Consider the following 248,570-nt stretch of genomic DNA (forward strand, 5'->3'; position numbering starts at 1 on the left):
GTTACATTTGAGGCTAACCTAGGCAACAAGAGGCCCTGTGTCAAAAAAGACAAACATGACAGGATGTAGTGGAAGTTTTAGTGTCTTCAAAACTCAGTTGTGGAGGGGCTGGACAGATGGCTCGGAGGTTAAGAGCACTGACTGCTCTTCCAGAGGTCCTGAGTTCAATTCCCAGCAACCACATGGTGGCTCACAACCATTTATAATGTGATATTGCGCCCTCTTTTGGCCTGCAGGTGTACAAGCAGGCAGAGCACTGTATACATAATAATAAATACATCTTTAAAAAAAAAGTCAGGTGTGGTAGCACACGCCTTTAATCCCAGCCCTCAGGAGGCATAGACAGGTGGATCTCTGTGAGTTTGAGGCCAGCCTGGTCTACAAAGTAAGTCCAGGACAGCCAGGGCTGTTATACAGAGAAACCCTGTTTCGAAAACAAAAACAAACAAATAAATAAAAAAATAAAAGGTCGGGTTGGAGATAAGGCCAAACAATTAAGAGCACTGAGTGCTCTTGTATAAGACCCGGGTTCAATTGCCAGCTGCCACATGGCAATTGACAACTGTCTGTAGCTCCAGCTTTAGAGGATTGAACACCCTCACACAAACATACATTCAGGCAAAACACCAATGCACATAAAATAAAAATAAATTCTAGGGCTGGAGAGATGGCTCAGAGGTTAAGAGCACTGTCTGTTCTTCTGAAGGTCCTGAGTTCAATTCCCAGTAACCAGGTGGTGACACACAACCATCTATAATGAGATCTGGTGCCCTCTTCTGGCAGACAGGCACACATACACACAGAAGACAGTCTAATAAAACTTTAAAAAATATATATATATATATATATATATACATACATTTTTTTAAATTATTGCTGGGCAGTGGTGGCGCACGCCTTTAATCCCAACACTCGGGAGGCAGAGGCAGGTGGATCTCTGTGAGTTCGAGGCCAGCCTGATCTACAGTGAGAGTCTGGAACAACCAGGGCTACACAGAGAAACCCTGTCTCGAAAAACTAACAAAAAATTTTCTTTTTAAAAAATATATTTTATTAATTTATTCACAAAAAATCTTTACAAAATAAAAATATGGGCTGGAGAGATGGCTCAGAGGTTAAGAACACCGGCTGCTCTTCCAGAGGTCCTGAGTTCAATTCTCAGCAACCACATAGTGGCTCACAACCATCTGTAATGTAATGCAGACCCTCTTCTGGCCTGCAGGTGTACATTCAGGCAGAGCACTGTATACATAATAAGCAAATAAACCTTTTTAAAAAATAAAAATAAATTCTAATTTATAAGTAAGTAAATAAATAAGTAAAAGGTGGCCAAGGAACAGGGCCATTCTGTGCCTAGCACCCACTCCAGTGGCACACAAAAAAACTATAATGAGTTCTAGGGGTCCTGATTCCTCTTCTGGCCTCCACAGGTACATACATGCAAGTGGTGTACATACAGACAAGCAGACACATATAATTAAAAACAACAGGCCAGCATGGTGGCACACACCTTTCAAGTCAGGAGGCAGAGGCAGAAGGATCTCTGTGAGTTGGAGGGCAGCCAGACTAGACAGAGAAACCCTGTCTTGAAAAAACAAAAATAATAATAATAAAATAAAATTCCGATTTTTTTTTTACGGATATGAGCGTTTGTGTGTCTGTGTACCATTGTGTGTGCAACTCCCTCAGAAGTCAGAAGGGGGCATCAGATCCCCTGAAACTGGAGTTCCAGACGGCTGCGAGTCACCATGTGGGTGCTGGGAACGGAAGCCAGGTCCTCTGCGACAGCAAATGCTCTTAACCACTGAGACACCTCTCCAGCCTCACGGCTTTTTTAAAGGAAGTCTTGCCCTCGCCTGTTGCCGCTTTTCTTGCTCGCTCAAATTAGCCATACCAGCCATGACTTAGGGACACAACCCCCACTCTTATATTATGGCATCTTACTTCCTGGTCCCTCTTTATGTGTGTCCCCCCTGTGCCCCCAAACCCTAATAGTGGGCTGTTTCCTCACCCCTACTCCTAAGTTTAGTGTTTGGTTGTGGATTTGGTTCGTTTTTTGTTTTTCTTTCTTTCTTTCTTTCTTTTTTTTTTTAATAGTGTGATGTCCAGGCTGGCTTTGAACTTCTACACTCAAATGGTCCTTCTGCCTTTTGTCCTAAGTAGCTAAGACTGTAAATAGGGTGGTGGGGAGACACACATGTATTGACAAATAATGCCACATCCTTCTTTCAAAAGATTTATTTATTTATTTACTATATATAAAGTGTTCTGCCTACATGTATGCATGTGTGGTCTGTGCCTTGTTAGTACATGTGCACCAGTGTTTATTCAGGAGCCGTGGAGGGTGTCAGACCTCCTGGAGCTGGGGTTACAGGGAGTTGTGGGTGCTGACCTGTGGGTGCTGGGTACCAGTCCTGGGTCCTCTGCAAGAGCAGCAAGTGCTCATCCTTCTTTGAAGGCAGTCTTCCCATGTCGTTCCATCCCAGACAAGGGAAGTGAGGGTCGCAAACAGGCTGACAGAGGCATGTATTCAGTGAGTTTCTGGGTTAAAATGGAGGAAAAACGGGAGTGAGACGAAAATGTCAATTCTGGCCAGGCACGGTGGTGGATGGCTATATAATCCCAGCCCCCACAGGGACTGAAGCAGAAGGCTTGTGAGTTCAAGGCCAATTTGGGCTTGACAGAAACACCTAGTCTTATAACAATCAAACAAAAACAAAACCACCACAACAAAGCCTGCTTGCTCCCTTTTCCTCCTCAAGGTAGCTCTCTGGAGCTTCTGTAAGGCAAGGTGGGGCGCTCCAAGGAATTAGAAATGGGAAGAGACCTAGAAAGGATGGCAGAAGTACCAACCAGGGCACCAGAAGTACCAACCAGGGCACCTATCTGTACCTGGTGCCAGTCCCCTCATTCAGGGTAGTGGATGGATCTCTTAAAGGCAACCCACACCCCAGATGCACCCTAGTCCCTCCACTACTCCAGGGGCAGTGTGACAAGCCAATGAGCAGACTTAGTTTAAAGCTGCCCTCAAGACCCAGGACTTGAGGGTAGGAGCCGAGTGGAGCCAGGGTTATCCGACAGCACCTCACCCGCCCGCCACAACAGGAGACCGTCCTACGCTCTGGGTGCTTGCTCCTCCTGCCGTTCTCCGCGCACCCCTGCTCTGGCTCTTGGAGCTTCGCAGTCTCGCTGTGGCTCTGCAGCGAGAGCTGCGCGCTCGCCAAGTCCAGTACAGCTGCGAGAGCCAAGACAGCGTCTGCTTCGGTGACACCATGAATGGCACGGGCAGCCACGGGGCTGAGGACGCGAGCCAGGAAGGCAGCGGCGGCTGGCAACCCGAGGCGATCCTCGTACCTCTGCTTTTCGCGCTCATCTTTCTCGTGGGCACCGTGGGCAACGCGCTGGTACTGGCGGTGCTGCTGCGCGGCGGCCAGGCGGTCAGCACCACAAACCTGTTCATCCTCAACCTGGGCGTGGCCGACCTGTGCTTCATCCTGTGCTGCGTGCCTTTCCAGGCCACCATCTACACCCTGGACGACTGGGTGTTTGGCTCGCTGCTCTGTAAGGCTGTTCATTTCCTCATCTTCCTCACCATGCACGCCAGCAGCTTCACTCTGGCCGCCGTCTCCCTGGACAGGTGAGCCAACATTCTGTTGTGTTTGAGAACTGGGTACCAAGGTAGGGGTTTGGGCTGGAGCCGCAAAGCAGAGATCCAAGAGGAATGCGCAGAGTGGGTGACTGAAATCACAGTCGTCTGAGGCCGTGCAACGCAAGCAGGAGCCGAGGAGAAAAGGGATTAAGGGTCAGTGACTAAGTCTGTTCTGGGACCTCGACGGCGGGAGGAATCAGATCCCCGGGTTCTTCGCCTTATTATTGCTTGAGCTCAATGCCTCTATGCAACTTAACAGTACTCAACTTGCAAATGAGAGCCGGCATGTCAGTAACTTGCTGGCGTAGACAGAAGGTAATTGAGTGCTGCATTTGTTTCTTGGCGCCGAGCTCAGGACCTGGACTGTTGTCTGGCGCCTTAGGCTCAGGACTTGGGAAGATCCACACTGAAGTCTGAGAGAGAGAGAGAGAGAGAGAGAGAGAGAGAGAGAGAGAGAGAGAGAGAGAGAGAGAGAGAGAGAGAGAGACACGCAATATGAGGGCTCCTAGCTGCCCCTCACAGCTCTCTAAGTTAAGGCTCCCTCCCTAGCTAAAGGAGAGAGAAAGAGAAGCCTCCAGAATGCTCTGGAGGGATATTGGCAGGAAAAGACACTAGGGACAGGTCCTTGGGAGGAAATCCTTGTCCACTTCCATTATTTCCCTCCCTTTCCACATCATTTGGACCTCCCCACAGAAAAGCAGCGAAGAGAAGCCATGGCTTTCACTCTCCTCCGCTTTCCACTGAGTGCAAAGCGCTGGCTCCGAGACTGCTGGCACAAACCTTCCGTTTTCCTCAGGAATTTCCTTGCTGTACTTTGGCTCTAGTCTTCCCCAGTTTGTCTGTTGGAGCCTCAGGCACTAAGGATCTACCTCCTGGGGGGGGGTGTAATACTCCCTGCCCCTAGAAGTTCAGGCAGATCCTCCAACTTCCCGCTTTTGTTGGTTTCGGGGTGCCCTTTCCCATGAAGTAGGTTGGTGGTCACGTTCTCAGGGACAGCAGAAAAATGGCCCAGATTTTTGCCGTTATTACTGCCAGGTCCTGCCCCAATTCTAGGATCAGAGGAGTACCAGAAGCACTGGGGTGCCCTCCAGACATGGGCCATATAACCCCCTGTCAGAGGCCTTCCCCAGAACTAGGAGTGGGTTGGCGGTGGCCTAGCAGTGAATCCTCTCGCTCACCTGACGCCCCCCTCCCGCCCCCACTGTCTCCAAAGGTATCTGGCCATCCGCTACCCGCTGCACTCCCGCGAGCTGCGCACACCTCGAAACGCGCTGGCGGCCATCGGGCTTATCTGGGTGCTAGCACTGCTCTTCTCTGGACCTTACCTGAGCTACTATCGTCAGTCGCAGCTCGCCAACTTGACCGTGTGCCACCCAGCATGGAGCGCTCCTCGACGCCGCGCTATGGACCTCTGCACCTTCGTCTTCAGCTACCTGTTGCCAGTGCTGGTTCTCAGCCTGACCTACGCGCGCACCCTGCGCTACCTCTGGCGCACTGTCAACCCAGTGGCTGCGGGCTCGGGTTCCCAGCGCGCCAAGCGCAAGGTGACAAGGATGATTGTCATCGTGGCCATGCTCTTCTGCCTCTGTTGGATGCCCCACCACGCGCTTATCCTGTGCGTGTGGTTTGGTCGCTTCCCGCTCACGCGCGCCACTTACGCGTTGCGCATCCTTTCACACCTAGTTTCTTATGCCAACTCGTGTGTCAACCCCATCGTTTACGCGCTAGTCTCCAAGCATTTCCGTAAAGGTTTCCGCAAGATCTGCGCAGGCCTGCTATACCGCGCCCCGAGGCGAGCTTCAGGCCGAGTGTGCGTCCTGGCGCCCGGCAACCATAGTGCCAGTGTGATGGACCACGAGTCCACAGACCTGACACACGTGAGCGAGGCAGCGGGAGCCCCTTGTGCCAGCACACGCACTCCCTAAGTGCACAGCCTCGAAGAGAGCCCGAGGTCCAGTATGATAAAGGATCAAAGGGCATCTGACAGTGTGAGCTGAGGACACCTCAGGTTTATGCTTGGATGTTAAAGGGCTGGGGCTAAAGACCAAGGATTGTAGGGAACGTTGGTTCTCTGTTGTTCACAGATTGGGAGAGTGATGACATACATCTTCAACTCCAGCACCTGGAAGTGCAAGCGGGAGGAGCTGGAGCAAAGCCAGCTGTGGAGGTTGAGGCCTGCTTAAACTACCTGAGATCCAGCTTGAAAAAGAATAAAAAATTAAAAAGGTTCAAACCATGTCATACGCTGTGATGCATGTGGGATTTCCATCATGAAGCCCCAAGCCCCAGGGTAAAAAGTCTGTAGGACTTTACAGAGTGTGAAAGGCTTCTCACAGTGGGGTGCAGGGTGCTCAGCTTAGTTACAAAAAACCAGCAGCCCGACCAGAAAGCAGCCAGGCTATGGATCCAGCGATGCCTAACATGTGACTATCTACAGGTGCTAGTTTTACACACATCTAAGTCATCAACCAACTCCCGTGACAAAGACAGGGGACACACCTGAGTGGGTTTTAGGCGACTGCTGGGTAAGAGGAATTACTTGTGTTTGTGTTTCAGGCTTGTACGTGCCCAGCAGGGGCTCCCATCTGCTTCCTGCTCCCTGGGCCCTCTTCTTAGTCTGGGTAGCCTGATTAGCACTTCACTCTTGGCCTTGCTCTTGCTTCCCTATCTGCAGCTGGGCAGGATCAAGTATGCAGCATTTCAGTTTTTGCTTGGGGTCAAAAAGTCACCTAGCAGCAGGTTACACTCCTCAAACACTGCAGTGATTTGGGTTGGGGCAAGCTAATTTGGCAGAACAAGAATGCCCCAGGCTTTCACCTTGGAGCTGGTCTTTATCTGTCTCCAAGTTGTTTGTTTGTTTGTTTTTGTTTTTGGAGACAGGGTTTCTCTGTGTTGCCTTGGCTGTCCTGGACTTTTGTAGACCAGGCTGGCCTCGAACTCACAGCAATCTGCCTGCCTCTGTCTCCCAAGTGCTGGGATTAAAGGTATATGCCACCACTGCCTGGCCCTGTCTCCAAGTTTTTGAGCCAAGGCACTTTACATAAAATCAGAACAGTGTTTAAGGAGTAGCAAGGACAAAGATGTCCCCAGTTCACATCATGGAGTGACCTGACTTTGGCCAAGGGCACCACTAAACCACACAGCCTGCAGCCCTACCCTGATTAGGGCCATGCAGAAGAGACAGAAGTGGGCTGGAGAAATGGCTCAGCAGCTAAGAGGACCCAGTTCAATTCCCAGCAACCACAGGATGGCTCACAACCACCTATAATGGGATCTGATGCCCTTGTCTGGGCATATATGCACCATATATGCACACAGAACACTGAAATAAATAAAATGTAAAGAAAAAGAAAAGAAACAAAGGCTTGCCTCATAGTGCAATGCGTCTCAGGTGCTGAAATGGAGCAGGAAAGGACACATAGGCAGGTGCAGTGGCTGGGGCTAGCCCCTGAGCTTTGTTTTGCGTGTTTGTGGAACTTTCCTGTCCCAGCACATGAAGGACCTGGGCTCTGGCCACGGTGCTTCTCCCTGCAGGCTATGGCTGAGTCACAGGCCTGAGGGACCAGGGTGGCCATATGGAGCTAACCCGGCCCTAACCACAGAGACCAACTGTGACTGAGCCCTGTGATCTCCCAGGGGACCGCAGTGACTGTGGCCTCAGTCTCTACACGTCAGCAGCACTGTGTTCGCAGAGCCTGGGGTGGGAGGCTGGGTGATGTCAGAGAGGAGGCTGGTCTCCAGTCTAGTCTGGCACAGGGCTTCGTGGCCCATTAGGCCAGTGTGGGCCCTCACCCCATCCTAGTCTTAGGACAGCTGAATGGAGCACAGAGCAGCACAGACTCGTCTCCCACCAAATCGATCCATCTCCAGTTTCCCTAGGAGCATCTTCCCAATCCTCCTCCGGTGTCACAGCTGCCCCACAACAGCTGGCTCCTGTCACTTCAGCCTTTTCTCCCCAGAGCAACTGCTCTCCACAGCCAGGGCCGGGCTACAGCGTCTGGGCTAGGGGTGATAGACCCAGAGGCTCATTCTCAAAGGCAGCTGAAGAGGCAGCCACCCAACACGTGCACAAACCCACCAGATGTTGAACTGGCAATGCGCGCCCAGGAAAGCCTGCAGTTGCACCCCACGGGCCCCAATGTTTCTAGTGTGGGACGGTGGGCAGAGATGAATCTGCAGTCACTTCCCTGCCACGAGGTGCTGCCAAATGCACTTATTTCCACAGGGAAAACTCGTCTCTGAATCTACAGCCCTCCTTTAATGGAGGCAGGCCACCTGATGTGCTTCCAAAGGCCAGGAGAGCTGTGGATTAGCCCCCCTCCCACCTGCCCCCAGAGGCCATGAGAACCCTGCAGCTTCTGTGGGCTCTTCTCTCTCCTCCTGGTCCACCCCTTTGCACATCTGCACCCCACCCCTTTCAGTCCCATGTGGTGCACTCTCGAGATTGTGACTTGAAAGCTCAGGTTCCACAGCTACACAGAGAAACCCTGTCTCAAAAAACTGAAGAAAAGAAAAGAAAGCTCAGGTCCCAGGCCAGCATTCCATGCCCTGCTTCCAGGTGACAGAGTCCACCTGGGAAGAGGCTGACAGGGCCTGGTGGAGGGATGGGCGATATTCACCCAAAGGCACTGCAGTCTCGCTGGTGACTGCTCCCTCCACATCCCAGGAGATGCCTTTTTTCTTCCAGCTGAACCTGATGACAGAACTCAAGTCCTTCCTGGTGCTGCTGGTTCCCAGAGAGGCACTGCTGTGAGCCAATGTGTGAGGTCTGTTGGCCCTCAGAACCACTGAGTGCATCACACTCCTCCCCGCGGCCAGCTCTGCTCAGTAAGCCCTGCTCCCTTGCCCCACGTCCCCACCTAGTCACCAAGACTCCATGGGTCGGGCCCGGCCCAACCCCCTTCCAGCAGCAGTTTACTTCTACACGTGCTGCTGCTCTTCCTCAGCACAATGGTTGCTGTGCAGACACAGCCTTGGAAGGAGATGAGAGCCAGCCCCATGCACAGGGGAGACCGGAGCGATCCAGAGGACCCTGGGCCTCACATGGAAGGTAGTGGGGAGCCATGAGGAGTGAGGCCGAGCAGACTGAATGGGTCAGAGTGATAAGCCGCGCATCCACGGCTGGGGCAGTCTTGGGTGGGGGCTTGCTGCAGGCGCTAGGCATTTATACGCTGGCACCTGGCTCTGGGCCTCACTCTGCCCTCCCCAAGTAGAAGCGGCTTTGAAATAGGACAGATCCATCCCCTACAGGAAGGCTAGATGGCCCAAGAGGCACAGTGCCTCCTCCACCAGAGGGAGCTCAGGAGGGGCCAGACCCAAACTTCAATTATCTGAGGACCTAAAGAAGGGAGACTCCGGGCTAAGAACCCTTGGATTGCACCATCTGCTCTGGAAGAAAACTGTGGAGCAGCCAAGAACAGTTCCTTTCCCTGCCAGGAGCTCCTGGAAGAGGAAAGAATTCAAGAAGGGGCTGCGTTACAGCCACGGACCACACCTTCTCCCTCATGCACATGTGGTCAGTGTAATGTGAAATGTGCAGTTAGCTCAGTATGTGGCCAGTGATGTGCTGGCAGCTCGTGTACATGGCCAATCTGGATGTGCAAGTTTGGCCCAGCCCCTGGCAAGGTAGCCTCCTCCTCACTTGGTGGGCAGCCTGGCCTGTAACAGGGTGGGGCCTAGGGATACAGACGTAAGGGTGCAGCAGAGGCCCTGCAGCCAGGTGAGAGATAGGGCAGTGTCGCCAGAGAGAAGGGTCAGCTCTGCTCTGTGGCAGGAGGCCGTGTACCCTGAGCACTCCCCATCACCCAGGTGCACCGGAAAGTCTGCCCGTCGGAACCCTCGTCCACTGTCATCTTGAGTAGAGGGCCCAGCTTTACACTCATGACCTGTTTGTTCCTGAATTGTTCTTCTCCCTCATCCCCTAGTTCCCTGTCCCTCCTGTAACCGCTGCTGCATGGCCCGGGCCGGCGAGCACTGAAGCTGGTGGCCAGCGAATGGGTGCCCGATGGCTGGCTCCAGAGCTGGTTCAGAACTCCTCCAGACGCTTCCTGCAGTGTGCCAGGTCCAAAGGGACCAGAGTCAGCGCACACACACCTCCTGACTCCTGGAGGACTCCCAGGAGTCAGAACATCCCAGAGCCCAGAACTGCGGACAGGGCAGTGCATCCAAGAGGGCAGGTGTGCTGCCTGCTGTTTGGCCTCCTTCCTTGAGCCCATTCATATCTGTGGGCTGAAAGTAGACAGGGTGGGTCCCGCCATCCCATTCTTGGTAGCCACGTGGCAGCTGGGGCACCATCGTCTGTCTTCTTTATCACCTCTTGCCTCAGAAGCCATCTTGTAGCCCTTGTTGGACGCACTTCAGTATGAAACCCAAGAGGCGAAAGGACCCTACACTCTAGGTTAGTGCTGCGTGACAGGAGATCGGGCTGGAGGAAAGACGCAAAGCCCAGGACTAGAATACTCAAGGACAGGGCTCCTGGGTGGGGCACAGGCCTCTGTTCCAAAGAACTTCAGACTCACCCAGCTTGGGTATGTTAACACTGGTTTATCAGTCCAATGACACGTCAGGCTGGTGGAGCTGGACAGAAGCACAGGCGGGCTTAGGCAGAGGTGTCGAAAAGGCGATCGATCATGTCGCCCACCTGCTCCACACGGTATTTGATATACTTCTCCGGGTTCTTGGTGAAGGGCACGCTGCCATACCTGACCAGGCACCGTGGTAAGAGGTCAAGGGGGATGTCGTCTCCACCCTCAACCTAAGGCATCTCTGACAGGATGTTAAGATGACGTGAAGTCTCGAAGCCTAGAGCACCAAAGGTTCTCTCCTACCCCATCACCCCTTTGCTCCTTTCCCTGAGGAAGAGAGCATGTAGGCCACCTGGCAAGTAAGCAACAGAGGGCCCAGGACAGGGACAGGCTCACCTGTGCAGAAAGGACCCATAGGTCTCCTTGACGATGCTTTTCTGAGCCTGTCGAATCGTGTCCCTCTGCTCTGTGTCTGGAATGGCCCAGGCCTTCTGAGTCCTGCACAGCTCTTCAAGGCCATCATTGAACCCCTGACCACCAAACAGGTGGGAAGAAGGGGCCAAAAGACAAAAGCTTTTGCATCTGTCGCCATGGTCACCACCACTGCAGCAGCAGCAGCAGTCTGGGGAGGGGAGGACCTAGACTCACCTTGAACCTTTCCTTAATCATCTGCCGCTCCTTGTCCCGGAGCTGGGGATCCAGAGAGCAGAAGGGGGCAGCAGAGAAAGCTTTGCTCAGAGCAGAACCACCCTGCCCTCTCCTGCCCCAAGCACCGTGGTGTGCTCCACCCTCTCCTGCTCCACACATCTCTGCCCCAGAGAGATGCTTGTCCATCTTTCCTAAGATGCAAGTACCACATCTGCGCAATGCCCCTTCCTGGCACAGGCCTTACCTTGACTCCAGGCTGGAACACCGGTAGATTCTTCTCTGCGATGTAATCAGTCACCTTTAACCAGCTGCCAGGGTGAGAGGACAGAGAGGGACAGCTTCAGACAGCTGCCTCTCCCTAAGGCCAGCCCACTTTGTGTGTCACATCTCTCAGGCTACTGAAGGTGGGGGCAGGAGGAATCATCTGGGTCAGGAGGAAGCGCAGCAACAGAGACGCTCTCCTTGGGAACAGGAGATGGCTAAGCTGCTCGCTTTGACAATTAAGAACAGGAAGCAGAAGGCGCTCAGTCAACTGAACAAATGCTGTCGACTGCAGTTCACATCATATTGTGGCAAATTAAGATGGAGAAACAGATGGGAAGAGAGGGAGTAGGGGACAGAGAAACAGGAAGGAAGTGGGGACACTCAGAAAGGTCGAGGTTGAGGGAACCAGAGGACCAGAGAAGTACCCAGAATCTTTCCAAGCTCAAGGGCTCTCACAGGCCCACATCTCTAGGGCTAAACATTGCTCACATCTTTTGACAGTTCGCTCAACTATTCTTAGCCATGACACTTGGCAGACCACTCTGAAGAGCTTCTGTGGTCCCCACGGAGCAGCTAAGAAGGGGAGGAAGAGGTAGCCTCTCTCTCCACCCCATGACTTAGGGTTAAAAACCAAATGGAGAGGAAAAAGGCTACGAGCTTGGCTCAGGGGCAGACGCCATACTCAGCCTGCACAAGGCCCTGGCTTTGAGCCCTAACACTAAAAACAACCCCCAAGGCAGGAAAACAGATGGTGGATTACCATCTGTAATGTCAGCCAGTGGCTGCTGACCTCACTCTATGAGGCCTGAGAAGGGAGTGCCGGGGCTTAGGGGGGCCCGGCAGGAGTCAGGGCGGCTGCCTGCTGACCTGCGCTGGTAGGTCTGGATCTGCTGCTCAATGTGCTCCCGGTAGGAACGCTCAGCAGTCTTCTGGGTCACGGCCACTAGCTGGATCAGCTCAGACCTGGGGGAAGGTGGAAGAAAAAGAGAAAGAGGAAAGTAACCCCTGGGACCCAGAAGTCATCCGTTGGAAGCGACACTGGAAAGAGGCCGCCTATCCTGAGTCTTCCTGAGCAAGGAAGAGGGTGTATCCCTTGGGTGCTGACCAAGGCGAGTGCAGATGGCGCCTCCAGCCCTGGAGGGCAGGGCTGGCCACTTACTTCTCCAAGGACTTGAGGATGTAGTTGTAGTTGTTGTGTAGGAAGATGGCGCTCAGTGCTGGATCCTCATACACCTTGGACTTGCTTAGCAAGTTCAGCTGCAGGTTGCCCAAGACTTTGCCTACACAGGAAGATGGGGTCATTTCCACCAAAGGTGTCCGATCTAAATGACCCGACCTCTCGGGCCTGCTAACCAACTCCTGACAATTGTTCCTTGTTCTTCTGCCTCTCTGGCCTCTGAAGCTCTTTTCAACCCCCTTGGGTCCTGAACCGGAACTAAGTTACTATTCCAAGGGCAGGAAAGGGACCAGGGACAGACGGACAGCACCGAGGCGAGGGAGGGGAAGGCAGAGCGGGCTCTCCCAGTGAGACTCACAGATATAGGTGCTCAGCAGGCGCTTGCTGAACTCGGAGCTGTAGCTGGTGGCCGAAGAGCTGGTTTCTGAGAGGAAACGTGCTGTTACTGTGGTGGCAATGGCAAGACCCTTGATGGCCCTTCCCACACCCCAGGGGCAGAGGAGGAAATGTTGGGACAGGCCCTAGGCCTTATGAGGCAAGCAGGATTGAAGGAAGAGGTGCCTGCTGAGCCACAGGATGCACTGCTCTTAGCCGCGTTCTGGGTCCCAGCACTGCCCTCTAGAGTAATGGGCTAAGAGCCGCCCATGAGAGCAGGTAAGCAGGTAGGAGAGGTGTGGGTTAGCAATGCCTTTCCAGCCTTCCCAGCTTGGTCTCAGGCACATGAGGGGTGGTATTCATTTGCCAACAGCAAGGTTTCTGGCTAGGGTTGCCCTGTCTTTGCCCCTGCTACCCACCACCCCTGCACAAGGACCTGCTGATACAGAACAGAAGGCCGAGGGGAGGAGCTAGGCTAACCAGAGGGTGTTCCTAGGGTGCTGGCCCCATCAGGGTGCTACCTGGATAGACTTAGAGACAAAAGTGGCTATGGAGGGAGCAGGGAGAGAGGAGGGCACCCTTAAAGGAATCCATGCCCCTTTGCCCTGCCCCCAGTGGGTCCTGAGAGGTGGTCCCCTGGGAACCTCACCCACCGGGCTCTGGAGGGGAGGACAGGGCTGGAGAGCCGCACTGCTTACCTCGGGGGTCTAAAGGAATATTGTATGTGTCCCCAAGAACTACGAAGTGACAGGCAGTGCACACAGAGGGGAGGAGGGAAACAAGAGAAGGGAGAAAGATGCAAAGTGCAAAAAACAGGTTAGAAATGGCTGTGTCACCCCAAGCCAAGCAGACCTCTCCCCCAGACAGCAAGACACAGACAGCAGTACACACCAAGCTGAATTAACTCAAGACCAGAAAACACACTGGAAAGTGCAGCCTAAGAGAACTGGCAGCTCCTTGGCCTCTTGTCCCCAAAATGAAAGCAGATGGGAGGGCCTGGGGACCTCGGTGCTTGGAGTGACTCAGAGAGTGCTCTTCCTTATATGCCAGCCTTATAAGCTCCAGTCCCACCGAGGGGCACTGAGGAGATGGAGGAACAGCACAGGCAGATGGCACAGGAGTGAGTAAAGAGCTGTAGAAGTGGGGCAGGGCAGGAAGAGCCCCTGAGACCTGCAGCGCCTGCCCCAGAGTACTGACAGCCAAAGGAGCAAGCGCAGATCAGGCTTCTAAGAGGCTAACAACCCGGCTTCCTTACGTTCAAGTCCGTGGTGCTGAGGCTCTCCCACAGGCCAGTCTGAATGCCACTCCATGGGCTGGAGGAGACGCCTCACCACACCCTACCCTCACCCAGAGCAAGTCAGCGCCTCCTAGGGCCCTAACTCCATGTCCCCAGGCCAGAGAGGACAGCAGGCACAAGCCAGCCCAGCTCGGTGGTGAGTACCTTGGGAGGCCAGCATAGCACCCGCTGTCTCCTGGAAATCCAAGAGCTGCTGTAGGAAAAGGATAGCCTGGCGGAGAAGACACACACAAGAGGGTCAGCGTAGGCAATGGCTTCCCACACGTACCCTTCCCAACCAACAGGGAAGTCTTGTGTCAGGAGTCTGCATAGTGACAAGAGCAACCGGGAATCTCAGGCGTCATCTCTGGGCTCTGGCTGCCTGAGACGCTAGCTCTTCACCCCCTGGGCCTGCTCATGAAGGAGCTCTGGGCAGGCTGGGTTCCCACTGGGCTCTACCCCACCAGAGCCTGAGCTGAAACGCTTCCTCCCACCTCACCAGCAGTGTTTCCGTGGCACCTACGTTGCTCGTGAGCTCATGAACGGTGCCGTCCTTAGGCATGTTGTATTCTTTGTCTGGGTCGTTCTGTGGGGGAGAAAAACACCAAAACCACAACTAGTCCCTGGTTCCCTGAAGGGGCTCCCACCAGTATCTTCTGGTTCACCCTGAGCCTTAGTCGGCCTGCTTATGGCGCCACCTCCTGGCACAGGGGTGTTAGGACACCCCTCAGGTTCAGAGGCTGGCAAGACAAGGATGTAGGCCTCAGAGGTCTTCAGTGACTGGGAAGAGTGCAGGGGAAAGGGAGCGAGAGCCAGGCATGGTGAGGGGAAAGGGAGCAAGCTGGGCCTGGTGAGGGGAAGGGGAGCAAGCTGAGCCTGGTGAGGGGTTGCAGGCACCTTGATGTTGTCAGCAAAGTCTTCTAGAGCTTTGGCTCCAATGGTCTCCATGGAGGTGATGAGGCTAGGCAGCTTGTTCTTGGTACTGGCCGCTGTGCCCTGAGGAGGGACATGGCAGATGCACTCTGAATCTGAGTCCGGCTCACTGCCTGTCCAGCAAGCCCTGAGTGTAACTCCTAGCTCCTTCCCAACCCTCACCACGGAGACTGCATCCTCCAGGTCAAGACTAACAACAGCTTTTCTTCCATTACCTTGTGAGCACCCTGCCCTGTCCACAGCCCCTTGGGAGCCACTGAGAAGAGAGGCAGGAGAGCACGGCATGTTTCCCAGAATGGAGCAGAGAGAGGCTGAGGGAGAAAGGCCCTCAGGGCCTCCCAGCGCACACACCTGGAGCACCTGGTCAAACTCAGGCTTGGTCTGCTTGAGGTGCCGCAGGATGGGGAAGACTGTGAGCACTGTGGAGAAGTCATGGCGGATGATGGCTTTCCTAGCAGCGGACACGATGTTCTCCCCCTCAAGCATCAGCCCATCCAGCGCATCCTGGAAGACGGACAGGGGCCCTGTCAGGCAGGGGCAGAGCAGAGCTGGTTCCTAGGGACAGTGAGAGCACCTTGTGGAGCACAATGGAAGCCAGCATGCTGTGGAGGAGGGGGGAGGGGACTACACCAAGTAGAGCTGAGGGCAACAGGCCTGGCCCAGCATCTAGGTTCTGCAGTGAGTTACACGGGTCAGTGCTCAGAGCTGCAGGCTTGGGGGGTTATGAGACCTGTATCAAGGAGTCAAAGGTTTTCTTCTGATGGTGCTCGGGGATGATGTCCACCAGCAGCTGGTACTCGCTCTGGGCCAGCTTGACAAAGGCACTGACACAGTGAATGTAGGCATCGGTCTCCACGTCCAGCATGTCATCTCGCCCTAGGGGACAGCAGTGCCCCTGAGTGGCTGGTCTGGGAGAAACCACTCACTCTGCTGGGGGTACAAGTCTCCCCAGCTCCTGGGCTGACCCAGGCCAGCAGCAAACGGGAGGAGGGGAGCTGTACTGACGCATGAGAACTGTCCTGGCAGACCTAGGGGATCAGGTGCCATCCCCGAACAGTGTCCTAGCATCACTTTCAGCTCAGCACAGGCAGTATTTACGTCCTCAGATCAAACACTAGAGGTGATGGGAGAAAGCTAGAAGCAAGGAAAATTCCTACACCAACGTCTCTGAGCCCAGGTCTTAGGATTCTGAACGTCTTGGAAGATGACAATGTCCTTTTTTTCTTTTTGGTTTTTTGAGACAGGGTTTCTCTGTGTAGCCTTGGCTGTCCTGGACTCACTTTGTAGACCAGGCTGGCCTCGAACTCACAGCGATCCGCCTGCCTCTGCCTCCTGAGTGCTGGGATTAAAGGTGTGCACCACCACGGCCGGCTCGACAATGTCCTCTTTAAGGACGGAGTCACTGTGGTCCTCAGTCCGGGAGATGTGGTTCCCATGATAGGTCATTACCAGCATCGTCAGGCCCTAAGAGTGTAAAGGAGTGGTGGGCTACGGCCTGTGAGGCTAGCCGGTGTGTGTGTGCAGAGGTAACTCTAGGAAGAGGCCAAGTGTGATGAACACCTATGACCCCAGCACTGAGAGGCTGCGGTGGGAACACTGAGTTCAAGGCCAGCTTGGGTACATAGTGAGACTCTAGCTCCACAAAACAAAACAATGTGAGAAGAGATGAGTGAGGCTCAGAAAGGGAGGCTCCTTGTCGAGCTCTCCCAGGAGCAGACACCATCCCGCTATTGGAAGGTGGGCAGGCGTGCCAGCACAGTACAATCTGGTTTTCTATGACATTGTGGATAGGCTCCTTGACCTCAGAGGAGCCACCTGCCCCCCTGCCTGCCTTCCAAGCTCAAGCTGCAGCTGCTCCTCTGGCCAGGCCACAAGAGCCAAGCATGCACTCCCATCTCACAAGAGGCAAGGAGACCGAGGGCCTAAAGGAGACTGCAGTGGGAGCCTGGCCACAGGCCAGGCCCGTCCTTAGAGCAGAGCAGGCCGTGGGGCTCTGCTTGGAAGGCAGTGTCAGCGGCTGCTGTGAGGCTGGGCTACAGTACTCACCGGCCAGTGGCCTGTGCTGGTCGGTCAGGGCCTGGGACAGGTGCTTAACTCGGAAATCATGCTCGTGACCTAGCAAGACGTTGGCCGCACAAACACAAGCAGCGTTTACCCAGGGGCCAGGCAGCTGCCCCTTGCGGTATGGGAACGAAGCCCTTGATCTCCAGGAGTGGAGCGTGAAATGGGGCATAGGGAGAGGGCACTGAGGAGGGCTCTGAGATCCTCCGCTGCCTCAAAGCCCACTGGGGACAGCCATTTCAAGCCTGACTCTCAGGGAGTGCTCAGGACCATCCCTGGCTGTTTGCTTTCTGACCCTGGGAGGCCAAGAGAAGGTGCATGGCCCAGGGAGACTCGGTGAGAAACAGCCCTGCTGAGTGAGTAAGGGCAGCTTCCTATATGTCCCTTTTTCAGAGGGTTGGGTCCACCAGGACAGCTGATCTGGCTGTCCCTCTCCTGAAAGCAGAGGAGGGACATGTCCTCCAGGCATCCTGTCCCCTTAGCTTTGTGGAGCCTCCTTTCTACACAGACAAGTAGCCAGGAGGTCCTGGCCAATTTGGTCCTGCCCTGCTGATCTGGGCGTGAAAGGGCTGCCCCAAGACAGTTTTCTCTTAGTTTACACAGGACACAGGACAGAGACAGGGAGGAGGAGCCTTAGGAAGGGCAGAGCCAGGCAGGACCAGGCTAGGGCCACAAAACTTGTCCTTGGGCCCTCTGAGGCCTGAGGAGCATCAGGGGTTTGCCCCTCCCACCCAGCCCCTTCAGGATTTGTCCCATGGCCCTCCTGGGGGAGGCTCTGCCCTCCCAGATGAGTGAGTGGACACACAGCGGAAGAGGGGTGACGCAAGAGGAGCACAGGGTGATTACCTTCCAGAGGAATGAGGTTAGAGCCCCCCTTTTTCCCATCTAGACCATGCTGGGAATACTGTTTCAGAAGGTTCTGAGCCTTACGGATCGTCCCTGCCACCAGAGCCACACAGAGAGGAGAGAGGAGGACCTAGGAAATGAGTGAGAGAAAACAGCAGCGGCCTCCCCCTGCCCGCCCCCCCGCCCCGCAGCAAGCACCTCTGCAGCGGGCCTGGCCAGGGTCACCAGAGAGACAAAAGGGCGTCCAAACATCCCTGGGCTCTACACTGTCCCTCAGTTCTAGATCTGAGTTCACTTTAAGAGGGACACAAGGTGACAAAATAAGATGCACAAAGAGCCACCAGGAAAAGTAAAATGTTCCACTGTGAAGCACTTTAACAAAAGGGGTGCAGGAGCTAGTGGCAAAGCTCTGACACATAAGGGCAGGATAGGGCAACCTGAGGGTTCCTGGAAACCAGCCTAAATTGAAGGCTGAGTTCCCTGCGCATGCTCAGTGTTAGCACATAAGCCAAAGAGCAGTTCAGAGCAAGCAGCCCCTCAGAGTTGGGGAAAAAAGGTCCAAGCTTCCTGAGGAGCTGTAATCAAGATGGAGGTTCTGACACCCAGAGGCAGAGGCCCCCACACTCTGGCAGTCACTCAGCCAACACAGCACTGGTAAGAAACTGTAAAGCTAGGGAGGGGGCGACAGGAGCCATCACCTGCTCTTGCTATGGGGATAAAAGAACAGTTAGTAAGTATCACAAGGGAGAACAAGTGAAATGGGGCAGCCAGAGCGTCCTGCTCCTGGGATACACTTTGGAGCCCACACTGTGGGGACAAAAGCAGCATGTCAGCCAGCAGGCACTACTCCTAGTTAGCATAATGTGCCGGGGAGGTGAGTCATCCAAGAGCTTAACCGTACCACCTCCCCTGAGACTCCCTCTTCCACACCTGCACCCAGCAAGACTCCTGTCCTCATAGCACCCACCAGGCTAGAAGCAGCGGGGCTTGGTTCGGCTGGCTCATCTCTCTTTGTAGCATGCTGAAATTAGCTCCTGGTAATTCTTTGGGGCAGGCCAGCTCACATCTGCTTCCCTCTGTGAGCACCCTAGTAATGAGTCAGTCAGACTCCTGCCCCACAGCCTCTACAGAAGCAGATGGGCTGTGGGCTCAACAGGGACCTAGTCAGCAGCACACTGGCTGCAAGAAAGTGGGGATGCTGACCTGGCAGCAACCAAGTCCATCAGGTACCCAGTGATAAGGGCAGATGCTGAGGTCGCTGTCTCGTCACCAGTGAGGCCAGCAGCTCTTCTCTCCTCAGCGTGGGAACAGATGTCCCAAGAGCCTGGCCATCACCCTCACCTCAGCCTTGAACCCACTCCCTCCTGCCAACTCCTAAAGCCCTACAAAGCTACAGGGGCCTCACAGGCAGTAGGCTTTGCATCTCCATGACAGGGACAGATTAAGTTCATGGCAAGTCCTGAGGTCAGCTCCCTCCCCCTGAAAGGCTAGGACCTGCATGGCCAGTGGACATGGAGCCTCCAGTAGACTTGCCAAAGAACCAGGAAGAAGAGAAAGCGAGCACAGGGCACCTGAGGCCCTGGCAGCCTCGCGGACTCAGTTCCTCCCCACACCAGGAGGGCACAGAGATGGACTGGGCAGCCATGCTGGCAGCTGTGGCCCAGTAGGGTAGATTAGTCACTGGGGTAAATTCTCTAGTGGAGCAGCCAGGACACTCACTGAAGCGTTAAAAGACAACGCAGCACCTGCTAAGGCCACCAAGCCCTGAGGGCAGCCTCCTTTGGCCGTGTCTCCAAACCCTAAGCAAAGGCCCAAGGAGCAGCAGGTTGCTCTCCCATGGGCTTGGGTGGCTGGGTCTGGAGCTCTGGACAGCATGGCCCCCAGCCAGGCCTGAGCAGCAGCTGGAAGCCCCACTGGCTTTCCCTCCTGGTGCTACTGCAGCAGCCCTCATCCTAGAACATCCTGTCCCTCCCGGAGCCAAGCTCAGACTCTCCTAGGCAGGGGACTGCCGGGCTGACAGACAGTGGATGTGAGCTCAGGAGTAAAGGTAGGCTGCTTCTAGGACAGGGGAGTCTCCCGGCCTACCCCTGCCCCTATGCCACGCCCACTGTCTCCCGGCCCACCCCTGCCCCTGTGCCACGCCCACTGTCTCCCGGCCCACCCTTACCCCTGTGCCACGCCCACTGTCTCCCGGCCCACCCCGACCCCTGTGCCACGCCCACTCTGCAGCTATTGCGTGGCTTATGCTGCTCTGGCCTTCTGGAAGGCTGCAGTGCCTGCTTCTTCTCACTAACAGGGCCACACAGCAAGGGGAAGGAGACCTAGCAAGTCACTCTGACCTAAGAGACAGTTGAGCACAATAGTGGCTTGGCCCCGCCCATCCCCACAACCTTATTTATGGGAATCACCCAGCTGCTGGGTATAACCTCTCTGTGGGGCCTTGGGGATATTTGCTCTCTATCCTGTGTCCCTGTGAGTGGGGCTGCCATAGACTTGAGCTCCAGAAGGCTGACACTGCTCACCCCAGAGAGGACCAAGGTGATCCAGGCTCCAGGGATCCTTCTGGCAGCTACTGAGAGGGTCAGGGTGGCCGCTCACCTGGCCGCTTGATAGGCTTCTTGGTCGGCGTGTCTTTCCTCTTGCTGGGGATGGCGGGGGAGTAGGGAACTCCAGAGGAAGAACTGCTTTTGCGAAAATGCTCCTTCAGGCCCTTGATGGAGCGGTCCAGCTGACTGGAGCGAATCTGGTAGTAGACATTCATGAAATCTGGAGAGACACAGCAGTGAAGGTGTGCAGGGGCCGCTACACCCCTTCACTTCTGCACAGGGAGGCAGCAGAGCCCAAGGTGCCGCAGGTTAATTGCTCCCTGGCACCTGCCCTGGATGCCAGCCGCTCATATGGCCTCCTCTCAAGTCAGGCAAAGCCTCAGAGGGCAGACCTATCTGCAACAGAGTGATTACTATTTTTGTTGCGCTGTCAGGCTGGGGTTCAAAGCCAGGGCCTCCTGTACACCAGGCAAGCACCCTTCCACAGAGCTACACCACCCGCCCTACCAACTTACATAGGTTTTGTTTTGTTTTGTTTTGTTCTGCTTTGTTGTTGTTGTTGTCTGAGATTTGTTGCTATTCTGTGTGTGTGTTGGGGGTGTGAGGTATAAGTATGTGCTGCTTTCAGAGGACCTGAGTTCAGTTCCAGTACCCATGGCAGGTGGCTCACAGTCACCTGTAACTCCAGGTCCAGGGATATGACTCCCTTATCTGGCTTCTATAAACAAACGCATGCATGTGACATGTACTTACACAGACATACAACATACATGTAAACAAACAAATCTAAAAAACTCCAAAACAGAAACAAAGGCAACTTTGTAGATTTAACTGTCAAAAGATGTTAACAATGGCTGGGTGTAGCAGTGAACACCATTATCCCAGCACTCTGGAGGCAGAGGCAGGTGGATCTCTTGAGTCTAAGGCTAGCCTGGTCTACATATCAAGTTCCAGGATAGCCAGGGCTTTATAGTGAGATCCTGTCTCAAAGAAAAGAGAAAATGTGTGTGTGGGAGGGATGCTGCCGTTCTTCTGGCAGAGGGAGCCCTCTCACCTTGGTTCCGGCCATACTCCACCAGCCAACGGGAGATGCGGACCACGTCATGCAGCACGCTTTCAGGCAGGTGCTCCAGGACCATGTCTTCCTGGACCTCTAGTTCCTCATCGCCACTGATGAGATCCAGGATGAGCACAGGGGAGACGACCTTGCTGTGCCGGGTCATCAGACTGCGGAACTCAGACTCCAGGGAGTCCTTCCCCCGCTCAAACAGCAGCTTCTGCGAGGACAAGGGAGGAAGCAGGCTGCTGCCGCTGAGGCCGTTCTGCAGCCTGGCCCACTGCAGAGCCTGCCCTCTCTGCAGCGACCACCTACCGCTCCCCCCCACCCCCCCCTCATCCTCTCCGCAGTCCCTGTCCTCGGTAACCTGCTGCTCCTCCTTTAACCTACTGGAAAGCCTGACTTAGTAATTTCTTTCCCTTCTGTTTCTCAAAATTGATGGTCACTCCAGGTATGGTAGCACTCAAAGAGGCAGGCGGATCTCTGTGAGTCTGAGGTCTGCCAGGATAACACAGTGAGGCCCTGTCTAAAAGCAAACTAAAAGTATTTGATGTTCAAGCTGGAGAGATGGCTCAGAGGTTAAGAGCACTGGCAGTTCTTCCAGAGGTCCTGAGTTCAATTCCCAGCAACTACATGGTGGCTCACAACCATCTACAATGAGATCTGGTGCCCTCTTCTGGCCTGAAGAAGTAAATGCAGGCAGAACACTGTATACATCATCATCATCATAACGATAATGATAATGATAATAAAAAACCAAAAAGCCAGGCATGGTGGTGCACGCCTTTAATCCCAGCACTTGGGAGGCAGACGCAGGTGGATCACTGTGAGTTCGAGGCCAGCCTGGTCTACAAAGCAAGTCCAGGATAGTCAAGGCTACACAGAGAAAACCCTGTCTTGAAAAACCAATAAATAAATAATAAATTCTGATGTTCACAGACCAAACTCTGCTTAACAAGCATTAGTTTGTTATTTTCTTATTTTTATTGTTAATGTGTCTTCTTTTTTTGTTTTTCAAGACAGGGTTTCTCTGTGTAGCTTTAGCTGTCCTGGACTCACTTTGTAGAGCAGGCTGGTCTTGAACTCCCAGTGAGGCCTGCCTCTGCCTCCCAAATGCTGGAATTAAAGGCATGCGCCACCACCGCCCGGCTTAAATAATTTCTTAATGTGGCATGTCTATATTATTTGGCAATAAAAAGGCATGTAGGAATAAAAAGTACAAAAGGAAGTATTGTACTTATATAGTACGCTGTGAACTGATGAACCTTAAAAACACCATGCTAAACCGGGCAAAGTGGCACACACCTTTTGGTGGTGGTGATGTTTTTCAAGACAGGGTTTCTCTGTGTAGCCTTGGCTGTCCTGGACTCACTTTGTAGACCAGGCTGGCCTCGAACTCACAGCCATCCGCCTGCCTCTGCCTCCCGAGTGCTGGGATTAAAGGCGTGTGCCACCACGCCCGGCATGGGACACACCTCAACAGCAGGGTGAAGGTGCAGGTTACCCCTCCACTCCCCGAGTGCCCCCTACTCCTTCAGATATGGCCTCTCCCTCCATCTTTGCCTTGCGTACAACCTCTTCTTCCCTCGCTCCCAGCCGTCCCCATCTTTCCACAGTGATCTAATGACTTCAAATTTTAAACATACAGATATGATGCGATAACAGCACATAGATTCAGGGTTCCAGAACTGTTAAATCCCTAGAACGGAAGTGCAGACGCTGGGGGAAGGCAGAACAGGCACTTGGTGTTACACAGGAAGATGAACAGGGTCTGGAGGTGGACTGGGGGGTAACCATGGCAACCAATGGGGTGTGCCTGTGTCACCAGACCATGACTTATAAAGGGGCACAATGTTTTGTTTCTGTTTTCAAGCCCTTGCTGGCCTGAAATATGATATGTGGCCCAGGCTGACCTCACATTTACAGCCATCCTGGCTCTGCCCCTCAAGTGCCGAGAGTACAGGTACTCACCATCATGCCTGGATGAAATGGTCAATTTTGTGTGATTTGTTTGTTTGTTTTTGCTTTACAGCTTTGAGACAGGGTTTTTCTTTCTTTTTTTTCTTTTCTTTCTTTTTTTTTTTTTTCCCGTTTTTGAGACAGGGTTCCTCTGTGTAGCCTTGGCTGTCCTGGACTCTTTGTAGACCAGGCTGGCCTCGAACTCACATCGATCTGCCTGCCTCTGCCTCCCGAGTGCTGGGATTATAGGCGTGCGCCACCACGCCCGGCTTGAGACAGGGTTTTTTAATGTATCTCTGGCCAACCTGGAACTCACTACATAGACCAATCTGGACTTGCAGCAATCCTCCTGCCTCAACCTTCCGTCTGCTAGAACTACAGGTGCCTAGATATAGGATGCATTTCTTTTACCACAGTGAAAAAAACCACCAATGCATATAAAAAACAGTGTTAAACTTATATACGAAATATAATTTAACAACTATAAAAGTATGATAAAAGTTATGTCTATAATGCATGAAGCATAGAACCTAACACCTATATTTTAATGCTATGTATCTTATTCTTTTTTTTTTTTTTTAAGATTTATTTATTATCTATACAGTATTCTGCCCGCATGTGGTTGTGAGCCACCTCAGGACCTCTGGAAGAGCAGACGGTACTCTTAACCTCTGAGCCATCTCTCCAGCCCCTTCTCTTTTATTTTTTACTTTTTCAAGACAGGGTTTCTCTGTTGTAGCCTTAGCTGTCCTGGACTTGCTTTGTAGACCAGGCTGGCCTCAAACTCACAGAGATTCGCCTGCCTCTGCCTCCCTGAGTGCTAGGGTTATAGACATGTGCCACCATGCCCGGTGTATCTTTGTTTGTTTGTTTTGTTTTCCGAGACAGGGTTTCTCTGTGTAGCCTTGGCTGTCCTGGACTCGCTTTGTAGACCAGGCTGGCCTCGAACTCACAGCGATCCGCCTGCCTCTGCCTCCCAAATGTTGGGATTAAAGGCGTGCGCCACCACTGACTTTCACGCCCAGTGTATCTTATTTTTTATAGACTTTTTCTTTTTTCAAGACAGGGTGTCTCTGTGTAACCTTGGCTGTCCTGGACTTGCTTTGTAGACCAGGCTAGCCTGGAAATCACAGAGATCCACCTGCCTCTGCTTCCCGTGTGCTGGGATTAAAGGTGTGCGCCACCATGCCTGGCTCTTGACTTTATTTTTTATATATATATAACATTTTGAGATATGGTTTCAGTACACAATGCAGACTAGTCTGGAACACTACATGTCCCAGGCTGGGCTCAGACTCACAAGTTCTGGTCGTGAGCACTATTCCTGCCTTCTAAACACTTCTTCACACTGGGCACGTGTCCCTCCTGGGGTCGGGACAGGGCGTGGCACCCATCCTTCTCACGTTGGTTCACTGACGCCTTACCACTTTGTTGAGCTCTGGGCTGTCTGGGCTATTGTCCTGAAAATACTCCACAGCCTTCTGGATTTTGGCCATGCTTCCCAGGTACTCTTCCAGCCTACCAGTGGGGCTGGGAAGTAAGAAAAAAAGCTGGATCAGCCTTGGAGGATAGGGATGAAATAGACAGATTGAGGTGTGCAGGGGAGGAAGAGAATTCAAAGGAGGGGCTCTAGGCTCAAGCATGTTTATTCCCCTTGCAAGGCCCAGGGCCACCACAGGAGGCAGCAGTTACGTGGCCCTCTGCAGTTACGTGGCCCTCTGCACGTAACTCACCCTTCTCTTATGATCTTCTCAGTGTCACTGGCTACATGGTAATAGCTGATGACGTGGTCCAGACAGGATAGCGTCTTTTCAACATTCTCCTGCAGCCTCTGCAGATTCTCAGTCTGCTTGTGCACAGGGATGATGGAGTTTTCCAGCTTCATGAGACGGCTCTCAAAGGATGACAGGATAGACACCTGTAGGAGCAAAGCCCCTCTCATGGGCCTCAGGCTGTCCTGGAAGCAGCCACGGGCATTCCCTGTCTTTCCTTGGTTTTCTAGATAATAAGTTTCATATAATAAGGAACATAGTTGGCTTGTTTGCCACTACTGTGTCCCTGGTCTGATACATGGTAAGTAATTGAAGATAAAATGGTTGAATTTTCTGGCGCTCTCCTTTAATCCCAGAACTTGGGAGGCAAAGGCAGGTAGATCACTGTGAGTTCGAGGCCAGCCTGGTCTACAAAGCTAGTCCAGGACAGCCAAGGCTACACAGAGAAACCCTGTCTTGAAAACAAAAACAAAAACAAAACAAAAACCAAAAAACAAACAAACAAAAAAAGGTTGAAATTTTATCTTTAAGGCAAGAAAAACATCAAACGAATTCTTCCTAAGATAATCACCTCCTTACACAGAGAAACCACCCCTGCTCTTGCAGAGAACCAGGATTCAGTTCCCAGGACCCACATCAGCCAGCTTACAACTAACTGCCCATAACTCCAGTTCCAATTATCTTGTGCCCTCTTCTGGCCTCTGCAGGAACTGCACACTCATAGTGTACATACACACATGCAAGCATCCATACACATAAAATCAAAATAAACTTAAAAAAAAAAAAAAGATAGCGGGGCCATGGTGGAGCATGCCATTAATCCTGGTACTTGGGAGGCAGAGGCAGGTGAATCTCTGTGAGTTCAAGGCCAGCCTGGTCTACAGGGCAAGTTTTAGGACAGCCAAGGCTACATAGACAAACCCTGTATAGAAAATCTGCCAGGTGTTGGTACACACCTGTAATCCCACCACTTGGGAGGCAGAGGCAGCTGTCTCTAAATTCAAGACCAGCGTGTGTGTGTGTGTGGTGTGTGTGTATGTTGGGGGTGAGGGGCGGAATCTCCTCAGGATAGCTTCCTTTCTATCCTTTAAAGCCAAATCTCCATTTTTGTTCTCTCTGAAGTTTTCCTAGACTGAACAGGAAGTAGCTTTACACAGAGTAGTTGCAAACACATCGATGTTACCTAATTAACAAATAGATCAAAACAAAAACAAAACCCTCTTTTCCTAAGGGTGAATCTCACTAAATAAGTGTTAAATTTTTACTATTGTGTGACTAACTGAATTTGCGGTCCAGTTTCCTCTAAGAACAAAGAAGCGCCTGGAAAGCACCTGTCATATACGAAGCAGACAGTGTGCGACACGCGTTGGCTCATACGCCCCTTCACAGGCACACTGGCTCTGTCTCTGAATCCCTCTGGGACTTCGCTGCCTCGGCAATCTCGCTGGACCATCTTTCCAGGCGAGCATCCATCACTTGAACTAGACAATGACACGGGGCCAGTACCAGACCCCCAACGGGGTATCTGGTCTGCAGGACAGTGCAGGTCAGCAGTGTCCTCAGTGACGGAGCAGAGACAAGGGAACAGAGATGTCCACCGCCGCAAGACAAGCCCACACATTACCACCGTAGCTACCCACGCTGGAGCCCCTGAACTCAGGCGTGGAGCCCAGGGTCCATCACACCACTCTGTTCTGGGCCTGGGGGCCTGTGTACAGCCTCTCAGCTGAGGGGCTACTACTCACCATGTTCTTAGTGAGCTGGTCGCTCTTCTCCAGGCTGTCTCGGATGAAGGACAGCGTCTCCTCCTCCTGCGAGGAGTGAAGAGGAGGAGGACATTACCCCAAATTGGTGGTGAAAGGAGACTACCGCCGCCCAGCCCACGGCCTACCCCCGACCGCATCTCCCGTTCCATTCCTGGAGTCGATGCCCCGGCACCCTTCCTTCACTTTCTCCCCCAGCTTCACCTGCTTCAGCTTGTCCTCGATCTCCCGCCGCCGGGCGGAAGCCTCCTGCGGGGGGATCATCGCAGCGGACAGCGCAGTTCCCACTCCCAGCTGTCTTCGGAGACCTGCTCGGCTTCCGTCCCTGTCACACCCACTTCCGCCTCAGGCCCCGCCTACGGACGCTCTGGTGGCGCCATATTGGGGGTGGCATACGGAAGCGTGTGCCTGGAGCAGCTCGCCATCTTGAGTGTGGCTAGAAGTGCGGCTCACCAGAGCATAAAGCTTTGCCATCTTCTTGCTGGGAGTTCTGGCCCACACCCTCACACTCCCAACACTGGGAGACTGAGGCACGAGGCCATTCACGAATTCGAAGTAAATTCCAGGCTAGCCTAGGCTAGCCCCCAAACCAAAAAACAAGCAAACAAAATATACACACTGTATATATATATGTGTGTGTGTGTATATATATATATATATAAAAGACTGTTTCTCTATGTAGTTCCGACTGTCCTGGAATTGGCTATGTAGACCAGGCTGACCTTTGCCTACTGAGTGCTGGATTAAAGGTGTGTGCCACAAAACCCAGCTCACCTGATTCAAAAAAATAAAATAAAATAAAGCAGGGCCATAGTAGTGCACACCCTTAATCCTAGTATTCTGAAGGCAGACACAGGAGGCAAAAGCAGGTACCTCATCTGGGAGTACCAGGGCAGCCAGGGGTAGAAGGGTGGAAAACGGAGGGAGGGAGGCTTTAAATACATTTGTGTGGTGTGTGAGAGTGTGTGTGATAAATTTAGGAGCAGAGAAACAGAATGAGAGGGCTGGTGGGTCACTGGAGGGCCTGGTCTAGCATTTGCCTATGAATCCTTGAACAGAAACTATGCAAAAGTACTGGTAACATTGCCCTATGGGTCTTAGAAAGGAATCTTTTATATTTGTCAACCAATAAATGTTTCAAACTTTATACAATATCATTGGTTTTCTTTTTTGTTTTGTTTTTGTTGTTGTTGTTGTTGTTGTTGTTTTTTGAGACAGGGTTTTTCTGTGTAGCCTTGGCTATTCTAGACTCACTTTGTAGACCAGGCTGGCCGCAAACTCACAACGATCCACCTGCCTCTGCCCCCCAAGTGCTGAGATTAAAGCCGTGCGACACTGCCACCCGGCTATCATTGGTTTTCCTTCATGTGTGAAAAGAGACTGAGGGAACGGCTCAGCTGTAGCATTTTTGGAGTATGCACAAAGCCCAGGGTTTGAGCCCCATCACGGCCTATAATCCTAGTGTTGGGAACAAACAAAGGAGACTTATTCTGAGTACTACCATTTCATTTTCAGACTCCATTTAATTTCATAGGGAGAAACTAAGTTCATGTCCCCAGGCCCAGGGACCTACTCTTATCCTAACTAACGGAAACTCCCTTGCTCAACCCCTTATGCCAGAATATGACTGGACAAAGCTCAGCCCACCCCTCCCCCTCGCTGTGTGGTTTCATTCTTTAAATAAGCTGTACAACATCTCTTCAGGGTCACAGTTCAGCTCCCGAGCCTGTTCTGCCACCCTGATCGATCAGTATTAGGATTGGCTTGATTATAATATTTTTTTTTTGTCATCTGCATCGACCTAGTTAGTGTTTGAGCTATGTTGGATTTAAATGGACCCCATAACATTGGTCCTTGAGAGGAGGAGGCAAGAGACTCAGAAGTGCAAGGTGAGGGACTGGGGAACTCAGTTCAGCTGGTAAAATGCTCACCACTCAAAGTGTGACAACCTGAGTTGTATCCCCAGAACCCAAATAAAAAGCTGGGCATCGTGGCACAAGGGCTCAAAACCCCATGCTGGGGACAAGGAGACAGGTGGATCCCTGGGGTCCCTGGGTGGCCCCCTGTGAGCCTGGGATACCAGTAAGAAAGTAGCATAAACACACACACACACACACACACACACACACACACACACGAGTTCAAGGTCATCCCTGTCAACACAGCCTGGGATATAAGAGACCCTACCTCAAATAAATAAATATTCACTTTGGACCTAACTTATTTGGCATGTTTTTCAAATGCATTCAATGTCAAAGTGTAATGTGGCAGCTAACATCGGGCACTGAGTCTGTTTGCACATCCGTGTTACAAACAACATCCCTGCATTATCTCTTGTAATCCTCACGGTAAACTAGGAGTCAGGCCCAGATGTTGTCTCGCTTCTGAAGTAGAGGAAGCCCTGGTTCCTTTGGTTGCGCTAAGTCAACACAGCTGGCTCGGGGGTGGGGCGTCAGCTGAGGCTCACCCTCTGCCTCGCCAGCTAGACAGCTCCGGACCTTGATTGCTGGCATGCAGGGCTGCCATCCTGACTTTCGAGAAAATGCTTTGTGAAAAGCAGGTTACGTTGATGACAGCTGTAACTCTACTGAAAAGTGGACGGAATGGGGACAAGAAACTGCTCTCCCTCCAAAGCCTGGCATGTGTTGGCAAACGTTAATTCAGTAAAACATGCAAGTCTCTAATTATATCTGACCGAAGCAAGCTATGCAAAGATGCCAATCACAGACCAGCGCCCTCCTGGCCACTCACAGAGAGGCTCTTTCAGGGGAAAGGATGGGCCGAGGAGAGAACAAAGGGCTGGCTGGGGAGGTTTCTCCCTCAAAGGCAAGTTCCTTGGTTCAACTTCCTAATTCTAGGCTTTGTGACTCTCCTGGGGCTGAGTTGTGCAATTTCTCCAAATTAATGTTTCCTTGCTCTGTAGTAAAAGTGAAATCACCTCTACATTTAAATAACAAGTCACAAGAGTCTCACTTTGAGTGTGGTAGCACACATCTTTAATCCCAGCACGTGGGAGGCAGACGCAGGAGAATCTTTATGAGTTGCAGACCAGCCTGGTCTACATGGTAGAGTCTAGGACAACCAAGGCTACATAAAGAAACCCTGTCTCAAAAAAACCAAAAAACCAAACCAAACCAAACAACAACAACAAAAAAGAGTCTTACTTTGTAGCTCTGGGTGTCCTGGGACTAACTATGTAGACCAGGCTGGCCTAAAAAAAAACTTTTTTTGTTGTGTTTTTTGTTTGTTTGTTTTTCTTTTTTTTTAAGATTTATTTATTTGTTATGTATACAATGCACATCAGATCACATTATAGATGGTTGTGAGCCACCATGTGGTTGCTGGGAATTGAACTCATGACCTCTGAAAGAACAGTCAGTGCTCTTAACTGCTGAGCCATCTCTCCAGCCCTGTTTGTTTGTTTTTCGAGACAGAGTTTCTCTGTGTAGCCTTGGCTGTCCTGGACTCACTTTGTAGACCAGGCTGACCTCAAACTCATAGAGATCCACCTGTCTCTGCCTCCCAAGTGCTGAGATTAAAGGCATATGCCACCACACCTTGCTCGAGATTTAATTTTTTAAAAATAATTTATTGGGCTGGAGAGATGGCTCAGGAGTTAAGAGCACCACCTGCTCTTCCAAAGATCCTGAGTTCAATTCCCAGCAACCACATGATGGCTCACAACAGTCTATAATGTGATCTGATGTCCTCTTCTGGCCTGCAGGTGTACATGCAGGCAGAACACCATATACATAATAATAAATAAATACACCTTTTAAAAAATAACTTATTTACTTTCTTTTTTATTTGATTGCATTAGTATGAATGTTTCAGATCCTTTGAGACTGGAGTTATAGACGGGTGTGAACTGAACCTGGGCCCTTTGGAAGAGCAGACAGTGCTCTTAACCACTGACCCACGTCTCCAGCCTCTAGTGACTTAATTTTTTAGATTTACTTACTTGTGTATTTATTCGTGTGAGTTAATTGTGTGTATGGATGAACTACAGCAGCAGAGTCCAGAGAGGGAGTCCAGGGTAGTGTCCTACCCACCACTGTCTGCCTGTCCCTTTGATGTTTGTTTATTTGTTCGAGACAGGCCTTCTGTGTGTAGTCATGGTTGGCCTAAAACTCACTGTGTAGACCAGGTTGGTTTCAAACTCCCAGAGACCCACCTCAGACCCTGGGTGCTGGGACTAGAGGCGTGCACACCACCTCCAGCTTTGCCCATCTCTTTGAGGTAGAGTCTTATCCCAAAGCTAGTGCTTACATTTTTTTTTTTTTTTTGACTAGGCTGGAAGCCAGCAGGCCCCAGTCATTTGTCTCTGATCCTCCTTGGAGCTAGGGTTATGGGTGAATACAGTGATACTCAGCTTGTTATGTGGGTGCTGGGATCTGAACTCTGGTCCTTCTGCTTGCATAGGAAGTACTCTTAGACACTGAGCCACCTCTGCTTGCACGTGTGCCTGCAGGCCAGAAGAGGGCACCAGATCTCATTATAGATGGTTGTGAGCCACCATACGGTTGCTGGGAATTGAACTCAGGACCTTTGGCCTGGAGCTCACAGAGATCCGCCTGCCGCTGCCTCCCAAGTGCTGGGATTAAAGGCGAGCACCGCCACGCTCACTGCCCTTAACTTTACCCGTATTTGTGAGACTCTCGTGTAGCCCAGGTGGAAACTCCTACTCCATAGCTGAGGACAGTCCTGAGCTCCTTATCCTCCTGCCTCACCTCCCACATGCTGGGATTACAGGGGAGCCACCGTTCTCAGCTTCTAGTACTTTCTTCTTAAATGCTTACGTCATTGAACCTGAATTTTCCCCTTGGTGGAGAGCCGGTTGCTCCATGCCATTTCCTCACTAATTCATGACCACCTGTGATTCAAAATGCTACCTACAGCGTGCATTAAGTCCCCAGAGATATTTGGACCTTTTTCTGGGGTTTGCTTTTACGCTCAGGACAGTGCCAGCAGGAAACCCCTTAGACTAACGCAGTTTGAGAACCGAGTTATACACCTGGCATTGGCAGGGAGACACTTCCTTGTTTCCCCAAACACCATTTCCTGGATTTTATTCTTTCCTTTTTCTTTCTTTCTTTCTCTTTTTCTTTTAAGGTGCATTTTCTTTGTTTTGTGTTTTCTTCTCGAAAGAAAAAGATACGTTGCCCAGGCTGACCTCAAACCAGAGACTCTCCTGCCTCAGATTTGAAACTTCTGGGATTATAGGTATGCACTGGCTTGTCAGGTGCACTTTAAACTTGTATTTTGACCGGGCAGTGGTGGCACATGCCTTTAATCCCAGCACTCGGGAGGCAGAGGCAGGCGGATCACTGTGAGTTCAAGGCCAGCCTGGTCTACAAAATGAGTGCAGGACAGCCAAGGCTACACAGAGAAACTCTGTCTCAAAAAACCAAAAAAATAAAAAATAAAAATAAACTTGTACTTTGGCCAGCAAGATGGCTTGGTGGGTAATGGTGTCTGCCATCAAGCCAGAGGAACTGAGTTTTGTCCCCAGGACCCACAGAATTGGTGGAAGGAGAGAACCAGCTCCTGTAAATTGTCCTCTGACTGCCACACACATGGTGGCATGTGCACATACACAAAGAATAAATAAGTATAATTAAACCTTTTTAAAAAATTTTTTTTCCTTTGGTTTTTTGAGACAGGGTTTCTCTGTGTGGCCTTGGTTGTCCTGGACTCGCTTTGTAGACCAGGCTGGCCTCAAACTCACAGCGATCCGCATGCCTCTGCCTCCCAAGTGCTGGGATTAAAGGCGTGCGCCACCATGCCCAGCTAATTAAGCTTTTTAAATTTGTGTTTACAGCTATAAGTTGAGTTCTCTGAGCAAAGCGGTTTGAGCCAGGTCCTCCAAGTATCCGGGACACCATTATGGGAATCGTGCCGCCTTAGGGATGGGGTGAGAATCGTAACCGTCATGTGGGAGGACTGAAGGGCCTGGCCACGGTCCTGGTGGGGACTTCAACGTGGTAGCAGAAGGGGACTCAGAGCCAGGAAGAGGTTGCCTGGTCATCACAGGCAAAGGCTGGGATGGTGAAGCATCAGGCCAGGGGGCAGCCTGCTGGAGAGACCAAAGGCAAGGAAAAGGCCCCTCTCTTCACAGCTGACTGACACAAGGAGAGGGTCAGCCAGGCCACTGGGCTGATGGAGTCACCATGGTAACTAGAAAAAAACCAGATTGCCTTCCCAACTGCCTTCCAACTCCTGGCCTTGACTGTACACCGTTAAGTATTTAAAGGTAGTCAATAAACCTATTGCCAACAGTTAAGGGATACATGCATTAAAAAGCTAAATCTGGGGCTGGAGAGATGGCTCAGAGGTTAAGAGTACTGTCTGTTCTTCCAGAGGTCCTGAGTTCAATTCCCAGCAATCACATGGTGGCTCACAACCATCTCTAATGTGATCTGACACCCTCTTCTGGTGTGTGTATATGTAATAAATAAATAAAATACTTTTTAAAAAAATGCTAAATCTGGCAGGGCATGGTGGTGCACGCCTTTAAGGAGAGCCAAGGCTACACAGAGAAACCCTGTCTCAGAAGAAGAAGAAGAAGAAGGAAGAAGAAGAAGGAAGAAGAAGAAGAAGAAGAAGAAGAAGAAGAAGAAGAAGAAGAAGAAGAAGAAGAAGAAGAAAGCTAAATCTGAGGACACATTCCCTGGGTCCTAGAGACAGAGAAAGCAAAGGATGCTGGGTGCCCCCTTGAGGCATCCATGAACCTCTCTGAGAAACAACCACAAGCAGCACTAACTCATGTGGTTATCCTTTTCTCTTGTAGCCACAACCCGCCTCCAGCCTCCCGCCCCCACCGCTTACCTGGGGTAGGGCCAGGAGAGGGTCGTGGAGCAGAGACGACTGTGGGTTGGAAGGAGGACTGTGGGCAGCTGGGAGAGTATTACTTCCGGAGGTGCACTTTGGTAGAGGCCACAGCAGACCCACACACGTCACAGGGCAGGCAGAGCTCGGGCAGCTTTCTGTCAACTTGAACGAAGCAAGGATCATCTGGGAAGAGTGAACCTCAGTTGCAAAGATGCCACCCCTCACAGGATTGGTTTGTAGGCAAGTCTGTAGGCCGTTTTCCTGATTAGTGATTTATGTAGGAGGGCCCTGTTCACCGAGGGCAGTGCCACCCGTGGGCAGGTGGCCCTGAAGTGTCTGCCAAAGCAAGGCAGGAGGCAGCATTCGTCCACGTCATGTGCACCAGCTGCCACCTCCAACTTTCTTGTGTTTAGATAAACTATCATTTAGTTTCCTCGGAATCTGAGGGGGCTTTGGTGACATAAGCATCTTTACCCTCTGAGCCATCTTCTCCAGGATGGGGCTAATCCCTTCTTTCCCTTCCCTCTGTTCATGTATGTGTGGCATGTGTATATGAGCCTGCTTCTGTGGGTGCCTGTGGATACCGAGTCCTTAACCATGAGTTTGACTTAAGAAATCATCCTCTGGGGGCTGGAGAGATGGCTCAGAGGTTAAGAGCACTGACTGCTATTCCAGAGCTCCTGAGTTCAATTCCCAGCAACCACATGGTGGCTCACAGCCATCTATAATGGTGCCCTCTACTGGCCTGCAGGTGTACATGCAGACAGAACTTTGTATACATAATAAATAAATAAATAAATAAATAAATAAATCTTTAAAGAAAAAAGAAATCGTCCTCCAGCCGGGCATGGTGGCGCACGCCTGTAATCCCAGCACTCGGGGGGGCAGAGGCAGGTGGATCACTGTGAGTTCGAGGCCAGCCTGGTCTACAAAGTGAGTCTAGGACAGCCAAGGCTACACAGAGAAACCCCGTCTCGAAAAACCAAAACCAACCAAACAAGAAATCATCCTCTGCTGATCTTCAGCCTCAATCACTGAGGCAGGGTCTCTCAATCGAACCCAGAGCTTGTGAATATGGCTCGTTTAGCTGGCCAGCTTGCCCTAGGATTCCCTGTCCCTCTGCCTTTGAAGGCTGGGATTACAAGATGCCATGTCCAACTGGCATTTGTGTGGGTTCTGGGGATCTGAACTTGGGAATTTGGGTTTTCATTCTTGCAAGGCAAATGCTTTTTTTTAAAGCTTTTATTGATTCTTTGTGAGTTTCACATCATGCACCCCCATGCCGGTCATCTCCCCATCCCTTCATATCTGCCCTTCACACTTGCAAACTCTCCCCAAAAATAACACACACACACCAGAAAAACAAACCACAAGGAAATATCTCACTGTGGAAGCTGCAGTGTGTCCCAGTGTGTCCCACAGTATATAGTCCTCTGTCTACACATCTTCATTGCAATGAGTCATTGTCTGGTTTGAGGTCTCTGGCTTCTGTCCCACCATCAATACTGGATCCTCCCCCTTATTCTGTTGTTGTCCCGTGTCCCTTTCAAGCATCCCAACTGTTCGCAGATGATACAGATGTTGGGATGGGCCAACTCAGAACCCCGGATCTGGGCCTGGGTGGTAGCTGAGCTGGTCAGCCCACCAGCTCTCCCACATCTGCACCACCAGGGCCAGCTCTCCAGCGCTGCTCCAGCTAGCCCACCCAAGGCAGCCATAGGCAGGAGATAGGGTCAGCTCTTCTGCTCTCATGCCCTCAGGGCCTGCTCACTGGCACCCTCTCCTCCACAGCCAGCTCCACTCGGCTGCCCATTCATGGCCTGGAGCTCGCTCTCTTACGTGCTGCAGCCTGGGAGGAGCTGGAACAGCTAGCTCCCTCAGTCTTTTTTTTTTTTTTTTTTTTTTTTTTTTGGCTTTTCAAGACAGCCTTGGCTGTCCTGGATTTGCTTTGTAGACCAGGCTGGCCTCGAACTCACAGAGCTCTGCCTGCCTCTGTCTCCTGAGTGCTGGGATTAAAGGCGTGTGCCACCATCCAGCTGGCTCTTTCTACTCTTGCGCTCACACCCTCCAGGCTACCTTTAGGGCCAGCTTGATTTTGCTGGCAGGACAAATACTTTAACTACTGAACTACACCAGGCTGTTGTTGTTGTTGTTTGAGACAGGGTCTCACTGTGTAACTCAGACTGCCTTAGAATTAGTTTGATGGTGGCCTCAAACTCACAGAGATCCACCTGCCTCTGCATCCAGAGTACCAGGATTAAAATCATTTGCCACCTCAGGCTATTCGTCAAGACCAAGAACACTAAATTTCCTGGAGTGGTGGCTCACTCCTTTAAGTGACTGGCCTGGTTAGCCAGCAAACCCCTAGGGTCCTCCCCCTTTCTGGAGTTATAAACACATCCTATGCCTGGCTTTATGGTGGGTTTTTTGACCCATTTTTTTTTTTTTTTGGTGTGTATTTTTCGACCCTAGATCACTAATTGAGAAAATACCTCACAGCTGGATCTCACGGAGGCATTTCCTCAACTGAGGCTCCTTCTTCTGATGACTCTAGCCTGGGTCAAGCTGACACACAAAATCAGCCAGTACAGGCTTCAAGACCAGGCTACGTGGGCTCATGGTCCTAGCCCCCAGACGAGAGTGTACTACAGCCATTTTCCTAAACCACTATAGCTTCTAACTCTATTCTCTAAGTATGTAGGCCAGGGGCTGGAGAGAGGCTCAGTGGCTAAGAGCCCTGGCTGCTCTTCCAGAGGACCCAGGCTCTTCTATTCTTAGCGCCCACGTGGCTCTCTGTTCATAACCATGTGGATCTCCAGTTTCAGGGGCTCCAATGCCCTCTTCACGCCTCCATGGGTACCGCATACATGTGATGCACAGACATACATATAACACCCATACATACAACAAAAGAAATAACTCATATAGTTAGGCCAGCAGATGATTGTAGCTCCCAGTTCTCATCAAAGACACACACACACACACACACACACACACACAAACACACACACACACAAACACACACACACACACACACACATATATTTTTGGGGGGGGGACAGAGACTATAACAGGGATCCCAATTAATCAAAATGCGGAGAATAAGAGACTGTGGGGTGCCCAGTTCAACTGACACATATTTAATGGAACTCCCACACCTAAGGCTCTGGGAAAGTCACAGAAGAGGGAGTGGAAAGGTTTTAAGAATCAGAGGACCACCAGGCGTGGTGATGCACTTGGGAGGCGCAGTCGGATTTCTGTGAGTTTGAAGCCAGCCTGGTCTACAAAGCGAGGCCAGGACAGCCAAGGCTACACAGAGAAACCCTGTCTCGAAAAAAAACAACAACAACGCCCCCCCCCAAAAAAAAGAACCAGAGGACCAGGAAGACTGCTTCTAGATAGTGTCTAGATAGTTCCAGCCATGAACTCTCAGCAATATGGCTGCCTAAACACGGGGACACCAGATGGCACACCAATGTGGGTGTGAGAAAATTCAGAAGGTCTCACCCCTGGGGGAGCTGGAGGAGGAGAGTGAAGGGTGGGAACGGTGTAAATACGGTACCCAGGAATAAAATCCTCGGCTAAATTTAAAATGTAAATATAAGAAAAGTTCAAAGGAGAGGCCTGGTGTGGTGGCAAACACTGGGGCTGGGTTGGTCCCACATAGCAAGATCCAGAACAAGGCTTCATGGTGAGACCCTGTTTCGGCGGGGGTGGGGGGTGGGGGAGTTGGAAAGACAGTGGCTCTGAGTTTAATCCGCAGGTCATCACAGAAGGAAGGAGGGCATTGAACAGTTACTCAAACACTCCTTGGCACCGAAGGCCACCAGACATACACCCTGTTCCTGGTCCTGACCGCCATGCTCACTTAACTACACATCACCACGCGCACAGCACTCCATTCAGAGGCCACTTTATTTACACACGTATCCTTTCATGACCTCGCGCACTCACGCACGCTGGCTCACACCTCTATTTTTTTTTTTTTTCAGATCACGACCATTCCACTATTCCTGTATCCTGGGCTGGCTCTGGAACAATCCAGAAGGACAGGGGTTGGGGGAGGTAGCCACTCTGCTATGCCTCCCAGCCTCAGCAGTTTAGAGTCCGGCGGCCATCGCAGAGGGGAGACAGCAAGCAGGACAGCGACCACCAGGGGGCGCCCCTCGCCTGCCTTCCTTTGGGATAGAGAGGATGAAGGAAGGGGCGTGAGCCGGTAGGGGAAAACAAGCCCAGCCAGGAAACTAGAGAAACATCGTAGGGAATTGGTGCGATACTTGGGGAACGAGCGGCCCGCAGTCTAGCCCCGGCAGCCTTCTGGGTGCGCTGCGCGCCTTCGTAGTCGGTGATGGCTCCGGGCTCTCCTAGTCCGGCCGGTGCTGTGGGGCTCCCGCAGCCCAGGTGCAACCCCCGCCCACCCCACCCCACCCCGCTCTCACTCTCAGCCCTGGTGCAACCCCGTTGCAGTCCCCGGAGTTTTCCCATAGCCCAGTTGCAGCTCCCAGCCCGATCCCGCAACCCATTTGCGCCTCCAAGCAGGTTCCCGTAACGGTAACGCGCCACCACGCATTGAGGGACAGGGCTCCTGCTCCCAGAACGTGACTCAGCGCTTTCGCGAGCAGGGTTTGGCGGCGTCGGGTCCAACATACTCCTGAGGACCGGAGCCTCCTGGCTCCAGGCAGAGGGAAGGTTGCCAGGCCCCTGTGCAGGTTCATGAACCCAGCCAGGGCGTAACTAGTCTGTGTAGGTAGCGGGGGTGGGGGGTGGGGTGTGTGAGACAGGGGAATGCCTGCTAGCCAGGGGACAGGCCCCCTCTTCCTGCTGAGGTTACAGAAAAGTAAGTCCCATTGAGAATCTGGGGTTCACAGTAGGTCTATGTGATGCCAGTCAAGGAGGGACAAAGACTGTGGGGACTAGGTAAAGGATAAACAACCACAGGGGGATGGCAAGGATTCGAAGGATGGGAAGACGGCTCCCAGGAAGACACACTCTGGGAAATAAGATGTCTGTGTCCCCAGAGGACTGAGAACAGGCACCTGCTAAGACTGGGACGGCGCCTCGGAGGGGCAGACTGAGGTACAAGAATGTGGCCTCACTGTGGCCCAGCACAAGTGAAGAGGCCACATCAGTGCCCCAGGCACAAATGGAGGTGCTATGTCAGAGATGAGCCAAACTCAGGCAGGGGTCTCTAGAACCTGGGTCGGGTGCTGGGAAAGCTTGACATGGGCTGGCTGAGGGCCAGGTTTCCTCCTCCGCAGCAGAGAGAGAACTTCCGGCTCTTCCTCCCCCCCCCCCCCCCCCCCGCCACGCTTTCCTCCCTCCCCACCCGTGGTGGAAATGGGAGGCCTTATTCTCTCGAGCGGGAACCACCCTGAGGCAGGCATTACTTACTCTTGGGACCAAGGTTGGCTTTACTGAGAGTGTTAAGTGTGCCCTGCGTACCCACAGAGGCGTCTTCCAGCCTGAGGATTATCGAATGAATAAGTGAGTGCGTGAGTGAAGAATGATCAGAGAGGCCAAAGAAAGCTGTCAGTGTGCACTGCACATGGAAAGACATCGCGCACAACCAGCTGTCTTTAATAAAGGCTGTATTATTGTTTTACGGTTGTTTGGGACTGTCTTTGCATGTGGCCCAGGCTGGCCTAACTCATGGCCTTCCTTGGCTTCTATCCCAACTAATAGGAGCTTTAAAAGATAGCCAGGAAAGAGAGCTGGGAGGTGAGGCATGGGAGCCCCAGGCAGGGACATCCTCAGCCACCTCTGCATCTCTGTGCCTGCGTCTGTAAGTGACCCCGGAAGATTCCTGTGCCCCAGAGACTGAAGAGCCCTTCTCCCTTCTGCAGTGCCACCATCCTGTTACAGACAAGCACGGACCCCCTGTCTGGGGAGGTGGGCCTGCAGCCCACCAAAATCAAGATTTTAAGCCTGAGCTCTGTCAGAGGCCTGGCCAGCTAATGTGGTGACCTCCCCAGCTTAGGACTCAGCACAAGTCTTTCCCCCAAGAAGTGTGAGCTGCAGACCTGTATATCGTCAGGAGCCCCAAGGAGGGGGCTTTGTGCCTCAGAACAGGAAGGCGAGAGTCCTGGTCAGGCAGAAGGGAGACAGTGCCCGACACTCGTCCTACAAACCTGAGGAGTAGGAGCAACTATGAGGATGAAGTGGGAAAGGTGAGGGTCAGCCCCCAAACTGAGCTATAGAACCACCAGATAAAGGCTCGGGACCTGGGGTGGACTACAGGCTCCATGAGACTAAAGACGAAGAGAAGAGGAAGGAAGTCGGGAGATAAAAGTGCAGCAGTCCAGCGTGGCCCCTCATGGCGGTGCATGCCTACAGTGGCAGCACTGAGAAGGCACAAACCTTTGTTCCCAACACTCAGGAGGCAGAGGCAGGCGGATGGCTGTGAGTTCGAGGCCAGCCTGGTCTACAAAGCGAGTCCAGGACAGCCAGGGCTACACAGAGAGACCCTGTCTCGAAAAACAAAAACAAACAAACAAACCAACAAAAAGCCCGGCGGTGGTGGTGCACGTCTTTAATCCCAGCACAAGGGAGGCAGAGGCAGGCGGACTGCTGTGAGTTCGAGGCCAGCCTGGTCTATAAAGTGAGTCCAGGACAGCCAAGGCTACACAGAGAAACCTTGCCTCAAAACAAAACAAAACAAAACAAAAATTAAAATTTAAAAAAAGAAAACCAAACAGGTAGATGCAGGAGAATCAGATCAAGTCCTATTTTGCCATGTCATAAGTTCAAGGCCAGCTTGAGCCTTATAAAATCCTGTTTCAAAACAAAACAAAAGAGAGGTCTGGAGAGATGGCTCAGAGGTTAAGAACACTGACTGCTTCTCCAGAGGCCCTGAGTTCAATTCCCAGCAACCACGTGGTGGCTCACAGCCATCTATCCTGGGATCTGATGCCCTCTTCTGGCATGTAAGGTTTGCTTGCAGATACAGCACTCACATAAACTAAATCTTCAAAACAAAAAAACAAAACAAAACAGAAAAAATTAAAAGAGGGGCCAGCAAGATGGCTCAGCGGGTAAAGGTGCTGGTTTCACAAACCTGACAGCCTGAGTTTGACCCTTGGTACTTCTATAAATGGTAGAAAGAAAGAACAAGCTCTACAAGATGGCCTCTGACCTCCACATATGCACTGTCACAAGTGAGTGGTCCCTCCCCCATCTCTGTCTCTCTCTCTCACACACACACACTAACAATAAAATTAAAATTCAAAGAGCAAAATAAATCAATAAATAAATAAAATAAAATAAAATAAAATTCAAAAAGCAGGAAGAGGCTGGAGAGATGGCTCCGCAGTTACAAGCACTGACTACTCTTCCAGAGGTCATGAGTTCAATTCCCAGCAACCACATGGTGGCTCACAACCATCTATAATGTGATCTGATGCATACTGTATACATAATAAATAAATTTTTTTCATAATAAATAAATCTTAAAAAAAAAAAGCAGGAAGAGTTAAACTGAGTTGAAGGGCTGGGAATGCAGGCAAGAAGTAGAGTACTTGCCTCGCATTTGTGAATCCTAGATTAAATCCCCTGCATTATAAAAAACAAACAAGGAAATAAATAGCCTGGGTGTGGTGGCACACGCCTTTAATCCCAGCACTCAGGGAGGCAGAAGCAGGTGGATCACTGTGAGTTCGAGACCAGCCTGGTCTACAGTCCAGGACAGCCAAGGCTACACAGAGAAACACTGTTTCGAGAAACTCTGTCTTAAAAAACAAAAACAAAAAGAAAAAATTTTAAACCAAGAAGAGACTTGATACCCTATGAGCATGTACAGGGGGAGGAGGTCCCCCTCAGTCACAGTCATAGGGGAGGGGAGTAAGGGGGAAATGGGAGGGAGGGAGGAATGGGAGGATACAAGGGATGGGATAACAATTGAGATGTAATATGAATAAATTAATAAAGTATATTTATAAAAAGAAAATAAGGGGCTGGAGAGATGGCTCAGAGGTTAAGAGCACCGGCTGCTCTTCCAAAGGTCCTGAGTTCAATTCCCAGCAACCACATGGTGGCTCACAACCATCTGTAATAAGATCTGGTGCCCTCTGTACATGCAGACAGAACACTGTATACATAATAAATAAATCTTAAAAAAAAAAAAAAGAAAAAAGAAAAAAGAAAATAAATAAATACCTGAAAGAAGACTCACTAGCTACAGGTGGAAGACATACTCGAGGACAGTGGCCAACGAGACTGGGTAGCCATTGGACAGGCGTCATGCTGGGCAGATAAGAAGGGGTCCTAGGCCACTCATCTCCCACAAAGGACTGTGCTTCATGCGCAGAGCCCCAGGAATCCGGTTTCTGCTAGCAAATGGCCTCGTGATGCCACAAGGCTCAATAGCAAGGGTCTGTGCAGACCACCCTTCTGGAACCCAAATGTGTAAGCAAACAGCTGACCTGTGTCCGGCACCCAGGACCCCGGCCTTCCTCTCTCTCTGGAGCTGGGAATCCTGGCCTGACCTGCTACAGGGCTGCGTCTGGGCAGCTGGAAACGGGAGGTACCCAGGGGCTGGCCAGGCCTCCTGGTGCCCTGCGTCCCTCTCCATCTCCCGTCCCACTTCACCACAGACTTTCCCCAGCCCTCACACCCAGCTGTACTGCCCACCAACCCCTGCCACCCATGCGTCCTGCTGTCCATCACGGTGGCCTCACCTCACATCTGCATTCATTTTCATCCTTCTTGCCCCCTTGGCTTCCTGAGTTCAATTCCCAGCAACCACAGAGTGGCTCACGACCATCTATAATGAGATCTGGTGCCCTCTTCTGGTGGACATGAATACAATGCAGACAGAACACTGTATACACAATAAATCTTTTTTTAAAAAAATATCTGTGTTCTCCAATGGTCTTGGGAGACCTCTGTCAAAGGGTCATTCAACCCTCAAAGGGGTTGTGATCCACAGGTTAAGAACCACTGCACTTTGAGCTGGGCCCTCTCGTATCAGACAATTAAGAAAATGTGGGGCTGGAGAGATGGCTCAGGGTTAAGAGCACTGGCTGCTCTCCCAAAGGTCCTGAGTTCAATTCCCAGCAACCACATGGTGGCTCATGACCACCTACCACCTATACTGGGATTTATTTGATGCCTTCTTCTGGTGTGCATGAAGATAGTGTACTCATATACATAAAATAAATAAATCAATCTTTAAAAAAAAAGAAAGAGAGAACATGAGCTACAGACTTGCCTACAGGCCAAAATGAGCCTAGACCGTGTCAAGTTGATATTAAACTACCCAGAACACCCAAGATAATAGATCAGACCCAGGAGCCCTGGGCTCTGTTCTACTCCACTATACAGTGGAGTGGGGCTAAGAGAAGACAGCTGCCTTGGGCACAGCTCTGTCCTGGTGACGTTGTGGCCAGGGTACAAATGGGTGAATGGGCCACCTGCTGACACTGTAGGCTTGGACAGAGAGGGCCTGGTGCTTCCCCGCACCAGTAGGCTGTGGTTCCTACTACCCCCTCAAGATGGCTGCACCCAGGCCCTAGGGGATTGGAGGCCAGAAGGCCTGGGCCTTCCGCTTTCACATTTCCTTCCTTCCTTCCTTCTCTGACTCCTGTCTTCCACAGATTCCCGGCAGGGCCACCTCCTCGGTCAACACTCAAGGCCTCTTCCATAACTAAGGGTGTTGCAGGGTCAACAAGTGGGGCTTTTCCTTGCTTCTACAACAAGGCAGTGTGGGCGGGCCTCCAAGTCCTCCCTGGGCCTGGGTGATCTGGCTCCAGACCTCCGTGCACACCCTTGGGTCAAGCCAGTCCGTGCCCCCAGGAACCCGGTAGCAGTACCAAAAGCACTTTGCGAAGGCTGCTTAGCTGTTTTTCACCGCAACAATTCACTCGATCATACAACCTCTATCCCGCAGGCTGGCCACTGTGTAGGCTTGGGCAGGACGGACACGGTGTCTGTCTGCAGGGCTCTGCTGACAGAGGAACAGAGGGTGATACTAGTTTAAACCCACTTTGCCCTCCCTACGAAGTCCCCTTTACCCAGTTCCTTTCCGGTACTATTAGCCTAGGGCGTAACAGTTAGAGGGACGCTTGAGACTATGGAGAAAGGGCAGAGGGGGCAGGGCCACAGTTAGAGCCCCTGCGGAGAGCTTGGCAGGGAGAGAACATTGGTAACTTCCGGCCACAGCTTAATTCCGTGGACAAACAGAGGCCCTAGGAGAGCAGTTGGTGCTTTAGGTTTGCTTTGTTGTTGTTTGACGTTTGTTGGTTTTGAGACAGGGTCTCTCTACGTAGCTCTGGCTGTTGTGGAACTCACTGTGTAGACCAGTCTGGCCTCAAACTCACAGAGATCCTGTGGCCTCAGGTGTGTACCACCATGCCTGGACAAACCTACAGCACCCAGCATTCCTAGACAGTCCCCTATCCAAGGACTAAACCAGGCCCAACACTGCTTAGCTTCCTAGATCAGACAAGAAGGGTTCGCTCAGAGTGGAGGGCCTTAGCAGAGGTGGGGATATACAGGGTGGGCCAATGAGTTGACAGTGGCAGACCATGTCCCGTTCCTTGGGGGTGGGGGTGGGGGCTTGCTTTCCTAGGAGCTCAGCAGTGTTGCCTAGAACCTCGGAGGGATGCAGAACTGAGACACACCCCCCCCCCCACTCAGATATGGATGCTATGATGAGGTGGGGCCCTGGGACCACCCATTTAGGCCAGCAGGGGAGCTGCAAGGGCCAGTTGGGAAAGGCCACGGGTGTCCCTCTTGGATTACTGCAGAGTCAGAATCTGACCTTGTCAGGGCCAGTTGAGGCTCCCTGGCTTCTGGGGACACTGTCCTTTGAAGTGTCTTGCCCTGCTCCTGATGCAGAGCACACCGGGAACATTCAGGCCCCAGCTTGCCCGCCCGCCCGTCCAGGTGGCTCTGCCCCGTCTCACCTGGGAGAAGCCCAATGAGATGGGCACATGTCCCCTGGGAGGAAGGCAGTTGTCCTGTGCCCCCCTCCCCCACCCAGGGCTTCTGTGTACTTCATCCCCTGCTGAGCCGCAGCTCACACTCAACACAGCCTTGGCGTGGGTGGCTTACCCAAGTCCCCTCCCCGACATCTTCTCCTCCTGTGTCACCTGTGTTTTCTTTCTCCTCACACAAGAATGTGTCTGTATGACCTGGGCTGCTGTCCCATCCCATTGTTAACAAAGCAGCCCTTCCACTCCCCACAGGACAGGCCCAGGCCTGCCCCCGGGACCAGCCCACTACCCCCTGCTGGAGTTTACACCTGTTTACATTTGGGTCTCAGCCAAGGAGCGGCACCTGACTCCTCACTTCCTTCCTGTCCCTTCCCCTCTGTGCTGCCCAGTGCTGGGGGTGGGATCCATTAACGTTCTGGGGCCTCTCAGATCCAGTTCAGCTCTGAAGGGGCCTTAGCTAGAGACCACTAATGTTTAGATGAGTGGCTGGACCCAAGGTGTGCCTGTCCTATAGAACCCAGAGCCAACAGTGGGAGGCCTCCAAGCTCCAGGGTTGGAGCCTTGTTTCTGTTTGTTTGTTTGTTTTCTTTTTTTGGTTTTTCAAGGCAGGGTTTCTCTGTGTAGCCTTGACTGTCCTGGACTCACTTTGTAGACCAGGCTGGCCTCGAACTCACAATGATCTGCCTGCCTCTGCCTCCCAAGTGCTGGGATCAAAGGTGTGCGCCACCACGCCTGGCTGCTTGAAGCCTTTCTTATGGCCACCTCCCGTTGTATTCTCAGCTGGTAGTGGAGAGGACATATGGATGAGGAGAAGTGGGGGGGGTGAGGGGGGGTGGGGGGTGGGGGGGTGGGGGGGTGGGAGTAGGATGGACATCTGGGAGCAAGAAGAGTGGCTCCTTGCTTTGGGGAAGGACTTTCCCCAATACATAAAAATAGAGGATTTCAGGGGCTGCAGAAGTGGGGTTTGTAGCCTGGAATTAACAGGCAGCTGGGCTGATGGTGCAGGCCTCTGATACTTGGGAGGTCACAGGCAGCAGGAGGTGGAAGACCAAGACCAGAGTGAGCAACTTAGTGAGACCCTGTCTCAAAAATGCAGAAAGCGTGGGGGTGGGGTGGGGGTGGCAGGGGGGGGGTGTCTAGCTTGGTGGTAGAGTGTTTGCCTAACGTGTGTGAAGTCCTAGGTCCAAACCCCACGACAACGACGATGACAACAACAACAGGCAAATTGAAAAATATTAAAACAAACCCATAAGTGTTGTGAAAAAAATGGACCCTTCGTGTACGGTGGAGGGAAATATACGCAGACCAGCTCTCATGAAAAACAGTGCCTCAGATAAGCCAATAAATCAATAAAAAACCAGACACAAAAGTGCCCTGTGTCCAGCAGTCCAACTCCTGAATAGATGTGGAAGAGGAAGAGCCTGTCCTGAGAGCACAAGGCCTGAGCACCAACCCACACAGCTCAGAGGTCAGAAAAGACAGCTAGTTGAGTTGTAGGCTGGTGGCGCTGGCGCGGCAAGGTGCTGTTGGGCAGATGTGGTTTAAAGAGCTCTGTGGCCTGGGTAGCGTTACGTGCGCTTCCTAGTTTTAGGAAAGCGCCCACGGAAGTGTTTAGTGGTAATGGGCACCGTGCTTGCCAGTTGGTGCTTGGTGACACTCCGTTTATTTTGGTTGAGATTACACTGAACCTATAAATGAAATGAGAGGGCTCAGGGCTAAGAGGGCTTGATCCCATAGGCACGAGGTCCTGAGTCTGTGTCCTGAGCGCCCATGTCCAAAGCTGGGTGTTGCTGCAATGTGCCTGCAGCTCTACACAGCGGAGGGAGACAGGTCTATGGCGAAAGAACTTGCTGGCTTCTGGCCTCGCTGACGACGCACTGAGATGTAGTTCCATGAGAGACCGTCTCGAGCAATGAGGCAGAGTGATGAAGGAAGGAAGACACCACTGTCCCACCCTGGAGAAGACAGGTGCCCCACCCTCACCCCCAGTGCAAACCCTCACATGCAGGACTTAACAGGAGATGTATGCCAGGCCCCGTTAGAGATTCTGATTGGTCCAAGGTGTGGCCTGGGCATCAGCATTTTCGGGAATCCACAAATCATGCATCTTTAGTCCTTGGCCTTGTGTTCACCCAAGGCGCGGTTGCTTGCCCCAGCCCTTGCCTTTTCTTTTCCCCAGCATAGGCCCAGGGCAGGCAGTAGCACCCAATCCTGGGTGTGCCCAAATTGGCCTGGGCCAAAGGTTGATCCTAGAGGCTAACGGAGAAGGCTGGAGCTGCCTTTGTTCTTTTAACGTGGTGGCCTGTAGAGAGGAGGGGGGGGTGATGGAGGGAGCCGGAGGGAGGGAGGGGGTACAGCAGAGACTGGGGTTTGGGGGGGGGCAAGGCCCCAGCCAGCCTGCCCTGCTGGGTGTGAGCCCTTCAGGAATATTTGGAATAATTAGCAAGTGAAAGCAGCGTGTTGGGCCCCAGGAATGCCAGGCTGGCCTCAGGCCAAACTCAAGGACTGAGGAAGGAAGAAAGGGATGAAAGGAAGGAAGGAAAAGGGCTCCTGGGAGGCTGGGCAGGATTGCTCGGGACAGCGCCGGGCAACGCAGCTCTTCTCTGTGTGTTGAGTGCGTGTGAATGATGCTGCTCATAGGTGGAGCTGGGCACAAGGGTGCTATGTAGGGCTGAACTGTGTGTGTGTGTGGGGGGGCGGGGTGGTAGAGAAACAGGTCTCAGGAGATCTAAAATGAGGGGACTGAAAGGTACGGCCTCATGGCCATCCAGACACACACACCCTGTTTTGGTTTTTTTGGCTTTTGAGAAAGGGTTTCTTCTCTGTGTAGCGCTGGTTGCCCTGGACTCCTGGTAGATTACACTGGTTTCGAACTCACAGTGACCCACCTGCCTCTGCTTCCCCAGTTCTGGGATTAAGGTGTGCTGCCACCACACCCGGCCTACACACACCCTGTTTTACCACCTGAACTCTGGTAGCCTGGACCTTCATAGCTGGGAGGGCAAGTGTCAGCACTGAGCCTTATTTTTAAAGTGGCTTCCGCCTCCCCACGCCTGAACCAGGCTGGTAAATACACATCACAGAAGACTATGGGGCCATGAGGCTCCTCTGACCTCACACCCTGTCCCTCCAGGAAAGGACTGAAGGAGGGGTGTGCTGGAAGGAGTCCCGGGACTCTCGGGCAGGCAAGTCTGGGCAGGCCCTCATGGTGGGGGATGGCTTGAGCCAGGGCACACTGGCCTTTGTGAGTCCTTGAGGGGAGGTGGGGCCAACCTCCACCCTGTCTCTTGTTCCTCTGGGCCTGCAGGCTCAACTCTCCCATGTGCAGGCGAAGGTCCTGAGGTGTGGAATGCAAGGGCTCCTGAGAGAGCCATCCTTTGGCCCTTTCCTCCCTAGGGACCTAGGTTGACAGGAGACCATCTGCAAACCCTCTATGCCTCATTTTCCTGGCCGTTGTTCCTCTCTTGACGTTAAAAAAGAAGCCTATCAGCCTTTCCTCACAGAGCTACCACATTTGGCTCTTGCCGTTCTCAAAGAAAGCTGGAAGGACGACCATGTTTAGATTTTATTTTTTATTTTTGAATTTTATTTTGCAAAAAAAAAAAATTTATTGTAAAGAACTTTACATGAAAAAGGTTAAGTTGCCCCACGTGGAGGGTAGACACAGGTCCCAGCCCCAGGGGTCAGTGTGGAGCAAGATTTGATCCCCCAAATGCAGATGGGGGCATAGGCTCCACTTCCTGGTCCCAGGGTTCCCGGCAAGCTGGGCACCCGTCCCAGTTAAGCCTTAGCTCTAACTATACTCACTATATTAGCCTTCCCTCCCCACCTCCCACCGAGCAGCTTGGCTGCCCCTGCCCCAACCACCCCAAACCCCAACTTCCTGTTGCTCTCAGCCTCAAGTCAGGCTCAAAGGTTTGCAGCCTCCTTTCTGCTGGTGATGGGCCAGGAAAAGGTCCCAGAGGACTTAAAGAGACCGTCTTGCCCCATCTTGCTGCCCCCTCCCTACCTCTGCCTCCTCTCTCTGTTCCCTTCCCCAGTCTCCTGCCACCACTCTCCCTAGCCAAGGCGGCTGAGGCCCCTGGGAAAGCTCTGCCGGGAGGGGCCTCTAGGGAGTTAATTTGCTGTCATCTAATTAAGCCTTGTTGTACCTGGGAACTTTCTCTGGGTAGAGACCCGGGGAAGCAGCAGAAGTGGGTGAGAGAAGCAACACTTTGATGAGGGCCCTGTTCAGTTCCTCCCTGGCCTGGCAGGACCCCATCCAGGTTTCAGCTCTCACAGTGCAGGGGGCAGGGGGCAGGGGGCAGGGGGCAGGAGGGAGGGTGATCTTGACAATTCTTGGGCTTGGGGGGAACATGGGTCAATGAAACACTGTGTGTATGGGTGGGATGCGGGGAGGCAGCAGATTTGATCCTGGGCTCTCAGTTTCCCGTCCTCTGGGCTTAGACATGAGGACAACCCCAGCTGGCAGCAGTGTGGCCTCGGGAAGCAAGCCTTCAGAGACCTGGCCCAGTCCCTGCCAGGGTGCCGAGATGTCCACTGGCCTGTCTTGGGAGGCAGCAAGTTCTGGGCCCTGACCTGGGCGCTGTCTGGAGATGGGGTGGGGCCTGACCTTTTACAAGAAGGCACCCACACTGGCCCAGTCCTGCAGGTCAGCGGCCAGGGTGGCATCCCCTGCTTCAAAGAGGGGCTCTGGGGGTAGGCAGCCACTGCTACCCTCATCCCAGGGGTGCTGGAGGAAGGAAGTGGCCAAGAAGGTCTCGTCAAAGTCTAGGCTGTCAGCGGCCTGTTCCACCGGAGGGCCCCAGGTAGCGGGGCAGTCGATGTGGCGGCCATGGACAGTAAGGTCCACGTCTCTGTGTGAGGCAGGGCTCAGCGGGGGGCTCAGCTCTAGGCCCTCCAGTGCGCTCAGCTCCTCACCCAGAGTGCCAGCCTCAAAGATGGCCTCCCAGTCAAAGTTGCCTTTGAGGGGTTCCAGCTCACCCTGCTCCTCCTGGGTCAGCAGCAATGTGCTGGGAGGCCGAAGGACCTTGGCCACCCTCTTGGGCAGTGGCTGCTTTCGCTTATGCCCCAGCCTGCCCTCCCCTGTGCTCCAGGCCCCCTCCCCTGTGGCCTCCTCAAACTCCTGCAGCAGCTGCTGGGCCTCGGTGTTCACGGTTAGAGGCCCACCCCAGGGGGCAGTGCTGGGTTCCTGGGAGGCCTGTCGAGCAAAGGCAGGGTGGATGTGGACTGGGGGCAGCCTCCGTTTCTTGAAGGCCCCGCTGAGCAGGCGCTCTGCATACTGGGGGTCAATGCGCCAGAAACCCCCTTTGCCGGGCTCGTCTTTCTCTCGAGGCACTTTGATGAAGCATTTGTTCAGGGACAGGTTGTGGCGGATCGAATTCTGGATACAGTGAGAGAACAAGAGGAAGAGAAAACGCACAGGGGTCAGAGGGAAGGGCTGTGCAGTGGCACCCAGAGCCTCTCCTGCACGGGGAGAGGGGTCGATCCACTCCAAGCCCTTGACCAGGCAGCTGTAACTCTGGGACTCTGGGACACCAGCCACAGGGCATGAGGAGCCCGGAGTGCATGGGGGGGGGGGCGCTTTTGTTCTCTGTTGCTGGGATATCTGCCTGCTCAGTCATCCGAGAGCTGAGCCACAGGGTGGCTCTCAGTGCCACCCTGTCATCCTCCCTCCCTCCCTTACCCTGCTGCTTGCAGGTCCTGGCCAAAGCCCTCAGCTCCCCCACGGCCTGGACTGCCCCTCTGCCTGGCTGTTTCCTTCTGTTTGTGAAGTGGGTGGGTTAAGGGAGGGGGCTGGGTGGCCAAAGATTGTGTGTGTGTGTGTGTGTGTGTGTGTGTGTGTGTGTGTGTGTGTGAGATTTAGTGGCTCCTTGTTTGTTGAGCCAGCCTCTGGCCTAGTCCTTTACCCCCCACAGCCTTCTCTTCCCACCCAAAAGTCAGTTGATTATTACCCAGCCAAGCGCAGAAGGCTCATTCCTGGGACCTGAGTTGGCACAGGCCTTGAGTAGGGGAGGGGGACTGTGATCCTGTCCCCTGCCTCTTTGGGTGCTTCAGGGAGGGAAGAGCGTGTAACCTTAGCCTCAGTCCCCACCGGCTGGATCCTGACACTGAAGATGTCCAAAGGACTGTCTCCTGAGCCTTATCTGGCCTTGTCTGTGCTTGGCCACTTGCTTCCTTTCACACCACACTGGAGTGCAGGGACCCAGGCTAGGTTAGCAAGGCAGGTAGGTGGTGAGTGAGTGCCCCTTTGGCCAGCGAGGCTGGGATGTGCCCACTGGCTGCTTTGTGCCAGGTTCAGGAGTTTTAGAACCTGAGGCCGTTTGCAGCAGCAGCAGTGGCAGCAGCGCCCCTATGGAAAGTACCTGGCTCAGGTAATTGCCCCCCAAGGGAGGCTGGCTGGGGGTGGGGGAGGGGAGGCAGGAAACTGCGGAGGAGTTGAGGTAGGAGGCTGGGTCAGTGGTTTTAGAATGACCTCATGACCCCTCCCCTCTGGAGACTTATTTCGCACCCACAGTGCTCGGCTCTGGGTGCTCCTCTCTGTCCTCCTCTCTGGACGAAAAGGAAAAGGCAGGGCACAGAACTTGGCAGGGAGACCACCGGGCTTCCATTTCGGAGTCTGGTTCTGACAAACTGTTCTCGGACAGAACATTGTCTAGGAATTCTGGGACATGGGACAAGAATGTGCCTTAGCGTTAAATCCACACAAGAGGCTACACGGGGCCTGCAGGATGAATCAATGTGCCCTACTGGTCCCTCTTCCTAGAACTTCAATGTTTGTACCCACAAAGCCCTGTCTCCAAAAGGGAGGAGCGTTTCCAGAACTTGTCAGGAACTCTCTCTTGAGAGGCCTGACCTCACTGCCAGATGTCTCCTTAAGCCTTACAGATCTGGTACGTGAGTCTGGCCAAGAGCCAGAAAGAGGGGGTGGCCACCACCCGGCACCTCTTCTCCCCTACCTGCCAGGTGGGATCTGCATGGCGGAAGTAGCAGAAGTTGTCTGTGATCCACTTGTAGATGGCCGACAGAGTGATCTTGGTGGCCTTGCTGGCCTGCATGGCCATGCAGATGAGAGTGGCATACGAGTAAGGCGGCTTGACATGTGGGTTGGTGGCATAGTCCACGTCGTCAGGAGGCGGGGCCTGCAGCCCCGGGGGCGCGCTTCGAGAAGTGCAGGACGACGTGGGCTTGCCAGGTGTGTGAGGCTGCCCAAAGCAGGCAGGGTCTGCCGCCAGAGGTGACCCGGGCGCCACGGAGCCCGGCACTTGGTGGTAGCTGTGGGGGTCGGTGCCCCCCGGGGGCAGAGTGGGGGCCTTGGCATTGAGAATGGAGAATTCCTGAAGCCATTGCAGGCTGGTCAGGCTGTCATCCAGGGCGTCCGGCTCCTCCATGCCGCCCTCCGGCCCGGCCTCCTCCCCAGGCCCTGCTCCGCAGAGGCGCAGCCAGCTCTCCGCCATGTCTGCGGGGACTCTCCGAAGGGGCGGTCAACATCCACAGGCTGAGCTGGGGTGGCCCGCCGCGGCCTCCGGCCCGCTGGTACTGGATGCTCCAGTTACACAGCCTCCAGAACACTCACTTCCATTCCGCGACCCGGGGGGTCACCTCCGAATACGAATGTGGGGCCTGTGGGAACACCGCGGAGCTGAGCACTCTTTTCCCCTACCCCGAGGCATAAGGGTGCGCCTTAGTCGGGGAACCCCTCACTTTCCTCCCGGCAGCCTGTGGCAAGGTCTGGGAAACACAGAGCCTTGGTCTGACCCCACGTCTCCACCTCTCTCCAGCTGCCCTTCTAAGGTTCACTGGCCACAACGAGGGAAGAGGGTAGAGAGGCCCCATCTAACTCTTTTTCCCCAGAGAGTGAGAAACTAGGATCACACCCTCATAGTCCAGGAGGGCAGTACGACGCGGCTGGGGCAAGGGAAGGCATCTGATCCTTGGAAAAAGGTATTAAGATGAAGGGTCTCAGGCAAGGAAGGTCTCAGGACCGCGGTGTGAAGGGGCATGAGGCGATCTCCCTGAAACTCTTCAGATTTCAGTCACTGGCCCTACTACTTCTATGGGCGACCGATGGAATGGATAGCCAGCAGGTCCCGACGCCCTCCCATCCCGTGGTCCACAGCCCTCCCAGTCCCTTACCTGGCTCAGAGCGCAGCCGGGCCTGAGGAAGGTTCTGGAAGAAGTTCCTCCCACCTCCCGCGGTTCTGTCCCCAGCTCGAGGGTTCTGCTGGCGCCCCTCGTCGCCCCCCCTTCGCCCGACGGCGCTTCTGTGAGCGCCGACGGCCCGGGGACCGGCATTAAGTAGACGCTCGGAAGGCTTCTCCTGCTGCCATGGCGACGCTCCGCCCCCATAAACAGCTTCGGCTGCTTTCATTGGCCAGCACGTCTCCAAGGAGACCGCGGGCCCTTGCTGCTCCTGTGGCGGCAACTCTCTGGAACTCCCTCGTTCTACCGCCCTCTCCCGCGCCACCCAGCCCCCTACCCGCCACCGAAATCCGGCTCTGTGATTCCCGCCCGTGGTCCCCGCGCTGGGTCGCACCGCGGGCGCTCCAGGCCCCGGGAACCCCTCCCCCACGCTTCGGGTTTGACCGCTACGGGGACCGAGCCCCGGATTCTGCAGACCAAGTCTGGGGAACCATGCCCTTGGCGTGTTTCCCCTCACTGGACTGCCAGTGTGGCCTTTGTCTGTTTCCCGGGGCCTTTCCCTGATCCCCGAGTGTCTTCTCTGGTGTCCGCAGGCAAGTCTGACTCTCTGATGCCACCTGTCGCTTATATCCGCAGAAACGGCCACACAGATCGCAGACACACCGAGGCGGGTAGGGTAACCCAGCGTCTCCCGGTAAGCAGCTCGCCAACTCGCCCTGCTCAAGTTCCTGGAAGCTGGCATTTCATGGGCATCTGCCTAGATGCCTCCTCCTTCCTGACAGCCTAGGAAGCAGAGCCGGTGGCTAGAAACAAAGCCACAGCGGGCCTCTCAGAAAGGTTATTTGTTCTACTAATTTAGTCAGGGACTGGTTAAGTGACAGGAAGTAATAAGTATAGGGACTCTGGGCCCTTGCTCTCTCTGCTGCCATCAGCTTTGGGGTTCTTTAATAATTGAGGAGCTGCGGGAGTGGAAGGTCTCCGGTTTAAGGCAGCTGCAGAAGCAGATAGGGCCCAGCCAGGCGTGGAGCTGGGGGTACCCAGACCTGCAGAAATTTCTGCCTCACCCAAATCCTTGAGTAAAAATACTAAAGAGTATCCCAGCCACTTGGACAGAAACGTTCGCAAATGAATTCACTTTGTAGTTAACGGCTCCTGTGCCCCTGTAAACAGTTTAATTCACTTTTAAGAATCATGCAGCAATCCATAAATATTGCATCTTGATGTCCCCACTGTAGTGTGCCCACAAGTGTACTCCCAAGTGTGAAGGGTACACAGATAGCACAAACAGCATACACACGCACACTTGCACACACCAGGTGTGCAGGCCCTAAAACAAAGTTGAGCAACCAGCATGCCAACACCAGGTGGACAGGGCTAGCTCTCCAGTGAGATGGCTTAGTGTTTGGGTCTGTGGCCAGAAGCTGCCACAGGGGGTAAAACTCTTGTGGGATGAAAATAGGCAAAAAGAGGTGGAAAAGTGCAGACGCAGTGTGGTGAGGAGTCAAGGGCACCAGAAGAAGGTCCCCATCCTGCTCTTGGACAAATCCTGACAAAGGGACTGTTTCCACAAGATGGACTGGGTTGAGTGTGGCAACTTGAGGGGGTCCACCCCTGTGAGTGGGATATGTAGCTTGCCAAGAACTAAAAGGATAGAGTGAGGGGTAGAACTGAGGGAGGCGGAGGAAAGGGAGCTCAGGCTGCGTGAGGACTTGCTGAGGTGGAGAGGGAAGGGCTGGTTATGGCTCTTCTTGAGGGCTCCTGGCCACTGTGGCTAATGTTTACTTGAATCTCCTTCATCTCAGCTGTGTCCGTCCCCCTCCTAGGTCACACCACACTGTGAATACTGTTCACCTACTGCCTGCCAGGGGAGGTGGCGGGTCTGTGTGCCCTCGCCCAGGCTAAGGGAAGGTCCGGTTGCTTCTGCTTCCTTCTCTTGAGGAAGTGTGGTCATCACTCAGCTCACACTGGTGTAAATCCTAAGTGGGGATGCTGGAGGAAGGAACAGACATCAAGCAGGGCTGGCAGAGTGCACAGGGCGTTCGGAAAGGGCGCACATGGGCTCTCAAGCTGAGCCTCCCTCTAGCTGTGTGATTGCCTCTGCAACCACACAAAAGGGACAAAGGACAGCGGCGTAGTGGTATCGGCCTGTAATCCTAATGCTTGGGGCAGCACAGGCAGGAAAATCCGAAGTTCAAGGTCGTCCCCAGCTACTTAGCAAGTTGGAGGCCTGCCTCTCCACCCCCCACCCCTACCCCACTTCCCAAGGATCTTGGGCACTGGTGCGTTTCTGAAAGCTTTTCTAGGACCACACTTTGCAATTCTAAGCTCCTGATAGCTCACCCTCTTAAGTAACTGTTTCTAATCTCGATCCCAAGCCATCTTCCTGTTCCACTAAACTACCTTTTCCCAAAAGCCAGTAGATAGGCATCTACTTAAGAGCTATGTGAAATCCACTGAGCTGTGGCACCTAACAATTTCTGCCAGTTTGCTGTCATGGCTTTGTCCGAGCGCTGACTGGACGGCATCCCTGAGCACTGGGGAGCCCACGGAGAGTCCGCACCTCTTGTTTATCAGATCTGAGAGGCAGGGGAGGAACACACTAGGGTAGAGAGGCCTTCTTGTCTTCTGGTCCCCAGGTGACCACAGCGGGCCCCAGAGCCTCCAGCACTTCCTTTGGTGTTCCTGTGCAGCAGTTTGAGAAGCAGTGGTCCACAGCTCATAGCCTTGTTCTTCGGATGTGAGAAAGGGTGGTGGGTTTGAGACAACCCCTCAATGAGTGTAATGAAGGTGCAATACGGTAAGAGTCAGCCCTAGCACTGCACAGAGGTGGCCCAGCAGGCCTTCAGGACTGTACCTGAGGAGGAGAAGCCTTGCAAGGGTGGTCATCCTGACTGGGGCCACAGGAGGTGTCGGGGAGCAGCTCTGTTACCAGCTCTAGCTTCCGACCAACCCTTTGGCTGCCACAGTCTCCCTTAGGCTGAGTAAGGAACTCCTGGTGTCCAGGGAGGCCAGAATGTGGCTGGCCTCCCTCAGCAAGCCAGCTCCCTACCACCTCAAGTTAGGTTTCCAACTATGAGGTGCCAGAGGCCAACACCTGTCAACAAAGCTGCCAAAATCCTTCAGTCTTCTTGGTCTCCCTCAGAGGAGAGAAGGTTCCAGGAACAGCCAGCCCTGACCCTCCGCTCAATGGCCACTGGGACTGGCTGGTGCTACGGTTCACTGAGGGGCATCAGCTCACAGGGAGGAAGGCTCCGGGTTCTTTCTGAGCGGGTACGAATCATGGTTACAGGAGGTGAGGATGGTGGAGGGTTGCACGCCATCCTCCCTTCATGTGAGTTTCAAGTCCACACGTCTTGTTTTAGATGTCCAGAAGTCCTGCAGTCCCGTGAGGACGGGGGAGGAGCCCAGGTACGGGTGTGGGTGCCCTCAGACAGCCAAAGGATCCCATACACAAGGCCTGTTCTCCTCAGGGTCCTCCAGGCTGCTAGACGATGAGCGCCGGCCCTGGGCACTGCGACAGGTGACAGTGTTATCATGTTGCCAGGTGCCTGGAGAAGGAAAAAAATGGAGGTTATGGGAGCCGTACCTTAGGGCAAGGATCTCCAGCAGGGCTGCGCACGAGTCAACACAGAACCTGGCAGGATGTGTGTGACCTGAAACTAATGAGCGCAAGAGTGGGGAGAAGCAGGTGCTGACGTGTAGTGGGGCTGCTCCCCCCTAACTCGGTGCTCACTGCCTGTGACCCACCGGCACGCAGGGACACTCATGTTCTTTGTTCACTTGGGATGGTAACTACTTGGTTCTGGACTTTGGGGATGCTAGGAGGCTGAGCTGAGCTGAGAGAGCACTTGTAACCTGCAGCCTCCGTGTTTGCTGTGGAGCCAGCGGGTGGGAAGGGGTTGGCAGCAGGGCAGGGCCAGGCAGAGTGTGGGCCCTCCCCCTGTATCTCTGCTTCTCATCTCTTCCTCACCTGAGCACCCTGTGGCTCCAGGAGGCTGTTTAGCACACTTACCTCTCCCCTAGTCCCTGGCTACCTCTGCACCCAAAGTGGAGACTCACCCCTGACCTGTCTGCTTCATGTTCTGATGCCACCTGCCAGCACCTTGTGTCTACTTATCCTAGTTACATCCTCAGCTGCATGGCACCCACCTGCGCCTCATCCCTAGCTCACAGATACCAATGGTCAGTCTTGGGCAGGTCACCTTACTTAGGGCCTTGGCTTTCCCATATGCCCCACGAGTCCAGTGTGCACTCACAAACTTGCTGAGTCCTGCCTGAGGCCGCATGTAAGTATGCCCAGCAGTTTACCTGACTCAGTGCCCTGCAGCTTGCTTTGGGAGACCCTCGTGTGTTTCCTAGGACCCTTTGGCTATCTTCTAGCTGGCAAGTTAGCTGTTTCAGTCTCTCCAGGAGAGCTAGTGTGTTTATACAATGGCAGGCAGGCCTTACTCCTTCCAAGCTTGGGATGTTTAAGAAAGGCACTCCATCTTGTTGGCTCTGCTGGGCAAGCTTCTGCAGGAACCATGGTGTACACACTTTTGCACCCTGGCACTCAGAAAGGAGTGTGGCCCCAGGAATGGGGTGGGTGGGGGGGATGGGGCTTTTCTAGAAGCTTAGGCCTGCTAACTGCATAGTGTGGTCCTGAAGCCAACTTACAAATGGCCAACATCAGCCTCAGATTCACTGAGCCCAAGCCCTTAATGGCACACATGCTAGGATGAAGCAGGTATTGCTTATTTCACATTGGCAGTCTGGGAATCTGTCCTGAGGCTATAGGAGCTAACAGTCCATAGTGGAGCCTGGGAAAGGAAGGGAACAGGCTTTTATGCCTAAACTGCCCGTGGACTCTCTGTGCCCTGGAGCAGGAGTCAGAGGCGCTTCTTCCCCTCTGTAGGTGCGCCCTGAGTGATGGGAAGAGTACCAGACAAAGGATGTTCAGTTAGGAACCCCAGCTACGATGGGTGGTGGGTGGTTTGTTCAATCGTATAGTTTGGTAGATGTCATACCTATTCCTCAATGTTTATGGGGCAGGACTCCGGAGCTGCGGCTGTTCAGTAGGAGAGACCAAAAGCAAATGGTAAACAAGAGAGAAGACAGACACACACACACACACATACACACACACACACACACGTAAAACAGCAGCGGCCACATCACTACCCCATGGACACCGCTGCCAGGATCCATGACACTGGCTCTGAGGCTGTCCTGACCAAGTTCACAGAAGTCCTTATGCACCATCTGCCACCCTAGGAGCCCCAGTCAGGCCTGCAGACAGTCCAGGGTGCGGGGGGCCATGTGTAGTGCAAGGACATGACGCAAGAACAAGGCATCCTTTTCCCTGGAGGGACCCCAGGGTCCACAGAAGCCCTGATGCTACTTGGCTCACTCTACCCCACTCAGAAGGCAGCCTGGATCCCACAGAGCTGTCCACAGTGCATGTCCCACCTCATCTGGCCATACCCAGGCCCCCCGACAGGGACACAGAGCCTGGAGACCTGAGCCCCCTCCAGGGGAAGGGACAACGGTACTTTACATTTGGTTCCCTTTTGGGGAATCAGACATAGGAGGAGGAAGGCGCGTCAAGATTTAGGGACACTTGGCGTATCTCTCTGCTGTCTCTACTAGCGCACTGGTTAAATCTAAGGGCTATAATAGTTAACATATGCTCACTGCATAGTCTGGATTTGCCCCAGAACCTGTCACTGCAAACATCCCAAAGCTGACCTGGAACTTGGTATGTGCACCAGGCTGGCCTCACACACACAGAAAATCTGCCTGGCTCTGCCTCCCGAGTGCTGTCAGGAAAGGGGTGCGTGACCACATCTGAATCTTAGGTTATGAGGCTTGGAGAGAGGAGTGGATGCACGCCAGGTCTGTATGCATTTTTAGATTTTACTGCACAGGTCTACTCCCGGGTTAATCATGTAAGAGCTGCCTGTGTTATCTGGCTTCCCACAGTCATGCAGGTGTAGGTCACTTTAGGTTGTCCCCAAGGGCAACTGGCTCTAGTGTAAGAAAACGGAAACTTGCCCTCTGCCTTGGGCCTTTGAAGCCCTGGAAGCTTCTGAGGGAGGAGCTGGAATGCACAGGCGCCCGCTAAGGTCCTCCCTCACAAGCGCGAGGATGGTGGGGATGGGTTTCTTGGCATGTGTGACACACATGATCCAGGGAAGCACCCTACGCCCTTCTTGGCCTTCCCCTGCCTGCTCTCCCTGTGTCCTCTATGAAGCAGGCGAGATCTATTTGAAGAGGGAAACAGACTCAGGCAGGGGCAGGGTCTGTGGGAAGTGACTTATGGCGGAAAAAAAAAGCATTTAAGAATAGCGAGGAGCAAGTCGGCCTGGGGCTCTCAGGTGGGATGAGGTGAGCACACCGCTGAGTGTGAAGTCAGTCCAGATACCTGAAGAGTGCTCCGCCCCTTTGCCACCAGTGTGATCCTGACGAGGCAGCAGAGGAGACGTGCCGCCTCCATGCAGGAGCCCTTGGACTTTGGCTACAGATACATCTAAGTATCTGTCTATACATGTAAGTGTCTGTATACACTTAAGTCCCTCTCCTGACACCCCCACAGCTGACTCCTTCCGTATTTGGCCAAACTGGGAACCCCATTTAGGCTCAAACATTACCAGACGGAGGCCATCGCCACTTTCCTCCCTTTTAGATTCTGCTGTCTCCATACTGGCCCCTCCCCATATGTGAAGATGCACTGACAAGCAGGTTGTTGGGAGGCTTGGAGAGGAGGAAGCAGAAAGATCAAGCTTGGTCTCCATGGCACCATGGGCTCCAACAGTGGCAGCAGCTCCCTCTGCCAAAAGCAGTGCTCGGCGTAGAGGCCCTTGAGGAAAGGCTGGCCGGCAGACACAGGCAGAGCTAGACATGGGCACCATCCTCATCCTATGCAACCAAGGATGCCTAGCCCATAGTCCTTGACATGGAAGCATGCCTGGTTTTGTTGAACAGAGATGCACACATTCCCGCAAATCGTTTTCCTTGGAAACTTTTAGTATACCAGCATAGCCCCTTGCGCTTAAGAACTGGAAGCTTGTCTAGAGCCCTAAGTGAGAGCCTTCAAGTGCGCACAGCGGTATGCCTGGTGTGGGGCTGAGCAAAGGCAGGAGGACAGAGCTGGCACAGAGTGAACATGAACTTTCACACAAGTCAGAGAACATAAATGAGTTTAAAAATGAGCAAACCAGACAGACAGACCTACGTTTGGTAAAAAGACATGGAACATAAATGGACAGATGGAAGCAAGGCCAGGAGGGGGAAGGCAGGGTGAGCGTGCCTGGTCTCCAGCAACTCCAGGCCAGGTTTACTGGGCAGGAGGTGGCCGTATGGATCAACACCTGTCACCATGCTCCGGCAGGGACTGTGCCTGCGGCCTGTGTGGGAGAAGCAGGTGATCGGATGCTATGTTTCAGGTCTCACTGAAGGCTGGGACCTGGACAGTAGCTTCAGGACAAACTACACAGAGAACGGCTGAAGTGCCCTTGGAAAGGCTGGAGAAAGTTTCTCCTGAGCAAGTGGCTTCCCTTGCCACAGGCTTGCGTGGGGCCAGGGCCTGCTGGGACCATGTCTGGCACGGGCTGAAGGACAGTGGCAAGCACAGGGGCTCCCGTGGCGTAACACCTTCAGCTACCTCGCTGAGCGCGGAAAGCACTGGACCCAGGAGTGGCTGCTCTGAAGCTGCGGCAGGTCTTCACTAGGGGACACTGTGGGAGCTGCAGGGCAGTGTGACTGGCTCTGTGCTGAGGCCAGGTGCGGCAGGTCCTCACTAAGGGACATTGTGGGAGCTGCAAGGGCAGTGTGACTGGCTCTGTGCTGAGGCCAGGTGCAGCAGGTCTTCACTAGGGGACACTGTGGGAGCTGCAGGGCAGTGTGACTGGCTCTGTGCTGAGGCCAGGAGGGGACAGCTGGCCAGGCAAGGCTCTTAGGATGTGGTTTTTGATGCTGCTGAGTGGGCACATTAGGCCAGCGCTCATTTGTGATTTTTTGTTTTATTTTTGGGTTTTCAAGACAGAATTTTTCTGTGTAGTCCTGGCTGCCCTGGAACTCACTCTGTAGCCCAGGCTGGCATCAAACTCAGAGATGTGCCTGCCTGTGCCACGAAGTGCTGGGATTAAAGGTGTGCACCACCACACTGGGGTTATTTAGGGTGGGGCCTAGGTCTTGCTGTATAGCTCCTGGATAGCAGCTTGCAGTGATCCAGCTGCCTCTGTTTCCCAAGTGTGAGATCATAGGCATGTGCTAGCCGGCCTGGATTTGAATGTATTATTAACATGGCTGCCTTGCAGGCTGAGTTTGAGGTCATGAAAGGGAATTGGGACACACTGAGAAGTTGGGGTCTTAGAGAACCCAGTCATCCCCGCGGTCTGACTTGTCACAGGTGACCTAAAGCTCATTTGGGTCAGAAAGCCATCCATTGGCTTACAAGGTACTTTTAGACTTCTTTGTGGCCCTCAGACATATGTGCCCTGAAGAGCTATGTGTTTCAGTGCTAAAAGCTCAGGCTTCTGTTCCAAGGCCCCCGTGGGGAGGTTGCCTGACTGCTCAGACTTCCGGAGGATGCCCCCAAGACAGTCCGCCCCACATGGTGTCTGTCAGCTGCTGGAAGTGTCTAACCGAACAGCAAGGGGGGGGGGGGAGTTTTGCCTTTTTTTCCCTAACTGGTACGGGCAGAGCAGGAGCTGCTCTCTGTGTTGGGCCCAAGCCTTCCTCTCAGCAGCTTTTCTCCAGCACCTAAGCACACCCTGGCCTTCCTAGCCAGAACCGCAGCACAGAAAACAGGCGTCCCACGGGGCAGGGGGAGCGGAGGGGTGTGCCCCATGAAGTTCATGTCCAGCAGACTGCCACTCACCAGGTAAGCAGACCTCAGAGCACAGCTTATTGTCCAGTGCTTTCAGGCTTGCGGTGTCAAAGTCATTGTTATTGTCACACTCCATGCCTAGAAATGCGCTTGTCCTCTGGCCTGTAACGGAGTTAACGCAGTTAGACAGGGGCTGGCTGTGTTTTCTCTACTCTGCTGTCCTTAAAAATAAAAGTCTTAAGGATGGAGACAAAAAAATAAATCAAATCATGTGTAAAAAAAAAAAAAAGACGATAAATCAAGTGAGTAAAGAGTGGACAAAAGAACCAGGTTGGGTAGGTGTATCTGGGTTCTCACACTATCCTGGCTTGTTTCCTTGGTTGGCCCCTTTCTAGTCGCTCCCTAGTAAGTCTGATCCCTGCAGAGGGCTGCCAGATGTAGGTCAGTCAGACCGCTATGCAGGGCAGCTGCACCCAGGTAGCTGATGGACACTGGCTGACAGAAGCTGGAGAGAGCCGTGAGGCGGTACCCTGTTGCCTGCCGCTCTCAGGCGTCGGTGGGGTTTGCTTATGACCAGAGGTTCTGCAGAGTCATATGCAGAGAGCAACAACCCACGGCCTTGGGTTCCATAATTTTGTACATTGCATCAGAATGACTGTTCACAAAATTATGTTTTCCTCTCTCGGGAGACTGAGGTGGTTACTTTGAATATGTTTCAGTTGACTGTCCAGAAACCTGCAGATGTGTGAGAGGGCGAGGGAAAGCTCTAGAAGTGATTGTTTTTAGAGCCCCCCCCTTTCTTTCTCAGTCAAAGGAGAGGAAGAGAACCCTCCATGTAGACTTTACGAAGAGTTGGGTGCCAACAACCCCGCCACCACATGCATCTTAGAAGAAAACGTTCTCTGAGAAAGAACTCAGGGTGCGGGGCTTTGGACTCTGAAGTATTTTCAGAGCCAGTAAAGCTTCAAGCCCTGGGCTGGGGTGCGGGAGTGGAAGAGGCCAGCCTGGAGGCTCTTTATCTTTGAGCCTCTTGCCAGTGGGAGCTGTCAAGTCCACATGCACCCCTGACACCCCTGAAGCAATGGCCGGCGGTGCTGAAGCAGGAGCAATTAGGATGACATCTGTTGGAGCAAACTGCATCCAGGCCATGGCACACGTATACCAGGAGCAGAGAAGGAGGGAGCCCGGCTTCTGGGACAGGCAGGCTGACTTCTCTAACAAGCCCTCTGCCCCTCCCATGTCCTGCAGGGCATGCCCTCTTTTCTGGGAACCAAACTCTTCTAACTGGAGACCAAACCCCAGCCCACAGTGCTGCCTGGGCCAGCCCTGCAGGGTGCCTGCTTCCTGGGCCATACCCTCAGCACGTGAGCTGCTTGTGTTCCCTTAGCTGTTCTCCACTAAAGCAAACCGAGCTACCAGAGTCTGGCCTCTCATAGGGAAGAAACTGCCACTGTTCCACTTGGGGTGCCAGGGTAGCCCAAGAGCTCAGCTAGAGAGCTGCACAGGAGGCAGGTGTGGGTACAAAAAGAGAGTGTCTTCTGCAGCATCCTCCTCCCCGCATCCTGCAGATTCTGCATCTCAGGAGGAGTTGAAAATGTCACCGATACCAGGTTTGCCTGGCGTGCCATCAAGATAACCACTCCCCAGAGCCACACAGCTGAGCAAGGACCAGGCCTTTTACCGTCTTCTCGCACAGGCGATCTGTCCTCTTCCTCTATGACATCATTTCCCTAGGGCAGAAAAAAGGCCCATGAGCCTACCAAGAAGTCAGGAGCCCAGCAAGGGCAGGGCAAGGCAGGGCATCCCTTGGTAGTTACTGCCACGCTCCACACCAGCAGCACATACTCCCACCACGGCCGGGGCTGCCTGACCAACTGCTTGGGATGAGCTGTCAGGAGTACCCTTGTAGCTCTGCTGACGCTAACATAGACTAGGAGCTAAACGCAACAGCAAATAAAAGCCAGGTGTGGGCACATGCCTGCAATCCCAGAACCTGGGAGACAGGGGTAGGAAGGTCACCCACTGGTAAGCATAAAAACCAACTTGGTCCGCTCCAGCAATTCTAGCCCAGAGTAAACATTCAGGTGGTAGAGAGAGTTAAGCCCTGCCTCAAACCAGCACATGAGACAAGTGTAAAAGAAAATCATGAGGTCTTAAAGCTTTCAGAAACTCTTGAGGGGCCAGTTAGTACCCAAACATCCTGAAAGGATCTGTGAAGTGAAACCTGGGCCGCACAGTGATGGCGCCCAACACACTCAGGGCATCATCACCCACAGCTGTCTTTCTGTCTGCCTCTGGACAGGGCTCCTGGATGGGGTGTGGACATTAGAGGCAAGAGGAAATCTCCCTGGGGCATCTGTGTGTGCTAGTGCTGGGGAGCATCTGAGACCCAGTGGCCCCGGTGAGCAGACTAACCGTACAGCAGCCAGCACATTCCCCAGGCCTGTCAGGGTCTGGCATGGGAAGGCTCCTCTTGAACTCACTCCCTATGGACCATACATGGAACCAGTGTCTCCTGGTCAGAGTTTGAGGCTACTGTCACGTCTCCCCTCACTCCTGAATGATGTGGAAATACCACCCAGGAAGGCGGCTTCAGTGCTCCTTTGCCACAGCCATTGCCAGGCAACACCACCGTTAAGACAAACTGGCTGTGGGAAAGGGTGCTGCTGTCTGCCGGTTAGGTTACCTCTGCATCTTGCTCTCCAGCTGGAAGGCCGGCAAAATTGCTGTCTGGAGACTCTGCTGGTGTCTCCTGTGAAAGAGCAACAAACCCCAAGGGCGTGGTCATCACGGGCTCTCCAGGTAAGCGCTCAGGACACCCAAGCCAAGCCGAAGCTTTCCTCCTCACAGAGCCCTCCTCATGCAGAAGCCTGCAGGGAGTGCCGTGCTCCTGTGGCACCCTGCCAGCACCCAGGCCTTTACAGACAGCCCCCCTGCCCATGGCAAACCGAGCTCGAGGCCGACCAAGAGCTCTTCCCTACCTCGCCTTCTGAAGGGGCCCTGCTGGCAGCCTGCGGGGAAGGCAGGGCTTCTCCCTCCTCTTCTGTGCCAGGGGCAATGTAGGAGCCAGACATGGAGGACACTGTGTCAGTGCTGATCTGGGAGGATGCCATGGACATGACTGACTGGGCCAGGCTGCTGCTGGCGGGGTCTGTGGAGACAGAAGTCGGGAGGGTGACAGGGCTGTGATGGCTGAGGAGCGGTGTGCACTTTCTGTACTAGGCCACACGGGGAGGTTACAAAGGCCTCGTGTTGCCCTCTCCTGAGAAGGGTCTTCTGAGATTCTGCTCCTGCTGTTAGTGCAGAGGGCAGCTCGTCATGCAGGAGGGTAAATAAGAGCCCCCCCCCTCCTCCAGTGTGGGACTGTCCAGCCATTAGCTGCTCCCATCCCCAGAGGAAGTCACAGCACAGCTGTGTACCAGGTAGGGAGGGGCATGTAGCCCATCTCTCAGGTACCTTCTGGGGACGAGATGGTAGAAGAGAGCGGAGTCCCCGTGCAAGATGACTGGTCAACAGCCCCTGAAGAGGACAGGGTGAGGTTCTCACTCTCTGGAGTCACATCACGTCCCTGGGGGTGAAGGACACAGTGGGACATGAAGCCAGCACGAGCCCAGCATATGGGCAGAAGGGCAGGAGCGGAGCTGGGGAGGGACACGGAGGGAAGGGACGAGCTCCTCTCTTCTTGTGGGCATGAGTGTCGGGAGAGGCAGGGCTGGCCCCTGTCAGCACTCCTTTTCAGCCAGGGCCTGGAGTGACTTTGTCCCAGGGGAGTGCATACTTCAGTCAGCACCTCCTGCCTACGGCCCAGCATCTGCTGGGACATACAAAGGACGCAGCTCCAGTGACACAGGCCACCCAGCAGCTGTCACAGAGGGGGATCCCTCATTTCCCCAGGATTATGAGCAGCTTTCCTTTAAAGGAAAAGAACACAAAACCAACAGGGCCCTCACTGCCTATAGGACTCCTCCACACATACGTCAGGAGTTCCTGCTAAGTAGGTCTAAAACAGACACCACCTCCGCCCTCCTGCCACCAGTCCCCTGGACTCAGCCTTCTTATCCTGGGTGCAGAGGTGCAAGGGCAGCTGTCCAACTCCCCAGCCAGGCTTCTTCCATCTCAGGTCAGGCCTGCACTACTGAGGTTTGCAAGGCCGCTCACAGTGCCCCTCAGCCTGCTCCAAGCTTCCTCATGAGGTTTCTTTCCTTTTTGTGTCTAAACATTTTCAAGATCCAGGCAAATGCTACCCGTGCACAACAGCTTTTCTGATGTCCGTCACTAAAGGAAGTTGCACTCGCACTATGACACCTTATGGTTTCTTCTGAGTACTCTGTCTGCCCTCTCTCTTGAGGTAGAATCAATAGCAGGCTGGCACTGAACTTGATATGTAGCTTAGGCTGGCCTCAAACTTAGGACCCTTTGCTTTAGTCTCCAAGAGCTGGGACTACAGGCAGCCTACAGGCACCTGGGAGGTGAGGCAGGGGCTTAGGAATTCTGGGTCATCCTCAGCTATATAGTGAGTTCCTGGCGAGCCTGAACTCTGTAAGACCCTATCTCAGCCTCTCATGCACTCATTCAAGAAGTACTTGCTGGGCAGCAACAATGAACCATATACAGTGTGGCTGAGTACAAACGTTATCCCAATAGACATGAACTCCTGATGATGGAACACTCCCCCCATCTCTGAATGCCCTCTGCACCCAGATTGTTGTTGCCTTGGGCAGTTGGGGCTAGTAAGGTCTGAGTTCTAGGTAAGGTCCATGGGAGGGATGTACAGGTGGAGAACGCGCCAATCTCAGGGAACCTCTGCAGTTGCCAGCTTGTAAGGTACTAGAAGGTCTAATGGACAGATAAAAGCAGGGGACCAAGGAGCCATGCAGGCAGATGCCTGGTGCCAGTACCCGGGGAGAGAGAAGAAAGCCAGTTACCTCTTCAGGATGCTGGGCTGACAGTCTCTGAGAGAGCTGAGTCTCCGACTCACTGCAAGAGCGCTCATCTTCCTCTTCATGTAGCACAGAAGAATTCTGGGAAATAGATCTGCAAACACCCAGAGGAAAAGCAGCTGAATACACTACCTTCCTGACTCTACTTGCTCACACTGCACAGGAGGAGCAGGTGTGAGAGGCTTACTGGAGGTGGGTAGAGCCTCTGCCTCTACCTCCTGAACTTTGGGAAAACACCAGCACCCCACCCCCACCCCATCTCAACACCTTGATCTGTGAGACATCCTCTTGCCACAGGAAGTATGCTATGATTGTGTCCTAGGGATTTCAGGGTTCAGGACAGAGTGCCATTTGGTTTCTCTGACTTCAGATTAAGCCAGGGCCCCAAGGGGCTCTGTCTATACTACTCAGTGTCCTTCCTTTTCTCAACACCACACGCACCCTGGGCAACAATGCACATTTGACTCCCCTACCCCCACCCAAGATAGAGGTTCTCTGTATAGCTCTGGCTGTCCTGGAACTCCCTTTGTAGACCAGGCTAATCTTGAACTCACAGAGATCCCGGCTCTCATTTGCTTTCTATCTTCTGGGGGAAATCCCCCTTCCTCACTACTGCAGGGCTCCTGTGAGATGGGCCGCACTGGTAAGCTCTCTATTGCGGATGAGACTATCACCATGTTGACAGGGAAAGGTGCTCTGGAGAGCTCTGAGGTGCCCAGCGCAACACTAACCACTCACTTGGATAGACTCTTTTTGAGTTTGAGTCCTTGGCTGCTGCAATCAGACAGGCGGTCGAGGGGGGACAGTGTCCTGATGGGGGGCAGGTGGCCATCACTGCCGTATGACGGGAGCATTCCTGAGAGGCGGCCGTCCCCAAGAACATGAAGTGGAGGAACTGCAGGAGACGGTGTGAGAGGCCCGTTGAGGGCCTCCAGGAGAGACACCACTTCATAGCCTGGTGGGATATTCTCCGAGGACTATAAGAATCAGAGATGGGCCCAGAATTAGGTTGGCACTTTTTGTTTTAGGGCATGATCATGTTTCCTGCTGGGCATTGAAAGATGAGCCCTGTGTTTAAGCATCTCCTTTGGCAAGAAAAGCTGCTGTACTAAACATAAGGAAAGGGAAGGTGTTGAGGAGCCATGACACCTACATGATTCTTCATAAAGTCTATTTCTCTGATGACAATTGAAATTTATAAAATACATCAAAGAAGAAAAAGTTACCAATAAGCAAACACCCAAAGTGACTTTTGTTGTCAATCTAGCACGTTTTCCCGATTAGTTATAGTTTATGATTTGTGATTAATCTGTAAGTGCAATTCTAAAGGCTGGGGAGGTGGCTCAGTAGTAAAGTGATCCCGCTACTCTCGCAGAGGACCTGAGTTCAGATCCCAGCACCCAGATCAGTAGCTCACGATCACCTGTCACTGCAGCTAAAGGGGCCTCATGCTGCCTTCTGACCTCTAGGGCCACCTGTACTCACATGTCCACACACAGACACATACACATAAATAAAATTAAAAAATTATTCTGAATCTTTCTTGTTTAATTAAACATATTTTCGTGTGTGTGTATGTGTGTGTGTGTCTTGAGACGGGGTTTTTCTGTGTAGCCCTGGCTATCCTGGAACTCCCCCTAGTTGGCCTGGAACTCAAAGATCCACTTGCCTCTGTTTCCCAAGTGCTGGAATTAAATTCATGCACTGATGTGCCTGCTGCTTTGTTTTTCTTTTAATAGCTTATTATTCCATCTGGAATCTAGTCTGTAAGGGGTAAATTGATAAGCTGGGACTGCAGAGATGGCTCAGCAGGTAAGCCTCATGACTTGAGTTTGAGTTCTGGAACCCACATATGAAAATAAATGCCAAAATGACTTCTTCCCTTATACTAACTGGACAATTTCCCGTATATTGTTAACTGAATGATAAATCTCTCCCACCACTGGGTCAATCAAGGCAAGTCAGTATTTGCAGGGGTTTGTTTGGGGGTGGGGCTGCTTCACAGAGTGGTGAGGGCCCAGGCCGTGTGTGTGCCACCGTGCTATATGCCTGAGCCACACTCCCACCGGTTCTCCACCGTCCTACACTTGCAGAGCTGCCAGGTTCACTCTGAGTCTCTCACACTATGACTCCAAAGTCAGTTCTCTTATCTGCTTGGCTTCCAGCTCTGAAGCCACAAGAAAGGAGGAGAAAGGCAGCAACTTTCTTCAAGGACTCAAGGTTGCAGAATTGGTTCAAATCCAAAAGTCATCCTGTTTCTGCCAGGAGGCGGTCCCGAGTTGGATCCCACTGGAGTAAACAGATGGCTCCAGGAATGTAAGTATGAACTGCACTCCAAGTTCCAGAGGAGGGAAAGGAGCTTTCAATGGTCAGAATTCAACTTTCAGTTGCAATATTAGTAAGATGTTTAAGATTTATTTACTTAGCCGGGTGTGGTGGTGCACACCTTTAATCCCAGCACTTGCGAAAGCAGGCAGACCTCTGTGAGTTCCAGGCCATCCTGGTCAACAAAAGGAGGCCAGGACAGGCAGGACTACAAAACCAAAAGAAAAAAAAAGTTTACTTTTGGGGTGGGTGGTGTGGTGCACAGCTTTAATCCCATCACTCGTGAGGTAGAGGCAGCCAGCCTGGACTACAGAGTGAGTTCCTGGACAGCCAGGGCTACCCAGAGAAATCCTGTCTCAAAAAATACTTATTTTTGTTTTATGAGTATTTATTTGTCTGCATGTTTATCTGTGCACCATACACATGGCATGCCTGGTGTCTTTGGAGATCAGAAAAAGGTGTCAGATTCCCTAAAACTGATAGTAGTGAGTTGTCGTGTGGGTGCTGGGAACTGAACCCAGGTCCTCTGCAAGAGTAGCCAGCGTTTTTAACTGCTAAGCCATTTCTCTAGCCTCTATATTAGCATGCTTTACTACAACATGATCCCAGATGGTCTAAAAAGAAAAAAAAAATTCCTCCAGCATGCTCAGGTCTAATTCTTGATGTAATACCGCCCCCCAAAAGAAGGACAGAACTGGGTGCTTGGTGCTTGGTGCTTGGTGCTTGGTGCTTAGTGCTTGGGAAGAAAATCAGGAAGATCACTAGGAGTTTAAGATCTGGTCTGCATAGCAAGTTCCAAGCCAGCCAGGGCCACACAGCCAAACTTTGTATAAAGAACAAAGCCTACAGAAAAATACAGAACACCAGAGAACGTATGTGCTTCAGAGGGGCTGTGCTTCTGTGCCCAGCTTACTGAATGCTCTTCAGAGTCCGAGGTCTGGGATGAGATGATGGGGTTAAAGCTGGTTGGAGACAAAGGGCCCAATTTTTTCCTCATGGCTCGGATCTGAAGCAGTGCCCGGAAGGCTGTGAAGAAGAAAAAAGGCCATCAGGACATCCTGTTTCAGGATTAAGGATGAGCAAGGGCTCAGACAGAAACCACGCTCCCTCGGTCATCCATTTGCTACGCCCAGCACCAGTGTTCTGATGTGCCGTGCCCACCTTTGCAGCCCTCACTGGCACGCTCCTTCAGGACTTACGCAGCCGGCAGATGGGGCAGTTGTTGGCCTGGTAGCGCAGGGTGTCTGCACAGGTGTTACAGAGGCAGAGGTGACGGCAGGGCAGGATCAAGGTATCTCGGACATCTGAGAGACACACCACACACTCGGCACTGTTATCACTCACTTCATCCTCAGCCACCTGGCCAGAAAGAGATTTAGCTAATCATACAAAGCCTTCCATCCCCCACTATTCCTTTACAAGACAGCCTGACTGGAGAGCAGGCATAGCTCCACAGATACAAACAGTATCCACACTGACACGGGCTTTAGTTTATGCAGGGTTTGTAGACCAGGCTGGCCTCGAACTTATAGTGATCCACCTGCCTCTGCCTCCCAAGTGTTGGGATTAAAGGCGTGCGCCACCACACCCGGCTTAGTTTATGCAGTTTTTAAAAAATTAGTTTTTATTTTATTTTATGTGGATGGCGCTTTGCCTTTTGCGTTCCTGGTGCTTGCAGGAGCCAGAAGAGGGCACCAGGTGCCCTGGAAGTAGAGGTAGACAGCTGTGAGCTGCCATATGGGTGCTGGGAATTGAGCCTGGGTCCTCTGGAAGAAGAGCCAGTGAGTGCTCCTAACTCCTGGGCCATCCCTCCAGCGCGTGCAGTACCGCTGCTGCTTGAGCCCTGCCTCTAGGAACTGCCTCAAGTTACGAGACTGGACTCACTCCCGGAGCTCATTCTCCCCTAAGGTCTGAGCAGAAGGGGCCTAGGAGAGCACAGAGATGAAGATGGAGGAAAATGCAAGACCCTCCTGGGAGGCAGAGCTCAACTGCGCCCCGGAGCAGAAGGGCAGATCCAAAGCAGCCTGTTCTGTTCATTCCCCAAGTGGCAAAAGCTTCCACTTTTGTGGCCTAAGATGAGAATCTTCTCCTCTAGGACCTGGCTGGCTCGCGAGGCCCTCGGCCCTGAACGGAGCTGATTCGCACCTCGCCTCTAGTGAAGAGCAAATCCTGACCCCGGAACACAACTCACCTTAGAATCCTGCGTGTTATACTTGTTCTCAATCCCATAGATCTCCTGAAGGAGGTAGCTGACCCCATCTACCTGAATAGTAAACAGTAAGTCCAAGAGTAGGCTTACCACTGGGAGACAAGAGCAGAAGCCCGCCCCTCCCCGGCAGCCCAGGACGCCTGCTTCACAGTGCAAACACTCAAGGCCTAGACAAATACAGGATGCTTTTATTTACTTATGTTTGCATCTGAGTGAGGGGAGAAAAGTCAAGTGTTTCATTCACCCACTGTTCTATCCAACAGGGAACATAACATTTTACTGACAGTGTGTGTATTGCATCTCACTGGTTTTTTTGTTTGTTTGTTTGTTTTTTGTTTTTTTCGTTTTTTTTGAGACAGGGTTTCTCTGTGTAGCCTTGGCTGCCCTGGACTTGCTTTGTAGATCAGGCTGGCCTCAAACTCACAGCGATCCACCTGCCTCTGCCTCCCGAGTGCTGGGATTAAAGGCGTGCGCTACCACGCCCGGCCGCAGCTCACTGTTATAGAGAGTTGCAAACAGCATGGACTCAAGAGGATATATGTCCAAGTGTAAGCATTCATTGTGTAAGAAAATAGCTGGGCGTGGTGGTGCACGCCTTTAATCCCAGCACTAGAGAGGCAGAGGCAGGTGAATTGCTGTGAGTTTGAGGCCAGCGTGGTCTAAAGTGAGTCCTGGACAGCCAAGGCTACACAGAGAAACGCTGTCTCAAAAAACTTAAAAAAAAATTTGCGCATATGGGGCTGGAGAGATGGCTCCATGGTTCCAGCAACCACAGGGTGGCTCACAAGCATCTATAATTAGATTTGGTGCCCTCTTCTGATGTGTAGGTATATATGGAGGCAAAGTACTGTATATGTAATAAATAAATAAATCCATTTTTAAAAAAGATTTGCACATGTGCCAGGTGTGGTGGCATACGCCTTTAATCTCAGTACTTGGGGGGCAGAGACAGGCGGATCACTGTGAGTTTGAGGCCAGCCTTACAAACAGAGTTCCAGGACAGCCAGGGCTATTATACAGAGAAACTGTCTCGAAAAAACAAAAGAAAAAAGAAAAAAAAAATAGATTTTTCACATGTGTGTTGGAAGGCCTAGTCTCCACCATGTGCCAACATTTTGCACTTTTACAACAGTAGGAGAAGATGTCATGGAGGGTTAGGGGACAAGTAGAGCCAGGAGGGTAGGAGACGTTAGATTTGGTGGCTTCAGCACTAGGGAGGCAAAGGCAAGAAGATTACCTGGAGTTCTAGACTAGCTTTAGCTACAGTAAGTTCCAGACCAACCTGAGCTACAAAGTAAGACCCTGTCTGTCTGTTTGTCTGTCTGTCTGTCTGTCTCTCTCTCTCTCACACACACACACACATACACACACAAAGATGGTTTGAAAAAAGGTGATGACCAAGCCTGGTATGCTGGCACATGTCTTTAATCCCAGGACATGGGAGGCAGAGGTAGGTGGATCTCTGTGAGCTTGAGGTCAGCCTGGTCTACACACGAGAGCTCCAGAACAGCTAAGACCTCAGAGAGACCCTCAAAAAAAAAAAAAAAAAAAGGTGGGGAATCACAAGGTGAAGGGTAGCTAACAGTAGAAGGGGAGGGAGGTTTGGCCTTTGCTGATAGACAAAGGAAGGCTCCCTACAGGAGGATGAGAGGTGCCAGAAGTTCCAATTCCAAAGCATTCACTCTTGTAGGTTAAGAACTTGCCCTAATGGGTTGATTTTCTTTGTGTGTGTGTGTGTGTGTGTGTGTGTGTGTGTGTGTGTGTGTGTATTTTCTGTGTAGACCAGGCTGGCCTCAAACTCACAGAGATCTGCCTGCCTCTGGCCTCCCTCCCAAGTGCTGGGATTAAAGGGGTGTGTCACTACACCTGGCCATTATTTTTATAGTATTTAAATTGAATTTTTCTTTTTTTTCTTAAGATTCATTTATTTACTATGTATACAGTGCTCTGCCTACATGTATGCCTTCATGCCAGAAGAGGGCACCAAATCTAATTATAGATGCTTGTGAGCCACCCTGTGGTTGCTGGAACCATGGAGCCATCTCTCCAGCCCCATATGCGCAAATCTTTTTTTTAAGTTTTTCAAGACAGCGTTTCTCTGTGTAGCCTTGGCTGTCCAGGACTCACTTTGTAGATCAGACTGGCCTTGAACTCAGAGCGATCTACTTGCCTCTGCCTCCCGAGTGCTGAGATTAAAGGTGTGCGCCACCACGCCTGGCTCACATGTGCAAAATTTGATGATCATTTTCATCGCGGCAGATGGCTAAGGAGCTGAGTTTTAGAAAAGGAACGCTAGGATAAATTATGCTGAGGACTCTAATGGGCCCTGAATGACATCCTTTGCTTGAAACATTTCTAAACGTGGCATTCTAAGTAAAAAGAGCGCTCTTCACCCTAATGTCAGGAGGCAGGTCCTGTTCTTTCACTTCTCAAGATGACTGTGGCCCGGCAGGCACAATAAAGGCTTGAAAAGTCAGTGTTCCTTTTGGGCCACCCAAGTAGTTTCTAACAGACAAAAGTGATCCCCTTCCAAAAATCTTCTTTGATTAAAAGAAAGAAAGAATAGGGGAAGGAAACAAGAGCACATAGTTTTTTAAAGTTTAAAAAAATCAGGAAAAAAGAAAAAGAGAGGACAAGTGCTAAGAGTTGCTGGCTCTCCGTTACGTACCACTTGCTTCTGCTTGAGGGGCTTGACACAGAAGGTCCCGTCTGTGTGCTGGAATAAAAGCAGGATGTTACCACCAGGAGGGAGAGCAGAAAGCATTCTGTATTCTGTTGCTCCTTTCCTTATTACCCGGGTGAAGAGGGCATGGGGGCCTAAGGGACCGGCGACCATGGCAGTTAGGGTGGCAGAGCTAAATCGTCCCAAGTGCAGCCTCAGTGTGACACTCTTTCCGCAGAGGGGTGACATGAGGAAGAAGAGCAAAACATGATAAAACTGCCTACCTTTTCAAAGGTGCCCAGGAGCACATGGCAGTGGCCAAAATACTCTGAAAGAAACAGGCACATGGCTGAAGAACGCGGACAACGCAGCCCTAGCCCCTCCCGCGCCCCTGTTCTCTCCAGAACCCACAGACTGGCAGACCAACGACGCTAGGCTATCACTATCAGGGGCATGTTATAAATACCATTATACACCCCAGCCCTCACTGCAGGATGGGAAAGGAAAGAGTGTAGACCCGTCTGACAGAGACCCACAGAGGTGTGTAGTTCTGGGCACAGCACAGAAAACAGAAGTCTCCCTACCGTCTCCTTCATCCACCACAGCGTGCACCACCAAAGGGTAGACCTCTCGGTCCAGGTCAAAGCCAAGCTGCAGGGAAGAGAAGGAAAACACAGACAATGCACGTGTTTGGACACTTGTCCGTCCATAGAAGGGAGGTGCTGCTCAGGGGCATCATCTCTGCATACTGGCCAGGTCTGCTTAACCTAAGGCTGTCTATGTTCTTTAAACAAAACAAAACAAAAACTCATTGCAATAAAAGCCCCTAGCCTGTAGCTCCCTTTTCTTTAAGCATGGCTTTCTCACAGTAGCCTCAGCTAATAGGCTATTTTGGAATAGAAAAATGAACAAGGAGAGGTATATTCTTTCTTTTCTTTTTTTAAAGATTTATTTATTTATTATTATATATACAGTACTCTGCCTGCATATACACCTGTAGTCTGGAAGAGGGCATCAGATCATATTACAGATGGTTGTGAGCCACCATGTGGTTGCTGGGAATTGAACTCAGGACCTCTGGAAGAGCAGTCAGCGCTCTTAACCAGTGAGCCATCTCTCCAGTCCCAAAAGGTTATGTTCTTAAGGTGAACTAAGTAGACCTTTGAAGAGCATGAAGAGGCCACCAGGCTTAACAGTTGAGCATGGCATTCCAGCATCTGGACAGAGGCCCTGCTGCTGGCACAGGTTCTAGGTAAGTGCAGGGAGGGGGGTTGTAGTGGGGGTGGTGATGATGACCTTGAGCCAAGGCAACCTACCTCCTCTTCTGTCCACTCTGAGGGGTCCACGGTATGGGAGGGCAGGCAGAACTGCTGGCACACGCCTCGCTTGTAATGCACTGTCTCAGACTGCAGGCTGTTGTCTTTTGGAATGTAGCTATAGATAAAGTGGGAATCAGAGCTAAGGTTAGAATTCAGCCCAGACAGTCTGACAGCCCCACTCACTGCCTCAGGTTCCACCAGCGCTGACTCAGGGAAGAAAGCCCTCCTTGCTGATCTACTTCTTTGCTCTAGCCTGGAACTATTACTAGGTTTACATATTATTATTTTTGTTTTGTTTTGTTTTTTGGAGACAGGATTTCTCTGTGTAGCCTTGGCTGTCCTGGACTCGCTTTGTAGACCAGGCTGGCCTCGAACTCACAGAGATCCACCTGCCTTTGCCTCTTGAGTGCAGGGATTAAAGGTATGCACCACCGCCCGGCAGGTTTACATATTTAATCCACACATCCACAGGAAAGGAGCTAAAGATTGAAAAAGAAAATCTAAACTCAAGGTCCAGAGCCTGCCTGGCTGAAGAAACAGAATGTTTTTCTCCCTGGGTGGGCACAGAAGGCTGGGAAGCAATAGCTCCCCTGTTGGGCTCTCTCACCTGGCAATACCATTCTGGAACTCTTCAGTGGCCTGATAGTAGATGGTGACTGCTACCCGCGCATCTGTGTCGAAGGTGAACTCGACGTTGTAGTGGACCCTAGCTTTGCCTGCCTCTTCTCCTTGGCTCTTCACTTCCTCAGCACATCTGAGAAATCACAAAGACAGCCTTTGGGGGCAATGGAACAGGACTTTGCTGTTGCTGTTTGTTTTCGAGACAGGGCTTTCTGCATAGCCTTAGCTGTCTTGGAACTCACTGTAGGCTAGCCTTGAACTCAGAGATCGGCCTGTCTTTGCTTCCTAAATGCTGAGATTAAAAGTGTGCACCACCAGGCATGGATCAGATTTTAAGATTTATTCTTTTGGGCTGGAAAGTTGGCTCAGCAGTCAAGAGCGCAGGTTACTAGTCCAGAGGTCAGAGGTTCAATTCTCAGAACCCATATGACAACTGTCTGTAGCTCCAGTTCTGTAGATTTGGCACCCTCACAGAAGACATACATGCAGACAAAACACCAAAACAAACAAATGACAAACAACAACAAAACCCGCCCTTACTTTTCTTTAGCCCAGAAACATTATATACTTCTGTGTGGTTACTGACATGTTTGTGTCTTTGCTGTAACTATCACAGGGTCATCTTTGGGTCATTTAGGAAATTTACTAGATTTCACAGTCTATGTGAGTGCTTACACCAGAACGTTGTTGTTTTTGTTTGTTTGTTTACGTTAATTAATCACATGGCTGAGTTTCTACTTGTTAGAAACCAGAGAGCCTTCCTCCTCTGCTCTGCAGCTTCTTCTGGATATACACACGGGCATCAAGCACACTTCTAAACAGCCCAGTTACTACAGACGTGACCTGTCCCCTTCCTTGCTCTGCCCCACAGAGTTCTGCAGTCCCCACACTGTATGGAAACCACTGCCCTATCAGCACAGCACCTGGAGTCTTCCTAAACTGTGACTTCATAAATGCTCTCTCTTGCTGCCTAGCTCCCTCCAGCAGGGCTCACAGTGCCCTTCTTCCTCCTCCTCCTCCTCCTCCTCCTTTTCTTCTTCTTCTTTCTTCTTCTTCTTCTCTTCCTCCTCCTCCTCCTTCTTTTCTTCCTCTTCTTTCTTCTCCTCCTCCTCCTCCTCCTTCTTTTCTCTCTCTCTCTCTCTCTCTCTCTCTCTGTGTGTGTGTGTGTGTGTGTGTGTGTGTCTCGTGTCTTGTGGTAAAGCTCAAGCTAGCCTCAAACTCTATTCTCCTGCCTTCACCTCCTGCCTGCTGAGAACTGTAAGCGTACATCACCACCAACAAATTAAGTAGGACTTTATATTCCTAATTCAAACATATCATTACTACATAGCTTGTTGGGGGTATCTGCAAACTTCCCCATTTCCTTTAATAACAATTCTTTTTCTTTGTACTTAGATCTACAGAATAGATACAATATTTAAAATGCAGGGGCAGGTGACAGTTCCTCCTGAACAGAACAGTGCCCATGCTCCAAATAGCACAAGCATGGTAGGGCCTCATCTTAGGGCCCGGAGCCTCAGCAGTGCCTGGTAGCTGGCAACCTTTAGGCTGGAGGAGGCTGTGGGCCTGGCAGGAGCTGCTTTTACACACACACACACACACACACACACACACACACACACACACACACACAGAGTATCTGTCGCCCCACAAGCAGAAGCACCTGGGACCTGGCCTGAGCCCTCAGGAACTTACTTGACAAGTCTCAGCGTGTCCTTTCGGATGTTGATCAGGCTTCTCAGAGTCTTCACGGGTTCTTGGGGAGGTGGGGCAGCATAAGGAAACTGTCAGAAACAACATGGGAGAAGAAGTGTGTTTATAAAGACCCTAACTATCCCCACCTGGAACAGGGCCCTGGGGGAATAAGAACAGCCCTGAGAGGAGAGGCAGGAGGAGAGTCACACTGCTAACAGAGGAACAGCCTCTAACACAGCATGTCAGCTTGTCCAAGGTCACTGCTAGTGGGAAAAACAGGATTCAATACGGTGTCAAAAAAGCACGATTTATCTGTTTTATCTCTTTTAAATGAAGCTTATTTGGGTTAGTGTTCAACACTTAGAAAGTTAATTTAATAAACAAAAACAAAAAATAACTCTCATTGAAGTTCTAAATACCAAAGGACTCACCATGATCAAGTTGACCACAAAAAGGTTTTCCATTTGACCTCAGATGACAGGGAGGACCTGCAAACCCCTTCCTTCAGGGAAGACATCCGTATCCTCAGAAGTTAGCAAATGAGAATAAGAGAGCCCTATCAGGTATGCAGGGCAGAGGCTTGCACACACTGAAGAGCATTCCCTCTGCTCATCACACAGAGAAGTTTGTTAGCCCTGAGCTACAAGGGCACCTGGGGGTCAGTGCTGGCTTCATCACTCACACACACACTTAGCGCTGGCTTCATCACTCACACACGCAAAGACACACACACTGCTGGCTTCATCATTCACACACAAATTTAGCGTTGGCTTCATTATTCATACAAACACACTTAGCGTTGGCTTTATCACTCACATACACACACAGGCACACACAGTGCTGACTTCATCACTCACACACTTAGCGCTGGCTTCATCTCTCTCTCTCTCTCTCTCTCTCTCTCTCTCTCTCTCTCACACACACACACACACACACACACACACACACACACACACACAGAGTGCGGCTTCATCATTCATACACTTTCTTTCCCCATCTGGATGTTTGGATTCTGAGTTCTGAGACAGCCATAAAGGGGAAACAGAACACTTTAGTGGGGATGCCTAAAAATGTTCTCTGTGTCCTTGTTCTTTGGGCAATATAATTCAAGAGCCTACCAACACACATTGCTTACTGATGCATGGGGTCTTAGAGGGGAGGCTCTCTGTCACTGCTGGGACATCACAGAGAGTACTCACAAACTAAGATGGCTGTGAGTAGGCTAGGCAGTACACTGTGGGTGTCCTAGCTCAAGAACTGTGTCATTGCTGTCAATGTCATTGCTAATAATTCACATATTCAAATATGACCCTAGGGAAACACATTTAAGTGCTAGCAGTGGAGGCACACGCCTTTAATCCCAGCACTGGGGAGGCTGAGACATGCAGATCCTCAGATCCTGAGTTCAAGGACAGCCTGGTCTACAGAGCAAGTTCTAGGACATCCAGGGCTATACAGAGAAACCTGGTCTTAAAAAAATCAAAAGATAAAAAAAAAAATCAAAAGAAAAAAAAAGTATCAAACTAGGTATGGTAGCACACACCGTTAATCCCAGCATTTGGGAGACAGAAAGGCAGAGTTCTATGATCCTGTCTTAAAAAAAAAAAAAGGAAAAAACCATTTTTTTTTGTTTTTTGAGACAGGGTTTCTCTGTGTAGTCATGGCTGTCATAGACTCGCTTTGTAGACCAGGCTGGCCTCAAACTCACAGTGATCTGCCTGCCTCTGCCTCCCGAGTGCTGGGATTAAAGGTGTGCGCCGCCGCCGCCGCCGCCGCCACCCGGCAGAAATATTCTTTAAAATGTTTAAAAGTAGAACTACTAAGTCAAGGAGTAGCACCATTTTAAATATTCAGTTGGATGTGGAGGCACATGCCCGGAATACCTGCACAGGAGAGAGAGAGGCAGAAGAATAAGGAGCTGAAGATTGGGCCGGGCCTGGTGGCGCACGCCTTTAATCCCAGCACTCGGGAGGCAGAAGCAGGGGGGTCGCTGTGAGTTCGAGGCCAGCCTGGTCTACAAAGTGAGTCCAAGACAGGCAAGGATATATAGAGAACCCCTGTCTGCGGGGTGGGGGTGCGGGGTGGAGACAAAACAAAACCAACCAAACAAAAGGAAGTTAAAGATGATCTATCTTAAGGTACATGGTGAGTTCAGGCCAGGTTGGCCTATAAGAACTTCAGCTCAAAAAGAAAAAGGGGGCCAGGCATGGTGGCACTTGAGAGGCAGAGGCAAGAGGACCTCAGTGAGTTCAAGGCCAGCCGCTCTACATCCTAAGCTCCAGGATAGACAGGACTACGAAGGAAGGAAGGCAGGAGGGGAGGGATTTTCTTCAGTGATGTGGCCACGTTAGCTGGCCATGCTGCAGTAAATACCACCCACCATGTTGATGCACTCAACTCTAAACTCAGTGGCCAGATGAGAGGGGAGGAAGGGGGGAGAGAAGAGAGGTGAGGAGGAACGGAGGCAGAAGGAAGGGCTGCTGGGAAAAAGAGGTTCAGTGGGGAGGGGGATGGGATGAACATGATCAAGTACACTATACACATGTGTGAGGCTGTGGACAAATGTTCTCCAACCCCCTCCAAAACCCTCTACCTAAGTTATGTGTATTCAAATGGCTCACTTTGCAGGCATTACAAACAAACTTTTACTTTGTCGGTGTTTTTGTTTTGTTTGAAACAGTATCTCGTTCTTCTGGCTTTGTAGCCTAGGCTGGCTTTGAACACCCCTAATTCTGCCTCAGCCTCCTATATAAATCATAAATCATATTACAGCATGCCCCACAATACCTTAGCCTCCTGTATAAATTATTATTTTTTAAAAAAGATTTATTACTTATACAGCATCCTGCCTGCATGTACACCTGCAGGCCAGCAGAGGGCGCCAGATCTCATTACAGATGGCTGTGAGCCACCATGTGGTTGCTGGGAATTGAACTCAGGACCTCTGGGAGAGCAGACAGTGCTCTTAACCTCTGAGCCATCTCTCCAGCCCTCCTGTATAAATTATATTACAGCATGCACCACAATACCAGCCTGCAACTTTTTAACTTATTTTATTTAATTTTGGTTTTTCAGAACAGGTTTCTCTGTGTAGCCCTGGCTGTCCTGGAACTTACTCTGTAGACCAGACTCGCCTAGAATTCAGAGACATGCCTCCCTCTGCGTCCTGAGTGCCGGGATTAAAGGCTGCGTGCCACCACTGCCTGGCTTCAAGCAGAAAACTTTAAAAACAAAATACACAAGCTCAAGCTCAGTCATAATTTTATCACTCACAATATCAGAGTTAATAGGACTGTTGTTTTCCAGAGTGTACTCCTGCCCCTTCTCTCCTGCAGTGTTCCTCAGAGCACACGTGACTAAACGGTCTCTTTCATTTTAAAGACATGGCAAACCTTTCCAAAGTCCACAATTCTGACACCACGTAGAGATATCTGCAAGCTTTATTTAATCAGTTGCTTTTGCTTCTTGCTGTTGTGTGTTGTAGATGTCCTTACTCCTGCATTCTGCATGCTTGTTTGATTATTTCTCTGGGACAAATTCCTAGGAGTGGAATTACTGGATCAAAGAGTAAGCATATTTTTAAGACTTTAAAAGCCATTTTGCCAAACTGCTCTGTGAGCAGTGTAACAGGAGGCTTTAATACAAGAAAGCGGAAATTCTGGTCCAGCTCCCATCTGTGGCCCATTTCTTCACCCCCTACTTCCTAGGCTAAAGGAATTTAAAACAATTTTAAAATAAGCTTAAGCAAAAAGTAATTAGGCAGAAAAATCTGACACAAATGCTAAAGCTGTTCTAAAGCCAAAATAAATGACTTTGGGATTAAAATTTTTTTCTGGAGTAGCAAAGTAATCATTTTATTTTCTTTTTTCTCTTTTGGAGAAACCCAGAAGCCTGATATAAAAAACTTTAAAGGCATTTATTTATTTATTTATTTAGACAGGGTCTCTCTATGAAGTCCTGGCTGCCCTGGAACTTGCTATATAGACCAGGCTGGTTTTGAACTCACACAGATTCCCTAGACTCTGCCTCCTAGAGGCATGAGCCGCCACCACCCAGTTTGTACTAATTTTTGTTTGTTTGTTTGTTTGTTTGTTTTTGTTTTTTGAGACAGGGTTTCTCTGTGTAGCCCTGACTGTACTCTTTGTAGACCAGGCTGGCCTCAAATTCACAGAGATCTGCCTGCCTCTGCCTCCCTGAGTTCTAGGATTAAAGGTGTGTGCTGCTGCTGCTGCTGCTGCTGCTGCTGCCACCACTGCCACCACCACCCACATCCCCCCGCCACTACCACCAAGACGGAGTTTCTCTGTGGAGCCCTGGCTGTCCAGGAACTTGCTCTATAGACCAGGCTGAGCTTGACCTCAGAGAGCTGACTGGCTCTGTGCTGAGATTAAAGGCGTGTGCCACCACCTCCTCACTTTATGTAGTAAAATCACAAGGGGCTTATGAAAGGTCCCTAAATACAGGACAAGGAATGAGGTTCAGGGAGCCTCAGTCTAACTTTTTGAAAAGAAAGCTTTGGTAAAAGCAAATCCTCCTACTGGGATCAAACACAGACAGTTTTCACCTAACGAAGGGGGGGAAGCAAACATTTGGCTGAGCGCCTACTGTGTGCTGATCATTTGGATACACTCTCCTCTCAGTTTACTTGATATTCATGTGTGCGCAGGTGTGTGTGTGTGTGTGTGTGTGTGTGTGTGTGTGTGTATGTGTGTGTGTGTACATTTTTGGGGGGACAGCGTCACTCACCGGCTTGGAGCTCACTGACTGGACTCATCAGGCTGCCCAGTGAGCTCTGGCGATCACCGGTCATCACCTCCCATCGCTGGGATTTCACACATGTGCCACCACATGTCTGGAACTAAGCTGAGGTCCTTAGCATTTGCCAACTGAGCCATCTCCCTATCCCTGCCCTACTTCACTCTTCTAAACTGTGGTAAAATAGAAATAACATGACATTTACATGTTCACCACACACACACACACACCACCCAGTTCAGTGGCACTAACTGTATTCACATGTACGTTGTTCAGCCATCGCTGCCATCCAGCCCTAGGTCAATAAACTCTTACTTCCTGTTCCTAAGATGAGGCAAGCCTCCTCTCCCAGCAACCTGTGAGCTCCTGGAGGAGACCAATAACCAAAAGAGCTCAAAACCTGATGGCTGACTGAACAGACGCACAATGTCAATACCAACAGCCCCCTTTGGCTGAATAAAAAAACAAAAACCAAAAAACCTGCCGGGCGTGGTGGTGGCACATGTCTCTAATCCCAGCACTCGGGAGGTAGAGTCAGACAGATCGCTGTGAGTTCGAGGCCAGCCTGGTCTACAAAGTGAGTCCAGGACGGTCAAGGCTACACAGAGAAACCCTGTCTTGAAAAACAAAAACAAAACCCGAGACTAGGCGAATAGCTCAGTGGGGGAGCACTTGTCCAGCTTGTCCGAGGCTTCCATCCAGTGCCTGGTAACCAGAGGAGAAAACAGCAGCCAGGACTCAGAAGCGCCCGAGGCTCAGGAACAGTAGGCAGAACCCCGACTGGAACTGAGGAGCTCATGGGGAAAATCAAACCATCTCGCCCAGTACAAGCTCCATGCAGGTTCTGGAAGCTAGTCAAAACACTCAGACTGCTGCAAGGGCAGAAGCACGGGCTCCTCCTTTACACTTTAACAAGAACACTGGAGTTCTCCACGGGGCCCAGCATGGCAAACACCTTTGTCCGTGAGATTTAACAGAAACTGCAGAAGACAGCAGCTCACATGTGGGGCTCGGCGACACTGGAGGACACTGCAGCTTGCCCAAAGGCAAGAGCAAGGGCACGTAACAATTCGTTCAGCACTACATTTGAGCACTGAATAGAGCGATGAGGATGTCTGACACCCCAAACCCTGCGAGCCTAGCGCAGCAGCATAATTCCAGTCCCACTAGAGACCTCACGTGGTGGAGCCAGGGGCCTGGCAGTGGAGGCACCGCTGCTTGCATCTGCAGAGAAAGTTTCTCTTTGGCCTTCTACCCTGGTGTTAGTTCCCTGAACAAACGTCTTTCTTACATCAGGAAAGTGCCACCTGGTGCCCAAAGACGGAACTGCCGGTTTGGGCCCTCATCTGAACAGGTATGCAGTGTCTGTTTTCATAGGATTATAAATCATCATACATCGTGAATCTTGTTCTTGTCATGGTGATTTCAAACATCTTGTTAACCTTCCTGAAAGCCGAATGAAAAAAAATTCATTTTTTTGTAGGAAATATGGTCATAGTACAAGTTAGATAAGAACAAAGCTGGCTGGTACAGTGGCATATGCTGCTAATCTCAGTATTTCTGAGGTGGAGGTAGGATCAGAGTTCAAGGTTAACCTCAGCTATACAGGAAGTCTGAGGCCAAGCTGGGCTCAAAAAGCAAAACAAAAAGCAAAAAGCAAAACCAAAGCCAGGCATGGTGGTGCACACCTTTACTCCCAGAACTTGGGAAGCAGAGACAGGCAGATCTCTGTCAGTTCGAGGCAGCCTGGTCTACAAAGAGAGTTCCAGGACAGGCAGGGCTATTACACAGAGAAAACCAAACCAAAACCAAAACCCAGTATTTTACTCCCATTTGTAAAGTAGTAGGCAATTCCCAGTTGTCCATAAACAAAGACTATGAATCATTCATAAAAAATAAATAATAAACTTCAATAAAACTTTTTCTTTAAGTTTTATTGTGTGTATATGGAGGTGTCCCTGGGAACCAGAAGAAAAGGTTTCCTATCCCTGAGAGCTGGGGTGGCAAGCAGTGTGAGCCGCCTAACACGAGTACTGGGAATCGAACTCTGATCCTGTGGAAGAGCAGCAAGTTCTCTCAGAGGCTGGGTTTGTTCTCCAGCCCCAGAAGACAGTTTTTTTTTAATTAATTTATTCTTGTTACATCTCAATGGTTATCCCATCCCTTGTACCCTCCCATTCCTCCCTCCCTCCCATTTTCCCCTTACTCCCCTCCCCTATGACTGTGCCTGAGGGGGACTTCCTCCCCCTTTTTAATGCTCATAGGGTATCAAGTCTCTTCTTGGCAGAAGAAAGTTTTTAAATTTTTATTTATGTATTATGTATACAGTATTCTGTACTGCATGCCAGAAGAGGGCACCAGATCACATTATAGATGGCTGTGAGCTACCATGTGGTTGCTGGGAATTGAACTCAGGACCCCTGGAGGAACAGTCAGTGCTCTTAACCTCTGAGCCATCTCTCCTGCCCAGCAGACAGATTTTAAGCAGCTCATGGATTCATGTGCTCTAGAGGCAGGTCTGCTCACACATGCAGCGTGAACAGTATGAGCTATGGACTGTCCCTGTAGCTCCTCAGAAAGATGTAAGTGTGAAGGTTTTGCTTTTTTGGGTTTGTTGTTGTTGCTGTTTTGTTTTTCTTTTCTTTTCCCCTGACTACATCATTGATCAGAATGCTTTGGCCTTTCTCCACTTAATAGAAACCATCCATATTTTGTGGCCACTGTGGGAATAGGATAACATCATTAAAAGGAGGGGCACTCAAAGGCTGGCTCAGCAGTTAAGAATATCTCTGTTCCTCTAAGAGGACCTGGGTTCAATTCTCTGCACCCATATGGCAGCTCAGAACTAACTGTAACTCTAGTCCCAAGGAATCTGGCCTGCTCTTCTGACATCTGTGGTGGGTATACAGTCTTGCAGACAAAGCACTCTTACACATTAATAATACAATCTTTAAAAAACCACAAGTGGTTGACAAGTTTGTATTCTAATTGAAACTTAAGAGAATTTCAGTTCAATCCCTAGTGTCTAAAAAAAGAGAAAGGTAGGAAGGCAGGAAGGAAGGAAGGCAGGGAATTATCCCTTTGGGCCACTTTAGAAGCAAAGGCCGATGTCAGGAGGCAGCAGGAAGAAAGTCTATGGAGCACGCTCATAAGCACACAGCCGCCGCCATGTGCTCCCAGCCCCGCTCTGTTTACCCATTTAACACTGATCTGAAGCTCGCAGGCTGAGGGCCACCTCGGGTCATTTAAGTGCCACCTCAGAGCCCTACTGCTAGATTCTGATGCAGCTGCTCTGAGATGGGGACAAAGGACCATTGCTTTGATAAACATACCTTCTGATTTTACAGCACTCAGTCAGAGACCACACTGGAGGAACAAACACACTGACAATTCTCTATCTCATTGTATTTCACTATGGACTAAGATACATCTGTGAGGGTCTTTTTTTTTTTTTTTTTAAGATTTTATTTATTATTATGTATGCAGTGCTCTGCTTGCATGTACTCCTGTAAGCCAGAAGAGGGCGCCATATCACATTACAGATGGTTATGAGCCACCATATGGTTGCTGGGACTTGAACTCACGACCTTTGGAACAGCAGGCGGTGCTCTTAGACCACTGAGCCATCTCTCCAGCCCCCCCCCTTTTTTTTTTTTAGAGTGAATGTTTCCTTACCTAAAAAAGCAAGAAATGTTTATTCAGAAAAGATGTAACTCTTGTCAAAATACAGACAGTACAAAATGAAGCTGTCCACGTTCTCTCCTAAGCATATCGCAGCATGTGCCTGCACGCATGTGTACACACACATACACACACACACACTTTTATGTTTAGACCCAGACAGGTCCCAAACTCATGATCCTCTGTTTCAGCCTCCTAAGTGCTGTAAGAATAGGAGTATACAACCAGGGCCAGTTTACATGTGTTCTTTTAGATTTTTCTTATTTTAAAATTACTTTATATGTATATGGCTTTTTTCTCTGCAACTGTGTGTACCATGCCTGGGCCTGCAGAGGCCAGAACACAGTGTTTGGTTGGGTGGTTGGTTATTTGGTTTTGTTGGTTTGGTTTGGTTTGGTTTTGAGACAGGGTTTCTCTGTGTAGCCTTGGCTGTCCTAGACTCACTTTTTGGACCAGGCTGGCTTTGAATTCACAGTGATCCGCCTGTCTCTGCCTCCCGAGTGCTGGGATTAAAGGTGTGCGCCACCACGCTCAGCATTTGTTTTTTGTTTTTGGTGTTTGCCTGCCATGTATGTCTGTGCATCACAAGTGTACCTGGTGCCCAGAGAGACCAGAGAGGGCGTCTGAGTCCCCGGAACTGGAGCTACAGACAGTTGTGAGCCGCCGTGTGGGTGCTGATAATCAAACCCAGGTGCTATAGAAGAGCAGCCAGTGCTCTTAACCACGGAGCCATCTCTCCAGCTACCATAAGAAGAAGGCTTTGAATCTCCTAAAACTGGAATTACAGACAGCTGGGGGCTGCCCTTCGGGCGCTGGAAACAGAACCTGAGTCCTCTAGAAAGGCAGTGCTTTTAACCACCAAGCCTCTCTCCAACCCTCAGTTTATTTTTCAATATTTTTGCAAAGATAGGATCATCCAGTTTATTCTTTGCTTTTTTCACTTAATGATGCACATTTCCTACAAGCTCAGCCTTTTTTCCTTTCTTTGTTTTCTTTTGGAGACACACCCTGGCTAGCCTGGAACTCACCTTGTAAGCAGGCTGGCCTGGAATTCGCACAGATCCACTTTGCTTTGTTTTCCTTTGGCTTTTTGAGACAGCATTTCTCTTTGTAGCGCTGGCTGTCCTGGACTTGATTTATAGACCAGGCTGGCTTCAAACTTACAGAGATCTGCCTGCCTCTGCCTCCTGAGTGCTGGGACTACAAGTGTGCACCACCCCCCACTGCCTTCCTTTGTTTTGTAGACAGGGTTTCTTCGTGTATTCTGGCTGTCCTAGCTCTGTAGGCCAAGCTGGCCTTGAACTCACAGAGCTCCCCCTACCTCTGCCTCCCCAGTGCTGGGATTAAAGGCACCGCCACCGCCTGGCTCATTATTTTTTAAAAGTTTGTTTTACTCATACTTCAGAAGCATTAACTACTCTAATGTTAACGTTTATGTAAACAGAACGAATTAACTCATCTATAAATCTTCACATTTTACTACTTTCTCCTACTAACATCCTTCTTTCTCAAAGTTCATATTACCTCCCCCAACTTTGTAAAATCAAAGTTTTTGAGCAAGTTTAAGTAATTCTGTAGTGGTGACCAGAACATCACCTGGAATCTACCTTAACCACATGCAAGCTGGCAGAATTGCACATGCCTTTAATCCCAGCACTTGGCAGGCAGAGGCACATGGTCGACACAGTGAGTTCCAGGACAACCAGAGCTACATAGTAAGACCTTGTCTCAGAAACAAACTAGCAAACAATATGCTATAGCCCAGCTTGGTGGTATACCCTTGTAATCCCAACACTTGAGAGGCTGAGGCAGGACGATCAAGGCTATGTAGTAAGCTGAAGGCAACCTGTGCTACATCAGACCTATCTGGTCGAGGTGGGGGCAGACAGCAGTATGTTTGTTATGTGCTCTGCCCTTACAGTGCACTATTCTTTTTTTTTTTTTTTTAATGAATGTGGGGGTTGGAGTGTGAGATGCAACTGTTATTTATTTATTTAGCACACAATGTTCTGCCTGTGTGTATACCTGAGAGCACCAGATTTCATTATAGATGGTTGTGAGCCACCATGTGGTTGCTGGGAATTGAACTCAGGCCCTCTGGAAGAGTAGTCAGTGCTCTTAACCTCTGAGCCATCTCTGCAGCCCAGTGTACTAGTCTTTAATAAATTAATTAAATGATTTAAAAAAAATCATGGTCCATATGCCAGGCATGGTGTACACCTTTAATCCCAGCACTCTAGAGGCAGAGGCAGGCGGATTGGTGTGAGTTCAGGCTGTGAGGCCAGCCTGGTCCTACCAAGCGAGTCCAGGACAGCTAGGGCTATAACACAGAGAAACCCTGTCTTGAAAAATCATGGTCCATTTTCTCCCATGTGTTTCTTGGTGGAACTGTAATGAGAATACGGACTTGCTGTTTAGCCAGCTACACCCCTGAGACAGACCACCGTGCCTGCTGCAGACCAGAATAACTGTTGCTTATAATAAACTCCCCTCTCACTCATTTCTCTGCCCTAACAGGGAGCTGGTCAGCAGTTTAAGAAGACGTGGCCACCAAAGCAACAAAATGCAAAAGCTTCCTCTTCACCCAAAACTATGAAGCTGACCCCAACCAAGTGCCACAGAATGACTGGACACACAAGCGCTGTATTTGGATCTGGCTACCAAAGCAGCTCACCAAGAAAGCAACCTCTATTAGTCTATTAACTAGGATGCAATGCCTCTCTCGGCAAAATGCACAGGGCCAGGAGCTGGAGATGTAGCTCAGCAATTAAGAGCACTGGCTGCCTCTCCAGAGGACCTGGGTTCAATTCCCGGCACCCACACAGCGGCTCACAACCATCTATAACTCCAGTTCCAGGGGATCTGACACCCTCACATATACAAGCAGGCAAAATATCAATGTACATAAAATAAAAATAAACATTAAAAAAAGGACAGGACCAATGTTGTAGCATATGACATCACACCTAATGTTGACCTTTTACAAAGCATTTAATTAAGCAATTATCTAATTAAGCAATACTCTGTTAACATAATAGGTAACAAGGCTGTGAAAACAGCCTATCTCAGAGCAAGGCAAACATAAAATCATGCTCATCTTGTTTGATGACATCCAGGCACAATTTCTTTCTGAGGGTTTGCATTTTGACTCAGCACCGATGTGACTCTACACAGCTATGTGGACTGCTTAGGTGACAAACACTCACTGGATCCCAAGTTCCTATGAAGACACCTCGGTTGCGGCAGAGTGGAACACTACCTAGCTGTCCTACAGTTCTAAGAGACTGCCCTCAAAAGATGGGCTGCTTCTAGTGACGAGGGCTTCCTGACTAAGAGCAACTAATTTTAGGAGGAGATAAAATAGGGAAAGCAGACAGTCATCCCTTCCTTCCAGTGACTGGTAAATACTGACTAATGGTTAGAACCACGCCTCACAGACAGGCTACCCTTCCTCCACCCACTTCCTGACTCTCATCAGGAGACTTGCAGTAACACAGCTCAGAGACAAAATCTATTTTTAAAGAGGCAGTTCTGAAATGCCACACACACACACACAAACACACACATACACACACACACACACACACACACACACTTTTCCCAAAGAAACATTTGAAAGTGTTAGTTTCCAGAATTTTAAAAACAGAGACATTTCTTTTTGCCCAATTACTAACAAGGGCAATGAAACCAAAATATTCTTCATCCCTGTTTCAAAAGCACACGAGAAATTAAAAGCTTCAAGTTGGGAACCTCCAAGTTGTCCTTCTGTGTCAACCTGCTTTAAAGCTCCTGATGTGAGAGCCCAGATAACTTAGGAGAGCTGCTAAGTCTCCTGAGCTCCTGGAAGAAAAGATACTCCGAAGTTCCTGGCATAAAAATCTCATCTCTGGCTGCAGAAAAGAGAAGTACTATCAATATCAGAAACAGTGAATTCTTTCTCTGTGTAGCCTTGGCTGTCCTGGTCTTGCGTTGTAAACCAGCAGGCTGGCCTCAAACTCAGCGATCCTCCTGCCTCTGCCTCCTGAGTGCTAGGATTAAAGGCGTGTGCCACCATGCCCTGCGTAGAAACAGTTAGTTCTGTAAGCCAATTATCTGCAGAATCCCAGGTACTGTGGCTGGCCTGTATATCTGGAAATGCAGCCCTTGGAAGAAAGCCATTATTCAATCAGTAACTATGCGACTGTATTTTCCTTAGCTGATCCTGAAATTCAGATATCCTATTTAAGGAGAACAAACGGCATAAAATAAAAAGTCACAGTGTATGTCTCCTAGACTTACTTTCCAACTTATTGAAATAAAGATGTGTGAGAACTGATGACAATGTACTCTGAAGCGAACTTAACAAGGTATTACTGGCTTCATCTTGTCCTGCAAAGCCCCTGTCTGCCTTTTAGACATCCCCCAAGAGCAATGAGCAGCCAAGGTTAAGTCAACCAGCTGAATTATTTTCTTTGCCTTGTACACTGAGATCTAGTAGCTACAACTGTACCTTCTAGATGGTCAAAGTCAGAGATAAAATTCAGGCCTCAGGACACACGGGCTTCCCCCCCACCCTGTGTTCCATCCTCTTTCTTTGTGAGGACTCTGCATTTCTCTGGACTCAGCACCTCAGCACCCTTTTGAATCCTCTCACTCATTAAGCCATACTTTTTTTTTTTTTTTTTTTGGTTTTTCGAGACAGGGTTTCTCTGTGTAGCCTTGGCTGTCCTGGACTCACTTTGTAGACCAGGCTGGCCTCGAACTTACAGCGATCCACCTGCCTCTGCTTCCCGAGTGCTGGGATTAAAGGTGTGCGCCACCACGCCCGGCATGCCATACTTTTCAATACCACCAGTTCTTTTTTTTTTTTTTTTTTTAAGATTCATTTATTTATTATTTATACAGTGTTCTGCCTGCAGGCCAGAAGAGGGCACCAGATCTCACTATAGATGGTTGTGAGCCACCATGTGTTGCTGGGAATTGAACTCAGGACCTTTGGAACAGCAGTCAGTGCTCTTAGCCTCTGAGCCATCTCTCCAGCCCCTCACCAACTCTTTTTTGAGTAAGCTTTTCTCCATGGTTCTGCTTCTTTTGGCTGACTCTTTGTGTACCATTAGGATCCTGAGCTTTGGCCAGGCACGGTGGCTCATGCCTGCAATCCCAGTACTTCTGAGGCAGAAGCAGGAGAATTGACAGTTTGAGGCCAGCCTGGTCTATTTAAGAAGACTCTGTCTCAGACAGACAATCAGACAAACAAAGGGCCATGCTCCAAATTTAAATGATTTTAAAGTAAAGACAGTACAACAGGTAAGTCATTCTTCAAGAAGCAAATCATGGGCCAGCAAGATGGCCCTCTGGGCAAAGGCACTTGCTGCCAAGCCTGACAGCAGTGTCCCATCCCAAGAACCCACACAAGTGGAAAGAGAACCAACTCCTGTAAGCTGCCTTCTGCCCTCCATGTTGAGTGTGGCGGCATGTGCATCCCTCAGACCCACCACATACAAGTAAAAACAATCCCCAATGAATAAATGTGATAAAACAGATGATTCCTGCTACTTATCTCCAACATCATCAGTGTAAGTTAAGTTTATAATTCTCAACCTGGCCATTCATAGGAAAACTCTTTTATGCCAGGTAATATCCTGAAAGCAATGCATAGCTCCATAATTAAGTAGGAAGCAAGAGTTCAGCAAGAGGATTTAGGGACTGGCCTCTAACAAAATACAGAAAGGGGTAATCTTCAGTAGATAGACTTGCACTGCCCAGACCAGCAGATCAAGACTGATCTACAGTGGGTCAAAGAACACTGTGATACTATGTAATACAATGATACAAGGAATACCTCTGCAATGATACCATAAGGAGGACATCACAGCATTGTTCAAAAATCTGTGGGGCTGGAGAGATGGCTCAGAGGTTAAAAGCACCGGATGTTCTTCCAAAGGTCCTGAGTTCAACTCCCAGCAACCGCATGATGGCTCACAACCATCTATAATGAGATCTGGTGCCCTCTTCTAGCGGGCATGCATACATGCAGGCAGAACATTGTATACATAATAAATAAATAAATCTTTAAAAAAACAAAAACAAAACCAAACCTGTGCTGGGTAGTGATGGTGCATGCCTTTAATCTCAGCACTTGGGAGGCAGAGGCAGGTGGATCGCTGTGAGTTCCAGGCCAGCCTGGTCTACAATGCGAGTCCAGGACAGCCAGGGCTACACAGAGAAACTCTGTCTCAAAAAAACAAAACAAAGAAAGAAAAAACAGAAAAGAAAGAAAAAATGTACTATATCTTTAAAAATAAAAAAATTGCTGGGTGTGGTCGTACATGTAATCCCAGCATTCAGAAGACAGAGAGGGATCACAAGTTCAAAGCCTGAGTGGGCACCCAAAAAAGAAAAAAAGGCAGAAAAATTAACCAAATTTTTCTTTGAAATGCAGTATCAGTAAGTACAGTTTCCCGTAAAGGACCCACCAGCAACAGGAAACGGGTGAGAGTGCGCTAGTTTCAGTATGTTTCAAAGACATTTCGAGGAAATTCCTGCAGCCAGATGCTTTGAGGCTTGTCTGCTGCGCTCCTCTCTCAGCATCACTTACACCACATGGCGCCTTCACCTGCGCTTCTGTAAAAGTGTCAGCACTCAGCTTCCTACCTTCCTCTGTGTGTGTGTGTGTGTGTGTGTGTGTGAGAGAGAGAGAGAGAGAGAGAGAGAGAGAGAGAGAGAGAGAGACAGAGAGAGAGAGAGAGACAGAGACAGAGACAGAGAGACAGAGAGAGAGAGAGATGCTGTGGGACATTGTGAGCTCCAGGGGAAAACCCATTTTGATCTCATCTCTGTGCCACCTGCGTGATGAGATCAGCAGGTGCAGAAATACATGCTAAAGAGTGACTGTGTGAGTGACCAGGCCTCCAAAAGAGTAGTGTGTGCCCCAGCATGACTCACTACACTGTGAATACCTGCCTCTCAGGCACATATGTACAACACTCACAAACATAACTGGGAAAAGAAAGGTCACCAAGCAGTTTTGTTTTATGTGACAAGGTTGTGCTGTGCAGCCTGGCTGGCCTAGAACTCACTCTGTAGACCAGGCTGGTCTCAAACTCACAGCGATCCACCTGCCTCTGCCTCCCAAATGCTGGGATTACAGGTATGCACCATCCACCCTGGCTTGGTACTTGGTATTTCTTAAGATAATTGATTTAATAATCTAAGTGTGACACCAGACGCCAGATCAGAGCCTTGGCTGTGTTCTCTCGCTGACTTAGTAGAGGACACACGGACAAGTCATTATAAATGTGTCTGGACATCAGTGTCTCCAGCTGTAGAACAAGATTTACAGCCCTTGTCTGTCTTACAGGGAAACTGAGACCAAATAAAGGTGTGCCACAAAAATACAGGCTAGCATCAGTGATGAACAGTGATGACACCGCTCTCAGTAATGAATTCTACTTGGAATGCCTGTTTTGTTCTTCTGATTATTTTCTTCTCTTTCATAATGCCACTCTGAGGTTCCCCCCCACATGTCTGAATCCAGGCCAGCCAGGACTACACAGTAAGAGACTCTATTTCAAAAAAGAGAGAAAGAAAGTTCTTTTTGAACTTTTAAAATTTATCATGTATACAATATTCATCCTGCATGTACACCTTCAGGCCAGAAGAGGGCACCAGATGTCATTACAGATGGTTGTGAGCCACCATGTGGCTGTGGGAAATTGAACTCAGGAGCTTTGGAAGAACAGCCAGTGCTCATAACCTCTGAGTCATCTCTCCAGCCCCGGAAGATAGCATCTTAGTTGGGGTTCCTATGTCTGTGATTAAGCCATGACCAAAAGCAATTTGCGGAGGAAAAGGTTTATTTTATCTTACAACTGTCAGACTGAGGAAAGTCATGTGATGAGGGCATTTTCTCAATAGAGGTTCTACTCCCCAGATAACCCCAGCTTGTGGCAAACTGACAAACAAAGAAAAAATAAATGAATAAAGCCGAAGTGTCCACACCCACAACCTTAAGCCACGGCTCCTTCCCTGCCCCTCAGGCACTGGCAGCCATGGATCTGTCACCCCCACCCCACCCCTGGAACCTCTTCCAAAGGACCCAGGTTCGATTCCCAGCACCCACATGGCAACTCACAACTGTCTGTAACTCCAAGATCTGACACCCTCTCGTTGATATACATGCAGGCAAAACACCAATGCACATAAAATAAAAAACAAAAAATATTTTTTAAAAACCCAGTTATATTATGTGAATATATTTTCATTTTAATCCTAGGTGTGGGATCCGGGGCTGCTTCAGATTGTCTCCACAGCAGCTGACTAGAATGGGTTTTGTACTCTGGCAGGAGCATGATTTTTGCCAGCTGCAGATAATTTAATTCTGGGAACTCGTTTCCTGTGTGTGTGTGTGTGTGCGTGTGCGTGTGCGTGTGCGTGTGTGTGTGTGACCCCCCCCCCCAAAAGGGTTTCTCTGTGTAGCCTTGGCTGTCCTGAACTTGCTTTTGTAGACCAAGCTGGTCTTGAACTCACAGCGATCCACCTGCCTCTGCCTCTCTGAGTGCTGGGATTACAGGCATGTGTCACCGTGCCTGGCTTCTAATTCTGGGAACCCTTAAAAGGGTATAAATGGGAGAACCCCAAGAGGGCCTGCTACCCCTAGTGCTGCTTTTGCTGTTGCTGGACTGCTGGTTGCTGGTATTCTGATGATGAAGGTCGGACACCCCTACTCAGCAGGAAGTAGTCTAAAGAAGTCTACACCCCTTTCCCCTCTAACCTCTTTCTCGCCTGCCTAGTACTCAGGGGTTGGAGGTGTTGAGATGGAGAAAGGTGGTAGAAATAGGAACCCAAATAAAGTAGCCAAAGCCCGAGTACAGCCCTAGGGAGGCGAAGACAGATCAGCAGAGGAAGGTAAGCCTTGGCATGACATGCTGTCAACAAACAAAAAAACTTAAAACATCAATTATTGTAGCTAGCTAGAAGCTAATACAGATTAAATTCCTTTTTTTCTTTTCTTAAACAGGGTTCCTTGGATGTCCTAGAACCCACTCTGTAGACCAGGCTGTCCTAGAACTTACAAAGATCCACCTGCTTCTGCCTCCCCAGTCCTAGGACTAAAGACATGTGACACATGCAGGCTCAGATTAAACTTCTTTCTTTCTTTTTTTTGAGACAGAGTTTCTCTGTGTAGCTTTGGCTGTCCTGGAACTAGCTCTGTAGACTAGGCTGGTCTTGAACTCACAGAGATCTACCCCCCTCTGCCTCCCTGAGTGCTAGGATTAAAGGTGTGCACCACCTGGCCAGATTAACTTTCTGCTACACTAAGTAGCCTGAGTTTCTGTGGAGCACTCTCCCCTGTGAGATTTGACATGGCCACACTGCCTTATTTTCTGGCTAATGAAACACTAAATCTCACCAAACTCTGCAAAAAACCACCCAAGTGCCCTGTACAGCTCTGGCCGAACCCAGATTGAAGCTCATTAAGTTTAAGAATGTGAAAGACAGACAAGGAAGCAGCTTGTGGCAAGACTGAACCCATGTAAACTGCACGCTATTGTCTATTAGTAACACAGCAGAAAATGGAACACAGCCACTGAAAATTGGATGCAAAATCTTATAGAAGGAAAATCCGTGTCCTGTACTTTGGAAGCCTACCCCATATTGTTTATTGGTTTCCCAATACAGGCAATAAACTATGTATAATTTACATTTTAAATTAGATGTATACGGGGCTAACTCTGAAGTTCGGGGCGTGGCCTGGAGAGGCAGTTCAAACTGTGAAGTTAAGCAGAGCTTCTCAGCTCCCACACACAGATCTGAAACGTGTGAGCTGGGCATGAAGAAGGCTTTGCAGCCACCGCAGCAGCTAACACCTGCTTGCGTGTGTGTGCCCGATTTACGCTAAAAGGACTGCACAGGAATTTAAAATGTCTAAAAAAAATCAACACTCAGGGGAGACTGGGAGAGGAAGTGATCACAGGCCTGTGTGAAGAGGAAAGACAAGGGAGACTCTGGGCCGGGCTAGATTCAGACATTGCCCACAACACTCTGCCTGGACATGGTGCTGTGAGACTAGGCCTCTGAGGCCTGAGGAGCAACAAGCTCAGAGCAAAACCAAACACCAGTGGTTTCTGCAGACGGAGTTTGGAGCCCTGTGACCCATCAGCCACCCCGCAGAGGATCCACTGTGGGGGAGGGGTGCGAGGGATGGTGGGCCCCTGGCCTTCTGTAAGGTTTCCTGCAAGCTGAAGGGAGACTGTAGCCATGCTACTTAACATGGTGGTTGGTTTGATGTCTCTGCAGCAGAAGGCGTAGGGGAGATGGTTACAGGGAGACTAGAGTGGATGCCATCCATGCCTCCAAAGGGAAAGGGCAGCCTCAGAGATGACAGTCAACAACGTACAGGTGACTGTCACAGCCAGACATCCTCCTCTGGAGGCAGGGAAACAACCACCTCCTGCAGGCAGGAGGCAGTACTGAAGAGCTGCAGAATTCAGGCTGCACACCTATAATCCCAGATCCTGGGAGGCTAAGGCAAGAGTTCAAGGCCACCTGAGCTATATAAGGAGATCCTGGCTCAAAAGAAAACAATCGCAATTAACGTGGCTCAGTTCATTGGATCTAGCCTACCTTACACGCAAGACACAGCACAGGATTACAGATGTGGTGGTGCATACCTGTAATCTCAGCGCTTGGCAGGTTGGCAGGAGGAGCAGCAGTTCAAGTGAGCTGTAGGCCAACCTGAGGTACCAGAAACGACAGATAGACAGACAGACAGACAGGCAGACAGGCAGACAGGCGGACAGGCAGGCAGGCAGGCAGATGAGGACAGGAGTGATATAAGAAAGGCTCAGAGTTAAGCACCTGCTGGGCTCAGTAGGAATGGAGTGAACTCTAAGACCTGAGGTGGAAACATGGGGAGACGGTAACTGGAAAACCACAAAGCCAGACCCGCAGGCTCGCAGGGCCTGGGAAGGGCCACTCCTTCCCTCTGCGGGAAAGGGAGGAACCTGCCCTCATCATTCTCTCCTTTGCATGAGGACTATACAACAAGTGCAACACCCGATACGGCAATACCTGCCCTACAGACCTGTCCGCTTGCCCTCCTGGCCACCCCACCATAACTAGGCTCACATATCAGTAAGAGAGCAGGGTTTTGTTTTTTAAACGTCAGAAGTGCTGAGGGAGCTGAATAACATATCTCGGCAGGCCCTGAAGGGTTGGGGAATGTGATGACTCTTTGGAGGAACATTCAAAAGTCTATCTACACGGAGGAGGAGCAGCATGCTAGAACAGGCCGGCCATGTAAGTCAGGAGGTCCCCGCTTGCTATATCCTTTGGGAGGGCCCGGAAGATGCTCCAGTCGCTACGGCTAGACTCCGCCCTCCTCCCAGTCATCACACAGGTCCCTCTATTCGCCAGTGCACTCTTCATTCCTACTGAGACCCGGGGTCTTATTTGGATGACTGGTTGCCTGTATTTGTCCTCACTCGCCACAAATCACTTATGTCACCAGAACGCATCTTAGTTGATACTACTGGTGAGGAGCTGGAGAGATGGCTCGGCTGATTAGAGAACTTGCTCCTGTCGAGGACCTGGGGTCAGTTCCTAGCATACACATGACGGCTCGCAGCTGTCTGTGACTCCACCAATGTCCTCTGGCCTCCAAGAGTACTCTATGCATATGGCACACTCATACATCTAAGATAAAAATATCTCCAAAGAAAATAATAACTGACTGAATTGCCCAGGTCCACAGGAAAGAAGTCTAAAGCTCTCAGGAGAGCATGGCAGCTTCTGTCTGACCCTCCTCTAGGGTGGTCATGTCCTAGCTGCAGGACAAGTTGCCTGTGGCAGGGACTGCACTGTGTCTCTGCACCTCTAGAGCCGCGAGTGTCAGGGAGGTTCCAGAGAACAGTAGTGGAACAAGGGTGTGGACGAGGCTGCTGGGTCAGTGCTCTGGCCGCAGAGAGGGGCAAGGGACTGACAGCTGCCTGGGTGTAACGATCGTAAAAGGAAATTATCTCCTCATCCAGTGGAGAAGTAAGAAAAGAACAGATGGCTCAGCAATTAAGAGTGCTTACTGCATGTCTGGTGGCGCCACCTTTAATCCCAGCACTCGGGAGGCAGAGGCAGGCGGATCGCTGTGAGTTCGAGGCCAGCCTGGTCTACAAAGGGAGTCCGGGACAGCCAAGGCTACACAGAAAGACCCTGTCTTGAAAAACAAAACAACAACAACAAAGACTGCTCACTGCTCTTCCAGAGGACCTGAGTCTGGCTTCCAGCACCCGCATGAAGCAGCTCACAGCTGCCTGTAACTATTGCTGTAAGAGGTCTGGTGCCCTCTCCTGTCCTCCATGGGCACTGCACTCATACGCATACACTCATACAGACATACACATATACATAATTAAAATTAATAATAATAAAAATGAATGTTAGAAAAGAGAGAACAGCCAGGCATGGTGGCCCATGCCTTTAATCCCAGCACAGGCAGAGGCAGGCGGATCTCTGTGAGTTCCAGGACAGCCTGGTCTACAAAGTGAGTCTAGGACAGCCAAGGTTACACAGAGAAACCCTGTCTTGAAAAACCAAAAAGAAAAAAAAAAGGAAAAAGAAAAGAAAGGAGAGAACAGAGAAGGCAGAAAGTGTCTGAGACAAAGCCTGACGCTGTAGCTCACGGCACGTCTAACTCGCAGCAATTGTCCTGCTCTGGCCTCCTGGGTGCGCCTGGATTACAGGAGTGAGCCACCATCAGATGCCCAACAAACGTGTGGATCTCTCGGTCATGGCTTGCCAGTAAATATACCCAGACATCTCCATCCAAGTCTAGGGTTAGTGTGTCTGGCTTTAAAAAACTAAAAAACAACTAAGATTATTTTCTTACTTTCTGAGGCCTGGTAACTGAGCGTCACCTTAATCTACTCACGACGCCGGTCAGTGCAAAACACAGCTGGTACAGTATTCACAGCACTCCAAACATGGGCCCAGCTTCACCCCTAAGCAGCACACCCCAATCCAATCCTCACAGAGCACTCTGCTGTGGAAGCCGCAGGGCACTGCTCCTGCTCTGTGCTTCCTCCCGCTGCTAGTGATTCACCTCAACGCCTTCCCAGCTCTTCCTCCCTGGACATCCTGCTCAAGCCCCTGGGTAGCTCTCAGATGCCCTCGCTCTAGAAAGCAGGCACCTAGCCTGTGTCTACTCCCCACATCGCGGTGAGGGTGAGCCCGCTTACTTCGCCCTGCTTTCGGCAGGAATATAAAAAGACCCTTCTTCTATTTCCCTGCCTCCCGCCCTCACTCCAACATGTTCTGTGCAAAGCCCTGCTTCACCGAGGAACACACTAGTAGCTTCCTTTCACCAACTTGCTCTAAGATGAGCACTGTGGTAAAATCCAATAGTTTCACCTACTTAGAAACCTGGGGCAGGAATTACTTGAGTTCAGAGGCAAAAGACCAACTTAAGCAACATAGCGAGACCGCACGTTAAGCCTGATGATGGGAATTTGATCGCTGGCACCCACAGTGGAAGGAGAAAACCAACTCCTGAAAACTATCCTCTGACCTTCATATGTGTGCAGAGTACGCAGGCAGAAGAGGTATTTTAAAAAGAGAAAGGATGAAAGAAAGGAAGGGAGGGAGGAAAGAAAGGAAACTTTGTCTCTCGCTGGCTACGGAGGCACACTTATAAGACCAGCAAGGCTCAGGAGTTCAAGGTCAGCCTCTGCCACACAGCAAGTCTGAAGCCAGACCGTGCTACACGAGGCTCTCTGTAACAGCAGTGTTAGTAGCCTTGCTCTTGTTCTTGTTCTGGAGGTGCAGCTCAAGGACAGAATACTGGCTTGGCAGGGCGTGGCCCTGAGCTCCAGCCCCAGCACTGTAAAACTAGGATGCACTCCCCTGCACACATGCTAATAAGAGCATACAATTGCAGACACTGCGTTTAGTACAACTTTGGACACATCTCTAAAGGAGAGGAAAGCAACACACACACACATACACACGCATACACACACACACACACACACACACACACACACACACACACACACACACACGCTCCTTCGTTCACACTGCCCTTGCTGCAGAGAGCATAAGGAGCAAGTGACCACAGGGGCCCACTTCAGAGCACACGGCATGGTGCAAACTGTCAGGATTGGACTAAGACACAGCAGCTTCATCGCCAACAAGAGGGACATGATGTGGACTCCTGGCTACAAGCTGAGGAGAGAAGGAAGGCACTGCAGATGGGCAATCCTGACTGACGGGGTGACTTAGAGCTTTAACAGTTTGCCTCAGCAGACAGTCTGAGCACGGGAAGACGTGGCCTTTACTGTGCACTTCTCTGCTGTGGTTCCCAGAGGCCTTCAGAAGCCCGTGCGTCACCTAATACAGCTCTGGAGAAGCCGGGAGTGGGGGTGCACACTTACAACCCCAGCTCTTTGGGGATAATGCAGGAGGATCTTGAGTTTGAGGCCAACCTGGGCTACATAGGAAAATCCTGCCAAAAACAAAGAACAAACAAAAATAAAACACCCACCCAGGACCTTGAACCCAATGTATGTGGCAAGGGTGCAGCTCAACAGTGGATGGCTTACTTCACATGCATGAGGCCACATGTTTAACATGTAGCATTGTAAACATAAGTGACAGAACAGTAAAGTAAAGCTACAGGGGACCCACCCACCCACAGGGAGCAGCAGCTGAAGAAACCACTGGCTGAAAGGTTGGCCAGCTCAGCTGTCACTGTTCCAGGCCGCTTTCCATCCAGCAATGCGAAGGCATCTTTCAAGCATTACATTCCTCCAAGGTCAGAACCAAGCCCACTTTTTAAGTGCGTAACCTGAGACCTACCAAGGTCACAGAGTTTAGTGACACATAAAATAAGACTTCAAATTCTGACTCCCACTCTCTTCAGCACCTTTCTATACATACATAGACTGGCTCATCCAGATCCAACCTGAAGACCTGATTAACAATCTGCCTGGAAGGAATAACTAAGTGGTGGAGCCCTGGCACTCCAGTAAAGGCAAAGGGAAGACTGTTCAGCTGCCCAGTCAGAAATGACAGGAAATGCCTGTTAAATCCTACAGACCCCAGGAGCCAAGAGGTCTGTGGCACTTATATTTCAATATGACAATTCATTTCAACACATTTCTCTGCCTCCCTGCCCCCACCCTCTGGAAGAGGAGCAAGAGGAGGAGGAGGAGGAGGAAGTAGAGGAGGAAGAGAAGGAAGAGTGGCTCTTGTCCTCTGCTGAATGGCTTTAAAAGGCTGTCTTCTCCGCTCTGTAACCTGATGCTCACTAGCTGACACCCAGCTCTGTCACTTGAGAATCAAGTCAGTTCTTAGAACTAAATCTTGCTATCTGCTCTCAGTTTCAGGATGTCCCCAGTCAAACATAAAGAGCATCCATGGCAGAGCCCAGAGGGCAGCTCAGCAGGTGGAATTACAAACCATATCGCTTGCTCTCTGAGGGAATGCTCCAGGAGGGCATGGCAATTCTTGGGCCCTTTTAGATCTCAACCAACCCCACAAATGCTCTTGCTAACAAATGGTTCATGACCAGGATGTGGAAAAGATCGAGTATGCCCGATCCTACGGCAAAAGGGGCAGAGCACTGAGGCTGTGAAGAGGCAATGAGGTTCAGACTCTGGCTCCCTTCCAGGCTTGGCAACCTTAAGCTCTGGGCCTGGGTTCACTGGTTACATGAGTGCCTTTCTCACTGGGCTGAGGACAAAATGAGGTAACACACATGTAGTGCTTAGAACAACCAGGCTGGTGAGGGTTTGATACCTGTGGGTCGTTACGGCAAACGGCACGTAGAGAGAAGAAGGAGACACACGCTGCATTTATCCTCTACACTGTTCTGTTTAATTTAGAGACAGTGTCTCACATCATAGCCCAGTCTGGACTCACAGCAATTCTCCTGCCTCGGCATCCCGAGTGCTGGAGTTATTAATTTATTTGTTCATTTGGTTTTTTGTTTGTTTGTTTTGTGTTTTTGTTTTTGTTTTTGTTTTTTTGGTTTTTGCGAGACAGGGTTTCTCTGTGTAGCCTTGGCTGTTCTGGACTCTCTTTGTAGACCAGGCTGGCCTCGAACTCACAGTGATCCGCCTGCCTCTGCCTCCTGAGTGCTGGGATTAAAGGCGTGCGCCACCACGCCTGGCCTTGTTCATTTGTTTTTTTAAGACAGGGTTTCTTTCTGTACCCCTGGTTGTCCTGGAACTCGCTCTGTAGACCGGGCTGGATTCACAGAGATCCACCTGCTTCTGCCTCTCGAGTGCTTGGGATTAAAAGTGAGTGCCACCACCACTGGGCCCAAGTGCTGGAGTAATAGGTGTGTGCCACCACAGCTGGCCTGCTTCGGTTTCTTGAAACAGTAACCCAGACTGGCCTCAAACTTGACATCCTCCTACTTCAGCCTCTTAAGTGCCAGATTACAGGCATGAGCCCCCATTTCAACTTAGTATAATTAAAAACAAAATCTCTGTTCAACATTAAAAATACTTAATAAAAAAAATAAAATTATAAAAAAAATACTTAATAAATACTACAAAACCCAACAAGAACATCCATGTCAACACTCCCTTGGGGAAAGCCTCATACTTAAGGTCAAGGCTGCTACCTGGTAATTCGGGAGGTGCTCAGTCATTCAGCGGCCTCTACACAGGTGTAAACAAGGTGACTCACCTTTGGCAACAGACGCCATCCTGCCAAAACCTAGATTAAAGAAGCTTTTGCTTATCTTTAAGTCATCTTCACAGCCAGAAGAGGCCACTTACCATAAACACCGCACTGGCGTGCGCTCACACTCACACTCACACCTCACATCAGAGGAGAAAAGAAAGAAGCTGATGCAGGCATCGTGTCCATTTTCTAGGGCGAGTGAGGCAACACACTCACTTGGGTCATGGAGACAGAGGGAGCACGCCTCAGTCTAACTGCTAAGGCAGAAGGAGCAAAAATCAAGACAGACGTTTGATTGACATTACTTGGCACACCCTGATTTGAAGCAGAAGGGGTGTGTGTGTGTGTGTGTGTGTGTGTGTGTGTGTGTGTGTGTGTGTTTTCTTTTGTGGCATAGTCTGGCCTAGAACTTGCCATCTGGCCCAAACTGACCTTGTGTTCATGGAAATCTAAGTGCTGTGGTAACAGACATGCACAGCACTTCTCGCTGCACGTTTCCTTTGAAAATAGTACTACAAGGTACTATGACAGAAGAGGCTCACCCAAGACAGAAAGGAAGAAAGCAGCCACTGTCAACCCCGGCCTTTAAAGTAGAGTTCACGGCAGAAGCCCATCACCAGGTCAACCAGGTCACTCGGCAGCCCCAAACTGCTAAAGCCTTCCCCACAGCCTAAGGACGGAAGGGAGCCTCTCAGGTAACGCAGCCCACTCACCTTTCTGCTCTTGTTTTACCACTGGCCAGCAGCCTCCCTTCTTTGTTTCAGAAGGAAACAAAGCCCTGCATCCACGGCACCTGTGCCCTTAGCCCAGAGTCCACAGCACCTACCACAGTACTGGGACAAAGCAGTTGCTCAGTAACTGTTTGCCAAGTCTACAAATGCAGGAGTGCTTTTCGACCCACACTCTGAGCCTCTCTCCAGGTGAGAGCCCTTTTCCCACCAGCCCAGTCAAGTCTCAAAGCCCCACCCAAGACCCTCTGCACAGCACAGGAGCATCCCTTGCACTCTCAGTTCCTACAGAACGGCTCACCCAGATCTTCACTCTTTTTTTTTTTTTTCAAGACAGGGTTTCTCTGTGTAGCCTTGGCTGTCCTGGACTTGCTTTGTAGACCAGGCTGGCCTCAAACTCACAGCGATCCGCCTGCCTTTGCCTCCCGAGTGCTGGGATTAAAGGTGTGCGGCACCACGCCCGCCCGGCTCTCAGATCTTCACTCTTGTCTAACATTTCCCGTTAGTGTCCTATCTGCTCCTCTAGCATGGCAGTTTTGTAACGAGAGAATTTTTACAGAAGCAGCAAGAGGCAATAGAGAGAACTGATTTTCAGCAAGGCAGATCAACTTGTAAGATGGTGAGAAAGGGGGCTGGACAGATGGCTCAGAGGTTAAGAGCACTGGCTGCTCTTCCACAGGTCCTGAGTTCAATTCCCAGCAACCACAGAGTGGCTCACAGCCATCTATGAAGCAGGCATAGCCAGGTGTGGTAGTACATGCCTTCAATGCCAGCACTCAGGAGGCAGAGGCAGGCAGATCTCTGTGAATTTGAGGCCAACCTGAGGTCAAGCAAGTCCACGACAGTCAAGGCTACACAGAGAAACCCTGTCTCGAAAAACAAAAACAAAACAAAACAGAAAACAAAAATCAAGCAAACAAAAATAAGCAGGCATGGTAGTCCACACCTTTAATTCCAACACTCAGGAGACAGAGTCTGGTAGAGTTCTGAGTTCAAGGCTAGTCTGGTCTACATAATGAATTCCAGGCAGCCAGGACTACATAATAGAGACCCTATCTCAAACAAAACAAAATAAAAACAAACAAACAAACAAACAAACAAAACAGGCCGGAAAGATGGCTCAGAGGTTAGGAGCACTGTCTGCTCTTCCAAGGGTCATGAGTTCAATTCCCAGCAACCACATGGTGGCTCATAACCATCTATAGTGAGATCTGGTGCCCTCTTTTGGCATGCAGGAGTACATGCAGGCAGTAGATTATATACTTAATAAGTAAGTAAATAATCAATTAATTAATCAATCTTAGAACAAACAAACAAAAAAAGGCAGTAAAACAAAATACTCCTCTGAGGCCTGGAGATGCAGCACTTCGCTATTACTCATGAGGCCCTAGATTCAATCTCTGGCCCTCAAAGCCAGCAAATCCTTTTCAGGTAGGTCTTCACGTGGAGAACAGCGTCTCCTCAGCTCAGAGGACACTCAAGAGCCACTTGGCAGCTGCTCTTCCAAAGCCTCATGCAGGTGCAGAGATGGTGCTCAATAAAAGTTTACAGAGCCTAAAAGTTTACCATGTGGCTTAGGCAGCCTATAATTCACAGCGATCCTCTTGCCTCAGCCTCCCAAGTGCTGGCATTACTTGTGTGCAACTCAAACACCAGGGAGACTTCATTTGTTTACTCAACAAACATGTACCAAGGCTTTTCGTTTTTTGTGCCAGGCTTCGTGTTAGGTCTAGCACACAATGGTAACCATAGTCCATGCTTTCTAAAAGACGAAAAAACAAACAGAAAGGGACAAATAAATAGGAACTGAATGCTAAGTGCCACAAGGGAAGAATGCAAGTGAGGGGCAGCAAAGGCTCTGGCCAAGGCTGTTTAAGGAGCTGCCCTAGGAGAAGTGTGATTCCTAGAGGAAGCGCCAAGCTCCCAAGCCTTGAGGCACCAGGACACCTGGCTCCGGAGACCCCTGCTGTACCAGCACACTTGTTTCTCACAGTCTGTTTGTACTGGTCATTTGAGGCCTGAGCTGTGGGCATTGTGTAGTTTAAATTCTGATTTCTGTCTCAATGTTGTATAAACTCAAGCCGGGCGTTGTGGCGCACACCTTTAATCCCAGCACTCAGGAGGCAGAGGCAGGCGGATAGCTGTGAGTTCGAGGCCAGCCTGGTCTACAAAGTGAGTCCAGGATGGCCAAGGCTACACCGAGAAACCCTGTCTCGAAAAAATAAAAATGTTGTATAAATTCTGCTCCCCAATTGTCCCCCTGATGTGTCAATAAGGCAGTTTACAGCCAATCGATGAGCAGGGGGCAGAATAGGGCGGGACTTCCTGTCAGCCAGGGGAGGAGAGAAGAGGGAGATTCTGCTGGAGCAAAGAAAGAACTAAAAAGCAAGTAACTTGGGGATTGTGGCAAAGATGGAGTCAGGATAACATAGAGGGTTAAAATCAGACTTAAACTGCTCAAGACTGTGTTGTAAAGCCGGGCAATGGTGGCGCACACCTTTAATCCTCACACTTGGGAGGCAGAGGCGAGAGGATCTCTGTGAGTTCGAGGCCAGCCTAGTCTACAGAGAGAGTTCCAGGACAGCTAGAGCTGTTATACAGAGAAACCCTGTCTCGAGAAAAAAAAAGAAAGAAAGAAAGAAAGAAAGAAAAAAAGAAAGAAAATAAGAAAAAAGAAAGATTGTGTTGTAAAGGCTTACAAACAAATATAAAAGTCTCAATTATTTGTGTGATAGCCGGGTTAAGAACTAAACTGAGAGAAACAAACACTGTTATGTAAAAATAACATCAACACAGCCCCACAGCCAGTAAAAAGATTATACACCTACCGCCACTGGCCTATTTCCCAGGAAGTTCAGGTCGCTGTTCTCGCCAAATAGGTAACCTTCCGGATGCGTGGAGTCAAACTTCTCTCCCCCCATGATGAAGTGGCTCGCAAAATAGCTGCCTGGAGAGTGACAAACAAAAGGCATCAGACACCAGACTGGAACAAAAAATGCTGTAGAAAAGAAGAGGTTAAGACTTCCAACAAAGAATCAGATACATTTCTTCTGATTTCAGACCATGGCACTAAATCAGCAAACCATATCAGACGACCCAACACTACAAGGAGACTACTTCTGTTCTTGGAACATAGCAAGCCTCAGTCCTTATCCTGATCTAAAATACATCCGTCAAAGGCAAAAAAAGTCCATGGATGCCCACTAATAAATGGACCTACGAACCTGTATTTTACTACTGATCTCTGTCTCTCTCTCTGTCTCTCTCTCTCTCTCTCTCTCTGTGTGTGTGTGTGTGTGTGTGTGTGTGTGTGTGTGTGTGTGTGTGTGTGTTTTGAGACAGGGTCTTGTCTGTATACTCCATGAGGAGCTAGAACTCACCATGCAGACCTGGCTAGTTTTGAACTCACAGAGATACGACTGCATATACCTCCTAAGTGCTGGGACTAAAGGCATGCCCCACCACCACAAGGCGATTGTTTGTGTTGTGAGACAGAGTCCCACTCTGTGGATCCCATGCAGGCCTAGAAGCATGCTCTTCCTGCCTCAGCCACCCTAGTGCTAGGATGACAGGCATATACCACCAGGCTCAGTCTGGTCCTGATTTTTCCACCTCACCCTGAGAGGTGGTTCCTGAGTATCTGAGAATCTTTTTTGTTGTTTTGTTTTGTTTGTTTGTTTTTTTAAAGATTTATTTACTTATTATTATGTATACAGTGCTCTGTCTGCAGAGGGCATTAGATCACATTATAGATGGCTGGGAGCCACCATGTGGTTGCTGGGAACTGAACTCAGGACCTCTGGAAGAGCAGTCAGTGCCCTTAACCTCTGAGCCATCTCTCCAGCCCCCTGTTGTTTTGTTTTTTGTTTTTCGAGACAGAGTTTTTCTGTGTAATAGCCCTGGCTATCCTGGAACTCTCTTTGTAGACCAGACTAGGCCTTGAACTCACAGAGATCCACCTGCCACTGCCTCCTGATTGCTGGGATTAAAGGCGTGCACCACCATGCCCTGCACATTTCAGAATCTTAACTAGAGATGTCAGCATATTTATACACACAAAGCACCTTTGCCTGGGTTTTTCAAGGTACTCACACCCACACACACAAGTCTAATGGCACTTGTATACCTCCACAATCCACCCAATAAAGGCTCTTCACACTAACTTGCTGTAGAGCAAGGCAAGCGGCTAGCATGATGGTGTGTTCCTGTAATCCTAGCATAAGGATCCAGAGTTCCAGACCAGCCTGAGCTACAAAGTGTGATCATCTCAACAGTTAACAAAACAAGAGTTAGGGACACTGGTGAACATCCAGTGCAGGGGTTCTCAATCTGTGGGTCATGACCCATAGAGGTTGAGTTACCTTTCACCTTAGCCAAGAGATTGCCTAAGACCATCCTGCATATCAGATATTTACATCATGCCGGGCGTGGTGGCGCACGCCTTTAGTCCCAGCACTCAGGAGGCAGAGGCCGGCAGATCGCTGTGAGTTCGAGGCCAGCCTGGTCTACAAAGTGAGTCCAGGACAGCCAAGGCTACACAGAGAAACCCTGTCTTGAAAACAACAACAAAAAAGAAAAAATAAAGAAAGAATAAAAAAAGAAAAAAGTAACTTTACAGCTAGAGGACAGCAGAACATGAGGGTTGCAGCATTTGGAAGGTGAGAACTGCTGACCTAGTGGTATATTTTAACTTTGATAAGGACACAAATTCTTCTTACTCCAATTTTCTTGGATGTTTTGTTTGCTTGCTTAGTTTTGGGGTTGTTTTTGAGACAGGGCCTCATGTAGCCTAGGCTGGTTTCAAATTTGTCTAAGTAGGGGAGGCTGACCTTGAATTCCTGCCTCTACTCCCAAGTGCTAGGGTTCCAGGCATCTGGCACCACATCCTGCGCCCTCAAATTTCTCTAATCTGACTCTAAGCTAGACTATCCACAGAAAGGACTCATACGTTAGAAAACGTTGTCAACCCTCTCGTACACCCCAACTCTTAAATTAACACAAAGAACTTCTGAAACCACAACGCTTTATGTGTAATTCAGCACGGAAGAATCCAACCCCACGTTTGGCCCTAACTGTTGTTCAGTGACCAGTAGGCCAGCGGACTGGTCCAGGCGCCGCTTGCTTCTGGACCAGAACGGATGGACCTCAAGGTCAAAGGTCCTGTTTCTATCTCAGGAATGGCTAGAGTTCTTTGGAGTGAGGCTGGAGCACTAGGCAAGGCTCCCAATCTCAAGGGGTGGGGGTCGGGGGTGGGGATGGAAATTATTTTCCACTGGGTGTTACAGTTTAGCTCTTTTAGAATGAAATTGCTGGTATCAAACAGCAGTGGAGACTTGGGAGCTCCATAAGGCTGTGATGATACCAAAAGTGTTACAGCACTGAAACTGGCTGGCAGGTACATCCAGTGAGATGCAGGCCTGGCGGTGCTTCACCGGCTGTCAGCACCAAGCTGCGGGTGATGGAGCAGGTTTCAGAGGCTGCCAAGGCAGGAGGATCTCTGTGAGTTCAAGACCAGCCTGGACTACAGAGAGAGTTCCAGGACAGCCAGAGCTATTACACAGAGAAACCCTGTCTTGAAAAGCCAGAACCAAAACTAAACCAAACTAACAAACAAAAACAGAGGCTGCTAAGGCAGCTCCGCTATTGCTGCCTTGACTGACTGTCAATCCCTGGGCGTCCAGCAGCAACTCTTCCCCAGAATAAATAAGTCTCGGATAGTCATGGAGGAGGAATGGCAGGACCAAGCTAGCCAACCTTTATTTATAAACCTTGGGCAGGGCCTGGAGAGATAGCTCAGAGGTTAAGAGCACTGACTGTTTTTCCAGAGGTCCTGAGTTCAATTCCCAGCAACCACATTTTAGTTCACAACTGTCTGTAACTCCAAGATCTGACACCCACAGACATACATGCAGGCAAAACACCAATGCACATGAAATTTAAAAAGTAATAAATTATTTTTTTAAAAAACACCTTGGGCAGTGGGAGGTATTTGTGGGTGGATGTGTCTGATTAGCTGGTGCTAGGGGTGCCAGGATGCTTAATATACATGTAGTGGTACAGTGCCTCATTTACATGCAGTAGCACTGGGTCCTATCACAAGGAGGAAAACACAGCACCTAATTAAGAACTTCTAGGTACCATTAAAGATCATCTACTGGGGGCTGGAGAGATGGCTCAGAGGTTAAGAATGCTGTCTGTTCTTCCAAAGGTACTGAGCTCAATTCCCAGCAACCACATGGTGGCTCACAACCATCTATACTGAGATCTGGTGCCCTCTTCTGGCAGGCAGGTGTACATGCAGGCAGAGCACTGTATACATAATAAATAAATCTTAAAAAAAAAAAAAAAAAAGAGATCATCTGCTGAAAGCTAGGATCTCCTTAGCAAAGGGTAGGGTGCTCCAGGAATCCCCAGGGGCTTGCTGAACAGTTTTTATCAGGAATGGCTTGGGGCTATGTGATGATCTTTAGGGGACTTTGGGGTCCCCAGATCAGGGGAAGAGATAACCCTGCTGAGAAAGAGTCTATCATAATAGACTGAGCTCAGTGGGCTATCCAGATATACCAGACTTCGACCTCTCCAACAGCACCCCACAAAACTCCCAGTCAGCTGTGCAGCAAGCTAAAAAAAAAAACCTGAGTTTTAAACTGTAGCACATGCCTTTAATCCCAGCACTCGGGGTCAGAGGCAGGTGGATCACTGTGAGTTCCAGGCCAGCATAGTCTACATCGTAGGTCCAGAACAGCCAAAACTATACAGAGAAACCCTGTCTTGAAAAACCCAAACCCAAACAAAACACTGAGTTTTAGCATTTTTGGCTGCAGGGAAGCCACAGGAAGAGAGGGCGAAGACAGCTGTAACAGAAAAAAGGGACTGGACATTCAGGTCTTGCTTTCTAGAGCTTTAGTCCAGAAACACGGATTAAACTTGACCACGTGGCTAAGATCACTCACCAAAAAAAAAATGATACAATTCTAAAACTAATTATCAGGAAAAGATTTGCAGGGGGTGGCAGTGCTCATATCAAAGTAACAAGGCACCTCTCCTTGAAGAAGCCTAGAGACACAGCAGCTGGCCGCTGTGACACAGCATGCAACGCACCCAGGACAGCCTCACTATACATTATTCATGCTGCACACTGGCTGGCCCTATTTTCCAAGCGCATAATTGATAGAGGGAGGTGCCTGGTTGCCTTCTGTAGAAAGCTGTCTTCTCAAATAAACTGAACCACTACTGTTGACTCTGAGTGAGTTGTATTTCCTATACACCAGGAATTATTTGTTTCTTAGACATTAGGTGAACTTAGAAAAAAAGATCTTGGCTGGGTGTGGTGTTGTGTGCCTGCAGTTATGTAGCCTGAGCTACATATTGAGATCTGGGGTAAGCAGGGTTCTTTCTACTAGAAATGCACTTTGCTTTTCTTTCTTTGGAAACAGGCTCTCAACGAGGCATGGTGGCGCCCGCCTTTAATCCCAGCACTCAGGGAGGCAGAGGCAGGTGGATCTCTGTGAGTTTGTGGCCAGCCTAGTATACAAAGTGAGTCTAGGACAGCAAAGGCTACACAGAGAAACCCTGTCTCGAATAACCAAAAATCAATAACCAAAAATCAATAAATAAATACATAAATAAAATAAAATAAAATAAAAAAAGAAACAGGCTCTCGTGTCTGAGGATGACCTTGAGTGCTAATCCTCCTGCCTCTACCTCCCAAGCACTGAGATTACACATCTCTGCTACCATACCTGGCCAATCTCACCAAATTTTGTGAGAAAGAAGAGCTGAGCACTGTGGCACATGCCTTCACTCCTACAGCACTTGGGAGGAAGAAGCAGGCGGATCTCTGTGAGCTTTGAGGCCAGCCTGGTCTACAAAGTGAATCCAGGACAGCCAGGCTAACACAGAAAAACCCTGTCTTGAAAAACCAAAATAAATAAATAAATTAGATAATTAATTAAATTAAAATAAAAATTAATTTAAGTAAATAAAATAAAATCAAGGGCTGCCTGGTGTGGTGGTACACATCTGTAGCCCCAACACTCAGAAGACAGAGGAAGATGGTTAGTTCAAGGCCAGTTCGGCCGACATATTGAAAGCCCACAAAGAAACAAACCACCAAAGTATGTAGCGCATCAGGCTGTGCTTGTAGTCACGACACACAGGGAGCTGCATCCAGAGGATCACTTGCCCAGGACCACAAGGACAGCCTGTCCTCCCCCCACCCTCTAATCAAATTTTGATACACAGATTTCAAAATCAGTGCCAATATCACAGATTAAAGAAAGTATTTTCCAAAGGTGTGGTGGGCAGCCTGGTCTGCAGAGTGAGTTTCATAATAGCCAGGGCTACACAAAGAAAACCTTTCTTGAAGAAAAAAAAAAAAAAAATATATATATATATATGTATGTATGTATGTATGTATGTATGTATGTATGTATGTATGTATGTATTTGTGGTGATTCTCATCAACCAAGGATGGAACTAGATGTTATCTGCAAGGCTACAGCACCTCAGCCTGCGGCCCAGTGGGTGGAAGAGCTCGGTGACTGAAGAGAGCCCATGGCTGAGAAACAGCAGAAGCAAGGAGAGACTGTGGAAACCCAAATCCCTGCCCCAAACTCAATTCCACCCAACAATCTGAGCGAGGGGGAGCCTCATAGGAGAATGAGACCAGCTCACTCTGCATAACACATGCTCAGACATCTTAGCCGTGCAATTTCACACGTACATATAGAAGAGAGGCTGGAAGGCAGCGTTCGGATGTGAACCTATCTGTCTTTTCCTTTTCCTGTCCTGCATTATGGAAAAGGGAGACAGTGCCTGAAGTGATAACCCGCTCACACTGATAAAGCTCCGGGAAGGTTCCTCTCTGGCAGGCGGAAACCAGAATTGTAAATCAGACCCTTTAGTCTCAAAAACACTTTGTTTTCCACACCAACCTGCAATCTTTTGTTTTACTTATCTAGTGGAGGAACCAGCAAGTTCAATACATACTCCCCCGTCCAGAATAAAACAGGAAATGACACATAACTGAAGACTGCACTGCCATTTAAAATTTTACAAACAAAAGCCTAAAACTTCTGAACCTAGAAATAAAATTTAGACCACTGAGGGTTTTTGGGTTTTGGTTTGGTTTTTCAAGACAGGGAGGGTTTCTCTGTGTAGACCTGGTTGTCCTAGACTCACTTTGTAGACCAGGCTGGCCTCGAACTCACACTGATCTGCCTACCTCTGCCTCCTGAGTGCTGGGATTAAAAGCGTGCACCGCCACACCCGGCTCCCACTGAGGTTTTTAATACCTAATTACTGTGTAGCATGCCAAAGAGCAGAACACAACCCTACATGTTCAGACCACACGTAGTAGTACGTGATTTACTTATTGCACTGAAATTCCAAGCCCAAGTCTTCAAAAATTTCAAGTCATAAAAGCTTTATATTGAACAGGACAGGCATGCAAATACTTTTTTTTTTTTTTTTTTTTTTTTTTTTTTTTTTTTTTTTGGTTTTTTGAGACAGGGTTTCTCTGTGTAGCCCTGGCTGTCCTGGACTCACTTTGTAGACCAGGCTGGCCTCAAACTCACAGTGATCCACCTACCTCTGCCTCCCGAGTGCTGGGATTAAAGGCGTGCGCCACCACGCCCGGCCTTACTTTTAGATTTTAACAGTGGCTATCACATACTAATAGGTCTTACTGGGAAGGCTTCTCTTTGCATATTTCTCCCTTATTAAGGTCACAGTATAAACAAATACCCTGCCTGTGAGTGGAAAATATTAATCTTGCACTGTTTACTTTTAGAGTAATAGAGTTATATACTTGATTATTGCAATAAATGGAATTGTATTTAAAAATAACTTTTTATTTAATGTAGCTCAAGAACAAAGCTCAAAAAATTTAATTTGGCCACACAGCTGGAAGATGCCAGCGTTGGGATAAAATCTAGCTCTGTTTTAAGCAAAAGCCTGTATTTTGAAGACCCTATCACAAAATAAATAAATAAAACCAACCCCCCCCCAAAAAAAAAATTAAATGGAAGAGGGCAGTTGTTAGCTGCTGCAGGACCTGTCACAAGCTAATGGTTCTTCATTTTATTTTATTTTTTAAAGATTTATTTATTACATATACATTTATTACATGCCTGCATGTACACCTACACATCAGAAAGGGGGCACTAGATTTCACTATAGATGGCTGTGAGCCACCATGTGGTTGCTGGGGATTGAACTCAGGACCTTTGGAAGAGCAGCCAGTGCTATTAACCTCTGAGCCATCTCTCCATCCCTGGTTCTTAATTTTAATAAATAACGAAGAAAGGAGGCTGGTTGGTGATGCAGTCTCAGAGGCGATGGAAGCAGTAGGTAGGGCATGAGACGGGAAGGGACTTACCAAGTGAACCAGGTGCTGCAGCAGCCAACAACTCCCCTCTTCCATTTTGGGTGGTGGTGGTTTTATTTATTTCTTTTGGATTAAGTCAACAAAATACAGGCTTCAGATCAAAACAGACCTAGATTTTATCCCAATGCTGGCACCTACCAGTTGTGTGGCCAAATTAAGTTCACTGAGCTTCGCTGTTGCGCTACATTACCAACAGAAGCAGTTGGCTGGTGGCCACGCCTTTAATCCCAGCACTTGGGATGCAGAGGCAGGTCTATCTCTGTGAGTCCAGGACAGCCAGGGCTACAGAGTGAAACTGTGTCTCAAAAACAAAAACAAAAACAAAAAAACGAACAAAAGTCTGATGGACCATGACCACTGCCAAGTATCTAGCACACAGCTATGACCCTAGCACTTGGGAGGCAGAGGCAAGAAGACTGCTGTAAATTCAAGGCTAATTAAGGCTGCACAGTGAGACCCTGTATCTAAATAAAGAGCTGAGAACTACGCCCATCCCAGGCTTGATTACATATGTCACCATGCACAAGCAGCTGCCAACTTTCCATGTTTGTGGTCTCTTCCCCCCTAAAGAGATGCTATTTTTAGACCGAGAGAGTAAATATAGGGGCCAGAAAGAGAGCTCCACTGGTGAAATGCATCCCATGAAAGCAAGAGGACCTGAGTCTGATGCTGAGCAGTGGTGCTTGCTTGCAATCCCAGCACTCAGGGGGTCAGCTGAGCAGTGGTGCATGCTTGCAATCCCGGCACTCACGGGGTCAGCTGAGCAGTGGTGCATGCTTGCAATCCCAGCACTCACGGGGTCAGCTGAGCAGTGGTGCATGCTTGCAATCCCGACACCAGGAAGGCAGAGACGGGTGGATCCTTGGAGCTCACTGACTCAGCCAGTCAGCTGAATTGGTAAGCTTCAGGTTCAGTGAGAGACCCTGTCTCAAAAACTAAGGTAGAGAGCAATCTGGCCCCCACAAGAAAGCAGACATAAGTACATGCATAGACATATACACCTCACACATGGACACATGCAAAAGTGAAAATATGTGTATACTCAAAAAACATGCATGCATTCATAGTATCATTGTATTTTTTAAAAAAATATTTACAACCAGGACTGTTATACAGAGAAACCCTGTCTCAAAAAAAAAAAAAAAGAAATAAAAGAAATATTTACAGCTGGGCAAGGTGACACATGCCTGTAATCCCAGAACTCAGGGAGGCAGAGGCAGGTGGATCTCTCTGTGAGTTCAAGACAGAAAGACAGTCTGGTCTACAAAGCGAGTCCAGGACAGCCAAGCTACACAGAGAAACGCTGTCTAAAAAAAAAAAAAAAAAAAAAAGAGCCGGTGTGGTGGCGCACGCCTGTAATCCCAGTACTCGGGAAGCAGAGGCAGGCAATTCACTGTGAGTTCGAGGCCAGCCTGGTCTACAAAGTGAGTCCAGGGCAGCCAAGGCTAACTCCAGGACAGCCAAGGCTAACACAGAGAGACCTTGTCTCAAAAAAATAAAAAAAATTAAAAAAAAAGAAAGAAGAAAAGAAAAGAAAGAGAGCCAGGTGTGGTGGCACATGCCTTTAATCCCAGGACTTGGAAGGCAGAGGCAGGCAGATCGCTGTGATTTTGAGGCCAGCCTGGTCTACAAAACGAGTCCAGGACAGTCAAAACCACACCGAGAGACCCTGTCTCGAAACCTCCGCCCCACCCCACCCCACCCCCGCCAAAAAATTTTTTATGTGTATGAATGCCTGCATGTGTGTGTGTTCCACATGTGTACCTAGTACCTACAGGGACCAGAAGAGAGCGCTGGGACTCCTGAAACTGGAGTTATAGACAGCTGTAAACGACCACATAGGTACTGGGGATAGAACACAGGTCGGTCCTCTGAAAGGGCAGCAAGTGCTCCTAACCACTAGGACCACTGTCTAGCCCTGCATTGTGGCTTTTAATAGCAACTCTCACTTGAATAGTCCAACATCCATCAATCAGTAAGTGGATAAGCAAAATATGGCAAGTTTTCTTTCTTTTTAAGCATTTATTATTTTTGCCATGCTGAGAAATTAGCGTAGGGCCCACAGATGCTAGGGACAGCAGTCTACACTGAGTTGCACTCCCAGGTCTAATTTTAAAATTTCTGAAATGTTATGTTCTTACAATGTGACATATTCAGTGACTTGCAGCAATGGACTTCCAACACATGCCAAAGAACACAACTAAACTTCCCAGACACGTTCAGGGAAGGAAGGCAGACGCAAGGCTGTGCCCGGGGTTTCTGTGCGATGGGAGCAGGCACAAATGAACAGGAGGGAGTGTGGTGCTGAGGATGGCAGGGGGTGTTTTCTGAGACAAGACTTTGGGAGACAGTCCTGAATGTCCTCTGTTCCCCCAAGCTAGTCTTGGAATTGGAGCAATCCTCCTGCCTCAGCGCCGCCCCCTCTCCCCCAAAGCTGGGATTACAGGTTACGGTGGTTTGAATGAGACCGGCCCCCACAGGCTCAGACATTTGAATGTTTAGTGGACTGTTTGAGCAGGATTAGGAGGTGTGGCTTTGTTGGAGGAGGTGTGGAAAGCCCATGCCAGGCTCCACCTCTCACCCTGCTTGCTGCCTGGGTCAGGAGGTAAAGCGCTCAGCTACTGCCCCAGGGCCATACCTGCCTGGTTCTCACCGTGATGATAATGACTAACCCTCTGAAACTGTAAGCCAGCCCTAGATCAAATGCCCTCTTGTATAGGAGTTGCCATGGTGACTCTTCACAGCAATGAATCAGTAAGACAAAGGTGTTAGCCACCGTGCCTGGTTGAGGCAGTGGGAATTAACTGTGCCAGGCACAGTGGGACATTTCGGAAGGCTGAAGTGTTCTCAGTTGCATCCGTGGTAATGGTTACAAAGCCACCAAGTGCTGCAAGGCATGGATTCTGTGCTGGGTGTGTTACTCCTCAGTGAGGCCATTACAAATGTCAGTTCAGGCTCAGTCTTTTTTAATAAAATAAAGATTTTTATCTCTAAAAGGATGGAATTATAGGTAGCAAATGACATTGAAGATAGGTTTTAAAGGCTGCTTAGTCTCAAGTAGGCCAGTGCAGAGTAGCACTTCTAACGGCCTGGAGACTGAAAATGTCTTTGAGAGATTGAGACTAGCACGGCCTAGTCGGCCAGCAAAACATCTTCCTGTACTGGAACTGACAAATGAAATCGGCAGGTGTGGCGTGTGGATGGTTGCATGCCGCTGTCACCCCAGCACTTAAGGGGGTAACTGGGCTCTTCTCCTTTCCTCTGCCATATGTGCTGTTTATCAGACTCAGCTTCTCGCCATGTCTTCTCATAAGACTTTCAGAATCAAGCGATTCCTAGCCAAGAAACAAGAGCAAAACTGTCCTATTCCTCAGTGGATCTGGATGAAAGCTGGTAACAAAGTCAGCTACAAGAGAAGACACTGGAAGAGAGCGAAGCTGCGACCCTGAAGATTCAAACAGCGGCAAGACTGAGGGTTTATACTGAATCATGGTCACCGATCGATTCTACCAGACAGAGTTCAGCATTTTTTAACCTGGAGACTTGGTCATGTCTAAATCAGGGGTGTGGTCTGTCCAGTAATAAAATGTAGCCGGGCGTGGAGAAACTCTGTCTCGAAAAAAAAACCAAAAAATAAAAATGAATAAAATAAAATGTAGAGTGTTTAAAAAAAAAAAAAGGTGGTAACTGGAAGATGGAGAGTTTGAGGCCAGCCTAGGCTACTTACTGAGTTCAAAGCCAACATGGATACACAGTGACATCCTGTTTCAAAAAACAAAAGGAAACGGCATACAGAAAGGACCAGAAGTGAGAGGAACCAAGCTGTGTTGAAAGATTTATTTTGATGCCAGGCGTGGTGGCACCCGCCTTTAATCCCAGCACTCGGGAGGCAGAGGCAGGTGGATCGCTGAGAGTTTGAGGCCAGCCTGGTCTACAAAAGGAGTCCAGGACAGCTAAGGCTACACAGAGAAACCCTGCCTCGAAAAACCAAAAAATAAAAATTAAAAATAATTAAAAATAAAAGAAAGATTTATTTTGACTATTGAAATCACCTTTAAGCCTGAGCAATGGTGGTGCACTCCTTTAATCCCAGCACTGGGGAGGCAGAGGCACATAGGTCTCTGAGAATTCAAGGCCTTCCTGCTCTACAGATCGAGTTCTAAGACAGCCAAGGCTACAAAGCAAAACTGGCTCAAAAAACAAACAAATAAAAAAGCTAAATAAATAAACAACACTGGGTGTGGTGGCACACACCTTTAATCCCAGCACTTGGAAGGTAGAGGCAGGTAGATCACTATAAATTCGAAGCCAGCCTGGTCTACATAGTGAGTCCAGGACAGGCAAGGATACACAGAGAAACCCTGTCTAGAAAACAAACAAACAAAAATCTTAATAATTGAGACAGCCTTGGCTGTCCTGGACTCACTTTGTAGAAAAGGCTGGCCTCAAACTATCAGAAATCCTCCTACCTCTGCCTCCCCAAGTGCTGGGATAAAAGCCGTGTGCCACCAATGCTCGGCTCTTCTGACTGCTTCTGGAACTACCTTTGTAGACCAGACTGGGGCTGGAGAGATAGCTTAGTGGTTAGGAGAACTGACGCTTCTTCCAGAGGGACCCAGGTTCAAATCCCAGCACTCACATGGCAGCTCACATCTGTCTGTAACTCCATGATCTGATACCCTTACACAGACACATATGCAAACAAAACACCAATGCACATAAAAAATAAATAAATGTAGACCAGACTGGCCTCAAACTCACAGAGATCACTCTGCCTCCTGAGTGCTGGGATTAAAATGAAATGTGCCATTACCAAAAGACTGGCGCGTGCTCTCACGCGCTCGCTCTCTCCCTCCCTCTTTTTTTTTTTTTTTGGGAGGGGGGTGGTTTTTTGAGACAGGGTTTCTCTGTGTATCCTTGGCTGTCCTGAACTCACTTTGTAGGCCAGGCCCACCACAGACTCAGAGATGTGCCTGCCTCTGTGGAATTAAAGGCATGTGCCACCACGCCTGGCTTTCTCCAGCCACTCTTAATGCCTTCTGAAATACTTTTTTTTTTTAAAGAATCCAATTTATTGGTGTTTTTTTTTTTAAAGATTTCTTTATTTTTTATATATACAGTGCTCTACCTGCATATAACACTTGCAGGCCAGAAGAAGGCACCAGATCTCATTATAGATGGCTATGAGCCACCGTGTGGTTGCTGGGAATTGAACTCAGAAACTTTGGAAGAACAGCTAGAGCTCTTAACCTCTTAGCCATCTCTCCAGCCCCCAATTTATTGTTTTTTTTTTTAATTTAATTTCTAAAATTTTATTGTTTTTTATATGTGTGGGTTATGCTTCTGAGATCTGGGAATATAGCTGAGCGGCAGAGCACTTTCTTAGCGTTTGTAAAGTCTGAGTTAAATTCCCAGCATTGAAACAAGAAAAAGATACCACTGGATTGTGCTTTTGTTATCATTCCTAACTTTGTATAATCCAAATCAAATAGTTTCACCTATGTCTTCTATGACTTTACATTTAACTGTTACCTTTATGTTTGAAACATAACTTCCATACCATATAACTCATGCAATTTAAACTGTATAATCCAGGTGTAGTGACACGTGTTTATAATTCCAGCACTTAGGAGATGGAAGCGAGATCTACCCTTATTGGGGCTGGAGAGATGGCTCGGTGGTTAAGAGCACTGGTGGCTCTTCCAGAGGATCCAGGTTCAAATCCCAGCAGCCACATGGCAGCTTACAACTATTTTTAACTCCAGTTTGAAGGATCTGATACCCTCACAAAGACATACATGCAGGTAAAACACCAATGTATATAAAATAAAAATAAAATCCTAGCCAGGTGTGGTGGCACATGCCTTTAATCCCAGCCCTTGGGAGGTGAGGCAGGTGAGTCTCTGTGAGTTCAAGCCCAGCCTGGTGTACAGATCAAGTTCCAGAATATGCTGGGGCTACACGTAGCAAGCTCAAGGCCAACCTGAGCTATATGGGTCCTCATCTTAAAAGTAGAAATACACATATGATTTGAATATATGTGTGTATGTGTGTATCAAATACTGACTGTGTGATTTGTAGTATATTCAGGGCTGATCTGGGCACTGCTCACCCTTATCTAATTTTAGAACATTTTCACTACCCTAAAAGAAACCCACAGACAGTCAGAGTTCCCTTCCCCTCCTCATCTTCTGGTGACGCTTTCTCTTTTGACATTTCATATATTATGTAATACGCAACACTTTGAATATTGTACCTTTTACTCAGCACACTTGCAAGGGTCCCTCAGGTAGAAGCACCCGCCAGCCTCTCACTCTTTCCGCAGCCTAGCAATGGTCCACTGTCCGTATCCACCATGTTCACTCACCGGGTGTTCTGTTCATCACATGACTGATTTCTACCTTTCACTATTATGAAAAAGGTGGTGTGTACATTCATGTGCAAATTCTGTGTGACTCTGTTCTTTTCGGGCTTGGGATGACTGCTGAGTCATACAGTAACTAGCCATTTGAGAAGTTCTAAAATAGCTTAAAACTGTTTTTCTTTTTCGTTTGGTTTTGATGCTGGGTCTCACACTGGTCCAGACCAACCTAGAACTTACTCTGTAGCCCAGGCTGTCCCCCCACACTGAAGTGTACGTCTTACTTCAAGGCTGCGATTACCACATGAGCCACCCGTCCTGTGGGTCGGGCTCCGAGGTCTCCTTTTCTCCATGTGGTTACCAATGCCGGTTACTATTATATTTTCAGTTAACAGGTATCCTATTGGATGTGACTCTTTATCTAACTGTAGCTTACTTTTGAGGGGGCAAGACCATTTCTGTAACCCAGGCTAGTTTTAGGATCTTGCTGCACTGGCCTCCTGAGAACTGGGATTCCATGCATGAGTATCTTACCCAGGGTTGCCCTAGGGTAGATACTGTGTCTCTTCCTGTGCTTATCAGCCACTATTTATCTTTTTTTTTTTTTAGAAATTTCTATTAAGCACTGGGTTTTTCCTTTTCTTTTTTTAGAGACAGAAACTCACCATGCACACTTTTAATCACAGCACTTGGGAGGCAGAGACAAGTGGATGTGAGTTCAAGGCCAGCCTGATCTACAGAGGGAGTTTCAGGACAGCTAGGGATACAAAGAGGAAACCCTATCTCAAAAAGCAAAAAATAAGTCAGGCATGAGTTCAAGGCCAGCCTGGTCTAGAAAGTGAGTCCAGGACAGCCAGGGCTATTACAGAGAAACAAAACACACACACACACACACACACACACACAAACCACCCTACAAAAACAAACAAAAATAAATCCAAAGCCCACAAAGGTAAACAAAAGAAAACAAAAACAATTAAAAAAAAAAAACCAGGGTCTCACTGTATAGTCCTGGCTGGCCTTGAATCCAGTGAACTCTGCCTGCCTCTGCCTCCCAAGCACGCTGGCATGTGCCACCATGTCCAGCTACGTGGCTTCAATTCTATCACTGGGTTGCAGAGTTCTCTGTGTATTCTAGACTTAAATCCTTTACTATATGCATGACTTGAAAACGTCTCTTTCCCTTCTCTGAGTTGTCTTCTCTCATTAGGAGCCATCTGAGCTCCACTTTTGGTGACGTAAAAAAGGAGCTGACGCCCGTCCCCCTGCTGGTGTGAGGGCCTGGATGTTCTCACACAGTAAGCAAGTGCCCCTGAGCTACACCCCACTTATAAAGGGTCTGAGTGCACTTCATTACTTGTTGATATAAAATCATCCCAGCACTATTTGCTGAAAAGACTTTTTCCACTGCCATGTTTTATCCCTCCCCACAATTTTTTATTTATTTATTTATTTATTTTTGGCAAACTCAGTAGTCTCAATATTTCACAGGTAGCTTGGAAAAATCAGGAGTCCAAAGCCAGTATGGACTACCTTAATACATGAGACTTTCTTTCTCTCAAAAAAAGGTCAACTGATAATAAATGTATTTATTCCCGGCTCAGAATCGTCTCCCATTGATCTAAAATATGCCTTTGTTGTACCAATACCATATTGTCTTTTGAAAGATTTAATTTTTTTAAATGTGTGTGTGTGTGTCTGTCTGTCTGTCTGACTGTGTGGGTACATATGAGTGCAGATGCCCAAGGAGTTCAAAACAGGGTATTAGGTCCTCTGGAGCTGAGGTTACAGGCGGTTGCGAGCTGCCTTGTGTTGGTGCTAGGAGCTGAGTTTGCGTCCTCTGTAAGACCAGTAAGAGCTCTGAACTGAAGAGCCATCTCCCTCCGGCTTGTCTCAGCAACACTGTTATCGGCGCTGGGACTTGTCCCCAGGGCCCTGCGCATCCCGGGCACGCACTCTACTTCTCACCGACACGCCAGTCCTCCTCACGTTGTACTGGCTTCTCTGTTTTTATGGCTATTTTTAAGTTTTTATTTGTTTTGTTTTTTCAAGACACAGTTTCTCTGTGTAACCTTGGCACCTGGGCCATCCCGGACTCGCTTTGTAGACCAGGCTGGCTTCGAACTCACAGCGATGCGCCTGCCTCTGCCTCCCGAGTGCCGGGATTAAAGGCGTTTTTTTTTTTTTAAAGGATTTTTGTTTTGTTGAATGTGTATGGGTCTTTTGCTTGCATGTGTGTCTGTATACCACGTACATACCTGGTGCCTGAGGCGGCCATAAGAGGTCATTGGTTGCCCTGGAAATGGAGTTAGGAATGGCTGTGAGCCACCATATAGGTACTGGGAATTGAACAGGGTCCTCAAAAGACAAAGCGCCCGGTGCTATTCACTGCTGAGCCATCTGTTCCATCTTTATTATTTATTTATTTTTATATTTTATTTATTTCATGGACATGAGTGCTCTATCTGCCTGTACACCTGCAAAATAGAAGAGGGCGTTAGAGGGTGTGGATGGCTGTGAGCCACCATGTGGTTGCTGGGAACTGAACCCAAGACCTCTGCAAGAGCAAACGGTCTCTTAACCGCTGAGCCATCTCTCCAGCCCCTTATTATTTATTTTTTAAATCAAGAATTCTAGGCCATCCTCAGTTGCATCCCAGGCCGGCCTGGGCTACAGAAGACTGTCCCAAAAATTATGGGGTTGGTGTGTGTTTGTGGCTATGGATGCTTCCTAGCCTCCCATCTCCCATACAAATAGAGCCCTGGATTTGCTCCCATGCTTGTAATCCTAGTACTTAGGGGTGTGCGGGTCTGTGCAGGAGGCCAAGGAGTTCAAAGTCTTCCTCTGCCAAAGAGTAAGTTCAAGATCAGCCTGGGATACAGGAAACTTTGACTGGGAAAAGAAGAAAAATTAATGTCAAAAGCCAATATTCTTTCCTTGCTCTAGGTATTAGCAGGGAAGTGTCAAGTGTCACCAAATGCATGACACTGATTTCCTGTAGATGTCCTTCATCAGTTTGAGGACACTCCTTTCTAGGCCTAACTTGGCAAGTTTTGGGGGTTTGTTTTGGTTTTGGTGTTGGTTTCCCGAGACAGGGTTTCTCTGTGTAGCCTTGCCTGTCCTGGACTCACTTTGTAGACCAGGCTGGCCTCGAACTCACAGCGATCCGCCTGCCTCTGCCTCCCGAGTGCTGGGGTTAAAGGCGTGGGCTACCACCACCCCGCTGTTGTTTGCTTTTTAATCACAGAAGGTGGAGGTTCTAGCAAATGTGTTGTCTGAATCTACTGATACAATCACGCAGCCTTTGTAGTTTATTCTGTTTATTTAGTATGTTAGCACTGACTGACATCATATATTAAACAGAACTCACACTAATAGAGCAGAGCCTGCTTGGCTACCCTATATTCTACATTCTGTGTTCATGGATACATCTTACACTGACACTAAATGATGAGCAGTGATCTTCTGGAAGAAGAGCAATTTTACACAGTGATTTTATTTTAAGGTGCATGGTTCAGTCAGGCGGTGGTGGTGGTGCATTCCTTTAATCCCAGCACTTGGGAGGTAGTGGCAGGTGGATCGCTGTGAGTTCAAGGCCAACCTGGTCTACAAAGCAAGTCCACAGAGAAACCCTGTCTCAAAAAACTCAAAAAAAAAAAAGACTGCATGGTTCTTAATTTTTTTTCATTTTTTATTATTGTGTATACAGTGCTCTGCCTGTCTGTACCCCTGCAGGCCCGAAGAGGATGTCAATCACATGATAGATGGTTGTGAGCCACCATGTGGTTGCTGGGAACTGACCTCTGAAAGAACAGTCAGTGCTCTTAACCTCTGAGCCATCTCTCCAGCCGCAGTTCTTAATTTTTTTTATGTGTTCCAGCACTCTTGGAACAACTAAAAATCCTACCCTAGCAAGAATAATTGTAAGAATCAAGCACAATAGTACACTTGTAATCTCTTATTTCTTTGGAGCCCAAGGCAGGGATATTAGCAGTTCCTGATCAATATGGTAAATTCTTGACTCAGAGTGTGTGGTAGTGGTGGTGGGGATTAAAAGAGGAAGTCATTGGTTAAGAGCCCATACTGCTCTTGCCGAGGACCCAAATTCAGTTCCCAGCACCTACACTGGGTAGCTCACAACGGCCTGTAGGCCTACAACTCCAGCTCCAAGGACTCCAATGCCTCCACAGCCATACATATTCACATATGAACACCCACACAATACACATGATATGAAATAAAACAAATCTTTTTAAAGAAGGCATTGTGTTCACATTGTATATGTCAACTTGCCTATGTGATCAATATGCAATGGTCTGACCAGACACTAATTACTGCTGTGAAGGATTTGAGGGATGGATGCAGAAGACATTCAATCAAACAGACTAAGGCTGTCAGACACCGAGTTGTCATGCACAAGGTCCTGGGTTTGCTCTCCATCACCACCAAGGAAAAAAAACAGTAGTCCAAATCACAGGCATGCTAGCTCACACCTATGGTCCTAGCACCGAGGAGACTGACAAAGGAACTGGAATTGATGGTATGTGCCTTGAGAGGCAGAGGTAAGAGAGTCACACGTTCAGGGTTACTTGCTACATCAATCATGTGTTTAAATTAAGGCCATCCTGGGCTATATGAGACCCTATCTCTCTCTGTCTCTCTCTGTCTCTCTCTTTCTCTCTCTAGGATTTCTCTGTGTAACAGCTCTGACTGTCCTGGAACTTGCTCTGTAGTCCAGGCTGGCCATTAACTCACGGAGCTCCACCTGCCTCTGCCTCCCAAGTGCTGGGATTAAAGGCTTGCGCCACCACTGCCCTAACTCAAAGGGGGAACAAAATAGTTTTGTTTTGCTTTTTAAAGTTTAAGGCCAAGCAAGGAAAAAGGAAAAACTAGTGAATGTCTTTAATCCCAGCACTTGAGACAGAAACACCCAGATCTCCGAGTTTAAGACAATCCTGGTCTACATAGTGAGTTCAGGGCCAGCCAGGGCTGCGTACTAATCCCTATGTAAACAAAAGGAAAGGAGGAAGAAAGAAAGAAAACAGAAGCTGGGTGCGGTGGAGCACACCTTTAATCCCAGCACTGGGGAGGCAGAGGCAGTCAGATTGCTGTGAGTTAGAGGCCAGCTTGGTCTACAAAGCGAGTCCAGGACAGCCAAGGCTACACGGAGAACCCTGTCTTGGAAAAAAAGAAAGAAAGAAAGAAAGAAAGAAAGAAAGAAAGAAAGAAAGAAAAAAAAAAAACAGAAAAATTAGGGGCAACTGATTTCAAAAGAACAAACAAAACATCCTCCATGTGCTTACCTGGGGTATAGTTTGGTTGGTAAGAATGTTTGCCTAAGCATATAAGAAACCCTGAGTTCAAACATAGTAGACTCAACTTGGTGGGTTCATATGCTCCCAGTGAGAGATCAGAAGTTCAAGGTCATCCTTGGCTACAAAAGTCAGCCTGAGGTCAGCCAGTGCTAAATAAGACCCTGTTCCAAAATAACAACAAAAAGGAACAGGTAAAAATGAGTTGTAATTAGGTAAGGCTTTTTCAAAGTTTGGTAGCACTCCGGAGGCAGAGGCAGTCGGAGAAACTCTGGAGAGAGAGAGAGGGAGAGAGAGAGAGAGAGAGAGAGAGAGAGAGAGAGAGAGAGAGAGAGAAAGAGAGAGAGAGAGACAGAGAGAGACAGAGAGAGATACTGAGATTGAGATTGGAGCCGGATGCTGTGGCTCACACCCTGCTTGCAAACCTAGTGTTGGGGAAGGGAGGTTAAGGCAAGAGGATTGCCTCGACTTTGTGGCTCACCAAGGCTACATACACAGTGCATACCAGGCCAGCCTAACCAATAGTGTGATACCTTGTCTCAAAAACAAGTTCTCATCCCCCCCCCCACCTCCCACAAAGGTTTTAATTTGACCCATTATTCTCTTTCGGCCCACATTTTGCATTTCTCCTACCACCCTTTGGGGAGGAAGAGCCTTTCAGACACCACCATTGTTAATCCCCCTGTGTGGGGGAAGAGCAAATATTCTCCACCACAAACTCCAAGCTCAGCAAAACATGCTCCGTAGTCTGATCAATACAAAGCCGGGCGACTTAAGAGGAAAAACCCACTGCTTCCTACTTTAGTTTTCAAGGAACAAAACATAAGTCAGGTATAGCGGCTCATATTTGTAATCCTGCCACTGGGGAGGGAGGCTAAATCCGCCTTTCTTTTGGTTGTTGTTGTGTATCGGTTTTATTTTAAGACAGCCCCACTGTGTAGTCCAGGCTGACCCCAAATTTAACAGCCCTCCTGCCTCAGCCTCCAGGGTGCCAAGATGCAATTTTAAAAAATAGATAAAAGTAACCATACAGTCATAATTAGCAAGAGGTTTATTATATAAAACACTAACGACCCGCAGCTTTATCTCAGATCTCCCTAAAGCAGGTCTTACTCATTTCTGCAAAGGCTCATTCTCTGGCACAAGAGCAGTGAGAAACAGAGCTGCTGGCACACACGCCGCAGGGAGGCAGGTTCATTGTCTGGTCCCAGCTTCCACCTGGCAGGAACGGGATGAACTGCTGAGAAATCAGCTCGGCTCATTAGCATGTCTTTATTCTACCAAAGGGAGGGCGGGATGCCCTCCAATTCTGGCACCTCACTCACTCTGCCACCACCAAAATCCCATCAGGTCCTCAAGCCATGGGGCGAAGGTGGTTAGAGATGGCTCCCCAGGGGTCTTGAGGACAGCAACAAATAAATAAATACATAAAGGAGGTATAGCCTGGCTACTTGCCAGCAGCCCAGGCGGCTGTCCTCACTCAATTGGACTACTTGGTCATTCTCTTCCCTCTGCTGTCAAAACTCTCCTGCAATGCGAACGCTGAAGCTGATTGAGGTTGGAGATCATCTACCTTTTCAAGCGACGTATGCGTCTGCAAAATACTTTTGCCCCATCTCCAGCCATCTCCTTGCCAGAAACTAGGGAACGGGTACTCTGTCAGATTCGTACACATTTCTGTTAACTTACTTTTCCTCCCGACAGCCCTTGGAAGAGCTAAGGGACTGCATAAGCAAGTTCGTCCTCCCCCACCCACCCTCCTCCTCACGCCCGCAGAAATCCACTTCTAACAGTCCCAGGCGCCTGGATGAGGCGGCCCGGGGACAACACCTGGCACAGGTGCCTGTCAGGGATGCGCCTCCAACCCCGCAGCCGCAGCATCGCCGCATCCCCGGCGGCGCGCGCCCCTGCCGCAGAGCAGATTACCACGGAGGACGCGAGGGTGACCTCGGTGACCCCCCGCAGGCACCTGCAGTCCCTCTGCGCAGCGTCGCCGGGGTCCGGCCCTGCATCCCCCGGCCCTGCATCCCGAAGACCTCACACACACACACCCCGCTCCGAGGCCGACTCGGGGCCGCCCCGGGCCACCGCGTCGCCGGCCCGCAGCATCCGACGCGCGGCCTCCCCTCCGCCCGGCCCGCGGCGCGCGCCCGGCCCTCACCGGACTTGGGCGGGTAGCGGTACACGGAATTGGATGGGATGTCCACCTCTTCCACGCCCGCGTGCTGCCGGCTCGTCAGGGCGCCCATGGCCGCTGCGATCGCGGCGTCGCCCGGCTCCGGTCTCCGAGCCTCAGCGCGCCGGCCGGCCGCACGCCCGGTGCGGGGGTCGGCTGTCCGCCGCGGCCCGCTTGGCTGAGGCGCTGCGGCTGAGGCTGCGGGGAGCGGCCTGCACGGCGCGCACCATTCTCCGCCGGGCACCGCGGCGGCGCCTCTGCCTGAGGGGGCTGCGGGGCTGAGCCGGGGGGTAGGGAGGGGGGCGCCGCCGCCTCGGGCCCGCGTGATGTCAGCGGCGGCGGGGAGCGCGGGGGGGGGGGGGAAACCGCGGCGGCCTCAGCCAATGGGGAGGCGGGGCGGGAGCGCCCCCGGCCCGGCCAGCCAATGGGAAGCGAGCTGCGGTCGGAGCCTGCGGCGCGTGCTTCGCGCGGAGGCTGCGGCGCGGACGCGGCACGGAGCTTAGCGGCAGCGACGGGCAAGGGTCCCGGTCTCCCGGAGCTGCCCAACCAAGGCTGAGAGGCCCGGGCTGCGTCGGGCGGAAGAAGAGAGTCTCCTCCACGCCCGAGTAATGTCCCCGTTGGATTATCGCGCTGGGTGCGCCTCCCCCGCGGGCCCCAGGAGGCCGGCCTCGAGCTCGCGCGCCTTTGTCCCTGAATCCCAAAGCGAGCCGCCCCGCCCTGGCAGCCAGGGCCCCACCTCCTCCGCAGCGGTGGAGGTCAGACCCCAAAGGGAAACATCCACATCCCTCCTGCCCCTACAGCCTGAACCCCAACTGCTCGGCCAACCTCACGTCCCAGATGTCAGCAAGACTGCATAGGGGATGCTGGGGTGACCCAGCTAGAGTTTAGGTTGATTGGTCGGCATCAACTCAACATAGTCACTTTCAGCCTGTCTCTTTTTTGAACTATTCTCTGGAGACTTTGGAAAGGCTCAAGTGTGACCTCCAGTAGGACAAACCTAAGGCTTACTTACACACACGCGCGCGCGCGCGCACACACACACACACACACACACACACACACACACACACACACACATACGAAACGGTGGGAAGCTTGGGCAAGCAGAAGACGTCATTGCTGTTAATTACAGACATTTCTGTATTTGTGGATTTGATGAGGTTTGGGTTTCTCCCCCGCCACCCCCCACCCCCCGTGTTTTGTTTTTGTTTTTGTCTCTCTGGCTGGGAGACTGATCAGCAAGAATCTGAGCTGTTTCAACATGACTTCAACTTTCAACGACATACCCAGTAGTTTGAGGTCACACTACCCTTTTTTAGGTTTGTGAGCTCTGTGTGCTCCACGACCCAGGGCTTCCTGGCTGAGTCCTGAGCTCTCCCTGCAGCCCCTGGCCCTAACCACCAGGATTCCAGGTGTACCTTAGGGAGGGAGCTGGAGCCTCCCTCAGTACTCCTTTCTCTACACACAGCTCTGTCCTTGCTAGTGACAGGTGACAGCAGAATACCAGAGACAAGGAATCTAGAGCCAAACTAGGTGTGACTTCAGCCTTTGGGAGGCAGAGAAAGGAGGACCAGGAACTCAAGACTGCCTAACAAGTTTAAGGCTAGCCTGGGCTACATGAACTCTTGCTGGATACATAACAACAAAACCCACAAGCACACAGACAGACAGACAGACAAAGCAGACACCTCAATTCTTTTTTTTTTAAAGATTATTTATTGTTATGTATACAGTGCTCTGTCTGCATGTACACCTGCAGGCCAGAAGAGGGCGCCATATTACATTACAGATGGTTGTGAGCCACCATGTGGTTGCTGGGAATTGAACTCAGGACCTCTGGAAGAGCAGACAGTGCTCTTAACCACTGAGCCATCGACACCTCAATTGTTATGTTTGAGATGGGGGTCTCACTGTGCTGCTCACCTCAGCACTGTTGATTACAAGATCCTCTGTCTGGGGCTCTAGAGATGGTTCAGCAGTTAAGAGGTCTCCTTGTTCTTGCAAAGGACCTAGGTTTGATTGCCAGCACCCACATGGTTGCTCACAACCAACTGTAACTCTGGTTCCAGGGGACCTGATGCCCTCTTCCGACCTTGGGCACAAGATATTGCACATTGTGCACAGACATACATTCAACTAAATACTCATACACAGCTGGGTGTGGTGGCGCACGCCTTTAATCCCAGCACTTGGGAGGCAGAGGCAAGTGGATCTCTGTGTGTTCGAGGCCAGCCTGGTCTACAAAGTGAGTCCCAGACAGCGAAGGCTACACAGAGAAACCCTATCTGGAAAAACTGGAAGAAAAAAAATCTTCATCTCAGTTTCTTTGCCTAAATATACACCCAGCCTCTGGTGGCACAAGTCTGTAATCCCAGCACTTGGCAGGCAGAGGCAGGAGGATCATGTTTGAATGCCAAGGTTTCATGTAGCCTCAGCTGGCCTCAGCCTCTTCTATAGCTCAGGAGGATTTTCACCTTCTACTCCTCCTGCCTCCATCTCCCAAGTGCTAGGTTTATAGGCATGCACAGATGTGTCCAATGTATTCAGTGCATAGGAGGCTGGAGATTGAACCCAGGCTTTTGTGCTTGCTAGACAAACACTGTACCCATTGAGCTACATTTCCAGCCCCCCCCCCAATTTTTTTTAAAGGGTTTCTCTGTGTAGCCCTGGCTGTCCTGCACTCACTTTGTAGACCAGGCTGGCCTTAAACTCACAGCGATCCGCCTGCCTCTGCCTCTCGAGTGCTGGGATTAAAGGCATGTGCCACCACGCCCAGCTCCCAAAAGATTTTTGTTTGGTTGGTTTTTTGGTTTTTCAAGACAGAGTTTCTCTGTGTGTAATCCAGGCTGTCCTAGACTTGCTTTATAGACCAGGCTGGCCTCGAACTCACAGAGATCTGGCTTCCTCGGCCTCCTGGGGTTATAGGTGTGAACTACCACGCCCGGCTAAGACTCATTTTTTTAAAAGCAGTGATCAGAAACAGAAAGGGATAGTACTACTTTAGAGAAAGCTCTGGATAGACAAGACTTTCTGTGGACTGAGTTTGAATTCTAGTCTAAGTGTGATCGCACTGATACAGTTTTGGAAAGAGCCTCAGTAGGACAAAGGTGAGGTAATCAGCTAATCTCACCAAGGAGCCTGGGCTAGAGCTGCAGAGGCCTGTATTTGTCCCTGGACCTTCCTCAACTCTGTTCTCTCCACTGGAGATCTGGGTCAGGGAGATTACCTGAGGGAGAAGACGGCTCTGAGGGAGAAGACAGCTCAGAGGAAAGAAGCCCAGAAGTAGCTGTTCTCAAGAGAGCTATAGAAACGCTTTTAAAAGCTGGGTATAGTGGCACACGCCTTTAATCCCAGCACTCAGGAGGCAGAGGCAGGTGGATTGCTGTGAGTTTGAGGCCAGCCTGGTCTACAAAGTGAGTCTAGGACAGCCAAGGCTACACAGAGAAACCCTGTATTGAAAAAGCCAAAAAGAAAAATAAAAGAAAAAAGAAAAGAAACACTTTTAAAGCCAGGTGGTGGTGGCACTTGGGAGTCACAGGCAGGCAGATCTCTGTGAGTTCAAGGCCAGCCTGGTCTACCAAATGAGTCTAGGACAAAGAAACCCTGTCTCTAAAAGCCAAAAAAAAAAAAAAAAAAAAAAAAGAGGGCTAGAGAGATGGCTCAGTGGCTAAGAGCACTGACTGCTTTTCCATAGGTCCTGAGTTCAATTCTCAGCAACCACATGGTGGCTCACACTGTCTATAATGTAATCTAATGTGCACTGTATACATAATAAATAAATAAATCGTAAAAAGAAAGAAAGAAAAGAAAAGAAAGTGAGTCTAGGACAGCCAAGACTACACAGAGAAACCCTGTCTCGAAAAACCTAAAAAAGAAAGAAAGAAAGAAAAGAAAAGAAAAGAAATGCTTTATAACTTGAAAACCTGGTCCAGGGAGAGTCACACACTGTGTAGGGAAATTATATGTGACTACCAAGTCTCTCCTCATTTCTACCATTCCTTGAGAGAATGCCTTCAGAGAATTCTGTCTTCCAGGGTCTCAGGGTTCCTATAAACATCTGTGGAAGACAGGAGTAACAGCCTAGAATTCAGGCCTAAGCCCTTCTCAGTCATTGTCTAGGGAAGAAAAAAGATGGGGGACACACAGGACAAGTGAATTCTGGGACAGCTAGTTCCTTTGAGCTTTCCACTGGGTCCCGTTTGGCTGCCCTGGTTTCAGCCCAGATGTGCGTTTTCCATGCTCACAACACATGTGCTCGTTTCAACAGTCCCCCCAACAGGAAGGGCTGGGAAGAGCCTGCAGGCGAGAGCTGACAGAGACTGCCCTGGAGCCTTGAGCTTCTTAGGCAACTGATGCCTCAAGTGACCTGTGAGAGTTCACATGTGTCCCCTGCCATTGGGCCAGGAGATTAGAGGCCTGGCCTGGATAAACGCAGATCTCTCCCAAAGCCACAGGCAGGCTCTAACTGATCCCTTTCTTGGTGATTGGCTCCAGTAGGTTAAAGCCAGCATCAGGCTGAGGGTGGGGGTGGGGGCGGGGCGGATATAGTATAGTTAGTAGAAAGCTTGCCCCCAAAGCATGGGAAATATATTTGGTCCCCAGAACCCACATAAACATACCCAACACGGTGGCAAGTGCTTGTCTGAGAGTCCTTGGGAGGCAGAGACTGGAAGATTCTTTTGTTTGTTTGTTTGTTTTTGTTTTTGTTTTTTGTTTTTTGAGACTGGGTCTCTCTGTGTTAGCCTTGGCTGGCCTCGAACTCACAGCGATCCTCCCGACTCTGCCTCCCGAGTGCTGGGATTAAAGGCGTGCACCACCACCCACGGCTAAGGGATACTGTATTCTTTGGTTTGGTTTTGTTTTGTATTTTTGAGACAGGGTCTCTCTGTGTTAGGCTTGGCTGTCCTGGAGTCACTTTGTCCTGGAGTCCTCGAACTCACAGCGATCCGCCTGCCTCTGCCTCCCAAGTGATGGGATGACAGGGGTGCGCCACCACACTCGGCTAAGATACTGTTTTCTTGAGTATACTGGGGTTTTCTGGCCTCCACACACACATGCACAGGCACATGTACTCCCACGAACATACGCAACTCAACTGTGTAGTGTCATCTGCATTTGTATAGCTTGCTCGTGTCCGTAGCCTATGTCGCCTGCACTGGCAGAGGGTCTGATCCTGAAGGATTTGGGACCTTTGACTGAGGCACATAGTTTCAGGTTAGTAGGATGCCTGCTTTTGATTGGTTTGTTGTTTGTTTGGCTTTGAGGCAGGACCTCACCCTGCAGGTCAGGCTAGCCTTGAACGTGCAGGAGTCATCCTGTCTCAGCCTCTCAAGTACTGGGACTACAAACATGCACACTACACCTGGGTCTCATGTTGTCTCTCGTCAGATAGGAATTCCTTTTTGTGTAATGTCATTGTGAGGGTGGTCCTCCAACACAAAACTTTTCCCATGGCTGTAAACCTCAGTTGGATGTGTTGGGTCTGTAACTTAACCCACTTCCAATCAGGAGCAAAATAAACAATGATGTTTATACGAGAAAACACACACACACACACACACACACACACACACCAGAAGAGACACAAAGAGAAGTTAGGTCAGTTCCGCTTTACTTTACTGGAGGGACAGACGGTTTCAATCAAACGCCAGACCTTGTAAGCTTGTTTCTGGACTCCATGTTGGCTTCTGTCTTCACTTCCCACCTTGTCTGTCAACGGCGCTGTCTTCCTTTGGTTTGGGGCTTATCCCACCTGAGGATGCACGTTCTGCAGATAGAGTCAATGAGCAAAGGACGTGCTACTAATGTTTCCGTTTAGCATCCACAAAGCTGCCCCCACACTCTTCAAAAGGGAAGCAGATCAGGCAGGCATGGGGACCAGCATCTGTTTCTCCTTCCCCAGAGAAGCCAGAGTCTGGGGGAGGGAGGTGTGGTCACAGCCCAGACCTCTAACAAAATAAATACTCAACTGCGGTTGCTTAGAAGATCAAAAGGGGAAAGTGAGAACAAATTCTCTTCCTTCTCCCAGGGTGTTTTTGTGTTTCTATCCCTCGCCCAACTACCCCACCCCCACCCCCCCACCCCAAGCGCTGCATAGGCTCCCCACCCTCTTAGAATGTCTTTAAAATGCCTGTCTTGGTTGGATCGTCTAACTTGGAAGGAACGTTAAAAAGGCAGTCCAGACCCAGGGGAGGCGCCTGCAGCACTATGACTTGCAGCGCCTGAGGAGTCTCCCAGTGCACAGCTCTAGCTTGTGAGCCTTCCTTCCTTCCTTCCTTCCTCTTGCTTTGTCAGTCAGGCTGAGCTATGAGGAGGAGTCAACTCAGGAGAGAAGCTCAGAAACCCAACCCGTGTGTGTGTCCATGTGTCCCCACCACAGTGGCAGTGAGCGGTGAATTACACCCCCAAGAACTTCCCCATGCCTCTGCTCAGATCGAAATAAGAAAACCACTCCTGGCCAGGTGTGGTGGCGCACGCCTTTAGCCCAGCACTCGGGAGACAGAGGCAGGCGGATCTCTGTGAGTTTGAGGTCTACAGAGTCCAAGACAGCCAGGGCTCTGTGTAACAGAGAAACCCTGTCTCAGAAAAAGAAAGAAAACTGTTGGGGCTGAAGAGAGGGTTTAGCCGTCAAGAGCACTTGGGACTCTAACTGAGGAGTAAATTTGGTCCCCAGCACCCACACAAGGCAGCTCATAGCCCCCTGTAACTATGGCTCCAGGAGATCTGACACCACTGGGCCTCCATGGGTGCCTGCCTCCATGTGGTTCACATAAACTCATGCAGGCACGTGCGTACACATAAAAATAAATAAATAAGCCAGGCGTGGTGGCGCATACTTTTAATCCCAGCACTCAGGAGGCAGAGGCAGGTGGATCTCTGTGAGTTCAAGGCCAGCCTGGTCTACAAAGCGAGTCTAGGACAGCCAAGGCTACACAGAGAAACCATGTCTCGAAAAACCAAAATAATAATAATAATAATAATAATAATAAAAATAAAAATAAAAATAAAAATAAAAAATATTTGTTAAAAAGAAAGCCACACACACCAAAAAAAGCGGGACATGATGACGGATGCCTTTAATCTCAGTACTCGGAAGGCAGAGGCAGAAAAGAAAAAGAAAGAAAGCCATTTTGCTTTGAGGTGAGGTGATTCGCTTCTATAATCCCGGCACTTGGGAGGCTGCATCAGCAAAGACTGTGAATTCAAAACCAAGCTGGGTTAGACCCTGTCTCAAAAAAGGAAGGAGGACGAAGGGGAGAAGGAGGAAAAGTTGGTTCAGAAAAGGAGACAGAAGAATTGAGAGTTCAAAAATGTGTGTGTGGGTGTGTGTGTGGGTGTGTGTGTGGAGGGGGAGCGGGTAGCTCAGTTGGTAAATGGCTTGTCTATAAGCACGGGGCTTTGATCCCCAGAACCCACACTTTAAAAGCTAGACATGGTTGTACAGGATTGGAATCCCAGCGCAAAGGAGGCGAGTCCTAGGCAGCCAGACTGGCCTGATGAGCAAGTAACATGTCTCCGTGAGAGACTGCCTCAAAAAACAGGGTGGGCAGCCCCTGAGAAATGACAATTAACTTACAGGCTCATGCAAGTGATCAGCAAATAGCATGTCCCGGTGAGAGACTGCCTCAAAAAAAACGAAAACAAAAACCCAGGGTCGGCAGCCCCTGAGAAAAGACAGACAGTTAACTTACAAGCTCACGTGCATGCTCATACACAGGCAAGCATGCACGCTCTCACGGGAACCCAGGAGTGAACTCATTAACCAATCAACCCAACCGCCACGGCCTTCTAAGCCCTCCTGGGCAGAGACCAAAGAGCAAAGGAGAAAGAGGGGAGGAGGCACTGAGGGTGAGCATGGAGGAACTGCTCCACGGAGCATGGCGCGTCCACTGCTGACCGAACAACAGGTCATCACAATGACACATTTACTCCTGAGCTAATTGCTTGTTTATGTAAGTGATAGCCGCTGTCGGGTTAGGGCCCTTCAAAGACGGCAGAGCTCGGACAATGAACAGTGCTAGTGTTTACATCTCGATGCTGTTGGAAGCCTTGGGCCCCTCCTACGCATCATGAGGTGTGTGTTTATTATTTGCTTAGTCATCTGTGGTTATCTTTTATAGTCAAGATGAAATCTAGGTAGGAAAAGAAGTCTGAGCAAGACACAGCCCACACCTGTTATTCCTGCACACAGGAGGGTAAAAGTGGGAGGATTCAAGGTCATCCTCAACTACATAGGGAGCACCAGTCCCTTGTGAGCTACTTGAGACCCTTTCTGGAAAAAAAAAAAAAAAAAAAAAGAATCCCCAAAAGCCAGGCATAGCGACTCAAGCTTTAATCCCAGGATGCACCCCCCCCCTTTTTTTTTTTTTTTTTTTTTTTGGTTTTTTGAGACAGGGTCTCCTCTGTATAGCCTTGGCTGTCCTAGACTCACTTTGTAGACCAGGCTGGCCTCGAACTCACAGTGATCCGCCTGCCTCTGCCTCCCAAGTGCTGGGATTAAAGGTGTGCGCCACCACTGCCCGGCTCAAACATAATTTTTAAAAGTTTCAGAAGGGTCTTCTTAGGGATGGTCTTACCATCACACAACCGGCATCTTTTCCCGTCAAACTTTGGCGGCTGGTGGCTCTCTCTTACTTTATGGGAGACACTTACCCCCCCCTTGCAAGTTTCTCCCTCTGATTCCTCTGAACCCCCAAATCAGCCTGCTGCTCTTGTTCATGGTGCTACTCGGGGGTAGCACCTGTCTGTCAAGGGGAACCCATCCCACCTGCTCCATGACACCACCTGAGACCGCACAGCCCACAGCTGGCTTTTCTTCCTCAGAAGGCCTAGTGTAGGAATTATGTGATACTTACATGCAGGTGCTCCCAAGCCTCCAAACGCAAGAGCAATAGGTAACATACATCCATTCTTCCCGTGTGCCCCAGGAAGACACTGTAGCTCACCCAGGCACAGGAAGCAGGAACTCCCCTGAGGGTCACGTGAGTCCTCAGCAGGCCCCCTCATATGGGGCCAGCCCCACTCCCTGACCAACATCCCATTTCTCCCCTCTCACTTGTTCCCTGCCCATTCCTCCTCTTCCTCTTTCTCCTGTCTTTGTCTTTATCCCTGTCCTCTGTCCTTCTAGGACAAATAGAACTCCTTTACGCTGAGAATGTGGTCTTGGGGCGTCCTGAACCCACTTCTAGCTCCCTACTGAGTCTGTTTTGGTTTTAGGAGAGTGCGCGCGTGCCCATGAAAACAGAGCCCACAGAGTATCCCCTGGATATAGAGTTCCAGGTGGTTGTGAACTGCCCCAAATAGGCGCTGGGACCTGAATTCAGCTCTCCTGGAAGAACAGCAGCTCTCTCACCCACTGAGCCATCTCTCCAGCCGCCGAGATAGGCTCTTTCTGGGTAGCTTGGGCAGGCTTCAAGCTCCTGGCTCAAATGAGCCTTGTTTTCCTAGCAGGTAGGACACAGAGCCCACCAATAATACATCAGGCTAGCCCCTGGTGGATTTGTTGTTTGTTTTCTTATCTTTGGTTTTCAGAGTCTCTACTATAGCCCAGGCTGACCTTGAACTCACAATGCTCCTGGGTCAGCCTCCCTAGGGCTGGGATTATAGGCTGGGCAGCACAGCCCACTCTTTTCTTTCCTTATCCCACCTCTTTGAGCTATCTGCCCTCCTTGTTTGTTTGTTTGTTTGTTTGTTTTTGGTTTTTCAAGACAGGGTCTCTCTGTGTTAGCCTTGGCTGTCCTGGAGTCGCTTTGTAGACCAGGCTGGCCTCGAACTCACAGCAATCTGCCTGCCTCTAACTCCCAAGTGCTGGGATTAAAGGCCTGCGCCACCACCACCTGGCTTTCCTAGCTGTTTTTAATTTGGTGTTTAACATAGAAACAGAAACCAAACTAGGACACTGGGCTACATGAGGCCCTGTCTCAAAATTTAACCAGAAAGGTAGCCAGGAGAGCTTCCTGGTCTACAAAGTGAGTCCAGGACAGCCAAGGCTACACAGAGAAACCCTGTCTCAAAAAACAAACAAACAAACAAAAATTTAAAAAATTAAAGAAAAAAAAAACCAACTTGGAGAGGAAAAGATTTGTTTCCCATTACTTCACAGTCCACCATGACGGGAAGTCAGGACAGAAGGTCAAGGCAGGAACCTGGAGGCAGGAACTGAAGCAGAGCCACGGAGGAATGCTGCTTGCTGGCTTGCTCCTCGTGGCTTATTCAGTCTGCTTGCTTGCTTCCTTCCTTTCTTTCTTCCTTCCTTCCTTTCTTTCTTTTTTTAAGATTTATTTTATATAGTTGAGTGTTTTACCTGCATGTACACCTGCATGCCAGAAGAGGGCACGAGATCTCACTATAGATGGTTATGAGCCACCATGTGGCTGCTGGGAATTGAACTCATGACTTCTGGAAGAGCAGACAGTGCTCTTTACTACTGACCCATCTCTCCAGCCCCTTTTGTTTTGTTTTGTTTTGTTTTGTTTCTAAGTCAGAGTTTCACTGTGTAGCCTTGGTTGTCCTGGAACTTGCGCTGTTGACCAGGCTGGCCTCGAACTCAGAGAGATCTACCTGTCTCTGTTTCCCAAGTGCCGGGATTAAGGGCATGCGCCACCACCACCTGGCTTCAGACTGCTTTTGTATACAACTCAGGGTGACGTCACTCACAGTGGTCTGGGTCCTCTCACATAAACCATCAATCAAAAAAGCATGGGCTTTCTTTCTTTTCTTTTCTTTTTTTTTTTTTTTTTTTCTTTTTTTCTTTTCTTTTTTTTTTTTTTTTTTGGTTTTTCGAGACAGGGTCTCTCTGTAGCCTTGGCTGTCCTGGACTCACTTTGTCGACCAGGCTGGCCTCGAACTCACAGTGATCCACCCGCCTCTGCCTCCCGAGTGCTGGGATTAAAGGCATGCGCCACCACGCCCGGCTACCTTTTTTTCTTTTCTGAGACAGGGTTTCTTTGTATAGCCTTGGTGGTCCTGAACTGGCTTTGTATATCAGGCTGGCCTCAAACTCACACAGTTCTGCCTGCCTCTGCCTCCCAAGTGAGTGCTGGGATTACAGGCCACCATTCCCAGCACCCCTCAGGCTTTCTACAAACTGACCTGGTAGAAACGTTTTCTCATTCAGGAGCCACTTCTGAGATGACTTTAGTTTGTGTCTGCCAAGCGGTGGTGCCTCACACCTTTAATCCCAGCATTTGGGAGGCAGAGGCAGGTTGATCCCTGTGAGTTTCAGGCCAGCCTGGCCTACAAGGCGAGTCCAGGACAGTCAAGGCTACACAGAGAAACCCTGTCTCAAAAAACCAAAAAACCAAACCAAAACAACAACAAAGACTTTAGCTTGTGTCAAGTTCATAGAAAAACTAACCACTGGATGGCGGTGGTGCACGTCTTTAATCCCAGCACTCAGGAGGCAGAGGCAAGTGGATCACTGTGAGTTCAAGGCCAGCCTGGTCTACAAAAGTGAGTCCAGGACAGCCAAGGCTACACAGAAACGCTGTCTCAAAAAACAAAAAAAGAAAGAAAGAAAAAAGAAAAACTAACCAACATGCCTAGACTGGCCTCCACCTCATTATGTGGTAGAGCTGGCCTTGAAATTCTGACCTTCCTGCCTCCACCTCCCAGGTTCCTGGCTTCATGAAAGGCCCCACATGCTGGCGTCCCCATCATGCACAGCCTCACCTTGCCCGGCTTCATGGAAGGCTTTGTTTTGTTTGTGGCAGTCTCAGTAGGCCTGCCTGGAACTTAAAAATCCTCTTACCTCAGTTTACCAAGTGGTAGAAATAATGGAAACTCTGAAAACTGATATTTTGAACCCTGTGCTTTTGAAGCCATTTGCCATTTGCCTGCCAGGCCAAACAGGCAGCCTATGTCATTGTTCAGTTCTTTGGCTTGGTTTGGGTTTTTTTTGTTGTTGTTGCTTTGGTTTTGTTGTTGTTTGTTTGTGTTGAGACAGGGTTTCCCTGTGTACCCCTTGCTTTGTAGACCAGGCTACTATCTTTTTTTTTTTTGCTTTGGTCCCTCTAATGCTTGGGCTCCAAACACACCCTTGTTGGTGGCTCTCATCTGCTGTAGAAGCTTCTGGAAGGCAGGGCACAAGATTTTCTCTAGCTGCTCTCAGTCTTCAGAGAGTAGCCGACCTCGTCAAGCCTGGCAGGAATGTTGAACTGACAAGGCCCACCCTGGGGGTTTCCCAAGTCTGATGCTCACAACTCTTGCGCACAGTAAGCTCTTCCTTCCTCTTTTGGCCAAACACTGGCCCTGAGATTATTAACAGCCTCAGGCTGGCTCTGGGGAATAATCAGTGAGCCCGCTCTCTGGGAGTCAGGAAACAACACTCCAGGGCTCAGTTGTCTCCGAGCTTCCTGGTTCATGAAGATGAGGATGATCCATCACCCTGAAACCGTAAAACAATCTGGAGGGCTTTATTTAAATAAGCTTCTGGTTCAAGGCTTTTTTATTTTTTTTTCCTTTTCTTTTCTTTTTTCTTTCTTTCTTTCTTTTTGAATATTTTTATTTAATTTTATGTGCATTGGTGTGAGGGTGTCAGATCTTTTATTTATTTATTTATTTATTTATTTATTTATTTATTTTGAGACATAGTTTACTCTGTAGTCCAGGCTGGCCTGGAATTAAGCTAGGCCTGATCTCCTGGCAATCCTTCTGATTTATCCTTCTGAGAGTGCTAGGATTACAGATGTGGGCCACCATACCTGACATTTCCTAGACCAATCACTGTCTCTCCTCACCCCTCCCCTCCCCTCTCTCCCTGCCCCCACTCCCCTCTTTACCACATAATTACTTCTTACGTCCTTGAAAGTTACTAAAACCTTATTGTCTTATGAGAAACTTCATATCTCTTTTAACATTTCTCTCTTTTCTGTTGAGTCCGGGTCAGTTTAAATTCCCTTCGTGGGCTTGGCTCGCCCACTCTCCAGGGCCACTTACCTAGGGGTGACACCACCCACAGCGGTCCCCAGGAGACAATGACAAGAAAATCACTGTAAGTTTGAGGACAGCCAGGGCTACAATGGGAGACTTTGCAAAACATAACAAAAGCCTTTGGCCTCAACTGGGCCTTTGTGGCGCACGCCTTTAACCCCAGCACTCAGGAGACAGAGGCAAGTGGTCTCTGTGAGTTCGAGGCCAGCCTGGGCTACAAAGCGAGTCCAGGACAGCCAAGGCTACACAGAGAAACCCTGTCTCGAAAAACCAAACCAAAACTAAAACAAAACAAAAAAACCCTCTGGCCTCTATATGCACATATGCACATAAGCATACATGAACATGTATGACTACACAGGTAAAATAATAAAACAAGTAATAAGCTATTTTTAAAGCTCTCCATGGGGCTGGGATATAGATGAATACAGAGTGATTGGCTATCATGGACCAGCTCTGCATTCAGCCCTTAGTGTGGCCTGAATGAGGCTGGACCCAAAGAGGCTCATGTTTCTGAGGGTTTGGTTCCTAGACGCTAGACTGCAGAATTAGGAGGTGTGGTCTTCTTTGTTTGAGGAGTTGTGTCACTAGGGGATGCTTTGAGGTTTCAAGAGCGCATGCCAGGCTCAGGCACGGTCTCTTTTCGCCTCCATCTTTCAGATAAGATATAACTTCTGGGCTATTGCCTGCTGCACACCATGCTTTCTTGCCTGCTGCCTGCGGCCACACCATGCTTTGCTTTCCTGCCTGTGGCCACATTCCCCACAATTATGACCATGGACCCACACTCTGAACGCAAACCCCCAACTAAACGCTTTCTTTTATAAGCTGCCTTGGTCATGGTGTCTCTTCACAGCAACAGAACAAAAGCTAAGATATCTAGCATTGCAAAATAATAATAATAATAATAATAATAATAATAATAATAATAATAATAATAATAATAATAATAAAATAAAATAATACAGTCTCAGAACTCCAGAGACTGGGGCAGAAGGATTGCCAAACATTCAAGGCCAGTTTGTTCTACATAATGAGTTCCAGACCAGACTGGTCTAAAGACCCAGACTTTGTCTCATAAATACCTAAATAAATAAAAATAAATGAATTTGTAGCTGGTCATAGTGGCACGTACCTGCAATGCCAGGACCTGAGGGGCAGAAGAGGAGGATCTCAAGGCAGGCCTAGACAACATAAACTGTCTTAAGAATAAATTTGAAAAAATAAAATAAAATAAATTAAATTAAAAAAAAATAACAACACCCCCAATCCCCAGATTCAGAGGTAAGCAAGCAAGTATGAGTCCATACCACTGCCCACTGACAGATTTTGCTAACTTGTTCCCACACTCTTTCCTCCCCCACTTCAGAGTATAGGGGAAAATCTGGACTTCAGAGAAGTCACGAGACTCTTCTGGACCATGACCCTCCAACAGAACAGAGTATGCTACTTTTAAACTACAACGTTTAGTTGCTGGCATGCAGCTCCCAGCCCTCTCCCTGACTGTTGGCATGGTGCTCATTGCAAGCATCATGAGCTTTTGTGGTCTGTGGAGCAACTGCTTAATTCAGCCTTAGCATCCAGGAGTTGGGGGAATGACAAGCAAGGCCAGCTGTTTTTCAATAAAACTTTATTTACAAAAACAGGTTTGTCGGGCAGTAGTGGTGCACGCCTTTAATCCCAGCACTTGGGAGGCAGAGGCAGGTGGATCACTGTGAGTTCGAGGCCAGCTTGGTCTACAAAGTGAGTTCAGGACAGCCAAGGCTACACAGAGAAACCCTGTCTTGAAAACCAAAACCAAAAAAAAGCCAACAAAAAAAACCCATACAAAAACAGGCTCCCCAGGGTTTTAGCTTGCCAGCTTGGAAGCCCCCACATAAGGGAAGATTTCTACAGTCTGGAAAATTACATCATTGCCCTGAGGGTAGTTTTTCTTGGCCCACTGAGCTTAGCATGGGTGAGAAGTAAAACTTTAAGACTGAGTTACCAAAGGCCAAGTGTGGTGGCGCACGCCTTTCATCCCAGCACTGGGGAGGCAGAGGCAGGCGGATCGCTGTGAGTTTGAGGCCAGCCTGGACCACAAAGTGAGTCCAGGACAACTAAGGCTGCACAGAGAAACCCTGTCTGGGGGGGTTGGGGGGGAGACTGAGTTACCATAACCTAGTTTAGACTAAGCTGGTGAGCCTGAGGACCCAGAGAAAGGAAGGCTCTCCACCCCATACTCAGAGCAGCTGCCCGGCCGCCCTGTCCTCTCCCAGCTCAGTCCTCCTTCTCAGCATCGCTTCAGATACATCTTTCTTGAACACCATCCCCATGTGGGGGTGGGGGTGGGAGTGTTTGTTTTTCAAGACAGGGTTTCTCTGTGTAGCCCTGGCTGTCCTGGAACTCACTTTGTAGGCCAGGGTGGCCTCAAACTCACAAGATCCACCTGCCTCTACCTCTGCCTCCTGAGTGCTGGGATTAAAGCCATGTAGTACTGGGGACTGGACAGATGCCTCACCAGTTAAGGGCACTGACTGCTCTTCCCAAGGACCCGGGTTCAATTCCAGCACCCACATGGCGGCTCACAATTGTCTGTAACTCTAAGATTTGGCACCCTCACACAGACATACATGCAAGGAAATACCAATGCCCATAAAATAAAAATAAATTATTTAGCTGGGTGTGGTGGCACACTCCTATAATCCCAGCACTTGGGAAACAGAGGCAGGTGGATCTCTGTGAGTTTGAGGCCAGCCTGGTCTACAAAGTGAATCCAGGACAGCCAGGAATACATGAGAAACCCTGTCTTGGAAAAAAAGAAAAAGAAAAAGAAAGAAAGAAAAGAAAAGAAAGAAAGAAAGAAAGAAAATAAGTTATTTTAAAGGAGGGGGCAGGTGTGGTGGCGCACACCTTTAATCCCACAGCACTCGGGAGGCAGAGGCGGGTGGATCTCTGTGGGTTCCAGGCCAGCCTGGTCTACAGACTGAGTCCAGGACAGGCAAGGCTACATAGAGAGACCCTATCTCAAAAAACCAAACCAACCAACCAAACAAACAAACAAAAAAGGCATGTGGTACCACCAGCTGCCATTTTGTTTTATGTGGGGCTCAATCTCAGGGCCTCATGCTTGCACGTCAAGTACTTTCCCAAATGAGCCATCTCCCATTTTTTATACAGATGAATACTGTACCCCCTTATGCCCTCACCTCACACCCCCTCCATACTCTCACCCCCTCTTTTCTCACTCCTCCTCCTGTCAGTCTCCTTGGTTCCCCCTGGAGAATTTCACTTCTACTTTCATTTCTACTATTTTACGTACTATGTAAAAATCTAGGAACCAGCTTGGCTTGGTAATCTCAGCACTCGGGGAGGCAGAGGCAGAGGCAGAGGCAGGTGGATCAGTGTGAGTGGGACAGCCTGGTCTACAAAAAGTCCAGGACAGCCAAGGCTACACAGAGGAACCCTGTCTCTCTCGAAAACCAAAAACAAACCTCCACTGTGCAGGGGCTGGAGAGCTGCTACCTTGGAGGTTGAGAGCCTTTGTTGCCCCTGCTGGGGACCCAAGGTCTATTCTCAGCACCCACGTAGTAGCTCACACCCATCTGTACCTACAGTTTCAAGGGATCCAGTGCTGTCTTCTGACTTTTGTGGGAACCAGGCACACACGTGGCACACAGACATACACGCAGGTAAACATTTATACACATAAAATAATAAACATAAAAATATTTCATTCCAGCACTCAGGGAGGCTGGTGGATCTCTGTGAGTTCAAGGCTGGCCTGGTCTACAAACCGAGAACAGGCCAGCCAGGTCTACACAGAGAAACCTTGTCTCAAAAAAAGAAAGAAAGATTGTGTTCAGTACAAAAGTACAAGGATGAGCCGGGCGTGGTGGCGCACACCTTTAATCCCAGCACTTGGGAGGCAGAGGCAGGCGGGTCGCTGTGAGATTGAGACCAGCCTGGTCTACAAAGTGAGTCCAGGATAGCCAAGGCTACACAGAGAGACCCTGTCTCGAAGGAAAAAATAAACCCACAAAAAAGTACGAGGATGACAGTATGGTTCCTGTGTGTGTGTGTCTGTGTGTGTGTGTGTGTGTGTGTGTGTGATGCACAGGCTTTGGGTCTTTGTTTATGATTCAAGTAAGGAGCTGGTAGTGGCTGGTTTGCAGTCTGGTCTCAGTAGGCAGCCGTCCTTCTGGGAAGCTGGAATGGCTAGCTCCGGGCCTTTCCACTCCTTTCCCAAGGAAAGTGTGAGGCTGAGCAGGAAGCAAGCATCCCCACCCAGCCTAGGAGGAGACTGCTCCTCCCGAGGCTGTCCTTCAGTCCTCCCTTTGTCTCCCTTCCCTGGTAGATTGCTAAGACACACCTAGCAACCAGAGGCGGGGCTACCTTATCACCTGGCTGCCAGGTACGGCACAGAATGTCCGGACTAGAGAGCTGCTTCTGGGGACTGCCTTTAACTGTGCTGGGAGTGGTCTGGCCTTTGTCCTTTGTGAGGCACGTGACAGTTTGTGGAAAACAGAATCTGGTATAAACCAGCACAGACTCATCCCAGGTGAGGGATCAGCCTTGGCTTTATTAGGTCTCCAACAACAAACACAGATGAAAGGCGTTTTCTATCTCCTCAGTACTATCTAGGTCCTAGGTCCTAGGGAGATCCCTGCAGGCCAGCTGGGTCTGAGAGCAGATAGTGTAAGAGCGTGCACACCTGTCTACTTAGCAAGTTCCAGGACAGCCAGGCCTATGAAGAGAGACTTAGTCTCCCAAAAAAAGAAAATTTAAAAAAGGACGCACACTTGCACACTTGTACTCCCAGAACTGGGGAGGCTGAAGCAAGAGATTCCTGTGTTTGAGGCCAGCCTGGGCTACATGTGGCGACCCTGTGCCCACAGCAAACGGGCAAAAGAGTCCAACCTCTGCTTGAAGACAAGGCGGTGTGGACTCAAACCTCAGCCCCGCCCTGTGGTCAGGAAGTTCCAGGCCAAATAGGGCTACATAGGAAGACCCAACCTTTCAAAAAAAAAAAAAAAAGAAAAAGAAAGTGGGAGGAATTAGAGGAAGACAGGCAGGAAGGCAGGAAAAGGGGAGAGTGGGAATGGAACCTCTGGATGCTGGATCCTCCATGTAGCTCACTGCTCCTGTGGAGGGGGTTGGGAGGGTGGGGGCGGGTGCCATCTCACCTTGCTGGGGGCTCAGTGTTCTCCAGGCTTTAGGCTTAGGAATCTGGCACCCTCACATTCCTCCCTCTCCCTCCCCCCCCCTCCCTCTCTCTTTCTTTTGTTGGAGCTGCTTGAGTCCAGGGCTAAGGGTTAGAAAAGGAGAAAGCGTCTGGAATGCAGGTGTTGGGCCTTAATCTCAGCACTTGGACCAGGTGTTCACGTAATGAGTTCAAAGGCTGCCTGGGCTACGCAAAGACCCAGTCTGAAAAAGCAAAGTAAAACGACATCAAATGAACAAACACACACACACAAAAAAGAAGTGGAAAGGAGGGAAAGGGACTAGCTACGGAATTGAGGGTGCTGTTAAGGTGGGGGTGGGGCCAGCAGCTCTATCCACTTTTGTATCATTACTGAAGACAGCTGGTAGCCTCCTGCCATCAGGACCCACTCATTGCTAGCTGCCCCCCTCCCCACCGGCTATCAGCCGAGCCTCTGAAAATACTTGCTTAGAGGAGCACCCTACCCCTTGGTTTTTCAAGATAGGGTCTCTCTATGTAGCCTTAGCTGTCCTGGACTCGCTTTGTAGACCAGGCTGGCTTCGAACTCACAGCGATCCACCTGCCTCTGCCTCCCGAGTGAGTGCTGGGACTAAAGTGGTGCGCCACCACGCCCGGCTCAGAAGAGGCCGCCTTTGAGCCCCACTGAGGAGATAGTGGGTAGTAATGGAGGTTAGCAGGGTGTGACACCGCTCGATACTGTGGGATGCTGGGCAGAATCCTTTCCTCCTATATCCCTTAGCTGGGAAATGGGATCCATGATGGTCCCCAGATAAAATTGAGAGGTGCCGAAGTCTGGCGTGGTGGCTCACGCCTTTAATCCCAGCACTTGGAAGGCAGAGGCAGGCGGATCTCTGTGAGTTCGAAGCCAGCCTGGTCTACACTGTGAATCCAGGACAGGCAAGGCTACACAGAGAAACCCTGTCTGGGAAAAAAAAAAAAGAGAGAGAGACAGAGAGACAGAGAGAAAAGAAAAAGAAAATGAGAGATGCCAAACTTGGGCATGGTGGCGCATACCTTTAATCCCAGCACTTGGGAGGCAGAGGCAGATGGATCTCTGTGAGTTCGAGGCCAGCCTGGTCTACAAAGCGAGTCCAGGATAGCCAAGGCTACACAGGGGAAGTGCTCAGCACAGGGCAGTAAGTGTTAAGGCCCAGCAATGACGAGCCTGCCTTGGGGCTCACTCACAATAACCTTGTGATGCATGCACCATACAGGGAACTCCACAGACTCAGGCTGTTTCTTTTTCTCAGCTGTGGCATCATCATAACCTCTGTGGCCTTGCCGTTGATGCAACAAGGATTTTTTTTCTCTCTCTCTGAGGCTACCACTGCGTTTCATTTGCTATTAATGGGCATGTTTTTATTACAGTGTTTCACTGGCCTTGTATTGTCCTCACAGATTACGATAATAACACCTTCGGTTAATAATACCTTGCATTTGATTTGCTTTCATCTCCACAGCTCAAAGTCCTCTCCAAACATGACCTCACTCATTCTCCTCTCCTCCCGGAAGCCTGGCACTCCTTCCGCTCCTAGCCGGTCATCTTCAACCAGATTCCCAGAAGCCTAAGTATTGATTAAGCCCTTCCACCTGTGGGGACCACAGATCACAGCTCTGGAGCTCTTCCTGCCTCCTCCTGGCATGGCCTGCGCCCACAGATCGCCTGAGCCCCAGCCACTCCGGCTTAGGAGGCCTGCCTGCTGTGCTCGTCCCAGCAGTCCACAGCTGCGTCCTGGCATGGGGTAAATGTTAGGTGATCCTTAGGGATACGCTGCCCGGATGTCCAGGAAACATCAGGTTTCGCCGCTTTCAGCTTGTATCTTCCTTGAGAGCTGGATAACTCTCTACACAGGCCAGGCTAGCTTCCAACTCGTAATCCTCCTGCCTCAGCCTCCCAGATTCTGGGGTTACAGACTTCCATGCACCACCAAAGTAGGTGTGAGAACGTTTTCATTAAGACCTGGAGGCTATAGGCACGTTCTCTTAAAATGTCTGTGCCCAAGGTAGACCTTGCTGCTCACCTCCCTGGCACGCCCTAGGCTGCCTGTATGTACTTGTGAAAATCTGGAGGCCACAACGCCGGGGCTTCCTTTTCTGGGGTACCTCTTGGCCTGAGATCCCTGGCAGTGCAGGCTGCTGGCCGGTCCCTCTTATTTATTTTCACCTAGGAGACGAGGAGGAGGAGAGCAGGAAGCTCCACAGGGGCTTTCTAGTCTGCACATCCACATCGCTGCATTCAGCCAACCTGTGATAAGAAATATTCAGACAGAAAATTGTGTCAGTGTGGACTTTTATCTTTTTTAAACTTGCACAGACTTTTCTTCCTATTTCTTGAACAATACAGTACAACTATTTTAGTAATGTTATTTTGTTAGGTATTATATGATATCTGAGAGACTATTTAAAATATTTTGGGGGCTGCGTAGGGGTTATGTACAAAGGCTAGGCTATGTTATGTTATGCTACATAAAAGGAGTTGAGAGTCTATAGATTTTGGTAGCTTTAAGGGGACTCTGAAACATTGGCTGTTGATGGGTGACAATACTTGGCTTCCCAGTCACACTTATGGCCTCAGCCCATAGGCATTTTGGGGTATCCAAGAATAATTATAGTACCCCTTCCTGTTCAAAACAAACAAACCAGAAGACCAATGAAACAAGATTAACACATTCTAGTGCCCAAAGCTGTTTTGTTGTCATCTTGTGGAGCTGGGGAGATAGCCAGGGCTTCCTGCAGCCTAGGCATGCTCTTTACCACCCTCACTGTGCTCTCATTGGTATGCAAACATTGGTTGTAACCTTATTCATATATATGTGAATGTATACTGAAAGATATATATATCTAAAAAATGGACAAGTTCTCTTAAGTAAATCTTTAGTCATTTTAGATAAAATAAAAACAGGGTTGCTGGGCGGTGGTGGTCAATGCCTTTAATCCCAGCATGCTAGAGGCAGAGCCAGGAGGATCTCTGAGTTCAAGGCCAGCCTGGTCTACAGAATGAGCTCCAGGACAGCCAAGGCTAACACAGAGAAACCCTGTCTCGAAAACACAAAAACAAAAACAAGCAAAAAGTAGGCCTGGCATGTGGTTGGGTGAGTAAAGGCATTTGCCGCCACGTCTGTCAGCACGAGTGATTTTTGCAGGCCCAACACCGTGAATAGAGAGAGCTGACTCCCAGTGCAGCTACCTCCCACAGGGAAATAAACAGAGCAAGGCTTAACTTCCTTCTGGTTGTCTTTCTGGCCTACATCGCTCTCACTGGTTAAAGTATGCTCTGTGATTAGTTCTGATGAGAAACAGTGAACATCTTCCGGAAACAGAAGCTCTAACAGTAAATCCCTAGGCCAGTGCTTCAGATCAGGAGGGGACAGTTCCCGGCCCCCCTCCCCACAGAACAGAAAGCCGTGGGGCTCAAGGCTCTTTACAATGTACAACATCTTTAGATCACTTTCATATCCAATACAATGTAAATTCTATGTGACTAGATGTGTCGCTATACTGTTGATCAAGGGATAAGGACTAGGAAAAGATAGGCTTTCATGCTGAAACCAGATACTTTTTGTTTTTCTTTTACTCTTTTGGTTTTTCAAGACAAGGTTTCTCTCTTACAGAGACCTGACTGTCCTGGACTCACTTCGGAGACCAGGCTGGTCTCAAAAATCACAGCGATCCGCTTGCCTCTGCCTTCCGAGTGCTGGGATGACAGGCATGCGCTGCCATGCCAGGCTCAGATACATTTTTTTAAGAAATAGATTTTTACCCTATGAGCATATAGAGGGGGAGGTAATCCCCCTCAGGAACAGTCATAGGGGAGGGGAATAAGGGGAAATTGGGAGGGAGGGAAGAATGGGAGGATACAAGGGATGGGATAACCATTGAGATGTAACAAGAATAAATTAATAAAGGAGGAAAAAAAAATAAAGGTGAGACCAATCATTTAAAAAAAAAAGAAATAGATTTTTAAACCCTGAGGTTGAGCTGGATGTGGTGGCTCACGCTTTTAATCCCAGCACTCGGGAGGCAGAGGCAGGTGGACCCCTGCGAGTTCGAGGCCAGCTTGGTCTACAATGCGAGTCTAGGACAACCAAGGCTACACAGAGAGATCCTGTCTCAAAAACCAAAAACAAACAAACAAGCAAAAACAAAAAATAACCCTGAGGTTGGCTTATGCAAAGCATGCCTTGCCCTTCTGCCCTTCCCCCCTTCCTCCTTCCCTCCCTCTCTCTGTTTGGCTTTTCTGAGACAGAGTTACTTTGTGTGTAGCCCTGTCTGTCCTGAAACTAACTCAATATGTGAGCAAGGCTGGCCTTGAACTCGGAGATCTGCCTCCTAAGCGCTGGTATTAATGGTGCAACGCCCGGTAAACACGGCTTTTTAGGTTTTTTTTTTTTTGTTTTTGAGACAAGGTTTCTCTGTGTAGCCTGGTTGTCCTGGAATTCACTCTGTAGACTAGGCTGGCCTCGAGCTCACAAATATCCACCTGCCTCCGCTTCCAGAGTGCTGGGATTAAAGGCGGGCGCCACCACCTCCACCCGGTTTTTTGTTTTGTTTTGTTTCTCCTTTTTTGGTGCTAGGAACTGAGCCCAGAAGCTGACGCTGTGCGTTGTGTTTCAAAAGTTTTTTTTTAAGTGAGATTGGTTTAGAAGCTATTTAAAATTTAAATACTCCTGAGAGTCGAGTAGCTGCAAAGGTTCTGTGTGTTTTCTATTTTGATCATTTCTGTTTCTCGAGATGACCACATCTTTCAGAGGAAATGAGTCAAAGCCACTCAGTCTTGCTTTTCCAGCTGAGCATGTTCTGTTTCAATGAAGTAATGAATGAACTTGGCCAGCACCACCCCCTACGCCTACAACAGCAAACACAGGGGGACCTCCACCAATCAGCGCGCACTCAAGGTTTTCGAGTTCAGTTCAAACAGGCCTACGGTAGGCCAATCAGCGCTCCAGGCCCCGCCTCCAGGGGGGGGGCCGGTCCCAGCCAACCACCAACCAGGAGGAGCCAAAACACAGAGGCTGGCCAATGGCAGGGCGCCCCCGCGGCGCCGGCTCCGCCAATGGGCGCGGCCGGGCGACAAGAGCAACAGAGCGGCCGGGCCCGCCGCAGGATTCGAATCGAACGTCCGTGTGGGAGCCGGCGGCCGGCCGGGCGGAGCGCAGGCCAATCAGCGGCGGCGGCTCGCGGCCCCCGAACGTTGGGCCCAGCGGCCCCGCCCCGCGCCGTTGTTTGCGGCGTCGGCGCGATCGTGCGAGCCGGACCACAACATTCGCCGGGCGGCGGCGGCGGCGGAGCTGCGAGCGCGAGCCCGGGGCGGCCGCCCAGCGCCATGTCGGTGAACACGGACGAGCTGCGGCACCAGGTCATGATCAACCAGTTCGTGCTGGCCGCGGGCTGCGCGGCCGACCAGGCGCAGCAGTTGCTGCAGGCGGCGCACTGGCAGTTCGAGGTGTGCGCGGGGGGGGGGGGTACCCGGGCTCGGGGCGCGCGTGGGCGCTGGGGAGCGCGGGAGTGGGGCGCGTGGGCCGCGGCGGGGAGGCCCCGGGTGGCCAGGCCTCGCTCACGCCGCCGCCGTCCCGTGTTTGTCCGCAGACCGCCCTAAGCACGTTCTTCCAAGAAAGCAACATTCCTAACAGCCACCACCACCCGCAGATGGTAAGTGTCGTCTCCCCCGCCCCGCGCCTGTGCCGCGGAGGGGGCGCACGGTGCGCCAGGGTCCGCTGTCAGCCGCGCCGGTGACAGCCATGTTGCCGGGGAGCGCCGCGCCGCGAATGTAAACAAAGAGCCAAAATGTCTTCCAGGAAAGAGCGCTCCCAGGCCGCCCTGGCTCGCCCAACTTTGGGACCCGCCTCCAGGCTCCTGGATCTGGGCCTGAGGGCCTGCGCCGGGCGCTGTGCCCCGGGCTTAGGGGCCCAGTTGTTAGGGAGGTGGGGGTGGAGGGGAGGAGAGAGAGCCCCCCCCCCAAGCAGAAGCAGGGACTTGGGAGTCTGGTAGCTGAGCATGGGAAGGGACTCGATGGTAACCAGACCTTTGGAGAGCTCTGGGGAGGGGACTGAGGTAGGAATTTGTATGGACGGACACACAAAACACACACAAAACACACACAGACACACAGACACACACACACACACACACACACACACACACAGCCACCCACCCAGTGCTGCAGGAAGCGGGGGGGATCCACCCTGGCTCCGGAAGCCCTGCTCTACCCACAAAGGTAGGCTTTATGGAGGATGTGCAGATTTACATTCCCAAGATAAGGCCAAATTTTTCTTTTAATCTCAGTATGTTAGGAAACAAACAGTCCAGGAAACAGAAGTTCCTCAGGCCTGGATTTGTCTTTTCCTTCCAACTTGGCTCCACACTGGAGCCTTTGCCCTCCTGGCCAGTGGGTAGTCTGCTTTCTTGAGGCCCAAGAACATCTTTTGTCCACTCCAACCCTTAGTTATCTATTAGCTCTGAACTCGTAGGAGGGCCCGAGCCCTGAGGAGGGGTGGTAAAGCATTACTCTTCAGGAGATCTGCTGTTGTACATTTTTGTCTTTTTTTTTTTTTTTTTAACTTGGGTGTCCTTGTCCCTGGCTTTCCCCAGGGGCCAGATTACACATGGCTCCTCTGCTGTGTCTTGTTCTTGGCACTGTTTTCAGCCAGCCAGCGAGGGAGGAAAGGGAGAGATGCCTTGACGGAAACTAGCTTTTAGCAGTTGGAGTAAGATGGGAAATGAATAGTGCTGGCTGAAGGGCCTGGCTGCTGCAGCCAAGCCCTTAGGCGATTTCGTCATCCCGAGACCCCTCATGCAATCCGCCATCACTCACTCTGCTTCCATCGCTGCTCAGAACCTCTTCCTGCCCACCGTCCTCTCAGAAAAGCACAGCCATGCTGAAGGGCCTGGAACGAGGAAGCCTGCAGGCCCCAGCTTGAACTGCAGCCCTGTTTGGTTCCTTTCCCCTCCCCCACCTTTGCAAGTCCGAGTATCTGTCTGTCTGTCTGTCTCTGTCTCTGTGTATGTGTTTCCCTTTGTAAGCTTCCCTTGGGGAGACAGCTAGTCTTGTAACAGACATTATAATCAGCGCATCCATAAGGAGCATGTGCTGGGGGCGTCAAAATAACTAGAAAACTTACGTTAAAAACTTGGGAACCCAGCACTTGGAAGGTTGAGGCAGGAGGATTGCTGTGAAGTCCAGGTCAGCTTTGGCTATTTAGTAATATCCTATCAGATAAATATTTATTTGAACATGAGAGTCACCACAAAGTGGCCATAACTGGTAAATGATTGTCTTGTAGAATTCCAGCCACAGTTGGAGGTATATCAACTTAATGATAAGGGTCCCCGTTTTATGAGGGGGGGAGGGGCAAGCAAGGCTTCTGCAGAGGGGAAGCCATAAGACCTTCACCAAGACAGGGACACAGACTTACTTGAGGCTAAGGGAGGGGCTTTAGAAAGTGGAGTTCAAACCCCGCTTTCAGCAAAGCAGAGAGGCCCAGACATCTGCCTGAGCTTGCCTGGGCAGGTGGGCACAGGCCCCATTTAACCCTCAAGGCTGTCCCCTGGAACAGAGAGACGCGGCTTCCGGCTGGGTTGCCTGGGGAAGTCAGTCACGATGCTGTGATGCAACTGGCCTCCACCCGCAACCCCCCATTCATTGTTTCCTGCTGCCGAGAAGTGGGGGTGGGCAGGGAATCAGATGGGAGGAGGGAAGTGTCGGGGTGGGGCCAGACCTTTGGCCTTGCCTTGGGCCTTAAGTCAGACGGTGGTCAGAGTCCCCTAGAAACAGCACAGCCTCCGGGAACAGGGTGAGGTGGGGTCCTCGCCCTAGTTTCTGGCTTTGCTAGAGTGATAAAGCTTTAGCATCCTGTTGTCTCACCACCACCCCCATCCCCCCCAGTGCCCTGTGCCTGGGGAGGAGCCAGTGCTGCTAAAATTAGGGGAAGCTGAGAGGACTCCCTGGCCTCATGGGAGGGAGAAGAGGCTTTGAGGTCAGAACCAGCTCATGTAGGTCTTGGGCTCTGACCCACCTGTTCCCTGCCCGTGGGCTGTGCGGTGTCACTTGCATCTCCCTTGGAGTGTGGCGCTGGCATGGCTGGCTGCGTGTTTGTACTGGGAGCCCAGACCTGAAGTGGCATTTAACCCTCAGTGCAGAGTGCAGCTGGGCAGAGGCCTCAGCACGTGGGGCTCTGCGCTGGAACCCTGCGAAGTCTAACTGCAGTGAGTGCACGTTCAGTTGGGACTCGGTTTCCCGTTTGTAACGGGGAAGAGAGACTGAGCTCACCAGGTCTGCGTGTAGGAACTAGTGAGTGGAGGGGGCCAAGGACCAAGGCCTATTGACTGAACATGTGGAACAAATGGAAACTCCAAGAAAGTGCAGCTTTTCTTCGGCTGGCGCAGGAAGGAGACCCTCCCTCTCGCCTGCTCCCTGGAGCCTAACATCCTGGGAACAGCTGAGGGTGGATTGTGGAGCAAGCCAGCTGGCTCCCCCAAGCCAGGAACGGAGCTGGGCAGCAGTGTCCTGGGCTGCTCCTTGTCCTTTTACGTTGACACCTTAGCTTTGGGTTGGACTTAACTGTTGACATCTCACGCCCTTCTGTTATTTCTGAGCCCTGGGCAGCACTCTCTTTGCTCTTCCTTGTCCTTTGTTGTCTCTGGGGAAGATGCCTGTTGTCACCTGTGGGTTGGAGGCGCCAGGACCCTGCCCTCCAGGCAGCCTCACCTACACCTTCTTTTTCTCCCCACAGATGTGTACTCCTAGCAACACCCCTGCCACACCGCCCAACTTCCCTGATGCGCTGGCCATGTTCTCCAAGCTGCGCGCCTCTGAGGGCCTGCAGAGCAGCAGCCCCATGACAGCCGTGGCCTGCTCCCCCCCTGCAAACTTCAGCCCCTTCTGGGCCGCATCCCCACCCAACCACCCGACGCCCTGGATCCCGCCCTCTTCCCCCAACTCCTTCCGCCATCTCCACTGCCCACAGCCCACGTGGCCCCCTGGAGCATCACAGGGGGGCACCCAGCAGAAAGCCATGGCAGCAATGGACGGCCAGAGATGAGACTGGATGGCACTGGGCTGGAGCAGGGGGCAGTCCAGGGTTGTGGGGACACAGGAGGGCTGGGGAGGGGGCAAATACAAGGGGGGGTGGTTTCTTGAAGATCGCACTGGAAGATTTTATAAGAGAATTTTTGTGGGTGGGGGGACAGTAAACGTCCTGAGCCACTTGGGTTCTTCAGGAATTTCTCTTTGGGAAAGTTATTTTCCTCTTTTTAATATATAACTATAATATATATGAATATAAATTTAGCTAATGTATGTGAGTGGGGCCTGCACCTGTGGTATGTTGGGCTCAGGGGAAGGCTCACAAAAATGCTTTCCTTGTCAACACCTTTTCCTCTGCCCAGTTGAGGGGAGCAGGGGTGCACATCGATGGAGCTGCCAGAGCTGGCTCCATTAGAAGGTACACCAGTCATTAGGAACAGCCCCCACCCCCCACCCCCAGGGACGTGTTCCCCGGAGGCTCCTGTTGGAACCGTGAGCTTTTCTATCACCACTGATAGGTAGCATCTCTGTTGCTGGCCCTGAAATTCCACCCTGACACTAGCTTGGTGTGCAGAGCTGGGGAGTTAGCTGGCCTCTGACAGCCCCACAGGTCCCCAGCCTCTTTGTGTGCCTCAGGGGCAGGGGAGAACACCTCAGGAGAGCCTGCCTTTGGATTGAGTTCCCAAATTAAAAATCACATTTCACCAGGGTGCAATTTTAATTTAAAGACTTAAAGGACTTTTCTAACTTCCCTGGTTTACTGTGATGTTGTTCACTCTGGTGGGAAAGGTCTGTGGGCCCTGGCTGGGGTAACAGAGCATTGTTGCTTTGCAGTGGGTTTTCCTAGTGAGGATTGGTGGCCTGCCGTGCGGTGTTTGGTGGTGCATATAGGTGGGTCCTGACCTGACTCTGCCTTTTTAACTTGCCATCTCTGCCATGGGCTCTGTGGCTTCCCAGTGTCTGTTGCCTTCAAGCCCACTTTCACTATTAACTACACTGCAGAATAATTTCGGGTTGACCCAGGTGTCAACCGAGACTGTCCTGCTGCCACAAAGACTGGGCTCCTGAGGGGCCTGTGATGGTGGCAGGCTCTGAGCCAGCACCTTTTCTCAGCCTCCAGCAGGATGATAGGCAGAGCCTGCTCTCCTGCCTGGAGGAGTGGGTGACTCCATGGAGCCTGGCTGTTCCTGGAGCCCCTCTGATGCCCCTCACCTCTGAGGGATCAGGGTGAAGTGAAAGCACCCCTTCCTGCCACTGGGCCTCTAGAAGCAGCAGAGAAATGGGCCCGGCTACCCTCTGTTGCATGTGACACATGGCTGGACTGGGAAGCTGGGTTTGTCCTTTCAGTTTTGTTTCCTGGTTGGAACCCCCTGGGCCTCCTCCCAGCCTCGCCCTGCCCCTGCCCACCTGTGCTTTCCCAGGCTGGAAGGGGAAATCCCTGGCAGGCATGTGGGCGGCCAGGCAGGGGGCCTGGGCCAGGGTCCGCTCAGGTGTGGTGGCAAAGTTGAGAAAGGGTGGGACTCCTGTGCCCAGGTATGGACCGGTAAGAGTCTGGTTATCTTAGGGGATGTGGCTCCCTTTGTGGCTGTGGGGCAAGGCCCGCCTGTGAGGCTTGTGAATTTGGCTACTACACCAGGGAAACTGAGCCGCCCTGACATTTCACTACCAGGGAGGGGCCAGAGTGAGAGAAATAGAAGCTGAGGAGGTGGGGCTGGCCCTGACTCTGCCTTGTTTCAGAGGAAAGCTCAACAGTCTAGGGGTGCCCATGGGCAGGGTGGGGGTGGGGCGCATTGGCCAGGCCACTCCTCTTATCACAAGCATGGTTATATAAAGATTGAGAACATGCCCCATCCCATGGGGTGAGGCACCTCCACCCCTGGCCAAGGCCAGTGAGAAACCCATTTCTTGGCCCTTTCCTGCTGCACTTTCCTGTGTGACTTTTGTCGCCCCCTCTTCTCACATCTCAGAATGAACATCTTGCCCCAGATGCTTTCCCGTGTGAGAGGGAGTGATGGAAACTGGTGTGTGGGGGGTGCCCCGTCTCCCACTCTGCACACCTCAGTCTGAGGCGAGAATAGAAACTGCTTTATTTTGAGACAGGTTCTGGGCATGTGGCGTAGACTGGCCTTGAGCACTGGGTCCTTGTGCCTCTCTTCAGTCTGGGGTTACAGGTGTGCACCTCCACACTCAGCCAGATGATTCAGGGTTGTTGTTCAGTGATCTCTCAGGGACCACTGAGCTCTGTCTGGATGCCCCACCCCAGCTCAAGTGGTGGTACTGGGGACTCTAATCACCTGCTCAGCCAGACCTTGGGCCCAAAAAACCTTGGATAGTGCGCTGCTGGCTGGAAGCTGTGTGCGGAGCACGAGACAGCCTGAGCCCGCAGCCAGAGAGCAGGTGGCAGTAGCACTTCATCTCCACGTAGAGCTGGCATATAGACACCATGTGTCCCAGCCTACCCAGGGTGCCCCAGGCCAGCCCACTATCGGGTGAGCGCTGATGTGACTAGGCCCAGGCTGTCCGCAGACTCCCAGTGCCAGCAGGTCTGGAGTCTTGCCCTGGCTAGCCTCCCTCAGCACCTGTACCCTCAGAACAGCTCTGAGGGGGTTGAGTTCTTTTTCTTTTTTCTGAGACAGGATTTCTCTGTGTAGCCTCGGCTGTCATGGACTTACTTTGTAGACCAGGCTGGCCTCGAACTCACAGCGATCTGCCAGCCTCTGCCCCTCGAGTGCTGGGATTAAAGGCGTGTGCCACCACGCCCAGCTGGGTTTGAGTTCTTGCTCTCTGACCACAAACCAGGGAAGGTTTGCCTTTCTCCTGCCCAGGAAAGGTCTGCCCTTCAGACATGGCGGGTGGGGGGCCCCTCAAAGCCCAGGGCTGCTAGGCCAACATCAGGTACCTACCTTCTCTTCTTGAGGTTCACTCCAGCTTGAGGCAGGGCATCAGAGAAGTCCCTTGGCACCCAACTCCTTTTTTCAAACATTTATTTATACCTGTGTTCAGTGAGCGGTGGTGGAGCGCGGGCCTCGGGTGGGCTCCTCCAGCCCCTCCCCTGGGGGGACATCCATGTGCAAATTCAGCTCAGACTGGCTGCCATGCAGGTTTGCCATGCGTGGGGGGCTGGAGAGACGCCCCTCAGTGGAGACTGGTCTGTCTTTCTTTTGTCCTGAAGAAACTGCAAGATAGGAGGGGCCTCAGCTTGTTCTGCCTAGTCCCCCCATACCCACCAGCGTCTGCTCTACCTTGCCCAAGCAAGTTGTAAACCCAGTTGCCAGGCTGCCGGCCTGGGCCACACAGTGCAAGCATTCATGGGCCTTCCTAAACAAATGCTTAAGGCCCTTCCATGGTCCTTGTGTGAACATGTTTAGTAATAAGCACCCCTGTGCAGGATCGCAGAAAGAACCTGCCTCTTTGATGACGCCTCCTGCTGTTTGGGCAACATACAAGCCCAGGATTTTTTCTCCCATTACTCTCTCCAGCTTCCATCTGGTGAGTGTTTCTAAGCAGGAAGTGGAATGCCTGGGATAAGGAAGCCAAGGAGCCTGTAGGACCCACGGAATCGTGTTCTTGTGGTCCGTTCTCCTTGGTTACCTGTGCTGGCACCCTTGAATTCCAGCGTGGCCACTTCCTGTTTGACCTCTCGGTACCCATCTCCCTCGTTGTTCCTGGGGCTGATGTTGGGCTCTATCTTTTAGTGTGGGTGTGTGAATTAAAACTGGGGACATAGCCGGGTGGTGGTGGCACACGCCTTTAATCCTAGCACTCGGGAGGCAGAGGCAGGCGGATCGTTGTGAGTTCGAGGCCAGCCTGGTTTACAAAGCTAGTCCAGGACAGCCAAGGCTACACAGAGAAACCCTGTCTTGAAAATCCAAACCAAACCAAACCAAAACTAGGGACATAGACGACCATGTAAACAACCTGGCCAGCAAGATGCCCTTGATGGTAGTACACCACTATGGCTGTCATGCCCCTTACATTGTTTTCCCTGCCTACCTCTGCCACACTCTCTCACAAATGCCAGCAGGGATGGAATGGAAGCGTATTACAGAGCTCAGGGTTTTGGTTTTGGTTTTGTTTTTTTCCTAGTTTTTCAAGACACGGTTTCTCTCTGTGTTTCTTGGCTGTCCTGGACTTGCTTTGTAGACCAGGCTGCCCTCAAATTCACAGTGATATGCCTGCCTCTGCCTCCTGAGTGCTGACATTACAGGCGTGTGTGCCACCACGCCCGGCGCTGAGCTCAGAGGTCTTAATTAGGAAGCAGGGTAGGGTATGGATGTCATGATCCTTAAATCTCCTGCAAGCTTTTGCAAAAACACTGTGTGGCAGCCACTGTCATATAGCTCTACCTCTGAAGGGCGCTGAGCCTGCACGCACACACACATCCGTGATAGATGGGGGGAGAGACTGGGTCAGTCACCTGGTAGTGTGTGACTTAGCCTCGCATTCTAGCAAGGACCATGCCTTGTGTGGTAGAACCCAGAGGCCCCTGGCCCCTGGCCCCTTGGGCTTCTATCTGACCTAGCTTCTTGGGGCGGGGGTGGGGAGACCAGGAACTCTAAGGGCTTTCCAGACCTAGAGGCTTAGAGGGACACCTGCAGGCTAGGCTCAGAGTGGCAGTGGCAGTGGGATCATCATGTCCTAGGCCCACATTTGTGTTTTGGGCAGGGACGACCTTGACCTGCAGCCAGAGAGCTGGGTACATGCATCTCTGTCCTTATGTCCTCTGGTGTGGAGTTGGACTGCATCAGTGTTCACCTCACAGACCCACCACATACCAAGCATCTAGCAACTGGTTTTCTTGATTCTCCCCTCCGCTCCTCTCCCCTTTCCTCCCCTCCCCTCCTCTCCCCTCCCTTTCCTTCCCCTCCTTTAGCTCCCTAGCCCTTGCTGTGTCTAGCCTGGGCTGGAGGGCTGTCAGGAAGGAAGGCGAGGCTTGGGGCTAGTGTTCATGCTGCCCAAAAGGAAGCTACCTGGATTGCTGTCAGCCAACATCTGTGCGCTCTGAGGCCGAGAGGGCAGCATGCTGCTGCTGCTCAGGGACGGCTGCCTGTGCAAGTGGGGCCGGGCATGCTGGGCCTGCTGGAGCTGCTGGAGCTGTTGGAGCTGCTGCAGCTGCTGCAGCTGCTGCAGCTGTTGCAGCTGTTTCGTTTTGTGTTTTGTCATTCCTGGGCCTGGGAAGGGCAGAAGGAGGGGCAGCACCAAGTGAGAGCTAGGAGGAGCCAACTGGTGGGATTCTCTATCAGCTGATTTTGTGGGTTTTGCCCATTAGAAACACTTCATCCGTCTAGATGTCTTCCCATCCATCAGTCTGTCTGTCCACAGACCCACTCAAATTCTCTGAGGACTTGTACTACGCATGCGTCAGCCTTGTGTAGGGGCTGGGTGAGTTCTGGCCTGGGCTTGTGGTTCAGGAAGGAGACAACAGGGAAGTCACAAGGCATGATGGGAAAATGAACTGCAAGTAGGCTCTCAGGAGCCTGGGAGATTGCTTGGTGTTTGCATCAGATAATGGCCCTTTGCTGGGCTTTGAGACATCAGGAAGACCTTGGCTGCACTGTTACAGGGCACTGAGGCTGAGTGTAGGATGGCTCAGCTGTGCGTCTGTAAGGATGAAGGGCAGCCAGAAAGGATGGAGCCGAGCCACTGCTGGGTGACTGGCCCAGGCCCAGCTGCTGCTCTCCATCTCACTTCAGGAGGAGAGAGAGATAAAGTACTCGATGCCCGGTGGTCCAAGACATGGCCAGACCAGGAGACAGACAAGCATCCTTTGTAACCCAAGCAAGAACGCCAAAGGAACTCAAGGCATCGGGACACTCACTGTCTTTGGCTAGGATCGCTGGCAGCCTTGTATCCATCCGTCCCTTGTAGATGTGCCCATCAAGGCCCAAGATATCAACCTCATCGTGCTGGAAAGGGATGATGTACACGGCCATTAGTGTAACAGTCTGAGTATCCCCCAGGGAGGCCTGGAGTGCAGACACCGTCAGCAAGGGATGCTCAGGATGCCCCCCACCCTACCCCCCTGAGCTGAGGCCGGGGGTCGCTTGTCTGGCTCTTGGGAGACAGAGGCAGCAGGCTTCCCACTGACGTCAAGGCCAGTTTGGGAGATACAGCCAGGACTGTAAATGGAAAGACTCACTCTCACTTTGTTTTTTTGTTTTGTTTTTGTTTTTTTGAGACAGGGTTTCTCTCTCTGTGTAGCTTGGCTGTCCTAGGCTCACTTTGTAGACCGGCCTGGCCTCAAACTCACAGTGATCCTCCTGCCTCTGCCACCTCCCCCCCCCCAAGTGCTGGGATTAAAGCTGTGGGCCACCACGCCCAGCTGACCCACTCTCAAGAAAGAAAGAGCCCAGTGTGGAGTCTGGCCTGAGTGGTGTTCTGAGGCCTGTGGTGGAAGGCAGTAGCGGAGTGCCTGGGAGACAGACGGAAGGAAGGAAGGAAGGAAGGAAGGAAGGAAGGAAGGAAGGAAGGAAGGGAGGACAGCGTTCTACCGAGTGGAGAGCCTGGGGCTTGAACTGGGCCAGACTTACACATCTCAGTTACTTTGGGAGGACAAAGCAGAAAGACCACGAGTTCAAGGCCTGCCTGAGAAAATCTGTGAAAAGACCATGTCTCAAAAATAAAAGGTGGGGAGCCTGCTGTGGTGGTGCACACCTTTAATCCCAGCACTCGGGAGGCAGGCAGATCACTGTGAGTTCAAGGCCAGCCCAGTCTACAAAGTGAGGCTAGGACAGCTAGGGGCACACAGAGAAACCCTGTCTTGAAAAACCGTAAGTAAGTAAATAAATAAATAAAAGGTGGGGGCTGGAGAGATGCTTCAGTGGCTAGGAGACTGGCCGTTCTACCAGAGGGACCCGGGTTCAATTCCCAGCACCCACATGGCAGCTCACACCCCATCTGTGATTTCAGTTCCTGAAATCCTCAAATAGACATACATACAGGCAAAACACTGATGTGCATAAAATAATAAATAAATTGTAAAAAAAAAAAAAGGTGAAAAGAGGCTGTGGAGGTAGCTCAGGGATGGCACTGGCCTAGGAACCCTCGGCCAACAAGGAAGGGAGAGAAAGAAGAGGGACCTCAAGGCAGAGTGCCATCTGATGGGTCTTGGGGTGGTTTCCCAGCAGGGGCATGCAGGGCTCCCCTCCCCATGGCTCCTGTCAGACCTTCATGGCAATCTGGATCTCCTCCAGCGGGGACAGGTGCTGCGGGCGGTTCCGGCGGTAGGGGTAGGTAAGGGTGTGGCTGCCCCCACAGCGACGGGGTACGGTTGAGTAGGTGTAATCTGCCGTATCTACCCCCCTGGGATGCAGACAGGTACAAGGAATCACTTTGAGCCACCAGGAGCGGCACCTGGGACAGGCGGGTGAGTAAACCGGAGGCCACACCCACCGTGCCCGCGGGCACCACTCTCCACACACTCTCCTCAGCCTTCATTTCCACCCCCACCCCCAGCCACAGCCACCCGAACAGTGGGCTGGCGGTGGGGCTGGCGGGGTGGGGGTGGGCGGATGGGCATTTGCTCCTACGAGCGAGCGGAAGCCAAGCCTGGATACCCTGGCCCGTGCGTCCTGGACTCTGCCCACCTACCGTTTGTAGCAGGGGTGGCTCAGGCACTGGGCGTGCAGCAACTCTCGGATCATCTGGCTGCTGGCCTTCACAGAGCCTCCAAAGTGGATCTGCACTTTCTCGATGTCCATCAGCATCTTGGAGTGCATGCTGCGCAGGCGCCCCACGCTCCGCTCCATCTGGGACAGATCACCCCGAGGGAGGTTGCCGCCCAGCTTCAGGCTGTGAGACCCAGGCAGAGGGAAAGAGGTCAGGCCAGACAGAATCCTGGGCTTTATTGCTTACGCTTCCCTTGGCTCCAGGCCCCTGTTGTGCGGGACTTTGTGTAGCGCGAACTGGCACTTATGAGGGGCTAAAGGCACCTCCGAGAGACCCACGAGGTACCAGACTTGCTGGGGAAGGTTTTCCCTAGATGCAAAAGCCTCCTTCCCTAACAAAATAAATGCTTAAAATGTAACAATAACAAAATACTAAACAAAAAAAAGGAAAAGTCCAGCACTCGGGAGGTAGAGGCAGGCAGATTACTGTGAGTTCGAGGCCAGCCTGGTCTACAAAAGCTAGTCCAGGATAGTCAAGGCTACACAGAGAAACCCTGTCTCAAAAAACCAAAACAAACAAACAAACAAAAGTCACTCTAGCATCCTCCATCCCCATCCTGGGCAGAGACAATCTGCATACCTCCAGTGTGCCCTCTGGAGCCATTTTGGTCCCCTTCCAGCCCACCCCACCCCTCCCCCCTCCCCTCCCCTGCCCTGCCCTGCCCCAGGATCCCGCTGTCCCATACTTGCGGCTCTGCTGTCGGACCTGCTCCAGCTCAAACACAGTGTAAGGCCGGATAGACCGGTGCCCCGGCATGCTGGGAATTATGGGGGTCATAGAGATGACTCTGGGCAGGAGCAGAGAAAATGGGAGGGAGTGTGGGTGTGAGAAATTCCACCACTCAGCAACAGCAGCCACCCACTGCCATGTTCTGAAGGTCCTAGCTGCTCAGTTTGAGCCCCTAGGAAGGGCCAGGGACCCAGGACGAGCGGGCGAGGTGTGGGCACTCACTGTCCAGTCACAGCTGTCTCCAAGGGGCGGTCACACGACAAGCAGTGGAAATGAGCCAAGAGCTGCCTGTCAGGGATGGGATATAGCGGGTGAGATCCAGAGAGCTTGCCTCCACCCTCCCAACCGCCCCTCACCTTCGCACCCCTGCAGGATGGGCTGTTGGCAGCTCAGTCCTCTAGGTGGCAAATCTTGCCCTACTTCCTGGGAATTCACCTGGTCCTAACCATCCCTTCCAAGCACACATCCTGGACCGGCTGTCCAACTGGGCACCTTTTATGTGTCTCTGGCGCCCCCTTGTGGCCATTAGTGGTGCTTCCCTAGCCAGGTTCCCAAGGGGCATCTTGGACATCTCTCTGCTCTAGAAATCCATTGTGCCACAATCCAACCCCAAGGCTGCATACTGGTGGCGCACGCCTTTAATCCCAGCACTCTGGAGGCAGAGGCAGGTGGATCTCTGAGTTCGAGGCCAGCCTGGTCTGTGGAGTCAGTTCCAGGACAGCCAGGGCTACACAGAGAAACCCTGGCTTGGGAAAACAACAAAACAAAACAAAACAAAAACCAATCTAACCCCTCAGAGACTTGCACCTCCCCTACTGCTTTTCTCCCCAATAATTTGAAGGATCTGGCCAAGTTATTCAACTCTAAAACGCAGCCCCTCTACCTGCTTGAAGGTCCATGTACTGCTCTTGGGGGCAGGGCTGCCCAGGGGCGGTCCCCAACGCCACGCCCTTCCTGGCCTCACCTCCGCATGGCTGCTGCCTCGTCGGCCTGGTAGAGTGGAGAGCGCTCTTTGAGTTGCTGACGCAGCGACTTCCAGCGATCCTCCAGCATCTGCTTCAACGGGTCCAGCTCCAGGCGGTCCAGCTGGGGGATGGGCGGCACAGGGTGAGCTTAGCGGTAGATTGGGGGAGAAAGTGGTGGTGTCCTAATGTCAGGGCCTTGCATGGAGATACGCTGTCTGGCCTGCCCTGCATCTGCCCCCGCCCTCACCTTGCTGTCCATCTCCGCCAGGAGCTTGTCAAGAAGTTTCTGCCAGTCTTGCTCCTGTCCGCTCATCTTGGCTAACAGCTCCTGCATCATATGGTTCAGCTGCTCCGTGGTGGCGTCAAATTGGAGCCGGCTCACTTTGGAGGCAAGAGCACTCTTGTCGGCTTTCTGCGGGAGAGAGAGAGCAGAATGGAGTGGGAATGTGCCTCCAGCAGGCTGTCCGTATCCCCTGCTGGCTCCACATCCCCTGCCCTCCCCCCACCCCCATCCCCTGCACTGGCTCGGGAGGAGCCAGGTGAGGCTCCTGGGTCGGGGTCTGGTGCTCACCACGTCAATCTCCATCTCCAGATGCTCTCTGTCAGCCTTTTCCTTCTCCAGCCTCTCTATCCCCTGGTACAGCACCTGGGGACCCATAGAACGGAGGAAAATGAAGGGTTAGTGATGCTGAGTGGCAGGGGTGGGCAGGGTCCCAAGGTGCCCCGCAGCGCGCTCACGTCAATGTCCTTCTGCTTCTGCCGATGGTCCTCGATGAGGTTGCTCGTGGTGATGTTGAGCTTCTCACAGTCACCCTGGACTTGCAGGATGGCACTCTGCACATGGCCCAGCAGCTCCTCATCCTACAGCATGGTGGAAACAAAGAACCGATTCCTGGAAGTTGTTCTCTGACCTCTATAAGTGTGCCGTGAGATGTGCATATGCACGTGCGCACACACATGTACACACCCACACACACCAAACACATAAGCGCTGAAAACAAAGCCATCACTCAACACATAAGCTCACTTCAAACCCATTTTGGCTTTTCAGACTGTTCACGACTGTTGTGTCCCCCTACTGGATGTAGTCACCAGTCCGGTCCCCCAGGTGTTGATGGGCTGGCACCAATGGCCATCATCACGGAGATGACTGAGGCTCAGCTGTTCCACGCTCTCCCATGATCCCTGAGAGGTGAGGTGTGGCCAACAACCTGAACAGAATCTAATTTCCTGCATCCAAGAGCAGAAGCTGAGAGCTGGTGGTGAGCCCTCCCCCCAGGAAGCAGGCCTTCCTCCGTCCAGGGGAAGTCTAGAAAGTGCTGGGAACACTGGCAGTTGAGGGGCACCGTGTCCTGCAACTGTGCTTGTGTCCTTGCATTCCACAGTGGGCACTGTTCCACCATTGGTCAGTCGGTGCTGTTCGACCCACTAAGCCCACGCCCTTCCTATACTTTGCTATCTTCAAGGCTGCTACTGCCTTCCCTGTGACCTGTGTAAGGACCAGGGCCTTATATGGGACCTGACTAAAGGCTCCACCATGGAAACCTGACCCTCAAGCTTTGGCACCCCTCTCTGCAGAATACTGTCAGCCCTGGCCTCTGTGGACCTCTGGGAAGGCAGCTCTCACCCTGTGAGGGAGCTGAGCAGAGTCTCACCTGGCCCTGCAGCTTGGCCTTCTTGGAGGGCCTGGAGGCAGCCAGGGTGCTGACCATGTCCTGCAGCTGCTCGTAGCGCTGTACCAGCAGGCTGACTTGATGGCTCACATCCAGACTGCAGGCAGGACAGGTGGCTTCGGGATCGAGCTGGCCGGGCACCAGGTTGCTTGCGGACTTGTGCGGGGTGATGCTCATGGACAGCAGCGTGGAGGAGGAGCTCAGCATGCCCTCGATGATCGTTCGGAGCTTGTCCAGCTGGATGCAGGACAGACGTCAAAGGGTGGGGCAGAGAGGTAGGGTCAAGGGCACGTCTAACCCTGGCGTAGCATATTCTGCCTCTCTCTTGCTGTGAGACAGGACAGCCGCTGCCTCCTCGACACCTCGCAGAGAACACTGCACACAGCAGACGGTTGCTTTCTAACCCATCACATAGTTTTCAAATACCCTGTCTGCCAGCAGGTAGCATTAATGACAAAAAAAAAAAAAAAGCCCCGCCCCTTATGGGTCCAGTAGACGTGGCTTCTGTAGCTAGAGACTAAAGGAGTGTTCTCCCGGGGCTCTTGAAGCCCTGCGGGTGTGAACACACGTTCGTTCTCATCCGGGATGCAAACGCTAATGATAAAGGAATATGACAAGTGCCAATAAAGCCACAGGGACCTCTCGGGGTCCAGAGGTACAAGTGCCTTCCAGGGAGAGCTGCTCAGCCTGGCCCTCTGGCTTCCCTCGTCTCCCTATGGCCTCAGCTGGTGGCCAGCTGGATTCAAGCCCAACCAACCTAGACCTGCTAAGGAGGACGTTGCCCAGCTCCAAAAAGGGGCATGATCACGCCGCATCAACCCCTTCCAGGTGTCCAGTGACACCAAGTAGACTTTACAGAGCTTAGGGAAGGTATTTGAGATGGTGTGAGAGCTGCTAGAAGGCGTGTGGGCAGCCAGGAGGAATGGAGAGGAAAGGTTTATGTGCGCACCGACACTGGGCCCAGCAGTCAGTCGGACTGCTCAAGACTGGGGGTTCTCCTTCCGGCTCTTCGCAGGCCCGCACACAACACATCTGTTTTCCTTGTGTTCCGGGCTCACAACAGTCAGTAGCCTGCTAAAGAAGGGTCCTATGCTAAGGCCAGTACAGCCGATGGCTGCTGGGGTAGAAGAAGGCATACTGTCCTCTCTCCGAGCTAAAACAATCCCCAGAAAAGCTGCGTGACTCAGGAGAACCTTCAAGAACAAAAAGAGGGTCTCTGGGAAAAATAGAAGCAGGAAAGCATTTCAGAAAGAACAGCGTTAGAAGGCGTTAAGCGCACTAGGAGAAAGGCAGGAGGCGGGGCTACCAGGGAGAGAGGCAGGGGGCGGGGCCGCCAGGGAGAAAGGCAGGGGGCGGGGCCGCCAGGAGCCTGGAAGTGCGGGTGGTGCGCAAAGTGGAGCCTGCTGGATGGTTGCACCGGGCATCATCCCAGGACTGCAGAGAGAAAACAAAAGACTGCAAAGGAGATAGTCCTGGGGTGGGGTGGGGTTGTGGGGGGTTCCCTATGTATTCAGTGTGGCCCTGGGAGGCCCCTGAAGGCTGCCAAGCTCAGATGTACATTTTGGGCTGGCAAGTGACCTTTCCTTTTAACTCTCCGAGCTTGGGAGTCATGAAGGAACTTGGGAAAGGGGGAGGTTGCTGATGTAGGGTAGTGAAGATACTGTCTGGCACATAAGGCACTGGGTTTGAGGTCGCCAGCGCCATGCATGCTCAGGTGCACACACAGAAAGCACACAACGGCCAGCTGGCAAAAGGGAATGTCTCAGCATCACTAGTTACTGGGAAAATGCAAATCCAAACCCAGTAACACTTCACACCCCCTAGAGTGCCTGTAGCCTTCAGAAAGGAGAAAAGAGAGATCAAACCCAGAGCCTTACATGCCAGGTGTACACAATACAATGCACAGATACACAAATACACACACATACACAACACACAACCACACGTACATAAACACACACCACACACAGACAAACTCACATAATTAATTAAACAAAAATAGACTAAACCTAAAAGGAGAAAAAGGTAAGTGTTGATGAAGATGTGAAAAACTGCAGCCTTTAGCCGGGCACGGTGGCACATGCCTTTAATCTCAGCACTTGGGAGGCAGAGGCAGACAGATCACTGTGAGTTCAAGGCCAGCCTGGTGGTCTACAGAGTGAGTCTGGGACAGCCAAGGCTACACAGAGAGACCCTGTCTCATCTTCCCTCCCCCACGACCCCCCAACAAAAACCAAGACAACAAGCCGGGTGTTGTGGTGCACGCCTTTAATCCCAGTAGTTGGGAGGCAGATGGATCCCTCTGAGTTCGAAGCCAGGCTGGTCTACAAAGTGAGTCCAGGACATCTGTCTTGAAAAACTAAAAAAGGAAGAGGAGGAAGAGGAGGAGGAGAAGAAGAAGAAAACAAAAAACCAAGAACAAAACCTGCAAAAACCTGCAGCCTTTGCACTGCTGGTAGGGATTTCATAAGGGTCCAGCTACCTGAGAAAATAGGCTGTGAGCCTCAACTGATAAACAGTCATTGCACCAAGTAGAATTTTGACCTCCAGGGTCCACGCCCAAGAGGAAAGGAGACATATTCACATTGATGTTCAGAGCGGCATGAGTCCTCAGAGCTAGAAGATGAGCTGGGCATGGTGGTACCACGCCTTTAATCCCATCACTCGGTAGGCAAAAGCAGGTGGATCGCTGTGAGTTCGAGGCCAGCCTGGTCTACAAAGTAAGTCCAGGTCAGTCAGGACTACACAGAAAGACCCTGTCTTGAAAAACCAAAACCAACCAACCAAACAAAAAAAACGCTACATGGACTGAGCAGGTTGTACATTTACATTTACTCACGAGTGTACACACACACACACACACACACACACACACACACACACACACTCACTAACAACAGTGAAAGAAAAAGAGGCCATGGATTTGAAAGACGATAAGGGCGGGTATATGGAAGGGCTTGAAGAGAGGCAGGAGATTATGTAAAAACAATTATTAAAACAAAATACAATTAAAGGGTGTTTTGTTTGTTTGTTTGTTTGTTTTGTGCTTTCTTGGGGGTGAGGGTGTTGAGACAGGCTCTCTCTGTGTAGCCCTGGCTGTCCTGGAACTTGCTCTATATGTAGACCAGGCTGGGATTAACTCAGACATCTGCTGGCCTCTGTCTCCCCAGTGCTGGGATTAAAGCTGTGTTTTTTATGATATGCAAATTAAAGGAAATAAACAACAGGAAGGAGGCAGTGGAGGAGCCTGGGTCTCAACTCCTGTACTGGGGCCCTTGAACTTGAACTTGCGCCCTCAGCCTCAGCTCAACGCAGCCCATCACTCCTCCTGTACTCCGGGTGAGAAGTGCCCCCCCCAGCCCCCCCCCACCCCCCCTCCCCCGGAGGCTCGTGAATTTGATCGCTTGGTCCATAATTGTTGCTCCCTTTGAGCAGAGGGGAAGGTGATCTGCCAGCCTCCTGCTCCGGCTGCCGTACTTTTCTCACCTGTAGTTAGCCCGTCCTCACTGTGATTGATGTATTCTGTCTTTCCCTAAATCGCTTTTGGGTCATGGTTTTTGTTTTTGTTTTTCCCACAGCAACAGAAAAATGACTCTACACACACCCGGAACGGGGCCTGGTCTCCAGGTAGTGAGGGCTGGCAGGCGACCCTCTGGCCTGACCCTGGGAGGGGCCCTGGGCCTTGGCCACAGGCTGTTCACCTGATCCTGAAGATAAAGAGAGGCCTCAGAGACCGAGTTCTCCATGGCTGCCTTGCCTTGCTCCTGGCTTTCTCTCAGCTCAATCAGCTCCTTCTCAATGTCAGTCACGGTGACTCTGTAAGGTTCAAAGAACAGCTGGTGCCACCACCTGACCAGAAGCCTTCGCTCATTCCGGCTGTGGGAGACACAGCAGGGTAAGAACACCAGGAGCCTTCCGTCTAGGGGTCCCAAGTGGGGGTCCCGAGGAGGGACAGGGAAAGAGACATCATGTCTGGGCCCCTCCCAGTCCTGGTGCTGAGGTCTTTAGGAACATGGGGTGACTTCTACCAGAAGTGTTTGCAAAGACTAGCACAGCTTGAAGTGCTGGTAGAGTCCAGGTGAGAGACAGTGGCCAGTGCAGGGTGTGGGGAGACAAAAGCCTGCCTCCACTGCCACGCCTTAACCATGATGCCGGCCAGAGGAGCCCAGCTTCGGAGAGAGGATAGCACCTGAGGATGCCCAGCTGCAGGCTCAGATGGCTAGGTTTCACGTCCTTCCCTCCAAAGCTGTCCACATCCACAAGCCTTTGTATCTTCTCCAGCTGCGAGCACAAAGGAAGCCAAGAGTCAGACGGCCCCCCCACACCCCCCTCCTCCCCCCTCCCCCCACACCCCCCCTCCCCCCCCACACCCCCCCCCCAGTGTCAGCTTCCCCCTTCTATCTCACGAATGGGGCTGCCTGCAGTAGAGACCCAGCAGTCTCTTGTAATGGCCTCCACCTGGCTGCCGCAGGTGGTGGGAGGAGCAAACGTGTGTTAATTGGACCACCTGTGTTTCGAAGGCTTCGAGTATCCAGCTTCCTGAGTGATACCGGCCTGTGGTTTCTGTATGACTGGGACAACGTGGATTACCCGAGACCACAGTGTAGTGGGAGGGGCTGCGGCATCCAGCCCAGCAGAAATGGTCACCACGTCTCTGGTCCCTGACGCAAATGTGGAACTAAGGAAGCTGACCCTCCCATACGCACTTTTGCCTTGTCCTGTCGTATTTCTTTGTTCAAGGTCTTTAGGGTCTTCAGCTGCTCCTGCAGGTCCACGGGTATGATCTTTTTGACTGTGGAATATGGAGGCCACCATCAAGAAGTGAGACTCCATTGGGCCTCTCCCCCCACCTCTTTCCAGTCTCTCAATAGTGAATTGGCCCCAAAGGTAGAAAGGGGAGAGGCTGGCATTTGTCTACAAAATCTCTCCCACTGCCGCTGCCCTTTCTTTCCTTTTTAAAAAATATTTATTTATTGTATATGAGTGCTTTATCTGCAGAAGAGGGCATCAGATCACATTATAGATGGTTTTGAGCCACCATGTGGTTGCTGGGAATTGAACTCAGGAAGAGCAGGTGGCGCTCTTAACCACTGAGCCAGCTCTCCAGCCCCCTGCCCCTGCCCTTTCTATCTGCCATAGGGCAAAGGGGATAAGCTTCCTTCTGCAATTGTCCCCGCCTCCCTCGCCTCCGTGCTCCTCCCTCCCTCCGTAGGAACTCAACCCTTAACTGCCCGGACAAAGGCCTGAAACTGGGCTTCATGCCTCTCTGGCTCTGCTGGCTTAGTTTCCCACTGTGCGGCCCAGCTTCCCCCACAGGCTGCTGGCGCTGCTGCTACTTAAGGAGTCTGGATAGGAGCATGCTCCTGGTCAGGGGGGAGAGAAGGGTGACCAAGCTGTCTCCCTGCTGTGGCAGAGGGGGCTTACTCATATTTGTAAACAGGAACTGGATTTTCTCCAAATCCGTCTGGCCGGCCTGCTCCGCGTCCAGGTCTTTGATTTGCTCCTTCAGTTCCAGATAAAGGCCAACGATCTCGCCCATCAGGCGAAATGTCTCCACTGCCATGGGGAAACTCGGAGCCAGCTTCTCTAGGGACTCCCGGCGGTCACTGTGAACACTACGGGTTTCGCTTCCCGATGAGAGTTGCTGAAGATAACTCGAGGAGCCTCGAATCCTATAGTCAGTGGTGTCTTGATCTAGGGTAGTTTGTGTGCCCAGTTCAAACTGGACTGAGGTCCGTTTCCTGCCCAGATCCCAAAGGACTGCCTGGTCGTAGAGATCTCTGTCCTGCACTGTCCCTGAGTCCTCTCTAGCAAGCAAATCTTGGCCTTCGCTATACTGGCCTTGTTCTAGTTGAAGCTGATATGCCTGGGGCAGATTCTGACTCTGAGATTCTGTCGGCAATGATGGAAAGCAAAGCTCTATGCTTGGTGCAACAAAGCTCGTCTGACTTGTTGGTTGTCTGAAAACAGATGGATATACACCAGGTGGAACCAAGCTAGGCCTGTATGCACCGGGCTGATCCAAATCAGGCTGCATCATCCCAAGCCCAGACGTGCCAGGCTGTTGTGACCTAAGCTGATCTGCCTCAGGTTGTAGTGAGTCCTGTTTTTCATCCCCTAGCAAGCCATGCTGATCCATGCCAGGCTGCAGCAAGTCCCGCTTTTCCACCCCAGGCTGTAGAGAGCCAGGCTGCTCCATGCCAGGCTGCACCAAACCATGCTGAACTGCACCTGGCTGCAACAGGCCACTCTGAACTACAGGCTGCATTAAGTCAAACTGACCCATGCCAGGTTGGGCTAAGCCACTCTCATCTGCACCAGGTTCGAGTAAACCATGCTGTGCTACACCCGGCTGCACAAAACCATACTGATCAGCTCTTGGCTGAACCAAACTGTATTGACCTATGCCATCTTGGACCAAACCAGGTGAGTATGCATCAGGCTGCACCCAACCACCAGGAGCTGTACCTGGTGGCAACACACCAGGCTGAACCGCACCTGGTGGCAACACACCAGGCTGAACCCCACCTGGTGGCAACACACCAGGCTGAACCGCACCTGGTGGCAACACACCAGGCTGAACCGCACCTGGTGGCAACACACCGGCCTGAACTGCACCTGGTGGCAACACACCAGGCTGAACCGCACCTGGTGGCAACACACCGGCCTGAACTGCACCTGGTGGCAACACACGGGCCTGAAACGCACCTGGTGGCTTCAAGCCAGGCTGAACCGCACCTGGTGGCAACACACCAGGCTGAACCGCACCTGGTGGCCACAGGCCAGGCTGCACCGCACCTGGTGGCTTCAAGCCAGGCTGAACCGCACCTGGTGGCAACACACCAGGCTGAACTGCACCTGGTGGCCACACGCCAGGCTGAACCGCACCTGGTGGCTTCAAGCCAGGCTGCACCGCACCTGGTGGCAACACGCCAGGCTGCACCGCACCTGGTGGCAACACGCCAGGCTGCACCGCACCTGGTGGCAACACGCCAGGCTGAACCGCACCTGGTGGCTTCAAGCCAGGCTGCACCGCACCTGGTGGCAACATGCCAGGCTGCACCGCACCTGGTGGCTTCAAGCCAGGCTGCACCGCACCTGGTGGCAACACGCCAGGCTGAACCGCACCTGGTGGCTTCAAGCCAGGCTGCACCGCACCTGGTGGCAACACGCCAGGCTGAACCGCACCTGGTGGCTTCAAGCCAGGCTGAACCGCACCTGGTGGCTTCAAGCCAGGCTGAACCGCACCTGGTGGCAACATGCCAGGCTGAACCGCACCTGGCTGTGCCATCTCACGCTGATCTACACCGGGCTGCGCCACACTCCTATCTGCACCAGGATGCACAAAACCACGCTGATTCATTCCAGGTTGTACTAAACCATCCTGAATCCCACCAGGTTGCATCAGCCCGGGTGTATATGCGGCTGGCTGTACCAGCCTATACTGAATGGCAGCTGGCTGTACAAGTCTGTGGTGATCCATTCCAAGTTGTCCCAGACCAGGTTGTACCAAACCAGGCAGTTTTGCACTAGTCTGTACCCAGCCCTGCTGATCTGTGCTTGGCTGGACCCAAATAGGCTGACCTGTGTCAGATTGCACTAAACCTTGTTGCTCTGCACCAAGTTGTGTTAAACCAGGTGGGTAGACACCAGATTGAATCAAGCTAGGGTGGCCTGTGCCAGGAGGTACCAAACGTCGATCCACGCTAGACTGCACCAAACCACGTTGATCTGCCCCTGGCTGTGCAGAACTCTGAAGATCAGCCCCCGGCTGAACCAAAGCCTGCATGCCTGCCCCAGGCTGTGCTGCAGCTTGCAGACTTGTCCTGGACTGCGCCAGAGCCCGCTGTTCTATCTCGAGGGGCACTGAAATACGCCGGTCTGCATCAGTCTGCACCGAACTCCGCTGTTCTGGCCCAACAGGCATTGAAATCCGCCGATCTACACTAGGCTTCACCGAACCACGCAGGTCTTGCCTGGGCGGCTCGAAACCAGGCCTCGTCACCCCCTGCTGATCGACAACTGGCGGAGCCACACCTCGCCCATCTGCTCGAGCCTGGATGAGATCAAGCTGTTCTGGGCCAGGTTGTATGAAACGAGGTGCTGCTCCTAAACTGGGCTGTCCAAAACCTTGTTGATCTGCACTAACTTGCGTGGAACCAGGTTGCACCACACCATATTGATCTGGAAGGGCTGGTGGGAAGGCACGCTGCCCTCTGCCAGGCATTACTAATCCCTGCTGATCCACAAAAGGAGTGATCAGTCCTTGCTGGTCTGTGCCTAACATAAGTCCCTGCTGATCTAAGCCAGCTAGTTTCAAGTCTTGTTGACCCACGGCCGCTGGTCCCAGACCACTGCCGTACGCGACAGCCTGTCCTGTCCCCTGTTGGTCTGTCCCAGGACGCATCATGCCTTGTTGATACGTGCTGAATGGAACTGGAGCAACCTGGGCTCTGCTAGGCTTTTCCAGGCCTTGTTGACCCCTGTCAGGTACTGATGGTGGCAGCACAGCACTCTGATCTATACCAAGAGGTACCGATCCCTGGCCATCCATTTCTGGTGGTAATACACCAAGCTGACCCGTGGTGAGGGGTGTCACGGCATGAGGATACGAGCTAGGGTATAGCGTTGCAGCCTGATCCGTGCCAAATGGTCCAAACCCACTCTGATCTGGCCTTGGGTAGGCTTGGGGTGCCTGACTAATGGGCACCCCACCACGCTGATCTCTGGCTGCGGGGGGTAAGTCCTGTTGAGTTGGCCTAGGGTGGTGTTCATCTCTTCTTGCATAAGTGGGCGGCACAGGCTCCCCCATAATCTGACGATCTGCCTCTGATGTGACCCGGGATGGCTCCTGGGCCCGTTGGTGCTGATCTCGAATGCTCTGATCTCTGCTAGAGACCTGTTCTGGGCCACCAGTGGAATCCAGAGCCTGGTCAGCAGCCAAGGCCTTAGGGAATATTCCACTTGGAAAGAGGTCAGTTGTTGTCAGTTTGTGCTTGCCAAATGTTGCTGATGAATCTGAGCTCTGGATAAAGAGAAAGAGGGAAATTTGGTTACAACCAATTCTAAAAACCCAAGAGCCTGAAAGGAAGGGGTTTTCTTGGGTATTTGACCAGGATGATTTAAGACCCTTGATGAAAAGAACGCCTGTGTGTGTTTGTAATTGTATTTGTGTGTGAGTGTGTTATTTTTGTGTGTGTGTAAGCATGTATGTGTGTGTGTATGAGAGAGTGAGAGAGAGGCTGGGGAAGGCAGGTCCTCCACCACTGAACTGTGTTCTCTTCTGAGCCTTTGTTTGACTCTTCATATTCAGTCAGGGTCTCCCTCACCAGCTGGGCTGGCCTTGAACTCACTCTGTAGCCTAGGCAAGCCTTGAACTTTTCCTGTGCCTGCCTCAGTGGTTGGGATTACAGGTCTGATAGGTTTTTTCTTATTTGTTTTAAGACAGGGACATAGGGGAGATTAACATGTTTTTGTTTTGATCCCAAGGGTGTGGCGGGGAACAGACTTGTGAGAGAACAGGTGATATTTATCCACTTAGAAGTCGAACCACTTCGTGAGGGGGGGCTTGGTTGTTGCCAGCTGAAAAACATCCTAATACAGACTCTGAGAGGATGTGTGTGTGTGTGTGTGTGTGTGTGTGTGTGTGTGTGTGTGTGTGTGTGTGTGCGCCCAAAACAGGTGGCTGGGGCTTTTTTGGGTCTTGGTATTGTTTGGCTGTTCATTGCTCCACTTTGAGATGCTCCAGGGAAGACTTCAAGGCTTTGGGGCTCTGGCTGAGGCTCTGGTTTCCAGTTGCTCCAGGTTCTGGCAGCAACTCTGGTGGACTTGCTGGTCTGCTGAAATCCTGCTAACTACGCCATGAGACTGGTTCCTAGGAACTGATAACCCAGACGGTTTCATTCTTGTTTTCCTTAATCTCATTTCCCTCCTTTCTAGGGTAGTTGGGTTTTAAGGGAGGTATGCTCATTTAATAAGTTCATAATAAAGTATAATTGTAAAGGAAACTGAGCCTACACAGGGGCTTGGATTTCTTTGTTTCAGTTTGGTTTGATTTTTCGAGACAGGGTTTCTCTGTGTAACCTTGGCTGTCCTAGACTCACTTTGTAGACCAGGCTGGCCTTGAACTCACAATGATCCGCCTGCCTCTGCCTCCCAAGTGCTGGGATTAAAGGCATGCGCCACCATGCCCGGCTTGGGGCTTGGATTTCTTATGTAGCAGACCATAACAAATTTCTACTCCTGCCTCCACCTCTGGGGTCTGAGACTGCAGCAGTCAGGCCACTGGGGGACTGAGCCAAGCATCTGTGTGTGCTAAGCAAATATTCTACCAACTAAGCTGCAGCCCCAGCTCCTGGCTTGGCTTTTTATTTTTTATTTTCTTTTGAGACAGGGTTTCTCTGTGTAGTCTTGGATGTCCTGGACTCACTTTGTAGACCAGGCTGGCTTTGAACTCACAGAGATCCGCCTGCCTCTGGCTCCCGAGTGCTGGGATTAAAGGTGTCCAGCTCCTGGCTTGGCTTTTTATGACAACCTCGAGGTTGGCCTTGAATTTACAGCCCTCCTTTCATACCTATTGGATTACACACCTGCTCTCAGTCCCACTGCCTCTTACAAAGACCTTGGTGATAATGTCTTATCTGCAAGATCTAGGGTACGACCACTCAAGATTCTTCAGTTCATCAGACCTACAAAGTCCCTTTTGTCATTAAAAGGTAACAACTGGCCAGGCGTGGTGGCGCACACCTTTGATCCCAGCACTCTGGAGGCAGAGGCAGGCTGATCGCTGTGAGTTCAAGGCCAGCCTGTATACAAGGTAGGAGGCAGAAGCAGGCATATCTCTGAGTCTGAGGCCAGCCTGGTCTAGAAAGAGTCCAGGACAGCCAAGGCTACACAGAGAAACCCTGTCTTGAGACACCGAAAAACAAAACAAAAGCTAACAATGGAGGGATTTTAGGAACGAGGGCATAGATGCTTATTACAGGCTATGTGATCCTACTGTGAACTGTAAAAACCTGTTGTTTCAGCCGGGCAGTGGTGGCGCACGCCTTTCATCCCAGCACTCGGGAGGCAGAGGCAGGTGGATCCCTGTGAGTTCAAGGCCAGCCTGGTCTACAAAGTGAGTCCAAGACAGCCAAGGCTACACAGAGAGACCCTGTCCCGGAAAAAAAACAAAAACAAAACAAAAAATCCCAAAACCTGTTGTTTCTAGTTCTGCAGTGCCTCAGCCCTAGCACACATCTTTAATCCAAGAGCTTTCTGTAAACAAAAGCTAAATAAAGTTAACCCTAGGTCAGCCGGACGATAGTGACGCACGCCTTTAATCCCAGCACTGGGGAGGCAGAGGCAGGAAGATCGCTGTGAGTTTGAGGCCAGCCTGGTCTACAAAGCAAGTCCAGGACAGCCAAGGCTACACAGAGAAACCCAAAAAAACAAAAACAAAAACAAAGTTAACCCTAGGTCAAGAGGGGGGAGCAAGAAACCAGCTGACAGGGATTAAGTAGAAAGGAGGAGCTTTTAGCTTTTGGGACTGTAGGCTTTTTCCTTTGGGAGGTGAGCTAAGTAGGAAGTGGGCGCTTTCTCTGCCTCTCTGAGCGAGCAGGTTTTAACCCCAACATCTGGCTCCTGAGTCTTTATTGGTAAAATTGAATGATTAGGATTTTCTTTCATGAAAAGGGCAGATGCTCTTGGGGCTATCAACTCACTACAATGAATAAAGACACGTTGTGTGAGTTGTGGGAAAACAGAGGAGGGGGTGCCATTTTCAGCAATAAGGGCATCAGATGAGACCCGTGTCTTTCCAAGGATGCCTAACGGGTGAACAGAGCAGAGTTCTAGGGAAAAATGTAACTTGATTCAGAATATGTTCACCGAGGGACTGGTGGCATTTCTCAGTTGGTAAAAATGTCTGCCACTAAGCCTGACCTGATTTCAATCCCTGGGGCCCACATGGCAGGAGGAGGGAACCTCCTCTTTAGGGTTGTTCTCTGACTGCCACTGAGGCATCCTGGAGTGCACACAGCCATAACTGTTTAAAGAAGCCCGTGTCTCCAACTGTATAGTCTCAAAATATATAACACATAGTTTTGTCCAAATTTTCAGGTTTTTTTTTTTTCCCAAGACAGGGTTTCTCTGTGTAACCTTGGCTGTCCTGGACTCACTTTGTAGACCAGGCTGTCCTCGAACTCACAGAGATCCTCCTGCCTCTGCCTACCAAGTGCTGGGATTAAAGGCATGTGCCACCACCGCCCAGCTTGTCCAAGACATTTTAAAAAAAGATTTATTTATTACCCTGTCTGGAAAAACCAGAGAGAGAGAGAGAGAGAGAGAGAGAGAGAGAGAGAGAGAGAGAGATTTACTACATACAGTGTTCTGCCTGCATACCAGAAGAGGGCATTAGATACATTATAGATGGTTGTGAGCCACCATGTGGTTGCTGGGAATTGAACTCAGGACCTCCGAAAGAGCAGCCAGTGCTCTTAACCCGAGCCATCTCTCCAGCCCTTGTCCAAGATTTTGGAGCAGCCGATGTGGGGATAAGTATTTCCTAACTCCACAGCTTCTGACCTGCAGTTTAGCTTTCTCAGCAGTAGGGACATCCTACAGTCTGGGCAGCCTGGCACCTTGCCCACAGGCTCGTCGTGGACTTCCTCCAGTTTTGATATCAAGGTTCTGTGGGCATTTGGAATTTGGAAGCCTTAGAATTATGAGGAGGGACAAAACAGTTTACTGGCCATTTTTTCTTTCTTTCTTTCTTTCTTTCTTTCTTTCTTTCTTTCTTTCTCTCTCTCTCTCTTTCTATTATTATTATTATTGTTATTATTATTATTATTATTATTTTGTTTTGTTTTTTGAAACAGAGTCTCTGTGTATCCTTGGCTGTCTTGGACTCACTTTGTAGACCAGGCTGGTCTTAAACTCAGTGATTGGCTTGCCTCTGCCTCCCAAGTGCTGGGATTAAAGGCGTGTACTACCACCACCGCCTGGCTCCTCCTCGGTCTTTTTGACGCAAGGTCTCTCACAGAACTGAGCTCCACAATTCAGCACACATAGCTAGTTGGCCAGCATAGTGCTGCCCCAAAGACCCTCTTACATCTCCCTCCTCAGAACTTGGGTCAGAGGCACACACATTTATGCCTGTGCTGATGGAGTGTCTCCCCAGCCTGCCCTGGATTTTTCTCTTCTTCATCCTGGCTCTCAATAAGGATTTGCAAAGTAAGTCTTTTGCTTTAATTTTATCTAGCCTGCCAGGCCACCAATGCTTGGTGTATCTTGGGCATTTGTTTTATTTTCATTTTAAAGGTGTATTTATCTAATGTATATGAGTACTTTATATGCATGCATACCTGCATTGCTAGAAAAGGGCATCAAATTACATTATAAATGGTTATGAGCCACCATGTAGTTGCTGGGAATTGAACTCAGGACCTCTGGAAGACAAGGTGGTACTCTTAACCACTGAGCCATCTCTTCAGCCCCTTATTTTTTATTTTCTTTTTAATTTATTTGGCAGGTTTTTCTTTTTGCTTTGTTTTTAAAAAATATTTATTTATTTATTTATTTATTTATTATGCATATAACATTCTGCCAGCTTGTGTGCCTGGCAGAAGAGGGCACCAGATCTCATTATGGATGGTTATGAACCACCATGGTTGCTGGGGAACTGAACTCAGGACCTCTGGAAGAGCAGACAGTGCTCTTAACCTCTGAGCCATCTCTCCAGCCCATTTTGCTTTGTTTTTTGAGTTTTTGAGCCTTGACTGTCCTGATTCACTTTGCAGACCAGGCAATTTTTGTTTGTTTGAATTTTGCTTTTCGAGACAGAGTTTCTCTGTGTAGCCTTGAGTGTCCTAGACTTGCTTTGTAGACCAGCCTGGCCTCGAACTCACAGAGATCTGCCTGCTTCTGCCTCCTGAGTGCTGGGTTTAAAGGTGTGCGCCATCATGCCCAGCACTAGGCATTTTGTGTTAAGATTTTTATTACTTATTTAGTTTTGAGACATGGTCTCACTATATAGTCATGGCTGGCCTAGAACTTTTAACTTAGACCAGTGAATCCTGCCTATAAGGGTCATGAGAAAATCACTAGGTTTTGCCAAAGATGTGGTGATCATGTGATCATGTGTACCATCTCAAGATGGGCAGACATAAGGAGCGGCCTCTTGCCTTTCCAGTTGCCCTGGTCCAGGTGTTAAGGAATGAATGCTTCTTAGGATAGACTATAAGGAAGGCTGAAAAGCAAAGACCACCAACCTTTGGGCATCACTTTTCACCCAGTGAAAAACTGGCAAAGCTTAACAGCGTGCGCACTGGCATACCATCTGTGCGGGAGAGGGCTTACAGAAGGAGTAGCGTCTCTCCATGCCGCTGTTTGGACTCTCAGCTGGGGCAACACACAATAGCAACAGGCAGACAAAGTGTGAAGTTGAGCATCCCAAGCCCAAGAATTTACTCAGTTCTCTCATGTCAGCGTCACCTTGGGAAAATATACTCAATACGCACAATCTGTTCTCTGGAATCCTCCCCAGTGCCACTGCCCGGGGCCCCTGTTTGTTTACCCCTCTGGAGGCCTTCCAGCCGTCGGTGATTGCTTGTTCCAGCTCTTCCCAGGTGACCAGGGTGACTTCTTCGTCACCCGGAGTGAGATTGAGCTTCCGACTTAACTGATCCTGTAGGTAATAGAGCAAGACACAGACCCCCCACACACATGTGAGCGTGAATGCACATACACGAAAGTGTGTCAGCAGAGATGCACACATGTGTGTGTAAAGATGAACGCACATGTGTGTAAGCATGAACACACACACACCACATGCATAAGCAGCACACACCCTGCAGACCGGGACCAACAGGGTTGACTGGGTGCCACCGATAATCCCAGCCCCAGGGAGAGTCCCTGGCCTTCTGTGACTAGCTGAAAGTACAGAATTTGCCTCCACGTGGTGGATTCTGATAGAGCCCTGAGCAGAGGCGGCGAGGACTTGCCCTTCTATCAGGAAGTGGTGGCACTTTTTGGCAGACAGCTGTGCAAAGGGCGTTGGGACCAACCCTAGACAGATGCCAGTCTGAAGAGAAGCCCTCTACCCCTCGGGGCCCTCCCCCCCCCCCCCCCCCCCCCGCCAAGAGCTTGCCCATCTTACCAGGTACTCTTCTCGGGCTTTGACTAGCTTCTCCAAGTCATTAAGGCGTGGAAGGAGCTCCTGGAAACAAGAATTTAGAAATGGACCATCACGGGGCTGGAGAGATGGCTCAGTGGTTAAGGGCACTGACGGCTCTTCTATAGGACCTAGTTTCAAATCCCAGCACCCACATGGGAGCTCACAAGTGCCCGTAACTCCAAGATCTGATGGTCTCACATAGACATACGTGCATGTAAAACACCAAATACACATAAAATAAAGGCAAATAGTAAAACATTAAAAAAAAAAATGGACCATCATTCACCCCTCCTGTGTGCACGTGCATGCACACACATGCACACACATGCACACATGCACACACATGCACACATGCATTGCAAAGGAGAAAAGGAAATGAGATGCACATGGCTCTTAGTGAAGGGATGGTTTTTGGTTTTTACTTTTTCCCTAGTCTAATGCGGCAGATACAGCCAGGTTCCTGGTTCCTCTCCTCCAGGTAGGAGGAGGGAGGTAGATTTTGGGGGGCAGCGGTGGCAGTGATCCAGTACAGTATGCCCGGTCGGTATTCATGCAGGGCTCAGAATGCTGGCCCCGGCTTCGTCTCACGCTTACCAAAAGCGTCCAGCTCTACAGCAAGAGGCCCGTCTTGCCTCTCCAAATGCCAAGTACTGTACTGGGCACCTCAGCGATGCAGGCTAGTCTGAGCGGCGGGAGGACAAAGACACCTCAAGGGGCCCCAGCAAGTGCTCAGAACCTCAGCAGTTCTTTACAACGTGTGCTGACCTCCAGGATCTAAGTTGAGATTCCAAACAGACCCTTCACACTCAGAGGGTTGGGAAAGGCCAGGCATGGTGTTGCACGCATGCCCGTTGTCATGGTTCTTGAGACATAGCTGCAAGGATCAGGGCATCAGGTCAGCCTTGGCTACACAGCTCTGTACAACGGCAGCTGTACTGCAAGGAGACCTTGTTTCAGCAAACAAACAGAGAATGAGGTCCGCTCCTCACAGCCGAGGGAAGGGGTACAAAGGTTCCCCAGGGCCTGTGGGATGCTCAGGCTGGTGTGCAGGTGGGACACCCCTCAGGGCTCAGCCTCCGTTGGCCTGCCTGGCCTCCATTTCTCTTTTGGACCTCTCTCCATCCTTCCTTCCTGATTGGCCCCCCTCCCCCCCCCCACACACCCGTAACCCCGTGGCCTGCTAATCTGTGTTAGAAGATGAGCCTGTGTGTTCAACTTGAGCCGACATGCTCTGTTTCCTCGTGCTCACAGGACAATGTACACTGGGGCAAATTTCTCCCTCAGGAAAATCCAAGGCTAGGTCAAAGTGTCCCCAGGCTGCCGTAGCTTTCACCTATAACCATGAGTCACTGGTCTTCCGTCCCTACTCTCCCCTCATGAGGACTGATCTATACACTAACAAATTTCCTCATTCTCCCCTGCGGCGATGAAGGAAGCTCTAAGTGAAGTGTGAAGTCTTTTTTTTTTTTTTTTTTTTTTTTTTTGAGGCAGAGTTTCTCTGTGTAGCCTGGGCTGTCCTTGACTCGCTTTGTAGACCAGGCTGGCTGGCCTCGAACTCACAGCGATCCACCTGCCTCTGCCTCCTGAGTGCTGGGATTAAAGGCGTGCGCCACCACGCCCAGCCTCTATGTGAAGTCTTGAGTGAATGTGTGCTGTTGGCATGGGCACAGCCGAGTCAGGAATCCGGGAGCTTCAGGACCACAGAGGAACAGCAAAGCACACCCCATGCCGCCCCCGCCATCCATGAGGCTCAGGGAAAATGGCTAAACTCTTTTTCTGGTCTGTGTGTGCATGTTGACAGTGTGTACCGAACGCATCCACTGTCGCACACATACAACCCCCCTGGATATTTACAGACTGCCCCTACAGAGGTCAGCTAACCTGCGTCCTTGCTCAGCTGTGTATTATAATAAGCCTGGCTCCTTGTCTATCTGTGTGCAATAACTCTGCCTTCCTGTTCGGCTGGGCTGTGGAGGGTTCTCCCTCTGAAAGCCTGGATGACTCAAACCCAACTTTCTCCCTCCAACCCCCCCCCTCTTCTGTGTGTTTTCCTTTTTCCTTTGCTGCTGCCTTCTGCAGGCTGAGGGCTGGAGGTTAAGCAAAGACCCAGCATTCCTTTAATCTCCAGACTGGCCTTAAATTTGTAGCAACCCTCAGTCCCCTGTCTACCAAGTACTGCTGGGATTACAGGTGGTGAGGACCGTTCCCTAGGTAACTCTATTTATTTGATTTGTGTGGTAGCAAGGAGGAAAATGGCCCCCATAGGCTTAAATGTTTAGGGAGTGGCACTGTTTGAAAAGATTAAGGTGTCTGGTCTTGGGGGATATGTTTCAAAAGCCTTAGCCAATCAAGACACTGACACTGATTATATTTTAAAATAGCCTTGGTTAACCTGGGGCAGGGCAGACATCAATCCTCTAAACTACCTCCCATAGTGGGGCAGGCATGGGATCCCTGCCTCAATCCCAGGCCATCTGCTTCTAATAACTTCTACCAAGCTCCTCCCATCTATAATCCCAAATACTTGCTAATGTTCTTCATCTGGGCCGGATTCTCCATCCACGACGCCGGACATGTGCTTCTCCAGCTAACCCATGGCGGCCTTCCTCTCTTCCCTTCAGGTCTCTCCCCTTTCTCCTCCTGGCCGGCCTTCTTCTTCCCAGAATTCCTCTCTCTCCTAGCCCCACCTATCTCTTGCCCTGGCCAGGTGGGATGGCTTTTTATTAAGCAAAAGGTGGGTCAGAAACAGCAAATAGCAATCAACATCAAAATAAAATCAGATTATCTTGCCTACTGAGCCATCTCTCCAGCCCCAGCCCCTGTTTCCTAGGGTCATTAATAACTTATCCAGTACCTATAAAACCGAAACCGACTTTGAGGGTAGCTGGCAACATGGCAGAATCTTGAGTTTTCCTTAAAAATACAGACTATCCTGGTGTGATGATTCCTTTAATCCCAGCACTTGGGAGGCAGAGGCAGGTGGATTAATGTGAGTTCGAGGCCAGCCTGGTCTACAAAATGAGTCCAGGACAGCCAAGGCTACACAGAGAAACCCTGTTTTGAAAAAAAAAAAAAGGAAGAAAGAAAGAAAGGAAAAAAGAAAAAGAAGAAAATGAGGCAGCTGGAGAGATGTCTCAGAGGTTAAGAGCACTGTCTGTTCTGCCAAAGGTCCTGATTCAATTCCCAGGAACCACATGGTGGCTCACAATTGTCTATAGTGAGATCTGGTGCCCTCTTCCGGCATGCAGGTGTACATATAGGCAAAACACTACATATAATAATTTTCTAGCTGGGCATAGTGGCGCACGCCTTTAATCCCAGCACTCGGGAGGCAGAGGCTATGCGGATTGCTATTGAGTTCAAGACCAGCCTGGTCTACACGGTGAGCCTAGGACAGCCAAGGCTAAACAGAAAACCTGTCTCCAAAAAAAAAAAAAAAAACAATAAAAAATAAATAAAATAAATAAATAAAATTGAAAAGTAGTTTTAAAAAAGAATAAATGAGCAAGGGAGAAGAGCTGTGGCAAAGGGTCACCCCACTTGTGAAATATGATCCCCAGTTATCCTCACCTGCTCTTGCACCTTCTGTTGGGCTTCTTTCAGGACTTTCACGTCCTCTATGAGGTCTTGGAGAGCACTCGTGGGCTGTAAGGCAGAATAGGAGCCGTGTGAGGCCAGACCTGGGACCTCTTGTTTTGGGGGGTAACTTAGGGGCTCAAAGGTAGCCTGAAGGAACAGAGATTCTGTAGGGTCAGTGGACCCACCTTGCTTGGGCCGACTGGCTTTGAGTGTCTTGGCTGTGCCACCTGGGAGGGTGTCCCGACTGCGAACTCAGCCTTCTCCTTCTCCAGCACTTCCGGGGATTCATCGACACTGGCCTTTGTTGGGGAGATCTGTGAGGACGTTTGTGCGTACAGTGGAGCCCTCTCCTCTTCTGACTTCGTTAACTCCTGGAAGAAGTCGAGGGCCGTGGAAGTGGAAGTGGAAATGCTCTCCACCTGTGTGGTGATGCCCTGCACTTTGTCGTCCATGTTCTTTAGCTGCTGGCTGAGGTCCTGTACCTGGCTGCCCAGTTCCTTCACCTGGCTTTGCAGGCTCTGCGGAGTCTGTGACAGCTTTAACGAACTCCGGCGCTTCTCCTTGGTGGTTGACACATGCGGGGAGCTAAAGGAGCCTCTGGCCTCAACTGAGCGGCCACTCTCAGCCGATGGGTGGTGGAAGTCGATAGATACCTCTTGGAGGTTGAGGCTCTTGAGCATGGCCACAATCAATGTGTGCAGTGCCGTAAAGTTCACCGCGCCCACCTCTGGAGTGCCGATTGCCAGGTCCGCCAGCTCCCTGAGGGAGACCCTGTTGGCTGCTAAGGACGACGGCATCTTGTGCCCTGTTGGGGGGTGCAGAACCAGGGAGGAAGGACGACCAAGCCCCACTTGCTCCTGGCAGGTCTATGGGGCCAGCGGCTGGTCTCAGCAGGTGGCCCTGCTTGTGGGTTTGTGGCTTCCAAGTTGGAGCCCTGGGCTCCACTCTCCTTGCCAGCCCGGCTCTCTCGGCCAGTGGACGTTTGGAACGAGGGCGCACGGTTTGCGCCGCCGAGTTGCTGAGGCGCGGGACCGCGGAGATTCTAAGAACCTGCGCTTGGGCCAGCTCTTATCATCGGGACTAAAAAAAACAAAAAAACAAAAACCAAAAAAACCTACAGGAGAAGGCTTTGCCACACCCCCCAAGGTGCCAGCAGAGTTTTCCAGTAATGCTCCCAAGGAAAAGAGGTAATGAGACTGGGCCAGAGCGTCTGCGTCACGGACAGGTCAGTTTGGGAGGAGAGACTGCGGTGGCCTCCAGTGGGCTCACTACATTCCAGCCCCTCAACCCAGAAGGCCGGGTCCACTAGGTCTTGCAGGCCATCAGGGACATAATGATTTAAGGGGCATCCTGGGGACCAGCATTTAGGCATGCAAGGTTAGGGATACAGTGCTTGTGGCCTGTGGGCATGAGGGGTGGGCTCTTTGCTTCTTAGGGGCAGTTTCTAGATAATTTTGTTCATTCAAGAGGTGGGCAAGGCTGCCCTAGCCTCAGTTAGCTCAAAACAGGACTCTGCGACTCTCAGCAGCTGGGCCATCCTTGAAGAAAACAGACAGGAAGTGAAGCTCACAGAAGGAAACCTACCACGGGTGCAGAGTTTTATCTGTAGTTTAGTCTCTATGGGCTAAAGAGGAGTATTTTACTATTACTGTTTCTTTTCTTTCTTTCTTTCTTTCTTTCTTTCTTTCTTTTTTTTTTTTTTTTTTGAGACAGGGTTTCTCTGTGTAGCCTTGGCTGTCCTGGACTCGCTTTGTAGACCAGGCTGGCCTTGAACTCATAGCTATCCACCTGCCTCTGCCTCCCGAGTGCTGGGATTAAAGGCCTGCACCACCACGCCCGGCCTACTATTCTGTTTCTATTACCTGGTAACAGAGGCCAAAAGGCCACCACCCTAATCCTCTGAGCATTTGTTCTTTGACCTTAGAACACGGGTTCTCAACCGTGGGTCATGACCCCGTTAGGGCAACCTAACCTATCAGCATCCTGCCTACAAAAGTGGCAAGATTAGCTATACATTAGCAAGGAGATATTTTTATGGTTGGGGGGTCAGCACAACGTGAGAAATTGTATTAAGGGGTGGTAACATTAGAAGGGCTAAGAACCACCTAGAACTTAAAGCCAGGCGTCAGGTAATCATGCCTATTTACTTTTGTTTGTTTTGTTTAATTTTTAATTTTTTGTTTTTCGAGACAGGGTTTCTCTGTGTAGCCCTGACCGTCCTGAATTCAATTTGTAGACCAGGCTGGCCTCGAACTCACAGCGATTCACCTGCCTCTACCTCCCGAGTGCTGGGATTAAAGGCGTTCGCCACCATGCCCAGCAGTACTTTTATTTTTTAATTACTTTTTTCTTTCTTTCTTTCTTTTTCTTCTTCTTTTTTTTTTTTTAGACAGAGTTTCTCCATGTAGCCCTAGCTGTTCTGGAACTCACTCTGTAGACCCAGTTCAAGGGTGGCCTTGAACTGAGAGATCCTCCTAGCTTGTTTAAAAAAAATTTTTTTGGGGAGGGTCTGGGCAGTAATGGCATACACCTTTAATCCCAGAACTTGTGGAGACAGAAGCAAGTGGATCTCTTTAAGTTCTCGGCCAGCCTGGTCTACAGAATGAGTCCAGGACAGCCAAGGATACATAGAGAAATCCTGTCTCAAACAAACAAACAAACAAACAAAATATATTTATTATACCCTTCCTGGCAATGAGCAAAGAGACCTTTGTTGGTAGTGTTCCTGTATCAGTCGGGGGCAGAGCAGATGGCAGTCCTTTGTTCATCCTAGCTTGATGTGTAAAGTTGTCTTATGGCTAAGACACATAAAAATCAAATTAAATACAGGCAGCACAGATGGAAAGGAGTGGTAATTCAGAACATGGCTGTTCTGGCAAGAGATCACATCCAAAGACTTATTAGGTCTGTGTGATCCAGCTGGAATATAGACAGACATACCTTTCTTTAGTCCAGGAGACAGAGGCAAACAGATTTGAGTTCAAGGCCAGCCTGGCATAGAGCAAGTATCAGGTAAGGAAAACCTTAGGTTGAGGTGTGGTGGTACATGCCTTTAATTCCAAACAAAGGTAAAGTTACTTTGTAGAAAGAAGCACCTATGCTTGAAAGTGATGTCTAAGTGAGTGGCAGAAAAGGGGATGAATCAGAGAAAATTTGACAGAATAGGATACGCCCAACTCTCACGAGAAGAGGAAAGGAAAGCTGTTTTTGTTGCTTGCTTGTGTATTATTGGGGGCGGGGTTGCAAGGGTGATGGGCGGATATGAAGGGATGGGGAGACAGGACTCAGGTGCATGTGAAACTCAATAAAAAGTAAAAAAAAAAAAAAAAAAAAGATTTACCCCATGTAGTGGTGCACACCTTTAATCCCAGCACTCCGGAGCCAGAGGCAAGCGGATCTCTGTGAGCTCAAGGCCAGGTCTGGTTTACAAAGAGAGTTCCAGGACAGCCACGGCTATTACACAGAGAAAACTTGTCTCAAAAAACCAAACCAGGGGCTGGAGAGATGGCTCAGAGGCTAAGAGCACTGGCTGCTCTTCCAAAGGTCCTGAGTTCAATTCCCAGCAACCACATGGTGGCTCACGACCATCTATAATGGGATCTGGCGCCCTCTTCTGGTCTGCAGGTGTACATGCAGGCAGAGCACTGTATACATAATAAATAAATCTTTTAAAAATAAAATGTTTTTAAAAAACCCAAACCAAATAAAAAATGACTTACTATAAATGTTGTGCCTGCATGCATATACACATGTGCACCATAGGTGTGCCTGGTGCCCACAGAAACCAGAGGGCTCTGGATCCCCTAAAATTATCACACAAGATGCTAGAGCCAAATCCTGTCCTCTGGAAAAGCATTAAGTGCTCTTAACAGCTGAGCCATCTCCAGTTCCCGTCAAGTCCAATCTTCCCAGGATGTTAGGAGTCTCCATTATAGCAACCTCAAGTTCCTGAGTCTTCATGGGTCCTTCTCACACCTCTGAGGCTGAGCATCAACCCTGATGCTGGAACTTACTTATCCTGGTCAAGCACATCAGGAACTAATTAACTCACTCAGGAACTATATGTACTTTTAGTAATACAAACATCTTAAAATATTTATTTTTTATTTTTTATTTTTGAGACAGGGTTTCTCTGTGTAATAGCCCTGGCTGTCCTGGACTCACTTTGTAGACCAGGCTGGCCTTGAACTCACATTCACCTGCCTCTGCCTCTGCCTCCCAAGTGGTGGGATTAAAGGCGATTAAAGGCATGTGCCACCATGCCCCGGCAGAAGTATGTCATGTAAGAGCTGAGCAGAAGGGCTGGAGTTAGGGCTCAGTGGTTAAGAGCACTGTCTGTTCTTCCAGCAGTACTGAGTTCAATTCTCAGCAGCCACAGGATGGCTCACAACCATCTATAATGAGTATGATGCCCTCTTCTGGCCAGCAGGCATACATGCAGGCAGAATACTGAATAAATATAAATAATAAATATATCTTTTAAAAGAATTGAGCAGGGCTGGGGAGATGGCTCAGAGGTTAAGAGCACTGGCTGCTCTTCCAAAGGTCCTGAGTTCAATTCCCAGCACCCACGTGGTAGCTAACAACCACCTATAATGAGATCTGGTGGCATTTTCTGATGTGCAGGTGTTACATGCAGGCAAAACATTGTGTACATAATAAAGAAATCTTAAAAAAAAAAAGCCAGGCATGGTGGTGCACACCTTTAATCCCAGCTCTAGGGAGGCAGAGGCAGGTGGATCGTAGTGAGTTTGAGGCCAGCCTGGTCTACAAAGCAAGTCTAGGACAGGTATGGCTACACAGAGAAACTGTCTTGAAAAACAAACAAAATCTTTTTTTAAAAAATCAAGAGTTTGAGCAGAACCTGAATTTCTATCTGTGGATCAGAGGTCAACATCATCTACTGGAGCCATGGGACACGCAGGCTGTCTCTGCCTCCCCAGGGCTAGAATGACAAGAGTGTGCTACCAAGCCTGGCCTTCGTGCAGAGGCCAGTGATGGGCTCCGGCTCCCACGCTTCCATGTCACTTACTGCAATTCCCTCCCCAGCCCACAACTGCAGACGGTCCTGGAAAGGTCTAGTTGGGTCTACCATTACAGGTTACGAACAAACCGTGGGGCTGAGTATGGTGGCGCAGGCCTTTAATGCCAGCACTGGAGAGGCAGAGGTGGTCAGATCTCTGAGTGCGAGGCCAGCCTCCTCTACAGAGTGAGTTCCAGGACAGTCAAGGCTACACAGAAAACCTTCCAACACACACAAGCCTCGTGAAGCCGGAGAGATGGCTCAGAGGGTAAAAGCACTTGTGCTGCAAGCAGGACCTGAACCCTCAAAGCCCAGCATGGATACAGATGCCTGAAACCCCAGCACTGGGGACAGAGACATGGATCCTCGGAGCTCGCAGGCCAGTCAGGCAGCCTAGCCTTGACAGCAAGTATCTGGGCCATGTCTGAGCACTGGATACTAACAAGCACCTCCCTACACACATACACACACATACCTGTCCCCCCCTTGATGTTCCCTTCTGCTATGCCCCCCCCCCCCCCGCACCATGTTCCCCTCGGCTGCAGCTCTTTCTGTACCACCAAGCTAATTATCTTACTGAGTCCTTTGCTCAGTTTTCCCTACGTGGACCATTAACAAAAGGTGGCTTGTTTGTGTGTTTGAAAAGACCAATGTGCACAAAGCCCTAATTGTGGGTTTGGAACCTTTCTCATCATTAAGGGATAAAGGAGTGCAGGAAACTTCCCTCTAGTGAAATACAAGTAAGAGACTCCTTCCTGTCTAGCACAGCCCATCAGCAAGTCCTTTACTGAGATAGCCACCCTCTTCCCCCCATCCCCCCACCCCGGGTTTTAAAGACAGGGTCTCTCTGTGTAGCCTTGCTGTCCTGGACTCACTTTGTAGACCAGGCTGGCCTCCTGAGTGCTGGGATGACAGCTGCACCTGGCTGGGTCTGCAGGAGATGTATCTGTGACCCTGACCACCCTGTTTCCCAAATAGTACAGAGAGGGGAGTTGTTGCAGTCTAGGAGGGAATAGGGAGCCCCACAGTAGACGGAAGACACTAGAGACAAGAAAATTTTATTTGCAACTTCTGAGCAACACAGCTCTGGGACAGTGCTACTCTCTGGTCTGACTAGCTCAGTGACAGCAGACATGGAGACTCAACTGCTCAACGGCAGTAGGCACAGCAGTGTCTGAAAGAAAAGCGATTATGAGTCTCTAGTAACGGACTTCCTTGAACTTGTCCAGGGAGAGGGCAACTGCGTATCAGTGCCGGGGCTACTCAGCTCCCTGACCAAGTTCAACACTTCACCTGCCTTCCCTAGAGCAGAGCCTACTGAACAAAGTCAGCATGGAGGCTGCCTGCTGTTCCACCTCCACCTCAGGAAGATTTTCATTGTCTGCTTAGGGTTAAGGCTGTGATGGCCATGTCATGCATCAGCTAGCTGTCTTTTTGCCTGTCTCAATGCCTCCTCTTCAGCAGCCCTATAGAGACCTGCTGACTGCAGCCCATTTCCAGGCTGACACTGCTGTGCGGGTCTCCTCTGAAGGTCTAGGGCTCGGGAGCGCCAGGCTAGTCATCCACTGTGATGTTCCGGAAGAGGTAAGCCATAGACTCGCCATTATGGATTCTCCGAATTGCCTCAGAAAGAATCAAACTGATGTCCACAGTCTTTATCTTGGGACACTGCAGCTTCTGCAGCTCGTGAGGGACAGTGTTCGTAACCACCACCTAGTTACAAAGCAACAGAGAGTAAGTACACAGTTCCTCGTGTGTGCCAGGGAGTAGCTCTGCAGGAAAGCCCCGCTTTTGCTTCATTTAGTGTCCAGCTCTTTCGTGGTACACAGGCCAACTGAGTGCTTTACCGCTGAGCTATGTCCCAGCCTTGGTTTTCACTTTGAGGCCGGGTCTTGATTATGTAACCTAGAGCGGGGCTCAACTGTAACTCATCTCTAAAGTGTTGGGATTAGAAGCATAAAACTACATTTGTCAAAGTATAGATTTTATCATGGGCATTGTGTCGCACGTCTTTAATCCCAGCACTCAGGAGAGAGAGGCAGGTGGATCTCCATGAGTTCAAGGCCATCCAAGTCTACAAAGAGAGCCCTGGGCAGCCATGGCTACACAGAAAAACCTTGCCTTGGAAAACTTAAAAATAAAAAAAGTATAGATTTTATAAACTGAGCATCTGTGGCTCAGAACTTAAGTCCTAAGAATGCCCAGCCCCACTGGAAACTTAACTATGATCAAGGAAGAACTATGATCAGGGAAGAAATCAAGTACCAAATGTGACTCTTAATATCAAAATGAAGATCTGAAACAAACCTTTATGCAAACCCTACATAAACATCTGCTTGAGCAAGACGACTAGCAGACAGGTACACACCCTAGCCAGAGACTAGGCAAGCTGCACTCAAGCTGAGTGTTGCAAGCCTTTAAGGCGACACACCTCATCAATGGAGGACTCCTCAATCAGCCGGGGCGCTTCAGCACTCAGGATGCCATGTGTGGCCATGACATAGATCTTGTAAGCGCCTCTTTCTTTCAGGATCTCTGCAGCAGCTACAAAGCTCTCCACGTCATCAATAATGTCATCCTGCAGGGAGAGGCAGTTTCAACCACCCGCTACCCCAGCTGCGAATAGCACCATGAGAAAAACAGCATGCCCCGGTGGCTCGAGTGTCAGCAGCATCGAGGCTCTTTAGTCGGGTTTGTGTGACATTGTGACTTGAGCTGTCATGGTGGCTGTCAGGGTAGCTTCCCTCCTTCAAACTCCAGACAGCCAGCACACCACTTATTTAGTCCCAAGAGAGGGTGACATGAAAGGAAGAGAGGGGTAAAGGGAGCTGCTGCTGCTGTGACCTCTAATCCAGTGAGGAGGCCAGCATGCCAATGCAGAGCTAGGCAGTACTGAGACACCGGTCCCCACTGGGACAACTGGGAAGGCTCATCTTCAGTTTATCTTATGGCCTGAAATATAAGGGTGAACATGGACCTGGTCTGAAAGGACCCAAGAACCCTAAGATGATGCTGGCCATGATGCTGAATTTTCCTGTGGGAGGTACCAGGCTTTACATTTGTAAGTATACATTAATTTCCATTCACTTATGTAAAAAAAAAAAAAAAGGTGACAGAGACTGAGAAGGGCAGGTGGATCCACTGAGACCCATGCTGAGACCTACACCGACCAGGCCAGCGGCGGCACCTCTGCACGTACCACTATGATCGCAATGCGCCCTCCGACGTCTCCGACCACTGTTATTGGTGGCTTCTCTTTGGCCATCATCACTAGCAAAACAAATCACAAGACCCAGTTAGACAGGTAACCACCACCTGGGGACAAGTCCAACACAGACCTAACACACAGCCCCCCTTGAATGACTCGTCAAGAGCTGGCTGGGGCAGCAGCGCTCAAAGACACACGAGGCAAGACAGAAAAGTGGTTTTAAATTTTCTAGTAGCTAAGTAAGTTGAGATAAAAAGGTAGGCGATAAAGGAGAGGAGCTGGCTTCCACTCCCAGCCCCCACACCTGGCTCACTGCCCACCACCCACCCTCCACTCCCAGCCCCCACACCTGGCTCACTGCCCACCACCCACCCTCCACTCCCAGCCCCCACACCTGGCTCACTGCCCACCACCCACAACTCGAGCTGCAGGGGGTTCACTCACTCTTCTGACCTCTAAGAGCAGCATGGGGTTCACATATAAACTTATGCAAAACCCTCACTCACAGAAAAAAAAAATGAGTTAATACGGGGTAAATCTGACATCTTACTTTACACAGCATATATGGCCGCGCCCCCTCAAGCTGTAGCCACAGAATAACGGCATGATGAGGCATTTTGTGTTCTTTCATGGCAGCCATCGTTATATGGGGTCTCAGGTGAGACCGGCCACATCTGAAGAACTGTGATCACTGTGTCAAAGGCCCACAGTGCACATCACAGGCGGGGAGGTGACAGAACTGAGGCGCTCACAGCAGAGCAACAGTCCTTTCAGTGCGCTGGCCATCTGACACAGGAATGAGATGAGCTGCCCGGCTAAATAAGTGGACAGCTTCCCTTTCTAAACCCCGATTATTGCTGGGTGTGGTGGCGCACGTCTTTAATCCCAGCACTTGGGAGGCAGAGGCAGGCAGATCACTATGAGTTCAAGGTCAGCCTGCTCTATGAAGCGAGTCCAGGACAGCCAAGGCTACACAGAGAAACCCTGTCTTAAAAAACAAAAAAGAACCTGATTCTGGGGGCTGGAGAGATGGCTCAGAGGTTAAGAGCACTGGCTGCTCTTCCAGAGGTCCTGAGTTCAACTCCTAGCAACCACATGGTGGCTCACAGCCATCTATAATGTGATCTGGTGCCCTCTTCTGGCCTGAAGGCAAACACTGTATGTGTAGTAAATAAATCTAAAAAACAAAACAGAACCTGATTTAGATACTGCAACCTTGGTTTTACACATTTCCCTGGACTTTAGGCGAAACTGCCCAGATCATCACCTTCACTCCAGAGCAGAGGATGCCAGGGCACAGGGCGACCAAGCAGAAATCCACCCTCACAGCCTGAATATGACACGACAGTCATTGCTCAGCATGCCACAGGTTTTGGGTTCCATCAAATACAACAAATCAGATGCAATGTATACCATACAGGTAAACTGTCACATGCCATGTGAACTCACTGAGACGCTAGCTCTGGAAGCAGGTGGTCCCCACCCTACACCACTCCAGATCCTAGAAATGTTTGTAATCCACATGGTCTCCAAGGCCTGGGGAGGAAGCACCTCCCTCAACTGTGACAGGGAGGGAGAACAAGACAAAACAAAAAAAGAAAAACAGCTTAAGAGTAAGAACACTGGAGCAGGGAGTGGTGGCGCACACCTTTAACTCAGCTCTAGTTTAGCCTCCTGAAGTGGTGTGAACCTGTAGCTACGTGGAAGGCCGAGACAAGTGCACTTCAGAACTCTAAGACAGGTGGGGAACACATTAAGATTCCATCTCAGAAAGGGGCGAGGGGCGTGGGGGTGGGGGTGGCTGGAGACAGCGTTCAGGACAAGAATGCTTGCTGTGCAGGCGTGAGCTTGCATCCCAGCACCCACATCAGATGCTCACGAAGACCTATGACCTCAGCTCCAATGCACCTCTTACTCTCTTGGCCCCGGCAAGCACCTACTCTGTGCTCTCTCTCTAGCACTTGTTAGGGAGGCTGAAGCCGAAGGCTCTCAAGCCAGCACAGGCTGCGAAGCAAGAGACCGTGTGTCAATAGCCGTGACGCAGTGATCCAGTCAGGTGAGGTGAGGACTATCCACAGAGGCTAAGCCTTTGTTTAAAAAAATTTCAAGACAGGGTTTCTCTGTGTAGCCCTGGCTGTCCTAGGCTCTCTTCGTAGACCAGGCTGGCCTCGAACTCACAGAGATCCACTTGTCTCTGCCTCCTGAGTGCTGGGATTAAAGGCATGCGCCACCATGCCTGGCTCAGAGGCTAACTCTTAATTCTGACTTGAGAAGGGTATTCAAGTACACTACTGACAAAGAGGGGGGAAAAGCAACTATCCTAATAGGAAGCTGCCAGGCACCATCTTAACCAAGACGCCAAAATCAGCCTCCCCAACAATGGGCACACTATGTGTTTCCTGTGGCAGTCCTGCCAAATACTCAGATTTGAATCTAAGCGTGAGGACACAAGTCCCAATTAAGGGTGGTCTACAGAACACTGCCTTGTGCTGCTCTACAGGATCAAGGTCAGAGACGAAGAATGGAGGACATTCTGGATTAAACAAGCCCACAGAAATGCCAAGTGAATGCAATGTGCAGCCACAGATCAGGCTCTGGGCCAAAAAAAGAGCACGGTTCCACAGGACGCTGGTGGAGTGACAAGGCCCGTGGAGTAGGCAACAGTCCTTGGGGCGGGCCTGAGGGAGGACCGCACTGCTTCATTTGCACACAGACGTATTCAGGAGTAAAGGCGCCTCAGACCCACAGCCACACAAAACACTGCAACACTGTTAGATCTGGAGGCTCTACGTGTACTTTTTCTAACGGCCAAATTCAGTGTCCAGTACCAAAAAGTATAAAATTATGAAATTCTCAAAAAGCAAAGCAAAAAAAAAAAAGTAAAATTAAAAGAATATTACATATTATATTCTTTTTATATAAAAACACACAATACTAGTAAGAAATTAACTGTGGGATTCTGCTGGGTGAGGCTGGAGTTTGACTTCTCTGGAATGCCACTTCCCGTTCAGTCTATAAAGAAGGGACTCCCTTTCTTAGTGGGGTTCTCACTCTACCTGATCTGGTAACCCCAGATTTTCTAAGGGGTATCACATAGTCCTAGAAGTCATCCCCCTAAGCCAGGGGGTTGTGGTGCACGCCTTTAATCCCAGCACTCAGGAGGCAGAAGCAGGCAGATTGCTGTGAGTTCGAGGCCAGCCCGGTCTATAAAGGGAGTCTACGACAGCCAAGGCTACACAGAGAAGCCCTGTCTCAAAACCAAAAATTAAGCCGGGCGTGATGGCGCACGCCTTTAATCCCAGCACTCGGGAGGCAGAGGCAGGCGGATCGCTGTGAATTCGAGGCCAGCCTGGTCTACAGAGGGAGTCCAGGCCAGCCAGGGCTACACAGGGAAACCCTGTCTCAAAAAAAAAAAAACCCACAAAAACCAGTCATGCTTACCTGATGATTACTTAACAACAAAACAACAACAACAAAAACAAAAATGAAAACAAAAAACAAAACAAGAAAGTAGGACGAGCAAGCCAGTAAGTAGTACCCCTTCATGGCCTCTGCACAGAGCTCTTGCCTTCAGGTTTCTGCCCTGTGAGTTCCTGCCCTGACTCCCCTCAGTGATGTATTACAACCCTAAAGTGTAAGCTGAAATAAACTCTTTCCTACCCCCCCCTAAAATAGAAGCCCTCCCCTTACAACAGGGTAATTAAGTACTGCTTTCTCCTCCTTGGGATAGGCCCATGTTACTGCATGGACATGAGGCGCTGCTCCACGGCATGTAGATGGGCTGCCCTGGCTCCCTCAGCCCTAGCGAGCCAGACACATTCACCCTCAAGACCCCCCGCCACTGCCCAGGGCTTATAAGTCCCTGATTCACAGGTAAAGTCTGGCTTGCTTTCTCACTGCACCACGAGCAGCTTTGACTTGTCATGCTGGGAAAAGGGCTCCTGAGGGACTCACCCTTCACCAGCACGTGAGTTCTGCCCACATCCCCTGCCGTGCCCTCATGGCGGCCTAACCAGAGACCTTTAACATGAAGGAATCACCACAGGCCTCTGGAATACCCGAGTTTCCATTGCCTTCTGATACTGACAACTTCATGGCCTTTTGTCTGCTTCCTGTGCTGTGACCTTGGCACGAAGGGCTGTACACTTTCTTTCTTTCTTTCTTTTTTTTTTTTTGGTTTTTCGAGACAGGGTTTCTCTGTGTAGCCTTGTCTGTCCTGGACTCACTTTGTAGACCAGGCTGGCCTTGAACTCAGAGCGATCCGCCTGCCTCTGCCTCCTGAGTGCTGGGATTATAGGAGTGCGCCACCACGCCCGGCTGGGCTGTACACTTTCTGGTCTGGTGGGGCTCCTGAGTCTCCACTGCCTGATGAGACCTGCAGCTCCACTCTAAAAGGAGCTGACTGTAACATCTGGTGGAGATCCATTTTCTATCTCCCCGGGAGAGGCTGGGAACCTAGCCTAGTGCCCAGGGCACGAGCCTCAGCCTAAAGCACTCTAGGTGCCCTTGTGCGAGAAACAGGAGCTCTGATCTCAAGCTCCATCCGTTCTCATCAGGAAGCACGCAGCACCCACCTGAAGGACAACGCAAGTGAAGCAAAACAGAGTGCCTACACTCAAGCCAGGGCCCTGAACCAACTGTGACACTCCTCCAGCTAATGTCTGATTGAGGCACGCCAAGACGAAGATTTCTGAAAAACAAATCTCTTTCCTCTAAACACCTTAAACCTTCCTGCCAGTGCCACTCAGTGTCCGTGGCAGTGAACTGCTTGCCTATTTGCAGTGAGAGCAACAAGTTAGTCAGGAGCCACCCTACGGTAAAGGTGACTGATGGCCACAGCCTGTGTCTCTTACCGAGGTACAGCCAAGGGCTGTGGCCTCCACACCACCACATACAGTTCTGTGCTAACACTTACAAGCTCTGTCCTACACGCTGTGCAGTTGTGTGCCAGAGCACCTAACTCTCCTTTTATAAAGGGGAGGTCAAGGCAACACTACTCGATTATTCAAAAACAGCTCAACATCAAGAGCTTTTTTTTTTTTTGGTTTTTGATTTTTGTTTTTTCGAGACAGGGTTTCTCTGTATAGCCTTGGCTATCCTGACTCACTTTGTAGACCAGGCTGGCCTTGAACTCACAGCAATCTGACTGCCTCTGCCTCCAGAGTTCTGGGATTAAAGGTGTGCGCCACCACACCCAGCCCCTCAAAGAGCTTTTATTCTCCACCAAGCTGGTAATTCTTAGCCATTCACACTGTTCAGAATGTCCCTCCGTTTACAAGTAAAGGCTCAGAACACGTCTTACAGGGTAGCTCCAGGCCTGGGTGGACTGTAGCGTTCTTGACCATGGGGGGTGAGTGCCGACCATCATCCATGTCCAGCTCTGTGCACTGAGCTTCTCCGTGGATCACAGCCAGCCCCAGGCGCAGCCTCTCAGCATAGGACTGAGCCCTGAGAGGAAGACAATGGTTGGCAGTGGTGACACTGATGTGAAGAAAGCCCCGCCCCGTACCACTCTAGTAATCATGAGAAACGATTTCTATAAACCAACCCAGAAGGTAAATGCTTCACGAGCTACTATTAGATTCTAGATAATTTGGGGGGTTTTCTCCCCAATATTCTCTCTCTCTTTTTTAATGTGCATTGATGTTTTGCTTTCGTGTACATCTGTGTGAGGGTGTCTGATCCCCTGGAACTGGAATTACAGACAGTTGTGAGCTTCCATGTGGGTGCTGGAACTGAAGTAGGAACCTCTAGAAAAGCATCTAGTGGCTGGAGAGATGGCTCAGTGGTTAAGAGCACCGCCTGCTCTTCCAGATTCCAGAGGTCCTGAGTTCAATTCCCAGTAGCCACATGGTCGCTCACAACCATCTATACTGTGATCTGATGCATTCTTTGGCAGATAAAGCACTCATATACAATAAATAAAATAAATCTTAAAAAAAAAAAAAAAGCACCCAGTGCTCTTAACTTCTGCACCATTGCTCCAGCCCCTCTCCCCATATTCTAAGAGTCATTTCCAGAACTTTGTTGAAAACAATGTTTCAAAATCAATGCCAGCACCGAGGCATGGCTTAGTTGGCAGTGGAGATACAGTTGCTGAGCGGCACTGACACTGACTTGGGAAACTACAACCCATGAGCTCTTACAGACCACATCATGACAGCCCTGGGTTCCCAAACTGATTCTGACTTCAGATGCAGCCACAGGCGACTAGAATGCTTGGCATATTTACCTTTTTGCAGCATCAGGAGACTTAGCTACAATGACTGCGTTTCTGTAATTTGGAATCTAGATTTGGAGGAAACAAAACAAAACACTGAAGCATTATTAAACAAAACAAAACCCACCTAAATCGACATGGGCCTAAGGCTTTTTTTCTGACAGTCCACACTACGAGCTGGGACACTGCCATCACTCTCAGCTCGCCGCTGTAAAAGCACTGCCATATCAAGGTAACACAACTCTTAAAACCTTCATTCTAGAACAAGCACAAAAGTACTTAGAAGGAACTGTACTTTTAACGTCCCTGAACACATGGCCCTCTGCGACTACATGCTGAGCGACCTGGCTGCGGCAGGCACTGAGCCTCAGGGACAGCTCTGGGGATGTGCCTTTCAATATTGAGGCCAGGGAAAAACTAAATAGCATCTCTTTGAGGTCATGGGAGGTCTGCTGGTGGCTCCTCACTTCTTCCTGGATATACTGAAGCAGGAAAGGTGAGGCTCTAAGGTTGTCCACGGGAAAGCTGAAAAAGCCTTGTATTTCCTTTTGGTGAAGATCCATAGTGATAATGTGAGTTAAACCTGAAATTTTAAAACAAAAAATTACAAAGTTCTCCCCTACAAGTTAATGGCCACAGTGGACACAAACTAGACGCTCAACTCCTGCTTCCTACCACAAGAGTGAAGGCAGGGACTGTGAGCCAGGGCCACAGACTGCTGTTAGTCTTAATGAAATAGCATGGACTACATAGCGTGTCCAGCCTAATGCCAAGGAGCCAGGGGTGAAGAACCACAGTGGAAAGGGGCTTCCTGTGCCTTCATAAGTGCGGTCAGAAGTGAGAAAAGGAGCCAGTCAAACAGGAGGATGGAGTAAGTAGGGCGCGGGAGTGGGACTGAAACAGGAAAAGGAAGGCCTTCATCAGTGCATAAGTAAATCGCTAAGACCGTGGCTACCCCGAAAAGAAACAGAAGCAAAGTAAGAAGAGAGACTCACAGGACAGTGGACGACACTGGACTTTCAGTGATGCCCTATGTGATGAAGAATGGTGGGGTGCTCTCTCAGAGCAAAGGGACATCTACAAACACACCGCAGGGGTTCAAAGGTCACTAGTCTCCCAGAGCAAAGAACCAGTACTTTAACAGACGTCAGACAGGGAAAGCTCAGCCACACACGTCATTCTGTCTGTTTTATGGGCCAGGAAGCACGCACTGCTCTACATAGGGAATAAAGCAGTGAGACCTGGGAGGGGGGCAAAGCACTAAAAGAAAGGCCTGCTCGGAACAGACTGCATCTAACCGAGGCAGACAGAGTCAGGCCTGGAGCATGAGCGGTCACAAGAATGACAAACCTGCCACTTTAAACAAGATGACAAGATGGTGGCAAAGTAACCACAAACACAGACAAGAAGACGCTGAGGCAGCTGAAGACAGAGGGACACTAAAAACTTAGCGCCTCAGCTCATGGGCCCCTCCAGACAATGTAGAAGAAAACAGGATGGCATTAGTGAACAGCGTGTCAAGAACAGGGCTCAAAGCAGATACCAAGGTGGACCCCGATCTCAGTGGGTGAGACTGCAGCTAGTGCGGCACCCAGGCCCTCCTCAGACTCACCAGCTTTTGCCAGCATGGATGCCAGGAGCTTGCACACGATGGAGCCCCTCTTCCTCATCTTGCTTTGCTTGCTGTAGGGGAAGTAGGGGATGACGCCGATAATATTCCTGGCACAGGCAGTCTTCAGCGCGTACGCCATAATCAGCAACTCCATCACCGCTGTATTCACATCTCTAGAACAGTAAAACTTGTATCTTGGAGTAAAACCTACTTATTAACAACCGTAAAGAACTCAGCTCCAGCCACTTAGCCACGGCATCAGGTATGACATCAGCTCTCAGGAGGCAGGGAAAGGTGGATTCCTCTGAGTCTGAGGGCAGCCTCGTCTACACAGTGAGCTCCAGGAAGCCAACTCCACTGCCCTGTCTCAAAGACAAAACAAGAAGAACTCCACGTCCTCTAGCCCTCATCCTCTATTGGTCAGGCGCACGCCTGTAATCCCAGCACTCGGGAGGCAGAGGCAGGCGGATCGCTATGAGTTTGAGGCCAGCCTGGTCTACAAAGTGAGTCCAGGACAGCCAAGGCTACACAGAGAAACCCTGTCTCAAAAAAAAAACAAAAACAAAAAGACATTGAAAATAATCCTCCTGCCGGTGGTTGTGTCACCTGACTTTAACACCAGCGCCTGGGTGGCAGAGGCAGGTGGATCTCAGTCTGAGGCCAGCCTGGTCTACATAGTAAGCTCCAGGTCAGCCAGAGCTACATGGAGAAACCTTGTCTTGAAAAATAAAAGAAACAAACAAACAATCCTCCTGGCTGTTTTACAAGGTCAGGCTCCCCGCAGCAATCTGTGAACTGCTTCATCATCTGACCATGTTTTCCAATGCTCTAAATACCCCCAGTCAGCAACCGACAGGCCTCCTTACCCTTCAGGGCCCTGTCCTTGGAAGACCTGCACAGGGCTGACCCGTCCCAGGGTCATTCTACACTGCTGGGTTAAATATCTCTTCTCAGCACTCTTGGCTTCCATGAGCTCCTAAGAACACTAACTGTATAAAGAGCAAACCTCCAACCTTGAAGGACATTAGCAACATGCTGCTCCTATGCTAAGAACAGACAGCATCTGGACGGCCAAAAACAGCAACATACAGCTGTGTTAGACACCTGTCTATTGTGCACAAAGGGAAATAACATTTTTAAATAGTGAGTCCTTTGTCTTTTTGCCATCTACAGTGGCCTGTGACTACCACTAGAGCCAATTGCGGTGGTGCACTTTAATCCCAGCACTCGGGAGGCAGAGATAAGTGGATCTCTGAGTTCGAGGCCAGCCTGGTCTACAAAGTTCTAGAACAGCCAGGGCTACACAGAAAAACCCTCTCTGGAAAAAACAAACAAACAAAGGGGCGGGGGCGGGAGAGCAAACAACCTGAGTTACAATAAAACTCTCAGGGTAGAGAGATGGCTTAATGGCTAAGAGCACTGGCAGCTCTTCTGGAGGACCCAGACTCAGTTCTCAACACCCACCTAGCAGCTCACACTACTGTAACTCCAGTTCCAGGGAAGCCAATGTCCTCTTCTGGCCTCAGTGGGCACTAGGCACACACGTAGTACACAGACTGCATGCAAGCCTAACACTGTACATTATCACCATCACAAAAAATAACAAATTAATAATGATTCAAAATATATAGGAATCAAAATTCTCTTTTGAGTCAGTGTGGAGTACATGCCTGAGTTTAGATGGATCACTGGGTTTTTTTGTTTTGTTTTGTTGAAACAGAGTCCCACTATGGCTGTTTTGGAACTCACTATGTACACCAGGCTGGTCTCAGCCTCCTGAGTGCTGGTGTTATAGGAGTGTGCCAACACACACACACACACACACACACACACACACACACACACACTCACACTCACACACACACACACACTCACACACTCACGGTATGCTCCCTGTGTTTCACAACTGGAATTACACACAGTGTGACCCGCTGCCTTACACTCCCGGTGCCACGACCTCCCCACTATGGTCTGCATCTTCAAACCAGAAGCTAATTTGACAGATGTTTTGTCAACGCAATGAGAAACTAATACAGTAAATAAACTAGTAAAGGTAGAGAAAAGAAAATTAAATAGTTTTAGGATCTATGCTATTGGCATTGTTTTGAGCTAGGCTTGCTGGCATAGGCCTGTCATCCCAATACGTAGGAAGCAGAGCAAGAAATCAGAAGTTTGAGTCCAGCTTGGGCTACAGAGTGGGACTCTGTCTCTAAAAACAAAAACTGCTTTGCTGGGCTTGGCGACACACCCTGCCATCCTGAACTCAAGAGGCTGTGGCTGGACACTCAGCTGGAGTCTAGCCTGGCTGTAGTCAAGACCCTGTGTCAGAAAAACAGAAGAGACTCAGCCTTGCTAGTTAATCCCACAATTAAGAAAAGCACTAGAGCCGGGCGTGGTGGCGCACACCTGTAATCCCAGCACTTGGGAGGCAGAGGCAGGCAGATCGCTGTGAGTTCGAGGCCAGCCTGGTCTACAAATCGAGTCCAGGACGGCTAAGATAACATAGAGAAACCCTGTCTCAAAAAACAAAAAACAAAAAACCCAAACAAACAAAAAAAAAAAGAAAGAAAGAAGAAAAGCACTAGGAGCCGGGTGTAGTGGCGCATACCTTTAGTCCTAACACTTGGGAGGCAGAGGCAGGAGGATCTCTGAGTTAGAGGCCAGCCTGGTCTACAGAGTGAGTCCAGGACAGCCAGGGATACACAGAGAGACCTTGTCTCAAAAAAGAAAACAAGAAATGCATTGGAATTATGTAGTAGGTCACCTGTCTCACATGCAAGTCCTGAAATCTATTCTCAGCATAAATGAGAGAGAGAGAGAGCGAGAGAGAGCGAGAGAGAGAGAGAGAGGGAGAGAGAGAGAGAGAGAGAGAAGATACTTTGTCCGGGTGTCAGTCTTAACCCTCCAACACATCAGGAAAAGCCATCAATCTCCTGTTCTGACGCTGTGCCCGACAGGCGTCTCCTCGGCAAGCAGTCTGCCGGTCAGCTCCGTCATTGTGCCACCCATGCTGCGTGCTGTACCTAAATCAACAGGGTCTCCAACCGTAGCTCCTCCCCTCAAGCCTCAACAGACTTAACAAAAGTACCCAGAAGAGTTGCTCATTGCTGGCACAGTAGCCACCCCAAAGTAGGCAGCATGTGTTTCCCTGGAGATGGGAAAACTAAGTAGAAACGCAGACTGCAGCTTCCTCTGCAGCCCAACACTTAGTGCTCGTTGCCAAGGTCTCTTAGATGAGTCTTCCTTTTTATTTTTATTTATTTATTTTGTTTTGTTTTGTTTTTGGAGACAGGGTTTCTCTGTGTAGCCTTGGCTATCCTGGAACTCACTCTGCAGGCCAGGCTGGCCTCGAAGTCATAGCAATCCAGCTGCCTCTGCCTCACAAGTGCTGGGATTAAAGGTGTGCGCCACCACCACCCAGCCATTTTTATTTTTTTAAAGATTTATTTATTATTTATATAGTATTCGTGCCAGAAGAGGGCACCAGATCTCACTACAGATGGCTATGAGCCACCATGTGGTTGCTAGGAATTGAACTCAGGACTTTTTGTTTGTTTTTGAGACAGGGTTTCTCTGTGTAGCATTGGCTGGCCTCGAACTCAGTGATCTGCCTGCCTCAGCCTCCAGAGTGCTGGGATTAAAGGCGTGCACCACCACGCCCTGCGAACTCAGGACCTTCTGGAAGAACAGACAGTGCTCTTAACCTCTAAGCCATCTCTTCAGCCCCCCTTTTTATTTTTTCAAGATTTATTTATTTTATTCTATGTGTATAAGTATTTGCCTGCACGCATACACATGCACACCACATGCATGCCTGGTGCCATGGAGCCCCTGGAACTGGAGTTACAGACAGCTGTGAGCTGCCATGTGGGTGCTGGGAATTGAACCTGGGTCCTCTAGAGGAGCAGGCAATGCCCCTAATCACTGAGCCACCTCTCCAGACCCCACAGATGAGTCTAAGACACACAGCCTCTTGATATCACAAAGCCAGTCCCGGCAGCTAAGAGACTGCCTCCTTGTCTTGTCTTTAGACTTGGACCTCTGTATCTGGGGGAAGATTAGTGGGAAAGCTGGTTCCCCGGACTGATACGCTGAGGCCCTGCTCTTCTTACCCTCAGACAAGGCCACAGAACCAGGTAGTCTAAGGTGGCTGATAAGGGCCGAGGGTTCCATAAAATCTGTTTTTGTCTTCTGAGGACTCTAGCATTAAGAGAGAAAAAAGATGACAACGCTCACTGCTAAGGATAAACGGAGAAGGGCCCCAGGTGGTTACACAGACTATCAGTGTTTCTTCATCACATGCTGTTAAAGCTGAGGGCCAAGGAGATAAAGGCCCCTGTAGTCACCTGCTGTTTGAATAAGGGTCTGAGTGAGCAAGCTATATGAACTTCTCAGGGAAGACATCTGTGGGCAGAGGAAATGGAAGAAATGGAAGGAAACACCCTGCTGGGCTATTACTAACTCATTCAGGTTCATGGTTAGCTGTCTGCTGGAGACTGGCAGCAGGGAGTTGGAACACCAGACAATGCGAGGGACATATACAAAACAGACACAGTAGGAAGCTTCCTTAAAAATGCATAGTACGGTCGGGTGTGGTGGCGCACCTACAAGGCAAGTCCAGGACAGCCAAGGCCACACAGAGGAACCCTGTCTCGAAAAACCAAAAAAAAGAAAAAGAAGAAAAAGAAAGAAATGCACAGTACAGCATCCAAGCCCAGCAGACAGAAGAAGAACACAAGGCATTGCACACAGAAAGTGACTCAGCTACGATGGCCCTGGGCCTAGCACTCCTAAAGATGTCCAATAGAACAAAAGTGCTTCCTATGCTTCCTAAATGGAAGGCCTTGTTCAATGCTGGCAACGGAGGAAAAGCAAAGGAACGCACAATTCATTTTCCATGGACTCTCAGCAAGCCCCTCACTTCTCTCTTATTCTTGGACAAGGCTAGGGCTTGACCCAAGACCTCGCACACTCTAGGTAAGTACGCCGCCCCTGACCTCTTTCCCTTCTTTCTTACTTCTAAAGTGCATGTCAAAGCCGTGGAGCCGGGACAGTGAGCGGCAGGTGAGGAGGCACTTGCTGCTAACTCTGATGACCTGTTGGCTCCACCCCAAGGACTCACAGTAGTAGGTGAGAACTCCCTGTCCAGGCTGCTCTCTCCTCTGTGCCTGGCTCGTAAGACCTCACCACGAATAAATAAATACAAAGGGAAAAAAAGGATGTTTGTTTTGTTTTGTTTGTTCTTGAGGCAGGGTCTGACTATGTAGGCCTGGCTGGCCTGGAACTTGCTATGTAAACTAGGCTGGCCTCCAACTCACAGAGATCTGCATGCCTGTCTCCTGAGTGATGGTTAGCGATGTGTGTTACCACATCTGGCTTCTTTGCTTTTCGAGGCAGGTCTCACTAAGCTGCCCAGTCTGGCCTTGAGTGGTTCTGCAGCCCAAGCAGACCTTGAAATAATTCTTCGTCTGCCCCAAGCCAAGCAAACTTATTATTTGAAACAAAACAACAAAATCAACCCTGGATAGCTGGTCACTAAAAGATAACCCATTACATTAGAAAGTTCTGGGAGGAAAATGAAGTGGTGCCAAGTCTTACCTGGGTATTGTCTGTATTATGAAAATATCTTGGCCACGAACAGACTCTTTGATTTCAACTCTTGTTTCTGAAGGAAAAAAAAGTGTTTAAGGTTTTTTTGTTTTTGTTTTTGTTTTTTAATGTATACAGTGCTCTTCCTGCATGTACACCTGCAGGCCAGAAGAGGGCATCAGATCACACTATATGGCTGTGAGCCACCATGTGGTTGCTGGGAATTGAACTCAGGACCTCTGGAAGAGCAGACAGTGCTCTTAACCTCCGAGCCATCTCTCCAGCCTAGTGTTCAAGTTTTAAGAAAACAGGTCATGATGCAGTCCCACCTGGTGTAATCCAAGTCTTAACTGATACACTGATACACAAAGTGGTCAGGCTTGGGGTAAAAGACAAAATCAACAAAAGTATCAAACAGTCCAAAAAATTCCAGAAGCTCTGTCACCAAAATGAAGACACGAGCAGACACTGAAGACAGTGTCTGCAGCAAACAGAGAAGACGAAGCTTAATGTCCTTGTCAGCCTTTCAGCAAGCGCAGCGGCATCCCGTGACAGGCCCTGTGCAGGTCCTGGGCCGAGCGATGCTATGAAGACCATCCTGGCCTGCCCCAGCGTGTCACCCAGGGCAAGAACAGCAGCCTTACAGGAAGCTGGCAACATGGCGAGGAATGGAGCACTGGAAGATGTGGGCTGTCTGCCAAGCGGCCGTGGTCACCCAGACCACCTGGGAAGCAGATATGGGAAAGAGATGCAGAGGTCAAGAAGCCGCAACGGCCAACCACACAGAGCTCTGGGCTTTCTTCTTAGATGTGATAGGAAAGCCAAGCCAGGGGGCGGGGTGGAAGGGGGTCATGCTACTGTGAAGGGAGAGCCATGGCAGCGCAGGAGTGGCAGCAAGGAGACAGTGGGAAAGCGCACAGACTGCAGCGTCAGAGAGCTCAGGGTGTCAGCAGGGATGGGAGAGTGGGGAACCAGGTCCTCAGGGTCCCAGGCTGACTGCTGAGCAAGCACCCTCTAGCCTGGGGAAGCACAAGGCTAAGCATCTTAGTCTAAAATCTGAAAGCTAAAACAGTCCCAAGCCTGAAACTTTTGGAGGGCTGACGACACCCAGTGCTTTAAACTCTGGAGCATTTCAGACTTAAATTCATAACCAATAGTCTATGAAAATGTTCCTAAACGTGGAACACGTCTAGTCCCAGCTTCTCAGGTAGAGTACATTCCACCTGCAGGAAGGGGACAACTTCAGATAAAAAGTATGTGCACTGTTGGATCGCTGTGAGTTCGAGGCCAGCCTGGTTTACAAAGTAAGTCTAGGACAGGCAAGGCTACACAGAGAAACCCTGTCTTGAAAAACCAAACAACAACAACAAAAGTACGTGCATTTTAGTGGGCTCAAAAGCATGTCCCTAGCATGTACAAAATGACATCCTGGATTCAATCGCTAGAACTAGACGCCCCTCCCCCAAAGGCTTAAAAGTGTTTTCATAGGAATACGGGAGTAGAGTGGGCTGGACAGAAGGCTGTCAACACTGGGGACATTCGATGCCTCTGCTCCAGGCACGGAGCCCTGCTACAGCCGTGAAGAGTAAGAAGAGCCTCCTCCTCAGCATCATCTCTTTTCTAGCACCAAGCCCCCCCCCCCCAGCGCCCATCCCACCACCCCCCAACGCCCCCACCACCACTGGACAGCTGGAGAACTGATGCGCTCTCCTGGCCTCTCTGTGCACCCCTCCACACATGCGACACACACACACATAGATACAAATAAATCTTCAAAGAAAAATCTGCTATGGTTGTGTCTTGAGTTAGGTTTCTGCAATGAAACACCATGACCAAAAAACAACTTGGAGGAAAGAGCTTCTCTGGCTCACATTCCCACAGCAGTGTCATCACTGAAAGAGGTCAGAGCAGGAACCTGAGGGTAGCAGCTGATGCAGAGGCCATGGAGGGGTGCTGCTTACTGGCTTGCTCCTCATGACTTGCTCAGCCTGCTTTGTTTGTTTCTTTCTTTCTTTTTAGGTTTTTCACAACAGGGTTTCTCTGTGTAACAGCCTTGGCTGCCCTGCCTTTAACTAAGACATCCGCCTGCCTCTGCCTTCCAAGTGCTGGGATTAAAGGCTGGGCCTCTGCCTTTTTAGCCCCCTAATCATCATCATGACACAGGCTCCTTTGTGAGGCAGGGTCCTGCTGCTCTGCTTCTCCCTGTGCAGCTCAGGACAGGCTCAAACTCACAGCAGTCTTCCTGCCTCAGACTTCTTAGTGCTGAGATTACAGGCGTGTACCACCACATCTGTCTCCTCAATGTATTTTTTTTTTAATATTTATTTATTTATTACATATACAGTGCTTTGCCTGCATGCCAGAAGAGGGCACCAGATCTCATTACAGATGGTTGTGAGCCACCATGTGGTTGCTGGGAATTGAACTCAGGACCTTTGGAAAAGCAGCCAGTGCTCTTAACAGCTGAGCCATCTCTCCAGCCCCCCCCCCTTTTTTTAACATAAAATAGGAGGATACCCTGAGGTATGTGACTCTTCTAGATTATGATACAGTATTAGTAGGACGGTCAGGGACCTTTTCAAGTGTCCATGTTAACAGTTTTCCACACAACCCAGAGGGAAGCCAAACTGGGCCACCAACCCAGTGTGACAACTATACATTTGGATTTTAAAAAAGAAAGAACAAGTGCCAGGCATGGTGGCGCACGCCTTTAATCCCAGCACTCGGGAGGCAGAGGCAGGTGGATCACTGCTGAGTTCGAGGCCAGCCTGGTCTACTAAGCGAGTCCAGGACAGCCAAGGCTACACAGAGAGTGAAAGGGATTTGTGTGTGCATACCTACGTGCATGTAGAGTGTACACAGGTAGACATGCATCAGTGTCTTCTCAGTTATCTTCACCTCATGTTCCGAGCTCAGCTCACTGACACTCCTAGGCCGGCCACTGACCTGCACCTGCCCCTCCCTGCGGAGGTTACAGATGCACAGCAAACACTAAACACTGACCGAGCCATTTCCTATCTCCACCCCCACCCAAGAGGCCTCCTAGTCATCGTTCCCAGTACCAGACTGGTCATGCTATCACTTGATGACCTAGTGAGATAAGTGTAAGACACATTTGCCAAAAACAAAGCATTCTACAGATCTCTCCTGTATTCACTATGACAACAGGATGTGCGATCACCGTGGAAAAAGGAGACGGCAAAGACAACAGTCAGAATCTAAAGCGGTAAAGACTGATGACCAAGACCTTTAACGCTCAAAGACAGCATCTGTGTTACACGCACACCCACACACACAGTGGCTCGGATCTATAACCGCAGCATTTTGTTGCAGAGCAGCAGAAACAGCCTGCTTCAACAAAGTAAAAGCACTGACTCCCAGAGGTGGGCGGCTGACCTCCACATGTGTACCCACACATACGCACCACAAATAAAACGAGAGCACGATCTGCTCGTAAAAGTATGCCAGCCTTTGATGGTGCCACATGACCAAGACAAGAGGACCCCAAGAAACAAAGCAAAAGCATGTTTTTAAAAATGCCTGCAGTGGTGTGCACACCTTTAATCCCAGCACTCAGGAGGAAGAGGCAGGTGGATCTCTGAGTTCAAGGCCAGCCTGGTCTACAGAGTTCCAGGATAGAGAAACCCTGTCTGGGAAAAAAAACAAAAACAAACAAACAAAAGACTTAACTTACCTCCATTAGTCTCCTGATATACAACAGATTTCCCCAATTCAGCACCAAGACGCCTAGGATACAAACAAAATGGGGGCATACAGTTAATCAACCCAGCATTCTGAAAGCAGAGGCGGAAAGAATGCTATAAGGTTAAGGCCAGTCTGGGCTACATAAGGAGTACCAGGCCAGCCAGGACTACGTAGCAAGACCCTAACTTTCTTTTAAAAAAAGAAAGAAGCCAGGCGTGGTGGCGCAAGCCTTTAGTCCCAGCACTCGGGAGGCAGAGGCAGGTGGATCACTGTGAGTTCAAGGCCAACCTGGTCTACAAAGTGAGTCCAGGACAGCCAAGGCTACACAGAGAGACCCTGTCTCAAAAAACCAAAAAAATAAAAAAACAAAAAATAAATAAAATAAATAAAAATAAAAAAAAAAAAAAAAAAAAAGAAAGAAAGAAAGCCGGCTGTGGTGGCGCACACCGGTAGGATTTGCTGAAGGAGGCAGAGGCAGGAGGATCACAAGTTCGAGGCCAGCCTGGACTATACATTAAAAAAAAGAAAGAAAGAAAGAAAAGCTGAGCATGGCGGTGCACACACATTTAATCCCAGCATTTGTTAGGCAGAGGCAGGCAGATCACTGAGTTCACTACAAAGTGAGTTCCAGGATGGCTGCACAGCAATACTCTATCTTGGGGGAGGGAGGGAGGGAGGGAGGGAGGGAGGGAGAGAGAGAGAGAGAGAGAGAAAGAGAGAGAGAGAGAGAGAGAGAGAGAGAGAGAAAGAACACAGAGTCAAATACCACAAATTCAACCTATTAAATACGTAATGCATTTATAGATATTTATTGTTATAGGAACTTCATAGCTTTCTGAAGAATTAGCATCATAACAAAAAGGCAAAACCAGGGGCTGGAGAGATGACTCAGCGGTTAAGAGCACTGGCTGCTCCTCCAAAGGTCTTGAGTTCAATTCCCAGTCAACCACATGGTGGCTCACAACCATCTATGATGAGATCTGGTGCCCTCTTCTGGTGTACATGCAGGCAAAATACTGTGCATCTATGATAAATGAAATAAATTTTTAAAAAGTTAAAAAAAAACATTGTTTTAAAAGAAGTTTTATTTTATGTCCTATTACAGATGGTTGTGAGACACCATGTGGTTGCTGGGAATTGAACTCAGGATTTCTGGAAGAGCAGCCAGTGCTCTTAACAGCTGCGCCGTCTCCCCAGCCCCCAACCACTAATTTTTCAAGTGCCTTCAACTGGGCATGGTAGCCGAAGCCTGTGATCCGGCCACTCAGGGAGGCACAGACAGGAGGATCTCTGTGAGTTCAAGGGCCAGCCTGGTCTAAAATCAAGTCCAGGACTGTCAAGGCTACACAGAGAAAGCCTGTCTCAAAAAACAAAAACAAAAACAAAAAAAACTTTAAAAATAAAGTGCCCTCCTCCACTAGAGCTCTCTCAAGGCAAAGTCGAGTGTGATAAATCCTACCCAATATAAACAAACTCACGGTTAAAGTGATTCCACTTGGCCTCAACAAGAAAGACAAATAATCGGGTTAGAAACAGAAAGCAGGCGGCAGAATGCAGAGCGGCTTCCCTACACTCTCCTAACCCCACTTCAAAGTCCAACGAGTAATAGGACAGGTGGAGCTACCAGTTTCTGAAAAATGAATGTTCAAAACCAAGCCACTGAAGCCGGGAGTCCAGGGCCCCGGCTCAGCTGTGATTCCGGAATCCGGGGAGGCTAAGGCCAGAAGATCACACCTTTTAGAGTCTGGCCTGGGGCCACAGTGATCTTATCTCAGGGGTGGGAAAAACAAAGACAAAAAACAAGGATGGGTGTGGTCTTTAATCCCTGTATTCCCGGTATTCCCGTGACAGGGTTCAAGACCAGTCCAGTCTGTTTAGTAAGATCCAGGCCAGCAGGGGCTATTGTGGAACTCTGCCTCATAACAGAGAGAGGGAAAAAAAAAAAAGGCCAAAGAATAACAAGTTAAGCAAGAGGAGGACAAAGGATGCATTTTGTTACATATTACTAAAGGTTTATTTTAAGGCCCTTACGGCTCTTTTTATCCCGGCCTCTTAGTGGACAGGTATCACCAGCTGGCCGCTGAGAGGCCCTGCTCAGCAGGATTCATCTCCGCCTCTCCCACCAAGCTCAGGCTCACACTCCCATCACTAACCCACAGAATCACCCACATTTTACACGTAAAATTTAAAATAAACCATGCCCCCCACCACCACCCTGAATAAGGAGAGGTGGTAACATAGACGCACGCACACACCCCTAAGCAACGGCTTTTGTTCAACTGCCCCTACACAGCTGTAATCACGGTCCCCCCCCCACCCCGGTCCAGCCCACTGTACTTCTGAGTTCCCTTTTCTCCCTGACCTTCGAGCTGAGGCTAGACCCACTGCGCCTGTCCCGTTAGAGGATGGCGATTCTCAGACCCCGAGGGTAACTCACGCTCCGCGGCCCCGGGATGGGAGCGAGGGGACCTAGGGCCGGGGCTGGGGAGTCGGCCCGAAGCTCTGGCCCCCAGGTGGCGGGGAGAGGCCCCGGGCCACCCCGGGAAAGGACCCCGCTTACTCGGTGATGCGCTTAGCCAGCTCCGTGCAGGCGGCCGTGGAGTTGGCCGAGAAGACTCGGTAGCCGGTGCGGGCGGCGTTCATGGCCGGCGGGGCTGTGGGGCGGGCCCGCGGTAAGCGGAGGGACGAGCAGGCTGACAACCGGGACGGCAGCAGCAGCTTCCTGGGCATCCTCCGGCCCGGGGCGCGGTGACGACGACGGCGGCGACCGGCAGGCCCGGGCGGGCGCACAGGCTCAGCCGCGCGCAGCCTCCGTGTCGGGACGCCGCGGAGCTCGCACCGGGGTCCAGCGGAGCCTCGGCCACCCGAGAACCTCCACGGCAGGCCACGCCCCCACCCCTCGCGACACCGAGTCGCGCGGCTAGAGCGTCCTCGCCGCCGCCATCTCGGAAAAGGGCACGGAGGTAAACAACGCCTCGCGGGAGCATGTTCTGACGGAGGCGCTACTGATTCTGGTGCTCGCTTTATTTTAAGTCTCCCTGGACGGGGCACTGTACGCTCATGATCCTGGGTGGTTCAACCACTTTAGTGGCGGTTCTAGACGTTCTCAAAGTTTTCTGCCAGGAGCCAAGATGTCGGCCGCGGGGACCGGAGGCAATCTAGCCTCGCGTCTCTATGATCAACAAGTGAGCCTGCGCTTCCTCTGGGGTTTGTTTGAAAAGTGGTAGGTCCTCATTTCGCGCTTGTTGGGGGCAATGACACCGAAATGCACCAGCGCCTTGTCATGAAGGCGTCCCCTAGACTCTGCCCTTGTGTCTGCATTGGAGCAAGGTTGCAAGAACATGTCAAACAGCAGCCCACGGGGTCCCTCAGACCGTCCGCCCGCCCGCCCTAACCTCAGGATGCCGCTCGGCCCGCAGGAGTGTGCAGAGTGTAGATACAGAGGTGAAGCCGTTCTGAAGAGACCTTGGTGTCTCGCGATCTGACTATCGGACTGTTCGAAAATCAGCACTCCCGCCCCCAAAGTGCGGATTTCCCCCGGGAACGTCGTGCTGCGAGAAGGAAAAGGCACCAGCAAAACTGGGATCTTGTCTCCCAGAAAGAGATTTCACACAGCTCCAACGACTGACTGAGACTGACGCCGCCCCCCCCCCGCCCCGCCCCCGGACAAGGAAGGCTCAACTATGGGCGGGAGGCGTCTTGCATGGACTGCTTGGGTGGGCAGACTGCCTTCTGTTTAAGATTTAATCTCACTTCTGGACCCCACAAGACAAGACTTGTGGAGTTCGCTGGGTTCCTTTGTTCGAGGCCAGCCTGGTCTCAAAGTGAGTTCAGGACAGCCAAGGCTACACAGAGAAACCCTGTCTACAAACAAACAAACAAACAAACCAAGGATAGAGTAATAACTAATAACTGCTCAGTTCTTCTGCTGTGAAGCTTGTTAAAATAATATAATATCACGCAATTATTTGTGTGATAGCCAGGTTAAGAGAGAAACTCAGAAACAAACACAATTTTATAAAATTAACTTTAACAGAATTATGTATTTAAGCTCCTGGTTTCTCCAGTTTCAATCCAATTTTAACAGGAACATCACTTTGGGTCTGAGCCAAAGAGCATAGTAAGGGCTTCTCTGAACACCCCCCAGCCCCCCATCCACTTAAAAGTCTCTCCTTAGGGCCACCAAGAGCTCCTTAATGGAAGCCGCCCTCATCCCAGACCTCCAGCACTTACTGATGGGAGCATCCCATGGGATCCAAGTCTGTGCTTCTGACTGGGACGCTTAAGCAGATGTAAAGATTGCAGGAGCTCTGAGAATGAGGAACTCACCTGGAAACCCCCCCCCACACACACACACAGACACATTATATCCGTGCTTCTCCATTGCTTTTAGACTAAGAACAGACGTTCCTACAGAAAACTTCTTCGAAGGGTATGGGGGGAAGTTAAGGCTGGCCTGTGAGATGGTCTTGAACTCTGACCCTCTTGCCTTCACATCCTGAGAGCTGCAGTTACAGGCTTGTGTCACCACACCCAGTTTATGTTGTACCGAGGATTGAATCCAGGCAAACACTACGCCCCCTCTCTCCCTTCCACACCCAGTCTCCTCTCACCTCTTTGCAATAAAGCAATCTGGAGGCCTTAGTTTTATCAGAGAGGGCCAAAGATAAACTGCAGCAGAAAAGCCCATAATACAAGAGTGGGTCTCAGACGGTGGACATGATTTTTTTTGTTCTCATGGGGAGCAAGGCTCTACTCCACAAAGGGTTTCAGGAATCCAGTGAGTGAGTGGAGGCCTCACCATCTTCAACTCCTGATCAGGAAGTATTCCAGCCACCACCACCACCCTCCCCTTTCGCAGGGAGAAAGGGGGAGGAGTTACCCTGCAGACCCTCCTTAACATTCCATTAAACTCCATTCCGCTGGGGAGTAGTGGCAGACCCCTTTAATCCCAGCAGAGGCAGGCAGATCTCTGAGTTCGAGGCCAGCCTGGTCTATAGAGCGAGTTCCAAAACATCCAGGACTACACAGAGAAACCCTGTCTCAAAAAACAAAATCAAACAAACAAACAACAACAACAACAACAAAAAGCACCCAAAACTCCATCGCAGGTCAGCCTAGGTGCAAAGGGAGAACTGGCCACCCTGTAATGGCCCCATATTGCGTCATTAAATGGCTCATCTCCAGAATAGGCCTTTCGACAGGCCCCAGATGCCTCAGGCTGGCTGGTAGTCCTTGTCACAGACTAAATATCTTTGTCCTCAAGTTCGGATGTTGACGCATGGTCCCCAGGGATGACTTTAGGCTTTGAGGAAGACTTGAGACTAGATGAGAGTGGAACCCCAACTTTACTCAAGAAAAGACACGAGAGTGTCCCGTTTCTTGGCATGTGGGGACGCAGTGAGTAGGCAGTTGCCTGCCACTGAGAAAAGGAGAGGTCCCCCTGCAACCAGAGCTAACCATGCTGGCTCCCCAAGAGACTTCCAACTTCAAGAACTCTAAGATGGCCAGGTAGGGTGGCTCATATCCTTTCTGTCTTTTTTTTTTTTTTCAAGATTTATTTATTATGTGTACAATGTTCTGCCTGCATGTACACCTGCAGGCCAGAAGAGGGCGCCATATCACATTACAAATGGTTGTGAGCCACCATGTGGTTGCTGGGAATGGAACTCAGAACCTCTGGAAGAGCAGTCAGTGCTCTTAACCTCTGAGCCATCTCTCCAGCCCTGGTGGCTCACATCTTTAGTCCTAATATTCAGCAGGCAGCGGTGGACAGATTTCTGTGAGTTCAAGGCTAACCTGGACTACACAGTGAGACCTCCCATTCCCTCCCAAAAAATGGAGGTCATGCTTGACTAAATAAACAGAACGAGCTAATTGGCGATGAAGCTATAATATATAAATGCAGGTTTATTGGAAGCAGCACGGAGCGGGAAGGGATGGAGAGAGGGTAGGGAGGTGAGGGCAAAAAGGGGGCCCTGGAACCAAAATGTCTGGTTGAATCTCTGGGAGAGGGGAAGCCCTGCCCCTAGGTAGAGGGCAGGCTGCGCCAGCCACGCCCTGAGGCAGGACCTAAAAGGTCAGAGGGTAACTTCCAGGCATCATTTCTGTTCTTCTACCCTGTGATTCCTGGGACTGAGCTTGGGTTGTCCGGCTTGGGAGAGAAGGGGTTAGCAGCTGGTAACCATCTCACTGGCCCTAAGGCCGCTCTGATGGCCGGGCTCTGCCGTTTCCCAGCACCTACCCCCTCACATGGCAACATTACAAGGTCTTCCCCGGGAAGAGAAATAACTGAACAGCTTGTATCTTAATGTGCAGATAGGGTTTCAGGCCCCAGGAACACCTGCTCAGCTCAGCCATTGAAGAGTTTAGCCGCATCCCTGAATGCCGGCAGGAGAACAGGATGGGTACATAAATAAATAATGATCCGCTCAAACCCCAGGAAACTTGGCAGCCAGCAAAATTTCCTTTTTAAAGGATCATGGGAGACTCGAAGACACGAGCGTAATATAATGCTGCATAAACAAAGGGCAAAATGACCTTATTTGGAAAGAAGCTGAGGCTTTCTTTTCTGCATGTCGCCTTTGGACGGAGAGGGCACACAGGGACACGTCCTAGGGACTGAGAGTCCCTTAAGAGGTTTTTATAAGTAAATCAAGGCCCTACTTCACAAAGACGAGCCCCTGGAGTGTCCCTGAGTGCCCTAGCTTTGGTGAGGGTGTTGTCTTTCTAGACTGTAGGAATTGGTGCAGACTGGCAAGTGAGTGGTACAGCCACTGCCTGGGGCCTCTCAGGAAAATGGAGGACCTGGGGCTGTGCCTGAGGCTCAGCAAAGGGGGAAGCCTGGGGACTCTCTGGTTGTGAGCTTAGCCTTTCACTGCTGACCCATCACTCCAGCCCACCCGCGGATTCCTCTAAGCACAAATCCTGCCTTGTGAGGACTTGAAGTCAGATTTAATCTTAAGTAAAGTTTACGGCAGCTGATGTTTGGCCTGAATTGCTGCATTTGACGCCCCAAGGCCAGGCATGGTGGTACAGCACACGCAGCACTCAGGAGGCAGAGGCATGCAAATGGAGGCCAGCCTGCTACAAAGGCTAGGACAGCCAAGGCTACACAGAGAAACCCTGTCTCAAAAAAAAAAAAAATCACAACAAAGAAAGAAAGAAAAGAGAAAAACAAAAACAAAGCCAGGCATGGGGACACACACCTTTAATCCTAGCACTCAGGAGGCAGAGACAGGCGTATCGCTGTGAGTTTGAGGCCAGCCTGGTCTATAAGAAAAAGAAAGAAACAAAATAAATAAATAAATAAAATAAAGGCATAGTGGCACAGGCCTTGAGGCAGGAGCAGGCAGATCTCTGAGTTCCAGGCCAACCTGGTCCTACAGAGTTTCAGGACAGCTATGTCTTCAGAGAACAATCCTGTCTTTAAAAAAAAAAAAACAACAACAACAAAACAAAAACCCAAGAACAAAAAAGAAAGAAATGAGTTATTTTGCTTCCTTTGGTCCTTTTCTGTCCATAAAGCTTAACTCCTCTCTGCTCAGTGGGATGTCTTTGTGTCATCTCTGTCTCTATCTCTAGTTTTTGCTTTTCCGAATGATGAACCCTGGCTGGTCTTGAAATCACAGTAACCCTCCAGTCCCACGTTCCTTAAATGCTAGGATCGCAGGCATAAGATGCCACACCTGGGGGGGGGGGGCTGGAGAGATGGCTCAGTGGTTAAGAGCGCCGTCTGCTCTTCCAGAGGTCCTGAGTTCAATTCCCAGCAACCACATGGTGGCTCACAACCATCTGGAATGTGATCGGATGATAAAGTATTCATATACAATAAATAAAATTAAAAAAAAAAAGATGCCACCCCTGGCTCTTTTTCTCCACGGCTCTGACTTGCTCTGAAATAGTAAGTAGCCCAGGCTGGCCTCAGACTCCAAACCCTCCCAACCTTCGTCTCGTGAGTGTTGGGATTGAATGTGTGCAGACCATGTCCAGCCCAGCGTTTCCTATTGCACAGATGGGAGGCTCCCACACTGTGGCTCAGTAATTACAGCCAGTTAGACTTTGAACAAAACACATGGAGAGATTTTGTTCTTCGGCAATCTGAATGACACAAATAGGCTAATGGAGTTGTGTCCTGTCACGAAGAGTTCGGGGGGAAATCGTGCCTGTTACAAGACTGCTTTTCTTTGCAGTGTGTGGAGGTGTCGGGAGTGAGGGACCCTGACCCTTGAACATATTGCACAAGTGCCCTACCTCCAGCCTGACGCCTGCCTCTCAGATCTTCCTTCAGGCCTAGTCATGTGGATGGTTTTGTTTGGAACTGTTAGGATCCTGAACGTGCTGAAGAAAAAGACCCCCAGACTCAAATAGTGTGCAAGCAACAAAGAGTGTTTACTCTGCAGAAATCTGGTAGGCTGGGGTCACCACTTAGGCACAATGGGGACCCCCAAGGTGAGCTGGCAGGCTCTTTTTAAAGACGTCTCAGGGCATTCCAAGGGGGTTAGGGAATCTTTAACATGATTGGAACATTCAAACTAGAAGCCTGAGCAAGCTGAGTAAACTCGGGCGACCCTAGTCAGCAGCCATGAGCTAATCATAAGGCAGGTGATTTCCAGACTGCAAGTAAATCTTCCGTAAGCAATTAGACCATCCTTAAGCAACCTTATCTTTCTCCCACTTTTTTTTTTTTTTTTTTTTTTTTTTTTGGTTTTTCGAGACAAGGTTTCTCTGTGTAGCCTTGGCCATCCTGGACTCACTTTGTAGACCAGGCTGACCTAGAACTCACAGCGATCCGCCTGCCTCTGCCTCCCGAGTGCTGGGATTAAAGGCGTGCGCCACCACGCCCGGCCTCTTTCTCCCACTTTTTGCAGCATTCCCAGTGACTGCTCAGCTCACCTCTGAGGAATGGAGGCCCAGGCTTGCTCTGAACCAACAAGAAACTGAAACCTGTTGTAGAGTCAGCTTGGCCCCTAGATCAAACCTTTTTGGGGCCTCAGAGTTCCTCAGGGGTCTTAAATAGGGGTCCCTCTGGGGCCCCACGAACATTCCAATTCTTTGTTTACACGTTACACCTGACCAGGTTCAGTTGGCACCAGGAGAGCTGAGTAATTGCAATAGATGACGCCTGGTCCACAGATAATAAAATATTTACTATCTGATTTTGGGTTTTGTTGTTGTTGTTTGTGTGTGTGTGTGTTTTGTTTTGTTTTTTCGAGACAGGATTTCTCTGTGTAGCCTTGGCTGTCCTGGACTCACTTTGTAGACCAGGCTGGCCTCAACCTCACAGCCATCCGCCTGCCTCTGCCTCCTGAGTGCTGGGATTAAAGGGGTGCACCACCACACCCTGCCTTTGTTTTGTTTTTCAAGACAGGGTTTCTCTGTGTAGCCCTGTGTGTCCTGGACTCACTTTGTAGACCAGGCTGGCCAGCCTCTGCCTCCCAGATGTTGGGATTAAAGGTGTGCGTCACCATGCTCGGCTACCTACTTGATTTTTATTTTCTTTTAGTTTGTGTATACAGGTGTTTTGCTTGAATGTCTGTGTACCATGTGTGTGCCTTGCATCCTCAGAAGACAGGAAAGGGCACTGGGTCTCCCAAAACTAGAGTTACATCAGTTGTGAACCTCTATGGCGGACTCAGGTCCTTTGGAAGAGCAGCTTAACCACTGACCCATCCCTCCAGCATCTAATGATGCTTCTTCTTTTCTTTCTTTCTTCTTCTTCTTCTTTTTTTTCTTGGTTTTTTGAGACAGGATTTCACTGTGTAGTTTTGACTGTCCTGGACTCACTATGTAGACCAAGCTGGCCTCGAACTCACAGTGATCCACCTGCCTCTGCCTCCCAAGTGCTGGGATTAAAGGCTTGCGCCACCACTGCCCGGTCTTCTTTGTTTTTGAGACGTGGTCTCACCATCGTCCTGGCTGGCCTGGAGCTTTCTATGTAGACCAGGCTAGCCTCCAACTCACAGAAACCTCTCCACCTCTTCTCCCCAATGCTGGAACTGGCACTGTGTGAGACCACACCCACTACTGTCAGAGTCTCTGTAGGAAAGCTGACCCCTGACATAGTCAATCGGCTCAGTTACGCAAAGACAGAGTCTGTGTGTGTGTGTTAGTGTCAATTGTTATGTCCACAGGAGATGCACCTCTGATGTAGGAAGACTCATCTTTCATTTAAAATATGAAGTGTGTGTGTGTGTGTGTGTGTGTGTGTGTGTGTGTGTGTGTGTGTGCTGTATGCATGCGCCATGATCCCTCTGTATGTGTTGGGGTCAGAGAGGCGCACACCTTTCAACTTTCTTTTGAAAAATTATTTTATACATTTTATGTATGTGGGTGCTTTGCACATGTGCATATCTGTGTACCACATACCAGAAGCCGGAAACCAGAAGAGGGTGTCAGATGCCCCAGGAATCGAACCCTAGTCCTCTGTAAGAGCAGCCAGTGCTCTTAATCCCTGCGCCCTCTCAGCTCTCAGAGGGCAACCACGTTCAGGAGCTGATCCTTTCCTTCCACCCCGGGGGCTCGGAGGAGCAAACCCAAGTCACCCAGCCTGGAGGCACGTTTGGGAAGGACTGTAAGCTTTGTCACAGGTGAAAGCAGTCTTGGCGGGCTTTGTCCTTGGACACACCACGGATGCTCCCTGAGATTAACCTTGAGATAGACTGGGTGGAGCCATCCTGGGCCTGGAATTCAGGAGGCCGACCTGGGGGCTCCACCTGGACTACTATGGTTCTAATCGACCCTCGATGGGAGAGGGAGACCTCCCCCTGCATGTGAGAGAGAGAGAGACAGGCAGAGAGGACAGCTCACACCGGACTTGAGCGTGCACGTGGATCGGGAAGAGGGATCAGCGAACAGGCCGGACCAGGCGCAGGCCAGAGACACCTAGGGATCCGTCCCATGGAATGGATACCGGAAGGTTCACTCTTTTTTCCCTCTTGTGTAAGATAGATGGGTTGTATAATAAAGTTTAATTGTTAAGAAACAGAGCCAACAGGCTCGCGCCTTTATTCCCCTAGGCCAGGCTCTTGGCCCAGGGCACCCAGCTTACCTGTGGAAGGGGCCATTCTCTGCAGGGTATCCTGAACTGTAAAGGTGGAGAGGGGGCTGGGCAGGTTTTCTTTCATCCGTTGGCAGGCTTCCTCACTGCAGATGCAGCGCCATCTGCCTCAGGCTCCTCCTCCCCTGACTTCCTCAGCAAAGACAGGAATGAGCACAGATGCTGAGCTGAAACAAGTTGCAGCAGAGCAGCAAAGAAAAAAAAGACCCAGACAGTGCGTGTGTCTAATCCACACAGAACTAGTTTTTTTTCCCATTTCTGGGGTGTAAAACAAAGTGTTAGGGCTGGGCTTTGGTGGCCCAGGCCTTTAATCCCAGCACTGGGGAGGCAGAGGAAAGCAGATGTCTGTGAGTTTGAGGCCGGCCTGGTTGTAAAGAGGGAGTTCCAGGATAGCCAGGGCTACATGGAGAAACCCTGTCTCAGAGAGAAAAAATTGTTCATGTCTATGTACCATGTGTAGGCGTGGTGTCCACTGAGGCCAGACAAGGGCATCAGATCTCTTGGCACTGGAGTTACAGGTAACCATGCGGGTGCTGGGAACTGAACTCAGGCCCTTCTTCAGCTCCGAGCCACCGCTCCAGCTGATGCAGGATTTCTATTTTGTCTATTAACCATGCATTCGCTGCCCCAGCCCCCACCAGCCTCCCCTCCTACCCCTTCCCTGGCATTGTGAGCAGTATAGTTTGCCACAGGGCACAGCTATTCAGTCACACATGCAATGGTCCTGATTCTGATAATTTCAGCTGCTGGGAGAAGTCTGAAGAGGAAGGCTGGGGCCCTGGAGCACTTGTGACTAACGTAGCAAAAGACTGGCCCCTGGCCCAGCTGGGAGGCTGTGCTGACTGCAGATCCCGGAACCAATTCCTATAGTTGTTGGGGCAGGTGTGTGAGTTGTGTGTGTGTGTGTGTGTGTGTGTGTGTGTGTGTGTGTGTGTGTGTGTGTGTGTGTGTACAGCAGGGCATCAACCTGGGCCATCCACAGCACACCTGGCCCATCCACCAGCACACTTGGCCCATCTATTGGAAGAACCCTACCGTTTAAGGTTGCAGTCCTCCTGGTCTGGAGAGCCACTTAGAGCTCCACCATACGTGCAGGACTCCCTCCCCCCAGCAGGGCCTCAGGCTCTCTGCCCGACTCCATGGGAGAGTATATTTAGACACAGCTGCCCCTAACCACATCTGATATATGGCCTTTGACACAGCTCCCTGCTAGCTCTCCCCTCCCTGAGCCTATAGGATAATTTAGGAGTGCGCTGCCAAATATAAAGTAAGAATCTTAAAAGTGCCAAGTTCCAACTAATTATGTACGTCTATCCTGGAAGCCCCCACCCACTCCCCAAGGGCTATAGCCTTTGTTCTCCCTGAGTAAAGCTGAACTATCTCTTGAAGTGGCCCCTGGAGTGTTCAATCTCCGTGGTGCTTACAGCCTTCCAGGCCCTGCATCTGGTCTTCTGCTCCTCCTGTCTTGGTGGGCTAGTCGCCATCAACCTACCAAGGAAGCAGAGACCCACACCCATTCAACCAGCACACACAGCTCATCCACAGCACCCCTGAACCATTCACCAGCACACCTGGCCCATTCACCAGCACACCTGGCCCATTCACCAGCACACACAGCTCATCCACAGCACCCCTGGGCATCAGCACACCTGACCCATTCACCAGCACACCTGGCCCATTCACCAGCACACCTGACCCATTCACCAGCACACCTGGCCCATTCACCAGCACACCTGGCCCATTCACCAGCACACACAGCTCATCCACAGCACCCCTGGGCATCAGCACACCTGACCCATTCACCAGCACACCTGGCCCATCCACCAGCACACCTGGCCCATCCACCAGCACACCTGGCCCATCCACCAGCACACCTGGCCCATCCACCAGCACACCTGGCCCATCCACCAGCACACCTGGCCCATTCACCAGCACACACAGCTCATCCACAGCACCCCTGGGCATCAGCACACCTGACCCATTCACCAGCACACCTGGCCCATTCACCAGCACACCTGGCCCATTCACCAGCAACCTGGCCCATTCACACCTAGCCCCAATTTCAAGTTCATCTTCCAGAAAGTTGCCATCACCATTTCTTCGGAAATCTCCTAGGAACCCAAAGGCAAAGGAAGCCTTGGTGAACAACTACACACGTGCCTCCTAAAATCCGACTGCTCACTGACACATTCTGGTACTCAGATTACCAGTGCCCTGGCGGGGTCCTTCTGGGCCAGTACTGTGAGTAGCCTAGGCGAAGCTCTTCCTTTGTAGAGGCTGGACTAGCGAGCTTTAAGTTTATAACCCCAAGCCCTGCAGCTGGGTACCCTGTCCAGATGTTAGAAGCCAGAGAGTTTTGGTGGCTCTAAGCATGGTCTGGAGGCTCACCAGGGCTTTAATCACCAGTGACCCTGGCATGTGGCTGTCGTGGCTGTACAAATGCATTTGTTTTGATCCCATGTGTGGGATGGGGTGCAGACTTGTGAGAGAACAGGTGATGTTTATCCACTAGAAGACAGACCACCTCATGGGGGGGGGTTGGCTTGGTTTTTGCCAGCTGAAACACATCTTAGTACAGACTCTGAGAGGAGATAAATATGAGCCCAAAACAGGTGGCTGGGGCGTTTTGGGTCTTGGTATTGTACGGCTGTTCACTGCTCCACCTCAGAAGCTCCTAGAGAGAACTGCTCCAGAGGATGCTTCGGGGCTCCTGGCTCCAGCTCCTGTTCCAGCTTCCAGCAGCAACTTTGGTTGAATTGCTGGTCTGCTGAAATCCTGCCGACTACGCCAGGGGAATGGCTCCCAGGAACTGAGTTCAAAAAAGTCTATTTTTCCTGTTTCCATTAACCTCTCTTCTCTCCTATCTAGGGTAGGTGGGTTGGAAGGGAGGTATAAGCATTAAAGAACCCCGAATAAGGTAGGTTTGGGAAAGGTCGAATAAGCCCACATGTGGCAGCAGGCAGTGAGTGCCTTCTAGTGTCACGGCTCTTGAGCTGGGGTATGGGGACCCTAAGGTTTGACAGCTCCCTGGAACTCCTTCAGGGACTCAGGGTACACAGTTTCTTTCTCATGCCAGTTTTTGTTTTTCTTTTTTTCTTCAACTCTGGCCCTCTGCTCTCTCTCACGGTTCTGTATGTTCAGGTGCTGTGTGAAGGTGGAGGCCAGAGGAGGATACTGGTGTTTTGCTTGGCCACTTCTTATCTTATTCCCTTGAGACAAGGTCCCCTCTCACGCAACCTGGAACTGAGCTGGCAGCCAACATGTGATCCTCCTGCCTCCACCCTTCCTCAGCACGTGTGGCCACGTCCAGCATTTTATATAGATAGAAGGTGTTTGATTTTGTTTATTGTTTTTGGTTTTTCGAGACAGGATTTCTCTGTGTAGCCTTGGCTGTCCTAGACTCGCTTTGTAGACCAGGCTGGCCTCGAACTGAAAGCGATCCGCCTGCCTTTGCCTCCTGAGTGCTGGGATTAAAGACCTGTGCTGGGGCTGGAGAGATGGCTCAGTGGTTAAGAGCGCTGCCTGCTCTTCCAAGAGTCCTGAGTTCAATTCCCAGCAACTACATGGTGGCTCAAAACCATCTATAATGTGATATGGCGCCCTCTTCTGGCTTGCAGGAGTACATGCAAGCAGAGCACTGTATACATAATAATAAATAAATCTTTTTTTTTCTTTTTCGAGACAGGGTCTCTCTGTGTAGCCTTGGCCGTCCTGGACTCACTTTGTAGACCAGGCTGACCTCGAACTCACAGCGATCCGCCTGCCTCTGCCTCCTGAGTGCTGGGATTAAAGGAGTGCGCCACCACACCCAGCTGACAATAAATAAATCTTAAAAAAAAAAGTTTTAAAGGCCTGCGCCACCACACCTGGCTGATACAAGGTGTTTGAAATCAGGGTTGTAGCACACAGTACAGTATACAACACGCACGGAGCCATCTCCCCAGCCCTGCCTCTCACGGCGGATACCTCTGCTTTCTGCCAGGCCATTCTGTAGCCCTTCAGCTGCCCTCTGCCCACTTCTGCTGCTTCTGCCACTGCTAGCATCTCTCCTCCCATCTCTGTGTGACCAGCTCAGCCCATGTCAGTTAAAAAAGAAAAGTGGATAAGGAGAATCAGGCATGGTAGCTCATGCCCATAACTCCAGCTCTTGGGAAACTGAGGTAGGAGGGTTGATGTGAATTTGAGGCCAGCCTGGGCTAAGCATCTTCTGCCTAATGCTCTTCCCACAAAATCACTAATAGTGAATGCCTGTATCAAAATAAATGAATAAATAATATTTTTTTAATTTTTTAATTTTTTTTGGCTTTTCGAGACAGGGTTTCTCTGTGTTAGCCTTGGCTGTCCTGGACTCACTTTGTAGACCAGGCTGGCCTCGAACTCACAGCGATCCACCCACCTCTGCCTCCCGAGTGCTGGGATTAAAGGCGTGCGCCACCATGCCCGGCTTAAATAATATTTTATAATGTTGGATCACCAGAGGGCAGTATAGGACGAATTGCTGACTGGCTTTGTAAATGAACACACCTGGTTGTGTAGGCAGATGGGGGTTATGAGAGAGCACAGCTGCAGCATTCACAGTACAGTCCCTCAAACAAGGAAAGGGTGTGTGCGTAAGGGTCAAAGGATTAATGGGGGGCCCTTCGGGGGAAGTGCCCAGCTAGCAGAGTGGAGAGTTGCAAAAAGTTGTCCCAGGTTCAGAAACAATAGTGGCTGCAGCACCTTCTGCCAGATTGTGCTCAGCTGCAAACAGCTGTGGTTGCAGGCTGCAGTGCTCCAAGCAAGCTACCAAGGCAACTGGGGAGTCAAGTGCCCTGGGCCCCAATATCTTATCTTTTTTTGTTTGTTTGTTTTTTGTTTTTTTTGAGACAGGGTTTCTCTGTGTGGCCTTGGCTGTTCTGGACTCGCTTTGTAGACCAGGCTGGCCTCGAACTCACAGCGATCCGCCTGCCTCTGCCTCCCGAGTGCTGGGATTAAAGGCATGCACCACCAAGCCCGGCTCCAATATCTTATCTTATTTACAGGAAAATTAAACAATTAAAGGGGTGCTTAAAAGCTTGCCCTTTGCTGTGTGCAGTGGCTCATGCCTGTCTGTAATCCCAACACTCAAGGAGGCAGAGGCAGGTAGACCTCTGTGAGTTCGAGGCCACTCAGGTCTACAAAGCAAGTCCAGGACAGCCAAGGCTACACAAAGACACCCTGTTCTGAAAACAAAAAACAATAACAGCAATAACAACAATAACTTGCCTTTTATTAAAAGGCATGTGGTGCACACCTTTAAACCTAGCTCTCTTTAAACCCACATGCCAGAAGAGGGCAATCAGATCTCATAGATGGTTGTGAGCCACCATGTGGTTGCTGGGGACTGAACTCAGGACCTTTGGAAGAACAGCCAGTGCACTTAAGCTCTCAGCTGTCTCTCCAGCCCCATCAATGTACTTTAACTAAAGCAGATTGCATACCATAACATGGTTGGGCCTCACATAGTTGGTTAGGAATCTGAGTAGAACAAAAATGTAGCCTTACGGAGAGCATTAGGAACCCTGCCACAGTCAAATGTGGGAGCTTCCTCCCTGGAACCCTGCCTGGTTTTCATCTGAACCTCAATACAGGGTTTGTCTGGAACCTTCAGGAAGACACTTCTGTCTGTTTTGAGACAGCAACAACAAAAAAACTTTTTTTGAGATTTCAATCGTCCAGTTGGTTTGTTGCTTGTTCTCAGTTTTTTGTTGTTGTTGTTTGTTTGTTTGTTTTTGGTTTTTTGAGACAGGGTTTCTCTGTGTAGCCTTGACTGTCCTGGATGTTTTTGTTTTTGTTTTTCGAGACAGGGTCTCTCTGTGTAGCCTTGGCTGTCCTGGACTTACTTTGTACACCAGGCTGGCCTCGAACTCACAGTGATCCACCAGCCTCTGCCTCCCAAGTGCTGGGATTAAAGGCGTGCGCCACCACCGCCCGGCCCTTTGTTTGTTTTTTTGAGACAAGGTTTCTCTGTGTAGCCTTGGCTGTCCTGGACTCACTTTGTAGACCAGGCTGGCCTTGAACTCACAGCGATCCTGCCTGCCTCTGCCTCCCCAGTGCTGGGATTAAAGGCGTGCACCACCACCACCCAGCTAGGTTGTTTTTTTTTTTTTTTAAGATTCATTCATTCATTTATTTATGTATTATGTATATAGTGTTCTGTCTGCACATACACCTATGGGTCAGAAGAGGGCATCTGATCACATTATAGATGGTTGACAGCCACCATATGGTTTCTGGGAATTGAACTCAGGACCTTTGGAAGAGCAACCAGTGCTCTTAACCTCTGAGCCATCTCTCCAGTCCCCAGCTTGTTTTTTTTGAGACAAGATTTCTCTGTGTAAAATCCCTAGCTGTCCTGGAACTCATTTTTGTAGACTAGGCTGGTCTCAAACTCATAGAGATCCACTCTATGTGTGCAACCACTGTCCAGGCTGGTTTTGTTTGTTTTTAATGATTTTTCTTTTTTTGAGACAGGGTTTCTCTGTGTAGCCTTGGCTGTCCCGGACTTACTTTGTGGACCAGGCTGGCTTTGAACTTACAGAGATCAGCCTGTCTCTGCCTCCCAGAGGGCTGGGATTAAAGGTGTGCGCCACCATGCCCAGCTCTGATAGTTATTTTAATTTTTGTACTTTTATTTTATGTGCATTGGTGTTTTATCTGTGTGTATTTCTGTGTGAGCACATCAAGTGTCCTGGAGCTAGAGTTACAGACAGTTGTGAGCTGCCCTGTAGGTGCTGGGAATTGAACCTGAGTCCTTTGGAAGAGCAGCCAGTTCTAACCAATGAGCCATCTCTCCAGCTCATGAAAAACCAGGCACGGCGGCATGTAATTGTAATCCCAGCACTGGGGAAACAGAGGTAAGGGGACTCGCCTACTCCTGGTGGGAAAGTCAATGGGAGACCCTGCCTCAAAACACAAAATGGGCTGGGCAGTTGTAGCACATACCTTTAACCCCAGCACTGGGGAGGTAGAGGTAGGTGGATCTCTGTGAGTCTGTGGTCTACAGAGTGAGTTCCAGGACAGGCAGTGCTACACCCAGAGAAACCTTGTCTTGAAAGACCAAAACCAGCTCTCCGCCAGATCGCCGCCATCATGGACACGAGCCGCGTGCAGCCCATAAAGCTGGCTAGGGTAACCAAAGTGCTGGTCAGGACTGGCTCGCAGGGACAGCGCACGCAGGTGCGTGTGGGATTTATGGATGACACCAGCCGCTCTAGCATCTGAAACGTCAAAGGCCCCGTTCGAGAGGGTGATGTGCTCACCCTATTGGAGTCAGAAAGAGAGGCTCGGAGGTTGCGCTGACCCTGCTGCTGGGTCCTGGATATCCACCACTTAACCCATGGAATGACCTGCAACTGTTAAATAAAGCATTTGTATTTGTCTGGTTAAAAAAAAAAGAAAAAAGAAAAAGAAAAAAAAAAGAAAGAAAGACCAAAACCAAACCAAACAAACAAACACAATGAAAAAAACACACACACAAAAATGGGCTCAGTGTTTAAGAGCACTGGCTGCCCTTCCAGAGGACCCAGGTTCAATTTCCCTGACCTACATGGTGGCTTATAACTATCTGTAACTCTGTTTCCAGGGGATATGATATAATGCCTTCTTCTGGCCTCTGTGGGTACCAGGCATGGATGGGGTGCACAAACATCCCCAAGGTTAACCTTGGTACACACACACACCACACACACACACATGCACCTATATCCAACACATGCACCCACGTGAATATGCACCCACACATCCATACATAAGCATAGTAAGTAAATACATTAACTAATTACAAAAAACAAAAAAACAAAAAAACCTCAGGTTGTCTTTGGGGCTTTGGGCTTGCTGGACCTCTCCCACAGCTCTGCCTGCACAATTTTCCATAGATAGCCCTTTCAAAAATTTTTCCCACGCCTTTAATCCCAGCACTCGGGAGGTAGAGGCAGGCAGATTATTGTGAGTTCGAGGCCAGCCTGGTCTTACAAGGTGAGTACAGGACAGCCAAGGCTAACACAGAGAGACCTTGTCTCGAAAATCCAAAAAATAAATAAATAATAAAATAAAATAAAATAAATTTTTCCATTTTAAGAAAAATTTTTGGTTCTGTTGTTTACCAGTCAGCAGGTTCAGCGTGATTATGGAAAACCATTTTTCTCTGTTTTAAAAGCAGAAAGACAAAGGAAAGGCATATTCTGAATGGCCTTGGGAGCCAGCCAAGGACTTGATGGAGCAAGCAAAGAGGGGTGTGTTTGGGACTCATCCTGCCTCCGAGGTAGACTGTTGGGATAACAAGGTCTGTCTGCAACAGCTGAGACCCTTTCACACTACAGTTCCCCTGCAGCACTGGGCTGGAGCCAGGGCCTCACACACATGCTAGGTCTAAGCTTCGAGACTATGCTGTGGCCCCCCAGCCCAAAACATTCAGTACTTTTGCCTCGCTCCAAGTTGAACTATAGAAAAAACAGGATGCCTTCCCACTTTTTATCCTCTGAGTCTCTGAAAGCTGAGGTCTGATGTCTTTATTCCAAAAATAACACTAACTTGGATCTCTAAGCTGATTCTCTCAATAGGATACCAAAATCCCTGCTGGGGCCGAGGGCTGAGCACTGGGCAGCAGAGCCAAGCACACTAGGAGTGACCCTCCCGGGCATCAGCAAGGACAGTGGTAAGGAGCAGCTGCAGCAGTGGCCACTGGAAAAGCTGAAGTGGATTTGTAAGTCCAGTGCCCTTGAGGGGGGGGGGGACAGAGACCTCTTGTACACGTGGGGTTTTGCAGTCATTCCGGCGGGTTCCGGCGGGCTCCAAATACCTGTGCCTCCTTGAAGACTTTGTTCAGGAGAAAGTGACTTCCCTGTGCACGGCGACCCTCCTGTCAAACAGGGACAGTGTCCATGACATATGGCTACAGCGTGGGTTAGATGGGGGGGAGGAGAAAGGCCAGACCCACCTAGGCAAACAGAAGATAAGCAAAGATAAAGGGAGTTAAGCCACAAAGCAAACAATGCAGGAAGTCACAAGGCCCTTTGTCCGAATATGCCAAATGGGTCAGGTTCCTGGTGATACAGGTGTGTGGCAATTAAAACCTCCACACAACACAAATGTCAATGATATCTCTGGACTATCTGGCAGTGACAACCGGGGGATAAAGCCTGATAGCTAAGTAGCCTAAGTCCTGCCCCTTAAGACCTACCTTCATCTAGCGAAAGCCTGGTCCTTGGCTGTGCCACAGGAAAGAGTTTCAGTATAAGCCAGGAGTGAAAGCAAAGCAAGTGGGTTTATTAAATTCTTAGAGTCCTGTAGGGGTAGGACAGCACAGCCCCCGGACACAGGTGTGGCTTCTCCAGTCTTTAGAATGGCTGTATTCAGCCATTTGTTATGTTCCTCAAAGGATAAAGAGGTTTAAAAATTAAGCAAAGTCAGAGGGCAGAGGCAGGTGGATCTCTATGATCCCCCCCCCCCCCCCCCGCCCCAGGGTTGGGGCCTAGCACTGTATGGAAGTCAGTCTGGTTTACACAGTCCTGCCACGTCTCAAGAAACCAAAAATAAGTAAAGATTAAGAAGTATCCAAGTGGTGGGTGGCACGTGGGAGGCGCACGCCTTTAATCCCAGCACTTGGGAGGCAGAGGCAGGTGGATCTCTGAGTTCGAGGCCAGCCTGGTCTACAGAGTGAGTTCCAGGACAGCTAGAGCTACACAGAGAAACGCTGCCTCAAAAAAAAAAAAACAAATAAAGGGGCTAGAGAGATGGCTTAGTGGTTTGGAGCACTGGCTGTTCTTCCAGAGAACCTGGGTTCAATTCCCAGCACCTATATGGCAGCTCACACCAGTCTGTAACTTTCAGTTCCATCTGAAATCCTGACAAAGACACACATACAGGCAAACCACTGATGCGCATAAAATAATAAATTAATAAATAAATCTATTAAGTGAAACTTGAAAGCTTAATTGTTTAGTAAAAGTACCTGTGTTGCCAGGCGTGGTGGCGCACGCCTGTAATCTCAGCACTCGGGAGGCAGAGGTAGGCGGATCGCTGTGAGTTCGAGGCCAGCCTGGTCTACAAAGTGAGTCCAGGACAGCCAAGGCTACACAGAGAGACTCTGTCTCGAAAAACCAAAAAAAATGGACCCACTTCAAGACCCTACACTGCATCAGATGTAAGGACCCTGGAATTGTGGCTTGTGTGTGGACTGTGGGCAGTCCAGGGGCGGATGGTGGCCTTCCCGTGGGGCATTTGCCTGACTTGAGGGAGAACAGGTGTCTGGGATTAGGACTCACTTCTTTATGAGGAATTGGCTGCTTTTCTTGAAACCAGGCGAGCAGTTTGGAAGGCAGGGCAATCTTTGTGAAGGATGTAACAGAACAGAGACGACCTTGTGTTCCAGCTAGCTGTTACTTGGTCAAACACTGGCTGATCCCTCCTGAGGCTAAATCAAGTTTGAAAAGTGCCCAAAGACAACACAGTGGGTGGTAAGCCAAGGGTCGCAGTATCTGTTCCCCTCAGGGAATGGTAGCTGTGCCCACAGGCCCAGGGTTGGGGCCTAGCACTCTATGGAAGTGCAGCATCCAGGATTGGGGGTTGGAGTCCTCCTTAGAGCAACATGGCACAAGGCTACCTCCTAGGATGAGGAAGACTATGGAGATCAGGAGTCCCTTAGGAGAACTCTTAAGAGTATAGAGTGGTCAGTGTCAATCAGGACACTAAAAACAGTCTGGAGACAGTTTTGACTGTCACACTTAGGGTGACAGCTCCCAGTATGTAGCCTAAGTCCCGCCCCTTAAGACCTACCTTCATCCAGCGAAAACCTGGTCCTTGTCCTCATAAAGGAGTGAGTACTAATCCCAGACACCTGTTCTCCCTCAAGTCGGCCAAATGGCCCACGGGAAGGACACCATCCGCCCCTGGACTGCCCATAGTCCACACACAAGCCACAAGTCCAGGGTCCTTACATCTGATGCAGTGTAGGGTCTTGAAATGGGTCCATTTTCTCTGCCAGTCACAAATCCACACACACAAAGGAAAAAAAAAAACTTAACACATGAACTTCTACTAAACAGTTAAGCTGTAGTTGTAGAGGCCAGTGTTGCTGAATACTCCATGGGTCAGAGCCTTACCACAAAGCATGTGCCAGCCTGAGGAATGAGCTAGGTCAGCGAAGAGAACCCTGACCCCACCCCACATGGGAACAGCAATGTCACCACCACCAGTCACGTGCTACCAGGAAGCATATGTTTCCCATTTCTCTTCTTCCTGCCTCAACCCACAGAAGGGTGGTGCAGGCGAAATAAGCAAGCTGCTGGAGGCACCGCCCCCGCGTCCCCCCTCCCTGGTCCCCTTTTGGTCTGGCCATACTGGGGAAAGGTGGGGGCATGTGAAATTTGAAACACACTTATCTCCTAAAAGTGTAGACTCAGACTGATGCGGCATCCAAGGAGCCTGAGGCCTGCTGGGAAAGGGGTTTTGAGCAAGCACATCTGGAGGGAGTTACTGGAAAAGAAGAAAACATCTCTCCATGTGCACTACAAGACACCCCCCCCCCTTTTGTGTGTGTGTGTGTGTGTGTGTGTGTGTGTGTGTCTGTGTGTGTCTGTGTGTGTGTTGCTGAGCTTAGAGCCAGGCACAAAACCAGAGCTTCAAAACTGCCATTGTTAATATTGAGAGGGAAGCGAGGCTGAGGAGATTCTTGCTCACTTCAGTGCTTATATTAAGACCTGACCTTGCTTCTCCTAGAACTCATGTTGAGACAGAGGGAGAAAGAGAAGAGACAGAGAGAGCTACTTTGTTTTTGGTTTGTTGTTGTTTCTTTTTTCTTTTTACAAGACAGGGTCTCTCTGTGTAGCCTTGGCTGTCCTGGACTCACTTTGTAGACCAGGCTGGCCTCGAACTCCCAGAAGTACTCCTGCCTCTGCCTCCCTGAGTGCTGGGATTAAAGGTGTGAGCCACCATGCCCAGCTGAGGGAGCTACTTTGTGGGTTCTTCTTCTTCCCACTCTTTATGCCCCCTGCTGCACCCCCTAACACTAGACAGGACAGAAACAAGGATAGAGGGGAGAGGCGTTAGGAAAACCCTTCAATCTGATTTCTTTCCTTTCATTTCTTCTTTGAGCACAGCTACTAACAAACCACATCCAACTCCCTTGAACAACCAACAACCACCCACACATTGGGGCCCTAGCATTTGCATACCCTCTGAAAAATTCCCAGAATTCCAAACATCACACAATCACAGAAACTATCTGCAGCTGGCAAAACCACACCTCTGCTGGAGCACGAGGCAAATCATAGTCAGCTGCTGCGGACAGTCTGAAGCAGACCCAGATCCTCACACCTGGGATTAAAGTGAAAATATACTTTTATACTATTTATGTGTTTTTTATTGTTTTTTTTCCCTTTGAGACAGGGTTTCTCTATGTTATCTTGGCCATCCTGGACTTGCTTTGTAGACCAGGGTGGCCTCGAACTCACAGCGATCCACCTGCCTCTGCCTCCTGAGTGCTGGGATTAAAGGCATGCGTCACACGCCCAGCTATTTTTGTGGGTTTGTTTGTTTGGTTTTTTGAGACAGGGTTTCACTGTGTAGCCTTGGCTGTCCTGGACTCACTTTGTAGACCAGGGTGGCCTCGAACTCACAGCAATCCACCTGCCTCTGCCTCCCAAGTGCTGGGATTTTGTGTTTTTTAAAAATAAACCAAAATTCTAGAATTGTCACTACAGAGAGAGACAGAGAGCATCCGTGCTGGGGAAGCAGAGAGGAGGATCCTGGGAACTTGCTTGGCCAGTCAGTGTACCCACCACAGGCAAAACAGCATGGTCCAGGTTCAGTGAGAGACCCTGACTCAAACCTAAGGTGGAGAGTAACTGACAAAGATCATCAGTGTTGACCTCTGGCCTCTGCATGTACTTTGGTATGATGTGCGCTCGCTTTGTAGACCAGGCTGGCCTCGAACTCACAGCGATCCACCTGCCTTTGTCTCCCCAGTGCTGGGACTAAAGGCATGCACCACCATGCCTGGTCAGCTTACTTTTCGTATGCCACCGAGGTACCACCCGCAGTGGACTGGTCTCTTCCACAGACTCGCTTGCAGGCCAAACTGATGGAGACAGTTCCTCAAGTGAGGTCCCCTCTTCCCAGATGATCGTAGTCTGAAGCAAGTTGATAGAGAAACTAACCAGTCCTGTCTCAAACAAAGCAAAACAGCTAAATGGAGAATCAGCTACCTGAGGTGGTGAGATGAGTAATGCGTAAAATATTGCCCTGCGAGTAGACCAAGAGGGCCGGGCCCTGGTCACCACTGCAGTGTCAGTGTGCAGTGGGCACACTGGAAGGAATATACTCACAACCCTCAAACCAATTCCTACAGCTGCTCTAGTTGTTTTTTTTTTTTTTTAAAAGATTTATTTGTTATGTACACAGTGTTCTGCCTGTAGGTCAGAAGAGGGCACCAGATCTCATTATAGATGGTTGTGAGCCACCATGTGGTTGCTGGGAATTGAACTCAGGACCTTTGGAAGAGCAGGCAGCGCTCTTAACCTCTGAGCCATCTGTCCAGCCAGCTGCTATAGTTCTTACCCACTGAGGTGGACAATCTGCAGAGAGAGCGCCTGGTGATTCCTTCTTTCCTGACTCCTGCTCTGCTCATTTTCTGTCCCTAGGATCTGGGTTGATGACCGCAGTCCCTTGATTGACCAATGCAGTGTGGGAGAAGTGATGTTCCAGGACTCTGACGCCCAGGCAGGAGAAGTCACGTAACTTCTGACTAGGTCTCTCAGCGTCACATAGAAGGACCATCCCCTGCCTGGACTCCCGGCCAACAGAATCTATGAAAATGTCAGGCAGGCCCAGTGACATGGCAAGCACAGGACACCCCCCTCCCCAGTAAGGGCACCCAGCCGTGCCCTGTGAACATGGAGCCCACGCAGAGAGGTGAGCAGTCTTTGCTCTAAGCCCCTCCATTGAAGGATGGGTTTTTACTCACCCTCCCCAGGGAGCCAAGTGCCTTCTGACACACGTCCTCCCCTCTGGGGTGGAAAATCATCTTCCCAGTGACTCCCTAGTGTTCTTTTCTGTAAGGCCACGCCCAAAAGCAACTTGGGGAGGAGAAGGTGTATTTCCACTTACAATTCCAGTAATAGTCCATCGCAGAGGGAAGGCAGGGTGGGAACTCTGCAGGAGCCTGCAGCGGGGCCCAGGGAGGAACAGGCTCACTGGCTCGCATGACGTGCTCATTCCTACAGCCCAGGCTCACCTGCCTCCAGATGGTGTTGTCCACAGTGGGCTGGGCCCTCCTACACCAAGCAGCAATTAAGAAAATGCCCCACAGGCCAATACCATGGAGGTGATTTCTCGGATGAAAGTTCAAAACACCGACACTGGTTCAATCTGTTTTGTGGTTTTTTTGTTTTTGTTTTTGTTTTTGTTTTTGTTTTTCGAGACAGGGTCTCTCTGTGTTATCCTTGGCTATCCTGGACTCGCTCTGTAGACCAGGCTGGCCTCGAACTCACAGCGATCCACCTGCCTCTGCCTCCCGAGTGCTGTTTTGTGTTTTGACTGACACCCCCCACCCCCCCACCCACCCCCACAAGACAAGGTTTCTCTGTGTAGCCCCTGGCTGTCCTGGAACTCACTCTGTACACCAGCCTGGCCTTGAACTTGCTAGGAGGACCCTGCTGTGTGAGGCTGCAGTCCTCCTAGTCTGGAGAGCCACTCTGAGCTCCACCTTAGGGGCAGGACTCCCTGCCCCAAGCAGGGCCTCTGGTTCTCCACCTGACGTCATCTGGAGAGTGTCTTTAGACACTGATGCCCCTAACCACATTCTGTATGTGGCCCTTGACACAGTTCCCTGCCAGCTCTCGCCTCCCTGAGCCTATAGAATAACTGGGTGACGTGTTCCCGTTCATAAGATAGGAGCGTGCTGCCAAATGCAAAATCAACCAATTATGCCTATCCTGGAAGTCTACCCACCCACTCCCCAAGGGCTATAGCACCTTTGTTCTTCCCAGGTAAAGTTGAACTAGCTCCTGAAGTGGCCCCTGGAGTGGTGATCTCTGTGGTGCCTACGGCCTTCCAGGCCCTACATCTCCTTTTCTGCTCCTCCTGCCTTGGTGGGCTGCTGGCCAACAGCCACACACAAGACACTGCACCTGTTGGCCCAGGACAGGAGGTGGAGATGGGCAAACCCTGCAGCTGTTTGGGGGACTTGACATTTCCAGGCCAGCGAGTCTGTCTCAAATCAATAATAGTGTGCCCACACACACCTGCACCCACATACGGGCACTCAAAGAAATCCGGCCATATCACCCACGCCGTGTGCTGGCGAGGAGCACAAAGCACGGCCATTCAAGGCTGACATCACAGGCAGCCATCAGGGCAAGGTCCTCATGCGGGGAGGTGTCATTCAACACACCAGGGCAAGCTGGATCCCCGAGTAATTAAATACCAATTAGTCCTTAAGAAAAAAACCTGTTCCAAATCATATCACTGTTCAGTGGGGAAACAGGGATAATTTAGCTTTCTTAATTGATGAAAGCTTCTGGGTCTGACACCACCTAGCAGGAGCAAGTGAGGTTTTTCTTTTTTCTTTTTCTCTGAATTTCCCTGAAATTGTCCTGTGACCTTTACAAGCGCTCTACGGCACATACACACACACACACACACACACACACACACACACACACACACACACACACACGGGGCGGGAGAGAGAGAGCAGGCCTGCCTGTTCCCTGAATGCTGGGATTAAAGGCATGTACCACAGTACCTGGCACCTACATACCTTTGTGAACACACTCTTACCCAATGTTCCTGTAAGCAACCCCAAATAGACTCTGTGTGTGTCTGTGTCTCTCTCTTACACTTACACACACACACACACACACACACACACACACACACACACGAGAGAGAGAGAGAGAGAGAGAGAGAGAGAGAGAGAGAGAGAGAGAGAGAGAGAGAGTAGGGATAGGAAAAGGCAATAGGGATAAGTATGACCCAAATACATTATTATATACCTGCATGAAAATACTATAATTAAATCCATCATTGTACATAATTAATACAAGCTAATTAAAACTGCTAGCCACTAAAAGCATCAGGCCTCAGACAAGTTCCCTCAACCCACAGCAGCTGGGGCTAGCTGGAAATTGGGACACTGCTTGCTGAACGGAGAGCTAAGGACACTTTTTTTTTTTGCAGTGGGTTTAAGGTCCCAGCACACATCAGGGAACGTACAGTGCTGCTCTGGGATCTGGCTCACTCATCTTCTCATCCCCCAGAATTAAATTTAGGACACCTGTGTTTTTGTTTTTCTCTCATCACTGGTGGCCTTAGAAACATTTGTTTTGTTTTGTTTGAGACAGGGTTTCTCTGTATAACAGCCCTGGCTGTCTTGGACTGTTTGTAGGCCAGGCTGGCCTCAAACTCAAAGGGATCCACCTGCCTCTGCCTCCAGAGTGTTGGGATTAAAGGCGTGCACCTCCACACCTAGCGGAAACACTCGTTAAGTCACAATTTAGAAAGGCAGAAACCACCCAGCACAGGTGGTTTCAATGTGCTGCTCGCTGAGGAGGCAACTGCAGCCTCTGCTGCCATCTGGGAGGACTGCACCTCTTTCCCACAGAGTACCCCTGAAGGGGATGGCACAGGCCAACAAACCTGTGGTCTTAGGGCATGGATGGCTGAGCTTTTGGGAAAGACCTCCTCAAATAAAAAAGCCTGACATCACACACCGTCTCTTCCCCTCCATCCTGACTTATGCAATTATTAGTAGCAGGAATAAAAGAACAAAATAATGAGACAGAAGCCAGCATTCTAGGCATCTGCTCTGCCATCGAGCTGCAAGCCAGCCCAAGGCTGGATTTCTAAGGTTTTGATATTCTTTCAGGATTTATCTTATTATTATTTTAAATCATATGTGTGCTCTCTCTCTCTCTCTCTCTCTCTCTCTCTCTCTCTCTCTCTCTCTCTCTCTCTCGTGCATTGCCTACAGAGATCAGAAAAGGATGTTGGATCCCCTGGAGCTGGTGTTATAGGAAGTTGTCAGCTATCTGATGTGGGTACTTGGAACCAAACTAGAGTCCTCTGTAAGATCATCAAGTGAGGGGGCTAGAGAGATGGCTCAGAGGTTAAGAGCACTGACTGCTTTCCCAAAGGTCATGAGTTCAATTCCCAGCAACCACATCGTGGCTCACAACCATCTATAATGAGATCTGGTGCCCTCTTTTGGTGTGCAGGCAGAATGCTGTATACATAATAAATAAATAAATCTTAAAAATAAAAAAGATCAGTAAGTCATGTAACTGGTGGCACGTGCCTTTAATCCCAGCACTCAGGAGGCAGAGGCAGGCAGATCACTGTGAGTTTGAGGCCAGCCTGGTCTCCAAAGTGAGTCCAGGACAGCCAAGGCTACACAGAGAGACCCTGCCTCGAAAAACAAAACAAACAAACAAACAAAAAACGCCTGGAGCTGGGATCCGAGCGTGACTCTGAGGTTTACCATCACCTTGGCGTCCAGGGCAACTGGCAGCTCTCAGCCATTCTCCTGGCTTGGGAACTTGCTATTTAGCCAAGGATGGCCTGGAACTCACGGAGGACAGGGCCTCTACTGTGGGTTGAGGGAACTTGTCTGAGGCCTGATGCTTTTACTGGCTAGCAGTTTTAATTAGCTTGTATTAATTATGTACAATGATGGATTTAATTATAGTATTTTCATGCAGGTATATAATAATGTATTTGGGTCATACTTATCCCTATTGCCTTTTCTTTTTTTCTTTTTTTTTTTTTTTTTTTGTTTTTTCGAGACAAGGTTTCTCTGTGTAGCCTTGACTGTCCTGGACTCATTTTGTAGTCCAGGCTGGCCTCGAACTCACAGCGATCCACCTGCCTCTGCCTCCCGAGTGCTGGGATTAAAGGCGTGCGCCACCACGCCCGGTCTATTGCCTTTTCTTATCCCCTACTTCCCATGGTCCCCTTCCTCTTCCCAACTGGTTCTCTCTCTCTCTCTCTCACGTGTGTGTGTGTGTGTGTAAGACAGAGACACAGAGACAGAGAGAGAGAGAGTCTATTTGGGGTTGCTTATAGGAACATGGGTAAGAGAGTATTCACAGCCGGGCGTGGTGGCGCACGCCTTTAATCCCAGCACTCGGGAGGCAGAGGCAGGTGGATCGCTGTGAGTTCGAGGCCAGCCTGGTCTACAAAGCGAGTCCAGGACAGCCAAGGCTACACAGAGAAACCTTGTCTCAAAAAACAAAAAACAAAAAACAACAAAAAAAGAGTGTGTTCACAAAGGTATGTATATAGGTCCCAGGTACTGTGGTACATGCCTTTACAAGCATCTTTTTTTCTCAAGTGGGACATGATGATGCTCTGCCTCTGGCTCTCAGGAGGCTGTAGGAAGAATTCTAGACCAGCCTGGCCATGATTCTGTCTCCAAAGCAAGGGGTAGACTGGCTGGGGCTGGGGTTGGGGGTTGAGGAGGTTAGCGGGAAAGGGTAGGCAAGGCAAAATATGACAGAAAAAAAAAATTCCTCTGCTCAGGTAATTGGTAACCCTCATACTCATTTTTTTTCTTTTGTTGTTGGGGTGCATGTGCACAGATGTGTTTACCCTCAAAGGCCAGGGGAGGGCGCCAGATGCCCTGCTCTATCATTGTCCACTTTGCTCCCTTGACACGGTTTCAGCTGAAGCTGGCTGGGCTGGCCAGCCAGCTCTTGTATCTGCCTTTGTCTGCACCCCGACAGCGTCACGGGCACACACAGCTGTGCTTGCCTCTTTATGTGGATAATCGGGGATTCAAACACGGGTCCTCATGTCTGCCCAGAATGTGCTGTCACTCTCTGAGTTTTTGTTTTTTTTAGACACGGTTTCTCTGTGTAGTCCTGGCTGTCCTGGACTTGCTTTATAGACCAGGCTGGCCTCAAACTCACAGAGATCAACCTGCCTCTGCCTCCCAGGCACCACCATGCCAGGCTGTTCTGAGCCATTTTCTAGTACCACGTGCATCTGTATGGTGGACCCCCAGCCTCTGTGACATGCATAAATCCAGGGTACCGGTGTAGGCTGGAACTTAAACTCCTGATCTCCACATCCTCAAGGGCACAAAGTAAGTCTTCCTAAAAGTGAGACCAGCGTGCCTGTCGTAGTCAGGGTTTCACTGCTGTGAAAAGAAACCACAGCAAGGCAACTCTAACGAAGACAAACATTTCACTGGGGCTGACTTCAGAGGTTTAGTCTGTTACCTTCAGGGTGGGAACCATGGCAGCCTGCAGGCCAGAGCTGAAAGGTCTACACCTTGATCTGAAGGCAGCAGGGGACTGTGTGTCCCACTGACATATGTAACCTCAAAGCTGGTCTCCAGGCCTGCGCGGTGGCGCACGCCTTTAATCCCAGCACTCGGGAGGCAGTGGCAGGCGGACCGATGTGAGTTCCAGGCCAGCCTGGTCTACAAAGCGAGTCTAGGACAGCCAAGGCTACACAGAGAAACCCTGTCTTGAAAAACGAAACAAAATAAAAAGCTGGCCTCTACAGTGACACACTTTCCCCAACAAGGCCACACCTACTCTAACAAGGTCACACCTCCTAATAGTGTCCCTCCCCGTGGGCCAAGCACACACACACACACACACACACACACACACACACACACACGTCTATGACTCCTGGCTTCTGCTCCATTGTAGTGACAATTCTTTTAGAAACACAGAAATAATTATAAGAATGTTTTCATTTTAATCCCAGGTGTGGGGACATGGAGCTGCTACAGACTGGGACTGTCCGCAGCAGCTGATTATGATTTGCCTCGAGCTCTAGCAGAGGTGTGGTTTTGCTGGCTGGCATAGTTTCTGTGATTGTGTGGCATTTAGAATTCTGGAGACTTTTCAGAGTGGATATATAGAGGCCCTGATAGGCGGAGGGTGGTGAGGTGGTGGTGAGTGGTTGTTGGTGGGGGGGGCTAGGGGGGGGGTGGTTGTGGTTTGTTAGTAGTTGTGCTCAAAGAAGAAATTTGACCCAAGAATCACTCTCCCTCCCCTCTATCCTTTCTCTCCTATCTAGCGATGGGGCGGGGTGGGCAGGGGGTGGGTGTGAAACCAGGGGTATAAAGGGTGGGAAGGAGAACCCACAAAGTAGCAAAGACCAGCCTCTCTCCATCTTTCCCAAGTCCAGTGCCTCTGTAGGCTTCAAAGGGGACAGAGAAATTTACTGGTGAGGGCACAGCATGCCTTCCCCCAAAGAATAAGGCTGATGCCACAAGAGCCGAGAGACAGAGCTGACCTCCCTCATCATCCTCAGCATTTAGTAAGTGTCCCCTCTCTGCACCCCCATCTCTCCCTCCCTCTTTTGGTTTTTCAGGACAAGGTTTCCCTGTGTAGGTCTGAATACACCTGTCTGTCTCCATAGTGCTGGGATTAAATGTGTGAGCCACCACGCCCGGTTTATAGCCTAGCTCTCAATCCAGTACAACTGGAACTCAACCTAAAATGCTTTGTGCTTATTTGCAGATGCCAAATTCTGATATGGGATTTTTTTTTTTTTTTTTTTTTTTTTTAGCCATGCCAAGTCAGGAAGACTAATTTGTCTTTTGAAGTATACACCAGGACCATCTGCCCCTCTGGGACCTCAGCCTGAGAGGCCCGGGCTCCTGAGCATCCACATCTCTACAGAGGACTTAGAGGCCAGATGCACTCCTTCCGTTGGGGGCTGGCTCTGCTGCGCCTGCCGGGGAGATAGGAACAGGAGAGGTTCATATCCTGCGCTCTTAGAAGAACTTTGCTAGGACTGGAGAGATGGCTCAGCGGTTAAAGGCACTGACTGCTCTTCCAAAGGATCGGGGTTCAAGTCCCAGCACCCACATGGCGGGCCACAACTGTAATTCCAAGATTGGACACCCTCACATATGCATGCAGGCAAAACACCAATGCATAAAAATAAAAAAATAAAAAAAAGAACCTTGCTGAAGGCGGAAACAGAAAGAGAAAATAAACCGAGCATGGTAGCTCCTTTAGTCCCAAGTGGAAAGCAGAGGTAGGTGGATCTCTGAGTTGGAGGCCAGCCTGGTCTACAGAGGAAGTTCCAGGACAGCCAGGGCTACACAGAGGAACCTTGTGTCAACAAACAAACAAAAGAACCAGAGAGTGAGAGAATAAAAGGCATAGTATACCTGTCTTGGTCTTTCTTTCCTGAAAAATGCTGTGATTAAAAAGCCTGGCTGGAGAGCTGGCTCGGCGGTTAAGAGCACTGACTGCTTTTCCAGCGGATCTGGGATCAATTCCCAGCACCCACATGGCAGCTCACAACTGTCTCTAACTCTAAGATCTGACACCCTCACACAGACATACATGCAGACACAACACCAATGCACATAAAATAAACGAATTATTAAAAAGAAAAGAAAAGACAAGAAAAGCCCTCTGCCAAAAGCCACTGAAGGAGGAACGGGCTTACAGCTCACAGTGATGGTCCATCACCCGGAGAGAGCGTGCAGTGGCTGGAGGTTGAACAGTTAGCTCACACAGTGCACACACAGTGAGGGGCAGGAGGGCAGTGGCTGGAGGTTGGACAGTTAGCTCACACAGTGCACACACAGTGAGGGGGCAGGAGGGCAGTGGCTGGAGGTTGAACAGTTGGCTCACACAGTGCACACACAGTGAGGGGCAGGAGGGCAGTGGCTGGAGGTTGAACAGTTGGCTCACACAGTGCACACACAGTGAGGGGGCAGGAGGGCAGTGGCTGGAGGTTGAACAGTTGGCTCACACAGTGCACACACAGTGAGGGGGCAGGAGGGCAGTGGCTGGAGGTTGAACAGTTGGCTCACACAGTGCACACACAGTGAGGGGGCAGGAGGGCAGTGGCTGGAGGTTGAACAGTTGGCTCACACAGTGCACACACAGTGAGGGGCAGGAGGGCAGTGGCTGGAGGTTGAACAGTTGGCTCACACAGTGCACACACAGTGAGGGGCAGGAGGGCAGTGGCTGGAGGTTGAACAGTTGGCTCACACAGTGCACACACAGTGAGGGGGCAGGAGGGCAGTGGCTGGAGGTTGAACAGTTGGCTCACACAGTGCACACACAGTGAGGGGGCAGGAGGGCAGTGGCTGGAGGTTGAACAGTTGGCTCACACAGTGCACACACAGTGAGGGGGCAGGAGGGCAGTGGCTGGAGGTTGAACAGTGGCTCACACAGTGCACACACAGTGAGGGGGCAGGAGGGCAGTGGCTGGAGGTTGAACAGTTGGCTCACACAGTGCACACACAGTGAGGGGGCAGGAGGGCAGTGGCTGGAGGTTGAACAGTTGGCTCACACAGTGCACACACAGTGAGGGGCAGGAGGGCAGTGGGTGACCCTATCCTTTCTCAGCTCCCTCTCTCTACTTACACTGTCTAGGACTCAGCCAGGGAACAGCACCACCCACAGTGGCGCCTTTAAGTAAGGCTACTATGATAAACCTCACAGGCATGTTCAGAGGCCCATCTCTCTGGTAATTCTAGATTTTGTCAAGTTGACAATTAACACCGCCTCTAAGTGCCTCTGCTTTTTAGCGCACTCTCTACATTTTTTTTTTGTATATGTAAAATATACATTATTTTTAGCTCAGTGGTAGAGTGCTTACCTAGCGCTCTACAGACTCTAAGATCAATCCCCAGCATGAAAAAGAACCTTTATACTTTCATTTTAAAGATATATTACTTAATAATCAATCTACCAAGCCTTGAAATAAGGGACAGCAAAAATCAAAGTCCCAGCCAGGCCTGATGTCACACATTTTTAGTCTCAAGACTTTGAAGACAGAGGCAGGCAAGTTTCCATGAGTCTAAGGTCAGTCTGGTCTACATAGTGAGTTCCAGAAAGTCAAGGGTACTTAGAGGGACCTTTTCTCAGGTAAATTAATTAATTAAAATAATTCCAGTTGGAGTCAGGCGTGGTGGCACATGCCTTTAATTCCAGCACTCAGGAGGCAGAGGCAGGCGGATCGGATCGCTGTGAGTTCGAGGCCAGCCTGGTCTACAAAGTGAGTCCAGGACATCCAAGGCTACACAGAAAGACCCTGTCTCCAAAAACAAAAACAAAAAAATAAAAATAATTCCAGTTGGTTGTGGTGGTGCATGATTGACCCCAGTACCTCTAGGTTCAGTGGGGGACCCTGTCTCAAAAAATAAGGTGTCAAGCTCTGGCTTCCTCACACATTGCCTCATGACCACATCTGCCATACACCACCATGAATACCACACATATTAAAACAGAGGCCAGCCACGGGGGCATATGTTTGTGATCCTAGCAGAAGGTAAAGGAAGAATGTTTGGAAATTCAAGGTCATCTTGGGCTGTTGGGGGATACGATCCCCCAACACTAGGCTTCATGTGGCCTTGTCTCAAAAAAAAAAAAGTAAAAAAGAATAAAGTTTCCAGGTTTGGTGGTACCCACTGGTAATCCCAGCACTCGGGAGGCAGAGGCAGGTGGATTACTGTGAGTTTAAAGCCAGCCTGGTCCACAAAGTGAGTCCAGGACAGCCAAGGCTACCCAGAGAAACCCTATCATGAAAAAAATCAAACCAAACAAAACTCCCAAAATGAATAGATAAAAAGTTTTTAAAGGGGGAGAAAAAAAGAAAGAGAAAGAAAGAAAGAAAAAATAAATCGGGGGGAAAAAGGAAGCGAAACTCCTCAGCGCCTGGGTAAGGGGATGTCTTGGTGACCACACTCAGTTCTGAAATGGGGCCAGAGGAAGCTGCAGGGATCATCCCGCAGGGCCCTGAAGGAGAAACGGCACCTCAGCTCACGCTCGGATGCCAGTCATGTTGCTGTGATCAGGACTTCAGGGCAATGAGCAGCAGGAAGAGGAACTCCACTTTTGGAAACTGGCTCTCCTGTCGCATCCGTGCAGCGTCATGCTCTGGTGCATGAAGAAGCATCCTCAGTCAGCCTGCATGGGATGATGGTAAGGATACCCCTTGTCCGGGGCCCCAGATGTCCAGCTCGCCCTGTGCAATCATTACTTCAATTACTAGGCCCCTGTCTGCAAAGAATTCAAGGCTTTGACCTTCAGGGACCGACCGAGCCTCAGGGAAGGGACATTCTATTTTCAGGATGTGGATAATGAGCGTGAGGAGCAGGCAAAGCCTCGCTCCAGGCTTCCTGTCTTTTCCAGCTTTGGTGAATCAGGGCATCTGCCTTCCTCTCTCTCTTTTCCCCCTAGTCCTCACTAACTTGGCTTTGATTGAGTAAAAGGTGTACACCCGGAGGGCAGCATTCCCAAAGCCTCTCGTGCTTGCTTGTTCGGGCGGAGGGGTGGGGTGGGGTGGGGGACACACAGCTCCAGACCATTAGCACAAAGGCACTGTCTGGCCAGGGTCCAGGGCCAACCCAGTATATGTCTGTTTGCACACTCTAGGACACACTGTGAGGACGGTGAAAGTTGGGGGGAAATCGTGCTCACACCCATGTCCTCAGCATCCCAGCTCCGCACTGGGGTTCTGGGATGCAGAAGCAGCCCTGCTTTCCTACTCCCTGACTGCAGAGATGCCCTTCCTGCTCCCTGTATCCCGCTCCTCTCTCTAGGACCTGCCGAAACCAGGAAACATCCACCCTGCTAGTAGCATCCAGGATGCCGGGCTGGGCAAAGGCCAGGGCACAGCCCACTTCAGGCCCAAATGGAAGGTGATGTCAGAGGGAGCCCAAGAAATGTTTCCACGGAGTGACTCTTCCCAGTGTCTGTGGCTAGCACTATGGTTAGCCCGGTCCAGTCTTGTCACAGAAGAATAGAAGCCGCTGGCCAACCAGGTCACATGACAGGAGGTGACAAAGCCACAGAGTTCTGCTGGTGCCTGGTGGGGGGATGTAAGGGGGGATCAGGGCCCATGGGTGAGTTCTTTGTACAAGGCAGTGTGGGGAGATTGCGCCAGGCTGAGAAGGGCAGGGTTGGGATGCTTCCAATCTCTTTCTCGGGTGAAAAGTTGGGGTTTTGCAAGCCTGTCAGTACTATGTTTAGCAGACATGCTAGTTTCTTCCTTGTGGGTAATTTTCAGAAATGGAAACCAATTTTCCTCAGGGCTGGATGAGCCAAGGACACACAGTCTGTAGAGTCACACCTCAAGGCAGCAAGGCTGACTCCAGCCCCTCTCAATGGAAGTGCTTATTTGGGGGAAAAGCAAGGCTCTTGGTTTGTGTTTGTTTGGATAAAACCAGAGAAGGGAGGGATTGGGGAAGAAGGTTCTGGAGCCAAGTGAGGCCAGAGTCACCACGTTATTTCCATTCCTACCTGTGGCTAGAGATGGAACCCAAAGATGTCTCCAGCATAGCTGGGGCCTGTAATGCACATGCTACTTTATGTGCAGGGGACCTTGCAGATTGGATTTGTGGTAGTGTGCACTCAGGAGGCAGAGGCAAGCACATCTCTGTGAGTTCAAGGCCAGCCTGGTGTACCTAGCAAGTTCCAGGACAGCCAGAGATACATAGCGTGACCTTGTCTCAGAAAATAAAACAACAACAGAAGGAATCTGGAGGTGTAGTTCAGATGGCAGTGTCCTTACATAGCATGAAGGAAGACCTGGGCTCTGTCCCTAGAACCGTACAAACTGGGTGTGATATCACACGCCTGTATCCCAGTACCTGAGAAACGGATACAGGATGAGCAAGAATTCCAGGCTTTCCTTGAGACCAGTTTGGGATACAGGAGGAGGAGGAAGAAAAGAAGGCGAGCCTGGAGATGGAAATTTATCTAGATGCTTCTGGATGGGTCCAGTGATCCCAGGGACCCTTTGAGAGGAAGGAAGAAGAAAGGAAGAGACATGACTGTTGAAATAAACTTTGAAGATGCATCGATTGCTGGCCTTGGACAGGAGAGGTCCTCAGACCAAGGAATGCAGGTGGTCTCCGAAACCTAAAAAAAAAAGCAAGGCTACACAGACCCCAGGTCCACTCTGGGCCTTGGATTCCAGAACTGTAAGGATGAATTTGGGTGAGGCTGAGCGGAAACAAACACACATAATGTAACATTCAACACGCAGCTTTGCTCCTCCAGGCACCGGGAACAAATCCATCTGCTCAGGAAGCTGAGGATGATGCCTAAAGCCAAGGTAGAAGCCACGGTCCGAAGGTTGAAGTAGCCAAAATAGCGTGGATGCCTGGCTGCGCACAGATCCAAGAGACTACATCCAGGCAGTGCTTGCCTTCCAGACACCCACCCCGGCCCCTCTTCTGCCCACCCATCTCTCCCTCCCCACCCGTCTCCTGTACCCACAAACACTGTTCATACTAGCTTCCTCTTTCAAGATGCCCATGGTTGGGTCTGGAGAGATGGCTCAGTGGATTGCTCTTCCAAAGGCCCTGGGTTCAATTCCCAGCACCCACATGGCAGCTCACAACTGTTTGTAACTCCAAGATCTGATACCCTCACACAGACATACACGCAGGCAAAACACTAGGGCACATAAAATAAAAATAAATTATTTTAAAAAAAGAAAGAAAAGGAAAAAAGGATGCCCAGTGTTATTTTTGATTGAAGGCATAAAATAACACTTCATAATGGTCCTAATCGCTTATTGCTTTCCCCTCCCAATCCTTCAAACATGAGGAGGAACATTTCTAAGTCTATCCAACACATCTTGGCTGGGAGTGTAGCTCAGAGGCAGGGGATTCACAACGGCCAGGATTTAAGCTCTCGTACCACACAAAGCCATTTCATTACATAAGACGCTGTTCAAGTGTTGGATCTCAGTGGGTTCAATGCTGGCCGTGTCAGCATGAAATTCCTGAATTCAGATCATCCTTGGGTATGAGGCCACATGCCGGAAACCCCAGGGCAGAGATGGCGGTGAAGATCGGAAGGCGGATCCCAGAGGCAGGCTTGAGGCACTGTCTGGTGCTTTGTAGATGTACTTTGTTTGCCTCCTGGCGGTGAGTCCCACTGCAGGATGAGCAGTCCCTTACGTTTACCAAAAACGATACTGTGAAAACTTGCCTCAAAAATTATCCCTGACGCCGGGCGTGGTGGCGCACGCCTTTAATCCCAGCACTCGGGAGGCAGAGGCAGGCGGATCACTGTGAATTCGAGGCCAGCCTGGTCTACAAAGTGAGTCCAGGACAGTTAAGGCTACACAGAGAAACCCTGTCTCGAAAAACAAACACAAAAACAAAACAAAACAAAAAAATATCCCTGACTGGTAACTAAAGTTACCAACACACCCGGCCAGGGCAGTAGTTAGGTAGGCGTGGCCAAGGTTTGAGCGCTTGGAGTAGAGGATCACGGGAAATGCAGGAGAGGAAAGGAAGCTGGACCACCATGGGCTAGCTTTGAGAGAACCACTTGGCCGACGGATGGTGATAGAGAAAAGCGGCCCAGATGAGAAGTCTGCGTAAGTATTTATGGAATAGCAACCGGAAGTGGCCCAGATAGGTACAAGTAAGGCAGGCGGCATGGGATGTGGGGCTGGGTGGTAAGGAGGTAGCGTGAGGGTTAGTATCTGCCCAGCCCCAGATGAAATAAAGCTTATCTAAAACCTGTCAGGTAGCTGTGTTTTTATTGTTTGATAGCGGTGACGCACGTCTTTAATCCCAGCACTCGGGAGGCAGAGGCAGGCGGATCGCTGTGAGTTCGAGGCCAGCCTGGTCTACAAAGGGGGTCCAGGACAGCCAAGGCTACACAGAGAAACCCTGTCTCGAAAAACAAACAAAACAAAACAAACAAACAAAAATCCCAGCACTCTGGAGACAGAGGCAAGTGGATCTCTGAGTTCAAGGCCAACATGGTCTACAAAGCGAGTCCAGCATAGCCTGGGCTACACAGAGAAACCTCATGTCAAAAAAAAACAAACAAAAGCCGTAATAATTATAGGC

At 50.4% G+C, this 248,570-nt stretch overlaps 8 protein-coding genes, 1 long non-coding RNA gene and 1 pseudogene across 27 annotated transcripts; 4 read left to right on the forward strand and 6 right to left on the reverse strand.

The window, feature by feature from the left end:
* The first annotated feature begins 2,274 nt into the window (after positions 1-2,274).
* Positions 2,275-6,392, forward strand: GALR2 (galanin receptor 2). Its single transcript, XM_084749095.1, is given in 3 exon segments — positions 2,275-3,637; positions 4,863-5,544; positions 5,546-6,392. Coding segments are annotated over 3 exon segments (1,113 nt in total). The 5' UTR covers positions 2,275-3,272; the 3' UTR covers positions 5,612-6,392.
* A 3,780-nt stretch (positions 6,393-10,172) lies between these two features.
* EXOC7 (exocyst complex component 7) lies at positions 10,173-27,186 on the reverse strand. 4 transcript variants are annotated; one of them, XM_084749422.1, is made up of 20 exons: positions 27,055-27,186; positions 26,833-26,898; positions 25,049-25,233; positions 24,740-24,845; positions 21,354-21,576; positions 20,352-20,519; positions 17,754-17,846; positions 15,577-15,722; positions 15,198-15,350; positions 14,811-14,909; positions 14,437-14,499; positions 14,079-14,145; positions 13,336-13,374; positions 12,621-12,686; positions 12,245-12,365; positions 11,953-12,048; positions 11,066-11,129; positions 10,822-10,863; positions 10,570-10,703; positions 10,173-10,350 (listed from the first exon to the last, which is right to left on the reverse strand). In XM_084749422.1, exons 1-20 carry the CDS (start codon positions 27,112-27,114, stop codon positions 10,248-10,250), a joined length of 2,094 nt encoding a protein of 697 aa, XP_084605548.1. In that variant the 5' UTR covers positions 27,115-27,186; the 3' UTR covers positions 10,173-10,247. The 4 variants fall into 4 exon arrangements, with proteins under 4 accessions (XP_084605548.1, XP_084605550.1, XP_084605549.1 ...); XM_084749424.1 differs by lacking the exon at positions 17,754-17,846; XM_084749423.1 differs by lacking the exon at positions 13,336-13,374.
* Positions 27,187-48,162: 20,976 nt separating this feature from the next.
* On the reverse strand, positions 48,163-53,009 carry FOXJ1 (forkhead box J1). Its single transcript, XM_084750118.1, has 3 exons — positions 52,749-53,009; positions 51,572-52,235; positions 48,163-49,995 (listed from the first exon to the last, which is right to left on the reverse strand). Exons 2-3 carry the CDS (start codon positions 52,067-52,069, stop codon positions 49,228-49,230), a joined length of 1,266 nt encoding a protein of 421 aa, XP_084606244.1. The 5' UTR covers positions 52,070-52,235; positions 52,749-53,009; the 3' UTR covers positions 48,163-49,227.
* Positions 53,010-53,904: 895 nt separating this feature from the next.
* On the reverse strand, positions 53,905-127,705 carry RNF157 (ring finger protein 157). 2 transcript variants are annotated; one of them, XM_084750114.1, is made up of 20 exons: positions 127,388-127,705; positions 105,992-106,110; positions 77,335-77,423; positions 75,626-75,772; positions 75,016-75,133; positions 74,284-74,350; positions 73,984-74,027; positions 73,706-73,753; positions 71,020-71,091; positions 70,028-70,187; positions 69,742-69,854; positions 67,242-67,480; positions 66,489-66,597; positions 65,020-65,131; positions 64,545-64,714; positions 64,250-64,315; positions 63,245-63,293; positions 61,615-61,725; positions 57,761-57,801; positions 56,171-56,302 (listed from the first exon to the last, which is right to left on the reverse strand). In XM_084750114.1, the coding sequence occupies exons 1-19, from the start codon at positions 127,473-127,475 to the stop codon at positions 57,761-57,763; spliced, it is 1,962 nt and encodes a 653-aa protein (XP_084606240.1). In that variant the 5' UTR covers positions 127,476-127,705; the 3' UTR covers positions 56,171-56,302. The 2 variants fall into 2 exon arrangements, with proteins under 2 accessions (XP_084606239.1, XP_084606240.1); XM_084750113.1 differs by lacking the exon at positions 57,761-57,801 and having other exon boundaries at positions 53,905-56,302; positions 127,388-127,704.
* Positions 116,763-117,078, forward strand: LOC311579484 (large ribosomal subunit protein eL39-like). Its single transcript, XM_084750133.1, has one exon. It carries the CDS (start codon positions 116,853-116,855, stop codon positions 117,000-117,002), a length of 150 nt encoding a protein of 49 aa, XP_084606259.1. The 5' UTR covers positions 116,763-116,852; the 3' UTR covers positions 117,003-117,078.
* A 5,291-nt stretch (positions 127,706-132,996) lies between the features above and the next one.
* LOC311578872 lies at positions 132,997-141,787 on the reverse strand. The gene is made up of 3 exons (XR_014772989.1): positions 141,643-141,787; positions 141,468-141,516; positions 132,997-133,169 (listed from the first exon to the last, which is right to left on the reverse strand). It is a non-coding gene; the product is annotated as an uncharacterized lncRNA (long non-coding RNA).
* Positions 141,788-150,611: 8,824 nt separating this feature from the next.
* UBALD2 (UBA like domain containing 2) lies at positions 150,612-155,308 on the forward strand. Its single transcript, XM_084750121.1, has 3 exons — positions 150,612-150,978; positions 151,122-151,184; positions 154,265-155,308. The coding sequence occupies exons 1-3, from the start codon at positions 150,859-150,861 to the stop codon at positions 154,571-154,573; spliced, it is 492 nt and encodes a 163-aa protein (XP_084606247.1). The 5' UTR covers positions 150,612-150,858; the 3' UTR covers positions 154,574-155,308.
* A 2,117-nt stretch (positions 155,309-157,425) lies between these two features.
* Positions 157,426-185,319, reverse strand: QRICH2 (glutamine rich 2). Of its 13 annotated transcripts, XM_084750094.1 has the most exons (22): positions 184,514-185,319; positions 184,320-184,394; positions 180,732-180,791; positions 180,150-180,260; positions 172,691-174,617; positions 172,511-172,540; positions 171,017-172,450; positions 170,299-170,384; positions 169,782-169,873; positions 169,294-169,408; positions 165,575-165,829; positions 164,658-164,780; positions 164,491-164,565; positions 164,167-164,331; positions 163,919-164,040; positions 163,177-163,242; positions 162,911-163,012; positions 162,148-162,348; positions 161,724-161,859; positions 160,376-160,463; positions 159,528-159,728; positions 157,429-157,732 (listed from the first exon to the last, which is right to left on the reverse strand). In XM_084750094.1, exons 1-22 carry the CDS (start codon positions 185,123-185,125, stop codon positions 157,557-157,559), a joined length of 6,252 nt encoding a protein of 2,083 aa, XP_084606220.1. In that variant the 5' UTR covers positions 185,126-185,319; the 3' UTR covers positions 157,429-157,556. The 13 variants fall into 13 exon arrangements, with proteins under 13 accessions (XP_084606229.1, XP_084606227.1, XP_084606225.1 ...); XM_084750103.1 differs by having other exon boundaries at positions 157,426-157,732; positions 171,017-172,780; positions 172,841-174,617; XM_084750101.1 differs by having other exon boundaries at positions 157,426-157,732; positions 171,017-172,750; positions 172,781-174,617.
* A 5,073-nt stretch (positions 185,320-190,392) lies between these two features.
* On the reverse strand, positions 190,393-212,577 carry PRPSAP1 (phosphoribosyl pyrophosphate synthetase associated protein 1). Of its 2 annotated transcripts, none has more exons than XM_084750119.1 (10): positions 212,246-212,577; positions 209,675-209,727; positions 205,990-206,056; positions 200,392-200,564; positions 199,247-199,362; positions 198,792-198,847; positions 197,862-198,007; positions 192,551-192,621; positions 191,783-191,929; positions 190,393-191,064 (listed from the first exon to the last, which is right to left on the reverse strand). In XM_084750119.1, exons 1-10 carry the CDS (start codon positions 212,413-212,415, stop codon positions 190,906-190,908), a joined length of 1,158 nt encoding a protein of 385 aa, XP_084606245.1. In that variant the 5' UTR covers positions 212,416-212,577; the 3' UTR covers positions 190,393-190,905. The 2 variants fall into 2 exon arrangements, with proteins under 2 accessions (XP_084606245.1, XP_084606246.1); XM_084750120.1 differs by lacking the exon at positions 212,246-212,577 and adding an exon at positions 211,164-211,376.
* Positions 212,578-227,837: 15,260 nt separating this feature from the next.
* LOC311579157 (small ribosomal subunit protein eS28-like) lies at positions 227,838-228,166 on the forward strand (annotated as a pseudogene). The gene has a single exon. The product of its transcript is annotated as a small ribosomal subunit protein eS28-like (transcript).
* The last annotated feature ends 20,404 nt before the right edge of the window (positions 228,167-248,570 follow it).

This window comes from Acomys minous (assembly GCF_964271855.1).
Source record: "Acomys minous genome assembly, chromosome: 12".
In the NCBI taxonomy this organism is placed as follows: domain Eukaryota; kingdom Metazoa; phylum Chordata; class Mammalia; order Rodentia; family Muridae; genus Acomys; species Acomys minous.

Coding starts and splice junctions, on each gene's coding strand:
- EXOC7 (XM_084749422.1), bottom strand. CDS start 27,114: ATGATCCCCCCGCAGGAGGCTTCCGCCCGGCGGCGGGAGATCGAGGAC. Junction 12,687..13,335: donor TATTCCTTTAGACCCCCGAG/GTAAGCAGTGCG, acceptor GTTTCCTCTCAG/AAACCAGCTCTTCGGCCACC. Junction 12,049..12,244: donor ATCCTCAAGTCCTTGGAGAA/GTAAGTGGCCAG, acceptor ACCTTCCCCCAG/GTCTGAGCTGATCCAGCTAG.
- FOXJ1 (XM_084750118.1), bottom strand. CDS start 52,069: ATGGCGGAGAGCTGGCTGCGCCTCTGCGGAGCAGGGCCTGGGGAGGAG. Junction 49,996..51,571: donor ATGCAGATCCCACCTGGCAG/GTAGGGGAGAAG, acceptor CACTGTATCCAG/AATTCGATCCGCCACAACCT.
- LOC311579484 (XM_084750133.1), top strand. CDS start 116,853: ATGTCTTCTCATAAGACTTTCAGAATCAAGCGATTCCTAGCCAAGAAA.
- RNF157 (XM_084750113.1), bottom strand. CDS start 127,475: ATGGGCGCCCTGACGAGCCGGCAGCACGCGGGCGTGGAAGAGGTGGAC. Junction 66,598..67,241: donor CTCAAAAAGAGTCTATCCAA/GTGAGTGGTTAG, acceptor GGGTGTTTGCAG/ATCTATTTCCCAGAATTCTT. Junction 65,132..66,488: donor CAGCCCAGCATCCTGAAGAG/GTAACTGGCTTT, acceptor CTTCACCCCCAG/GGACGTGATGTGACTCCAGA.
- UBALD2 (XM_084750121.1), top strand. CDS start 150,859: ATGTCGGTGAACACGGACGAGCTGCGGCACCAGGTCATGATCAACCAG. Junction 150,979..151,121: donor CGGCGCACTGGCAGTTCGAG/GTGTGCGCGGGG, acceptor GTTTGTCCGCAG/ACCGCCCTAAGCACGTTCTT. Junction 151,185..154,264: donor GCCACCACCACCCGCAGATG/GTAAGTGTCGTC, acceptor TTCTCCCCACAG/ATGTGTACTCCTAGCAACAC.
- QRICH2 (XM_084750092.1), bottom strand. CDS start 185,125: ATGCCGTCGTCCTTAGCAGCCAACAGGGTCTCCCTCAGGGAGCTGGCG. Junction 164,781..165,574: donor AGGCCAAGCTGCAGGGCCAG/GTGAGACTCTGC, acceptor ACCATGCTGTAG/GATGAGGAGCTGCTGGGCCA. Junction 163,243..163,918: donor GAGGCAGCAGCCATGCGGAG/GTGAGGCCAGGA, acceptor CATCCCTGACAG/GCAGCTCTTGGCTCATTTCC.
- PRPSAP1 (XM_084750119.1), bottom strand. CDS start 212,415: ATGCCCAGGAAGCTGCTGCTGCCGTCCCGGTTGTCAGCCTGCTCGTCC. Junction 198,848..199,246: donor TTCAGTATATCCAGGAAGAA/GTGAGGAGCCAC, acceptor CTCCAAATCTAG/ATTCCAAATTACAGAAACGC. Junction 191,065..191,782: donor AGGAGTCCTCCATTGATGAG/GTGTGTCGCCTT, acceptor CTTTGTAACTAG/GTGGTGGTTACGAACACTGT.